General features: G+C 35.3%; 35 protein-coding genes, 4 long non-coding RNA genes, 4 other non-coding genes and 2 pseudogenes across 69 annotated transcripts; 24 read left to right on the forward strand and 21 right to left on the reverse strand.

The window, feature by feature from the left end:
* Positions 1 to 10,301: 10,301 nt before the first annotated feature.
* LOC108836703 (uncharacterized serine-rich protein C215.13) lies at positions 10,302 to 11,499 on the forward strand. Its single transcript, XM_018609824.2, has one exon. The coding sequence runs from the start codon at positions 10,489 to 10,491 to the stop codon at positions 11,137 to 11,139; it is 651 nt and encodes a 216-aa protein (XP_018465326.1). The 5' UTR covers positions 10,302 to 10,488; the 3' UTR covers positions 11,140 to 11,499.
* A 6,419-nt stretch (positions 11,500 to 17,918) lies between these two features.
* Positions 17,919 to 21,688, forward strand: LOC108839226 (synaptotagmin-4). The gene is made up of 12 exons (XM_057002836.1): positions 17,919 to 18,258; positions 18,378 to 18,480; positions 18,586 to 18,638; positions 18,728 to 18,848; positions 19,039 to 19,166; positions 19,244 to 19,345; positions 19,425 to 19,499; positions 19,577 to 19,656; positions 19,741 to 19,891; positions 20,264 to 20,494; positions 20,868 to 21,278; positions 21,369 to 21,688. The coding sequence occupies exons 1-12, from the start codon at positions 18,154 to 18,156 to the stop codon at positions 21,516 to 21,518; spliced, it is 1,710 nt and encodes a 569-aa protein (XP_056858816.1). The 5' UTR covers positions 17,919 to 18,153; the 3' UTR covers positions 21,519 to 21,688.
* Positions 21,689 to 22,310: 622 nt separating this feature from the next.
* Positions 22,311 to 24,863, forward strand: LOC108843533 (probable glycosyltransferase At5g11130). The gene is made up of 4 exons (XM_018616751.2): positions 22,311 to 22,581; positions 22,749 to 22,927; positions 23,744 to 24,098; positions 24,177 to 24,863. Exons 1-4 carry the CDS (start codon positions 22,408 to 22,410, stop codon positions 24,843 to 24,845), a joined length of 1,377 nt encoding a protein of 458 aa, XP_018472253.1. The 5' UTR covers positions 22,311 to 22,407; the 3' UTR covers positions 24,846 to 24,863.
* A 1,215-nt stretch (positions 24,864 to 26,078) lies between these two features.
* On the forward strand, positions 26,079 to 26,816 carry LOC130508659 (uncharacterized protein At1g43920, Chloroplastic-like). Its single transcript, XM_057004271.1, has 3 exons — positions 26,079 to 26,518; positions 26,639 to 26,695; positions 26,813 to 26,816. Exons 1-3 carry the CDS (start codon positions 26,079 to 26,081, stop codon positions 26,814 to 26,816), a joined length of 501 nt encoding a protein of 166 aa, XP_056860251.1.
* A 215-nt stretch (positions 26,817 to 27,031) lies between these two features.
* LOC130508660 (glutathione S-transferase T2-like) lies at positions 27,032 to 28,078 on the forward strand. Its single transcript, XM_057004272.1, has 2 exons — positions 27,032 to 27,861; positions 27,988 to 28,078. The coding sequence occupies exons 1-2, from the start codon at positions 27,032 to 27,034 to the stop codon at positions 28,076 to 28,078; spliced, it is 921 nt and encodes a 306-aa protein (XP_056860252.1).
* Positions 28,079 to 29,055: 977 nt separating this feature from the next.
* On the forward strand, positions 29,056 to 29,748 carry LOC130508661 (uncharacterized). The gene has a single exon (XM_057004273.1). It carries the CDS (start codon positions 29,056 to 29,058, stop codon positions 29,746 to 29,748), a length of 693 nt encoding a protein of 230 aa, XP_056860253.1.
* Positions 29,749 to 31,164: 1,416 nt separating this feature from the next.
* LOC108840088 (adenine phosphoribosyltransferase 5) lies at positions 31,165 to 33,153 on the reverse strand. 2 transcript variants are annotated; one of them, XM_018612911.2, is made up of 6 exons: positions 32,435 to 33,153; positions 32,222 to 32,332; positions 31,918 to 32,031; positions 31,672 to 31,821; positions 31,535 to 31,593; positions 31,165 to 31,442 (listed from the first exon to the last, which is right to left on the reverse strand). In XM_018612911.2, the coding sequence occupies exons 1-6, from the start codon at positions 32,523 to 32,525 to the stop codon at positions 31,371 to 31,373; spliced, it is 597 nt and encodes a 198-aa protein (XP_018468413.1). In that variant the 5' UTR covers positions 32,526 to 33,153; the 3' UTR covers positions 31,165 to 31,370. The 2 variants fall into 2 exon arrangements, with proteins under 2 accessions (XP_018468413.1, XP_018468414.1); XM_018612912.2 differs by having other exon boundaries at positions 31,918 to 32,010; positions 32,435 to 33,149.
* An 8,466-nt stretch (positions 33,154 to 41,619) lies between these two features.
* Positions 41,620 to 45,175, reverse strand: LOC108841852 (DEAD-box ATP-dependent RNA helicase 15). 3 transcript variants are annotated; one of them, XM_018614632.2, is made up of 12 exons: positions 45,085 to 45,175; positions 44,836 to 44,970; positions 44,611 to 44,711; positions 43,745 to 43,917; positions 43,396 to 43,627; positions 43,185 to 43,303; positions 42,759 to 42,815; positions 42,478 to 42,662; positions 42,232 to 42,376; positions 42,043 to 42,126; positions 41,885 to 41,948; positions 41,620 to 41,808 (listed from the first exon to the last, which is right to left on the reverse strand). In XM_018614632.2, exons 2-12 carry the CDS (start codon positions 44,946 to 44,948, stop codon positions 41,798 to 41,800), a joined length of 1,284 nt encoding a protein of 427 aa, XP_018470134.1. In that variant the 5' UTR covers positions 44,949 to 44,970; positions 45,085 to 45,175; the 3' UTR covers positions 41,620 to 41,797. The 3 variants fall into 3 exon arrangements, with proteins under 3 accessions (XP_018470134.1, XP_018470135.1, XP_056858820.1); XM_018614633.2 differs by having other exon boundaries at positions 45,053 to 45,173; XM_057002840.1 differs by having other exon boundaries at positions 44,836 to 45,052; positions 45,085 to 45,167.
* Positions 45,176 to 45,593: 418 nt separating this feature from the next.
* Positions 45,594 to 48,764, forward strand: LOC108841850 (DEAD-box ATP-dependent RNA helicase 15-like; annotated as a pseudogene).
* On the reverse strand, positions 48,746 to 52,699 carry LOC108841848 (glutamate receptor 2.5-like). The gene is given in 6 exon segments (XM_018614623.2): positions 48,746 to 49,314; positions 49,405 to 49,811; positions 49,891 to 50,206; positions 50,298 to 50,449; positions 50,452 to 51,606; positions 52,385 to 52,699. Coding segments are annotated over 6 exon segments (2,751 nt in total). The 5' UTR covers positions 52,662 to 52,699; the 3' UTR covers positions 48,746 to 48,870.
* Positions 52,700 to 53,809: 1,110 nt separating this feature from the next.
* On the reverse strand, positions 53,810 to 57,862 carry LOC130508662 (NAC domain containing protein 50-like; annotated as a pseudogene).
* Positions 57,863 to 59,779: 1,917 nt separating this feature from the next.
* Positions 59,780 to 63,507, forward strand: LOC108822120 (uncharacterized). 3 transcript variants are annotated; one of them, XM_057002837.1, is made up of 14 exons: positions 59,780 to 59,941; positions 60,088 to 60,189; positions 60,270 to 60,416; positions 60,493 to 60,608; positions 60,747 to 60,901; positions 61,053 to 61,141; positions 61,221 to 61,758; positions 62,010 to 62,144; positions 62,230 to 62,366; positions 62,498 to 62,577; positions 62,714 to 62,828; positions 62,920 to 62,994; positions 63,077 to 63,224; positions 63,307 to 63,507. In XM_057002837.1, the coding sequence occupies exons 2-14, from the start codon at positions 60,100 to 60,102 to the stop codon at positions 63,333 to 63,335; spliced, it is 1,854 nt and encodes a 617-aa protein (XP_056858817.1). In that variant the 5' UTR covers positions 59,780 to 59,941; positions 60,088 to 60,099; the 3' UTR covers positions 63,336 to 63,507. The 3 variants fall into 3 exon arrangements, with proteins under 3 accessions (XP_056858817.1, XP_056858818.1, XP_056858819.1); XM_057002838.1 differs by having other exon boundaries at positions 59,787 to 59,941; positions 60,051 to 60,189; XM_057002839.1 differs by having other exon boundaries at positions 59,813 to 59,884.
* Positions 63,508 to 63,626: 119 nt separating this feature from the next.
* LOC108822129 (transcription factor HY5) lies at positions 63,627 to 65,094 on the reverse strand. Its single transcript, XM_018595156.2, has 4 exons — positions 64,617 to 65,094; positions 64,291 to 64,450; positions 64,035 to 64,191; positions 63,627 to 63,773 (listed from the first exon to the last, which is right to left on the reverse strand). The coding sequence occupies exons 1-4, from the start codon at positions 65,077 to 65,079 to the stop codon at positions 63,708 to 63,710; spliced, it is 846 nt and encodes a 281-aa protein (XP_018450658.2). The 5' UTR covers positions 65,080 to 65,094; the 3' UTR covers positions 63,627 to 63,707.
* Positions 65,095 to 65,789: 695 nt separating this feature from the next.
* Positions 65,790 to 67,989, forward strand: LOC108829488 (uncharacterized). 9 transcript variants are annotated; one of them, XR_008942603.1, is made up of 7 exons: positions 65,792 to 66,039; positions 66,260 to 66,409; positions 66,554 to 66,653; positions 66,728 to 66,785; positions 66,865 to 66,933; positions 67,204 to 67,267; positions 67,535 to 67,989. XR_008942603.1 is itself a non-coding variant. In XM_057002842.1 (5 exons), the coding sequence occupies exons 2-5, from the start codon at positions 66,235 to 66,237 to the stop codon at positions 66,892 to 66,894; spliced, it is 339 nt and encodes a 112-aa protein (XP_056858822.1). In that variant the 5' UTR covers positions 65,790 to 66,039; positions 66,232 to 66,234; the 3' UTR covers positions 66,895 to 67,098. The 9 variants fall into 9 exon arrangements, 1 of the variants encoding a protein (XP_056858822.1); XR_008942604.1 differs by lacking the exon at positions 66,728 to 66,785 and having other exon boundaries at positions 65,793 to 66,039; XM_057002842.1 differs by lacking the exons at positions 67,204 to 67,267; positions 67,535 to 67,989 and having other exon boundaries at positions 65,790 to 66,039; positions 66,232 to 66,409; positions 66,728 to 66,761; positions 66,865 to 67,098.
* Positions 67,990 to 74,017: 6,028 nt separating this feature from the next.
* Positions 74,018 to 74,335, forward strand: LOC108839246 (uncharacterized). Its single transcript, XM_018612052.1, has one exon. It carries the CDS (start codon positions 74,018 to 74,020, stop codon positions 74,333 to 74,335), a length of 318 nt encoding a protein of 105 aa, XP_018467554.1.
* Positions 74,336 to 77,484: 3,149 nt separating this feature from the next.
* LOC108840783 (probable indole-3-pyruvate monooxygenase YUCCA4) lies at positions 77,485 to 80,343 on the reverse strand. Its single transcript, XM_018613600.2, has 4 exons — positions 79,559 to 80,343; positions 79,210 to 79,458; positions 78,605 to 78,727; positions 77,485 to 77,894 (listed from the first exon to the last, which is right to left on the reverse strand). The coding sequence occupies exons 1-4, from the start codon at positions 80,183 to 80,185 to the stop codon at positions 77,661 to 77,663; spliced, it is 1,233 nt and encodes a 410-aa protein (XP_018469102.2). The 5' UTR covers positions 80,186 to 80,343; the 3' UTR covers positions 77,485 to 77,660.
* A 12,679-nt stretch (positions 80,344 to 93,022) lies between these two features.
* On the forward strand, positions 93,023 to 94,372 carry LOC130507955 (uncharacterized). Of its 2 annotated transcripts, none has more exons than XR_008942606.1 (3): positions 93,023 to 93,532; positions 93,732 to 93,967; positions 94,153 to 94,372. It is a non-coding gene; the product is annotated as an uncharacterized LOC130507955 (long non-coding RNA). The 2 variants fall into 2 exon arrangements; XR_008942605.1 differs by having other exon boundaries at positions 93,029 to 93,532; positions 93,808 to 93,967.
* A 383-nt stretch (positions 94,373 to 94,755) lies between these two features.
* Positions 94,756 to 94,827, forward strand: TRNAG-UCC (transfer RNA glycine (anticodon UCC)). Its single transcript has one exon. It is a non-coding gene; the product is annotated as a tRNA-Gly (tRNA).
* Positions 94,828 to 95,030: 203 nt separating this feature from the next.
* Positions 95,031 to 96,346, forward strand: LOC108840119 (uncharacterized). Its single transcript, XM_057002841.1, has 3 exons — positions 95,031 to 95,277; positions 95,541 to 95,663; positions 95,856 to 96,346. Exons 1-3 carry the CDS (start codon positions 95,124 to 95,126, stop codon positions 96,071 to 96,073), a joined length of 495 nt encoding a protein of 164 aa, XP_056858821.1. The 5' UTR covers positions 95,031 to 95,123; the 3' UTR covers positions 96,074 to 96,346.
* Positions 96,347 to 98,717: 2,371 nt separating this feature from the next.
* LOC108839256 (inactive serine/threonine-protein kinase BKN1-like) lies at positions 98,718 to 100,147 on the reverse strand. The gene is made up of 6 exons (XM_018612060.1): positions 100,069 to 100,147; positions 99,699 to 99,943; positions 99,493 to 99,628; positions 99,268 to 99,401; positions 99,089 to 99,194; positions 98,718 to 98,995 (listed from the first exon to the last, which is right to left on the reverse strand). Exons 1-6 carry the CDS (start codon positions 100,145 to 100,147, stop codon positions 98,718 to 98,720), a joined length of 978 nt encoding a protein of 325 aa, XP_018467562.1.
* Positions 100,148 to 102,226: 2,079 nt separating this feature from the next.
* LOC130508910 (small Cajal body-specific RNA ncR14) lies at positions 102,227 to 102,352 on the forward strand. Its single transcript, XR_008943094.1, has one exon. It is a non-coding gene; the product is annotated as a small Cajal body-specific RNA ncR14 (non-coding RNA).
* Positions 102,353 to 104,979: 2,627 nt separating this feature from the next.
* On the forward strand, positions 104,980 to 107,323 carry LOC108843412 (protein DUF642 L-GALACTONO-1,4-LACTONE-RESPONSIVE GENE 2). The gene is made up of 3 exons (XM_018616604.2): positions 104,980 to 105,137; positions 105,555 to 106,052; positions 106,633 to 107,323. Exons 1-3 carry the CDS (start codon positions 105,062 to 105,064, stop codon positions 107,157 to 107,159), a joined length of 1,101 nt encoding a protein of 366 aa, XP_018472106.1. The 5' UTR covers positions 104,980 to 105,061; the 3' UTR covers positions 107,160 to 107,323.
* Positions 107,324 to 108,641: 1,318 nt separating this feature from the next.
* Positions 108,642 to 109,467, reverse strand: LOC108841279 (polyadenylate-binding protein-interacting protein 5-like). Its single transcript, XM_018614049.2, has 2 exons — positions 109,132 to 109,467; positions 108,642 to 109,043 (listed from the first exon to the last, which is right to left on the reverse strand). Exons 1-2 carry the CDS (start codon positions 109,450 to 109,452, stop codon positions 108,879 to 108,881), a joined length of 486 nt encoding a protein of 161 aa, XP_018469551.1. The 5' UTR covers positions 109,453 to 109,467; the 3' UTR covers positions 108,642 to 108,878.
* An 866-nt stretch (positions 109,468 to 110,333) lies between these two features.
* TRNAF-GAA (transfer RNA phenylalanine (anticodon GAA)) lies at positions 110,334 to 110,406 on the reverse strand. The gene has a single exon. It is a non-coding gene; the product is annotated as a tRNA-Phe (tRNA).
* Positions 110,407 to 111,739: 1,333 nt separating this feature from the next.
* Positions 111,740 to 114,853, reverse strand: LOC108840483 (uncharacterized). Of its 3 annotated transcripts, none has more exons than XR_008942636.1 (6): positions 114,727 to 114,853; positions 114,572 to 114,646; positions 112,869 to 112,937; positions 112,518 to 112,774; positions 112,315 to 112,438; positions 111,740 to 112,225 (listed from the first exon to the last, which is right to left on the reverse strand). It is a non-coding gene; the product is annotated as an uncharacterized LOC108840483 (long non-coding RNA). The 3 variants fall into 3 exon arrangements; XR_008942637.1 differs by having other exon boundaries at positions 112,518 to 112,615; positions 112,688 to 112,774; positions 114,572 to 114,853; XR_008942635.1 differs by having other exon boundaries at positions 114,572 to 114,853.
* Positions 114,854 to 122,481: 7,628 nt separating this feature from the next.
* LOC108840485 (uncharacterized) lies at positions 122,482 to 125,524 on the forward strand. 2 transcript variants are annotated; one of them, XM_057002977.1, is made up of 5 exons: positions 122,482 to 122,811; positions 123,162 to 123,356; positions 123,440 to 123,577; positions 123,684 to 123,767; positions 125,279 to 125,524. In XM_057002977.1, the coding sequence occupies exons 2-4, from the start codon at positions 123,162 to 123,164 to the stop codon at positions 123,756 to 123,758; spliced, it is 408 nt and encodes a 135-aa protein (XP_056858957.1). In that variant the 5' UTR covers positions 122,482 to 122,811; the 3' UTR covers positions 123,759 to 123,767; positions 125,279 to 125,524. The 2 variants fall into 2 exon arrangements, with proteins under 2 accessions (XP_056858957.1, XP_056858956.1); XM_057002976.1 differs by having other exon boundaries at positions 123,678 to 123,767; positions 125,279 to 125,523.
* LOC130508663 (glutathione S-transferase T3-like) lies at positions 124,175 to 124,864 on the forward strand. The gene has a single exon (XM_057004274.1). It carries the CDS (start codon positions 124,175 to 124,177, stop codon positions 124,862 to 124,864), a length of 690 nt encoding a protein of 229 aa, XP_056860254.1.
* A 670-nt stretch (positions 125,525 to 126,194) lies between the features above and the next one.
* Positions 126,195 to 127,675, forward strand: LOC130502829 (uncharacterized). The gene has a single exon (XM_056997571.1). The coding sequence runs from the start codon at positions 126,203 to 126,205 to the stop codon at positions 127,493 to 127,495; it is 1,293 nt and encodes a 430-aa protein (XP_056853551.1). The 5' UTR covers positions 126,195 to 126,202; the 3' UTR covers positions 127,496 to 127,675.
* A 7,517-nt stretch (positions 127,676 to 135,192) lies between these two features.
* On the reverse strand, positions 135,193 to 135,295 carry LOC130508921 (U6 spliceosomal RNA). The gene has a single exon (XR_008943105.1). It is a non-coding gene; the product is annotated as a U6 spliceosomal RNA (small nuclear RNA).
* Positions 135,296 to 139,184: 3,889 nt separating this feature from the next.
* On the forward strand, positions 139,185 to 144,342 carry LOC108842919 (protein EMBRYONIC FLOWER 1). The gene is made up of 8 exons (XM_018615971.2): positions 139,185 to 139,441; positions 140,302 to 140,476; positions 140,592 to 140,767; positions 140,872 to 140,994; positions 141,074 to 141,136; positions 141,211 to 142,226; positions 142,301 to 143,857; positions 144,057 to 144,342. The coding sequence occupies exons 2-7, from the start codon at positions 140,382 to 140,384 to the stop codon at positions 143,822 to 143,824; spliced, it is 2,997 nt and encodes a 998-aa protein (XP_018471473.2). The 5' UTR covers positions 139,185 to 139,441; positions 140,302 to 140,381; the 3' UTR covers positions 143,825 to 143,857; positions 144,057 to 144,342.
* Positions 144,343 to 144,434: 92 nt separating this feature from the next.
* On the reverse strand, positions 144,435 to 147,042 carry LOC108842920 (L-gulonolactone oxidase 3). The gene is made up of 3 exons (XM_018615972.2): positions 146,267 to 147,042; positions 145,453 to 145,708; positions 144,435 to 145,369 (listed from the first exon to the last, which is right to left on the reverse strand). Exons 1-3 carry the CDS (start codon positions 146,936 to 146,938, stop codon positions 144,543 to 144,545), a joined length of 1,755 nt encoding a protein of 584 aa, XP_018471474.1. The 5' UTR covers positions 146,939 to 147,042; the 3' UTR covers positions 144,435 to 144,542.
* A 2,706-nt stretch (positions 147,043 to 149,748) lies between these two features.
* Positions 149,749 to 151,044, reverse strand: LOC108826009 (E3 ubiquitin-protein ligase PUB23). Its single transcript, XM_018599378.2, has one exon. The coding sequence runs from the start codon at positions 150,899 to 150,901 to the stop codon at positions 149,954 to 149,956; it is 948 nt and encodes a 315-aa protein (XP_018454880.1). The 5' UTR covers positions 150,902 to 151,044; the 3' UTR covers positions 149,749 to 149,953.
* A 270-nt stretch (positions 151,045 to 151,314) lies between these two features.
* On the reverse strand, positions 151,315 to 155,755 carry LOC108842696 (uncharacterized). The gene is made up of 12 exons (XM_018615686.2): positions 155,594 to 155,755; positions 155,225 to 155,352; positions 155,079 to 155,141; positions 154,850 to 154,971; positions 154,635 to 154,750; positions 153,727 to 154,531; positions 152,881 to 153,612; positions 152,510 to 152,731; positions 152,332 to 152,427; positions 152,056 to 152,250; positions 151,853 to 151,966; positions 151,315 to 151,741 (listed from the first exon to the last, which is right to left on the reverse strand). Exons 1-12 carry the CDS (start codon positions 155,692 to 155,694, stop codon positions 151,481 to 151,483), a joined length of 2,955 nt encoding a protein of 984 aa, XP_018471188.1. The 5' UTR covers positions 155,695 to 155,755; the 3' UTR covers positions 151,315 to 151,480.
* Positions 155,756 to 157,082: 1,327 nt separating this feature from the next.
* LOC108840025 (protein NRT1/ PTR FAMILY 1.3) lies at positions 157,083 to 164,796 on the reverse strand. Its single transcript, XM_018612837.2, is given in 6 exon segments — positions 157,083 to 157,528; positions 157,957 to 158,404; positions 158,608 to 159,149; positions 164,433 to 164,562; positions 164,564 to 164,648; positions 164,712 to 164,796. Coding segments are annotated over 6 exon segments (1,656 nt in total). The 3' UTR covers positions 157,083 to 157,162.
* A 5,980-nt stretch (positions 164,797 to 170,776) lies between these two features.
* On the forward strand, positions 170,777 to 173,062 carry LOC108843446 (ultraviolet-B receptor UVR8). The gene is made up of 4 exons (XM_057002843.1): positions 170,777 to 170,991; positions 171,094 to 171,255; positions 171,446 to 171,660; positions 171,736 to 173,062. Exons 3-4 carry the CDS (start codon positions 171,562 to 171,564, stop codon positions 172,963 to 172,965), a joined length of 1,329 nt encoding a protein of 442 aa, XP_056858823.1. The 5' UTR covers positions 170,777 to 170,991; positions 171,094 to 171,255; positions 171,446 to 171,561; the 3' UTR covers positions 172,966 to 173,062.
* Positions 173,063 to 181,858: 8,796 nt separating this feature from the next.
* Positions 181,859 to 182,976, reverse strand: LOC108840091 (dehydration-responsive element-binding protein 3). The gene has a single exon (XM_018612916.2). The coding sequence runs from the start codon at positions 182,783 to 182,785 to the stop codon at positions 182,084 to 182,086; it is 702 nt and encodes a 233-aa protein (XP_018468418.1). The 5' UTR covers positions 182,786 to 182,976; the 3' UTR covers positions 181,859 to 182,083.
* A 4,003-nt stretch (positions 182,977 to 186,979) lies between these two features.
* On the reverse strand, positions 186,980 to 188,676 carry LOC108825246 (uncharacterized). Its single transcript, XM_018598564.2, has 4 exons — positions 188,385 to 188,676; positions 187,964 to 188,101; positions 187,558 to 187,628; positions 186,980 to 187,432 (listed from the first exon to the last, which is right to left on the reverse strand). The coding sequence occupies exons 1-4, from the start codon at positions 188,568 to 188,570 to the stop codon at positions 187,180 to 187,182; spliced, it is 648 nt and encodes a 215-aa protein (XP_018454066.2). The 5' UTR covers positions 188,571 to 188,676; the 3' UTR covers positions 186,980 to 187,179.
* Positions 188,677 to 191,724: 3,048 nt separating this feature from the next.
* LOC130501856 (uncharacterized) lies at positions 191,725 to 193,962 on the reverse strand. Of its 2 annotated transcripts, XR_008939924.1 has the most exons (4): positions 193,572 to 193,962; positions 192,863 to 193,469; positions 192,482 to 192,746; positions 191,725 to 192,397 (listed from the first exon to the last, which is right to left on the reverse strand). It is a non-coding gene; the product is annotated as an uncharacterized LOC130501856 (long non-coding RNA). The 2 variants fall into 2 exon arrangements; XR_008939923.1 differs by having other exon boundaries at positions 192,482 to 193,469.
* Positions 193,963 to 196,460: 2,498 nt separating this feature from the next.
* LOC108840331 (protein NONRESPONDING TO OXYLIPINS 2, mitochondrial) lies at positions 196,461 to 197,622 on the forward strand. Of its 3 annotated transcripts, none has more exons than XM_057004424.1 (3): positions 196,461 to 196,701; positions 196,856 to 197,043; positions 197,372 to 197,622. In XM_057004424.1, the coding sequence occupies exons 1-2, from the start codon at positions 196,571 to 196,573 to the stop codon at positions 197,004 to 197,006; spliced, it is 282 nt and encodes a 93-aa protein (XP_056860404.1). In that variant the 5' UTR covers positions 196,461 to 196,570; the 3' UTR covers positions 197,007 to 197,043; positions 197,372 to 197,622. The 3 variants fall into 3 exon arrangements, with proteins under 3 accessions (XP_056860404.1, XP_018468664.2, XP_018468665.2); XM_018613162.2 differs by having other exon boundaries at positions 196,856 to 197,026; XM_018613163.2 differs by having other exon boundaries at positions 196,856 to 196,974.
* Positions 197,623 to 198,035: 413 nt separating this feature from the next.
* Positions 198,036 to 200,251, forward strand: LOC108839815 (uncharacterized). The gene is made up of 9 exons (XM_018612592.2): positions 198,036 to 198,300; positions 198,386 to 198,442; positions 198,511 to 198,580; positions 198,728 to 198,769; positions 198,848 to 198,921; positions 199,343 to 199,413; positions 199,510 to 199,595; positions 199,696 to 199,802; positions 199,918 to 200,251. Exons 1-9 carry the CDS (start codon positions 198,109 to 198,111, stop codon positions 199,978 to 199,980), a joined length of 762 nt encoding a protein of 253 aa, XP_018468094.2. The 5' UTR covers positions 198,036 to 198,108; the 3' UTR covers positions 199,981 to 200,251.
* Positions 200,252 to 201,506: 1,255 nt separating this feature from the next.
* On the forward strand, positions 201,507 to 204,857 carry LOC108816562 (NADP-dependent malic enzyme 2). Its single transcript, XM_018589133.2, has 14 exons — positions 201,507 to 201,736; positions 201,822 to 201,942; positions 202,164 to 202,390; positions 202,476 to 202,647; positions 202,743 to 202,838; positions 202,935 to 203,006; positions 203,104 to 203,334; positions 203,427 to 203,579; positions 203,665 to 203,754; positions 203,836 to 203,913; positions 204,036 to 204,110; positions 204,206 to 204,296; positions 204,376 to 204,504; positions 204,598 to 204,857. Exons 1-14 carry the CDS (start codon positions 201,594 to 201,596, stop codon positions 204,684 to 204,686), a joined length of 1,767 nt encoding a protein of 588 aa, XP_018444635.2. The 5' UTR covers positions 201,507 to 201,593; the 3' UTR covers positions 204,687 to 204,857.
* Positions 204,858 to 205,022: 165 nt separating this feature from the next.
* LOC108840055 (uncharacterized) lies at positions 205,023 to 207,341 on the reverse strand. 2 transcript variants are annotated; one of them, XM_018612872.2, is made up of 8 exons: positions 207,186 to 207,341; positions 206,741 to 206,819; positions 206,281 to 206,548; positions 206,015 to 206,185; positions 205,751 to 205,915; positions 205,497 to 205,648; positions 205,313 to 205,424; positions 205,023 to 205,218 (listed from the first exon to the last, which is right to left on the reverse strand). In XM_018612872.2, exons 2-8 carry the CDS (start codon positions 206,782 to 206,784, stop codon positions 205,207 to 205,209), a joined length of 924 nt encoding a protein of 307 aa, XP_018468374.2. In that variant the 5' UTR covers positions 206,785 to 206,819; positions 207,186 to 207,341; the 3' UTR covers positions 205,023 to 205,206. The 2 variants fall into 2 exon arrangements, with proteins under 2 accessions (XP_018468374.2, XP_056858824.1); XM_057002844.1 differs by having other exon boundaries at positions 206,281 to 206,543; positions 207,186 to 207,204.
* A 197-nt stretch (positions 207,342 to 207,538) lies between these two features.
* On the forward strand, positions 207,539 to 211,121 carry LOC108843415 (clathrin interactor EPSIN 1). The gene is made up of 11 exons (XM_018616608.2): positions 207,539 to 207,700; positions 207,841 to 207,892; positions 208,211 to 208,290; positions 208,401 to 208,479; positions 208,592 to 208,675; positions 208,776 to 208,921; positions 209,016 to 209,228; positions 209,410 to 209,534; positions 209,650 to 209,846; positions 210,011 to 210,383; positions 210,607 to 211,121. The coding sequence occupies exons 1-11, from the start codon at positions 207,660 to 207,662 to the stop codon at positions 210,852 to 210,854; spliced, it is 1,638 nt and encodes a 545-aa protein (XP_018472110.2). The 5' UTR covers positions 207,539 to 207,659; the 3' UTR covers positions 210,855 to 211,121.
* LOC108840890 (probable E3 ubiquitin-protein ligase ARI5) lies at positions 210,972 to 213,113 on the reverse strand. Its single transcript, XM_018613697.2, has one exon. The coding sequence runs from the start codon at positions 213,033 to 213,035 to the stop codon at positions 211,404 to 211,406; it is 1,632 nt and encodes a 543-aa protein (XP_018469199.2). The 5' UTR covers positions 213,036 to 213,113; the 3' UTR covers positions 210,972 to 211,403.
* A 3,578-nt stretch (positions 213,114 to 216,691) lies between these two features.
* On the reverse strand, positions 216,692 to 219,038 carry LOC108816312 (uncharacterized). 6 transcript variants are annotated; one of them, XR_001943834.2, is made up of 9 exons: positions 218,740 to 219,016; positions 218,517 to 218,657; positions 218,207 to 218,282; positions 218,048 to 218,135; positions 217,780 to 217,944; positions 217,545 to 217,701; positions 217,333 to 217,447; positions 217,102 to 217,252; positions 216,692 to 217,025 (listed from the first exon to the last, which is right to left on the reverse strand). It is a non-coding gene; the product is annotated as an uncharacterized LOC108816312 (long non-coding RNA). The 6 variants fall into 6 exon arrangements; XR_001943832.2 differs by having other exon boundaries at positions 218,048 to 218,338; positions 218,740 to 219,038; XR_001943837.2 differs by having other exon boundaries at positions 216,692 to 217,018; positions 218,048 to 218,282; positions 218,740 to 219,027.
* Positions 219,039 to 221,170: the final 2,132 nt, after the last annotated feature.

A 221,170-nucleotide genomic window follows, 5' to 3' on the forward strand; every position in this document is an offset into this window, starting at 1 on the left:
TGAAGAGTCGGACCTGGTTCGGTGTCTTTTCCATTTTCTGCTTTCTGGAGAGATTTGCTACTAGAGACTAAGACATGCGATTGCTAAGATATCTGAATCAATGGTGTCGAATGGCGTAGGAGGCATTCGAGCAAGTATCAACGGTCGCCAAGTTTTCTCTGTTTGCTTTATGTCACCCATCGTTACAAATTTGTGTTTTGACACTGACGTTACTAAATGTTTTCCACTTATAAAAACGGTAATGATAAAAGTGCATTTATGGAGTTTAGGTGGGTCGCTACGTGGGAGGCACAGTTTACAACCTTAAAATATTTTCAATAATTTATTCTATTTTTTTATTCTATAAAATAGAGTAACCACATATAGTAGAATTGGTTGTTAAATCCATTTTTACTCTATTATAGGATAAAAAATAAATATTGACAAAAAAAATCATTGAAGTAATTTTTACTCTAAACTCTATTTTATAATGAGAAATATATTAAAGTTGGAAATATACAATTACTAACTTCAATGAAAAACCACATCACTTAAGTGTAACTAAACTATAATATAGTTCACTTGCAAAAATTAAAAATAAACTAATATATTTCAAGAATTAAACAAAAAAATTGTCAGGATAACGTCAAATATCATCTCGTAATTTAGAAATTACAATCCCTTCTTCAAAATTGCTTCATATAGCAAAGGGAAAATAAACAATAACTATCGATATGATTGAAACATTTAACCAAAACATAAAAACATTTGAGATGATTGATATTAGTAAAAGGTTTATAAAAACTGTTTAGACAATAACAAGACATTCAAATGTCTCTTTTATATATGTCGATGGTTATTGATTACCAAATCTACAAAGAGGTATCCAAGCAAAGAAGAAAACAATGGCAAATCAGCATCATATTATAATTATTGAAACCTAGATATTATAATATTGATATAATAAAAAAAATATTTATATAATGAATACTAGTACAACCTCATTGTTGCCCTACTTTAATAACAGGGAGATGTCAAAATATCCCGGGGTAAAATAAGCATCTTATTCTTAATAATAGGATTCTCGAATTTGCTACAAATTAAATAAACGTCAGTCTACCTTTGGCGTTGAGCCATCAATATTCTTTTGATTAACTTTATCAAATGCATATGCCTACATTGCATGACATTTCGCGACATCATTTTCCGTTAATATAGGACTTTATGTTTTATACTCTCCTATATCACTAAAATTAAACACAATTTATTTGCTAATCAACAATCCCGAGATTACAAAACAACCCATCGAAAATCTCGTGATCTTGTCACGGCTAGAGTAAAAGACTTTCTTTGAATTGATCTCATAAAAGAAGTAAAAAAAGCAAAAAAAAAGGGCTGATTTGAAATGATACTAACCGATTGATTTTACTAAAGAACAATATTCACATGACCCTGACCATGACTATGTTAAATAACTCAAAACATGACCCTGACCATGACTATGTTAAATAACTCAAAATCAGTGCCTGACAATGGATCGCTGCTCAAATTCTTTTCTCTTTAAATTGATACTCAACAAGTGAATATCCCTCTCCTTTCTCGTTCATTTACTATGTTCATTAACTTTTCAATTTTTACTTGTTGAAATGATCAATAACATTGTTGAATAGCTAATGAGAATGTACGGAGCTTTGATGTGGTCACTTGGTAAAGTCCTAAAACACAACATAAATCAAAAGTGTATATATTGGGTATGATTTTAGGCACAACCTTAATCAGTTATTTGATTTCGTCTGGCTAAAATTAGTGTTATAGTTGTGCAAGTCTTCAGTGAAATCCATAAACAAGTTATAGTTGGACTGATTAGTAAAGAACTATTTGACAAAAGCAGAATGATCTCATAACAAATTTTGGTGCACATACCTAAGAAAACATGCGACATAAATATATGTTTCTAACGCGTTATATGAACAATTCTTGGTAACAAAGATTAATCTAGAAAATAAAACAACGTTTTTGTTATTGTTTTGTAGATTAACCAGATTGAGAAAATATCTCAAGCAGCAAAGATCAATGCATACATAATGAACCACCTTAAGAAGGAAATGTCAGCAATGATGGGCAAATCTAAAGTTCACAAACATCCCAAGGACAATCTTCAAGAATAACTAAAAGAGAAATTTGATCATATAACACAAGAAAAACTATAATTAGGCAAATGACCATTACAATTGCATGGTTAGATTATACCCTATACAATATATATTAATTGTCATTTCATTCCTGTAACTATGTTTGTGTAGTGTTATTTTGTTTTCTTTTCTCTTTATTTTTTGTTACAATCAAGTTTTCCTTTCTAATTTTAATAGTTTTTACTTTTTTGAAACCATTATTCGGTTTTGAATTTTACATAATAAAAACATAGATTTTTTTTTGCATATAACATTGTCTTAAATTTTTTGAAACTGACATATATTTTATAATTTTTTTTTCATATTATATCAACTAAGTTTTAAATCTTATACTATATTATACATTCATATAGTATAGTTCACTTTTATCTTCAAATAAAACATCATTTTGTTGTGTTTACTTTTATAGAATAGAAACTCAACTTTACAATTTCTCTCTCTCAAAAAATAGAATAGTCTCTTTGTTGTCAATGACACTAACGCATGTTTTATATGTTGACTCGAGGGTGAAGGAGAAAAAATGTCTCTCATATGCTTATGGTTTTTTATTTAATTTACACTAACTCATCCTGATTAAAAATGTTAGCAGTTTTTTCTAACAAAATCATTGAGGCGCAATTATAAAAGAAAAAAAAAATCATTGAGGCACAAATTTAGAGGGAACGCACTAGATATAGCGCATTCTTTATAAGTAATAGATTAGATTCTGATCCGCCCTTCACAGGGCAGGTATATTTTGTTTTTAGTTTAAATTTTTAGCAATTTAATTTTTATATTGTATTTTTAATCATATTTGTGTCTTTTGTAATCGTATATGTGTATACTATTTTTTAAAAAAATATTAGTAAGAAGTTTTGATAATTGTATTGAATTTGTGATGTTACATAACTGTACACTTATACCCAATTTTTGTTTAAATCGGATCCAGACCTGCAGTTAAACTAATAAACCCAACAATCCGGTTTGTAATTTGGTTGTGTTTTAGGAAAAAAATATTATTTAATAATCCGGTATAACTCAAAACCGGTTACCAGTTAAACTATTGGTTGAACCAATACATAATTTTTAATTATTAACGCATATGATTTTTAGTTGTATTATTAGAATATGTTTGTACTCTAATTAGGAAGTTGGATTTTTATTTTTTTATGAAATAAGATTATACAGTCTCGTGGATCATGAAACTATTAACAAAGTTAATTGTTGTGATTTGGCATTAGTTTATTTTGTTATCAGTTATCTATTATAATATTTATGTTTTATATTTAGATTATTTTACATTTAAAATTTAATTTTCTTATTCACATTAGACATTAATAATACTGAAAGATTTTCAGTTTAAGATATAACTCGTAAACTGAAATTTTCTACTGCTAGTTTAGGATATAACTCGTAAACACATAAGATGCTGCTATATTTTGATCCGCACTTTCAAAATGCGGAATTATTTTCGAAATATTTCAAAATTTATTTGATATAAATATGTATTCTTATACATTTAGATTTATAAATTAAAACGTTATATTGAATATTTTAAAATCCGACCCGACCCGCAGTTAAATTGACAAATTGTGTGGTCTCGTATGTAGTTCGGTTTAGTTTAAAAATATTATTTAAAAATCCTATAAAACCCGTAAAAACAACTAAAACCCGGGATCTGGTTACCGGTTGAACTGATAGATGATCCAATATGAAACTCGGTTTGACTTAAATTATTATAGTCAAATTAAATTTTCATCTTGTTGTAAGGGTAATAGATCAATATTCGAGAGGATGCATACTAAAAATGAAATATATTTGAGCATCAATAATTTGTATACATTTATTATAATTTAATGATTTATGTTTGTAAATATAATTTTAATTTATTTAATTAGTTTACTTTTGATAAATATATTTTGTGTGTTTGAATAAGCCGTAAAAATATATTCATCAAAATATCAAGTAACATGTTTCATCGTGTTTTAAATATTAATAGTATCAAACTATTAATATTTTTTATCGTATATATATATATGTATATGTATATCTAATTTAATAAGAATTATATTTTTATGTATTTAGTGAGGGTTTTGAAGAAATTGTTTTTTTTTTGCATTTGGATTAATATATAGTTGTATATATACGAATTAATAGACATGTATAATTATTTATTACATTAATAAATAAAATATAATTTATTTTTATTGAAATTTCGTATTTATATAAATTAAATTCATTAGTTTAAAAAAATAATAGATTAGTTAGTTAGTTCCTTAATTTTAGGCATGATGTATATTTAATTGCAATTAAATTAGATATATGAATATATGAATAGAAATAATAGGGAAGATAACTAAATTATATATATAAATATATGAAGAGAAATAATAGGACCAACCTAGACTTTTTTGATAGTCCAAAAAGTAGTCGATAAATATTGCTCATGTTTTAATAGTATTGACTAGATTAGGACCCGCCCTAAAGGGCGGAAATTGATTTGTCAAATTTCAATAATAATATATGGTATATATAATATGTGTATATAATATTATATATATTTTGTGTAACATTTATATATATATACATATTAGACATATATATAATATTTTATTAAATATATATAGAATTTAATAGTGTTATAATTTGTGTTGTACTTGTTATTAGTTTGTATTTAATTTCTTTTATTTTTAGTATAATAATTTGCCTTGTCACAACTTTTACCTTTTAACTTATACACATAGTTATGCCTTTTAAAAAAAAAAAAAACTTATACACATAGTCTCGTAAAATGTAATATATAAAAAAACATATTTAAAAAATCTACTGACCATATGCCACCATTATTTGGTTGTTTGAACAAAAAGAAATCATGTTCTTGTATAACTGTGTATGTTGTGATATGATGTAGGTGAAGAGTAAATATATGGAAGTAAAGTTAGTGATACGAACATGAGCCTATGTTGGTCTATGCCACAATTATTTGGTTTTTAGAAGATCAATGAGCATAAGCATACACGGTCTTTGTATGCTTACGTTGTAAATGAGTCGGATATTTTTTCTCTTATGTCTGGAATGATATAGAACTCGTTGATTTAAGAGTGGTTCAGTTTTATATGATCTAATTAGGGCTGGGCAAAAAATCCGAACCCGAAAAACCAAACCGAACCCGATCCAAAAAAGTAGCACCGAACCCGAACCAAAATTGATTAAATATCCGACGGATTCAAAATTTCGGTATTTAAAGAACCGAAACCGAACCCGATCCAAACCGAAATATTTTGGGTACCCGAATGTATCCGAAATAAGTTTATATACTTGAATATATACTTTATTTTTATATATAATGTATATTAAAAATATTAAAAATATATAAGATACCTTTTAATTTTCCAAAATACTCGGAAAATATATGCAAATAGTCAAAAGTAAATGTTTAAAATAGCTAAAATATACTGAAAACACCAAAATAGTTAAATATCTATTGATTCTTTATCCAAATATTCAAAGAAAACTAATTTATGTGTTAAATTAAGGTATTTTGACATATATGTTATGAAAATTTATATGTAATATATTATTTTTCTTATAGATTTTGAAAATTTAAAGTATATAATAAATTTTTTGAAAATTTAAAAACATTTTAAATGGGTTATCCGAACCCGAACCGAACCCGTAAAGATCCGAACCGAACCCGAACCGAAATTTAAAAATATCCGAATGGGGCTGAAATCTTTGACCCCGAAAACCCCAAACTCGAATGGACTGAACCGAAACCCGAATGGGTACCCGAACGCCCAGTCCTAGATCTCATTATATTAAGAGATTAACCAAAAATATTATAAAAGTGTTACTGGTTAGGTTTAACTAATATATGTTGGTTAAGATTTGGTTTAATTTAAGTTGGTAGGTTGCATTGTATAGGAGGCACCACATATTCTACCAACAATTATGAAAGAGTCCAAAATTTAAATGAGAACTTCAAATAGTAGATAATCCCTAAATTAATAGATTAGATGCAACATGAATATTTTGTATCTAACTTTATATGATTTTTGTCCTAGCTACTTTACTATATATATAACTATTTTGTCCTAGAGTTTATCTTTCTCTCTAGAGAGAAAACTCTCTTCTTCTTCCTTGTTCACAAACCAAATCTTTCACAGAGAAGAAGATTTATATACTATTATGTATAATATTTCGCTTAATAGATCAAGCTTTTGTTCCATTTAGCGGACTTGATTGAAGCACAAGTCCAGAGCCAACGTTTACTATATATTCGACAAGTTAACATGTCTTACCCAATCTTCTCCTAACCCTATAAACATTTGCACACAAACAAAATGAAGGCTAGTGACGAAGAATGTTAGAATGTCGTTTTAAGACATAGCATTTCATGAAGAATCACAGTTTTATACAGTACATAATTAGTTTCCAGAACAAAATCAATTTCAAAATTTGATAGTTACATCTGTGTGATAACATATGCTCTAATTAATTACATCCGAATAATCTTGCGAGAATAGCTCGAGTCATTAGTTTCATCAATACCTAGGCTAGGATGTTTAGTTCTGAGTACAATATCAGACATGGTTGCATGATTATCCTCTGAAATACGATTTACAAATTATTGATTCATTAGTTTCATTTCATCAATACCTAGGCTAGGATGTTTAGTTCTGAGTCCAATATCAGACATGGTTGCATGATTATCCTCTGAAACACGAATTACAAATTATTGATTGGTTGTGGTTATGACCTTGCTTTGAAGTCCCTCCAAAAGTTTGGCTAATTCACACCAGTAGGTTTGAGGTGAAAAGTTGCTGAATATCTTTTATTTATTAATTGCGATTGTTGCTTGTTATAATTTCTAAATTATTTAACTCTCATGTATAAGAATATGGTATTACTATTGTTACCGATGTTAGTTATATGCTGGAGTCAAAAAGCGATGTTAGATAATACTTTCTCTGTTTCATATTAAATTTTGTTGTAGAGAAAAAATTTTGTTGCAAAATAAATGTTGTTTTAGTATTTTGATGTAGAATTTATTAATTTTATTTTCTAATTTATTTTTTATTGATTGAAATATGAATAGATATATTTGTAGTAATGTTAATATATAGAATATGTAAAATTAAATTATTTTTTAATATATGTACACAAGTTTAAAATAACACTAATTATGAAGTAGAGAGAATAACTTTTTGTTGCCATGTATGGAGTTTCTTTTTCTTTTTGCTCTGTTCCCTCTCTAAGATCTGTCACAGAGGAAGGAGGAGAGAAATCTCAGTTTAGATAGTTTGTATCTCGGTTCCGGCATCGCACCTCTTTTGGTGGGCAATCGGTTTTGCCTCCGCCGTTGCGCCTTTCCTCTTTCGGCGAACGGTCGGATTTCAGTCTCCGCGTCGTACGGTTCTTTCAATGACGACGGCGGTTTATGTGTTTTTTCTCGGTGTTCCGGTGGTTCGATTGTGATGTGGCTTTGCTTCTCGATGAGAACCTTTCGTTTTGGTCTCTCTCTATCTGGGGAAGGAAGCGATGGAGGTGAAGATGTGACTTCGGTGGCTCGGGAGGTGTTCTCGGGACAGGTTCAATGAAGATCTCCGTTTCATGAGTCCAGGCGAAGAGGTGGAATTGATTGGGCCGGTATCTTTGTTCCGGCGGTGGTTCGGTGTCCCGGTAAAACGATGGTTTTCTCCGGTGGTGGTCAAGCCTTGGCGGTGACGACGCGGTGGACCAGTGACGTGTGCACCTCCTTTGTGAGGTTTCAACACGTGTATTGGGGATGATGTGCGTGATGACGCGTGTACCGCGTAACGCGCTTTTGTCAATCGCAAGGCTTTTTTCAAGTTTGGGCCTCGGTGGGCTCGAGTTTCATGTTGACCATTGTGTAGGCATTTCTGTTAGTTTGTGTTTTGCTTTCTTGGGCTTTTTTGTATGTTTTTGGGCTTTTAAGCCTTTATAATATTATCAGCAGATGGAAAAAAAAAAAAAAAAACTTCTTGTTGCCATGTTTTCTAATTTCTCTCTTTGACTTCCCTTCAATCATTATTTTTAATCATTGTTATAATTTTTCCTCCAACAAACAATATACTACTACTTTCTGTTTCTTACAGGTTCAGTTAGCGGATTAGCTAAACCCAATTTAAAGGACAAAAAAAAAATCCAGCAGGCAGGTCCAGAGCTACTATATGATATAATCAGTTAAGCCATAGATGTATCTTGATATGTTTACGAAGTCTAAAAATATTTGATTTTAAGAGACTAAGTCTAACAAATACTAATTCCAAGCCAAACGCATGTCAGTCCAACAGATAAGGTCTTTTAAAGTTATTATTGCATTATTGTTATTGTTATTATTAAATTTTATAAACTTAGTTTTTATTAAATATATTGGAAAAGTAGATAATACTTCAACTATATACATATTTTAGTTTGAAACTGATTCACTTTATACATTTTTCTGATCACCCAATTCAGATTCTCGAAATCAAAATGTATAAAATCGATACCGTTATGAAAGCATTGGAATTGTGACGACAAAATAATCCCCATTGGAATTTGTAAACCAACGGGCAAATGGCATTTCGTAGTTATCAGCTTTACCGGGATACGAGCTGACATCTCCCTTAGTCACTATACGTGGCAGCTTTTCTAACTGCCCACAATTGTTCTCCTTCTCATCAGCCGTCGGATCAAGAGCCCGATTCTTTTCGAAAACGGCAAATACGTCAAGGCAAAAACGAATTAAACCACACCCCCTCCCCTTAAATAATAGTCAAGGCTGGACATAAAACATGTAAACCGAAATCCAAATTAAATCCAAACCCAGAAACTCTGTCTTCTCACTAGACTTCACCGACGGTGTTCTGTGTTTCCGACCGACGGAGAAAGTTTCCTTGCCCTCGTCGGTCTGGCTCTTCTCTCTTTTTCTCGTTTTTTTTAGTTTTGTCATCGGCGTCGTACATCCATTCGAAGTGTTTTACGACTTTGGATTCCGGAAAAAAGTGATTCCACCACCACTTCTCGCCGGCGCTTGACTCTGGAGCCGTGCCGTCTCTTCTTCAGTAACGGTTGCCGGCTTCTGTTTTTCGGAGAAGGTTTCGAGCTGTTTATAAAGGGGGTTCCTTTCGGTGGTGGTGGCCGAGATAGGAGGAGATCGTTTCTCTCTTAGGCTCGGGCCGTACGTGTCTGACTTCGAATTCTTTACCTTCAATATTGTCGTTGGGGTGGATCTCGATGGTCGTGTGTCTTCTCCCGATGTATCTGGTGGTCTCTGTCTCGATTGATTACAGCGTCGACCTCTCGTTGGAAAGGAGTTGGTGAGTGCGATTCCGGCGAAGTTCTCGGTTTCGGCCCCAGTGGCGATCTCCAGTCGCTCGTGATGTCGAAGCTCTTCTATCTGCCACGCGTCTTCTGTACTGCCGCGGATCTAACACGTGGAGGTGTGCGGAGCGGTGAACGGTGTCGGGCTTGGGTCGCGGTTTCTTTTTCTTTTGGGCTTGGAATTCGTTTGGTTGTGGGCCTTTTTGTATACCCAGTTTGGGTTTTCGTTTGGACCGGTCTTTGGACCTTATATATTTGGTTTGTTTAATATAAAACTTTCAGATGGCAAAAAAAAAAATCCAAACCCAAAAAATCCAATATGTACCTAATTTAAAATGTTATATATTCGAATGAATTTTATAAAATGATACAAAACTTATTATAATCCAAAATTTTATTAATGTGTCCGAATTTAATAACTTAAAATATTTAAAAAACCAAAAAATAATATAAATATCTAATTTAATATGCAATATAAATATTTGAAACATGATAATTTGTTTCAAATATTTAATTTCATATTTTTGTTTCAATTTAGTTGTTGCTATGAAATAATTTTTTTTGTTTTAAAATAAATGTTGTTTAGAGTTTTAATGCGTGATTTATTAAAAATATTATTTCGTTTATTTTTCTATTATTTGAAATGATATTAAGTGTATAGGTGATGATTTTTTTATTTTAAAATAAGTAAAATTAAATGTTTAATAACATTATATATAAATCTAAAAGGACAATGAGAAGAGAGTAATAGCTAACCATGGTTAAGTTTGACTAACCCCAAAATTTGAAAAAGGTCGAAATCTCTAGAAGTATTTACATATATGCCATAGGTCATATTTTGCTATAAATTCGGTTGCCGAGACTCTCCCTAGGTTTGCAGAACCAACCTCCCTCCGGGGCCTCTTATAGAGAGAGAGACAATCAAAAACCTCCTTCTTCCTTCCTCCCTCCCTCCTCCAGAGACTTTGTTGTCTCTCTCTTTTGACTTTGAGTCCTCTTTAGAAGAGCAATGGTGACCACGTCCTCATCTCGTACCAAGTCAAACAACTCTCTCCTTCGTTCCCAATCACCCTCCGGTCAATTCTGCGGCGCTTACTCCAGAACCGTCCCGTCGTCCTCTTCCTCCTCCGCAGCCTTCGCTTCCTCCACGAGCTCTACCTTCTCCTCCCCGTCCTCATCCTTCTTCAGCAACCACCACCACCGATCCTCCTCTCCCCCTCGCGTGAATCTCTACACTCCTCCCCACCACCCTATGTTTCGCTATTCTCTCGACAGCAGATCCAACTCTCCTCCCAACCGATCCATCTCCGTCTCCAAGAAACCTCAGCCTAAGGTCTCCGAGAAGACGACGGCGACGGCGACGAGGAGGAGGTGTATGTGTTCTCCGACGACGCATCCCGGATCTTTCCGGTGTAGTCTCCACAAGAACGTTGCGAATCCGCACGGGCAAGGTACGGCGTCGTATACGGCTAACAGTTTGAATATGCGGCGATCGGCGATGACGAACTCGCTTGTGAGAATCGGTGGGGTTGAAGGAGAGTGGGTGAGAAGATCGTTGACAACTCTGATAAGGCCTTCTTCGCATCATCTGAAAAGACGAGCTGCGTTTCAGCCTCGTCCTAGTAGGCTTTCGGTTATGTCTAAAGCCGAGTGTGATTGATCTGATCTGATCTGGTTTTAGATTTCAGGTTTGCTCTTCTCTTTATTAAAAAAAAACACAGAAGGAATCACTATGGCGACAGATCTGGTCAGAAAGAAGTTGAATTAGCTGGTAATGAAAGATCTACGGCGATTGTGGGAGGAGAAATCTCAACCCTTGAGATCGGAGTTTTGTAAAACGAACACACCATCATATGTTTTTTTTTTGTTGTTGGGTGAAGAAAGATGCGGAAGTGCATTGTGTACATATACTTTATTTTTACTCTCTGTTTTCATGTGTTCTCTGTTTCTCTCAAAAAGTATTGTCAGATTACATCTAAAATTAAAAAAAAAATCAGAATAATATTAGATCTGAATCAAAGTTCTGTAATCCAGTTTACAAGTGAGATTTTTAGATCTCTAATCTCACATCCTTTGTGTGTGTGGTGTGTGTCTGCAGCATTTGTCTGATTCCTGTTTGTTCGTGTTTCGTGAAGTCAACGTTCGCGTTGTTCGTTGACCCGTCTTCCGTTGGGCGCTCCGTTAATTTTCCAGGTATGCGTTGTTCGCCGTGTCAGGTATATGCTCTTTCGTTTTTCTTTTTAAGTATGTTCTTTTTTTTATTCTTTTGGTTTTTGGTTTGAATTTCTCGTTATTTTATTTGTGTGTGGTTATTTCTATATTGTCTTCTCACCTTTTGCAGGTTGCGTTTGCCAATGGATTGGGGTTTGGCATACTTGTCTAACCAGGACATGGAATTTCGGGTTGTATTGAAAGATAAACCAGCAGAAAAATAAGTTAACATATAAATGTTTCCTACAAGAAGAGGAAATGAGAATGGTATAATTTGGATAGTTGACTGACCAATAAAAACTACTCAACATGGAATAATCAGATGGAAGATACATTTGAATATGAGAAATTGGGAATCTTTCGATTCATGAACATTAAAGAAACGGAATATTTTAAAGAAGAGAAAACGAAAGTTATAGTGGAGACACGTCTTCCTGATCTGGAAGGTTTTACTCTACTCGATCTTATTCCTCTTACATTATTTCAGGATATCTCTATTATTAAAAGAGAAGTATCTCTATTATTAAAAGAGAAGTACACTTAGGAAATGCTCCTCAGTTTTCAATGTTAATTACATTTCCATGCCACTAAACCTATTAATTAACATTCCTAAAACAAATCTTGTATTTTCAGATTATTAAATGCATGTTTTCTCACTCTGATTTTTCCTTAAAAATCGGAAACAACATATTCAAAGAGAAAAGAAAGTTATTTATTTTATTTTTAATGACTTATTCAATGATAGAGATAAATTACCTTACCAATAGATAATTATTAATTTTTTTTTTTAGCCAAAATAAATTCAATATCTAAACAGAATATCTCTGCTGACAATAAATTAACCTATAATCACTCTCAAATATTTATTATACCTATAAAACACAGAAACTTATCTTATAATTAGGCTAGCTAACTTCTAAAATTTGGTGAATAATAAATTATTTTTACATTTTTCCCATATCTAAGTAATAAATAAATTGTTGTTTTAAAATGTTATATTAACAATAATGTAATACATATAATTTACAAATACACACACATATATATATATATATATATATATATATATATATATATATATATATATATATTATCAGTAGTACAAAGAAAAAATTTAGTGAAAACAAATATTTATACGGTCACGGATCAAGCTATAAAAATAAAAACAACAACGCAAGATTATATTTTATTCATTTATATTTTTTTAAAAAATGTTAAGATTTTGGAATTTGAAAAAATTATAACCAACCTCTATATTATTTTAATTAGAAAATTTAAAATTTATATCAAAATATTTTGTTAAACATTTAATCTTAATTTTTATTATAACTATAAATATTAATTTCCAATCTAAATTTATGTCTAAATATTACAAATATATCATTTTGTATAAATAAAAAACTAAAAACATAAAATAATACACGTCCGGTCGGGCGGATCAAGGTCTAGTACCCATTATTAAGAATATTTTTTGCTTTTAATAGCCTATAACAATTAAATGATTATCTTCAATCTGTCTTTGTTTAAAACATTGAACATATACAAAAAAATTGTTAGGATTAGGAAACTCAGTTATAGAGTATGGTTCTGTCACTTACTTGCATACGCACATCGGGATGCTAGAGTGCCGGTCTAGCTATCTCTCTTTATGTCAAATCTTTATGTCAAAAATTTGTTGTAAGAACATGACATGTTTTTTCTCTTTCTTCGTTGTATAAGGTAGCAGTGGATAATGATGTACTTTATGTTTTTTTGTAACGCATTTACTGCTATTCTAGACGCTCTAGTGACTAGGATCGTCTGATTCTGTTACTATGCAAAACCTATATTTTCATGAGCTGTTTCTATTTTGCGGCTCCCAAATTGGGAAGAAGGCTCGTAGTCGGAGGACGATTTATTTGAGTGCCAATAGGTTCTCATATGTGTAATCTTCTTTATTAGGTTTACGTGTTTTCATTACTACTCGTCTCCACTTAATTTTTGTTTTTTTTAATGTATGCCAGTATGAGTATGAACAAGAGTCAGACGGTTGTGTTTCAAAAAAAAAAAAGAACAAGTCGAATGTAAATGTCTTCAAAAGTGGGAAGATAAGAAATTATCTCTTTTTTTATAAATGTGGGAGAGACAATTCAAAAATGAATTTCATATAATTCAAAAATTATACTGACATCACGAGCCAGTAGCGGACTTATGTATATGTGTATAAGTAGTTTTATGAATCGTCTAAGAGGCGCATCCCCATAAAATGGTTCCAAAATAATAAGCTGAAGAAAGGCCAAAATAAATATGGGGTTACACGTCTTCCTTACATGGAAGAGTATATACCACCATCATATATTGTTATATATATCATCATATATTGTTATATATATCTTATAGTTTTTTGTTGATATATTTTCATAATATTCGTTCAATTCTTTAGTGACGTCACAAGAGGTCGGCTGACTACTTGCCTAATTCTATTATTAGGTTGCAAATTCTTAAAACCAAAATATGAACAGATAAACATTACATGGTACACTATTATATTCCCAATTATTCTTCATCACGAACAAAACAAAGAAGATTTAAGCGTGAAAGCGATATTATAGAATTTGGTGAGGTGGAAACCAAACCTTTTGTGATGTGAAAAAACAGAAATAAAGTATGGAAGCATCTTCCATAGTTACTGGAGATACAGTTTTAAGATGGTTCAACTATGATTTCATCTTCCATATAACAAATATTTTGGCGATATTTAAAATTTCTACGTAAAAAGTTTGTTCCATAATCAAATAGATACACACAATCTTGATGGCTGGTTAATTTAGTTTTTGTTTTTCTTAAGTTAATTTAAATCGGTACTCTGACTTTCAGCCTCGTGTCATCCACAACGAAGACGTGCACATTTTTTAATGGCTTTCTCAGAAGGACTCTTTCAGGAGAAATGGAAAAGTGATATTTAAATTGTTTTAAACTGAAGATGCTGATAGTATTCTACTAAAATAATTAAAATGGTTACATTCATTTGGTGAGTTTTGAGTCAGAAAAGAACGAAAGTGAGTGTATTTTGCGTGGCGGGTTGATAATTCGTGATAAAGACTTGAAGATAGGATTGCTTGTGTCCGAAGCGTGAGATTATAAACAACTTGATACCCTAATATGAAATCGTATATATAAAAAACAAAGATCGTGTATAATAATATAATATAAGCTATGTTATTAGTTTTGTCCATATCACAGTAAGGTGTGTTAGCAAATAATGTTCTAGACTAATCACACGTACGTATTTTTGCACTCTTGTTCGTCTGGCACGTATGTGAGATTATGTTCTCAGGTCAAACCGACTTTTAAACAAAAGCAGATGACCATGGAACTAAAGGACCATATGCAATATTAATGACTATATAAATCAACATATCTTCGTCCTAAATACACTTCATGTGTGTGCCCCTTTTCCTTTTAGCTTGTGATTATTGAATTCTAAAATATTTTCTTTTGAGTTTCATTTCTCTAAAGAACGAACGACATTTGATGGCTTAACGAGCAAGTTTTAAGGGAATTTTGGTGTCAAGTCCATATTAATTTTGAATTTTTTTATTCGCTATAAAGAATGTAAGGGCATAATTAGGAAATGATCATTGGAGTTTTAAAATTTATAATTCATCTAAAGACTTAAACCGAAAGTGTCGTTTGCTCGTGACTAATGTATTTTCCACACGATCATAATCTGCGAGCTATCCTTCTTTTTTGGCAACGGTCCAGTCTTGATGAATTCTAAGTTGATATTAATCTGTTTAATCACATCCTAGAAACACACTTAAGGAATGGTCAGCAAAGGCAGTTTTAATGTTTGAGGAGACCTACATATTAAAAAAAAATCGCTATTGAATAACATCATTTCAATCGTGACATCTAGCTATATATAGCAAAAAATAAAAGATCGAGAGACACATGGTGGTCTTCAATATGATTGATTGTATTCAACCGTTTCAATAACTATGACTATTAAATGCAAGAGGCAGGACTCGTGTCTCTGTTCTTTTCTAATTAGTTCCGTTTAGCAAAGTATTTTCTATTCGTGGACGACAACTGATATAAGTTTATTTTGAAGTTGTTCACAATGTCCACCAGTCAAAATTTGCATCTTGTAATCTCCCAAAAGTAACGTTGATATTAGTTGGCTACATTATGTTAATGCGAATTAAAACCTTTTCGTTTAAAATTAGTTGCCAATTAAGCAGCAGTTGAGGTAGGGAGACGAGAAATGAGTGATGAGTTATGACTCTCACTCTTTTCATTAAAATGAGTAAAAAATGAGTAATTAACTCTTGAACTTTAGCTAGAGACGAACCAGTCCACAGACAATACATGTGACAATGAGAATTGAAAAGCCACAAAAGAGATTTAGATAACTTTTCTCCCATTCCTCTCGTTCTTTCGTTCTGGTCTGGCATTATTCAAGGCTATGGCTTAGTTTCATTTTGGCTTTTATAAAAGAAAAGTCCTAAAACTCGTTCACATTCTTTTTGTGAGTTTTTGATTCTCTCTTCTGAAAAAGCAAAAATATTCCATCCACACACTCTTACCAAACAAGATACTTGTTGTTTTCCAAGTGTTCTCTTCATACTCTTAGATAATCTGCAACCACTCACTATATAAAATTGTATTATGATTTTTTTTTACTTGAGAATACGATATTATGAATTCTTTAAAATTGCCAGACCGGTACTGTCGAAGAAGTATAATGATTGCGAAATTGAGGTTTAAAGGTCAGAAGAGAGTCGACAGACTTCAAAGAATTATGACAAAACATATTGCGTACGTCCACGGAATTGTGTGAAGTGCTCCATCCCAAGCTTTGATAACAACTCGGTTCAAACAATAACCACAGTCGATCGCTTACAGAGGGGCCGACCCAGTGAATATTAATACGAAAAAATGAGAGCACAAGCCTAATAAATTGGGTTAAAGAATTGGGCCGGCCCCTCTGTAAGCCTAGACCATTTTCGTTCTAGGAGAGTTTCCCGAGACTGAGCTCCGTGAATATTAATACAATCATCGCAACATTTAACCAAACGTTATATAAGGGCATGTGCATTGAAGCTTCGGGAGAGAAGTTCACACGCTTATCGAAAGAAGAAAATATTAAACTAATTGCAAATTTGTGAACCCGTCTCTCTCCGTCTCTTCCCCACGAACTCGGTTCATCACTGTTATGCGGGCCTCACGTTACATGGCGGTCCGCGATTGGTCAGTCTAATTTTTTTTTTTTTTTAGAAAATCAAACGAAAAGTATAAAAAAATAATAATAAAAAATTAAAATTATGAACTCCTCAAAGAGTTTACTAATGCGCATGCCCTAAGACGATACTACTAATTATACTCTGTTTCACAACAATAGTTTCTTGTGAAAAAGAAGATTTTTCTTATAGTTTCAAGCAAAGGTCGGAGGTTTCTAACACCGGCTTGTTTGATTTGTTTTTTTTAAATTTGTTTTCATTTCTATTCAATTGATTTCTAACAATTGTTTCTTTTGCGCACAAATACAATCAAAACATTTGAATATTTGATTGAGAGTCGATAAGTCGATTTAAGTCGTTAGATTGTGCTTTGTTTACCGAAACTAAAATCAAATAAAAATATTTGTAAGTTTGTTTGGTTACCGTTCTGCTTCGATACTTTGTTTTGGTTTAAATTCGATTCAGTCTTAGTTAATTAAAAATAACTAAATCTATGAAATATTTTTGTTGGACAACGATCTACGAAATTATTGATTGAATTAAATAAAAATGTAATAAGAATTTTTTTACTAAATTGTAAATATTATTAATGAAAATGAAGGTTTTGGTTAATGATATTTACAACTTACTAAATTGTAAACTTCTGCTTACACAACCATTTTACATCTAAGAGGCCGTAAAAAAGTTTTAAAAAACTTCTAAGAGACTAAGGTATTGGATCCAAAGCTTCTAACAAGAGAAAACTTGAAGCTAATAAGACAATCAGATCAAGTGTTGTAAAAAAAAGTGTTGTTATACTACAAAGATTAATGTTATTCTATCCGGTTTGGTTTTGTTCTACGTTCCAGTTTACACATAATTATTTTGGTAGATGACACCTAGAGGAATACAAACGTCACTACCACCGAAATAAAACCACCGTTCGGTGTAAATAGAAAATTAATAGAACTTTCAGGAGAGAAAAACAAGCATGCAGAAGAACATGGAAATACTTAGATTAATGAGAATCAAACTAAAAGCAAAAGAAAAGAGAGAGATGAAGAATCTCAAAAGCCAAAAAAAAAAAAAAACAATAGACTATGATTAGAGAATAACTAAGCGCGAAGTCATCTCTTCTTTTAACTTTATTGTCGATATTACTAATCAAATCCCAGAAGCAGAGCAATCTCTGTTCTGTTTTCACAAAGGATCTCAAATAGAACCATCTTCAAGGGTTCGATTCGCCGAGAAGTAGGAGAAAAATGGGGTTTCTCTTTGGTTTGTTTATAGGAATCACAGTTTCTATCGCTTTGGTCGTTGCATTTGCACGCTATTCTAATGTCAGATCCACTCGTCGAGCTGAATTAGTTATTATCTCTTTTCCTTACATTATGATGATGTTTTTTTTCTCATTTATGATGGTTTGCATGGAGATTATATTACGAATAATTAAGAGACAATGTAATTCTTCTTTCGTTTTTGTTAGGCGAGAACCATTGCTGCATTTGCAAGAATGACTGTTCAAGATTCAAGAAAACTTCTCCCTGGAGAATTCTATCCTTCTTGGGTTGTATTTTCACAGAGACAAAAGTTGAGCTATTTACTTTTTTATTATACATTCTCTCTTTTACTTCCATAATCAATATTGATTATATATATGTATGGAGACTGATACTTACCCTTGATTAAATTGCAGTTAAATTGGCTTAATTTTGAACTTGAAAAGATCTGGCCTTATGTAAACGATGTAACTTTTAATCCTTCTTAGACCATATTTCTTATTAAAATGTATTAGTTTTTTTTTAATCTTTAATATATCCTCTGCTACACATGTAGGCAGCTTCTGAGCTGATCCGAAGCAGTGTGGAACCAGTTCTTGAACAGTATACACCAGCTGTGATAGCATCTCTCAAGTTCTCTAAATTAACACTAGGAACTGTGGCTCCTCAGTTCACAGGTTGGTTTTGTTGGTTGCTATAAATAATATAAGTACAGATTCTTAACCAAGAACAAATTATATAGGAGTTTTATAGTTATGGGTTAAACTCCTTGGATCTTTTTACCGTCCATGCATTGGTTTAGCTTAGTTTGTAAATTGCATTTTGATAAGACATTTGAAAACCATCGTGTTGCTCACTCATTTTCAGGAGTTTCCATCTTAGAAAATGAAAGTGGACCTAATGGAATTACGATGGAACTTGAAATGCAATGGGATGGTAATCCAAAAATCGTGTTGGATATCAAAACTTTACTTGGTGTGGCTTTACCGATTGAGGTAACTCACTAGTAATACTATTGTTATAAGGTTTGTATACAATATTTATTCTAGAAGTTTTCGTGTTGTTTGTATAGGTGAAAAATGTAGGATTCACGGGAGTTTTCAGGTTGATTTTCAAACCTCTTGTTGATGAGTTCCCTTGCTTTGGTGCACTTTCTTATTCACTACGAGAGAAGGTAATATAGTAATGATCTTCACTGATTGTTATAATAATCTTTATGGCTTATATAGTGATCTTTTGTTTTGTGTGGACAGAAAGGGCTTGATTTTACACTTAGGGTTGTTGGTGGTGAGTTAACATCGATTCCAGGGATTTCAGATGCAATCGAAGTATGCAAAAACAAATTTGATCTTACATCTTAAGCATTACTATGATTTATTGTTGGTCATCATAACGCATGTTTCAGGAAACTATTCTTGACGCTATTGAAGATAGCATAACATGGCCCGTTAGGAAAATTATACCTATATTGCCAGGAGATTACAGGTTTTTGCTTCTCTTTATTATACCATCTGAATTTACCTTCGGTGAAGAGCATTTTTAATCGTAAATCTTAAATTCGTTTTGAAGTGATCTTGAGTTGAAACCTGTTGGAACATTGGATGTGAAGCTTGTTCAAGCAAAAGACTTATCTAACAAAGACTTGATTGGAAAATCTGATCCTTACGCTGTCGTATTCGTTCGTCCATTGCCTAACAAAACTAAGAAGACCAAAACTATTGTAAGGAAATTTCCCTTTACCAATGTTGAGAACAGCCTTCTTAGGTTAGAAGAAGAATAGAGAAGAAAACGTATTGAGGCAAATACCCGTTTAGGGTTTCTTATTAATGATGTGATAATAATTTACAAACCCTTAGACCCATATTTATACAGCCTCAAAAAAACCCGATTTCCTTTTCCCAATAGAAATAGTAACTTTCCTAAACCGAAAAGGCATACCGTAACGAGTGTCGTCCGCGAGTGCTGGGCATTTTACTGGTACAACAGAGATTTAAGACACACAGATGCAACAACCAAAGATTCAGCTATCCTTTTTTTTTTATCTTGCTAATCATATGGATTGTGCGTAATTTCTTTTTGTAATTTTGCATAGAGTAACTCGTTGAATCCGATTTGGAATGAACATTTTGAGTTCGTTGTGGAAGATGTATCAACTCAACATTTGACAGTAAGAGTTTTTGATGACGAAGGAGTCGGGTCTTCTCAGCTTATAGGAGCTGCTCAAGTACCGTTAAATGAACTTGAGCCCGGGAAAGTAAAAGATATTTGGTTGAAGTTAGTCAAGGATTTAGTGGTCCAAAGGGATACAAAAAATCGTGGTCAGGTTAGTAAATATATAGTCATTCCTCTTAGTGTTACAAGTTATCATAAAGCAAAGCAGACTATTACCATTTATGTGCAAGTGGAGTAATAGAGTCTCATTCTTAAAATAAAAAGTTAAAATTAAAATAAATAAATATATAAATTAGGACCTTAGTTTTATAGTTTTAATTATACTTCTAAATGTAGAGTTTAATTTAAAAATTAAACATAAATAAATAGAACTATTAACTTTTAAAAATATATAATTACTTTTTAAATATACCATTAATATGTTTTTTGAACCTGGTTTAGAAATACTTTCATCCCAAAATCTCTTCAGAACTTTAGCTAACATTATAAAATTTTAAGATAATTATTTATATGTGGTGATATAGGTGCAACTGGAGCTCCTATACTGTCCTTTAGGCAAAGAAAGCGGATTCAAGAACCCGTTTAACCCGAACTACTCGTTGACCATTTTAGAGAAGGTACTTAAACCGGAAAGCGAGGATTCGGATGCTACGGATGTGAAAAGTTCCCAGAGCCCGAAGAAAAAAGATGTGATCGTAAGAGGAGTGTTGGCTGTGACAGTGGTGGCTGCTGAAGACTTACCAGCTGTAGATTTTATGGGAAAGGCAGATCCATTTGTAGTTATCACGTTGAAGAAAGCGGAAGCAAAATCCAAGACAAGGGTTGTACCGGATAGCTTGAATCCGGTTTGGAACCAGACATTTGATTTTGTGGTGGAAGATGCTTTGCATGATCTCTTGATTCTTGAAGTATGGGATCATGATAAATTTGGCAAGGTAAGATAAACGTTACGTATATTCATGGTATACTCTAAACATGACTGTGAATCTGTAGATTAATCTGTTTGGTCTGTTTCTTTTTGGAAGGATAAAATAGGGAGAGTGATAATGACATTGACACGAGTGATGTTAGAAGGAGAGTTTCAAGAGTGGTATGCGTTAGACGGAGCTAAATCAGGAAAGCTTTGTATCCATCTTAAATGGACTCCAAGACTTAAGCTCAGAGACGCATCTTGATTCTACTCTCAGGACACTACTTGTCCTTTCTTTGCTTTTTTATGTTGTAAAGTGTGTGCTGATCACTGATGTTTCTCATCCTTCCTTCCTTGACAGAGAAGAGAGCAATATATTATTGAACAGACACTTTTTAGTTTTGTTCATATTATTCAAAATTTACTGAATTGGGATATCCGTGTAGATTGGTTTTGGCATTTTGGAAGTTTTTTTGGGACATCTTCTTGAGAATTATTCAAAAATATTTTATTCGATGAGAAAATATCTGTTTTATTTATATATTTCATTGTTGCATATATTCCCCGTATTTCGCCTTCCCGCTAAATATTTTTTCTGGCTAAAAAGTATAAACTATATAAAAATAGTATTATATTATTACATGTATGTTTCAGCCATGAGGGCTCGTAAAAGATTAATCGTACACAAGAACCTTTTTATCTTCACATTTATTAAATAATAAAAACTTAGAATCTTATTATATAAATTAAGTTTGTTGAGTAATGTCCAATTATACTTGATTAAATCGAACCAAAATAATAAATATAGTCTAGTTGAATGTAATCTATGTTTTCTTTTTCTTTCAATCCTGAAAAAAGGAAAAACGAAAATATATTTGCTTAACTGGAACCGAACCACTCGGGACTCAAGAGAATTTGTTACTTGAGTGTCATTGACCAATAATAAGTGAATTTGTGAAGTTAACCCAAAAAAAAATCCAAAACCGGATTAAACGGCCAAAGAAAAACAAACAACCCTTCTAAAATTCTCAAGTTTACATTTTCTTCTTGACTATTTCTTCTGCTTTCTTCTGTAGAAACAAAAACAAACCCTAACAAGTTTAGAATACAGAATACAAATCACGCCTTGAAGTAGTAGAAGAAGATACTATTTGATGGCGGATCTGACTTGTACACCGTTTCTGTTCTATCCATTACTCGTCGTCATCCTCTTCTTCTACTCCATTAACCACCATAACGGGTTTCTCTCCTCCGTCGTCAACAATGATCCTTCTTGTCATCTCTTCTCTTTTCGTTCTTCTTCCTCTTGTCTCACCACTCTCAACAACGTACTTACGATCTTCTTTTTCTGTTCATTTTTCATGCATATGTTTAGTTTTTTTTGGTCGGAAAACGTCTATTTTCTTTTGTGATGTTTTCTAGGTTTATTTTAGCTACGAGGTGTTATATTAATTTTATCACTTTTAATTGATCAATGTTGTTTAAACTGAAACAGCCGTCGTCATCGGAAGTTATGGTGGTGGTAGATGAAGCGGCGGAGAGAATCGAAGAGGGGCTGGCGATGGCGAGAGCCGCCATACAGAAAGCCGGAGAAGTGGATCTCCGGAGGAATAGTTCGGATTTTGGATTCGTATCAAATGGATCCATCTATCTCAACGCTTTTGCTTTTCATCAGTTAAGACCTTTTCTTTCTCCTAATTTTCCGTAGTCTCTATCTAATCTATCTTATGAAAAATATACAAATTAGTATATAATTCTCTCTCTATATATATATTTACTTCTAGTTTAAAATTAAGTACATGTTTTGAAAAATATAAAATTAGTAGATAGTTTAATTTAACAACGTTAGTGTGTACCTTGTTCTTGTTGCACTTGAATTAGTTAGGCTTTTTAGTTAAAGATGAGTTGGGGCGCTTGATAAAATGTGGAGACTAATTATTGTGTAGCTAACAAGTAGGTGCTCATTAGCATATGTATTCTCTTCTTTCATTTTTTCATTAGGACTTTAACTCCAAATCACCTTTAATAGAAATGTTTCAGCATTAAAAATTCTACGTGAGTTTCCCTTTTTAGTATAACCTACGCACCACCAGTTTGCAGTTTCCTATATTTTTTAAAAGTTCAATTTTCCATTTTGTGTTTAATTTATTTCTATATCATTATTCCTCCTGTCTTCATTCTCACTCTCTCTCTAACTTCAGAACTGAAAATCAGACCTAGTGTGAGGAAAGAGTAGTTTAGCTTTTAGGTTTCTCCATACCTTTTCTCTCCATCTCTAAATTTGACCTTTGCAAACATATCACTTATCTTTTAAAGCCCTTTCTGAAAAAAACATATCATTCACCTTTTCCTTACTTCTGTGTTAAATGTTTTTAAAGTCTCACATCGTACATATGTAATGTTTTAAAAGAAAACATATAGGCAAACACATCAAGAGTTATGCATATGTAATGTTTTTTTTAATAATTTTTTACACATCACAATAAACAGGAGCCACAGAGAGATGGAGAAGAGATTTAAGATATGGACATATAGAGAAGGAGAATCTCCTCTCTTTCACGAAGGTCCTCTCAACGATATCTACTCCATTGAAGGCCAATTCATGGACGAGATCGAGAACGGAAATAGCCCTTTCACTGCAGCTTCACCAGAGGAAGCCACTATGTTCTACATCCCTGTAGGGATCGTCAGTATCATAAGATTTGTCTATAGACCTTACACTAGCTACGCCCGTGACCGTCTCCAAAACATTGTCAAAGACTACATCTCTCTTGTCTCTAACCGTTACCCTTACTGGAACCGAACTCGCGGTGCTGACCATTTCTTCCTCTCCTGTCACGATTGGGTGAGTAGTCTCCATCAGTCCCTTAAACTGTAAAAACCCTAACCCTAACTTTAATTCTTTGTTTCCTTGTTGTTCAAGGCACCTGATGTTTCAACGGTAGATCCAGAGCTATACAAGCATTTCATCAGAGCTCTATGCAATGCCAATGCATCCGAGGGGTTCACACCCGTGAGAGACGTTTCATTGCCGGAAATAAAAATTAAATTCGGCCAATTAGGGTCTACTCACGACGGAGAACCGCCTGAAAACCGCAAACAATTGGCGTTTTTCGCCGGCGGTTCTCACGGAGAAGTACGGAAAATACTTTTCAAACACTGGAAAGAAAAGGACAAGAACGTCCTAGTCTACGAGTATCTTCCCAAGACCATCAACTACACGAGAATGATGGATCAAGCGAAGTTTTGTCTATGTCCTAGTGGTTGGGAAGTAGCTAGTCCAAGAATCGTGGAGTCTCTGTACTCCGGTTGTGTTCCGGTCATCATAGCTGACTCTTACGTTCTTCCATTCAGCGACGTGTTGAATTGGAAGAGGTTCTCGGTTCAGATTCCGGTGTCGAAGATACCGGAGATAAAGAAGATTCTAGAAGGGGTGTCGGACGAGGAGTACTTGGAGATGCAGAGGAGAGTTCTTGAGGTTCGTAAACACTTTGTTGTAAACAGACCATCGAAGCCATATGATATGTTGCATATGGTTATGCATTCGCTTTGGTTACGGAGGCTTAATGTTCGAATTCCTTTTTCACAGTGAAACTATATGTTGTTAGACTCTTTAACTATAATAGATACTACACACACACACATATATATAGTATAATGAGTATGTAAGAACATGGAAACTATAAAAATGTTTCGTTCTACAAATTAGATTAGTACAAGCCTCGGAGTTTCGTTTGGGAAAGAAACGTTTACAAGCTGCATCCAGGCCTAATTGTACGTGTATTTAGCATTTCTCTATCTGCATGTCGTCCAGTGGGAGTGGAAAAATTGGGGAAAAGCCGATACGTAACTAATGAGATTGAGGTACCCGTGCTGCCTATAAGACGGATAGCACCGAGGAACGTCTGCCTATAAGATTCTTTTCAATCTTGTACTCTACCAGTTTTTGATAGGTTGATTTCACACTTTAGAAAAAGTTTGGAAAGAAAAGTAGACGGAATGACACTTCTGAACTCAGATAGCATTGTGGCATACCTTTTCAACTGAACTAGACTATTTTTTTTCTTCTTTTATGAATAGGAAACCCCAAAACAAGGCCCATAAGGATCAGAATTCACTATTCAGTACTTAGACCATCCACAACGGGGTATTATGACGAATCCTTAGCGGTAATACTTAGATTAGTTTTAGTTAAATATAATTATATTTCGTAATAGAGCTAAGGATTGGTCTGTCGGGAAGGGAATTAAGGATCGAGTCCGTGAGTATCTGTCAATGCGAGAGTGGTCGTCGTCGGTTTAGAGTTGAGTGGGTCGGTTTGGAGAAAAAAAAATTTCATTCTCGACCGAAGGAGAAAAAAAAACTTCTCTGGAGAGAAAGGTGATTTCGAAGCGATCTCTCTCTCTCGGCTTGACGAAGGTAGATCCAATCCTCAAAGCCGTTGATTTCTCGATTAAAACAGTTTCCATCTTCTTTGTTATCCGTAAAGATGGATGTTTTGGTGTTTCGATCGATTTGGGAAAAGTTGTCAAATTAGGGTTTTTAAAAATTTGGGGAAAAATCGATTTCTGTATTATTTTCCTTTGTAGATATGGATTAGAAACAATTTTGGTTTCAATCGGAAGTAAATCTGGTCTTTATTTCTTACACAGTTAGAAATTCCATATTTTGTTTCAATCGATTAACGGTTTCAAAATCTTATGTTTAGAGTTTAGTGTTATCTTATGTTTAGTTGTGTTCGATTTCAATCAGTTCTTATGTCGTTGGTTTCGTTGGTTAATGAATGTATATTAACTATCGAGTTGTTGTTTTCAGGTAAACGATAATGGGGCAAGATTACAGTTACAGTCAGCCATCTTCATCATCAAACTCTGTAGACATAACCTCCCTTATTGAAGCAGAAGCTCAGCTGTACGCGGATGAAGCTGAGAGTAGCCACTTCAATGCAGAGCCGCTTCAGTACCAACCGCAACCAGAGTGTGATGATGGAATCCCTACAACCTGCTACTGTGGTGCGGAGCCTGTTGTCGGCTACTCTACAACTCGTAAAGACCCATACAGACGTTACTTTACGTGCAACAATGCTGAAGATGGTGACTGCCACGTTTGGAAATGGTGGGACGTGGCAGTGATAGAGGAGATGAGGGACTTTCAGCCGGAGCTTAGGCAGCTTAAGGGTGAACTTAACGAGAGTGAGCAGAAGGTTCTCATCCTCGAGAAGACAGTATCCGAGTTTTCAAAGAAGAAACCAGGAGTTAAGCTAATGTCTCTACCTTAGTTTTAATAGGGTTGGTGTTACTTATTCTACTTGGTGAGTATCTGGTTCTAAATGAATTGTTTTATCTCATTTTGGTAGACAATTGATAGTTTCTTCTCTTTTTTCAGGAATATTAGGAAAGGCTTCAAAGGAGAGTGGCGGACCTCGCTTGTTTCTGTAATGAGGTAACAATTTTTCTTTCTTTTCTCATAATGAATTGGTTTAAATGATAATATCGGCCTCTCTGTTCTGATGTGATTGGCTTTTACTATCTGTTCTGTTCCCATTTGTGTGTTCTGTAGCTAGTCCTATAAGTCGTATTGAATTGATTGTGTGTAGGTAGTATTAGTTATCTTTCTGTAACTAGTTCATTGCCTTAATTAGTTGTAAATGATACTTAGTTATTAGTTATTTACTTTCCAGCTTCCCAACTGCATAGATTTGATTGCCATTAATTAGTTGTAAGTCATAGAAGGCTTACTTAAGCCTCTGTGTCGCTAGTAGAGCGGCACAGATCAACCATGGCTAATAACTCGTCAAGCTATGTTAACCTACTACAGAGTCAACTTCCAGTTGATCTTGATGCAGCCGAACCTTTATGGTTCGGTAGCGAAGGTCCTGATGAGACTTATGTGATGTCTGGTAGCGAAGTGCCTGAAGCGTCTGGTGTGAAGTCAACTCCCCAACAATCTGAGAGAAGGAAATGGTCTCCCAAAGAGGATATAATCCTCATAGGGGCATGGCTTAACACCAGTAAAGACCCGATCGTGAGCAATGAGCAGAAAGGTGGAGAATTTTGGAAGCGGATTGTGGAGTACTACAACGCAAGCCCTCTCTTGGTTGGGACAATACCGAGAGAGCTTGGTCCTTGCAAGCAGAGGTGGTCTCGGATTAACGACCACGTTTCAAAGTTTTGTGGTTGCTATGATCGAGCTCTTCGGCAGCAAAGAAGTGGTCAGAATGATGACGATGTGATGAAGGCTGCTTTAGATTCATTCTTCACTATTATGAACTTAAGGTTCACCATGGATCACTGCTGGAGGGAGCTGAGGTATGACCAGAAATGGTGCTCTCTGGTTCAGGGTAAGGACACTGTTAAGGAGAAGCGCAAAGTGGTGGACCTCGATGGAGAAGAAGCGGCTGTGGGAGAAGAAGAGGCTAGACCTCCCGGGGTGAAGGCTGCGAAAGCTGCTCTTAAGAAGAAGAAGAATGGCAGAGAGGAGGAGTTGTCAAACTTACATGGCGTTCTACAAATCAAAGAAAAACTCTCAAGGCAAAAGCTCCTTGATCGTTTATTCGCGAAAAAGGAGCCTCTAACTAAGATGGAAACAACTCTAAAACTCAAACTAATGTCTGAATTGCTTTGATGTCTTCTCTGTTTGGTTTAAGGTTATTTCTTTGTTGCTTTGATGTCTTCTCTGTCTGAATTGCTTTGATGTCTTATCTATAACTCTTGTCTTTATTCTCCTTGTTTCAGGTTAAGGCTGAAGTTGGTCACGGGTGCACTGAAGGTTGGGCAAGTCACGGGTGCATTAGGAGTAGTGCAAGTCACGGGTGCTTTGAAGTAGTTCACATGTTCATCTCTTGCAGTTTATGTAGTATAAATAGTTGTCGTTTGGCCTTTAGCTTTGTATCAGCTTCTCTTTCTTTCCTCTGCATCAAAACTTGACTTATGTTCTTCTGTTTGCTCGGAGATGTTGTAATATTTTCTTGGAGATCTTCTCAACCCGATTTTTCACTTGTAATATCTGGGTGTAAGAAATCCTTCTCTTGTATCAATATTAAGACTTGGTTTCGGCTAATGTAAAATGTTATTCTCGTTTTCGAGTTGTCTTGATTCACCAACATTTTCTTTTTAACTCTTGTCTTGATAATTATTCATATTTTCGAGTTCTCTTGATTCACCAACATTCTCTATTTTAACTCTTGTCTTGATTCACCAACATTCTTGTCTATAATGGTAAAACAGAGGCTGTGGAGAAACCAGCAGGAGCATTCAGCAACATCCTTATGTCTTTAACACTTGCTAAGGTTTGATTACCACAATACAACCTATTGGTTTAAGAGAAAAAAAAATTAAACACACATGAACTTGGTACTTATATAATAAAAAAAAAAATAAAGTTATACATATTTGACACTTATAGAAAAAATATATAAAGTTATACATATTTGAGACTTATAGATAAAAAAAATATAAAGTTATACATATTTGAGACTTATAGATAAAAAAAATATAAAGTTATACATATTTGAGATAATAAAAAAATACAACACTTATTTTGGAACTTTTAGAAAAAAAAAAGTTATACATATTTGAGATAATAAAAAAATATCTTAACTTATTTTGGAACTTATAGAGAAACAAATATAAACTTATACAAAATTGAGAAAATAAAAAAATTCAACACTTATTTTGGAACTTTTAGATAAAAAAATATACAAAGTTATACATATTTGAGATAATAAAAAAATATCTAAAGAAAAATGAATAACTTATAAATTTAATTTCTCAATCAGGATGTCATCATCTTCATCCAATGAAATGGAAGAATTGGAAGAAAGATTGGACGAAGTTTTCGAAGATATCTGTGAAGATACAATCAACAACATTATCGAGGCCCAAACCAAAAAGCAAAAGAAACGAGCATATATTGAACGAAACCGTGAAGCAGGACACATCCGGTTATGGAATGACTACTTCTCCGAAAATCCCACATATGAGGAACATATCTTCAGACGCCGTTTCCGCATGAACAAGGAATTATTCATGAGTATTGTCTATGCCCTCTCACAGAACGTTCCATTCTTTCAACATAGACCAGATGCTACCGGGAGGCTTGGTCTTTCGCCACTACAAAAATGTACCGCAGCAATTCGTATGCTTTCTTATGGTTCTGCAGCCGACGCGGTTGACGAATATCTCCGACTTGGTGAAAGCACGGCACTTTCGTGTTTACATCATTTCACTGATGGAATAGTACAGTTATTTGGAGAGCAGTATCTACGAAGACCCACACCAGAGGATCTTCAACGACTCCTCGATATTGGAGAGAAACGCGGGTTTCCTGGGATGATTGGGAGCATTGACTGTATGCATTGGGAGTGGAAAAATTGCCCAACGACTTGGAAAGGACAGTACGCCCGTGGATCAAACAAACCGACAATTGTCTTAGAGGTTGTAGCTTCACAAGATCTTTGGATATGGCACATTTTTTTGGTCCTCCAGGTACCTTAAACGATATTAATGTCCTCGATCGATCTCCTGTTTTTGATGACATTATAGAAGGTCGAGCTCCAAGGTTAGAGTACGTGGTCAACGGACACAAGTATAAGTTGGCTTACTATCTCACAGACGGTATATATCCAAAATGGTCAACATTTATCCAATCTATCTCACATCCTCAAGGTCCTAAAGCACGGTTATTTGCTAAAAACAAGAAGCAGCCCGAAAAAATGTGGAACGGGCCTTTGGAGTTTTGCAAGCTCGATTTGCGATTGTCAAAAACCCGGCTCTTACATGGGACAAAAAAAAGATAGGGAAGATTATGCGAGCATGTATCATAATACACAATATGATAGTCGAAAATGAATGCAATGGATACGCTCGCATCGGCATTTCGGAATTTGAAGAAGGAAGTGTCACCAGAAGTTCACACGTGGAAACCCAAACCGAGATGCCTACAAATCTAAATAACATATTTGTCAATCAGAACGAGAGAGAACTTCAGGATATCCGTATACATGAACCACTGAAAAAAGATTTAGTTGAGCATATTTGGAATAAATTTGGTGATGAATAATTATTGTATCTTTATGTATAATTATTGTATTTTTATGTTTAATTATTGTATTTTATTTTATTTCTGGAATAAAAAAAATAAAAAATTTCACTTTTTTATAAATTTTTTTTTTTATTTCTAAGGATTCCTAATTGAGGATCACCATTGGACACACTTTTTAGACTAAGATCCTTAACTATTCAAAAAAAAAAATTACTAAACTAATCCTAAAGATTCCACAATGGGTGTCACCATTGTGGATGCGGTAAGAAATGAGAAATATGAAATCTGGTTATCACATTTTTAAATCATAGTAATCACCAAGGCACTAACTCATTGTTGTTCAAAGGGAGACAACATTTTTTCTGTCATGGAATTTTCCTTCCGTCGAATGTACCAAAACTATATACAAGACATAAGCCATCAATTTTTATTCTTTTGTTTTTTTTTTCTTTTGTTACTAGATATTCTATCTATTACATAAACCTTGGGCAGCTTTTTTTCGTGAAGCCTCAAAATCATAATAGAACTAAAAACTAAATTCTCTTGTAGCAATATTTGAAGCCAGATTTTAGCAAAAAAAAAAAAAAAAAATATATATATATATATATATATATAGCAAAGACCAATACTGCAGTAATGAATAGTGTGTCGTAGAATAGCAACCAACTTTGAAAAAGTTGGAAAAGCAGTAATAACCGCATTCAATTTAGTGATCCTACTATAGTAGTACTTTTGCAGTGTTCGCACGTAAGTACGGAACATATCTTACCTTATTTAATGTTTGAATTTCACTATGTAAATTGATTAACATAAGGTTAGTGCTCCATCAGAAATCCAAACCAAACATAAAATAGTTCAACAACACCAGCGATGTAAAGACGTTTCAGTTTCCTGGTTTTACCAACCACTACCGTGGAAAGTACACATTGTCCTAACCCTCACATAAACACAAAACAGCAAAATTCAAAATCCACAGAGACAAAAAAAACTAAAATAGAGAGATCTAATACATGAAGATAGAACCCTTAAACTAAGAACTGCAGTTAAAAAACCCCGGAATTAACCATGTTGTATCCTAACAGAATTCATCTAATCCACTTGGCTCCACCAGCACATAGAGCGGCTTCCCTTTCAGCTTGTGTTGTCCCTATCACACAATAGATTACAAGTCAATTCCTTAACAAAGAACAACAAGCCAGAGATAACTTCTTGGTCAAGTAAGAAGAATTTGTGACTCACCTTGACTTCAGGCAAGCCAATAACACAAGCACATTCCACAACTTCAGCTCCCTGGCTCTCTATGTAACGTCACATAACAAACCTAGATAAGTATCTTTATTAATGCAAGAATATTACAGGACAAAAGAGATATTTACCCATAAGGCTAATGGCAGCTGAGAGTGTACCGCCCGTAGCGACAAGATCGTCGATAATAATGACGCGTTCTAGTGGCTCAACGGCGTCAACATGCATCTCCAAACGGTCATGTCCGTACTCAAGCTCGTAAGACTCAGATATCACTTTCCCTATAATCATAAATTTACCCTTTTCATAATGTCAAGAAGAGTCAAATCATCAACAACAAAGAAACTCAAAGAATGTAGTGAAAATTTAAAAGTTACCTGGTAATTTGCCTGGTTTACGCAAAGGGACAAACTTTGCGCCTATGGCTAAGGCAATGGGTGGACCAAACATGAAACCTCTTGCTTCAACTCCTACAATCATTTGCATGTCATCTAAAATTCTTTATGAGAGAAAAATACAATAATAATTTATCCTTTTCTTTAACTAATTGTTGCTTTATGAGGTAAGCCCATTTCGAAAGACGTCGAGCATTTTTTTTTGGCGTTATTTAACAAACTTGATGACGAAACACTGTAGAGAGAAAAAGAAAGAAAAGGATAAAATAGAGGAGCTTTTTTTTACCAGCAACAACAGAGATTTGCATGTCTTTGTAACGATCTACAAAGATATCAATTGTGTGTTTAAACGCCTTGTGATCTAGCAACAACGTAGTTATGTCCTGAAACATGATCCCTGTCCGAGAGAAACAACAAGAACTTGGTTCAGACCAAAACACCAAGTGGTGTGTCGTGAAAAAACGAAAACAGAGGAAGGAAGAAGTTTTTTTGAAAAGACCTTTCTTGGGGAAATTAGGAACTACTCTAATGGCTGCTGATATAGCTTCAAGCCTTGGATCTCCTTTCAGACCGTTCTCCGCAGCAAACATATTTTCTTTTCTCTCTCTCTCTTTCTCTCTTTCTAGTTTTGAAAATCTTGAGAGAGAGTCAAGGAGCGTCTTGATAGTATATTAACCTCTCTGTCTCGCTTCTCTTGGTAAGTAAATGGAAGATTAATCCAAAGTAGAAAACAATTAAATTTTCCCTCGCACGAGAAGGAAACGAGGTCAGATTCTCTCTCTCTCTATCTCTTATCTGTGTATGTGTCTTGCTTTGTTTCTCTGTTCACCACCAGTTGTAAGTTTTGTAGAAGAAAGTGGGTGAGAGAGCATTAAATACTGTAATAGATAGAGAAAAGAGCGCGTGGAGTGTGTTGTGTATATACCCACGCGCGAACTGGCCGGCACACAGGATCAATGAACCGCAATAAAATCAAAATCACAGTAGGAGGAAGTAGAGGAGGCAAGATCAGAAGGAGAAAAAGAAAATCTTATTGATCTCCGAGAGAATCTTTGGCTTTTTAAAGTCTCTTCTTCACTCTATAGTCTCTCGAAGGAGAGAGACCTATAAAGGAGAGAGAGAGAGAGATTCTATACTCTGCCTGCAAAAGAGAAAACCATTTCTATAAAAAGAAGCACCCATTCTCCTAGAACCAGTTCACATTCCATGTTGTGTGTCATGTCTCCTCCATCCCAGCGCCATTAACACCTCTTTTTATAGTAGTTGATTCTCAAATAATTTAAAACTCAGTGTACGGTAAAACTAAAACTAACATCAGTTGGAAACTACACAGATTAAATTAATATCAAAATTTACTTAAAACTTATTTTAGTATAGTAATAAAACTTTTCTTAAAAGAAAAATATTCAAATTTCGAGGTTTTACAAATACGAGTTTTAAATATTATAATTTATTTAATTCACAAATCAATATACAAATGGTAAAACGAATCATTGTCAAAGTGAAATTTACCTTTTAAATTTATTTTTCGAATTTGATCAACAGACTACAAGTTTTGTACTGTTACTGTAATGTAATAACATATCTACATCCATTTTATTATTTGTAGGCGTGGGGGTAGATTTCTTTTAGATTTAGAGTCATCATCATCGCTTAATTTTCCTTAAATCCTAGGTGCTAATATGCGTGTTAAAAAATTGTGCTAATATGCTTTCTGCTACACCACATCTTTTTTTGTGTAGATACGAACACTGACTTTCTAGATTGCGTGTGTAACAATTATTTAGTAAGGACTGGTTCTTATGTGAATCCAAAGCGTAAGTAAGTAAAGCACTTGAGTACAGAAACCACCAAAAATATATAATATCATCAGCAAAGAGCCAATATGCGCCCATATTTGAGTGGGACAAGCTAACAATATACAAAATTTATTTTGGTAGATGGTGTGGTACATAAATTAGTTTTGAATTCAACTTACGATGAGTAAGTTGAATTCAAAACTAATTTATGTACCACACCATCTACCAAAATAAATTTTGTATATTGTTAGCTTGTCCCACTCAAATATGGGCGCATATTGGCTCTTTGCTGATGATATTATATATTTTTGGTGGTTTCTGTACTCAAGTGCTTTACTTACTTACGCTTTGGATTCACATAAGAAATACTACTAAAGCTACGGATGCTGATGTGGTCACGATTACTGACCACTCCAACACAGCAACGGATGTGGTGGTTCAGAATGCGACGGACAGTCAAGCAACATCGGTAGCACAAGCTCAACTGAATCCAGTGGTTGAAGACACAGTTGCGCCGTCGATTACTCAACAGAAAACGAACCTTGCAGCTGAAGAAAATACAGAGAAGAAGTCAGATCCTGCAAAGAAGAATCCTACTGACGACTGGTGTGCCCACGCCAAAGGATATGGCAAGCGATTATCGAAAAAAGGAGAAGCCTTCACGCTACCCACGGGAGAGGCGTGCATCAAAATTCCTAACTCGATCATTGAGAAGAACAGGAAGGCATGGGATTGCTTTGTTTTGGGCCAGTTCTATTCAGACCCGCCCTCTCAAGGAACCCTCCACAACATCGTAAACGGAATCTGGAGTAAGCAGTATCGTGACATCTCCGTATCAAAAATGGAAGGTTTTGCCTACCTCTTCCGAATCCCGAATGCAGCTACAAGGGTGCGGGTCATCAAACAATGTCTCTGGCAGATAGAAGGGCAGACCATGTTTGTGGACAAGTGGGAACCGGGAGTGGTCCCTGCCAAACCTGAACTCACCTCTGCACCAATCTGGCTGGAACTTCGTCAAGTACCATTCCAATTCTTTAACGAAGATGGTCTTGAGAGGATTGCAGGACTGGTTGGTCATCCTAGATTCTTACACCCAGCGACAGCAAATAAAACCAATCTAGAGGTGGCAAAAGTCTTCACAATAATTGACCCGAGGAAACCGCTCCCGGAGGCAGTTAATGTTCAGTTTGAGTCAGGCGAGATAAGCAGAGTACTTGTCTCCAGTCCCTGGATGCCCCCGGTCTGTGAGGCTTGCAAGGAGATTGGTCATGTCACTAAGAGGTGCCCAACAGCAACTAAAGAGTGCTCACACTGCAAAGCCACAACACACACTTCTGCCAACTGCACCCAGAAATCTGGAAATGATAAAGTAAAAAAGAGGACCAGGCGCAGTAAGTCTAGAGGGAAGCAGGTTTGGAAGCAAGTGGACCAAACGGAGGTCGGACCAACGGTGAAAAATCCAGCTCGCACTCATCCTAATAACCATAAAGAAAACCCTCCGGAGGCACATCACATGGCACTCGTGCCAACTGAAGAGATCCAGAAAACTGAAGTCATCAAAAACTCCTCGCTGGGTAAGCAAGGAACAACGGAGCAAGGTGAAACCAGTGCCACTCCAGAGTACCTACAGATCACAAGACAGGGCAGCGGCTCAGCAGTCTCCAAATCCTCTAAATCAGACCTTCCTTCTGACTCCTCCGATGTCGATTCAACTGACTCGGAGCTAGAAGAAGGAGAGTTTGCCTTACCTGATGACGACTTCCAGGTGGTGCGGAACAAGAAGAAATTTGCGGGGTTGAAGCAATCAGGCCAGAAGGGAAACAGGGGCAGGAGCCCCAAAACAAATTTTTGATATATGGCGACAGACATTTTTTGCTGGAATGTGCGCGGGCTAAATAAATATTCCCACCGCAACGGATTATGTAAATGGACTAGGAGTAACTCTCCACTTTTTGGCGGAATTCTTGAGACTCATGTGAAGCCTCTCAAGATGAATAAATTTGTCTCTCAGATGTTCCCGGGCTGGTCTGCTGAAGGAAACTACAGTTTTTCTCCACTCGGGAAGATTTGGCTAGTGTGGCACCCATCTATTATAGTAACTATTGTTTCAAAATCTCTCCAGATGATAACAGCTGAGGTTACTTGGCCTACTGCCCCTCACTCGAAGATTGTCATCTCCACAGTATACGCCTCCAATGATCCTGCTCAGAGACTTATTTTATGGGCTGAAATCGCGTCTCTTGGTTCATCTCTAAGTGTGGCCTCCACGCCGTGGCTGATCCTAGGCGATTTTAATCAAATCAGAGACCCTTCTGAACACTCTCTTACTCCATCTTTAAATTGTGATAAAAGAATAAGAGATTTTAATCAGTGCCTATTAGATGCTAATGTGGATGATCTAAATTTCAGGGGGACTACTTTCACATGGTGGAATAAGAGAAAGCTCACCCCCGTGGCAAAGAAGTTGGACAGAAGTATGGTCAATGATGAATGGTACTCTGTCTTCCCGTCGTGTGTGGCGTTCGTTGGCAAGCCGGGCTTTTCGGATCATGCGGTCATCACACTATCTCTGGACCCCGACAAGCCGAGGACTAAGAAACCATTCAGATTCTACAACTTTCTTCTCAAAAACCAAGATTTTCTGGCTATGATTTGTGTTTCCTGGTTCTCATTCAACATCACTGGATCAGCAATGTTCAGGATCTCTCGGAAACTGAAGCTACTGAAAAAAGATATTAGAGACTTCAGCAAGCTGAACTATTCAGATTTAGAAAAGAGGACCGCTCAGGCACACGAGAAGCTACTGCACGCTCAAACTGCCATGCTCTCTCTCCCCTCCACCCTCAACGCAACATCTGAGCTACAGGCTTTAAAGGAGTGGGAGGAGCTATCTACAGCAGAAACGTCCTTTTTCTTTCAAAGATCTCATATCAACTGGCTGTCGTGTGGAGATGGAAATTCCAGGATCTTTCACCGTTATGCAAGCACGCGTCAGGCAATGAACCATATACACTTCTTGCTTTCTGATACCGGAGCAAGAATAGAGTCTCAGGAGGGCATTCAGCAGCTGTGTGACGACTACTTCTCCGATCTTCTTGCTAGCCCGGTCTCACCTCCAATGTTTATTCAAAGTGATCTTGATCTGCTATTTGATTTTAAATGCTCGATTGATCAGCAGCAGAGATTTGGTGAAGAGTTCACTGCAGAGGAAATCAAGGAGGCTTTCTTCACGCTACCAAAGAATAAATCAGGCGGACCGGACGGTTACTCGGCCGAGTTTTTCACTGCGGCATGGCCAGTAATAGGCCCGGAAGTCACTGACGGGATTTTAGAATTTTTCCGCTCCGGAAAAATACTAAAGCAGTGGAACTCGGCGAACCTTGTCCTTATTCCCAAAAAGTTGAATGCATCCTTAACTACAGACTTCAGGCCTATTTCTTGTCTTAACACGGTGTATAAGGTCATTGCAAAGTTATTAGCCTCGAGACTCAAAGACATCTTGCCGCTGATGATCTCAAAAACACAGTCGGCATTTCTCCCAGGACGCCTCCTAGCGGAGAACGTTCTATTAGCCACTGACCTCGTCGACGGATACAACTCTCAACAGATCTCCCCTAGGGGTATGCTGAAGGTTGATTTGAGAAAGGCCTTCGATTGTGTACGCTGGGACTTCATCATCGCAGCCTTGAGGGCGTTGGCAATTCCAGAGAGTTATATCTGTCTAGTCTCGGAGTGCTTAACCACGGCCTCTTTCTCGATATCGGTAAACGGAACAACGGGTGGCTTTTTTAACAGCACTAAAGGAATCCGGCAAGGAGACCCACTATCACCGTATCTTTTTGTGCTTGCCATGGAGTGCCTATCGCGTCTGCTCTTGTCTCGGTATGAAGCAGAAGCAATTGGGTATCACCCAAGAACCCAGGACCTAAAGATTACACATCTCATGTTCGCCGACGACGTCATGGTCTTCTTCGACGGTTCAAGTAACAGCCTTCACGGAATTTCTGAGTGTCTTGATGATTTTGCATCCTGGTCTGGTCTGCAGATCAACGCAACCAAGACTGAGTTATTTACAGCGGGACTCGACCAAAGTGAAACCACATCTATTGAGAGTTACGGTTTCCCTTCTGGTCAGTTTCCCATTAGGTATCTCGGTCTCCCCCTCATGACAAGGAAGCTGAAGATCTCGGAGTACGCACCTTTAATGGCTAAAATCACAGCAACGTTCAGATCCTGGTCTGTCAAAATACTCTCATTTGCAGGGAGACTGCAATTGCTCAAGACAGTCATCTTCGGTATTGTCTCCTTCTGGTTGGCTGCTTTCATCCTCCCAAAAGGCTGTCTCAAGGGGATCGAATCGCTCTGCTCCCGATTCCTATGGTCCGGTGACATCGAGAAAAAGGTATAGCAAAGGTGGCGTGGCACACGGTATGTCTCCCCAAAGAGGAAGGTGGTCTTGGCCTTAGAAATCTGATGGTTTGGAATCAAGTCTTGTGTTTAAAATTCATATGGAGACTCCTCTCCAAAGCCGAATCGCTATGGGTAGATTGGCACTGGAGCATTCACTTAAATGTTAACTCTTTCTGGGAAATTGAGGATACCGCCACTGATTCTTGGGCGTGGAGAAAGTTACTTGATCTCAGGCCTTTAGCACTTCAGTTCTGCAAAACCAGACTAGGAAATGGTCTTACATCAAGGTTTTGGTACGACAATTGGACTCCATTAGGACAGCTGATTACTCACATGGGTGTAGCGGGTCCTCGAGCATTGAGGATAAGGAAGAATGCGGTTGTGGCAGACGCTATCCGAGACTCTCATTGGGCTCTTCCTCATCCTAGATCCCAAAAGGAAGTTGATCTCCACTCTTATCTTACTACTATTTCCTTACCATTACTTGTAGATGTCCAGGATGAATATGAATGGCTTGCTGGTGACTCTGCTTTTACTGATTTCAGGTCATCAACCACTTGGGAGGTGCTACGTCCGAGAGAACCGCCCAAAGACTGGCATGATGTTATTTGGTTCAAAGGCGCCATTCCCAAGCACTCTTTCACCATGTGGATTGCAAACCTGGACAGGTTACCAACAAGATCAAGACTAGCATCATGGGGACTACCGCTTTCCCCATCATGCCCACTCTGTTCGTTGACTAACGAAACTAGAGACCATGTGCTGTTAACTTGTGACTACAGCAGAGACATTTGGAGGATTGTGTTGTTAAAATGCAGGCCCCCCGCCGCACCCTTCACCACCTGGGCTGAGCTCTTGTCCTGGATCAGATCATCATCATCGGCCCGGCTCACTCTGCTAAGGAAACTGGCCGTGCAAACTACCATATTTCATATTTGGAAGCAGAGAAACAACCTGGTTCATAACCACACTTCTATTTCTGCTGCAACTGTGTTTTATGGCATTGACAAGGAGATGAAAAACATCATCTCAGCAAGGCGTAGCAGGAAACATTTTGCTCGGCTCATGATCATGTGGCTAACTTAGTTGCTTGCTGTCCAATTCTTAAACATTGATCCATCTTGTTTTTTATTTCTTTTTTGCCAAGATGGTTCGGACCTTAGACCTTGTAAGATCTATTTTCATTTATATGATATTTACGATTTAGCAAAAAAAAAAAAAAAAAAAAAAACTTACGATATGAGTAACTCTAGTTTATTCAACTATATCTATTCATCTGGATTATGTATGCAACGCTCATCAACTTACTAAAGTAGTCAGAGAAACTTGTATAAAGTGCTGTACAGTTGATTACCATTAAACTTGTTAATGGAATAGTATAGAATTGTATGTATGTTTTAATTATGTGAAACCATACAAAAAGCTATTCATGGATAAATATATTTTGTAGGTGTCCAATTCTATAATAGCATTTCCAATTCCACTTTATTTTTATTTTTATTTTTAAGATAGAGTTGGGATTTGGGAGTAAAATTGTTTCAACTCTATTCTATTTTCTATTATACTTTGGAGTATAAAATAAGATTATTCCATAAATGATATAAATATAATGATTTTTATTATTTTATTTTTACTTTAAAATAAAGTAAGGTCAAAATAAAACTCAATTTTATTATAGATTTATTTCATTTTGAAACAAAAAATAAAACGATACATTAGAGATGTAAGATGTTCGGGTCAAAACCCCGTAATTATAATTCACTAGAAACTAAGAAATCCACTACAACAAATATATACTGGTTACAACTTACAACTTTTTTGAAAGAAGCGTTCTCTAGTTTATAAAAACAACATGAAAGGGCTAACAAGCTACCAAACAAACAGTCCTAACAACTTTGTTACGATTTAATACCAACCACCGAATCTTATATCCGACACAACAAACCCTACAAACATGAATGGATAACATGCTTGCAAGGTTTTAGCACAGCAAAAACTGTCACGGTCACCATCCAGTTTCACACAACTAGTTCTACTAGCTAAGATTGCATATAGTGAAAAAGCAGCGAAAATTCTTGAATATGAAGAAGTTTGAGTAAATACGCAACCCTCAAATTTTCATTCAAAGATGACGACATCCTCATCATGATCAAGCGGATTAAGTATTCTCATTTGTCATCTTCTTTCTTTGCACCAAAGAAAAGGCTCAAACTTTCAAATTATTCCTGCATTGTGCTTGAGCATTACCATTACCTACATAAAACAAAAGCCATTTAAATCAAGTACAGACTTACAGTATATGCAGGCACATCACACCAATTTTTTTTTAAGAATTACACACCAAATTTATTTATAGAAAAGTAAATAACACTAATTTGCAAATACGCTTTGTTTACTCAAATATTTTGCCTCTAGTATTGTATTTGTCACAAAATACTCTAAAAACATATATTCTGAAAAAAAACTCTAAAATATATATTTCTATGAACTTCCAATACATTTGTTATTGATGTCGTGTTCTAAGCATGTGACTATACCTTTCTTTGACTGTATATTTAGAGACTATTGAGTATATAAGATTTAAAGTTGAAAAGAGATCTTTAAGCATGCGAAAAAGAAGCAATCTAAGCATTTATATACTATTTTGTTATAGAAAAAGAAACAAAAGCTATTGCATAGTTCAAGGGTAAATGATCCTCGTACCGAGAAACCCACCACAAAGCTTATCGGCAACATAAAGAAAATCGAAGTCTAGATATAGAAAATCAATAAAGTGACAATTTCGAGGAGATATCCCAAATCTTGGTGTTTAACTTTATAGTTTTGTAGTCAAACAATCAATAATGAAATTTACAATTAGTCCACTTTAATTTGATTCTTGATAAGTTACAGAGGTTATTTCAACTTCATTATGAGCGTGTTGACACTTTCCATGTTATTACTTCGATTTTCTTTTTGAACTTTTAAGTAGTTCAAGTCTTATGGCCCCCATTTATTGATAGAGAAGAGAATGGAAAGGTTATTGACTATAATTTTTTCAAAGAATAAGAACCCATTTTCCTCCAGAAATTTTTTTTTCCTCCAGAATTTTTCAAGAATCTAATTAAATTTTGAATTATTGTGGTTTCAGAAATATTAACTAATGTTTTTATTAAAACATATGTAAAAATGTAAAAAATATTGAAGCCGAATGTGAACTGTGAAGCCCATGTATTTTTCCCCAGAGAGAAGAAGCCTACCATTTGCTTGGCCTCGTAGACATGCAAAATCCAACCGAGTATTGATGCTGATGGAAGTTTCGTTTTAAAAACATGCAAATGTGTCGTACGACTAAGGCGTCTCTTTAACCAATTAGATGCGACTAAATCTTAACTTAAATGTAATAATCTTATACAGTTCAAAAATTTATAAAAATTGCTATTAGTGATTCTTTGAAACTTAAGAGGTAGTTTCATTCATTATAAACTCCATGAAAGACGAAGAAAAAAAAAATCAAGGCCTGAATCCTCTGACAACATAAAGTATCATATTCGCTTTTAGAGAAACATTGAGAATTTCAGATGATAGTGTAAAACCTACAAAGCTCTCTCTCCTTTTTAAAGGTTACAAACAGTCTAAAAAATCAAAACACACAAAGCAGCTTGTTTGTCATTTTAGGACGGCACTGCGAAAGAAGAAGAAACAACGTCAGATGTGAAAACCAGTCAAAAACAAATTCGGTAAGAAGGATAGAGGCTTACTGTATGTAGAGGTATCAATATTCTCAGGAAGTTGCTTTATATCAACCTCGAACCTAGCTTGTACCTGTAAGCAAAAGAAATTACAACTCCATTACATACCCACAGCTCATATCAGTAAACAGCTCGACAGACTTCTGAAAAAGAAGTAAACTACAGACCTGATTAAGAACTTCCGAGTCTGAAGCTGATGCCACAAATGTTATTGCAAGACCCTTTGTTCCAAACCTACCAGCTCTTCCAACCTACACCATAATCAGTTGTGCTTTCAAATAAGTTACCGTTTATAAGATCCTTTAAGAGAATCAATAGTAAACATTTCACTGTTTTATAAATAGGAATATACTTACCCTGTGAAGGTATGTATCAGCAGAATCTGGCATGTCATAGTTGATGACAATGTTGACACGCTCAATGTCAATGCCTCTCCCTACCAAGTCTGTCGCCACCAGAATTCTCTTGTGCCCTTCCTTGAAGCTTTTGTAGTGAGTCAGCCTACATATTATATCACAGTGAAGGATTAGGAGTTATGCGGAGAGTCTTTAGGAGCAAGTAAGGTTGGTTAAATAGAAATAATGTTAAACTGATAAACAAACCTCTCTTCCTGAGACATGCCAGAGTGAATGCATATCGACGGGAAATTGCATTCGATAAGCAGCTTGTTCAGCTCCCCAGCTCTGCTAACACTCTTAACAAATATAACAACTTGATTGAAGTCCAATGCGTCAAGAAGGTCATTCAACTTGCGGTTTTTCTCCATCTCGCTCAGTTTGATGTAGTGCTGTAACATCACAGGACACATAAACATTGTCGAACAGTTAAAACGAAAATACCAACTTGCATGAAAAGTAATAAAACCTCACACAAGTTACATTACCTGGACAAGCCCATGAAGAGTCAATTTGGCTTCATCATCAACATATATTTCCATTGGCTGAAAGGAACAGAAATCAGAGTAAAGTGTGTTAGCAAGCCGTCCTCAGACAATGGTTTCCACTACAAACTTGACGACGGATGAAAGACCCCCAAACTGAGATCCACGTCTACCAAGTTTGCATTCTCAATGATGTGCCATGAAACATCAAATATTGCTGGGAAGACTAAGGCCCGTAAAACTGGGTATGATGATCCTTGAAACCCCCAGACTCAAAACCCATCTTGCAGTATTAGTCTATTACCATGCCATGTAATTTAAAAAGAAAAGGAAAGTGATGATAGAAGATCCCACTGTGTAAAGACATCAGTGAACCACAACAAACTAAGTGACTTGTAAACCGAGATAGAAATGGCCGTGAGACATTACATCTTGCATAAACTTCTTGCAGACTGGGCGAATCTCCTTGCTGAGCGTTGCTGAGAACATCATAACTTGTTTGTCGTGAGGAGTCATCTTGAAAATTTCCTGCACATCCCTCCGCATGTCTGATAAAGAAGAGTTAGATATTATAAAACAGGTAATATTCCGGGGGTAAGTGAGATATCTTTATACACGAGGATGTTAGACATGAGCATACCGAGAGACTCCAGCATTTTATCACACTCGTCAAGAATAAAATGCCTCACATTCTTCAAAGAGAGATCTTTGTCCCTGGCGAGTCCAAGCACACGACCAGGTGTTCCAACAACAATGTGAGGACATTCATTCTTAAGCAATTCTTTGTGAATTTTATTGTTGACTCCTCCGTAGAACACTGAAACCTTAGTATCAGGCAGATAGGTACTGAATCGCACGAACTCATTGCAGATCTGCAAGTATTTTTTAACATCAAGGCATGATAAGCATGAGAAATCTTGGGGACAGACAGCAGAACTATTAATTAAAAGAAGAGAGCAGCGTGAGTTAATGAAGTAAAAAGGACATACCTGGTAAGCTAACTCTCTAGTGTGACACAAGATAAGTGCAGACACCTGGCCAGGAGTTGGCTCGATCTGTTGCAGAGTCGAAAGGACAAACACAGCAGTCTTCCCCATACCAGATTTAGCTTGGCAGATAACATCCATGCCCAAGATGGCTTGAGGGATACATTCGTGTTGCACTGATGGAGAACCAAAGAAAATTGCACCGAAGAAGGAACCGTTTATAAGTAGAGTATAACCTCCATATCTTTATAATTGGCGGCTATACGAAAAGCTAAGCTCACTCCAAATCAATAGATCGAAATATCATTTTTTACCTGGAAAAGTAAACAGTGAAATGTCAATGAACAATGCTCAAAAACAACTAGTCCTGGAACTAACAAAGAATCAAACCCCATGACCAACACATCTCTCAAAACTAGTCTTAGGGCATCCACAATGGTATGCTCTAACTGGTGTTCTTATGATTAAATTTAATAAAAATAATTATAAAGTAAGAAAGAGATTAGATAGCAGCTCTTCTTCCAGAGCTTCTCCCAATATTCTGGGAGCACTCAAACTATATGTCACTTAATTACTGGTTTATGTTTTAAAGAAAAAATTATAAAATACATAATAATTAAAATAATATATTTGAGAGACTCATCTATGTACTACTAATGCAGATGCTCTAAGTTATCTGACACTAACAAAGGAACAAGATAGATGAATAAAGCATATCTTCGCAAAAAGTGGATTAAATGTTACTGGACAACTAAAAAACAGCTCATGAGGAAGCCATTTCAATAGATTTACACTATATCATCCGTGAATAAAATAGAACAAACACATCAGAAGCGAGGAACAATCAAAGATTGAAAAGGTGAACTTGCCTTCGGATGGATGCTCAAAACCAGAGTCTACAATAGCTCGGAGAAGCTCCGGCTTCAAAAGGAAGTCTCTGAATCCTGAACTGTGTATTCCCACGTAACCTCTGCCACAAAGATGAGACAAAAGGATTATAGTCGATGACAGTCTCATATTGGTTTCCCTTACTACTAGTTAGTAGTCTCTCAATAAACAGATCGAAAAGAAAGAAAGAAAATAAAAAAACTCACTTCTTCACGGCATCGCCGTTAACTTTATTCCCAGAATCTAAGACCTTCTCGTCCTCTTCCTCGTAGTCTAGGAGCTCCTCCTCATAAGCTTCGTTGTCCCTAGCGTCTCCCATAGTTTGGCACAAATTCTACAAGCTGCAGTGTGAAACTTCCCGTCAGATTTTCTAATCCCAAACGAAAGCCTCAGCAGCTAGTTCTATGCAATTGGGTTCTCCACCTATTAAACAGTCTTAAATCCGATGAGTTCACCTGAGAGATGAGCCGAGTTGAGGTGGAGATCTCGAGAGTTCGATTAGGGTTTTGGAATCCGACGAAGAACGAATTAAATGCTACCGCCGCGGTGGAATCGATATACATTATTTTTATATACTGATATATCGAGCTTAATGGGCTATATCTTAATGGGCCTTGTAAACGAATGTTATTAGTTGTCTTGTATTCTCTAGTAATGATTTCTTAAGCCCAATATTGACTTGGTCAATCCTATCGAGTGTGTGTCGCTGATAAATATCTCACTTACACCTTAGCTTCTGATATTTTCGTATTCTGCAATCAGAAATTTGGGAAACCCTAATTCGATCTCCAGATCTAAATCAACTCTGCTTAGCTACTCAGGTATCTTCTCGCTTTCAATCCATCTAAAAAATCTCGAGTTCATCATGCTTATGGTTTAAAATAACGCTATCTGCATATACTCGAACTTGTGCTTTTGGATTACGAAACTTATCTGAAATTTGTAATCTTCGAACTTGTGAAGTATGGAAGACCCCAGAGATAACGAAGCCTACGAGGAGGAGCTCCTGGACTACGAGAAGAGGACGAGAAAGCCCCAGATTCTGCTACTAAAGTTAACGGCGACGCCGTGAAGAAGTGAGTTTTCTTCTTCTTTTCTTTTCGATCTGTTTCGTGAGAACAGTGGCTGATTAGATTTGAGTTTGTGTTGAGACTTGAGATTATACGATGGCTCCTTTACTCGTCTGCCTATGAAAGTAGCAATTTTTAAGCTCTTTAATTAATTAATTCCTGGAAATTAATAGCTTTATTTTTCTCTTTTGTGGCAGAGGTTACGTGGGGATACACAGTTCAGGATTCAGAGACTTCCTTTTGAAGCCGGAGCTTCTCCGAGCTATTGTTGACTCTGGTTTTGAACATCCATCCGAAGGCAAGTTTACCTTTCACTCCGTGCTATTGTTGCCCTTGCACCATTTAATGGTGACTTATATAGCGTATCCACACAACGAGCTTTATGATTTGGTGGGCACTTTACTTTTGGTCATTGGTTGTTCAAATTGAATTATCTCACTAAGTTGTAACGAAGATGTTCTGGCCAGATTTTAGATATATATATATATATATATATATATATATATTGTTTCTGTTATAATTGCTATGTCCATTGACATTTCAATGATTACTCTTTCAGGTAAAAAAAATGAAATTTCAATATGTTGATTTGGAGTGAGCTTAGCATTTCGTAAAGCCACCAATTATAAAGATATATGGAGGTTATATTCTACTTCTAAAGGGTTCCTTGGCTGCAATTTTCTTTGGTTCTCCATCAGTGCAACACGAATGTATCCCTCAAGCTATCTTGGGCATGGATGTTATCTGCCAAGCTAAATCTGGTATGGGGAAGACTGCTGTCTTTGTTCTTTCGACTCTCCAACAGATCGAGCCAACTCCTGGCCAGGTGTCTGCACTTATCTTGTGCCACACAAGAGAGTTAGCTTACCAGGTATGTCCTTTTTACTTCATCAACTCATGCTGCTCTCTTCTTTTAATTAATAGTTATGCTGTCTGTCCCCACGATTTCTCATGCTTATCATACCTTGATGTTAAAAATACTTGCAGATCTGCAATGAGTTCGTGCGATTCAGTACTTATCTGCCTGATACTAAGGTTTCAGTGTTCTACGGAGGAGTCAACAATAAAATTCACAAAGACTTGCTTAAGAATGAATGTCCTCACATTGTTGTTGGAACACCTGGTCGTGTGCTTGGACTCGCCAGGGACAAAGATCTCTCTTTGAAGAATGTGAGGCATTTTATTCTTGACGAGTGTGATAAAATGCTCGAGTCTCTAGGTATGCTGATCTCTGACATTCTCGTGTATAAAGATATCTCACTTACCCCAGAAAATTACCTGTTTTAACATATCTAACTCTTCTTTATCAGACATGCGGAGGGATGTGCAGGAGATTTTCAAGATGACTCCTCACGACAAACAAGTTATGATGTTCTCAGCAACGCTCAGCAAGGAGATTCGCCCAGTCTGCAAGAAGTTTATGCAAGATGTAATGTCTCACGGCCATTTCTCTCTCGGTTTACAAGTCACTTAGTTTGTTGTGGTTCACTGATGTCTTTACACAGTGGGATCTTCTATCATCACTTTCCTTTTCTTTTTAAATTACATGGCATGGTAATAGACTAATAGTGCAAGATGGGTTTTGAGTCTGGGTGTAATGAGGTTTCAAGGATCATCATAACCAGTTTTACGGGCCTTAGTCTTCCCAGCAATATTTGATGTTTCCTGGCACATCATTGAGGATGCAAACTTGGTAGACGTGGATCTCAGTTTGGGGGTCTTTCATCCGTCGTCATGTTTGTAGTGGAATGAGGACGGCTTGCTAACACACTTTACTCTGATATCTGTTCCTTTCAGCCAATGGAAATATATGTTGATGATGAAGCCAAATTGACTCTGCATGGGCTTGTCCAGGTAATACAAACTTGTGAGGTTTTATTTCTTTCCATGCGAGTTGGTATTTTTTTTAACTGTTCTACAATGTATGTGTCCTGTGATTGTTGCAGCACTACATCAAACTGGGCGAGATGGAGAAAAACCGCAAGCTGAATGACCTTCTTGACGCATTGGACTTCAATCAAGTTGTCATATTTGTGAAGAGCGTCAGCAGAGCTGGGGAGCTGAACAAGCTGCTTATCGAATGTAACTTCCCCTCAATATGCATTCACTCTGGCATGTCTCAGAAGAGAGGTTTGTATAATTCTCATAACATTATTTCTTTTTAACCAACCTAACTTACTCTTAAAGCCTCTCGGCATGGAGACCAACTCTTAATCCTGCACTGTGATATGATATGTAGGCTGACTCACTACAAAAGTTTCAAGGAAGGGCACAAGAGAATTCTGGTGGCGACAGACTTGGTAGGGAGAGGCATTGACATTGAGCGTGTCAACATTGTCATCAACTATGACATGCCAGATTCTGCTGATACATACCTTCACAGGGTAAGTATATTCCTATTTATAAAACAGTGAAATGTTTACTATTGATTCTCTTAAAGGATCTTATAAACGGTAACTTATTTGAAAGCACAACTGATTATGGTGTAGGTTGGAAGAGCTGGTAGGTTTGGAACAAAGGGTCTTGCAATAACATTTGTGGCGTCAGCTTCAGACTCGGAAGTTCTTAATCAGGTCTGTAGTTTATATCTTTTTCAGAAGTCTGTCGAGCTGTTTACTGATATGATCTTTGGGTATGTAATGGAGTTGTAAATTCTTTTGCTTACAGGTACAAGCTAGGTTCGAGGTTGATATAAAGCAACTTCCTGAGAATATTGATACTTCTACTTACAGTAAGCGTCTTATCTTTGTTGCCAATTACGCTACACCTGCTTAGTTTTGTCTCCCTGGTTTTGATATCTGACGTACTCTCTTCTTAATCTTTGCTCAGTGCCGTCTTGAAGCAGCATCGTCTCTCAGGAAGAACCCCTCCAGATTCCAACTATCACTATCATCTTCCCCTCTATATTTTAGCTTTTTTTCTCTGTGGACAAGCTTCCGTTTAGACCGTTTGTAACTCTTCAGTTAAAGAAATCGAGTAACTCTCCAATCACATTTTGTTAAAGTTTGTCCTGTTTCGTAAAAGATATTTTTATGTTTTATCTCAGGAATTAATCTTGGTTTTTAGTGGTTGGATGTTCTTTTTTGAATCAACCCGAAATATTTATCATCAAGGTTACTTTTAAATACGTTATACACGACAAATGTCAAAAACTAGTAGTTATGTGTTCGACTATGCTGATTTTAATCTTAACAGTGGTGGAGCCCTCCTTGTGGGTATAGACGTTGATGTCAGATTCTTACGACGCAGCAAAGCTGTGTCTACGTCCACAACATGATGTTCATTATCATCTGCTTCCTCTCCATCTACAACGTTACCTTCTATATTGACTTCATTTTGAGCTACAAGTTCAATCTCCTCGACTCGTCTCTCTTTGTATCGCTTACTACCATACATGAGCAACAGCAGAATCACAGAGACTACAAAGACCATCAGAAACAGAGCTCGAAAGCTGTGGTGATCGAGCTGGATTGGAGTATCCGCTGTGGTCGAGTCAAGACAATGTCTGTCTCCGAAAAACCACTTGTTCTCCATTGCTTTCATGGTCTCTCCCTCAGTTATGTTCAAGATCTGTCTTGAAATATCTGTCACCAGCGGAGATCCCAATGGGAAAGCCTACCAAAAACCATGAAAAGATTCAAGAACATACATACTACCAAAAAAAAAAAAACTAATCAAGAAAATAAACTATATGTTTTTACTTACAAAGCCAAAGCCATCAGCCTTAAAGGTAGGCTCTATAATGGAATACTCTGAGCAATATTTAGCCATGAAAAGCTTGACATAAGGGACTTCATCAAAGGCAGCATCAATACCACCATCACTGCTCTTGTTGAGAAAGAGCTCACGCATTTCTTCAGGAGAGTCATAAGCCTTTAGCCTCGATTCCTCGTAGCCCATTAGTTTCAGTCTTTCGAATGTAAACGAACCAGATTGATACCCAACGTTCACTCCACTCTTCTTCAGATCGTCCATGTGTCTTACTGTTGGTCTAAGCTCTTGAACCGTCAGCATCGATGTTAGTGTTGCTGTGTAGCTCTGTGTCAGAATCAACAACACAAAGCACCAAACCACCACAAGAGCCCTTGTGAAAAAACTCTCTGATGGCTTCCCTATAAATAAAAGTATGATGATAATTAGTTTATGATGGTAAAGAAGCTTGATGAGGTTGAATGACAAAAATAAACTCACTATGTGCAAAGAAGAGAGTAGAAGATGAGAAGTAGAACACGTTAGATATCTTATCAGACATCTTATGTGTCTTGAAATCGTCATCTGCATGGTACTCAAAAATCCAAACCATCATCCCAATGTATAGAAAAGAAGCAGCAGTGAGCAACCATAGCTCCTTTGTTAAAGGCTTTAAGAACACCCATTCTCCTTTCTCTCTCTCATCCTTAACCGGTACCACAAATACAATACCAGTCTCTGAGTATGGCAATGCAAAATCAACATAAGCAGACCGGTTAGCTAAGATTGTGGTATCACCTACTGCTCCATCATACTCCTGTTAACAGGTAAAAACATTTTATTATATAAATACAAATATATTGTAGCTACCACTTTTTTTGAATAGTTTAGGGATCAATGTGACTTACCCCAAGAAACACTCTATAAACCATTTCGTCATAGTTTCCATCTGATTTTCCTTCAGGAGTTTCGAAAGGAACGTACTCAAATGGGACAGAATATGGCATTTGACTTATCACCATGTTGAAAACATCTATGCAAAACCCACTAATTGTAGGACATTAGTGTTGGCATCCTTTGTTACCTTCACAAATTGGTTGAAACCATCCTTCTTTGGAACTGCTATCCTCAGCTTCTTTGGGCTAATTGGCTGTTCCCAACCTTTAGGCACACCAATACTGTCCCCTGGCCATATTATCGGTCTAAGGCCACTTGAGCTCTGTGAGGTACTAAGACTCTTCACTAATCCTTCATTTGATTTCCAAAATCCAACCGTTCTTTCCCCACTTTCTTCTATATTGATTATCTTGAAGGTTGTCGCCTCTAGCTTCCCTTGTTTTAGCTGAAATCTCCCAGCAACACCTTTGAAACTGACTGTTGACAACGCTTCAAGAAGCTTAGGACCAGAAAGAGAAGTAGCAAGATCATCAAGATCAGTCTCATTATCATCTATTGACATTGTTTTTTTGGTCTTATTGAAACTCATGTCGACGTCACTGATTTTCTCAACCGACATAGCAAGTGCTGTGGCAGCATCATAAGCCCAACACTCAAAATGGTTTAGCTCTTCTCCTCCAAATCTTTTTCGCCAACGAGTTTTGAGATACGTTAGCTCATTTGATCTTGAGAAATACGTTTTGACGCCCAAGACACCATGCATGGCTTCCACGCTTGATTCATCCATTAAACTCATGAGATCAGCTATACCATTTGTAACAATCCATACATATCCGTTCTCCATCATACCAATCTTTTTCGCTATGGAAAAAAGCCTTGACCCTAGATCAGGCAACATGTGCACGATAAAAACCCTAGTGGGCATGGTCATTAGTTTTAAAAGCTCGTTCTCGATTTGATCATTAGAAGAATGCAACGATATGGCGCTTCGGTATCTAATACGAACGTTATTCTCTTGAAAAGCATCGACTAAGTAAGGAAGAATACCTTCTCCGAACTCATTGTCTACATAAATAGGCACAGCTTCTCTCCATCTAAATGACTTTAAGATGGCAATGATGGAGTGAACTTGAGCTGAGTCGTCGTGTGCCGCTCTGATGAAATATGGACTACGTAGGGTATCAAGAACAGGACTTGTTGCTGAGAATGAAATTATGGGAACTTGAGATTGGTTTCCGAGGTTGATTATAAATGGAGCTTGCATTGAGTTCCCTGGTCCAAGAATAGCTACCACTCCCCTCTTCTTGATCAAGTATAAAGCTGCAAAGGTTATACATTCACATTAATATGACTAATCTCCCTTTAAACAATTTGTGGTTTAAGTTTTAAATTTTTAGTTGTTGTTGTTAGGGAACTCTTTTAGCTGCCAATGTTTCCAACTTTCATACTATTTTGGTGTTCATTGATTTGAATAATAAAAAAATTACAGGTAAAAGTATCATGTATATATGCATGGAATGTTATGTGGATCTGAGATTTGATCTAGAACCCAATCCAATATGCATGCATGATTTAGATCTATCAAAAGACTATACATAATTGACTATAAAAATATCCACATTTAAGGCATAGTTGACTATTACATAAAACAATATATTAGACTTATAGAGTTGAGTATTCAAAAAGAAGATTGAGAAATCTAAAGATCTCTATCAAAAGAACTAGTCCTTTGTATCAATTGGTATCTTTCATGCGTCAAATGTACGTAGGACTTTCAAATCGACATTACGAGACCAATTTCCTTTGACCGCCCCGCTAATTTTTCTAAATAATGTTGTATTAATATAAAATTGCTACGTATAAAAAATATACGTGCGTGTTTCAAAAAAAGAAATATACATGCAAAGAACTAAAAGAGCATAATAATAATAATAATAATAATAATAATAATAATAATAATAATAATAAATAATATAATAATAATAATAATAATAAGAGGAGTAATTAACTTTTATGATTTCTAAGATGGTAAAATATACAACAGATCAACTTTCATACATGATTCATGAAGATTCACAGGAAAAGATTGAGCTAGTACCTGAAGCAGCAGCACCAACAACAGTTTGTTTGGAGTCTCGGATGTGGAGAACAATCCTTGTCTTGAAGTCTTTATTAGTCTTATAGAATTCCGACAGAGACATGTTGATAGCTCGCAAGCTCAAATCTACTAATGTTACATTAGTGTTAAGAACAACTCCCACTTTAACTTGTAAAGCTTCCTTTTGCGATTTCCCGTATAAAATTAAGAAGATGAGGAAAATTAAAAGACGTAAAGGAAAAAGAGAACGAGACACGAGATTATGGGAGAAAGACATAGCTAAGATGAGCTCACAACTACAACAGGAGAGACGGGTCAAATAATGTATTGTTTTGAAGAAGAGAACTGTTAAGCATTTGTTAATAAATAAGTGTCGGATTTTACAAGAGGACTATTATTATAATACATAGCTTAGTCATAATATTAATACAAAAATGATGGAGGGGAGACTTATTTTGGTTAATTTGGATAGTTAACGCGTTACCCATATGAGGCAAAGACGTGGTCTTCCAATTATCATTCGTGAAGCGTAATTAGAGGAGAGACCATAAGGTGCAATACTTGTTTGACTTGGTTTGTTGAGTGTATAACATAAACCAGCTCACAATTTAAGTTAAAAGTGAAAAGGCCGAGTACCGAGTCATTGCAAACGAAGGTGTTGAAACATTCTGGCTTTAGAATCTCCTCCTAGAGTTGCACTGCCCATCATCATAGTCAACTCTTTGATATCGTCGCACAACATCAGCGCAATATAGCACTGGGTATCGACATGCACTTTATCAGCAAAAAAAAATAGTCGAAATGAGAGCTTTGTGTTCTTCATGTTCTCTCGTCAGCATGTGAGAATATTTCACCAAAGATCTACACATTGTGTTATCTAAGGGATTCAGGTTCAGTCTCAACACTCCAAGGCCTTTCTATGCGACTAGGTGAGAGTGATGTAATAAGTAAGAAGATTTGAGTCTGAGAACTAAATGCAAGAGCAAAACACTCATACTTGGTTTAATAATAAGAGCATTGAAGAGAAGTAAATGATTATGAATTGGACATAATCAGTTTAACAGGTTCTTTATGGAATTTGAGGTTCCTTTTTGTTTGCTCATAGGTAGTGTATAGTTTTCTTGAGGTTATTTATGATTATAATGGTGTTACCAAACCTCTGTTTATGGACTTCCTCTTGCCATTCTTCGATCTAATCGATGATGCAGTTTTCTTTTTAGATTGATCAAAGCAATACAGGGAGATTCTATAATTCAATTGTCTACTATAGATGAGAAAGAGTATCCATTTTAGCAAATTCCTAACAGAAGAATGTGCTGTAAATGTTGATGTCTGAGATGCAGCAATTCCAAGATCTACAAGAACAGTTCACGGCTAAATCTACTTATGTTAGCTAGCATTTTTACATTTGAAGTTCTATGAATATTTAGCCCACATAGGCAAAAAGAATGAGAAACTATACATGTCTCAACAGGTCCACACAGCTCACAACACTAACTTAGTCTGTCCAAAGACGCCATGGGAACATAAGCAATAGAAGTACAAGAGAATGAAAAAAAAAAACAATAGACAACACTACTGAGCGTCTTTTTTTTTGTTGTGTCCCTTTAAGATCATTTACCCTTGTTGTTGTTGTTGTTTCTTCTTCAACTCCTCAACCTCCATACGCAGTGCATTAATCTCAAGGTTATACCCTTATAACTCCACAGTCATCTGCTTCTCTGCAGATCCTTGATCAGCTCGGTGTAGGAGCTTGTAGTAGGCACCATTGTTGTATCAACTGGCTCTGGTTCACTCTCCTCCAACATTGCCGCGGCAACACAAGGTATAGCCTCGGCGTCGCTGGTGGTTTTTGGCGAGGAACAGTGATCCTGATAAGTGGTTTGTCTTGAGTTGTCATAGCTTCCAAAAGAGACTATTTGGCGCTTCTTGCGTTTGTATTGGATGAAAGGAAGATGATCTTCTTTGTTGAGGACACAGGGAAGAAGACATGCACCGTTATCAACTGTTTTGAGATCGTCATCCATCTCAAACTCTCCAGGGAGCTCGTTGAGGTCAAAGAGGTTCTTGCTCCCTGAGTCGCTTTCCTACATAACATCAACAGTTACATGACACACTAATATGGAACACAAAGATGCTATTGAGAAGCAGCTAGCAGCAAACCTGCTGAATCTTCTCGTTGGTTCTATTGGCAAGCACTTCAAGACTTGGAACCAGAGCTTCACCACTAACAACATCATCCCACTCTTGTTCAGAGAAGGGTGCATTTATGTTTCCACTAGTGTCGGACAATCTGTACAACACGTACGCATCTGTCTCCACCAATAAATTGCAAGTCACAAGGTAAATTAAGAGTTGTATCAAAAAATAGATTATCAAATCCACGGCTTGATTGTCAACAAGTAAATTAAAATCAGAAGAATCTTAGAGAGAATAAATAATAAACACCTCAAGGCTATGGCCATCATTGTCGTCGACGAGGTGATACTCATGGATCACCCAATTGGTTGGTTGATTGTTTGTGTGAAAGACAAGCCTCTTGCTACTGGCCAGTAGCCTTTGGTTGTTGCTCGCTCTATATAACCACTTTTTTCGTGCTTTTCTAGAGTAGTGAAGAAGAACCATTCTCGGTCCTTCGTCTTCATCTTCGATTGCTCTGAAAACAATAGTTAACATCAACTCAAATGCAACATCAACACAAGCAACACAAAGAGATAAAAAGAAAAGGCAAAGTGTTAGGAATTATCGATCGTTTGATTGCTTAACTAAATAACGACACAAGATTTTTAACCCAGTTCCCTTGCGGTACCTCTGGGGTGGGAACCGTCTCCCACAACTTCCACTATCAATCAAAGGGGTTTACACAAACGCTCTAAGCGCTCTTCTCGTATAAACATGACATTAACAAAGAATAAGAAGATCAAAGAAACTCTATCTCTTAGAGACATGACTCGAACAATGTCTCTTAGTTTCTTCTACTCTTGATCTCTCTCTTAATTTCTCTTTGTCCTTGTGTTTTAGGTTTTCTCGGATACCTCTTATGTGTCGCATTGGTCTTCTTTTATACCTAAAGACGAGTTTTCCTTTTTCGGTTGTCTTTCGTCCTTTTGTTTCCTTGTGAAACAATATTCACACCGACTTGCACGTCTTTCCTTTTCTCCATATTTGTCTTATGATTCTTCTCTTGGCTCCATACGTAATTGGTAACAATGCCAAAGTTGGTTTGTATCACATAATTATTGGGCTTTGTCCCAACTTGTGACCCAATGGAATAATATTGATCCAGAGCCCATATCCTCACAATTCTCCACCTTGGGCTTTGATCAGATAAGGCCCGTTTCTTTCCACGGCAAAAGAACAATTGTCTCCTCTTTGACGAGAAAACCAGAAAACTTTACTTTCTGATGATGGCTGCCATCTCCGACCATCATTAGGCGTTATCCCCGATGATCTCACTGGCCATCTCGAGTTTGTCTCCACCGGAGATGAAACCCCAAATCCTTTTCCAGAGGCCACGACATCTCAACCAACAACTCTGATCATCGTTTCTGCAATCTCTTCGCATGTTTTAGGTATTTTTTTTTTTTTAGCTCCACTTCCTCTGTCAATGTGAAACAAGACGCTAACCCTTTGATTCTTCCTGTGATAGTGAAAATTCCTATTAGCAATGACAACCTCCGGTCATCTTCTCCGACCAGACTCGTCGCATCCTCCACTGTGAAAATTGATGCACTTTCTCTGCATCTCCGGTGGCTTACTTCTTTTTCCAGAATCAGAATAAGCCTATTAGATTCTGTCTCCTGCAAGTCTCAGGGCTTGCAACTTCTCGTGACTCCATCCAAGCCATTTGCTCTCCAACAATTACTTTGCCATCGACCTCATATCAAGTTACTCCACCTTGAACTCTGATTCTTCCATCGATTACACCACCATCGACCGCACTGCTTCTGTTTCACTTCTTGAGCTCAAAACTCAGAGAGATTCATGACTCCCTCTCAAGTTTCCATCTTCTCTCGAGCTATCACCGATGATCCTGTGATATCAATGCTCAAGAGCCTCAATCCAGCCTCCGACTCATCTCTCTTGATAAGTTGCAAACAGAGCTAGTGTACTGGCTTGTCTTCTCTCTACAGCTTGTCCGGCGAAGGCCTTCGCCACCTCCACTGTCCAAGATTTCCTTGCGTAATCTCCTCCAGCAACCGTGTTGGTCACCATCACCACATACCTCCGTCGGTATCCTTTTGCGACTCTGCCTCGTTTCCTTTTCCACAGTAGCTCCACTTTATTTTACCATTCTCCACAGCTCCAGCTGAGCCTCGAATCATCTTCTGATTCCATTTAATGGTAATATCCTCAATAAAGTCTGGAACTACTCCATCTGTTCTGTCTCTTCTGATTTCTCTAGGCTATTTTAAATCATCACTTTATATTTCTTCTCTGCAGTTTCTTTGGTGATCAGTCGAAGTACTTCTGCTCCCATGATGATTTCCGGTAAAACCACAAACCTGAACCATCCTTCTAGCCTCTGTAATTTTCAGACTTATCTGAGACAGTGAAATCACAGCTTGGATTTCAACCTCTTTCTTCACACAGTAGCTCCTTGTGGAATCTAACCCTTGATTCCTTGCTTCTTTCCAGCTACTCATGATGCAAGACCAACCTTTTCTCTTGCTTCCTGCAACTTCAGGTATATCCCATAACCTGATCCTCCTCTAGACTTGAGTTACAGCCTGTTTCTTTTTTTTTTCTCTCTCTCCGAGAACCTTAACGGAACCTGAAACCGTTTCAGATTTCCACGATGATCTCCACCCGGAACCAGAATCAACACTCCAGAACGTCTGATGCTTCACGGTTACGTTAAATCTTCACTGCGAGAGCTCAGCCTCGTCCCTTTTTCCATCCTTTAGGTAATTCCCTTTACCTTAAACCAATCAATCACACAGTCTCCTCCATGACCGTCATGAATCTGTTGTTGATCGAACTCATCCTCCCTTTGCATCTTGATTTCCTTTAATCAAATGCAATTACTTTTATAGATCATACATGTTTCACCCAGTGAAACAATCTCTGATTCAAAAAATTCTTTTCTGTTTAAACCCCACAGCTTTGAATCCCTCTTTGTACCGCCGTTTAACGGAACACGCCATCAAGCTACCACATTTGCTAGATAGACTTTCGACACAAACTTTGATCCAGCTTTCTTCTTAAACAGAATCTTAGTAACAACATTACACTTTGTTGCCAGATTTCTTCTGTATAAGATCTGCCTTGAACTCCTCTGTGTACCGCTGTTATCACTTAACAGAACCCGCCATCAAGCCATCATCCTTTGCTAGATAGAATTTGGACACACCCCTAGTCCAAGCATCTCTTCTACAGAACCTAACACACCCTTTGTGTTCTTCTTTACCTCTTGTAACTCTGATCCTTATCCTTGGCACTTAACCCTCTATTGAAGACTTTCTGAAACCTGACCATATATGAGCTTCTCATAAGTTCCCTGCCTGCTTTGCCTTAAGAAGACTCCATGTTTCACCTCCATACTCTTCTGCTATATTTTTTTCTCTTGAATCTAAGACTTTCTGAAACAACCTTCTATCTCATATGTTCCATTCCTAAGGCGTCCCCTAGTCATGAATCTATAACTCTGGTTGCTCTGTCAACTCACCCTTGAACACCAAACTGAATATTCTTTCAACAACTAGAACAAGCCAAGATACAACCTGATTTCACAGCAAAAAATCTTGACTTTTCTATTGTTAAAATCGGTATACTCCCATGTGTTTTCTTAAAATCTTGATTCCATAAACTTAGCAGCCTCGAGTATCCAGAAACGTGACATCACAATTATCTTGTGACTGCAGCGGAAACTTGTCGTTAAAATCTTCAACACGTACCTTTTAAAACCAGTCATGCTTCCCTTTGATCTTTCAATTCCAACCTTTCAATGTATCGACTCCATAATCTCACTAACACCCGCAATCAAAACCTGGATTGCTCTGATACCACTTGTTAGGAATTATCGATCGTTTGATTGCTTAACTAAATAACGACACAAGATTTTTAACCCAGTTCCCTTGCGGTACCTCTGGGGTGGGAACCGTCTCCCACAACTTCCACTATCAATCAAAGGGGTTTACACAAACGCTCTAAGCGCTCTTCTCGTATAAACATGACATTAACAAAGAATAAGAAGATCAAAGAAACTCTATCTCTTAGAGACATGACTCGAACAATGTCTCTTAGTTTCTTCTACTCTTGATCTCTCTCTTAATTTCTCTTTGTCCTTGTGTTTTAGGTTTTCTCGGATACCTCTTATGTGTCGCATTGGTCTTCTTTTATACCTAAAGACGAGTTTTCCTTTTTCGGTTGTCTTTCGTCCTTTTGTTTCCTTGTGAAACAATATTCACACCGACTTGCACGTCTTTCCTTTTCTCCATATTTGTCTTATGATTCTTCTCTTGGCTCCATACGTAATTGGTAACAATGCCAAAGTTGGTTTGTATCACATAATTATTGGGCTTTGTCCCAACTTGTGACCCAATGGAATAATATTGATCCAGAGCCCATATCCTCACACAAAGAAAGAGAGGAACTCAAGAGAAAAGAAAGGAACCTGGTAAATCATAGGGCCGGGGTCTTCTTGCTTGTAAACATCGACTTCTCCAATTGCATCGAGAACCATGGGTTTGCCCTGAACCTTCCTCTTTAAGTAATAGCTAATGAGTTCTTCATCGGGAAGAAACTGAGAAATGGATTTTAGATTGGGGGAGGGGGGGGGGGAGGAGAAAGAACAATGATGAGCTCGAGAAAAGAGGTGACTACTTAGACCACCTGCAACGGTGAAAACAAACGAATCCTTAGCTAAAAATAAATTAGTATAAAATGCTGTAGGTCCCATGTTTTTTGGTTCTAGTGCCAACAAAACCTCTTCTACCTCTTCACTAAGGATCAATCTTCTGGGAGTAACGTTACTGTGCACAGGTTTCAGAGTCTGTGATTGGCTGTTTCCTTTTTTTTTTTTAAATTGAAAAAAATAATAATAAAATAATATAAAAATATCTAGGTTATAACGCAAGAAAGATGGTTCCTTCCTTCTTTCGCAGGCTTTATAAATGACTGTATTTTTGTTTTTTTTTTTTTTTTTAACAAAAAAAGGTAAATTCCGTTTTGCGCGGCAAATAAATTTTTCTTACTGCAAATGTAAAGATTTTTCTACCGTTTGCATAGGCAAAACGAAAAACAGAGCCTGGGCTTACGAATCAAGGTATCTACCGTATGTTGGATTTTAACTTTCTTTGTGTTAGCCCAATAAAAGGTTTTAAGGCCCATTCCTGCCTTTTGTTTCCTTTAACTAACTAGTACAGTTGATTATTTGACTACCCGTTCGCCGTTTCGAATCGCACAGAAAAGGGATAAACCTCTCAAAAACCCTAATCAATCTTTTCCCTCTCTCTTGTCTTCCGCCAACAGAGTCACTCCTTTGGAAGCTGAAGAAAGGTTTTGTAAAAGCTTCTTTCTTTCTCCGTCTCCCTAAATTGGTCCCCGTGTGAACTGGTTAGCTGCTTGTCTCTTCTTTATCTGTATGAATGTTTTCTTTTTCACATGGACACTTTAATCCTGTAATGGATTTTTCGTTGATGGGTTATGTATGGATATGATGCAGAAGGCATGTAATGTAATTGATTGTCTGCTTGGAACAGTTTCAGGGAAAGATGAATTCGGTGAACATTAAGGATGTGTTGACTTCTTTCAGTCCTGCTCTAGATTATCTCGCTCTAACAACTGGAGATGGCCGTATCAAGGTATCTTCAGTTTCACTCTTTCATTTTACTCTTCAGTTTGCATTGAAATTAATGTATATTTAATTTCGACTTTTGTGTAGATTTGGGATACAGTCAAGGGCCAGGTCCAAACAGAGTTTGCTGATATTGCATCTTCGGCACAAGAGACTAACATTTATACCAACGGTGGCAAAGGTCACCTCTCCGTTGATTATACCTGCATGAAGTGGTTGTCTCTCGAGAGAAAGGTACGTGGACTTGGCTGCGGTGTAGATTTGATTTGTGAGTTCATTGTTTCTGTTGACCATTCATGTTATTTTGCAGAAGAAGAGAAAACTTGGAACTTCCATATTGGTATTAGGAACTGGTGGAGGAGATGTGTTAGCACTTGATGTGGCTTCTGGTCACCTCAAATGGAGAATTAGTGATTGTCATCCCGGGTGAGTAATTTTCTTCTTGGCTATCATTTGCTTAGATTATTTAAGTAAAGTAACTGACTGATCTATCTGTAAACTTGGCGTTCTATTATTTGATTACCCGCTAGTTAGTCTGTGATGTGTTTCATGTCTCTTGTGCAGTGGTGTGAATGCTGTTTCATCCTCTGCAAAGGCCTCCTGCATATACAGCGGTGGAGCAGATGGGATGGTGTGTGAAATTGATCCTAATAGTGGAAACCTGATCAGGAAGTTCAAAGCTTCAACAAAAGCAGTTTCCTGCTTATCTGTTTCACCAAGTATGTCTCTTGGAGGCTTAGTGCTAACATTTGTTTCTTCAAATTTTTTTTTGAACTAATGCAAGGAAATTTCTGTTAGCATGCATAGACTAGATCATCATCTTACGTGCTGGCAATGTTTTTAATTTGTTTTGTTTCCTCCTGATTGTAGATGGAAAAATATTAGCCACTGCATCTGCTCAGTTGAAGACTTTTAAGTGCTCTGATCTCAAGAAAATACAGAAGTTTACTGGTCATCCTGTGAGTACCTGTACTATTATTTTTTGTGTGGTAGGAGGCTGCCTCTGTTTGGTGGTTAACAGATTCTAATGTCATATAGGGAGGTGTCCGTTGTGTTGCTTTCACCGAAGATGGAAAATACATCCTTTCATCTGCAGTTGGTGAAAGATATATTGCAGTGTGGAAAACAGACGGTGCCAAGAAGCAGTCAGCTAGCTGTGTCCTTGCCTTGGAGCACCCTCCCGTCTTTGTGGATAGTTGGGGTGAAACTGATGAAAAGGGGCTATACGTTTTAGCAATTTCAGAAGTAGGGGTATGTTATTTTTGGTATGGATCGAATGTTGAGGAGCTAGGCAATGCCAAACCTACAAAAGTCTCGTTAGCAACCGAAGATCCTTCGCTTAAACAACACAAGGGGTCATTGCCCATAATCTTTGCTGCAAAGTTGCAAGGCGTTTTGAAGCCTGGTTCTGCGAATGCGTTTATTGCGTCTGGATTGCTGGTGAAACCATCGTTCCAGAAAATGGTGTTACAGTATGGCAACGACCTGGTGCTGAATGCCTCTAAGAATGGCATCCTTCTCCCCATCACCCAGTCAGTTTCCAAGTCTAAGAAAGGGCACAGCGTGCAGAAAAAAGGTATCTTCATGAAACTTCCTTCAACAAATTGGTTAGAATACTGGTGTCTGTTTATTTGGCTTTTGATTCTGATTACTGCCGGCTGATTTACAATAACCACATCATGTTTAAATAGACTCGATATATTACCTTATTATGTGGAGCTGATCTTTATCCTTGAAACCTTGATACACTCTTGTGTATTGCAGTTACTGTTTGCTTTCCTTCATGTCAATAACAATGGCTCTGAATATGATTTTATATTTGTATAGTTACAACATTAGACCGCGCACATGCGGAGGATGCTTTGCTGCCAATCGCAAGAGTTGCTGATGTACTCGAGAAAAAGAGTGTACAACCTCACTCATCTGATAAGGATACAGACATGATTGACCAAAGTCTAGCGGGTGAGTTTTACATCACAGTTCTGAAGTCAATTGTCAGATGTTCCAGGGCAAGAATTGCTCTGACCTTTATAATTTGAAATTTCAGATTATGAAGAAACGTTTAGCATGGAGGATAAGCTGAGATCATTAGGGATACTTAAAGGTACAGATGAACCAAGCAATCTTTCCTACGCTTCGGTAATTAATGGAATTGATCTTGAGGCTTATCTACCACCAAAGAAGGTAAGCTTTTGCTTTCTTGTTCTGTTGTTCATCAGTGCATTGACATTTTGTACATCCTACTGACGCATTTCTTTAGAGATTTCACTGGAACCTACCAATCGTAGTAGTCATATAAAGTTTTGTATTGACAGTTGAGGTCTGCTGTTTTGTCAATGGAACCCTCCACTGCATTCAAGACTTTGGAAGCTCTGGTTGCCATGTGGCAGACAAGGTTGGTTCTCTCTGCTTTACTAGTTTCCTATTCACAACAAGTCGTCTCATCTATGCATACTTCTTTTGGAATGATAATGATTTGAGATCATTCTTGGTGCGCTGGTCTTAACACAACTGCAAACTTTTTTTAACAGAGGATGTGGTGGGAAGTATCTTCTTCCATGGATATACAGCATAATGGTGAATCATCGTCATTACATCATGTCCCAAGAAGCAAAAAACCAACAGCTGCTGACTACATTGCATAAGGTAAAGAAAGAGATATAAGAGTAGAGCCAAGGGTTACTGTTAGTTTTGTAAAATTTGCTTACTTTAAGTATATGTTAAACTGTTGTCCCAGATTACCAAGTCCAGAGGAACCGCTCTTCAACAGTTACTACAGTTATCTGGGCGCTTACAGCTTGTTACAGCTCAGGTTACATATCAGTCATCTTCTTAATTAATTTATGGGTCCATTTATAAGCATATATGGGTATTTAACGTTTCTTTTATGGCAGATAAATAAAGCTGCAGGGAATGAGAGTCAAACAAGGGTTCATGAGCAAGAGAGTGATGAAAGTGAAGATGAGGAAGATGTAGAAGAGCATATCTATGGTGAGAATGATAATGAATCAGAATTAAGCAGCGACGATGGAAATGATGAAGGTAAGTGACTTTTGTTCTACGTATCTGTTTGTGGACTATTATGTTTTATGATCTGAATCTTGCCTTACTCTTTTACTTTCAGATGATACCTTGATGGAAGAAGAGATATAATGAGTGAAGAAGAGAAGAGAAAGAAGCTTTGACTCTTCACACGATTTTGTCTTTTTTGAGTTGTTACTCAAACTTGTCTTAGTAAAAACATAACCTGCTAAATTGCCATAGTTGACGGTTAGATTACGTTCAAAGACGCATCCCTAAATATATGTTTACAAAAAATTGCACATCGCTCTAGCAAAACTGCTATATGATAGTTACACACTTTTGAGTTGAGAAAATAAATATCTAAAGATTACAAGATACTCTCCATATATCTCACAAGTCGCATCCCATGCAATATAGAAATCGTAACAATAATTTTATTAATACAATTTCCCTGTAATTTTTATCCACATAAAATAGGAAAAGAACAAAGGTGGGGAGAGATCAAAGGCTTGCATCAGCGTTAGAACCACCGCCTCCTCTCTTGTTTCCTGTTGTGTTCTTCAGAATCTGCATTCACCCAAAACAACCCAAAACTATAACAGAAAATCCACAGACATAACGTAACAAAGAACCAAAGCTTCCACATATATCACAGTGAATGAGCATTCCAAGAACCATTAAAGAATCTACATAAATTTTGTGAATTACTAGCTCCTTATTAGTCTTTTAGTTTACTAATCTATTTGATGAATAGGTCTCAAGGCATGCCAATTCATGGAGCAATCATTGACATTGGCAGATTATGATCAAGGATGACAAGATAAAGACCTGTCTAAGCATCTGGTTCTCGTTCTGCAAAGTAGAGAGTCTCTCTTGAAGGTCAGAGTTATTGTTCTCCAAGTCTTTCACTTTGTTCTCCAACTCACCCAAGTAAGCTTTCTTCCTTTCTCTTGCTTGCTGTGCTGATACTCTATTCCTCAACAACCTTTTTTTTCACACACAATTTACCAAAACATCAAGCTACCTTTATTTAACCAAAATTACCTTTTTAACCGTTAATGGTAAAAAAAAAATAACAGGACACCTCTTTAGCCGCTTGGTCTCTTTCTCCGCCGGAGTCCTCCCTCGCTTCCTTTGACCTTCTCCGACCGTCGTTGTCTGTGCCCTGTCCTGGCCGTTCCCTGATCCAGAGGTTTCTTTTGCAAACTCCGGCACTCGCCGTATCTCCTCATCGCTTTCAAGTCCTGAACCCAAATCAAAAGCAGAGACATTTTTATTTTTTAAGATAAAACGGATCTCGAGGTTCTTTTTGTCGGGCAGACTAAAAGTTGCTGTCCTAATTTTGAGGAAAACCAAATCAAATGCATGAGGCTGCAAAATCAAGAAAAGAAATGATCGAAAGGTAAAAACCTTCTTTGATCTCCAAATGTGGATTAGAGCTTGATGATCTCTCGCTGCTTGATGGTAGAGAGCTTGCAGCTAAAGAGCTTGTCGCTTGCTCTTGCATTTCGAATCTCCTCTGAAGATAGAGAGAGAGAGAGAGTGTGTGTGTGTGTCGGAAGCTGGCGAAGAAGTATCGCAGATAGAGATGAAAAGAGCGGGACTTGAGAAGTGACGAGACATCCTTTAGTTGTGAAATCGTGTCGGGAAGGAATAGTAGATTAGTGTGATCACAGCCGTCAGATTGGGAGTGAATCTGACGGTTACGGTGAGTGAATCGTGGAGGAAAATGAGCCTTGAGGGCAATACGAGGATCCAAAGGCAAATGAGATGGGAACGTGGGGAGAGATTCAGCCGTTGATCTGCTAAGCATCTTACGGTGATTGATTGATGAAACAATAATGGAAAGCCTATAAGGGAAAGTCGGGCCCATGTGGTCTGTCCTTTGACAGAGAGTTCGGCCATTGTTCTTTTATTCTGTCACATGGCCCACGAGTAGGGCACGGTGTTTTTCAAGTTTTGGATTAGATTTAGAAGCGAACCGGACAATCACTCCCTTTTTTTTTCCTGAACCGAACCAAATTATCATTTGGGTTTAGCAGCTCACGTTAAAACGTATTTTTAAGGGCAGGTTCAATAGTACTAGCATGAGAAGACTTGAAAAGTATGGATATGACATGATTTTTCAGCCAGGAAAGAACCAAAACATGCTAAAATCGTAGGAACCCTAGAGTTCGTTAGCAAACCACGCAAATTACACCATTAGACAAAATCTACTAATATGAACACATTTCTTAACCTTAGAAACGTCCTTAAATGACATTTCTTATAACCTAAGAAACGTCCTTAAATGACGTTTGTAATGCTCATGCAGTTCTTACGTTGTTGCTCAGTAATTTCTTCGTCTTAAGAGTTTGAAACAGAAGATATTTGGGATTCAGCCATCTTTTTTTTTGTGTTGAATGGGATTCAGCCATCTTGATCTTGGACAAATCTTCTGCTAGCTAGTTTTGATTTTTCAGTATTTTTATCAACCAGAATCTCCATGGCATCATCATCAGCATCTTCCTTAGCTGCTTTTCTAGACTCTTTTAGGCCATCATTATCGACACCTCTTAGGAGGGTCCTTAGGTTTAAAAAAATGGAAAATTGAAATAAAACATAAGGACGATTATTTTTGTTCTTTAATTAAGAGACGTCCTTCTGTCGTCCTTCTCTCTTTTTCTTTCTTTCTTCTCTTTCTTTCTTCTCCTTGATCAGAGGATTTCCCAAGCTTCAGATCAACAATCATGAACACCGCTGGAAACAAAAACATCAACTGAATTCCGATTTGGGAAATTCTTCTTCTTCCGATCTCAGAGTTTTGTAGATTGCATGTTTCATCAGTATAAAGGTAGGGTTTGAAGTAAAGTTTGTATCTTTTCATGGATTATCCAATATGATAGCTTTACTTTATCAATAGTTGTTTGCGTTTAGCTACTCTGTTTGTATCTCTATTAGTTTTATTGCGTGGAATGATCTAAGCAGTTTGATTGTGAACACTTTATTATCTAAGATCATTGCTTTAACTAAAACCAGAAGACAGTTTATGTTTCACTCCTTTGTATTTGAAGCATATAGAAAGGCACTGAAGAGTGCTGAGAAACAGACCCCTAAACTGAAAGCCAGAGGCTTTGAAAGAAAGGTGTTGTGGTTTGTAACGAAGCTTGCGTTCTTTTTTCATACCAGAGACTGGCAGTGGCAAAACAACTCAGATTCCTCAGGTATCTTTCTTTCTTCATTCTTCGTGTGTTTATTTAGAAGAAAGCACCCAGCTTTGCTGTGTTTCATGCTTCTCTAAACCAATGTTAGCTAGAAAGTCACACAACTTGTTCAATCTTGCAAAATCCTGCATTGTTTAAGCTCAGTACTAGCTCTTAGAAACGGTATGAACTCAGAAATTGATCATGTCACTGGTTTGGTTCGACGTATACGAGAAGTAGCAACCCATCTGCTCTTTGTGAAACCGTAAGTGTTGATCCTCTAGTTTGTATATGAATCATTCACCTCGTGTTATCACCTGATTTCATCTCCTTTAATAGGTTGTTGCTTGTCTTATTGCTTGACATGTATAACGTATGACCTATCAGCCTTTATCATGTAAAATTGTTGCTTGTCTTATTGCTGCTCTTCCTTCTTATTGCTTGTGACTCACCACGTTTCGCTTCAGTTTTTGCAGGTGAAGCTTGTGACAAGAAGGACCTGTTGATTGAGGCTACTACTCAGATCAGAACGTTGCTTTGTTGTGGTAAGAGTCATCCTGTTTAATTTAGTTTTGCTAGACTGCACTGCAATGTGATCCCTTTGTGTATTGTGTGTATTGTGAGTTCTGTATCCAATCATTCAACTTCTAAAAAAAATATCTAAGGACTCAAAACAAGTCCTACCAATAATCTACATTAATTTATAAGTCCTTGTATTTATCTCTTAACATCAAAATACTAATAAATAAACCCAAGGACTTAAAAATTAGTCATACCAATAATCATGCTCTTAGACCTTTTCTGCTAACCTGCAGGCTGCAACGTGATCTCGAAAATATGAAACTCAAAGTGGAAAGTTGAAGGCTATATATATAGAAAGTAAGATTTTACTCTTTTTTTTTTGTAAGCAGGATAATAGTTTTTTAAAATTTTCTAAGTATTTATATATCCTCTTAAGAAACATTTTATGAAAACATTTAAAACGGGAATTTCATTATTGGAGAGTGTATAATAAAATAAAATTTATTTTTTTAATTATATTTTTAATATTCGTGAATATTCTAAAAAAATCTTTCGTTTGGGAATTGAGGGAGTATATACCAAACCAAGATAATGAAAACATATATATAATCTGAAACGTTTCAGGAGATCTGAATAAATATTCTCTGCAGCAGTATTACTCACAAGTACCGCACGACTCGCGGACTCCGTTGCTGATAAACAATTTACAAGAGGCAGCAAGACTAAAGATTTTGGTTTCATCTGCTAGAATTCGTCTATGAGTCTCTATAAAAACATCCTTAAGTACCTGCTGTTTAAAAGAGGGTTTTGCTGGAGATATTGATACTCCTCCCAGAGCCTTTTTAGCTCGTGATCCCTTTACGCGTAAAGAATTGCCCTGAACATCTGAAGTAGAGACATTTTCTTTGTTTGCATTTGGATACATCGTACAAAAAGTCAGAGGTTTAGCCAAGCCTGTAGATCAAACAAACACTTTATAGTCACTGTATATCCCATATACTCTCTTTGCCTCCATCAAATGCAGCATGCATGTATGGAAGAAACGAGTATATAATTGAAAACAAGACTATTGATTTGTACTCAAATAGTGCCATAGATCTCAATTTCACACACTTTTCTCACTATTGAGTGATGTCAGCTAAAGCAAGCAGCCATAGAGTGCATTGTTATTCACAATACCATAGCAAATATTTAAGCGCGCGGAATGATTAATTTAATACACAACAAGCCAGAGTTCAAAACGATCTCAACATTTTAAAATTTTAGTGTTTACAAATGGCCTGAAAGAGCAAAAAATATGCAGAAGCTAATACAAGCGGAAACAACAAAGAGGAATCATCTCAAGGTTTGCCAGAAAGATCGATCAGCCTAAAGCCCAAACTAAGATCAAGTCCAGAGAAGCTCATTGAAAATAGAGAACGCTCCAGAGAGAGAGAGAGAGAGAGCAACGTAAATGGGAGGCAGTCAGGGCCGGCTCAATACCAATCTGGGCCATTGGGCAAAAATATTTTTTGGACCCTATGATTATTAATTTTTAATATTTAGACACTTATTAAAATTATTAAAATGAATTTTTGGGCCCTGTAATAACACATATCATTTAACCTTCGAGACCACATGCATATATACGTAAGTAATTAAAACAATTATAGTTGTTCGGATAATATTATGTATATTAATAAAACAAAAAAAAAATATTTGGCGTGGGTCCTGGGGCGGTCGCACTGACCGTCCCATATCCTAAGCCGGCACTGGAGGTAGTAGAGAGAGATATGAAATATGTGCATGTAGGGGGAGAACGTAGAGGAGCCGGGAAGCGCCTGAGTGAAAGGTTCTGTTTCAAATTTCACAATTTTTTGGATAAAACATCGACCAATAGAAATTAGGAATAAAACTAAAACAATAAATAACTCTATTTTCCTCAACAAAACAAAAAATAAAAAAATAAAATAAACTTTAGAAATAAAAAATTTTATTCAAACAAAAAAAACTTTTTACAGTGAATATAACTGGATCTAGAGTTTTTTTTGTAGGGTTTGGCGTTCGGATATCCATTCAGGTTCGGTTTGGATCTAATAGGGTTTTGGATTTTTGGGGTCAAAGGTTTCAATCTCATTCGGGTATTTTTAAATTTTGATTCGGGTTCGGTTCGGATCTTTGTGGGTTCGGACAATCCATTTAAATTATTTAAGAATTTTAAAATTCATTATATACTTTAAGTTTCTTAAAATCTATGAACAAAATAAATTATTATATATAAATTTGAACATTAGCATCTGTCAAAATACCTAACTTAACATATTAATGGATTTGGTTTGAATTTGGATAGAGAAACAATAGATATTTCAAATATTTTAGTGTTTTGAATATATTTTAACTATTTTTGACTATTTTATATATTTACAAGTATTTTAGAAAATTTAAAAGTATCTTATATATTTTGGATGTTTTTAATATACATTAAATCTAAAAATAATTAACATATTTAGGTATATAAATCTATTTCAGATACATTTATGTACCCGGAATATTTCGGTTTGGTTCAGGTCGGGTTCGGTTTTAATTTTTTAAATACCAAAATTTTGAACCTATTTGGATATTTAATCAAATTCGGATTTGGTACTACTTTTTCTGATCGGATTTGGTTCGGTTCTTTGGATTCAGTTCGGCTTTTCGGATTTAGGTTTTTTCCGAGTTCTAGTTTCTTGTATGTCTTTTAAATAAACATTCTATTTCGACAAAGACGATTTTTACTGAAAATATATATATTCAATTTACCGTTTTGGTAAGATTTTATTTTATTTAGTAAAACATTTGCCAATGTGTTTTCTATAACTTTGCTACTATACGTAGAGATAGTTCAACTGTATTTTATTTTATTTTCTTATAAACGTACAGATCACGGATGATAATGACAGATCAATCTATTTAAAAGTATAAAATAGATGAGTTAATTTACTTATCACAATTTTAGTTTAGATTGAAAATCTACCTAATCTAACATGATATCAGAATCTTATACAAACAATCCAATCGGATCTATTATCAATTGAGTCCAAAATGATTAATCGATATTTATCTTAACATTCAGAAATTAACACTAAACAAATTATCATTTCGAAAGAATTTATTAAAAACAAATATCCTAAATTACTGATTGGTTTTAGGTCTGGTCTTTATGTTTGAAATTCATTTACCTTGGCTTTAACAATACATGTATGTTAATGTCACTGTAACTTCGTATTTTGATCATTAAATTTGGAAATATAAGTGAAATAGATCAAATATATACTACACTAACGTCTTATACTAGTGTTAATTTTAGTATTAGTCACGCTTTGATTCAGAAGAGATGGTCAAGTTTTAATCGAGTTAAGAAAAAATTGCAAGATTGAAACGAAGCTTTCATGATTTTTAACTGGTTATCTTTCCAAGAGACGAAAACTCAAAGGTGAACTTTTTTAGTTAAAATTATTTTATAAGAATTTTTGTTTTGTCGATTGTTTTATTTTGGTTTGGTTATTCAGACTATTTATAGTTTAAATAATAAAATAGCTGTTTAGTGTAAAAAAGCATACATCCGAATTAATTCATGAACGTGTGGTTTATTGACTATGCAGGTAGTTGATGACACGTACATGATCAAGTTAGAAATGTCATCACTTTACAACTTGACTATCTTTATCACTTCGGAGATGCGCATACTGTGAATGGTTCTTCTTACTGGCCCATCTAGAGCATCCCCATTGGGGGATTTTAGCTCTATATCACACACATCTAAAAAAAAATATAATAATGTGTTGTGTGAACCTGTGTTCTGGGATCTCTTCCCAGTGAACCGAGTTCATCACTGTTTCGCGGACTCCACGATACGTGGCGATCCGCGATAGTTCCGATTATTATTATATTATTTTTAAAAAATAAAAAAAAATATATTAAAATAATCCAAAAATACTTTCGAAATTGAAATTAGAGAAGTTTGCCAATAGAAATGCTTTTAGGCCTAAATTTCAAGGGTAATTATAAACGACAACAGAATATTTTGGACAAGCTATCAAATCTTGGTCATGACTTTCTATGCCTGATAACTTTTTTTTGGGCATCCTAATCCCGGTAACTGAAAGTCTAAATAATCAACCAAGGGAAGGCAAATAACTGAATCCCCCACGCAGTGCCGGCTCTAGGGGGTGGCAAACATAGCATATGCCAGAGGTCCATCTTAAAAATAATTAAATTTAGTGATAAAATGGATTTATATTTATGTTTATTTGGGTCCATAAATTTATGCTTAACTAACTATAATACATAAAAAAAAGTTGTACATAGGTCCAAAATAGTTTTAAGCCGGCACTGCCCCCACGATGGCTTTGGCTCCACATATATATATGTGTGTTAGCCACTATATTATATCGAATCCTGCTAACACTCAGTCACGTGTCTCTAACGTAGACTTGGCGTACACGTGGTAAACGTATATTCAACATTTCAACGTATGGATCGAAAACTATAATCAACAAAAAATAACGTTGCTAAAAGAACAAAATAAATGTTTAATAAAAAAGAAGAAAAACAAGAAGACAGAGGGAATCAAAAGAGGTAGGGATAGTGAAAGGTCCTTCCCAGTTCAAGCCTACGTGATAAACACAGAGGATGATGACATAAACTCAAACTATTAGGTTTTGTATAAAAAATTGTCAGCAGAGGTCAAGCTGCTCTTTAAATCAACATACCACTGAGATATCTTCAGATTAGGGTCCACTCTTCATCTTCTTATTATTCTAACTTTTAAGTATTTTTCATTAGGTCTACTTGTTTTGGTTTTGTAATCGATGTTCTCAATCATATTTCACCTATCTGCAACAATAATAAAAGATAATGTGAAATATTAATGATCACAACATATTAAATAAGTATAAATTTAGACCAGCTCCAATGATTTACTCTATTTTAGTTTCATTATAAAATAGTATTACTCTAAAATAGAGAAGATTTCTCTCAAGGTTTACTTTATATTTGGCTCTAGAAATAGAATATATTAAATATTTTTTTTATTTTATGACTAAAATCTTATACTTACAAAACTTACAAATTGATCTCTTATATTTTATTTTTCACAAATTTTTCATAAATTATATATCTATATCACACATTTATTATATTAAAAATTACATTACATTATACTAATAACATAAATACATTTTAACTTAAACATCTTCATTAGTGTATATTTTCCACAAATGAGCAGTTAACGAAATGTGGAGTATGAATAAGTTTTTTATCTTTGATGTTTCTAAATCGACCAAAAATTCTTCAAATTGAATATTATCATTCTCTAGTGTTTGAACCTATGGAAGTGGAGCTTCTTTTCCACACTTCAATTGGTGCACTAAAATCACATTCATCTTCAACATGTTGTATAGAATTATACATGTAGTCCATATGCGTCGGTCACCACTCACCAATACAGTTTTATATATTTTAGTTACATGTCTGCATCAAATAAATATTTATTTTGTGACTTGAATTCACTACGAAATCCAGATATTCGTGAATATTTTCAAGAGGAAAAACACGAATTTTACCAAAAAAAGACGTGATCAACAACATGACATAGAAGCTACTCCTTCATTTACCTCATTTGGACGATATTTTAACAATCTTGGTCGATCTGGAAACAATTTACAAGGAAATTAAAACATTATTATCTATGGTTTTAATCTTATGTTAAGTTACTTATTGAGTATTTGTTTTCTTTGGCCAATCGTATAAAATTATTTTTAATATTAGTGCTTGTTTTCTATAGCTAATAATAATAAATTTTAAACATATATATATATATATATTGTTTTAAACATAATTATGTGTTTTTGCATAATTAAATTAGATAAATAGTTACAAAATAAACAGATTTAGTAATAAAAGGAAAAAAGTATAAATAAATAAAAAATCATTCTATAATAGAATAAGAAATATAGGTACTCCAAATATAAAATATGAAATAGGGTTGCACTATTTTAGAATGTGATATAAAGTGAGGTTAAAGAAAATTAGAAAATATAGTGGAGTTGGAGATTTCCTTAAAATTAATATCCAAGAAAGAAAAAATAACAATTTTATAAAATTCTTATAAAATGGGACAAGATAAATATTGTAGAGATATTTAGTTTTTTTTTTAATATTTGGAAACATCAAATAAATACTGATACTTGACTTTTTAAAACTATCATTTAATAATCATCACAACTTTCAAAACCTTTCCCTAAAAACTATCAATCTTTTCTCATTAAATGTTGCTTTTTAACTAAATTTTAACCCATCTGGTGATATGTGACCTATGGTGCCTTTATAACTATACGAAGCAGTGGAAGTACACAGATACACAGTTGTGCTTCTCCTCCATATGTATGCACATATATATAAGTATATAGCATGACGTAAGAAGATCTTGTCTGATAGTTCTCGTACGACATGATCCAAAATCTGTCAGAGCTCCATCATTGTCGTCCTCGTGGACAACTGATAAATAAATAAAAAAATTTAAAAAAATTCTTGTAGTATTTCATATTAACTGAACAGTATTGACCATTTTCTAAATAATTTTAAAATCATTAACGAACAGTCATTATCATCACTCAGTCACAGTCTACACATCCCATATGTCAAAATGATGGCCAAATGATATACCTATATTTCCAACTTTAAAAAACTGACAGTACCAATGTAGATGTGTATCATATATTCATATGTTCAATTGTTTACGTATAATTGAAGTATTACGAAAGATTTACGGTGTGAGTTACTTTTACAATTATTAATATCATTCTAAGTCACTTTCTTCTCCTACCACACTTTCTCTTGCCTTTTCTCTACTATTCACCATATGAAATTTCAGTTTTACCCTTGTCACACTAAAACCTAATGAATGCTTTACTAATCTTTTGTTCTTCATCGTCTTCCTCCTCAAACTTCTCTTTTCATAAAAGATGGCGATACATTGACGGCAGTTACATAGACAAAAACAGAGATGGAGATGAAGACGACAACGGTGATTACGTAGACGTGAGCCCAGGAAGGAAACCAAAGAAAGATTAGAGCAATTCGTTGACGATGACTCAAGATTTAACGAGTTTGAGTTCTGGGTTTGAGAACTACAGAACCCTAGGTGATGAAAGAGAAATAAATGTTGATTCTTTGGGTGTCGGGAATTGGTGTGTCAAGAAACGGGTTGAGTCTTTGACGAAGCGAGTAATATCCAGTTTGGTATCGAGAATTGGGCAAATCGACCACAGAGGGGAAGAACTGGAAGGTGGCTTTAGGGATTTCTGTAGAGAAAATTCAGAGAAGCCAACAAAGGACGAGTCTATTGTGAGACACGTTGGTGGGTCTTACGGTAGTTGTGGAAACAGAGAATTTGGGTTGTCATAGCCTTCGAATAAGGTCTGTCAAGAAGCATAGTTCATCCAATTTTTTTAGTTGAGAAAAAATGGAATCTATCAGCTGAGGAAGATGAACTCAAGTAAACCCCCAAAGGTTTGTTTTTTTTTTGAGAAAACCACAAGGGTTTGTTGATGTATATATCTGTATATTTGCAGAAAAACAAGACTTTGGAGGTTTTACTGGGAATGTCTCTGAACTATGTTTATTTGGAATTTGTCTGGACCATGTGACAATTAAAGCTGATTAAAAGTTTAAAACCTTTGTACGTAGACACTAATGAGTTTTGAAAGATTTTTTATGAGAAGTAGTATGGTTCAAAGAGCTTGAGTTTTGTCATGGAGAAGATGGAGAGGAATAAAGTTAATTTTTACTGGAGAGAGTTTTATGGGTTGGTTTTGTTTCTTCATTTTGGTTTTTGGTCTCTACATTGCATATGTGTAACCGATTCTTAGTGCTTATGAGTTGAATTTTCACTCACTAAAGCTACCAATGTATAACCGATTCTTAGTTAAACGTAAGTTTCATAATGCATCATTATTCACCTCACATTCTTGAATGAAGTCCTAGCACTTTTTTCTATGTTAAGCTCTGAGATGTAATTTATCTAAATCTTTTTTTTTCCTTTAAACCGAATGTGTAGAAGTGTATATATGTACATATGGATATCATCATAACTATGTACAAGAGATAAGTGGACATGTGGATACTAATTTTTTCTATCCATAATGGTCAAATATATGTACAAGTGTATATATGTACATATGGATATCATCATAACTATGTACAAGAGAGCCCATATAAATATGTACATGTATATAGTGTACGAGGTAGGTGTACACATGGATACAGTATATGAAATGTTCATGTGGATACCGTATATGTAGTGTACATTTACACATCACTATTGATGTACAAGTTGATTATGAGAAATGTGTTTTCATGTTGACGGTACTTTGTTATACATATGAAACCAGGTTTGAACGCAAGCAAAAGAAGAACTATAGAAGTAACACAAAGAGCGAGAACGTATACATGGATTGTACATGTGGATATCACTACATCAATGTACATATTTGTTAAATTTTCTTTGTTTTACATATGGAAAAAAAATTCAGCGCAAGCAATAGACATGCCTCTGTCCACTCATACCCACATCCATGTTGTTTGTAGTAGTCTTCCCAACTTCTGACGCGGCACCATGATCTTAATAACTCAAGAGGAAACACGAAAGAAAGAAAAAAATATAATTCAATAATGCAATACAGCTCCGAAAAGATAATGCAATACAATTAACTCGCTTATACTAAGCTACAAAGAGAAGAAAGTTGAGGCTTTACTACTAACAGTCCACCATTCTATAAAGAGTGTACTCCAACCAATCACTAACGAAGCTAACCTAAACTGTGTGTTACAGAAATCAAATGTAAAAGCACGACCAGATCACAAAAAAGCATGAACTTTCTCAGATATCTGTACAATTTTTTTGATAAATCTCTCTAAGGAATAAGTCTAGCAACAAAGGTGATCCCAAAAAGAGCACAAAGATCGAACCTTCAAGCGTAGATTCTTAGCATCTGCTGGAGCTGCATTCTCCGAGCTGGTAAGACCGTTTTAAGCTCCAGAGTTCCTATCTGAAACACAAACACACACACATCAACCGCTTTGGTTTTCTCAGATTCTTCACACGGAAAAACCCTAAATCACGCAAATGTTCATTCACAATCCCTAATTTCGTGAAAAGCTTCTAATTCAACACCAAAAGATTTCGCCTTTTTCGAAATTGGGTTCGAGGGTCTTGCAAATAGGTTCCTCTCACTTGTAATCGAACACCGAGGATGATAAATTGAACAAAACAAAGAAAGGAAAGAAAAAAGGAGAAACTTGCCTGGAAGAGAAGCAGCACATCCCATAGATCTCTATATAGAGAATTTGATGAGATTATAGAGCTGAGAGATCGTATCCAATTTTTGGGGTTGATGGCAGCGAGTCGAGGAAGAAGAAGAAGGAGGATCGTCCTTGACTTTGCCAACCGATTATCCAAGTTTTATTTTAAAGGCTCTTGACTTTATTTGTCGTCATTGTTTTAACGATGACAACTGACAAGAGAATACAAAAAAAAATCCATTATTCACTTTCATTAGAAAGAGGATAGATTTGTCTTTTCATTTCCATAAAGTACCTCAGTAGTATAAAGTGATCTTTTATGATATATAAAGTCATAATGTGACTTAAAAGGTAAATCTCTCGTGTATCACACCATTGTTTTTTTTTTGGCAATACACACCATTGTTAACTTTATTTTTTTTTGCTAAAATTTGTAATTTGTTAACTTTTGTTTTTAGTTCGAATCTCGGTTAATTTAATAAGTATGCAAAATAAGGTAATTTGAAAAAATACACAAGACAAACTATATGGGAAAAGTGAAACAAAAGTGAAATGTGGATCACAGTAAATACGGTTTGGATGATAGACATTTTCTAAAAAGTCCACAGTTATAAAATGTCCATAGATATTCCCTTTATTTTCTAAAATGTTTCACTTTAACATTTTTTATTTGTTAAACAAAAAGTATCTTTTTAGAATTTTAATGTTTTCTATACTTATTTTCATTTTAATATTGATAGTAAAATGGATTGATCTTATAAATAAATTTATTTATCTCAAATGCTATTAGTCAAAAATATAATTAATGAAAACATAAATACATTTCAATTATTATTTTAATATGTGTCAAAAGTGTAAGTAACACTTTTTAAGAAACATGAGAAGTATGTGATAAAGAAAACATAACGCATTTGTCATTTTCTGAATAAAACATTTCTGAAATGAAAAAAAAATGGAAATGTGTTATTGATAGTCTGAATTTGTTAATTAAATATTTCATCCGTTTCAGTTTAATTCTTGTTGTAAAATAAAATTTTTGTTTCAAAATAATTGTCATTTTAAAATTTCAATATAAAATTTATTAACAATATTTTATAGTTTATTATTTTATTTGTTTAAATATGATTAGGTATATAGGTAATGACACTTTTATTTTTAAAATATATAAAATTAGATTATTATTTTTAATCTATATGCATAAATCTAAAGTAATAATTAAAATGAAATGGAGAAAGTATACATAAACATATATAATTCAGAATCTATTTCACATAAATTTACCCATAATTAAAAGAGATTTTTAAGAGCAATTTACGATACATGGTAACTACTACATATTCTTAAAAATATACAAAACCTCATCCGAGATCATGAAAGGAAAAAATGAGTAAAAAGTGAGAACAACAACAATACAAAAGGTAACCATTTATTATGATTTATTGAAATGTAAGTGGATGATACAAGAACTACAAATGTTACCACACAACGGACCATTAGATTTCATCCACTGGCCGGTTATATCCTCCGCTATCTTAACAGCGTCAAAGGCCGTTCCCAAGAGCCCTCTTCTCGTGAAACCCACCGTGTAAAGTCCATTATATCCTTTCCATCCGTTAGGAAACGGTGTTTTTGGCATTCCTTCTTTTGTGAAAAAACTATCTTCCTGTAAAATTTCAAATAATCATTCATACCTTTTCAATTTCATAAAATAAATAAACAGAAAACAGGGAGAGAAGATGGTGAAAACAAGGAAAAAGACGAGAGATTTCTTGTCTTTGTACATGTATTTGTAATTTTGGGGAATTTAAAATAGTGAAAAAGGTTTTATTCCATTCTGCATGGAGAAAGTAAGAGCACTGGAATGTTGTTCCCTTTGTTGCATGTGTTACGTCCGTATCAGAGAAAGCGATGGATGATGAGTCGCTAAATGATAACAATAAAAACTAGTACAGTTTTTTTTTGACATCAAACTAGTACAATTATAAACTATTCATTGCCTTTTATTTGCATGTTTATAAATCGATATTATCGTTTCTAACACCACCATCACCATTATTCTTGAAAATTAAGTTGTTTTTCAATTCGATGATGTTGTTGGTTCAAATAATTTCATGATCATCACATATGTTGATGAGATCATGAGGGAGAATGATTAGTACTCTCTCCTTTATCTGTCGTTGTATACTAAATTTTTCATTTGAGAATAAGTCTCGTTTTATATTTTAATCTATTTTTATATTGACTGAAGTGTGGTTATATATATAGGTAATAATATTTTTATTTTAAAATATGTAATTTTTTTTTTATTAATTTGTCTGGACAAGTTAAAAATGAAAATAAAAATGAAACATAATGAATATATGTTTTTCGTACCTCGAGCCAATCGGGTACATTACTTTTATACCCGGTCGCTAATATTATCGACTCGAATTCCATTTCTTGCCCGTCAACAAACTTTGCTCCCTTCTTCGTTATTTCTTTCACCGCTTGTGTCACCTAATAGTGTTATTAACCACAAGAATCAGTTATGTTATAAAAATAAAAACAAAAAACTTATACAAATTCAGCTATATACATAAACAAAATACAAGAATGTCATAACGTTTAATGTTACCAGGGATTCAGGATGGTAAATTGAGTTCATATACATAATCTTTTAGCTGAAAGCAATTAATATTAGAAGTGTAATATAACTCTTTCAGTTTTAAAATAATATATGTTTTTAAAGTTTTTACACATTAAAAAAACATATAACTCTTGCTTATAAATATATTATTTTAGGTGATTAGGTATTTTCAGCAACCTTAATTAATCAAAATTCAGTAAACACAATTAATGTCTTTGAAATTTACAATTTATCAATATTACATGTATTGAAAATGTAAAATATGTATAATTTAGAAACAATTTTTTTTCTAAAACATATATCACTTTGGAACAGAGTAAAATTTTTAGCATAAAATATATGATTAACTCACTCTAATTTGACCGGACTGTATGAAAGATATGGCGCCTACATCAAGAACCGGAGTTTTTCCGGTGGCATTCTTGAGCTCAATTGGTCCGGTTTTAGGTCGTTGGAGGCCAAACCGGTCGGTATTTCCCAGCGAAGAATTAGCAAGAAGCAGTAGCAAATTGTCCACCAGCTTTAGTGGCAACCATTTCAGTAGTGTCATTGCTATTCCAAAACTCGATAGACCAAAAAGGTCTCTTGGTAATACATGTAGCTGCGTCATTATAGTAATTAATTAAACCCGATTAGTTCAGCCTAATCATTTGTATGTGCATTGATAATGAAAAATGAACATAAATTAGTTAATTACTTACAGGGTTTCTAACAACCATGTGAGGCAGAGCATTGTATCTACAAAGATCCAAGCACACCTCCATACCGGAATTTCCACAACCAACCACCAAAACCATCCGGTTTGAAAACTCCGAACCAGACTTGTATGCACTAGTGTGAATAACCGGTCCAGTAAAATTCTTCAACCCCGGGATATCTGGTACCACCGGTTCAGCGTTCTCCCCTGTTGCCACCACGAGCCACTTGGATGTGTACACACTATCTTGCGTCTTCACCTTCCATATACCAGAGACGACATCGAACTCGGCTTTCTCTACGGTTTGGTTAAATACCGGTTTGATATTAAACCGGGCGGCGTAAGACTCAATGTAAGAGATGAATTGTTGCTTAGAGGGGTATCTTGGGAATTTTTTAGGGAATTTCATAAGAGGAAGTTCGCAATAGTGTTTAGGGAGATGGAGCTTAAGACGGTCGTAGGTACGTTTTTGCCACAAAGAAGCTAAGCAATTGGTTCTCTCTAGTATAACCGATGGCACGCCTTGATTTGATAAACAAGCCGCTACGGATAAACCGGACGGTCCGGCACCAACGATGATCGGACCGTTAACAAAGATTGGACTATGCTCAACTTCCAAACAAGAGCTCATATTTGACTAATTAGAGAAGGAAGAAGAAAGAAAGAAGCTGTCTCTACCTTTTCTCTGCTGTTACACGCACCTAAGAAGTGTCCTGTTTAGGTTTCCCTCGATTGTTTCTCGTAAAAATCAAGAAACAAAGTTGGTAAATATAAGATGAGGTGTAAATGCTAGAGAGAGAGAGAGAGAGAGAGAGAGAGAGAGAGAGAGAGAGAGAGAGAGAGAGAGAGAGAGAGAGAGAAGGCGCGAGAGAAAAGGAAATGAGGATTTGTGTGTGTTTGTTTTGCTATGTAAATGGGTTTTTCTTTTTTTTGAACAATGTAAATGGGTTTTTCATCTTCTTGTTGTTTGGGTATTGAGTTGATGTGTAACTACTGTATAGTGTAGGGAGCAGAGTAGGTTAAAGACGAGGGAAAATGGTGCGGCTATTAAATATAACCACTTGTAAAATCTTTGCCATAAATTATTTTCTAGTAGTCAAACTGTGTTTTTCTTCTTCTTTTTTTTTGAGAAGTGGCTTAGTCAAACTGTTTTCTTTTTCTACAATTAGTGACTAGATTTTCTGCTACAAATGTCACTTAAGAATTTTTCTTGTGCACTTCCGTTGCTCGGCTTGGCTCTCTACCATACCCATATCATGTTTGAAATTTGAACAAAATAAAATGTTACAATGAATAGTGTTCGTCTGAAAGTTTAAACATTGTCGTTTAAGTTTAACAGTACAAACACCCCTTAATATATTATGAATGATATTTGTAGTATCTCATGGTGTAGATAGACTTTAATACATGAAAACGATCATTTTGTTCATCCCGTTTATAGCTTTTTATTATTAATCTTCTACCGAAAGTTTGTTGAAGTCAAGCTAGTATTATAGAAGACTCATGTAGTTATTCATGCTAATTAACATTTCTTACTTAAACAATGTCTTCTGACCCTTTTCCACCATTTGTATTCATTGTGGATCACTTCAAAAAATGAAGTTAACCTTTTCTACAACTAATCAAATATTAAGCAAGAAGGAATAAATGTGCATAACTGTTAGCTCTTCCGCTATAGTTTTGCAAAAAAAAAAAAATGGTGAACAAAATCCAAAAGTCACTAGAAGAAGTAACATATATTCAGGATTGTTTATATGAATATGTTAAGCCAATGTGTATGTAACATCCCGATTTTGTGGTCAGTGGCGAATGTAGAATAAAATTTCAGTGGGGGCAATCATGTATAAATATAAATGTAAGATCAAAATGTAATTTTTAGTAGGAGGGAACAGCTAAAATTTGGGTATATATTACAAAGAATTTGAAGTTTTTATGGGGGCAAGTGCCACCCTCTTACAACACGGAGGTTCGCCACTATTTGTGGTCTCTAAAAATATTTAAGAGAATTAATTTATTTATCTATATTATCAAAATGTGTTTAACTTTACAAGTATACATCTGGAAAAAACTCGAAACTAAAAAATGATTGAACTACAATAATCAAAATATGGATGATTTATTGGAAAGTAAGTCGTAATATCGTGTAAATAAGACCAAAATACGTGGAAAGATCAGTTGGTGATTACAATTTTTCGAGCCTTCAAAAAACGGTATATCGCACAAAACGGAATTTATGGGCTGAGTTAACGGTGTTGGAATCCCATTAGCAATGAGTGATCAATATATGTTACGAATGGTATCAAAACCGAATCCGTACAAATATATTCATGTGTGGGCTCACACAACATCAGTAATAAAGGCGCAACGAAGACGTTTTGTGAAAGGAGATGAGTTATAATATCCAGATTTGTGATATATAGAAATACTTAAAAGAACTGATTTAGATATCTGTGTCATCAAAGTCTGTTTATCTTTTCGGGTATACATCTAGAAAAAATTCTAGAATTAAGTGTGGTTGAATTGTAATAGTTAAATGATGAGTGATATATTATGAAGTAAATTTCATATTGTGAAAATGAGACCAAATCATGTAAAAAGATTATGTAGTAAATGTAATGTCAGTAAATAAATCTTTAGAATTTTTAAAATTAACGTATCATTTGTCGAACGAGATGGAATAAAAAAAATCAAGTGAACAGGAGTGAAAAACCCATTAGTCGTGAGTGAGTGATCGAAGCGTTACGGAGTTCATACGAGTTATTTAGATGATTTACGTTTTATATTTTTTATAGATATTATCTACTTCTCAAGCCTTCAATCAGAAAAAAAAGAAAGATATTATCTACTTCTCTTTAGCAGGGGTAACAATTAATGAGGATTGTACCAAACACAAAATTAATACTATTAGTAAGTAGATATGTGGAAAATGTAATTTTCCTGCGCATGAATGACCACTCCTTCGGTTAAATGTCAACTAATGCAGCCTACCTCCACTTCCCAGTTCCCATACGAACCTTTGAGGTTGCAATATACTCCCTCCGTTTTTTAAAGAGTGTCGATGTGACATTTTTCACACAGATTAAGAAAGTTGTTGAAATATATGTAAATTGTAATTAATTATACCTCTTTGACCAATAGTATTTTAAATAAATAAAATTATTTATAAAATCAATGTAGTTTGCAATTAATTTTCAGCTGAAAGTTAGTATAATTTACATTGAAATTGTAAAGTGACACTCTTTGTGTAACAAAAAAATGAGCTCAGAGTGACACTTATTATGAAACAGAGGGAGTATACACTAAACATATTATATTCAAATGCATCATTTTCAAAGCAACTTATACATTATGAATCATTTAATCCTACCAATCACATATATGCATAAGTAGCTCTCTACTAACATATTTCAGATATATTTAATATGATGACATTTAAAATATTATGCTGATAGAATCAAAACCATGAGATTAAGAAATCATTATTAATTAAACCAATACATTGAGATCTCACTAATCGTTGCTTTGAAGCCAAATAACGTATGCTATTTTATGTGCTTCTTAATTACTTGTTTAAGATGATTTGTGATAATTTGTATGCTATATATATACACTAATAATATACATGTAGTTTATAAGTAGAGTGGAGTCTACGTGAAAGGATGGGACAGAAATATTATTTATAAGAAAAGAGAGAAATATTTTAAAATGCATGCGCATGTATTGTTTTAAGAGGTAAATCAATGGTTTGGTGCATGTTAAACCTCTCATTGAGTAAGGTTTAACATTATTATGGATACCATTTAACACAATTAAGACGCAAACTAAAGATATCATACGTAAATGTTAAATAGCCAACTAAACAACGTAAATGCATATTATTACATAGACCCAAATAAACACAAATGTTTACTTCAATCAACTAAAAAATTGTTTTAAACTAAAAGTTTGTTTATTATAAAATATAAGTACTCTGAAAATAATTTATAATTAAGTAATTTACAAAAATATATCACATATATGTGGTTCCATATCATTTTATTGTTTAAAATATTGATTAATAGTGAAACTCAAACATTAGTTGCAACATACACATATCTTAGCCGTTAGATAAATGAACTGTTTGGACATCATTTCAATATAATTTCCAAACTTTATAGCACTACGCAAGCTTTTCTAAGTGCAGTATAAAAGAGCATTCCCAATGAAATTATCTTAAACATTATCTCAAAAACTGAAAACATTAATATATATGATATAGTTAAGTTATTTTTTTTTAAATGATTAAACTACTACTTTTAGTGTTGATAAATTTTTCACAAACACATGTGAGTCTCTCAAATGGAAACTCTTCTATCATCTCTCTTATTTTCAATATTTTTGTTCATTTTAATTGTGAGAGATTTTATGAGAGACCTGTAGTGCTATAATGCTCTTGTCTTATACACAATACACATTTACAATCAAACAACTTGTAGACTCATCATCATATATGCATGCTTGGTATTGTAGAATGGGCCTTACTTTTCTTTTGTTAACTAAAATGGTCCTAACTTACAGTTAAATAGAGGAGAGCCTAGACTCATGACTAATCTAGAAGAAAACTACAAGCTATGCAAGTGTATCAGCTACTAGTAATCTACTTTACATGCATGTTACGTAGTGGTATTGATGGTCCCTTTTGTTAGACGAGGAATATTGTGGATCTTGGATGGATCAACATCAGCAATGCTGTATAAGCTATCGATAGTGGCAAAAACAAGAATAGTATACTGTAGACAAAATATTTTAGGTCCTAGACACGCGTCATCATATATCTTCCTTTGGCATCTTCTTAAAATCTATCCCTCTTCATCCTCTCGACTCAGTGCTCTTTGGAATTTTTCTGTCAGGCTTGAATTTTGTCCTCATTTTGTCTCATCATAGATCATAGTTACATGACCACACATATACACATACATTATACGGAGTATTATACTACGCAGGCCAGAAAGCTGCTATATCTTAATTGGCAATTTTGGAACGATAATGCAATATGTTAGCACTGGACTACAAGTCTACATCGTATATAGCAATTCGAAGTAATTAACTCATATCAACATAAGTCACTTATTCTTTAAATTTAGTTACATTAATTTTAGTATGGTACTAAAATTGTGGTATTGTATATGTTAATGATTGTTTAATGACTAACTTGGTTCAAACGACAAAGAAACACTTTTTGGTTCAAACGAGCAGTGGAATGCTTTCAAAACTTTTGGGTTCATACATGGTTTACATACTTCTACAGAATATTTAAAGAAATCATTTATGGCCGGAAAAGAATTGAACTACCATTGAAAGTGTCGCAAGTCTAAATTTTAGACTTAACCACTGTAACTCCGACCGATTCAAGTAAAACATAGTTTAATTACCGTCTATTATTATCCAAGAAATCGGATTTAGCATCATATGAATCCACTTTCTATTATTTTTTTCTGAAAGGCCATGTAATATGTAATTTGTGTACACATGATATTCTTACATGATATCTTATCCTAAATATGATCGTTTTATTCATAGTAATGTATGAAAAAGAATAAAAGAGTATGATGAATGTTGTACTTATATAACTAAATGTAACTTTGTGTGAAGCATCACATCAGTGTCTTGGTTTTCCAGCAAATTAATAATAAATAAAATGTACGTAATGTATAAACTGTCCCAAAATACATGAAAGATTTCCAAAACTGGTTTCCATTTTGCAAGTAACTTCCAGAAAATATAGTCTTGGAAAGTTAAAAATGTATCTTTTATAAACGAAAGACTAGATTTTGACCCGCGGTTTAAAACCGCAGGATATTTTATGATGATTTTTTTATCAACAACATTATTAATAATGATATTAATTTGTAAGATTTTTGTCTATTTTAAATATTTTTGTATTTAAATCAACATTTTTAAACCCGACATGAATCTGCGATTGAACCGGTGATCCAAAATGTAATACAGTTAGAGTTTTAAGAAATGTCATTATTTTAAAATCCGATAAACCAGCAAAAATGCTAAACCCCAAAGGAACCCGTTGAACCGATGAATCATCCAGTTTGATTTAAATTTTTAACTTTTAATTTTTAAAGTTAATTTCAAATTTAGCATTAGATATTTAAATACTTATTAACTTAAATCTTATTATATTTTTATGTCATATCTCTATGTTAGATTATGTAATAAATTAAAAGTATTAAAATTAATAAATATTTAAATATCTAATGATAAATTTGAAATTACGGGTTTCATTTTAAATCAAATACCTATTTTTGGAACACCGACTTAGATTATATAGTTTTCATGAAATTAGGGATTTCGTTTTTATTATTTCTTAATTTTTAGAAAATCTAGTATTATAGCCATGATTATTGCTTATGTGGATACTCATAAACTACTTACCATAAAAATCGTTTTGGAAATCTTAGCATTAATAATCACGATATATATTCTTACCATATAAATAGGCTAGATGTTAGGCTTTTTGTTATTATTAGTAAATGTATTAGACTTAATTATATGATATAGTTTGATTTAGTTGACTTAATTATATTGTATAGTTATTTTTAAATTTTCTATCTAGAAATAAGTTAGATCCAACTTTGTGTTTCTATTTTAATAAGATAGATGATATAGAACCTTTGAATATCTTACAATAATATATTAAAATGATTAATCACGAGCGTCTGTAGTCCAACGGTAGATTCGGCTTCCGGTAGACCCAATTATTTCGTCCTATTTAAAAAAAAAAGAAATATTTTGTCCTTTATCTCCTTCTGGCCTTCTGGGCATTCAAAATTTCCACTATGTTGTTAGTTCAAATAATTAAAAGTTTCTTTCTATTCCATGCGTATGTTGGTTCAAATAATATGGTTTTTAGTACCTCGAGCCAATCGGGTACATCCTATCCGTTAAATTAGAGTTTTTTGTTGACTGTTTCTTGACTATCATTAAAATTTATAGTGGTCCAACTTTTTTTTTCTTTTTCCAGATTGAGACGATATATATTTATCAAGAGACTTTAAGGTCCAAAGATTACAAATCAAGCATTAGATCAACTAAGGATCAGGTCCAAAAAATCGGTTAGACAAACCACAACACTATATCAAAGCACCAAGAACATGCTTCCCAAAAAGAAACCACCACCAGAGACCTTTAAGCATTAGATGTTCCTCTTTCATCACCGTAATAACAATCCAGCCAATGTGGATGGTCGGCAGGGACGTACGATTGATAAAGCCCGAGGCTCCTCACGTTCTGCGCAATGAGAGACACACATCTAATAGACTCGAGTTTTTCAAGTCTTAATTCCCATGCTTCAAAGGCTTGAAGCTCTCGCTGAATCTCTGATATCTCGAACTGAAGGGCTGGCCATCGAGCAGGCTTTTCAACTGCTTCCACCAAATCTCCAAAGGTTGAAACAAACCTTACCTTCTTTTTCTTTAGGCTCTTCATACTTTCTACGGCCCATAAAATAACCTGCAGCTTAGCTTCACCCAAATATTTAACCTCAGCAAAAGCCCGTCTGCTATGTTCCATAACTTCACCTCTGTTATTTTTTGCAATCCACGCAGCACCCCTGGTATCACAATTTTTGGACCAGTCCATTCCAATCTCGCAAAGTGCCCATCCTTCAGGCACTTCCTGAGCATTGATTGTTGAAAACATCACCACTGACAACTGAATCCATACGTGACTGGACTTGTTGAGCTAAAAACCATAAATCTGCTTCACCTTTAGCTTTCCTGATTAACTCCCTAGCATCAAAACACTTGCCATCAAATAGAAAGGAGTTTCTGTTTTTCCATAAGTACGAAAGAAGCCAGGGCCAAATTCTAGAAATTCCTACATCAACCTTCGGATTCTTGCTCATCTTGAAGAGGAAAAAAAATGTTCTCAAATATAGATAGGTCACTGAAGCCATTTAAAAGGCGAGGTAAATCAGATAGCGCCCAGCATTGTCTTGCGACATGTCAAGTAAATAACACATGGTTAATAGATTCACCTTCAAAACCACAAAACTGACATTTCTCATCCCCCTTTAGACCCCTGGCAATAAACAACTCCACGACTGGGAGAGCTTGAGATAGAGCCTTCCACAAGAATAACCTTATTTTTGGAGCAGTCTACACTTTCCAAATCTGGACTTTGAGATTGTTGATAGATGGTAATGCCTCAGCCATTCTGGCTAACTCCATACTTTTTTCTTTTCTCGCCAACCAGTAACCAAATTTTACTGAATAAGCCCATGATTTGTTGAATTTCCATTTCCAAAAGTCCTCCTTAGCTGTAGCAGGTTGGTTTTTACACAGGATTTGAACATCTGACGTTACAAAGACCTCCTTTAGAGCTTCAACGTTCCACCTTCTGTTGTGGAAATCAATAAGGCTCCTGACTCTCAAATTAACATCAAAAGTACAGTACTACAGTTCTTAGTCCAAGGAGCTCGGGGCCCATAACCGTCTTCTTCATCTTCGATCCATTTGTCATGGGCTTATAGTGGTCCAACTATAATATATATTTCAATATTTAACATTATATTATTTGATTCTCAATATATTCTCTGTGATATATTCAATCACAAAAATATATTTTGAAATTACATAATCTATAAAAGTTAGTGTGATGTTTATTTTTTGACAAATATTTAGACTCGCTGACAGCAAAGTGTCATTGCTGATGTATATGTTAATTATAGGTCAATATGAGGTGTGAATATCCTTATCATTTGAATCTCGCTATGGATAATGGAAAGTATATGTCATTTGATGCTGAAAGGAGCATTCATAATCTGTATACTCTTAACAGGTTTCTTTAGATATATTATGTTTACAAGCGTTTTCTATCAAAAATATTGTTCTCTCTCGTTTATGTTATTGTGCAGTGTCTATGTGCATAGCGGCGGAGTAGAAGATGGTAAGTACTTTGCAATCATTAGGTTTACAATGAAAAAATTATATGTTGGAGCGAACTAAAACAAACATAATGAATATTTCATTTCTTCATGCAAACCAAGATATCAAGGAATAGTAATATTTGTTTGATACACTAAAACTGAACATTTTTTACTGTCAAATTAAATGTAGTATTTGAGGTTTAATCCATAGAAACAGTCTACACTTTATTCTTATGAGTTTTCAACTTAGCTAAAACGAATGGTGGGTTTTTAAATAATAGGTGACGTGCAAGTAAAGTAAAAGATTGTAAATGTAAATTCAATTTAAAGAAAAGTCAGCCTAGGATTTATTCATCGGATGTTGATACTGAACCAAACAATTATTCAAACACGATAAAGCACAATCTAGAACTCGGATCACTCGATGTAGAACAGCCCACTGTCGTGGTGCTGTTCCCTTTGCGGATCGACCTTGGTACATAAACTCTCGTTTGGATCAATGATCGATTACAAGAAATAAAGATCAAGTCCGATAGGTTCACCAAGCACCCTAATATCTACTTTCTCTGACTAGGACTACACGTTTAATGAATAGAATGAACCTAAGAACTAGCAGTAAGTGATCAGGTTAAAGCGAGCATTAAGAACTGAATGAATGATGATACATCAATGCTTTGAAAGAGCACGAAAAGTTGAAGCTAAATTCACAGGGAAACACATAGCTGCTGATGAAAAAATTGAAAGTTTTGAGCTTGATTATGCTGGCAAAAGGGACCTTTGGAATGGTGTTGATACTGCACAATACTGCCATTTCCAAGAAAAGAAGTTTGAAGATAAAAGAGTGGCTAGACTGAATTATCTGATGAAACAAGAACCAGAGGATAAAGGTGTGATGATGAAGAAGTTCCAAAACGACTCTGCAGTTAACCATCATCCAGCACTACCAAAAAAACAAATGGGAAGAAGACGTTTATATGTGATATGAAGGATGATTATTATTGATGTATAAGAGTACATATTTATACAAGTGAGATACATCATAAAGGGAAAGAAGATATCGAGCATTTACAGAGTAATATACAGAACGTGATATGCAAGTAAGGTGATTGATCTTCTTTCCTTAACATTCCCCCTCAAGATGGAGGTGCTTTAGCAAGACCAATCTTGTCTGAAAGCATCCTGAATGGTGATCTGGACAGTGGCTTAGTGAGTGCATCAGCAAGTTGATCTTTAGATGAGACATGAACTACACGAAGTTGTCCATAAGTAATCTGATTTCGGATGAAGTGATAATCAAGTGCTAAATGTTTCATCCTGGAATGGAAGATAGGATTAGCACAGAGGTATGTGGCTCCAACATTGTCACAGTAGATCACAGATGGTGATGGGATCTTGATACCAAGCTCAACGAGTAAGGAACAGAGCCATTGCAGTTCCGCTGATGTGTTAGCAACTGATCTGTATTCTGCTTCAGTCAATGATCTCGCAACTCCATTCTGCTTCTTAGAAGACCAAGAGATTGGATGCTTACCAAGATAGATTATGTATGCATTTGTGGAGACAAAGTCATCAGTATCTCCAGCCCAATCTGCATCAGAGAAGGCATGTAAGGAGGAGGCATTGTTGCGACTGAAATACAAACCATGAGACGGTGTTCCTGCCAACTAGCGTAAGACTCTCTTGACGGCCTGCCAATGATCAGAAGTGGGCTTATGCATGTACTGTGACAGTCTATTCACAGCGTAGGATATATCTGGACGGGTAAAGGCAAGATATTGGAGACTGCCAACAGTGGACCTGTAGACTGTTGGATCAGACAAGGGCGTTCCGGACTTGGCAGTGAGCTTCGGAGAAGTTGACATCGGAGTTGAAACGGGCTTGGCGTCAGACATGTTACATCGTTGAAGTAGATCAAGGATGTATCGGCGTTGAGTTAAGTGCATGCCTGCAGCGGTGCGATGAGCTTCGATGCCGAGGAAAAAGTTTAAGTCTTCAGGATCCTTTACTGAGAAGCGAGTAGCAAGAAGAGACATGGTCTATTGTAACAGGACAGGATCATTACCAGTGATGATAATGTCGTCGACGTAGACGAGAAGATATATAAAGCTGTCACGACTCCGTAGGATGAAGAGAGAAGTGTCAGCTAGAGAGTTGATAAAGCCAGACTTGAGGAGATGATTGCTGAGTTCTTGGTACCAAGCACGGGGCGCTTTCTTATGTCCGTACAGAGCCTTATGTAAACGACAAACATGGTGAGGGTGATCAGGATCAACGAAACCAGGAGGTTGTGTTGTGTAGACTTCTTCAGTTAGAGTACCCTGAAGAAAAGCATTGTTTACATCAAGCTGCTTGATCGGCCAGTTTCTACTGACAGCAATGTCCAGAACAAGACGGATGGTTGTGCTCTTGATCACTGGGCTGAAAGTCTCTGTATAATCAATTCCAGGAACCTGAGTATATCCTCGAGCTACCAGACGTGCTTTATACTTGCGCACACTCCCATCTGGATTATATTTGATCGTAAATATCCAGCGACAACTCACAGTGTTCTGGTGTGATGTTGGAGGAACCAAAGAGTAGGTACCATTCTTCACGATTGAGTTGAACTCATCAAGGACAGCCTGACGCCACCGAGGATCAGCCAAAGCTTGTGCTATCGTCTTGGGAATTGTATGTATTTCCTTCTGAAGCTGAGCCGTAGAAGCATATTTGACATTCGGTTTTGAGATGCCCTTTAACCTAGCTCTGATACCATATGTGATATGAAGGATGATTATTATTGATGTATAAGAGTACATATTTATACAAGTGAGATACATCATAAAGGGAAAGAAGATATCGAGCATTTACAGAGTAATATACAGAACGTGATATGCAAGTAAGGTGATTGATCTTCTTTCCTTAACAGTTTATGTGAACGATCACACCAGTGTGTGAGGATCATATTGGAAAAATCACCACTGAGGTTACAAGTGTTGCTTGCAGACATATACGAAGAGTTTCTGTACAACTTAGTGGGTTGCACGGGTTGCATATAAGAACATGTTAGTGGTGGTGAGTGTTTCTACTAGTACATGGTATAGGAAGCTAAGAAGATTAAATTCATTTCAAATGTTTTTAGAGAAAACAAAGGTTGGTTGTATAGGATATGATATGATCTTGATTTGTATAATTGTGTCACTGAATCATTTGAACCGAACAAAGTTTTATTGAGTTGATGACCCTTGTTACATACTCGACCTTGTTTTTGTTATTATTCAATGCTTCAGATTTACAAGCGTAAACAAACTATTTAACTGCAATTTCTAATCACAAGTACACTTGCATTAATGGAGATCCCTTTGGGATACGTTCCTGATAACTAGAGTAACAGCCCGTGAAATAGTTGCTTCTTCTTCTTCTTCTGGTCAGGATGCTTCTTTGTTTTTGGAGATGATATTTTGCTCCAGACTCGGCCATCTTTAAAACCTGATGAAGTAGGACCTGAAAAGATAGACAACAACGTTTTGAGAAGTGTCTTCTAAAGATTCTATGGCCATCTTGAAAAAAGTGTTTATGAAAAGACAACTGCCTCGGCCCCTTTCACATAATAAACTTTAGGGGCTATATTTTCCATTTGTTTGTTCTCTTAGTTGATCAAAGATTGAGCATTTGATTTCTATTAGTTTTAATATTTTTTTTGACAAATATTATTATGTGAAATCTTGGTAGTTGTTTAGACAATCATTTACGTTTATGAGTAAACAGTATATGGATTTGTTTGAGCATTTTTACTGAATATTTGGTTTGTTTTAACACTTGTTTATCTCATATATTCTAAACCAATGCATTAATATACTTATATTTTGCTGTTTTTGTTATTTTATATATATTTTATCAAATATTTTCCTTGATTCGTTTCACACATAATTATATCTTTTTGAATTTACCATATAAATTTATAACATTACAGTTACATTTTATTGACCTAAATTACTAATAAATAACTTTTAGATCTCATATTTTTTTAATTTTAAATATATTATTTGACGTGTTACAAAAAATATACTATTTTGATACAAGTATATAAAATACAATTTTAACACCTCATAAAAATAATATATCATATATCTTACTGTTATATTAATTATAATTCGATTAAATCATTTTGATATTTATAAACCATATCTTATATAATTTTAATTTAAATAAAATATTATATCATCAAAATACTAGTGTGTTAAGTCAACAACTCTTAATAAACTCAAGTGAATTTAGCTGAAAAAAAATCCAATATAATACAAAATAAACCATAAAATACAGAGATTGGTTCTCACAAATACAACGTTTGAAATAGACCTAGATAAGAAGAATTAAAAAGCAAGAAGTGAAAGAAACTGAAACCCACTAAAATATCATAAGGGCACAAACTAAAGACCATAAGAGCATCATTATCGTGGGTTCTTAGCCTTGGTCCTTAGTAATTTTGGGCTAAAAAAAAAGAAAAAGGCTTAATTAACTAAGAACCATCGAAGAAAGTCCTTTGTTTGGATCTGTTTTGGGCTGGTCCTTGGGACAGGTGGAAGGATGAGATTGGACAGAGCACGTGTCATTGTTTCTCTCTCTCCTTCTCGTCGTCTCCCTCCTCTCCTTCTCTTCGTCTTCTCCTTCTCTACTTCTCTGGACAGAGCAGGTGGAAGATACATTAATGTTATCCCTGCAATAAGGATGCTCGTAGTCGACGTCCCTAGTTTCAGTGAAGCTAACCGAAGAGGAGAAGCGCAGTTCTCGTGCTGAGAGGTTAGATTAGGGTTACGAAAGGCGGTGGTGGCGCAGTCGTACGCGAGGATCTTTTTCAGGATCTCGGTGACAACAAGGGAGATTTATCCACGTGATGTGACGACGGCGGAGTTAAGGGAAGCGGAAAGTGTTTTGATTAATCATATGACGGGGAAGGAGTATAGGCTTAAGGCGATTGGTGATGCCGGGCCTGTGATTGATGCTGGTGGTATCATTGTGTATGCGAGGAAAGCTGGGATGATTCCTTCTGCAGCTGCTTGATTGATTTCTCCCTGACAGGTATGAGAGATGAAGATTGCTAATTTGTGGAATGTGATTGAATGGTATAGTAATCTTGGGAGCTTGATGATGATGCAAAAAGCATAGTTTTTATCCCTTTTCTTGTTGAGATAACAGAGTGGTAAAGATTCTAGTGTAATTAGGCTCTGTTAGAAGAACTGTGTGATCGTCATCTTTAATCATGTTCTCTGTTATGTAGTGAAAACTGGTGTACGAGAGATGAGCTTGAGTAGATTGATGCACGTGAAGTCTTGTTTTGACTCCTTCCTTTTCAGGAATGTGAAGACCGTTTAATATCTTTGTTAATCGGGTTCTACCTGTTCTTCACAAAAGGCATGTAAGAGGGAGTGTGGTGGTTGTGGGTTTGTGGTGAGGAAGGAGAGAGATGAAGATATTGCGCTCGTTGTGCCTCCTGTTTTCAGCTTCTGTACAAAGGTATTATGTTTCATCACTTCATGTCATGATCATCTTATTGCTATGTCTAGGGATTTTATAGTTCTTTAGTTGAGCAGCTTTCATGAAAGTGATAATCTATAAGAACTTGATCACCAGAAAGTTAGATTCGAGACTTAGTTGAGCTTTAGAGTTTATTGATATAGCTGCACATGTAATGTAACCAGGTACTCGATGCAAAAGAGCAGATAGAAGCAAGGGACATGTACTGGGAAGCTGTGAGTGTTGTTTCTGTTTCAAGTTCTTATGCTTATTCTCTATCTGTTTCATACTTCATGTGCGTGTGCTTTGTTGTTCTGTTTTATGTTTCATGTTTCAAGTTGTACTGCTTGTTATGTACTTCAAATGATTTTTACTAAGATACAACATAAAAGTTTCTACCAATAATCTACATATTTGCTTGTGTTTCTTAATATTGTCTCTTAATCAAAAAATAATAATAAAAAATGCTAAGAGACAACAATTTTGTCCCTGCAATAATGTTGCTCTAAGTGTTACAACAACTCATCATGGACGCCAAGTATATCAGTATATAGTATTTCTCCTTCAAATTGGTGATTTTTCGGTATAATGCCATCTTCTTTAAGTGTTTTGACTTCTCTATAATGTAAATCGCATCTTCTTTCTATGCTTCTGTTCCTCTGTACCCAAAAAATCTAGAGTCTCAGAAGTGTATCTTATGTCAAGTACCAAAGATGAGACAGGGATGTCTTTGTTACCATTGCGGAATAGTAATAGACAAATAGGTTAAAAGATAAAATGCAACAAAAGTGTCTGTAGTCCAACGGTTAGGATAATTGCCTTCCAAGCAATAGACCCGGGTTCGACTCCCGGCAGACGCATTTTTATTTTTGCTCTAGTTTCAAATTTCAATTTAAGAAGTAGAAGAAGATCACACTCCCCCTCTTATTTTAAACCTCAATTTAAGTAAGGTATGGCAAGAATGAAACCCTCTGGGTGAAGAGAAGGTTAGGACGGTATGGGCTTTAGTAGATACCCAATAGCGTTTTGTCTGAAAAGAATCTACTATATAAAAGCCTCACTTGAATTTTTTTCCCTTTTTTGTCCTTACGACGACGAATCTGTCCATCCTTCTTTCTCGCCGTAATACAAGTTTTCCGAGTAGAGGAAGACGGCGATGGGAACTGGGAGAGAAGTCAGCGTATCACTCGATGGAGTGAGAGACAAAAACCTGATGCAGCTTAAGAAACTGAACACTGTTCTGTTCCCGGTTCGCTACAACGACAAGTACTACGCTGACGCAATCTCATCCGGCGAATTCACTAAGCTTGGTTCGTCTTCTGTCTTTATGCCTTTATGGATCAATATTCTCTTCCTTTCAATAGGAAAAATCTAGTTGCTTTGAGATTTTGTTCTTTGAATAGGCTTTGCTTTAGACAGGTTAGAAGATTCTCCTAGTTGTTGTTATATATCTTGCAGTATATGAAACTAATTATAGACTGTTAATATCATTTGTCTTGAGGGTATTGTTCTTTGGGTTATCCAGTTTAAAACTCCTTGATGTTTTAGTGATGAGTTTTTGCTTCCTCCTCAGCTTATTACAGTGACATATGTGTTGGAGCTATTGCTTGTCGGCTGGAGAAGAAAGAAGGCGGGCCCATGCGAGTTTATATAATGACACTTGGTGTTCTTGCACCATACCGCGGCATTGGCATTGGTGAGTCATATAGCAAAACTTGAATCTTTGGAACGTGAAAACAGGACTGATATGTTGTATAGTCCTTTTCCTTTTTTGCGCATGTCTTTTAATTTAACCAAAATATTTTCTCAAACATCAATGCATAAGAGGTTATCTCATCCCATTCTTTTAGCTAAATTTTATACAGTAACTTTTTTTCTTCTTTGGCAGGCTCAAAGCTACTGAATCATGTTCTTGACATGTGCTCCAAGCAAAACACGTCTGAGATATTCTTGCATGTTCAGACAAACAACGAAGATGCGATCAAGTTCTACAAGAAGTTTGGGTTCGAGATCACAGAGACCATACAAGACTATTACATCAACATCGAGCCAAGAGACTGCTATGTCGTCACCAAGTCCTTTGCTCAACCTGAAGCCAACAAATGATGAACAATACGTGACTTGGGGAAGGCATTCTTCCCCAGTTTGTTTGCCCAGTTCAAGTCTATTCTTAATGTTACAATGCGTCTGTTTCCTAGTTTTGCTTGTTTTTGATGACCTTATCTAATGGTTCTCTATACCTAGTACTAGTAGTAATGACCCCTTGGTTTTGGACCTTTTGATTGGGGAAGTTTTGACTTTGTAACTCTTGTCTTTACTACTACTACTACTCATGGAGTTTGTTAAATTAATTCTGCAATAAATTTTAAAATTGTTTAATCTTTTCTACGGAAAGTATGAATTCACATTTAAGCTTAAAAGTGGAAATAGAAACAGAACACCATGTATCACTAGCTGTGGATGACAACGACAGCCTCGTACCAGAGCCTAGCTCAACATGATGGAGAAACTATCTCGAAGTTACATGATGCTAAACAGTCTTTAGAGCAGTTACTAGACAAAGTGCTAGAGATGAAAAAGCAATCTTCAAACTTCCACAAGTTGTGTTTTGTTTTAGATGAACTTGCAACCTGTAAGTGACCAAACCTTACTAAACCAATTTTAACATTCTTGTTATGATTCTTATATTCATATAAGGCAATAAATGCAGATGAAACTTTTGGTGATCTGAGTGCTAAGATCAATATGCAAACTGCTGATCAGCAAAGAAACATGTTTTGAGGATGCTTGAGAAATCTTTGACCAAGGAGATGGAACTTGACAAGAAACTAAGCGAGTCAAGAAACACTGAATACGAACTAGGGATGAAAGTCTATTCTTCATCGCATGATATTTTGACTACATGAAGAAGTAATCGAAGATGCATATTTAAAGTGGTTTAAGGCAGGAATTAAGATATTACCATACTCATAAAACCTGGTTACTTAGTTCATCATTATATTCATAGTAGATGTTTTGACTCTGCAGTTAACCATCATCCAGCACTACCATAAAGCAAATGGGAAGAGAACGTTTATGTGAACGATCACACCAGTGTGGGGGGATCATATTGGGAAAATCACCAGTAGGATTACAAGTGTTGCTTGCAGACATATAAGAAAAGTGTTTGTACAACTTAGTGGGTTGCCGTGTTGCATATAAGAACAAGTTAGTGGTGGTGAGTGTTTCTACTAGTGCATGATATAGGTAGCTAAGAAGATTGAATTCACTTGAGATGTTTTGAGAGAAAACAAAGGCTGGTTGTATAGGATATGATATGATCTTGATTTATAATTGTGTCACTAAATCATTTTGAACCTAACAAAGTTTTATTGAGCTGATGACCCTTGTTACATACTCGACCTTGTTTTTGTTATTATTCAATGCTTCAGATTTACGAGCGTAAACAAACTATTTAACTGCAATTACTAATAAAAGTACACTTGCATTAATGGAGGTCCATTTGGGATACCTTATGGTGTTGTTTTTGATATGTTCCTGGTAACTAGAGTAACAGCCTGTGAAGTAGTTGTTTCTTCTTCTTTTGGTCAGAATGCTTCTTTGTTTTTGGAGATGATATTCTGCTCCCGACTCGGCCATCTTTAGAACCTGATGAAGTAGGATCCGAAAAGACAGACAAAAGCGTTTTGAAATGTGTCTTCTTCTAAAGATTATATAGTCCTCCTGATTTCTATTAGTTTTAAAGGGCTATATATTTTCCATTTGTTTGTTGATCAAAGATTGTGCATTTGATTTCTATTGAATATTGGTGGTGATGCAGAGGTAATTTTGTCTTTTGAATATTGACTCATAACATGTAACGTGTAACTCTTACTCTTTTTTTTTGACATACATGATCCACCTTTTAAATTTCAAAAAGCCACAAATGCAGTTATGGTCATCTATATTCGAGAAGATGAAAGTGCCACAATGCTATTCAGCATTGATAAAAATTTCTTAACACAACATGTAAGAGAGAGATACCGTTTTTGTTATGTAATACTGTGCTAAGACATACATGCTGATTTTTGATATGATTTTAAATTGGCAGGTGAGTCTGAAGGAAAACCAAGTGCACGAGGCATCATCGCTTATGATAATCAATGTCTGCCTTGATAGTGATCATGATAAGAGTTGTAAATTCGAAATCAAGAAACAAGCTACCTTGGAGAGCTTCAACGTACGTATATGCTTATTCTTCTTCTCTAATACTGAAATACTCAATTATGTAATCTTAGTGAGCAAAACCCACTTTTTGTTCTATAGGATATCTTGGCTGAGTATTATGGAGTTGAGAAGCATCGACTCAGTTTCTACACTTCAGACACTCCCTCAAGTCTTGTTCTCTCAAGAAGCTATCCTGATACAGTGGAACATGTGGTGAAGTCTGGTACAGTGCTGGTCAAGTTTTTACGGATCCGGTAAAATATCAAGACCTAAAAAATTATTATATAAGAATGTATATACAAAAGTTTATATAAACTAATTCTTAAATTATATATTTTAAACAAGGAATCTTCTTCGATTAATGACTTGTGACATAATATTGTACACTAATTCCAAAATACTAATTCACAAACTTTGTTTACGATCCAAAGAAAAACCCGTGCTTCGAAAACGCGGATCAAAATCTAGTAATATCTTAAATGTGCAAATAAACTCTCAACTTTTTCAATAACATATTAATACCTCTAGACATTAAGTTATATACTTAATATTTACATGCAATATAGTTAAGAACATCCAAAACATGTTGCATAGACGGTCGTTCCGTCCAGTTCCTCTTGGTGCATCTTCGGATGAGTCTGCCCATTTTTGCTGCTGCATGCGTAGGATAATCGCTCTCAAGTCGGTGATCAATTGTTTCCCCAAACGATCTAGTCCTAATATCTAAACTGTTCAGACATATTTCTCCACCTTTTGAACCAGTAAAAAGCTCAAGCAAGATCACACCATATGTGAAAACATCGGTCTTCACTCCCGCATGACCTACATACATTATTACACAATTTTCTTCAAGATTTGATCAGCGAAAGACTAATCAAATTACTAAAATAAAAGTTAAGATATTGGTATGCCGACCGTTCATTGCATATTCAAGAGGCAGGTATGTAGTTGCAACAATTCTCCCTTTATCTCCGATAAGTTTGTTTTTTGAATCAAGGTAAAGCCATTTTGAACTGTATTGCTGATGAAATCAAAACTTTTAGGTATTAGTTTCAAAAATCACTAACAATAGAAGAAAAAAGTAAGTCATTAACCTCGTCGAGCATAATGTTATGCATGTCGAGTTCATGGTGTAACGGGATTTTATTGATGGAGTGGAGAAATACAATAGCTTGTGCTATTCCAATGGCTATCTTAACCCGTGTTTTCCAAGGCAATGTCTCCTCTTCTGTTGAGAGAAACATGAAACCGTGTATGTCAAGGAAGGTAAGCTACACCGATTTATCAAATGGACAAATTAGTTAGAGAAAGATATTAACTTCCAAATATGTTGTCGTGCAAACTTCCTTTGTGCGAGTATTCGAAAACCAAAAGTGATTTAGTATCTTCATAACAGTAACCCAAAAGCTTGACCAAGTTGGGATGATATATCTCTCCTAGAGACTCCGCTTCTTCCTGCAACTCACATATAATAAGTACACAACGTGACGATAAATATAAGAACAAGTGTAAGAAATTGACAGACTTTGCTTATCCACACGTGTTTTGGCCGTGGAGTACTATGTTGAAGACATTCCAATTCCATGACAGAAACAGCGATTTTGGTTTTAGTTCTTGATGGTGCAGATGTGGCGTCATTGATGTATCCCTTATAGAATGTTTGAACCGAACCATCGTGGGTAGTTACGACCCTGGCGCTTCTGAATCTTTTTGTTGCTTTCTTCAGTTCCTTGGCGCTGAAGACTCTCAGATTCTCGTTTTCTGCCTCCTCTTTTCACACACACATGATGTTTTAATTTGAGTTACATATATATATGTATATATATATAATATTTATATCAGATTATTAGAAGTGTCAGCAAAACTTAAAACGGGTTTTAATAAGAGAGATGTACCCAAAATTGGAGAGCTGAAGAGAGGCTCGTAAAGAAATGAAGGATGTTGTTGTCTACAGTGCTTTAGACCGTTTCCCATTGTTGATGGAGATGATTAATCTGTAGATTTTGGTTTCAGTTTTTTAACACGTGTGTAGATTTTGGGGTTTTATAATGAGGTGAAGAAAGGATATTCAGATAGAAGAAGTCAACCATTTGCTCACTTTAGGCCAAACAAAGGAGAACAAGGAACTAAAATAGTCTATGACTATATCCATTTAAGGCAAATTTGAGATTTACTAAACAATCAGAGAAACGCGTTAAGTTCGTTTTAGTTACTTATTGACTTATTGCCAAGTAGGTTGAGAAAGCGATCTTGATTTGATATTCTTGGGGAAAAGTTCTACGGTCCCAAATTCGAGTCCAAGTCATTAACTGAAGCTAAGAATGCTTCTATGGTCTAAAATATGTGGTATGTATATTTTTTCTTTAAACCTCTTTTAAGTTTGTTGTGTATTATATGTATATAATATCTGAATTTATTTTTTTCTCTTCTCTATCTAAAGCTTTCAATCCAGTTACAAGTTTAAGCAAGACGACACCACATGTATAGACATCACCCTTCTTGCCCAGATGACCTAAAACCGTTACATAATTGTCTCAACATCAAACCATCAAAAGGTAGTTTTTATCATATTCAGGAGGTATGTAATCAGTCGTCCAATGAATGTGATCGTGATACTATCTTCTAACAAAGGTAGTTTTTTATCCAAGATAAAATAGTTTTGCATGGATGATATCAAAACTTGAGCCCAAATTCAAGTCCAAGCCTTTTTGGAAGGCTTGTAGTTTATGGATTTTTGCAATTTATGGGATCAATGTGGAGAAATGTTTCTAGAAAAGGATAGGCAAGGCAAGAAACGAAGATAGTGAAGAGTGAAGACCTTCCCATGTGAGTCACATACACACGAGGGTCCTAAAACATTGATGAGCTTATCTTCCTTGTCTTCTATTAATGCTCAAATAAGTTCCCAACTAATATTTGATAACAAATTATTTTTAATTTTCTTATTTAACGAAGTGAGTTTTCAAGAGATGATGCAATGGACAATCATGCCCACTAGAGTTATTTTGAAGTAACACATTTTCATACTGTTAGATTGATCTTTTAATTTTTTTCGGAAGGTTCCATATGCACAAGCGAGGAGTGTTCAAAATTTTGTATATAGCCGATTGAGTAATTTATCATTGTGTATGCATTGGGGTCAGCTTGTCTACGATTTAATTTATCTATTACGGATAGAAGTTATATCCGACATGATTTTGTTTTAAAGTAAACTAGATTTTGACCCGCGTTTGGAAGCGTATAATATTTTACGATGAAAAATTTCACTAATAATATAACAAATATTTTGGTAATTTTAAAGAATGATTTAGAATATTTTTGCATTTAAATCAGTGTTTTTTAATTCAACCCGATTGTGATTATACCGGTTAATTCGGAGATCTAACAATTCAATTTAGATTTTTAAAATATTCATATTAAAAAAAAATCATTAAAATTCGAGACTAACCGATTGAACTGTTGGATGACCGATATGTAATCTAATTTGATTTAAATTATAATAGTTTCATAATTTGTAATCTTATAATCCAAATTTTAAATTTTATTATTTTGCAATTTATGAAATTATGACGTTTCTACAAAATTTTAAAGAGAAAATGATAGATATAAAATAATTAAGATTAATTATTGTATTGTTTGGAAACATTGATAGTAGTATAAAAAAATATATTGTTTGGAAACATTGATAGTAGTATAAAGAAATAAGTATATTGTTTGGAAACATAGATAATAGTATAAAGAAAGCAACATTAATGATTTAATGTAGGTTTAATTATAAAGTATAAAAGTGTATTTAATTTAAAAACTTACAAAATAAATGTTAAGTCAAACAGAATGTTTGTGTTTTAATAAGATAGATTTGAAAAGTATTTGGGATAAAATTCGAACTCAATCAATAAACATAACTGGATTAGTAAAAAAGAAGAATAAACATAAAGAAGAAGTTTCAATTGCCATTTACTAATTAACATACTGAAGTTGTTACTTGGGTTTGGTAAGAGAGACTGAGAGAGGGCAGTGGGCCAGTGGCTCGATGCATGTTGGCACGTGATTCAAAAATCGGACATGACGGTCGTGGTTCTGGATTTTTTTGGGAAGGCCACATGCATGGTGTTTAAGCCGCCGTTAAATTATAGATGAAAGACAAGATTTTCCTCCGTCACGGCCTGAGAAGTTTGACGACGTCAACTGACAGAGTCAAGTGGACGCTAAACGCCACCAGAAAGAAGCAGAAGAGTCGGACCACGCTCACATGCCACTCTTAACATACTTAATCGCTTAATGCACACTCTTACGTCTCCAAACGGGTCAAAAAGTCATTGGTATTTATATCTATTTTCCTTCAAAAGTAGATATCTAGCTAGTGCGTTTGTAGTAGTATTTTTTTATTGATGAAAACGCGTTTACGTGATTAACTAATAGGGGTTACTGCTTATGGACACTTTTAGATGAAAGCTAACTAGCTACTCCGTACGTGAAAAGAGTTTTGAACAATAATGCGGCTTAGGTTGTAATTATGGTTCTTTAGCTAAATAGCTAATCGTATACGGATAACTAGCTAATCGTATACGATGGTGTTTGTCGGTTGCTTGGATAACATTGTTTTTACATCGTCTTAAAATCGACAACCTGATGGAAATGGAATGTGATAGATGAAAAACAAATGGGCGTACTGTTCATTCGAATATTTATATATTTATCAGATGTGATAACACTGTATTATTTGCTTAGTTTATAGAAAAACACAATGATCAATAAATGTTGCCTGCTTTGTAATAGCGAGAGCACAGGTGGAATCGGGCCATGGGCCCGTGAAATAGTAAAAATAAGTTTTTCTAAATAAAGAGGCTGAGACAGTCGCACGATGGTGGCTTTAGCGCTCTGTTTCTCTCATAATCTGCCGTCTCCTTTTCGAGTGGGCCACATTCCCACTACACCGTCAGCTATAGAGCCCCACCCACGTTCACTAATTCACCCTTCTTGTCTCTTTGCTCATTGCTCACCATCTTTACTCGAATTAAGGACCAAATGGTGACACTGATAACAAAATAATCGAAAATGATAACTAGAATCCTAATCTAACAGTCATATATGTTTCATTATTGCATTTTTGTGAAGAAAATGGAAAGGCCTTCTTAATATAGTCTTAATTCGTCGTTTATTTAGAGCTTTTTTCAAAATAAAAGAAAAAACATAAGAACATGAAACAATATCGCAAAGGCCACGTTCCAGCCGACATCGAAGACAGTTATCCTACGTCCAGATTTTAGCCGAACGAGGGCATAGCAGAACAGTCACCACAACTTATTATTTTTAAGGTGAATTATAAAGAAAACAAAAAGTTTAGAAAAGACAAAGATCAGATGTTGTCAGAAAAAAAAATCAATTCGCAAATCTCAAAAAGTGAGATCCAACTGCTTATAACTTTTTATATAATGGAGTCACAAAGAAAAGCTCACACAATCCTCCTCGAAGCAAGTCCACTGGACATCCATTGACCATTGTATCTCAACCACATAGACCAAAATGTATAATACTTCTTGCATTATACTTGAAAACATCTCCAAGATTTAATCGGTCGTACAAAGTTAAAATATAATAAGACTACTACTTCAAAGTTTCTTTAATATCAGATCAAGTTGTATATTCTGTCTGGTCTCTAAGTTGTGAATGTGTAAAGGCGGATATTTGGACGATATGTGATCAAATCTCTCCATTAGCTGGCATTTTTGGTTTAAGTGTTCACCACATGTGGATATGAATCAACACAATCTTTCCTGTATGTGTAATCAACACAATCTTTTGTTAATTCTTTTTTAAGTTGATAGAAATAACATGCAAAAACTGACTAATAATGTTTTGTTTTCTATGGAAATTCCTTGTTTCTTTTTAATGTTTGCCAACTCATTTCTAATGATATCATTCCGTGCGGTAGGTTTGCTTGCAGCATAGTAACATTACCTTTATACAAACTATATATGAGCCATGCAAGGAATGGCAAGAAAAGTGGAAAACAATGAGTTACAAAACCAAAGGAAAATGTTCATTGGAGATTTGGAGTTAATGCCAGATTTGGAGTTAATGCCATAACCTCCATTAAACATGTTGAAAGTGTGACTACTTACATTGTGTAATGTCATTGATATGTTTACTATCCATAGCCATGATACTTAATTATGTTTTATACAAAAGTTTTTTTGGAAATATGGAAAATCATAAAAAATGAAAAGATATGTGAAATGAAAAATGAAAAGAATACATGTGAAATGACGACGTCAGTTTCCTAGCAAACTTGTATTAAAAACTATTATTAAAAAAACTCCTTCCTCCATTTCATATTAGTTTTCGTTCTACGTTTATGAACACATGTTGAAAAAACATTTAATTTTACATATTTTCAAAATAAAAATATTATTACTAATACATTTAATCATATTTCAACCAATAAAAATAGAATAGAGAATATTATCAATAAATTTTACATTGAAAATCGAAAACAACACTTATTTTAAAACAAAAATTTTGTTCTACAACAACAATTAATTCGAAACAGAAAGAGTATTATTTAAAACAAACTATTATTCTTTGGTTTGTGAATCATAATCTGACGGCAGGTATAAAACATTGAGAAATGAAATGATTTTCCAGAAATAACCTCCTTTGCTATTCACGTCTGCAATATCTGCTAAATCCCAAAAGAGTGAGTCACGGCCCCACGTGGATACGCAAACCACAACAGTGGCATAAATCCGTAAATTATAGCAAAATGTAGAGGTAATTTCCAAGTTGTAAACCCATATAAGCAATTGCCTCTCCGCTCGTTATCTTCCATAGTCGACTCTTTTTTATTAAACTCTGTTTCCATCTCTTCTACTTAGGCTGTTAGCAATGAAAGGAGGCACCGGGTCGTTTCTCTGCGTTCTTCTCATCTCCACCATCACCTCCGTCGTCTGCTTCCGTGACGGTAAACATCAATTACATACTGACTTACATCTACACTCATACCATGACATGTAATACTCTTCCATGTATTATATATGATTGCATCTTTAGTAATTTGTTTCTTCTTTTGAGAAATAGTTACTAGTTTACTTAAAAGTTAAAAGCTTAATTATGCTTGTGTGAATGAAAAAAATGTTACTTCTGTTTACTTTCTATCCATGAGTCTAACTAAGACATTTTCTAACTAAAGCCACTGAACAAAAAAGCCTGGTCAGGACCATTTTGTTAAATTTTTTTTTTTTAATTTCCTTGTGTTGGATATAAACCATTTCTCGTATAAAACTCTTGATAAATTTTTTAATTGTATTTCACGAAAATCAAGTTACACAAAGAAATGTAACAAGTTCACTGAAACCGAAGGGAAATTTCGTAAACGCAGGGATGTTACCAAACGGTGATTTTGAGCTAGGACCAAAACCATCGGACATGAAAGGAACACAAGTGCTAAACAAGAACGCTATTCCAAGCTGGGAGCTTACAGGCTTCGTCGAATACATAAAATCCGGTCAGAAACAAGGAGACATGCTCCTAGTAGTCCCCGCCGGAAAATTCGCCGTCCGTCTAGGAAACGAAGCATCGATCAAACAGAGACTTAACGTGACAAAAGGAATGTATTACTCGCTCACGTTCAGTGCCGCAAGGACTTGTGCTCAAGATGAACGGCTCAACATATCGGTGGCACCCGACTCGGGCATCATTCCTATACAGACTGTGTACAGTAGCAGTGGATGGGACCTATACGCTTGGGCGTTTCAAGCCGAGAGTAATGTGGCAGAGATCGTGATTCATAATCCTGGCGAGGAAGAAGATCCTGCTTGTGGACCACTTATTGATGGTGTTGCTATCAAGGCCCTGTACCCTCCAAGACCTACCAACAGTAAGTGTGTTATTTATTATATTATATATGCATCTTGTTTATATCTATTACTATTCTAAGAAATATATCCTTTTCATCAATTATACACTGTGATCTGTCATGTGTACTACTACATGTGCTTTTTATCTAGTAATTATAGTCGGGGCCGTTAGGGGTTTCTGTCATTTTTGAATATTTGGTTTTCTAGTTTGTAGAACCTTATATTGCCCTAATTAGAACCAAGACTTTGTATTTAGTTAATTTTTTAATTTAAGAAAGAACTGAATATAAATATATTAAATTAACAGTCACCTATATTTCTAATGTTATACAAAAAGATGTACGTTTAATGGATTTTTTTCATTAGTTTTGATTAATTTGATATAAATAGAAAAACTTATGAAGGACTTTTATTTCGAAGATTTTGGCTTGGTTGGCTTAGTTTATATGTCGACTTGTAGTTTAAAACTTGAGTAAGAACATAGATTTTAAATATATTGGTTATATTACATGAATATGACTGCGGCCTATGGCATGTGTTAGTGTTAGTCAGGAAGTATATACAACTAATCAGCTGATACCTTTTAATTGTATGAAACAGAGAACATATTGAAAAACGGAGGATTCGAAGAAGGTCCCTATCTACTCCCAAACTCCACAACCGGCGTTTTGATTCCTCCCTTCATAGAAGATGATCACTCTCCTTTACCCGCTTGGATGATCGAATCCCTCAAAGCCGTCAAATACGTTGACGTCGAGCACTTCTCAGTCCCACAAGGCCGTCGTGCCATTGAGCTAGTTGCGGGGAAAGAAAGCGCGATCGCTCAGGTGGCTAGGACCATCATAGGGAAGACTTACGTACTTTCTTTTGCGGTTGGAGATGCGAACAACGCGTGCGAAGGCTCGATGATAGTCGAGGCGTTTGCGGGAAGGGACACGTTAAAGGTTCCTTACGAGTCGAAAGGAAAGGGAGGCTTCAAACGCGCTTCTTTGCGGTTTGTGGCGGTTTCTACCCGCACGAGGGTTATGTTTTACAGCACGTTTTACGCGATGAGAAGCGATGATTTCTCGTCTCTGTGTGGCCCCGTGATCGACGATGTTAAGCTCCTCAGCGTTCGCAAGGCTTAAAATGGTCCTTGTTTTATTTTAAAGGTTTTTTCGTATAAGGAGTGTGGGCTTTTTCTAAAAAGTAATTTTTTTATCTCTGGTGCTTTTTAAATGAGATGATTTATATACCGAGTGAGTTGTTATGGCATAGAGTTATTATATATAAAACAGAAATGTCTTGCTTATATCTATTTTCTTGTATGAGAAGGCTGAAGAAATGTTGTCGTTTAAAAAAAAAGAAAATAATAAGAATAGTTATTTGTGGAATAAACTAAATGAAATGAAATAAAAACTGAAACTATTAATGGAATAAAAAATTCTTACATTTTATTCATTTACAAAGGTTTAGAATCATGAATAAAAAGAAAAAGTTTTACAAATGACTATATATTGGATTTTCGAGGAGACCATATGATTTACAAAGATTAATAAAGGTGTACTATTAATAGGAATATTATGAATAAATGAAATGATGTATAAAATGGAATAAAACTGAAATTATTAATGGAACAATTTTTTTTTTTTAAAAATTATTCATTCATCAAGGTTTAGAATCATGAATTAAATTTTACAAAATGACTATTTTGTTGCTTCATTCTAAAAATGGAATATGTGGATTATTCTATTTTTTTATGATAACTGATAACTATTTTATGAAACTCTTTAAAATGATATGTTTCAAATAATTATATTCCAAAAGTAGCATTTCAGTTGCAGTCAATGTCTATATGATCCAAACTCCAGGAGAATGAAGAGAAGAAATTGGGTATTCAGTTTTCATATATTATGTGTTAATATATATATATATATTTGTGTGTGCTATTGAGTACTATGATACTATCAAACTATTGAAACTGGTATAGCTAACTACTCAGTTGTTGGTAGGGAAAATAGACAACTGATATCTGAACTACGATTATATCTTCTTTTTCAAAAAAAAAACTACGATTATATCTTTAGTCGAGACAAATTATTTGACTGTACAATTTGATATCTATCTAATAATAAATTTGATTTAATTGAATTTTAATATTTGAATTTAGAATGAAAAGCTTTTTAAGTGCATTCCAATGGTATCACTATGATTCAAACCTGTTAAGAAACAGAGGATTTTAAAATCTCTGTTGATAGTGTTCTATGTATCTGTAGTTTCTTTTTGTTTGGCTAATCTCTTTGTAGCCATTGTAGGATGCAAAGCTTGAAATAGTCCAAGTTTAAAATAAAGTTTCTTAAAACACTTTTGGAATTTTTTTTCTTAAAAAAAAAATAAACGAAAATGACACCTGCTCTGCTTTTGCAACAATGGATTTGAAGAGTTTTACATATTTATCGAGGTTTTTTTTTTTGAAACACATACATGTTTATCGAGGTTACCATGTTGTTTCTATACATAATATTTTTTTTCTTTTTATTTGCCATATTTTCAAGAAAATACGGATTCTCCATTGCCAAAAATGCAAGTGTTACAATTATTACATAATTTCATATGATAGGTCTCAAAGACTTAAGAGAACAAGAACACAAGTTACTTCAATTTTCTTTTTCATATTCATTCACTAAGACAAGTGTTTCTTAAATACACACACATTCACGAAAATAACTGCCAACTAAAACACAACATGAGACTTCCCACTAATGTAGGAGAAACACTATGCCACATCCCTATCCTATCCTTTGCCATGATCTTATCATCATATAACAAATAAATATGGCAATGTACACAACAAAGTATAGATCAGATCAGGCTGATACAGTTGTATTAGGAATAACGGATGATGACGATATAGCAACTTCTGTAGCTGCCTTCTTTTGTGTTGAAGCTTTTGAGGTTGAAGGCCCGGATTCACATAGATACCCAAGATCCAGCGTCTCTGGGAGGTTTTCTTGAGCTTCAGTGCTGTATATCTACAGCAAGATAGATCAAAATCATGGGTTATGTAACAAACATATGATGTTTATGTGAATGATCACGAGAGATGAGTGATGAACGTACCTCAAGCTGATTCAGCATCTCAATGGTGGCTTCAAGATCACCGCTGTTCGCCAGGTATACATCAGTTATAGACTCTTGTGAGAGACCAGAGAATGTCACAAGAAGGTATTCAATATCCATGTCTATATCCATCTCCATATACAAATCATCATCATCCCTTATCTGTTTGTATGCCATTTCAGAGGATGTCTTGGGCATGAACATCTGCTCTTGTCCCTGCACGTTATGTGAGGCCAAACCATCCATAGCATCCACTCTTTTGGAGAGTGGTACGTATGATGCTGCATGCGGATTCAATGCAAATGCTCCTCCTGGGTTCATTTCTTTTTTCTTGGAAATAAAGTTACTGCCAAATTCAAATTGCTATCATTATTAACGAACAAAAGAAGAAAGCAACAATAACTTGTGTAACACGGAAAAGACAAAATTGATTATGTCTCATGCTGCACAATCTAACCAACCTAAGATATATTTAACTTATATCAGATAACACTGAAGGGAGAGAGATTGAACATGTGACAATGATATATGCTCAACAAAGGTTACATTAGAGAACCTGTTCACGAATCGTGTTACTGCATGAACAAATCAAAAACCAATTTGACAATTCAAAAGAAATGTGGGAAGGAGAGTGTGATTATATGCACAATTCAAAAACGAATAGGGATCGTCTCTTGACCTCGTCAACGATGGACGTAAAAGGACAAGGATCAACGAAACATCAGGAGAGAAAATGAGCTCACCAGAGAAAAAAACTAGCGTTCATCAATGTGTCAAGGGAAAATAGAAAACATATATAATATTACTGTATACTTGTATATTATGCGAATAACTCTTATATTATATAGCATATGATACAATGAAAGATTGTTCTGTGTACTAGAAGAGAGCTCGGTTCTTGATGCACACTAACTATTTATGTAACAATGATGTTTATTCTTAACAAACTACAAAATAATTGAATTTACAAAACGCAGAACCCCTATATGCTTTCTATAGGCACATATTGAGGGGAACCTTACTGGTTACAAGAGATACAATCTCACACAATACAAGCAGAATGAGCCCAGTTATTTTATTTTATGACTTCGTTGCAGTCACAAAATAAAATGTTCAGCTGATTGGGCTTAAGGAAATTTTAGTTTGTTTAGAACTGGGCTCTTATTATATGGGCCACGAGTCATAAAATAAAAAAATAGGTTTGCGGTGAGCGTGGATCGAACACGCGACCTTCAGATCTTCAGTCTGACGCTCTCCCAACTGAGCTATCCCCGCAAGTTGTTTAACTAAATATTATATTTTATGTATTCTTTATATTTTTGTACTTGTTAAAGTTTCATTTTTTTGAAAAACAGGTGTAAAATTTCATAGGAATTTAAGATTTACAGAGACGAATGCTATAACCGAATACAAAACAAAATCTTAGCGTGGCATTAATTAAAAAGTTACCTAATAAACGGAGCACTATCAATTTGTTGTTCTTTGTTATATAAGTCTAGTTCCTATTAAAGATAATATGGAGAAGTGTAGTTGGGTAACTTTAAGTGATGATTGTTTAAATGGTTTTTGAATTTTGAAGGCTAACTCCATTCAAGGTATATAAAATCTGAAGCTCTTGTCCTGAACTTAGCCATTTACAATAACCAGTTAGTTTTGGACTTCCCCATTACTCTGTTTCGTTTTAGAAGGAGGGCAATTATAGGTTATATAATGTTTTCCTACCGAACTGGTGTTGTCTGGGATTATTTGCCAGGCAACAAGGTGAACAATGTCGATGTTGTGTACACTCCCTAGTCCAACTTGAAGAAAACGGCCTCCATGGATGTTGGTCAAGTTGGTTTCCACAATCCAAAGATGGTAAGCTTTGATTTATCTCTTCAAAATTGGAAGCTGATCAAGCAATGACCCAACTTAACTGATAATGTGTTTTCTTTAAGGTCCGGACCATCAGAGTGGAGAAGCGAGTTAATGAAATAGTTAACAGACTGAACAAAACAAAAGTTGAGAGAACCCCTGATCTCAGAGGTAAAAGTCCTTTTTAGTTTGTGGGCTCTTCCTTAAATTCAAATAGAATATATCCATCAGTATTCATATTTTCCACTAAGATGTATGAAATTAGAATGGTTGCTCGTAATTGTGTTAATGAAGCGGAGAGAGAAGCAGTGAATGCTGCAGAAAGAGCTGAGGAGGAAGCAACATCTGAGGGAGAAGGTCAGTTTCTTCTGTCTTGGTCCCCTCGTCATCTTCTTAACCTGTGAAAAGTCTCTGTTGACTCAAATCCTCATTGTATTTATGGGTATTGCAGAAGAAACGTGAAGAGATAGAGAGGCTTGAGAAGGAGAGGCAAGCAGATATGAGGAGTTACAAGGGGTTAATTGTAACTGATAAAATGACATCTAATAAAGACATTGCTTCAAGCAACAAATCGCTTCAGGAACTCGAAGACGATTTCATGTAAACGCCCTGAAGAAATGAGGCTAATGTGCAAGTTTCAACCTAAAACCTTAATTTGGTTCTTATACTCTCTTTTGTACATTGGAATGTTTCAGAGTATTGAATCTGACTTGTGAAAGAAATAGCAGAGAGCATTGTGACTTTGTGATATATATATAGTAGAAGAGGCGCAACTCTCTTGCGTAATTTATTAATCAATGGGATTATAGTGAAAAAAAATGATAGTAACGACATTTATCTTCTCGATGATATCTTAATTAGGACCGACCGAGGGCGTGAGATGTTTCGGACATGTTTGGTAACAACGGCGTGAATAGAGTCTGCAAGGTGAGGTACAGTCTTGGAGCTCAGACCAGCCATGCTTATCCTCCCGTCGGATGTCATGTAAATGTGGTACGGTACTCTTTAGCCACGAAGGAGACTTGAGCTGGGTCTAACCCCGTGAATGTAAACATACCTAACAACTGATGTTATACAGCAGGTGTACCTGATACGGCACTATCAAAGAATGGCATCAATCCTTTTGAGCGAATCAACTGCCTGATTTGTTCCCGTTGTTCGAGGGTCGGATCAACACCAGTTGGGTTATGAGCACAGGCTATAGAACCAGGTGGCGCGGCACCAAGGTCTTCTAATAAACCTGTGAACATAAGAAGAAGAATAGATTATTAAAGCAACGAGAGCATAGATTTTTTTTGAGTAGCATTTCAAAAGCCACAGAGCACTCACCTTGAAAGTTCAACCCACGTGTTGACGGATCGTAGTAGCGGTAAGTTTTCAGTGACAAACCAGCCAGTGTGAAAAAAAATTGGGATGGTTTCTCCATGTTGGCTGAGTAATATAAATTTGTACTCTGAAAAGCAAAAAAAAACACAAGACTTGTAAGTTTCTCACCAGGATGAAGAAGTTCAATCAGAGTGTAGCATGTCTACCTGATGATAATGCTTGGCCAAAAACTCCCCTCCAACTCTCATGGAACCTGTACCATACCAACAAACACTCTACTGTTGCAATCCGATTCTCCCGAATACTAATCCATGCGTGAAAACACCGATCAAAAAGAAACTTATGAAAACATAAAAAAAGGATAATCAGAGACAACATTGTATCAGCGCCTAAAATGAGCTTAGCGCTCAACTTGTTGAACTCAACCAATCCAACAATGGGAAGATACTCCTTGATTCGTGACCTATGATCAAACACACACACACAGATTCAAGACACAACATCATCAAGGATGTATAACAAAAACTCAACACAGAGGAAAGGAAAGAGAGGTAAACCTGTAATTGATAAGCTGCTGCTCAGCTTTCCTCACAACATTAAGAACTAGGGCATGTTTGTTTCTCCATCTGAATGAGCCATTTGAATGAAGATGAGAGTTTTGTTTGTTTAGCACTAAAAATACAACTCATTCAAATGGATCATCCAGATGACTTTAGAAAATCTAGGCTTAATTTTAAAGTCCATTCAAATGAACCAATTTGGATCATTTGAATGGAGATGGTTCATTCAAAATGGTATAATGTCTATTATATCCCTAATGTAATTCACAAATTATAAACCTAAACATAATATCATTTACACATGAAACTGATAAAACCACGAAAATTTATTTTTCCGGGAAAACCTAAAACTAAATTTTCACACCAAAATCTCAAAAATGCATTTTTCTGTCAGACAAAAATATGTTTTCCCGTCAAAACCGAAAATCTTGTTTTCCCGCGAAACCACAAATTTTCCCGCAAAAACCACATAAACATGTTTTCCCGCAAAACCACAAAATATCGTTTTCCCGCCAAAACCGCAAAATCTCGTTTTTCCGCAAAAACTAAAAAATCTCATTTTCTCGCAAAAACGTGTTTTCTGCCAAAACGGCAAAAAAACGCGTTTTCCCGCCAAAACCAAAATATCATGTTTTCCCGCAAAAACTGCAAAACGCGTTTTGCCGCCAAAACCACAAAATTGTGTTTTCCCACCAAAACCTCAAAAACGCGTTTTCCCACCAAAATCGACAAATCTCGTTTTTCCGCGAAAACGCGTTTTCCCGTCAAAACCGAAAAATCTCGTTTTCCCGCCAAAACCGCAAAAACACATTTTCCCGCCAAAACCTCAAAATCTCGTTTTTTCGCCAGAACCACAAAAACGCGTTTTCCCGCCAAAACCGCAAAAACACATTTCCGCCAAAATTGCAAAAACACGTTTTCCCGCCAAAACCGAAAAAATCTCGTTTTCCCGCAAAACGCATTTTCCCGCCAAAATAAAAAATCTTGTTTTCCCGCGAAAACCGCAAAAATGTGTTTTCCCGCCAAAACCATCAGAATGTGTTTTCCCGCCAAAACCACAAAATGTCTTTTCCTACCAAAACCGTAAAATCTTGTTTTCCCGCCAAAACCGGAAAATCTCGTTTTCCCGCTAAAATAAAAAAAAAACTCATTTTTTTTGCCAAACTGAAAAATCCCGTTACCGCAAAAACGTGTTTCCCGCCAAAACCGTAAAAACGTGTTTTCTCGCCAAAATCAAAAATTTGTATTTTCACACCAAAACCAAAAAAATGTTATTTTGTCCGTTAAAACCGAGAAATCTTGTTTTTCCGCTCTAACGTGTTAATTTTGAAATAATTCTAATGTAAATATATTAAACTAAATATATTAAAATAATGAAATGTAATATATTTAAAAATAATATATCGTATGATTAAATTAACACAAAAATATTTTGGTAATTTGTTTACTAAACTCATTTGGATGGAAATGAAAATAAAGAAATAAACATATGATTCATTCTCATCTAGATGAAATATCTGGATGAACAAACAAACATATACAAAAATCTGAATGGATCATTTGGATAAATCATACAAATGAATCATCAAATGGAAATGACAAATGATGAAACAAACAGCCCCTTAACCAAAGGTTTCCCCTCTTACATCACATTAACACCCTTACCAAAACCAATAGAGAAAAAGAGAAGAGACTATTACCTCAGTTCGGTAAGCACCAACTCCCAAATTAAGCTTAATTGGGCTATAAGGGTCTTTGTTACATGCAATTATCACCTGCCATAATTAAACTATGCTTCATAAACTTCCAATAATCATTGGCGATGTTTAAGAAATCAGTTTTGGCGGCATCTAACCGCCGGTTTATACGGTAAATTGGACATAAACAAAACGATTTTTGTAAGCCTATTTTATTTTCAAAAATTAAATTTAGACACCAGCTTAAGTGGTTTCCATTTTTTCTTTCTGCTTGGTGTGTGCGAATACGAATTTGCCTCGTTCTCCTTATAACAGTTTTGACCTTTTATTTTATTGTTTTCGCAATTTAAAGTTGCCACGTAGGCTTAGCATAAAGTTGCGTGCCTGGTTGATATGATAAGGCGCCATCATCAGGATAAACGATCTTATAATAAAAAGAGTATCCTTAAACCCCGGAGGAAAACACGAAAATGAATAAATACTTCCCAATAATAGGGTTAAATTTGCATTTTAACCGGTAAAATTTGGTAATACAATTCTTGTCTGTTTGGAATGCTCACTTTCATTTTTTTGATAATATACTGTATATATTAACCGTCTCTAAACTAGGTAACAAATATTCATAGTTTATAATCTAATACTATAAAGAAAAGCACTCTCTCACGGGAGACATCCACGTCAGTAATTCAAGTGTCCAGGATGCGACACCTGTCCCATCTATCAAAAGCACTGCGTTTCATTTAATTGATTTGGGCTTCGGTGGTTTGTATACGGGCTTAATGTAACCCAGACCGAATTAAGAGCAACAATGTAGTTAAACGCTAAACTCGATCTAGGGTTTTGACAGCGTTCTTTTCATCTTCTGTCTAAAAACTCTCAGGCAATGGATATCTAACTCTCCCGAAACTATAGTTGGTGTCTTTTTGGTTGTTGGTGTTTGCTTGACAATTTGTGTCTGCTCGATTTCTATTCCGGCTACCTTCTCTGAGAAACCGTCAAAGTTTGATAGTAAGTATATATAAAACCTTCCGACTATCCTCATGTTCCTCTACTTCTCACCGTTTGAATATCTCTGAAATCTCACACAAGCTTTCCCATAATGCTAAATTCACAGATTCACTTCTCCGACTTGAAGGCCGGCCGCTGCAAGTGTGTCGTTCAGAACTGACTCCGGAGGTCAGTTGATGGCCATCGATATGCTCCTTCTTGATTGCCAATGTAAATTGCTTCATAAGTTTAATTCATCTTCATATACGGCTTTAGATTTCGATTACTTTCAAATTGATAACCCGTGTTTTTGAAGAAATGAAATTTGGTTCTTAACTCCATGAGCATGTGAGTTAGCTAGGAGCAGCTACTGTCCATGTCTGCACTTCTGAAGGTAGTTATTTTTTGAGCTATTAACAAATTGTATTCTCAAATGAGTTTATTAGTGTCACATAATAGGCCAAGAGATATCGGGTCTATTGACATTGGCTTTCAAATCTTTATGGTCTTAGTGGATTTCCTGGTAAATCAATTGTTTCATTGGTAAACCTTATTATCCTCAAAATTTGGTAATAATCGTGTAGTATTCATATCTAGATGGTAATAATTTTTTTTTGCTTTTATGAGATGAAAAGATTAACAAGCGTTTATGGATATCAGAATTTTACTTATTTGCTTTGCAACTGTTGTTGGACTGTGGATGTAGACACAACGGAACTTTTTTATTCTATCATTGTTTTTTATAAAACTCAAATCTTATTTTGTGATATAGATCTAATTGTTGAAATATGCTTATTCTAAAGTGTGATCTTTACTTTCAGGTGAAACAGCTTCAGATCCTTCACAAGGACACCCCATAATGGAAGTAGAAATCAACCAGAGAACAAAATTTCCGAGCTATGTATTAGGATAGTGGTGAAGACATTTACATTGTCGTCTCCAGTTCCCAAACAAACAAAGGTTTGTATTATATGCCAGACTTATTGTCATGTGTTTTATATATCTTGCTACGTCAATCTTGGTCTCTTTTGATCAATATCAGATACTGATGTTTGTAGTGTCCATATTTTGGTTCTCTTTATGCCTTCTATATATTTGGTGTTGTTTTTGCCGAATCACATGTTGTGTTGTTGTTTTACTTTAGCTGCTCTGGTACTTGGTAGTAAGTTATGTGATTGTTTTGTTACTGGCTAATGATATGTAAGGGTGCTGGAGCAGTCAAAAGGAGCCACATTCCTTGAGTTAAGATAACCCATGTGGATCATGGTAGCTGTGTTGGCGATGAAGCGGTTGAAGGTGGACTAGCTGATGAAACTGCTGCTCCAGGTCACAACTCTGTTAATGGAAGGTGAGGGGAGCAGTCACCAGTTAAGGAAGATGGGTCCTCTTGAACGAAGGTACCAACTGAGTGACATCCAAAGAGCAAGGGGAACCAAAGTTACAAGACATGATGACGTTTACGTTGCATTTCCAGACATTGTCAAGTCCGACTACTTCAAAACTTTATGACATTGGTTTCCCTGGTTTTTCTTAAACTCATACCATATCAGACTTTTTCAGTTGTCAGATAGGCGTCCTGTTGCCAAAAAGACCTTCTCCCTAACAAATCATAACAAGTGGTTTAAGAAACCCAGTCAACAAATCAACGGACTGATGCGAAATGCATATTTACGAAAACCAAACATAGTTCTTAGATTTTACATAAATAAGTCTCACTACTTTGAAAGTTTATTGTCATTGGTTGTTCTAACGTAAGACGTCCAGTTTGCAAACTCATTACCCTTTCCAAACAAAAATAATCAAATAGTAAACAATTATTTACGACATTATGTTTTTAAAATCATGTTCAAAGTGTTCTTAACTCATGTTCATATTATTGTTGATTATGCTTCTTTCTCAATGTGATTCTGTTCGTAAACTCATGTTTGTGTCTTCTCATCATTTCACCTTATATAAAAACTTCTATCTCAAAATTCTTTTCTCTTCACAATTTTCACTATTCACAAATAAAGGCGGGCTTTCAAATCTCTGAAATCTTCCGGCAAAGCCCCATCTCTCAATTCTTCAGTGACTTCGCTCTTGATTAGGGAGTCGGAGCTGTGCTTTAGCTTGCAAAGAAGGTCAGAGGTGGTGATGATGTCGGTTCGTTCATCGATAGAAGAAGAAGGTAACAAACACACTCAATATTCTTGAGAGTTCTGGAGGAGAATCGTCTGTGATTGAAGCAGCAATGAACTTGCCTGATTAAGTTGTGTGTGATGAAGTTGGAGTCATAGAGAGTATTCTTGAAGTTCACACTCTGTTAAATGTGATGAGTTGATATTGTAAACATATGTTCCGTTTAATATTATATCTCACGAGTCATGTTTAATCTGACTTTTTGTGATACAAGAAGTTTTCGGGCTCCTTCTGCAGTGTAGTTGCTGCCGATATTTCTGCTCAGCTCTTACCTTGGTCTTATGCTGTAGGATATTTGGATATCTTCCACCATTCATTAAGAAACCGGTTCAAATTCTTCGACATAAGACTTCTCTTTGTTTTACACAAAAGCAAAAATATGGATGCTTAAAAGATACTCTTCTTTGTTTTTGCAGCTACTTCTCCTTCCTCAGCCTGATGCTGCTGCTCAGCTATCCCAGTTAAGAAGAAGAAACAAAATGTAGGAGATAATATGTTTTAAAAAGGATCTGCAAGATTAATGCAGGAGATGACAAGTCCCACATCAAATGGTGCTTCAGAAGTTATAGAAAGCAACAAAAGTGAATCAATGCCAAAGTTTTCATGGTGCGTCTAAAAAAGTTGTAGTGGAGATTTTGTGGTAGGGTCATGGTGACGGCAGAGCTGAGTCGCGATGAGGTGGTATGGTCATTGCTTAGCGGTGATGGTTGTATGACTTACATAAAACAGAGATCAGAGCAGAGGAGGGGAGAAGAAAACATAGGTAAAGAAGAGAAGGAAGAAGATAGTTTGAAAATGGGTTTTTGTGTTTTCATTTTTGGTATCTGCCAAACCACAGAGGACATGTCAAAAAAGGAAGAATAACTGGTATTATGAGAGTTAGAACGAAGCCATAATCGTCATTGCTTCATAGGTAAGGAACCTCTGTAAAACCTGTTAACATGAATTGAAAAAATTCAGTATGCACGAAAATTTGGAAGAGTGCGCCAGTAAGGAAAATCAGATAATGATAAGTTGACATTTCTTTAATCATTCCGATGTAAACTCTGTCCGGAAACAGGCTCAAAACGTACAAATTAAATGGGCTTTACATATGGATTTTGACTTAAACAGCCTTCGATAGATGGTATGTCAAAAGGTGATGGAAAAACCCGTTAACCTACAATGAAAATTCAATTAGTTGATGAGATAGGAATGAATGTTTTGATAAAAAAAAAAAAGAGAGAGAGATATGAATGAATGCTCTCACTCAATATGACGATACACTCAAACAATTAAGGGCAATTCTCTAAAGTACATTATTTTAAGTTTTTATCATATAAAAAAAGATTTTATTAAAAAGAATGATTAAAATATCTCATTTAATAAGAGAACAGACTTTTATACCATAAATATATAAATACAAACAAATAAATAAAATAAATAATAAATAATAATTTTTTTTAGAGATTCAGATTAGGCATGGACATATTTTCTAGATCCAAAGATCCAAACCGGTACCGATCCGAAAATCGGGTTTTGGGTCAGATCCGGATATGGTTTAATATCCGATTGGGTAAGCTTTCATTTATATTTCGGGTACCGAGTAGGATTAGATATTACCCGAAATCCGAACAACTATCCGAAAATACGCGATTCTTAGTTCTTCGACCATTTAACACAAGTAGATTTTAGTTTATTCAAGATTTTATTTTTATTTTTTGTGAGTTAGTTCAAGTATACTTTTATTTAGTTTCAGATTTATAGTATCTATATGTCTTAATCTCTTATAATTGATTTGTTTATTCAGAGAAGTCGGATAAACAACACCCATTTCGGTCTGTTCTGATAAATACAGCTAAATCCGAACTGAAACCGACTTTTCTACGGTTACTTCGGGTGTAAGCGGATCCGAACCGGATCTGCAGGTATCGAACCGTATCCAAACTAGCATTTTAAATTATCCGATCGGTACTATTTTTTCTAATTCTGAAATATCTAAAATCTGAAAAACTCGATCCGAATCCAAACCGGTAATCCGAATGCCCATACCTAATTCATATTATATGTTTTCGAATTCGTTTTAAAAAAAAATTAATTCGAAAATAAAAGACTACTTTTAAATTTTTCATTTTCAAATTTTTAAAATTTATTTTTTATCTTATAAAGTTTTAAACATTCAATCTCAAATCTCCACCCAATTTTAAACTCTAAGATCTAGATTAGTTAAATCAAATGATATAAGTGTATATTTACATCTTTAATGAAACATTTTGGTCATTTTAATTTTTAGAATCTATATTTGTGACAATAAACTTTTTTATTGTTATCATAGGGTATTTCTCAACAATTAAAGGGCTACATTACTTCTTTTAGTTTTAATTGCTAAAGAAAAAATGAATGAAAACTATCATATGTGGTTTGGCTCAAGTGAAATATAAAAAAATATTAAGTGAAATGAAATATTTCTACAGTCACACCAACTAAACACAACTAAAATTTGATCATTTATTTTTGGTCATCATCTTATATAATTTCCAATAACAAAATTATCAGATATTTGAATATTTTTTTTTTGAAATTCATAAAACAGAAAAAATAAATTATTGAGAATAATTTTATAATCGTCTAACTACTTATATTTTTATAACAGATAATATTTATATATCGAAAATAAACATACAAAATATATAATAAAAACTAAAATTTAAACAAAAACCCGGGCGTAGCCCGGGCCGACCCTAGTTTACTTATAAAAAAAGAATTCATAGTTTATAATTAGAATCGGATGATAACAACAGAAACAATCTAGAACTAAACTGGATTAAACCGGTTAGGAAAGACAACTCTAGATTTAAACGTCCCTTCGGTTCTTTTACACGGCCAAGAGAGCGAACCTCCAATACTTACCTTGAAACCAAGAACAACGATGGAATCCTTAATGGTAACGAAGAAAAAAGGCAAAAGGCCTCTTCATTACACTATGCACACGTTAGCGGTGAAGAGAAGGAAGAGTAAATATGAAAATTTGACTTTGAAAGCAAAAAACTAGTGAGAGAAAAACAGAAAAAGTTTGGGGTCTAGATCTAGATCTATTCCAGTGGCCGACGCGTGAGCGTTCGTGCCATCGCCGGAGAACTTGTCTTTATTTTAGTTTTGTTTTGTCCTTTTCCACTTTTTCCGCAGTTCTGTCAACGACCGCTTTGTCGGATCTTTGAGAGTGTTACCTTTCATCGTTGGGGGTTCGGCTGTTGGAGAGAAGACGCGCTCGACTGGAGGGGTTCAGAAGAGACGGAGGTATTTGCTCGTTCGGGTGGTATTTCTCCAGGCGATGGAGGTTTTCCTAGATCCATCGACGCCGGTCCGCATGCGGAGGGTGGAGGCTTTCTTAGATCCACCGTCACCGCTCTAGTTTCCGAGAAGGAGAGGCTCTCTCAGTTCCTTCTTCGCCGGCTCTTGGATTACGGAGAGAGGAGGCTTACAAAGTTCCTCGATGCCGTTTGGAAACCCTAAGTCCTTTGGGTTGTGATGACTAGATCGAGTCAGTAGTGAGTTGGTGGTTGTCGAGGAGGAGTTTCGTTTGAAATGAAGCTCTCCGACGACGATGACGACGTACAAGAGGAGGATAGCGGCGGTTCTTCGCTCGCATGTCTAGGGTTTCTGGTGATACAGAGTCGGAAGAGATCTCGTTCGGACGATGAATTCTCCGGCGTGGGGACAGAGCGGCTTAGAATAGCTATGAAGACGCGGAGGCTCTGCAGTATCAGAGTTCAGGCGAAAAGTGGTTGTCGGTGGCTAGTTCCGGCGGCGGTGCGATGAGGCGTCGATCAAGTCGAGGCCGGCGACGCGTGACGTACGGATGGCTCAGATTATTACACGTGGTCAAGCATGCTTCCTTGATGGGCGCTTAGGGCAAACTGTCCGGTTTAGCTGTCAGTTTAGCTGTTTGGGCCATTGAGCCGTTGGATTTTCGTATTTGGGCTTCGACCTTGGTTGTAGTTGCCCGATTTGTATATGGGCTTTTATTTTTGAATTCTGGTGTACTTGGGCTTTGGCCGTGGACTTGGTCTTTTTATTTTATAAAAACTAATCTCGAGAGAAAAAAAAGAAAGATAGAAAAAATTGGGGGTCTTGTCTGAAATGTTCACTTTTAGCTTGTGTTCAAGAGCTTTATCTGTTATTTTTCTTAACATCTCACCAAAAAAAAACTATATGTTTTTCTTGTTAACGAGTCCACTGGAACAAGCTGAAGATGTGATTAATATTTGTAAATGTGTGATGAATTATGATGATGATTGTTATTTCGGTTAATTGATGAAGCTTAGCATAATGCTGTCATTAGAAGAAATCCTCTTATTGAGAATGATGGTGAAATGAGAGTGATATGTACCAATTCCAAAACCAGCTTAGTTGAGTTGGTAGCTCAAGTATACCATAATTAAATTAGTGTAATTTTTATTTACATTATTTTGATATCTTTAAATTTTTGTATCATGGAACTGTTAGCTAATGGCAGAAACAAATGGTAGAAACAAAAATCCAAACTTATTAAGTCTATATATTGCTCAAAGCAAATCATTCGAACTGAAATCTGGTAATATTTAAAGGTTACTGAAATTTTAGTCGTATTCATTTAGTTTGGTATAGATGACATTTTCTTGAAATAGTCAAAAATAAAAATCACATTTGCAGGAACAATTAATCATACAAATATACAATACACCGTTTTCGCTTGGGTGCAATGACGGATCCATAGGTAACACTTAGAGCATGCCCATTAGTGGTTCTTAAGGGGTTCATGGGCTCGGGTTCATAGGGCCGGAAGAGAAAAAAAAATAGAAAAATGGGCTAATTAGCGTGACCCGTCTCTTAGCGGTGATCCGTCCGTAGCGGAGTTCAAGGCACGTGTCACGCTGAGATTGGGCCCGTGTTTTCGAGTTGAAGCGGAGTAATTCGCGAAACCTTTCATTTTCTTTTATTCCGCAAAAGCTAGGGTTTCTTTCTCGTCTAGGCGATTCAGAGGCGATTCTCGTGCGACGCCGATTCCCGGAGCTTTTCACCATCAAATCGACGACGAACGGTTTCCTCCACGAGCTCAGGTTAGTATGTAGTACATTCGCGGTTATTTTCAAGCGTTTTGGACAGGGAAGGGTTGTCGGCGATTCTTAATCGATTTAGGGTTTTCGTAGTTGGGTTCAAAATCGTGTTGGGGCTTTCAATTAATCTTCATGCGGGGTTGTATTAACTGACTCATGGTTGGTTTGTCTGGGATTAAAATTGATTTGGGGATTTAGGGTTAGGGTTCGAAATTGATAAAGGGTTACGGTTCTTATATGGGTCTCGTTTAAGGGTTTTTAATCGTCATGACGGGTTGATCTCATATTTTTCTATATACTTTGATTTGTTTGATGACTTTGATGACATTTTTTTTTTTTTGTGTCTGCTACAGATGGATCCCGCAGCAGAGAGAAGAGACATGAAGAGGAACATTGAGTACAACAATAGCTTGCAATATGTGGCTGATTCGGAGTACGGGATACCGACAAGGTGTTACTGTGGTGGGAGAATGATTGACGAGGTTCAGGGGAAGGAGGAGAGAGACACTTTTCCTGGGAAGCGCTTCTTCACATGCATAAACTACCAGGTAATAATCTATGTTTCTGTTTATTTATGTTCTTTTCCTTATACTGATTTTGATGAATTGTTTTTTTTTATGGTTTAACCAAGGCTGATGGGCTCCATTATCGTCAGCCTTGGGTTCACGGTGTCCAGGAGGAGATCGAGAAGCTCACTAACCGCCTGCAGGCGGCTGAGAAGGTGATCAAGGAGGTGCCCATCCTCAGTCAACAGATTGAGTCACTTGAGGTAATATCCTATATCTTCATTGCATTGCTTATCTCTTTTGGTGTTTCATTAGTGAAGAAAACGTATTAACTCATTTTCTTTTTGTTGTTTACATGTCCAGGAACAGGTTAAGAGGCTCTCTGGCCAGGTTGATGTTCTCAGTGTCAAAGTCGCTGACCTGGAGATGGTCTGCTTCGATTGAAAAGCAAAGGTAAGACTCAACTCTCGATTACTGTTTGTGTGTCTTCGTTTCCTGCAATTGTGTTTATTCTTTTGTTTTTTAATATGTTAAGCGTATATAAACTGAACTACAAGTAGTTCAGTTTATAAACTATAAACTAGAAGCTTAAAGTATAACTAGAACTACAACTAGAAGCTTAAACTAAAATCGATCATAAATTCTATCTGTTTATTGGTTGGTTGTTGTGGTGTGATTAATATGGAATTGTACTGAGGTTTTAAAAAATGTTTGCAGTGATTTGATAGTTAGAGTTTAATGAAGTTGTTGTGTGATCAATGTTTGGTAGTTAGAGATAAATGTAGTAGCAAATAGTAGTTTAAAAAGATAGCAAAGCCACTTCTAAAACACACACATATCAAACCCAAACCGAAACCAAAATGGAACCTTTAGCCCAAAACCCACAAGCCTCTCCCGTTAACCAAAGACGCAAGTGGACAACCAAAGAAGACGTTGTGCTCATCAGTGCTTGGTTGAACACCAGCAAGGATGCCATCGTCAGTACTGACCAGAAGGCCGGAGCATTTTGGAAGAGAATCGTCGACTACGTCAACGGAAGCCCTCAGCTCAGTGGCGCCGTCCCTAGAGAGTGGAGTCAGTGTAAGCAGAGGTGGGGGAGAATCAACGAGCAGGTGTGCAAGTTTGTCGGCTGCTATGAAGCAGCTGTGAGGGAGCAAGCGAGTGGCCAAAACGAGAATGATGTCATGAAGGCTGCCCATGACATCTTCTTGAATGAACTTGGCATCAAGTTCAGCCTTGAACATTGTTGGAGAGAACTACGCTTCGATCAGAAATGGAAGTCACTCGCTGTGCCCAAAGAAGGTCCCAAGGAGAAAAGGAAGGAGGTGGTGGCTGAGGAGGAAGCTGCGGATGTTCGGCCTCCTGGTGTCAAGGCTTGCAAAGCAGCCAAACGCAAGAGGCAGGGTTATGATGAAATACATAGCATGCTTGCTGTGAAAAAGGAGATACAGCAACAGAAACTCCTTGAGCGTCTCCTTGCCAAAGACCCTACCCATCTAACTGCAAGCGAAATCACCCTCATGGAGAAACTCATTTCTGAAATGATTTGAGATGGGTAATATGGTAGCTTAACTTGGATAATATGATAGCTTAAGTTGGATAATATGATAGCTTAAGTTGTGGTTCATTTGGATAATATGATAGCTTGTTCGTTTGATTGCTGTTTCTTGTGGTTCATTTGGTTACTTGAATGTCGTTTGCTTGAGTTGTGGGGTCATTTGGATAATATGATAGCTTGTTCGTTTGCTTGATCTTGTGGTGTTTGCTAATATGGTTGCTTGCTGTTTGGATAATATGATAGCTTAAGTTGTAGTTGTGGTTCATTTGGTTACTTCAATGTCGTTTGCTTGATCTTGTGGTGTTTGCTTATCATTTGGATAATATGATAACTTGGATAATATGGTTGCTTGCTGTTTGCTGTTGTGCTCATCAGTATATAATTTGTTTTTTCTTTTGTTTTGCAGGTCACGGGCTGGAGTTGAAGTTGTATGGCAGGAAGGGAATGCACATGTTTATTAGCTTTATGGTTGTTGTGTTTCACGGGAAAGTGTAGAATTTTGTTTCTTTCTACACTTCATTTCAATTAACTTGTTTTGTTTCTTTGTACTTTGTACTTTGTACTTCATTTCACGGGCAATGTAGTGTCTTGACACTGCCAACTCTATATATATCGGCAATGTAGTGTATCGGCTTTACCACTCCTCTCTGCTCTCTATCACTCTTCTCTCCTCTCTATATATATCGGCAATGTAGTGTATCGGCTTTACCACTCCTCTCTGCTCTCTACCACTCTGCTCTCTATCACTCTTCTCTCCTCTCTATTTCAACTTGTATCGGCTTTACCACTCCTCTCTCCAACAACCCTATCAACAACACTCTTCTCTCCAACAACACAATCAACAACAAGTATACTCTTCTCTCTATCACTCTTCTCTCTATCACTCTTCTCTCTATCACTCTTCTCTATATTAAACTTGTGAATAATTTAATTTTTTTTTCCAATAAAATTGATGTTTCTTATTAAACTATTGAACAATTTAATTTTTTTTCCAAAAAAGAATTGTTTCTTATTAAACTTGTGAATAATTAAATTTTTTTTCCAATAAAATTTATGTTTCTTATTAAACTATTGAACAATTTATTTTTTTTTCCAAAAAAGAATTGTTTCTTATTAAACTTGTGAATAATTTAATTTTTTTACCAATAAAATTTATGTTTCTTATTAAACTATTGAACAATTTATTTTTTTTTCCAAAAAATAATTGTTTCTTATTAAACTTGTGAATAATTTAATTTTTTTTCCCAATAAAATTTATGTTTCTTATTAAACAATTGAAGATTTTTATTTTTCCATTTTGGTTTTGTATGAAGGAAGAAGTGTTCAAGTGATGTCTTTCTCATCAGATGATGCAGCAGATAAACTAATTGAAGATACAGTTGACCAACATGTTGATAATTTTATCGACCAACATGTTGATAATTTTATCGACCAACAAATTAACAAGCCGAAGAGACGAGCTTATATCGAAAGACATAGGGAGCAAGGCCACGAAGACCTTTGGAACGACTATTTCAGTGAAAATCCTACATACCCACCAGAAATGTTTAGGCGGCGTTTTCGAATGACGAAGCCATTGTTCCTTTCCATTGTCGATCGCCTGAGTAATGAAGTTCCATACTTTCGTCAGAGACGAAATGCTCACGGAAGGTACGGTCTATCTGCACTTCAAAAGTGTACTGCGGCTATACGTATGCTAGCATATGGTCAATCGGGAGATACGTATGACGAATATCTCCGACTTGGTGAGAGTACCGCACTTTTATGTTTGGAGAAGTTCAACGAAGCGATAATACAATTGTATGGAGATGAGTATCTACGAAAACCTACACCAGCTGATCTTCAACGATTACTCGATATCGGAGAGGTACGCGGATTTCCGGGAATGATAGGCAGCATCGACTGTATGCATTGGGAGTGGAAAAACTGTCCAAGGTCTTGGAGAGGGCAGTACACACGAGGTCACGGAAAGCCGACCATTGTCTTAGAGGCTGTGGCATCACAGGATCTTTGGATATGGCACGCATTTTTCGGTTTACCAGGTACCCTCAACGATATTAATGTTCTCGATCGGTCACAAGTTTTTTCTGACATTATACAAGGTCGAGCTCCTAAAGTTAATTTCACGGTCAACGGCCACAATTATCGTATGGCGTACTACCTTACAGACGGAATCTATCCTAAATGGTCAACATTTATCCAATCCATCCCACTACCTCAAGGTCTTAAAGCTGAGCTTTTTGCTGAAAAACAAGAATCCGCCAGAAAAGATGTCGAACGTGCTTTCGGAGTTTTGCAATCGAGGTTTGCAATAGTTAAAAATCCGGCTCTACTATGGGACAAGGAAAAGATTGGAAAGATTATGAGAACTTGTGTCATACTACACAATATGATAGTAGAGAACGAACGAAACACATATATTCTGTCTGATACATCTGAGTTCGAGTCGGGAGAGTCAAGCAGGAGTTCACAGGTGGAAATCTCGCAACCTACGGACTCCCCTTCCAACTTTGTTAGTAGGCATGGCATTCAAGCTCAAATTCGGGATCAACAGAAACATGATCGTTTGAAAGCCGATTTAGTTGAAAATATATGGCAAAAATATGGTGATCTAGATGAATAATCTTTGTATGTTTTTGAATTTCCATTGTATTAAATAAAAAAAAATTTACAAATTTAAAAAAAAAAGTTTAATATTATTTTATTCTTATGAACCCCATTTTCGGGTTCACTAATGGAAGAACAAAATTAATACGGGTTCGTCACTATTCACGGACCCACTTAAAAACAATAAAAAAATCCCTATGAACCCCCCCTTGGGGTTCACTAATGGGCATGCTCTTAGGACGGATTAATATAAATATAATCGATTACTACTAAGAAGAATTTTTTCAGTTTGTCTATTGAATTCTTATCTTTTTACATTATAAAATGTTGTTGGAGATGTGAATAGTGCAACCCCACTCTGCTACTCTTTTGTTTCCATCCGTGGTTAGGTGTTGATGGTCTGCGGGTCAGCCCACTTATGTGTAGGGTTAATTCATCATATCCGCAAATTGTTTTCTACTAAAGACCTGTTGTTTGAAAATACAAAATGCAATTTAACATCTATTTTAAGGCTAATATTATTTAAATATTTTGAATATTAGATATGAAAAAGCTGGGAAAAATCTTTGTGATTCAGACCATTATTGGACCGGTCCTGTCCGTGGATATCCATTTTTAAACCTATCTTATGAATTATAATGGGAGTGGCTTGTGTCTGGCATACGGATAACGATGTTTTGACATCTCAATGATAACGAAGATCCAGTTAGGACTATCCATTAGGCCTGGGATTTCGGGTATTCGGTTTGGTTTCAGATAGGACCCGATCGGATCCGGATATTTCGGCTATTTAAAAGTTATATCCAATGAGTATTTGGAAGACTTACAGTTCGGTTTTGGTTCTGTGACGGCTCCAGTTCGGTTCGAATTTTTGATGAAAGTAACTATATATAATCCGAAAAAATCGGTAACATCTGGTTCGGTTAAATTTTATCCCAAATCATACTCAAAATCCGAAATATTTTTTATTTTATTCATTGTATTTTTATTTTTTGATGAAAATAAATAAAAATCGTATATATACTACTAATATGTGTATAAGTACATCGAAGTTGAGATACTCTAGTGGTATTATTCTTGAGACTTTATCCTAAACAACTCAGATTCGACTCTCAGCAGTTACAATGTAAATATATATAACAAAATAAAATAGATATATATAAGTAAAATGTAAACATATAGAATAAAGTTATGGTAACCCAGTGGTATTGCACATATTATATCAGACTATCAATTTTCACACCTGGGTTCGACCCTCATGAGACACATATTTATGTGTGTTTTATATAGAATTCGGTTTAAATCGGGTGCCCATTAGATTTCGGGTAAAAACCCGAACCGACCCGATATCTATAGTTAAATATAATTTGATCCATCGGATAAATTTGAGCTTACCCAAACCGAACCGAACCGATCAATTGCGGATCGGTTTCGGTTCTGGTAAATGGATATGGGTAAAAATCCTAGGCCTACTATCGATGGCTTAATGTAATTTGTTGTATAACTGACTCCAAGAAATCCTCTGGTGTGAATAAGATTAGTACGGTCATAGATTCATTCATAGTTGAATTATTTTAGTGGGTGGGGTTTTCTGAGTTTTGGTATGCATTTAACTTCAATGGATATTGTAATTATATTCTTGCAATATATATTATATAAAATTTACGCAAATCTTGAAAAAAATCAATAATATTATTAGGATAATATTCATATTTTAGCAGACTTAATTAATTAATTAACTAGTAGATGTTCAAAAAGAGCAGACTTAATTAGTTTTTAAAAATAGCAAATTTTTAGTTATATAAGTATAGTTTCAACTTTGTGTTTTAATAGCGCAATTCAAATAAAGTTTTCTTAAAAAATAATAGTAATAACAATAATAATAACGCAACTTAATTAAGATGTAGTTTAATTTTTAAACTTTTAATCATGAAGTAATGGTTTAGTAGCAGGCGAATTTTGAGATTGCTAAGCAATCAAGATTCGAAAGCATCTTATTATATTTTACTTTTTGACCATGTTGAAATAGATCCATTTTAATATTTGAAATAAGAGTCCGTCCGTGAGATGCATAATTCTTTTAAGAATTAGTCTGAGATTCTCCGTTGATCTAGGATATTCTAAGGTTAAACAGAAAAAAAATTGAACTTTCGATTTTAGTTTTCAACTGAAGAGATTATATGTACCGTTAGATTTAACACCCGGTTGATCACTACAAGAAACCATAAATGCTGAAATAGATACCCGAAAACTTTATTGCTTTCACGACAAATTTTGTTGGAAGTTTGTGCTACAATATTGCAACGGTGCACGTCTCTAACTCGTTTGAACCTAAACAGCATACTTCCTTATTTCAAAGAATTCGAGTTTCTATAGGTTATGACTTACGAGGTACGGAGGTAGTCCAAAATAGTTCTAGTAACCAACAATTATCACTTGATTGTTTTCCCTTCAGTTTTTGTTTTTCTTTCAAGATCTAATCATGTAGAGGCTATAGCTAGTTATCCGATTTGATAATAACAAGTTGTGCTTTTAAATTGTTAACTGTAAAATTAAAACTATAATTTTTTTTTGCAATTAGAAAATTCAATGTACTGTAAAATTTGATTGTTGGTTTGAGAAATTTGAATACTCATAGTTTTTTTCAACATTTTAAATATTAATATCTTATTTTGGTTTTACAGTAAAAAGAAAAGAAAATAGAAAAATATATAGTTTTGAAAGTTTAGTCTATAACACAACTGGAAAGATTTGGTATTGTACAAAATGTTATAGATGTGAAAAGAAATCTGTAATACTTACCAATCAAGCTCATCAAATAATAAGTAACAACTGGATCTTAAAAATGACAGCAAAGTGCAAATATATTTGGAAAAGTATGACCAATTCCCCGTTGTAATATATCATTTTGGTTTTATATCTAACACAAAAAGAGTAACATTTAGTTTTAAAATAGCCTTTCCGTTCTGTTTGAAACCAAAATTAATAAAAAAAACACAGCAAAACAATTGGTCTGGAATTTTCTTTTTAGAACTGTAACTGGTTCAGAAACTTGTTCCGATGTCAAGTGTTTGTAACCTTATATGAAAATGGTAGTTCTACTAATCGTTTATTCCAACAAAACCAACGATGGATTTAAATTTAGAAATAAGAATTACATTTTATAAAATTTGAGTGTGTAAAATCAAATAAATATCAGAAAATAAATAAACAGAAGTATCTGACTCGGTCTGTTACGTTTAGCTATATCAAGTGATGTTTGTGTGTGTATCTTCTCTCAGCAACAATGATATGATGTCGTTGATAGGGTGGGACACGTTAAATTTGGTTTAATTCGTTATTTATTTCGATTCAAAAAATTTAAATATTTGTTTTGTTTTAATTTGATCCGAAAAATTTAGAGATATATATTTGATATGTTCTGACTCTTATATAAATAAATGTATATCTAAGATTAATATATAGTTTTAAATTTATAATATTATATAATTATTATTAACATATATTTTATTAAATTTATTTTAAAATTTACTTATAAAAATATTAAACTAAAAAATATAAAACATATAGCTTCTTTAATTTTTACTTTATATTTTTATTATATTAAAAGATATTCTAAAAAATAAATTGGTATTATTTTTTCTAGATTTACTTGTATTGAACAAAATGAATGAAGTATCCGTAAATATTCGCAGATATAAGAAAATTGGATATCCGGAAAATCGAATATCCGTTATAAAAAAAAAAACCCAGAAAATCAGATATCCTTGAAGTAAAAATCAGATCGTAAATACTAAAAGATATACTACTATTCAATCTGTGTACGGGCCTACTCGTGTGACTCACATGAAATGTCTTTTTGGTTCAACCCAGTTCCTAGGTAATGGCTTAAAAACAACATATTCACATAGGCTAGCACTAGGAGATATTATAAATTATCGTTTTAATTCTAACATTTTAAAAAATAAAAATGAAAAAATAATTTTTGAAACATTTAAAAATTTTGAAGTCAATTGTTCGATCTTTTTTTGTAAAGATGAAAAATGCTTTATAAACTTTTCTTAAATAGTTATTTCTTAAAATAAGTAGTACTCTTTGAAAATTTAATAAGAGTTGTAGTGTTTTTTTTAATAAAAGAGTGATATTCTAGAATTGCTCCAGACTAATTGGTTTATATAACCTTAGTTTTCTGTTTTCATACAGAATGGTTTTTGTTTCTGAATGAAACAGCCAAATTTAAAAAAAAAATAACTATAGTGAATAAATAAAAACAGTTTAAACCAGTTTCCAAATATTTTTAAAACAGTCTATCAACATAAAAGAAAGATATCATTAAACCAGTTTCTCGAGGAATTCGCCCTAATTGCTGCTCTCCCAGGCACGGAATCCGAGGCAGCCGCTAAACAAGCTCCTCCACCAGAATGAAGACCTCACTCTGGCATGGCTCCTCCTTCTCGTAATCTCAAGCATCTCTTCCGCTGCCGTCGACGTCGCACACCATCCCGAAGGTCTCTCCCTCATCTCCTCCAATGGATCTCCCTGTAGCTGACTCATCTGTTTCTCTTCGCTTGCCCCCTAAACCACCAGATGCACATCTCGACTTGATGCTCCCGGTGGATCCGCCAGACCCTCCAGTCCCCCCCCCCCCCCCGACCCTCCACCGGCTCTCTGTACCAAGGCTTTTCATCGCCAGATCTCGTCACCTTGCACCGCCATTCTCCATGAACAGAAAGGTCTCCTACTCCTTGAGAACTACTCAGCTCCATGGAATTACAATTCTAAATCCAAGAAAGTAAGGTTTCTCTCGCTGAACTTAGAAGCCTCTGTTCTCAGTCCAGACAACCCACACATCAGCTCCAGCTTGACGGGATCCGATGACCAGCGATTCAGACTCAGTTCCGCCAAAGCGTATTGGCTCCATCACGGTAATGGTGAAGTCCAAAGCTTTGATCTAACCAAAGTCTATGCTCTGTCATTAAATCCTTTCAAGCTTACTTCTCTTGTCTGGTATGATGTTTTCAATGGTACTGTAATGGAGTTTGTCCATCGTCTAGCTTCAGTCTACAGGGTTCACATAGCCCAAAGCCGTGATGTTGTGCTTGAATTTGTTCCACAGTTTTTTCAACTATCACATGCCATCCGATTCTACACGGCCTTTGCTCCATTTGTTATGAATATTAGAGTTAATTCTAGGCAAAGAAGGCCTTTCCCAACGGCTCGTAGCTACGATTCTAGAGTCACTCAGCTGCTCTTGTGGAGACGATCTCATCCTCCATTGGTTATATCAGTGATATATTTATTTGTTGAAGTAGAGGAGCGTCTCTCAGGCCACGGCCTAGAAGCTTTGTTCCATGGTTCCTTGGGTCAAAGTCACAGTGGATCTACCCTAATCGCAGAGGCTATCGCCATCCGATCAGCCTTTTGCTTGGCGTTAACCCTAGAGTTCCCAAAACTCAAGGTTTTCTCCGACAATTCAACGCTCACAAGAGCTATTTTCGGCAACCTCCAGTCTAAAGAAATCATCGGAATTGTGAAAGACATCCGATCGATCTCCTCTGGTTTTGCATCAGTTTCTTTCTCTCACTTCTCTAGACCTGTAATCGCTTTAGTAGATGTGATAGCAAATAGTGCTCTTCGAGCCTTCTTATCTTTATCTTTGTAATGAACTTCAAGAGTTGGGTCAGCTTTGGACTCATTCTCTATTTCTTAGTTTTAATGAAATTTCTGTGAGAAAAAAAAAATCATTAAACCAGTTTCTATTTTTACTTTTAAAGTAAAGTAAAGTAACTCTAAATACGGATGTATTTTTCTCTAATGTATTTTTATCTTTTGGCTTTAAAAAAATATTAACTTTATTTTGAAAATTAACTTATATTTATAAAATTTTAAAATTAACCCTGTTTTTTTGTTTTTACAAGAATTTCATAGAATTATAACTTTGTTTAAACTAAAGTTTCTTTAAAATACTGTTATGTAAATATAAATGTATTCTATTTTAATAAAAAAAAATATTTCTCTAAAATAAATAATTTATTTATAAATATTAAAGTTTAAAAAATTAAATAATCATTTTAAATTTTAAAAGTATAACTCTATAATAAAAGAATGTTATTTTCTTTTATATTTAGAGAGGAATAAAAACAATATTTATTATAGAAGAAGAAATATAAAAAGGTTGAAGTACATTTTTTATTATAGCATTTAGAAATAAAATAACAATGAGTTGAAAATACTCTAGTGTTAATAAGAAATAAGTCTTACTTTTTTTAAGAAAAAATAAGTCAGTAGTGTTAATAAGAAATAAGTCAGTAGTCAATGATTGTCCATACAGGCATATATAGTGCATAGAAACACCAAATAAACAGAATTTAGGTAGTTTGATCAAGCTTTGATTTAGGAAATTTGTCACTATTGCTTTCTTTTTTAAGTTCGAATTTTAGTCGGTTTTTAGATCATCTCCAATGTATTTTGCTATTTTCACTTCTAAAATAGAGGAATTCTATAATAGAGGTGGGATATGCTCCAATGTATTTTTTTTAAAAATAGCAATATCTATTTTATAGAATAAAAAATAGAGAAATGCTATTTCTTCCTCTATAAATAGAGGAAAAAATAGAGATCTCTATTATAAAGGAAGAAATAAAAGTGGATTGGAACAATTTCACCTCTAAATGCTACTCCCTCTGTTTCATATTATAAGTAGTTTAAGAAAAATTTGTTTGTTTCAAAATATAAGTAGTTTCCATTATTCTATGCAACTTTTATTTTATTGGATATAGTATAACCAATCAAATAATATAAGCTTATTTATGATTGCTTTAACAATATTTATTTTATATATCAAATGATATTTATAAAGTAAAATAATATTTTTCTTAATCTTTGTGCATTTAAGTAAAACTACTTACATAAAGAAACAGAGAGAGTATTATAGAGGTGAAAATAGCATTTAGTTGGAAATACTCTTAGGTCAGTGCGCCATTTTAATTGCATTGGCCAATCAATTCCAAACTCAAATATCTATTAATTATGTTTTCCACGCCAGATCTGGAGTCATTTATAACGTACAAGAATATATACATAACACAACTTAAAACAATAAAAATGAGAAATTTTAATTTTTGTTGTCTTCTATAAAAGTCTACGTTCACTCGTATATATTGTAGTCTAGTACTAATACGATATTTTGAATAATAATTATATCGTACTCAGCCATTGTTTGCATGACCTGCAAATAACCGGTTGGATTATTTTATTGAAGAACTCTTGTTATAGTTAATTGTTTTTTTTTTGTTAAACCAGGATATTCAGAACCTAGGTTCCTAGTCACCCTGTTATTTTTAATCATATCTACCACATCTATAATCACAAACATACATACTCTTTTTTTGCTAAGATAAACATATACATACATGCATATGCATTTTACATGTACATGTTATATGACCAAGCCGGGACTCGATAGGGATCTTATAATTTTGGAGTTATGAATTATGAAAATAAATTAAACACAGGTTAAGATGTAGAGAGTTTTTTTTTTGCCAAAAGATGGATGTAGAGAGTTTTTTTTTTTGCTAAAAAATACATTTCTTGAAAAAATAAAACATGTTGATGTAGAGAGTTTTAGACCTCAAACATATATAATTTTTATTTAATCAATGTCATCAAGATTTAGTGAACTACACATATATAAATATTGATATAAGTCGATCAGTTTTTTTTGACCATTTCTCGATTTGTGCGTGTTATCCTTGCGCATGGGCCATGTTAATCTTCTCTGTATCGTTTCAATTTTATCGGATGTCCCCGAAGGGACCATTTTTTGTTACATTCTCTCGTATTTTTGCTACAAGTCTATACATATCAAAGATAATTTCGGGAAGTCAGTATTAAAGATATTGGACACACAACACAAGCGGTTATTTCCATGTTTTGGTGGAAAATTGGAGTTAATTGATAATAGTGGCTTGAGGGTTTATGCTTCCACCATAATTACGACCTAGTAATATCATGATTAGTTAAATAAAAGTACGTAACGAACACACACATGCACACTTGCATGCATTATCATTAGCGAAAGAAAAGCTGAGAGGAGATTGTGGTTCATAAAATTTAAAACTAACATCGGAAATCACACACAAATATCGCATGATTTTGTTTCACACAGAACTATCGTTCGCTCCTTAGTTTAAACTTACATGGCTTATATATATATATATATATATATATATATATATATATATATATATATTGTCTCACACGATAGTTATAAAACCCTTCAAAGCGTCCTCCTTCAACTAAATGAAAAAAAAAATATTACATTGTCCCATCAGAAGGAATAATTTTATTGGTTAGATTTTACCAAAAAAATAATTTATTGGTTAGATACTATTGCGGTTCTATTATTTGTTTGCTTTTGTTTTCATGTTTACGTGTTAGTGTGTTTGTTTTTTATTTGAAACTACAAATCAGAATTAGTATGTACTTGGAATGATAAAAGTTTGAACATTTTTTCTCTTCAAAAATCTCATGTAAACTCTGTACCTAAAACGGTAAAAGCGTTGTCCTCTTTGCCGGTAAAAATGATTTACCCTTAATAGTTAAATAATTAGAGGTTGGTCATGAGTTTAGTGAGATTATGGTCCCAAAACTATATGGGAATTTATTGTTTACGTACAGGTATTATAATAAAATGTTTGTACCCTCCGTAGAGCCAAACACATCTCTGATAAGTGATTTGAATGTCGTCTAGGAGCTAACACACCTCAACAAAGTGAACCGTACGCAAGTGTATATCTGTGGGCATAAACTACTAGTTAGCTCGAATGCTTATAAGGAATTTAGTGGCCCACAAGAATGCCTGTATAATTAAATACGAATAGCCAATATCTGAATAGTCTTATATGGCCCACGATGCACATCAACAGGCAAGATTGCCATTCTTTACTTGATTAATGAGCTTTTAAATTTGAATCTGCTCCATTGTGTCTGGTGTTCACTCTAAGCTGAAGAAACTCTTATCACTTACCCAGTTTTATAATTGATAAATTTCGGATCTTCAATATATATACCAAGCTCTCATCAGAGGATGTATCAAACATTCATGACAAAAGATTGTGTTTTCCAACTAATTGTCGAGGTATATACTTTTTATCTTAACAGTTGCACACATTTTGTTACTCGACGATCAAACAAACTCGAAGAGACCCAAAATCAACCCTAAGTTAATACTTCTTATCTTAACATTTACACAGCAAAAAATTGGAAGGGATTTGAAAGATATGTATGTGCTACACCTAGATGCATGAAACTGAGTATATATGTAAATATATATTGTGATATTGGGGTGTGTGTGAGAAGTAAAAATCCAAGAGTTAAAAAGGGGAGAGAGAGAGAAAGAGAGAAGGTTGATGTGGTTGTCGAGATGCTAACAGAGAGGCACATGCAAAGCTTAAATGATGGTATCACTGGTGGCCAAAGCATCTCCTTAAAGCTGTCCTTTTTCATCTAAGACCTCTTTTTTAATTGCCCTTTTCTACCGCTTCTCTCTTTCTCTTTCTATACATACATATATTTAATTAATATATGTAACTTATATGTGCTTTGGTTTACAACTTTATATCCCTTCTTGATACATATACTAATGCGGAGTTATGCACGTATGCAAACCTAATAGTGTGTCAATTAATTATATATTATATCTCCTTTCTTGAGTTACAAATACGTTCTCAGAAAATAGGGGATAATATTTCCATATAGATTTTTTGAAAAATACATGAATCTTGATTTATACGGTGTAGATAAAATGTTTGGTTGGTTGAAGATAGGTTCCGCGCTTTATTATCCACAAGAAAAAAGAGGATCATTACGAATATGTGCTCGATTCCTTTTGCATAAAGTTATGTAATTACATTTTGAAAATTAGCTAATGGCTTTAGATGGGTTATGTAGTGAGCAGTTTCGTAATTAAAAAGGTAATAGTTGGATCCAAAATTTTCAAAATGGATCACTAACACGTTCAGGTTTATACATCACAATTTGTCAAACCCATAATTAATTTGCGGCAAACAAAATAATTTCATATTATGTTAGCAAAAGTAAGCTACATATATCATATACGTCAGTGAGAGAAAGGAGATTAGTATTTTTCCTCGAATAGACTAAAGCAACAAACCTAAATTTCTAAGGAAAGAATATTATTACAAAACACCAAAGCCGACAAAACTAGGAAAAATAAATAAATAGCCAATTTACCAAAGAAAGAATATTATAAAAAATACAATATAACAAGGAGAGAGAGATGTGCTATAAAGGGTACCAGCCCACTAAAGTCTGAAGGCCATCACTCATCTAAAATGTATAATATTTTTCCTGAGAGGCAGTATATAGATTTACATGATACAGTATTTTTTATTTTTATTTTTTGGTATTTTTATTTTGATGTACATGGTATAGTAGTTTGATTTCACCAAGGCTAGTATTAGTTCACGTTTGAAAAGATCTAATTAACACAACTTGATGATGCTCATGAACCGTGTGTACGTGCCAGAACATGGGAATTTAGACAAAAAAACGCATTAGCTGTCTAACAGTCAAATGTAAATATGTATTATAAGTTTATAACCATAAATTTGATATCCAAAATAGAGTCAACGACTCAACATCAATTAAGTGGGATTTTTTTCTTTGTTAAAGTTCGCTTACATCATAGGGTATCCCATTAGGTTGGTAAATCTACCACCGAAAAACAGAAACTAATACATCTACTGATCTACATATTATAACATATATACATATATATATATATAAGAAATAAAAAGAGAAAGAAACTGGTTTTATGTGAACCAATATTCCTGATCTTCATTATTTACTGCGGTAAATTTTTGAAAGGGAAAAAAAGATGTTAGGGTTAATATTATTATCATTTATGGAGGAAATGGGCTCATCTAGGGTAACATCACCTACCCATACAATATTATCATGCTTTTAGGGCTTTTATTTGTCTATCTGGTCCCATATTTCCCCCACTCTTTCTTCCTCCACGTGAACCATACGTTCCAATCAATCTCCTCCTCCGTGCCGACGCTCCCTTTTCCGATCCGCGCCGCGGACGAAACTTCCGTGACAACCACGCGCCTAGGGTTTTCTTTTTCAGGCCACAACAAATGGGTTGTGATAAGAACCGCACATAGCGGCCACGTGGAGAATTCTCATTCGTTTCTTGTGCCTCATCCTACAACACAGAAACGTCTATAGAATTTTTATTTTAAACGTAAATAATAGAAATAATATTGGTTTCCTTAAATAATAAAACACTAAAATCTTACAATAATAAATTATATGATCTTGTTATTTAATTTTTACGATACCTGTTACCCTAATGAAGCTATTTGTATTGATATTTAGATTTTTCACTAAAAATGAGAAATATCGCACAGATAGAAATATATCTTTTTCATTTCCCAAAAAAAAAAACTATATTGAGCTATATTTACATATACGTGTCGAACAATATGTGGAGAGGTACGTAATCTTGTTTCGTGTAATTGGTAATAAACAGACCAGATGGTGACATGGCAATGTAATGTTCCAGAGATAGGTCTCTTGTTTTTATATATTTTAAAAATCAGCTTAAATTTTTCATATCATAATTATTATTTTATATGAAAATAAACCCTCGTTTCAAGGATAAAAGAGCTTCAGATTCTCTCTCTTCTTTCTCAACAGTCTCTCTCTACAAAAAAAAGTTTTCCCCCTTTCTCTCTCTCCTTAACGTCGTCTTAGGGTTTCACGAAAATTCGCAGTCAAATTCTACGCTCTCCCGACGAATCAACACTCGAAGCTAAGCTAATCTTCTTATCCACAAGCTTCTCAATCTTCCGATGCGGTTTTCTCCCCTTGCCGCTTAAGATCGAGCTCGAATCTCGCGTCTCTGATTAACTCCGGTCCGATTTTCTCCCAGGTGCGTGTCTCCGACATGAATCTCTGATCTGTTCGATTTTAAGGTTTCAGATACGATTCGATCTTGCGTTAAGAGATTTACCTTGACTTGTAGCTGACTTCGTATTTTTTTCCTCGATGGCTCTTCACTGTTCATTTATACGTTTCTTCGGAAAAAAAAACTCGTTGTTCTTACTTTTTTTTTATTTAGATTTTTATTTCTTTCACGGACTATTCACGTGCGGATAGATCTGGCCCGTATTAATTAGTGGGTCTTCGGTTATCTTTGTTAATCACATACGGTTAATTTTTTAAGTGTCTTATTATCTGTGTTTTGGCTTTTAAATAATTTGATTCTAAACCCTAATTTACTCGAGATTAATATTATTCTTCTTAGTAACTCTGAGATTATATTGAAACGGGTCAGCCTTTATTTTTTTTTCTGGTCATGTTCGTGTGTCTGAAAACCCTAATTTTAGGTTGGTGTTTTAGTTTAGGTTAATGTTGACTGATATATGTTTATTGATTAATTTTTGTTTTATGAAAATTGGATGCTAGAGTGAAATTTCGTTCTTGATTTTATGTAGACATTAGGGTTTTCAAACTTTAATTTTCAATGGAATTTTATAAGGTAGTTGGATGTTGTATATGTAATGTTATTTCATGTTGATATTCATGTGGAATAGTATGAATATAACGGTGTCAATTAGCCTTAAATATTCCATAACTTAGTTTAGAGTTATATGTGGGTTTCGTATATATGGGAAGTAAAGATTTGAAGCGTTGTTTCTTTGTATGCAACAATAATATCATCACAACTTAATTATTTTCATTTTCTGATGTTAAGGAACATTTTTATCATGCACGTGTTTATTTTTGCAGCTCTGTTTGTGTAGAGAGTATAATGGTGAAACTTAGCTAATCATCACTAAGACATATAAAATCTTCTTGAAGCAAAATCAATGGGATCTTCTATTAAGATCAACTCAATATCCATAGATCTTGCAGGCGCCGCCAACGAGATTGATATGGTAAAATGTGATCATTTCTCCATACGGTGAGTCTTCTATATTTTGACCTTATATATGTGATCATTTCCATATGCAAAGGTAACAAGTTGAAATGCATTGAATATATATCGAGTTTTTTTTCTTCTTCTTAATTTGATGCAGTGGATACGTAGCTGAAACACGTGAGAGAGATCATAAAAAATGTTGGCCGTTTCCGGAGGAGAGTGCTATTCTGGTGGACCAAGAAAGCTATTCTCTTCCTTCGCTATCTGTTCCAAAGTCTAGATGGTGGCGTTGTATGAGCTGCATCAGAGATATCAATGCTGATGAGACAAAAGGTATATATAGTACTCATTTCCAAATATTGTTTACTATATATAGGTGTTTCATATATATACTAGCTAGAGATGAAGGTTACACACGTGAGTGGTTTTGCTTTTAGATTGTGGACTGCATCCAAACTCGAGAGGTTTATGCGGGAAAAAGAGATATATCAGTGGAAGCAAATTGAATTCACTAACTATTAATGATCAGGAGAAAGAAAGGAGAACTGATGATATTACAGGTATACATACATCTTCTTCTTTTAGTTTCAATAATCCAAAGCAGGCATATAGTCATTTCATATTATCATTTTCTTGCAGGTAATGCTGTTCAGGAGTTTGAGGAAGGAAACTGCAAAAGATCTCAGAAGAATGATCAGAGAGGTTAAATTTTTCTCTGGTCAATCAAATTAAAAGTGTGCTGATGAACTAAGTTTGTATACCTCAAACAATTGCAGCTACTACTACAGTTAGGAACAAGGCCAAAAAGCTCGCAAGCCAAGAGCAAGGAAGAAACAAGAGAGCTAAAGCAACAGATATTAACAGCTGGAAAGAGAAACATAACGTGGGTGTTCAAGCTGTGACAACTTTTGGATCATCTGATATCGCTGGTTTGGTCGAGGATACGCCTCCTAAAGCCACCAAGAACCATAGAGACAGTCTTGTTCTAACCCAATGCGACAACGGGTCATCAGAGAGTATAAACCTTGCAATGACTGGTTTGCAGCGTAGGAAAACTCGCAAGGTTCGTCGACTTAGCGAGCTGCTTGATCAACCAGAGACCAAAACCAGTGGCGGTACTAGTGACAACAACATCAGAAAGGAAGAGCCCTCTTCTTCGAAAAGGGGTAGAAAAAGAAAAGTGTTGCCTGAAAACAACTATGTGAGCAGGAAGTTAATCACTGTCGGCGCAGCATCTGATCAAGATTATAGTACATCAAGTGACAGTGGGTTTGAGAGAGATCTTATTAAAGGTAAGCAGAAGAACAGAAGGTTCCAGGTTGTTGACGAGTTTGTACCATCAGTGCTTCCTTGTGAAACTTCACAAAAGATTGATGCAGATCATCTTCTTAGTAAGAGTACTGCTTTATCAGTTCCTTGTCCTCTGAGTGCTCAGAGAACAGAGAAGAAGCTAAGCCTATCAAGAAAGAAGAAACATAAGCCTGTATCAGATACCGGGAAGAGTAGTACACTGATCAGCTTTAGTTCCCAATATACTGACGATCGTTTAGCTTCAGAAGGGTATATTAGAAAACGTATCCCTCAGGTTAATGATACTAGGCCGGTGATTTCTTTGCATGTGCCAGAGAATAATGATCATGTGAGATCAAGAGATGCAGAAGCAAACCGTCTTGGAGAGTTTGGTTCCTCTTCCAAATCCAACACAGGTGGATGGTTGAGACCAGGAGTAGAGAATGCTGTTGACTTCAGCAGAAACAACAACCTTATAGATAGATCTTCTGTGTTGCAAAAGGTAAAAACGCTTTGTTCTTTACATGATTTTAAGGTAAAGCTCTGTATAGTAACGGGACTGGTTTTACTTGGCAGGATGCTTCTGGAGCTGACAGAAAGGGGAAGACAGTAATGTTCCAAGAACATCATGAGGAACCCAAAAGGCAAAGCCATGACAGAAATGAGAATACTCCTGAAGACCAAAACGACGATATTCCCATGGAGATTGTCGAGCTCTTGGCCAAGAACCAATACGAAAGGTGCCTTCCAGACAAAGAAGAGGACGTTACCAACAACAACAAACAGACGTCACAAGACACAACACACAAACCCAAGAACACTCTATTGATTGATCTCAATGAAACCTATGATAGCGGAGCCTCGCTGGAGGACAACAACACATCATCAAGACCACCAAAACCATTTGAAAGCGTTAATGCAAGGAGAGAGGAACAACAACACATCAAGTCTCTTGACTTTTTCCCCATAAGTCAACCCTATGTGCCTTCTCCGTTTGGGATCTTTCCTCCTCCACAAGAAAACCGAGCTAGCTCCATCAGGTTCTCTGGTCACACCTGCCAGTGGCTTGGTAACGTCCCAACTATGTCTACTCAGCCCCCATATAGGGTACTACGTCCGTGTAACACCTGCCAGAGTGGTCCACACCAATACAGAGAAGCAGCTTCTCATCCAATATGGGCATCTTCAATGAGACCACCACCACCACCACAGTGTCATCACCATACGCCAGTCTCTTTCAACATGGATCCGTCAACGAAGCTTGGTATGCTTCCACAGCCACCACCAAGAAACGACAATACATGGAACCTCAACTTTGTCTCCGCCGCCGCCAACGGGAAGCAAAAGTGTGGGCCTAGTACTTCAGAGTTCTCGTTTGGGTGCAAACATGGTGGTGGAGTTAATAATAGTAGACCAGTGGAGGCGTTCTCTAGTGATAGTTCTATACCTGCGTTGCATCTACTCAGCCTTATGGATCCTCGGGTTGGACCAAACAGTACTCCCTCTGACCACCAGGGAAACACTAATGCTACTAAAAGACACTTTCCACTTGTTAACCAGCAGCCCAAGGAACGTGTAGAGATTCAAACAGGAGACTCTAGTAAGACAGCAGCCTATCCAACCAAGCAGTCACCTTATGATTATTACAACAAGAGCTTCCCCATCGGTCCACCGCTCGGTGCGTCTTCGTTTTCGTTTCAAAATGCACAAGCTCCATGGGTTCATCATCAAGAGAATAAAACCAAGAGAAAAGAGCCGGACCAAGGGAGATTCCAGCTGCTAGGGGCATCAGATTCAATGAAGCTCCCTTTGAAGTTTCACATGATGGATAAAGAGAGGAAACAGAACAGAAAAGCAGAGAGCTGCAGTAATAATGCCTCCGCGTGGCCTCCAAAGAACAGTTGCGGACCCATTGTGTGCAGCGTGAGTAGAAACCCGGCTGATTTCACCATTGCTGAACCTGGGAATGTTTACATGTTAACGGGTGAGAGTCTCAAGGTTCGAAAACGCGCGATCTACAAGAAAAAACCAAGCTTGTCTAAGCAAGATGCACTGAACCAGACTATGAAGGCTGTTCGTCCAGTTACAGAAAATGTCTAGAGATAATATACAACGTGGACGAGACATGTGCCCGTAAGTTGCTAGGACTATATAGTTTGTTTTGTTTGAATTTTCTTGGCTCATGCACCTTTCTTTGGTAGTGTGTCTTCTGCAGTCATATTAGTTAGAATTAGAAATGAGTTCTTTTCAAGTTTAGTTAATAAGTCTCTGGTTCAGAATCTTTGGTCTCCCTTTCTAACTAGACAGGTGTTTTTTTCTACATGTGAAACAGATGGTGAGAGGAAGAGGGCTTACAAAGAGTTCACACCATTTCTACATTGAAACCAAGAATAAGTCAGACAGGAAACAGAAAGTGAAATTTTATTTCCTTTTTCTAGTGAAATCACGAATAATCCAGACACCAGTTCTTAGATTTGTGTGCCCTCTTCACATCTCTTCTCTTATGTTTGTTTGTTAAGGTATACTTGGAAACACTCAGCCTGTGTGTATATTTTCAGACCTTCATTGTGTTTGATATTTTGTATTAGTAAAGATAGGAGTATCCACATGTTTTCAAATATTCGTTTTAAAGAAGTTTAATACGGATTTTATGATTCATAGAGAATATATCGACTAACATGCATCCTACAATCTGTGGATAGCCAATAAATCTTAGTAACAATTCTATATTTATTTTATTAATGATCTTGATGACGAAAATTATGAATTTTCATTCATATTATCTTTTAATTAGTCACTGGAAACAACAAATTTTTAATTAAGCCATTGAAACTTGAGAGGAGGAGAATCTGCAAACCCTAGCTTGTGTATAAACAAGGCCTTGTCTACAAAAGTAACCTTTGGAAGGACTACAATGCCTGTCTTCTGAACACACACAGTTCCCTTCAAGTGCACATCCATCATACTTGGAACCTTCTCGTCCAAAAAGAATCTCATCTGACCACTCACTAGAGAACATCTTTTTAGGATCTAACTTGTTCTTCACTTCCAAGAACTTGTCAAAGTTAGGTCCATATTTTTGCTTCACGCCAAAGAAACCCACTTTCCTATTCTTCCCCCAATGCGGCTTTGCCTCGTATTTGAAAAACGCCATCTGCTCCATCTCCTCCATCACATCTTGGTTTAACCTGGGGGTCAAGGCATCGTCAGCTCGGTAATAGTTAAAGTCAATGACCACTGAATCCTCTGTTTGGCCGAGATAAGCCCTTGAGCCCTTGATGAAACGTATGAGGATGCCGTTATAGATATCAATCCCGCAAAGTCTTTCGGGTTTCATGTCTCTTAGCTTCTTGACGTCGATGATAAAGTCTCTAAACCGAGATAACGGGAATATAGCTGTCGTCTCATAGAAGAAAAGACCGTTATATCTCGGATCCCAAGCACAAGAGACATCAATTCTCATGGAGGATGAGTAAAGACAAGACCCTGATGTCTGAATCTTTCCTTGGTTGCCGATAACCGGATATCCGGTAAAGATCAAACCACTGTTCTTTAAACCGTTCCCGGTTACTTTCTTGTAGGCCAACGTAGTGTCAGCCGTCTTACACTTCCCACTCTCGCTTTTACTAGCTTCAAGTGACTTCTCTGCAACATTTTTTAATCCCACGTTTTTATCTAAACCTGACTAAACCGGATATGGTAAACTAGTAAAAGAAAAATGAACTAACCTAATGCTCGAACCCCTTTAGAGATCAAGATAGGGTTGGACTGAAAACCAATAAAATCGTTGACTCCGTTGCCGGAGGCGTTGACCGGTGATCGGAAGTCGTAACGGTAAACCGCAGTTTTTCTAGAAGGATACCAAGTTATGTCTCCGAACTCGAATTTCTTGCCATGTTCCATGAAAATGTCTTCAAGAGCTACGTCAGATGTGAAGTTATACGTGATGCTTCTATTGAATGCTTTCTCTATCGAAAGCTTCACCTGCATAATGAGATTCAAACTTAATCAATGATTTGTAAAAATACAAAGAACAGTTAACTAGTCAAGTTATAATATATCTCCGGTTTTTTAACAAATGTTTAACAAGTGACGTTTTAGATTATACACATAAACTAATAAAATATTTAGTTTTATATATTTTCTGAATAAAAATAATGTTATCTATTTATTTGATCATATTGCTCCTTTTTATATAGCTTAATTAGTTTTGTTATAATTGCTTTGTGTAATTTATCTTGTTAATAATTTAGTTTATATTATAATTGGTTTGAGTTTGTTGTTAACAATTAGCGTTAAGCATTTTAATATAGATAACATATATTTGGAAAAAAATTATATTTATTTTGTTATTATATTTATTGTAAAATGTATAACATTTATATATATATTAGATTATGATCCGTGTTTTGAACTTTCGGAATATTTTATGACGAAAATTTTTATTAATAAATTAATAAATATTTTGTTAATTTGTAAGAATTTTGTATATTTAAAATATTTTTGAGATTAAACCTCATCTATTTAAAAACGGTATTATACCTTTGAGACGACTCCTAAAACACCCAATGACACTTTAACGGCGTTAAGAAGCTTGTCGTCTCTTCCTTCTTCAACTCTAATGACTTTGGCGTAACCTTCAGATGAATTCGCGGGAACCACAAGGCTGATTCCGACAACGTGATCGTGAACCGAACCGCCTCGTCCCGACCACGAGCTTCCGTGGGACCCTGTACTTATCAGCCCACCAATACTCACTCCTTCCCAATACGGCGAAGTTCCGATGCTAAACCCAGCTGCTTCCACTTTATCTATCAGCTCTCTCAACGAGACTCCCGAGTCTGCCGTAACCGTTAACCGGTCCGGTTCAATTTCGATAACCGAGTTGTATTTCGACGTGCTGATTAGCATTGCATCTGAACCGGAAGGACAAGCAAGTTTCGGTATGGTGTGAGAGAATTTGGTTACGGTTTTGACCTTGAGATTGTACTCAGACGCGTAAGCCACGGCTTTACGTAGCTCTTCTTCCGTTGTTGGGTATGTGATGTTAGCCGCGTTGCAGCTTTTCCGGTCAGGCCACGCGCCGTAAGCGTTCGAGACGGTGCAGCCGGTTTTGTCGCATCGAACCGGTGGTTGTGGTGGCACGGAACGGACGGTCCATATAGTGACGAGGAGACATAAGACTGAAAGAGATAGTGTATGAGAAAAACACATGATTATACGGAGAGGTTATGTGGACGGCACTCATACTTATTTAGAAGAGATCGAGGCGTTTGGAAATGTAAATCGTTGCTTTGAAGGAAACAAATATTGCCAGCTATTTTATATTAATTGTGATTTGCAAAATCTTATGATTATTTTTTTTCTTTTTTGACCAGTGCTTTATCCTAAAAATCTAAGAAATTAATATTTTCTATAATCTAAGATCTGGGTCAAGAACTAAATTTTAGAACTATGTGATCATATGATGAATTGGTGTCACATATGAAAAACAATAGGTCTAAATAGCGAAAAGGCGGAAGTTGACAAAAGAGTTGATCTGACAACACAGTACAAAAAAGCATGTTGTATGTGTGTGTTCTTTATAGAAAGAACAAAGCATGTAATGTTGGTTATAAAGAGTACGAATGATTTCATTAGTTAGATACTAAGATATATAAGATATCGATGTTAATCAATATTTACTAACATCAAAATAAATTATTCAGTAGTTAATGATGTGAATAACATCGATAGAATAATGGATGTGTGTTCTAGAGATATTACACCACCTCCGAGACATAAAATTAATAATTCGGGCGAGGGTTATGATACACAAGTTATTGACATTGGTGATTGCTTATTCAGAAAGTGATAAGAGTATTAGATTAATACAATATGATTTCGTTGGTTACGACTCCAGAGCATTGTTGGTACCATCATTGTCATGGAGTAAAAGGCAAACAAACCCTCTAAAGTCATTTTCGCCCTTGGCCAACCTATATTAATTTGTGGGAAAGAACCCTCATGCCATTCCGAGGCAGCTCCTATAGGACCTATTTTTACATGTTGATGGTTAAGTTAAGAACTACTTGGCCCGACCGGTCCATACCTTGCATCTAATGGTTTATTGCGGATTGATCATTTAATGCGAAGGTCTAAACCCTCAAACATAAAATCATATCATATTTGTCTAAATACGCACCATTTAGTCGGATTAACTCATCCTAATATATTTTTATATAGATGAGGGTGAATTTGCTGGATAATTCAATTTTTCTCCTTCTTGATTATGTATGTTTTGAGATTAAAAAAATCCAAACAATAAGAATTAAAAATATATTAATCAAATTAAAAATCCAAACAATATATTGTCAATTGGGAATACTTTTTTATAATAAGAATACTTACCGAGGGAATTTAAAACTTATAATTTTTATTTAATAAAAAATCATATATAGTTTTATTTAAAGTTTTTTCAAGCTTATTTAAATAAACGCTATTCATATATATATATATGGTTTCATCAGATGAGAGATCTATAAAGTTACTTTAGAAAATGTAAGTTGTGCGTCCATTGGATTTGATGTCTATAATTTGGCGTTCGTTAACTACTTCACATTTGTTTAAATAAACAAACAATTTGTATGCTTTAAATCTGTTACGAACTAGTTACAAAAAAAAAAAAAAAAAAAAATCTGTTACGAACTTACGATTAATGGTGGTTCTCGTTGCTCGCCGAACAACGGTAGTGGATCATTGTTAACTTACCTGCTGAGTGACCCTTGCACTGAATGCTGAATTATTTTATACTGAAGTGACCATATTTCTATCAAACGATAGTTTGTTGCTTTGAGACTGTGTTGTGTAATTGTGTGAAGACAGATGTCAGGTCGAGTATATAATTAATCGCAAACCAAATTATGGTTCCCAAAAAAAAAAATTATGGTTCAAGTAGGTTGGACATAATTATTTATTAGGTAGTATTGAAATGTTAAATATCTCGTCATTACTTGCCATGATCCCAGCGTCTAGCGATATCAACAAAAACTAAAAAGGTAGGAGTAATGCTAACTCATTTTTTGGTTAATTTATTCTATCCTGGTTAATTTGTTGATGTGAAATTTGTATAGTATGTGTATCAGTGTATAGTATATACATTTTTTTGTCAACAGTGTATAGTATATACATACATCAATACATGAACGTGTACTAGGTCAAACAATGTAGGTGCAAGGTATGTAAGTCAGGTGTTACTTTTTTGTTGAACAGTACATTCGTTTGCATCAGTTATAATATTATTGGGTAGACCAATATATAGTACCTTTTACTTAGGGCAAAATTTTTTAAATCTGATTCTTATTATAAGCGTCGATCATTTTGATTACTGAGTGTAGAATTGTTAGACCTGAAAATTTAAAAATAAAATAATATATTATATGTAGGTTTTAATAAAGGTGTTATATAGTATAGTATTAGAATTGCTATGTATACGAAATGACCTGAACATGTTCTGGTCTCTGTGGGCTTGTCTCTCATCTAATAAACAGAGAGACCACCACGTACGTTGATACCAATAGTTAGTCGAAAATGACCAATCCATGATTCGGCAAAAACACATGAGTTTTCTTATTTCTAAAGTATAAGAAATGAAGTTTCATTTCTCATTGAAAAATGAAACTTCATCAGACCTCAAGCAAATGGTTAGTTGTATCTATACTGACGCCTGAGATGCTATGATTGAATATAAGGATGTTTGTACACGTTCTAGCTAACTAAAGTTATACAGCTATGAAACCCCCATTTCGCATGTTACCAATCAGATTCACCATCTTTATTACTTTTTACTAAACATACTGAAAAAATGTATAAAGGTAATGTGCCAAACTATCCCCACCAAGTAACATCGTTTCTTTTTACTCTTCACTTCTAACCTTTTACTTTCACAATAAAATTATTTAGAACAAGCGATGGTGCATGCAATCAAAGATAATTTCTTTGTCAGAAATAAGATTTTGGGTCGTTCAGCATATCTATCATTCAACAAAAATAAATCGATTTTAAATAAATTTATTTAGGAAGAAAGGACTCTCCAAATAATACATAAGACATAAGATATACACATGGATAGGGGGAGACAGAGTAGAAGGCCCACACTTCTTTAACAAAAGAACAACAAGCCCGTGACCCCAAACTAGCGTTCAGATTTATTTTATCTGACATAATCTCAGCCGTCGGATTTTATTTTTCCTATGTCCCATTCTGACTCAGATCCAACCGTCCATATTCCTCGAGGGTCTTCAATAGGTGGGCCCCTTTTCTTCTTCCTCTCGATGTGCACTCTCCTTCCAGCGCCAGAGCCACCGCCCTCGCCACTTCCTCCGCCGGCGCCACCGCAATCTCTTCGCCGGAAAATGCTCCTCCTCTTCCGTAGACCACGGCGAGTATGCTTATGGCGTATTCTCTCCCCCTCCCGGCCAATCTCGCCATCACCGCCACCATCGCCGGCACCGTCATCGCGTGAGCACGAACCTCCGCCGCGCCTTCCGCCGTCGTGCACATGAGCTCGAGCGCAGCTAAGGCGCGTTCCACCGCAGAGTTCTCTAGCCCCGCCGCAGTTTCCACCACCGCTCGAGCTGCACCCGCCTCGACGGCCACGTGGCGGTTACCTTCGGCGAGGCAGAGCGCGAGGAGGATCTTGGTAACGTATTTGGCGGTTACGATCCTGTTGCTGCGAAGGCAGGAGACCAGGCCTCGCATGAGAGCCGGAGGACACGTCGGGTCGGACGGCGGGTCGGGTACGACGACCCGCTCGAGTAGCTGAAGAGCGAGGAGCTTGTCGGAGTCAGAGACGGACGCGAGGTGAAGCTCGGCGATCTGGTAGGTTTCTTGGAGAGTGGTGGAGACAGGGAGAGGCGGAGGAGGCGGAGGACGAGTAGGAGGAGGAGGAGGTGGTGCGGTGGATGGAGTTTGATCGAGATGATGAGGGAAACGCCATTGAGTGAAGCTTTGAGAAGTGGAGGTCGAGGAGGATGAAGAGGAGGAGGTGGTGGTGGTGGTGGTGGTTGGCTTACGGCGAGGCTGTTGGTGAGGAGAGGTAGGACTGAGGACGGATTGTGTGCAGCGGCGGAAGAAGCCACAGGAGAAGAGAGGACGCGGTGGCGCGTGGGATTTCGGTTTCTGGTTTGCTCTCATCATCGCTGGGGTGGAGAGGAGGTGAGGTATTGGGAAGTGAAGCGAACGTCTGTCTTTAAATAGTAAGAAAAATCATTGATTCGTACCAAATTTGTCAGGCGTTTAACACTTGTACTCTCCCCTAAGATTATTACTCGTATTATTAAAGCCGTAAAATGTCATACCATCGTGTAATCATGTGATGTGCGTGTGTTGGTATATGGGAGCATTGTCCAAGAAAATATAAGATGACGAATCTTAGATTGTGAATAGAGCTTAGGGTAATTATTTAACGTATAAAGACAGGTTTGTTTTTTAAAGTCTAAAATCATTATCTGAAGACGACAAAAGCAGCTGGTTTGGTCTTAAACCAATCTGCAAAAACAGACAAAGAGGCCTCTATAAACTTCAAAATTTCGGAAGGTTCAGCGCAAAACTCATGAACGTGACAAAGTCACAAGCTAGAGTATGTAAATTATTCAGTTTCCAAAGCCTTAACATCAAAGGTTAAACCAATGTTTTTTTTTCTTTCTAGGAGTACCAACAAAGAAATCACTACAACTGTAAAAAAAAACAAAGTATATAAACCTTTAAAGGATCCAATCACCTCCATTTTTCACTTAGTTCCTTTTTCTCTGAAAGAACCCAGGTGATGTAGATGGCTGCAACAAGTGCCACAATCGTGATCAAGAGAAGTGCGTAGCTAAAATCGTCGGTCAGCGAGTCATAGGTCTTCGAAGGAGCAAGCCTTGTGTAGAAGAGATCCACTCCGTAGGCAAAGACGTGTGTTGTTGACTCTAGCTTGGCCGGAGCTGTTACTATGCCTCTTAGACCTTCTACTTTGAGGGAGTGTGTGATATATGACTGTGAAATGCAACAAAGCGCATTAGAATCGACACATTCAGAAAAAGAACTTCACAGGAACCAAACCAGGGAGATGCTTGCAGAATCCTAACAGAAAGGGTATGAGTGAACCTGAGGAATGATGGGTAGTGAATCGGTAAGAGGGATGATTCCTTCTTCTTTCTCAGCTTGCGAGGGGTTAAGTGTCCGGCGTGGATCCACGAATCGTTTATCAAGTGCCAATATCTAATCTCATTCATTGGAACAGTTTTTGAGTATCAGTTTTCCAATCTATGGAGGTATCTACGCATATATGATATGTATAATCTACAGACCTGATCTCCGATGGTACCAATGAGAAGCTGCTTTGATGTTATTCCCTTTGCTGTTGATGTCACCGCGATGGTTTTCACGGACTGAGCAAAGAAGTATGACTGTGACTTAGTGAACATCTCTGGTCTAGAGTATGACGAGATTGGTGCTGTTAGATTGTGCTTTCCCAGAACGAGTTTCCAGACATTTTTGTTCTCCTGCAAATTAATGTTTCACGGAGTGATGACGAACACTAACATCATTTGATAAAATGCTTTGGGTAATGAAGTTATACATACCGCCCGAGACTGATCATAGATCTCGACGACCGTAACCTCGTACTTGTGAGCTCGAAGGTTGAAGTAGTGGTAAACAACCCAATTCTCACTAAATACCTGCAAACAATTTTGAAGAGTTAAGAGAGTTTGCATTTAATCCATTTAAAAAGAAATGAGATGAAATAGTATGACAACTTACAGCATGAACTGGTCCTTGGCAGCCTTGATGTGACAAACGGTGCAGTATACGCCCTGTAATCGTGTCAATGAGGTATACTACAAGTGTTGACTCCTCTGGTGTAACTGAACTGATCTCACCAGCGCCTTTTGGAGACACAGTGGCCACAAACAGCAAGTTTCTTGATACGTATTTATACAGCACGTCTTGGTCTGTGCTGACTTTGGCTTGTGTATGAACAACCTGGAAATACAATCGTACACAAGTCATGGTAAATAGATAAACTTCTATTCTAATATTCTAGAGTAAAAACTCCAAGAAACGGATACTCAATTTCGCAAAAAAACACTAGCAAGCATGATAAGAACTGATTTAGAAACCAATATTTATACCTCATTTGGTTTTCGTGTTAGTGTTGAAATAATTTTCTCTGATTCTGAAGGAAACACAACAGTCCATAGTTCCCTGGTGGTAAAGCAGTACTCATCTGCAGTCTCACCAGCGCAACTGCTCTTCATGGCGTGTCCTCTGATAATACCACCATCACCCTCAACAGTGTACCAATATACATTTTGAAACTCGCGTTGAAAGATGCTGAGAGCCTCTGAAGTTTTTGGGTACAAGTGGACATGGCCCTCAGTATCAGCTATCAGATGTAAACGTTGTTCCGTTGAATCGGTAAATGGAAGAGGCATAACTTGCACAACAGAGTGACCAATACCAGATGAGCTAATCTCCTTCCCTGTGTACACATCTACTAATGAAAGTACACCGGGCGCACTTGAATCTGATCCACACCTACCAACTACAAGAACAGAGGGATTCTCGTCCATGGCGTGATGATGAGGGACCTGCCACTGATACAAGCTGATACCACTGGGGCGTTGGCAGGCTTCTGATTTGCTAGGAGATTTTAGTAACATAGACCAGACAATCCTCCCATCTCCTGTGTGCAAAGCAAAAAGTTTTCCAGCTCGAGTAAGTGCTATGAATAATTTCCGGAAGCCATTATGGTCACGGGTAAGTTTGCTCCTCCCAGAACTCTTCATCCTCATTTCTTGAATTGCTGCCACATCCTCTGGGCTTGCTAGCAACAAGGATCCCTTGAGCTTCAACATGTGTCCCTTCCAAAAGAAACAGCAAAAGCTAAATTGATCAGAGTAAGAAAACCAGAAGAGTACGTCACATCTCCAGGAAAATTAAGAAAATCCAACATAGAGGCTTAAGAACATTTATACCTTAAGCCAATCTACGAGAGTGTGTTCTACTTTTGCCACTGATACACCATCCTTTGCCACAGGGAGTTCTGCCGTTGTAACATCAATCACTGAAGCCAGGCCTTCTTCCCTGCTCCAAACGATCGCCCCTTGCTGCAGTAACAAGAGTGAGTGATCTTCCATCACGATAAGCGCCCTAAATCCATTACTCCTGTCTGTCTTGATATAGTTGTTTATGAAAACTTTATGTACACGCCCCCTATGTTGGTCCATTTGGATGCTCTCTCTAAGCAATACAGTATCCAAGTCATCCACAAGTTTCACAATGAGGTGAATCTTGCTCCCTTCGTGATGTACTGAGGCAAAGGCTACCTGATTATCTGCAACTGGAAGTGAATCACTCATGGCGGTTTCATCAGATAATGAGTCTACCACCTCCAACTTTCCTTCGCCCCCAATCCTCACAAATATAGTGCGTCTGTTGACTTTTACAGCAAGCATATCGCTAAGAAGAGGTGATAAAATCTCAGCGTTTCCAGACTCCTCAACAAGATCTGAAATACGGGTCTTCTGGAAGCTAATAACTCCATCTAAGAAGCCAATAGTAACCAAAATTGACCTCGTTGAATCAAGAACAACAACTTTATCGCTTGAAACTGACGAAATCTCGCCAGAGAATCCACCAGGGAACACCATGCTTTTTTGTGCCACTACCTCTCCAGTTTTGGAATCAATCTGGTAAACAACAGCCTCAGATGAATGAAGGAAACCCAGAACATAAATTATACTGCTTTCAGGAGGTTGAAGAACCCGCTGAACTTCAAACCTGCGACAAGCACCATGAAGCAACAGCGAGAGTAAGTATAAAGAATCGCCAAAAGCATTATAACATGCAACCTCACTGAAATATAAAGTGAAGGCTGTCATACCCTTCCGCTGTGAAATCCTTTTTCCAGAGGACCTCACCATCTATAGCAGAGACAGCATGAAGGTACCCACCACTGAAAACAAGAACAGGGTAGTCCTTGTCAAACTTCAAATTTATCTGCAAAAGAGCTGTGACTCATAAGCAAGAACCAAAGAATATGCTAACACAACTAAGATTTCAGATAACTATCAGTACTGATAGGCTTATATTACTAACCGGTACTGATAACAGTGACTTTGAACTCTGAGCGGTATGCAGGGACGTTTCCCACACCATCTGGCCATCAGGAAGGTTCCAGGCTCTTAACACACTTCCTTGTGACGAAAGGGTGATAACATCTGTAATAAAAAAATTCGAATCCAACAAAACAGAGTTCAAGACTATGGCAGGTGAAAGCAAACACAGTGTTGAAACACCACATGTAATGATATAATAACTGTCCTACATTTTCCCAAGGCGATATCAACGCCATCAATAGCATCATTTGTCCCAAGAACATGCCGCCAAACTGCACCAAAACCATATAAAGAAAAAAGAGAGTAAGAAAGAAGGAGTAAAAGAGAGATGTGGGAATGAGACACAGTGTCTTACAAATCTCTCCATGTCTAAGATCAAGAGAAGCAACAACATTCTCCTCGGTAGAGACGATAACACGCTTTCTCCCAGTCTTCTGAGTGTGGAACACTGCGTGCTTCACTTTCCCGATGTACCGTTGGTGCCTAAAGCAAATACAACAACAGTGATTCTCCAACTCACTATTGATAGGTGAATCAATTTGGATTCTAGCTAATGAGATCTATCTAACATACTAAATCACAGACACAGATTAATTTGATTGGCGCGAAAGCTATAGTTCGATGAAACGTTTCTCGAAGAGTTCACTAAGCAGAAGTACGCGCTTTCGAAGTTTGTTCAGCTGTTTTTTATTAATCGAAATCGGATGAGGAAGAGAAGAGTTACCAATCCATGAGGCCGACTTGATCTTCGTAAAGGGAGAAAGATATAACTGCAGATGATAAGAAGATGAGAAGGAGGAGAGAAACCCTAATCTCCATCGCCATTTAAAGATCGCTTACTAATTTTTCTTCTGCTAGTGGTACCAGCAGATCTGGAGAGGGAAGAGAAGTCGTGCGAGAGGGAGGGAGAGCTTTAACAAGCGGCTCGGTACGGTTCGGTTCGGTTCGGTTCGGTAATTTTGCTTTGGTTCAGTAGTTTCGGTTTGGCTTTTGCTTATGGATGATAAGTGAATGGGAAAATCCCATGAAAAACCTTATAAGTGGCAAGCACTTCCACTTTAAACCTCCAAATTTTACGTTTCCATAATAAACCTTGAAATTGAAAATATTTTTAACAAAAACCTTCAAAAGATTAACATGTTTTATGTTATGTTAAAATAAACAGAATAATAAACTCTATTAATGTTGTTATTAACTCTGTCTCCTTTCGATAAAACATGTGACTTATTGTAATTACTTATATTTTTAACAAACCATTTTTTTATTTTATTCATGAGCCATCATAAGTGTTTGTGAAAGAAAATAATAGAAAATCTAAGAAAAAAATTTATAAGTGAAAAAGAGATCGTGTTATACATAACATGGAGTAAGATAGTTCTAATATTTTGAATCTTCTTATTCTAGATTTTCGAGTCCATGGAGTAAGATAGTACCTCAAAGAGATCATTCGAATGTGATGTTGCTTCTCTTCGGAATTTCCTTGAAATCTAGAAGGAACCTACGCCCAATGCTTCTCGTCTCTTCATCCTATGGTTTTCTCTTTGCTTCTCTTCATCTTGTGCTCTGGCAAAAACCGATGATGAAATTGCAATACCGTAGGCGAAAATGATGAACAGATACATCAGAGACTTCAAAGAAGCTATCTTCTTCGTCGTTGTTTCTAAGAAACATAAAACACGTTAGTTATCTTAACATCACATAAAACACGTTAGTCATTTTGAAGGTTTTTGTTAAAAATATCTTTAATTTCAAGGTTTATTATGGAAACATAAAATTTGGAGGTTTAAAGTGGAAGTGCTTGCCACTTTGAAGGTTTTTCATGGGATTTTCCCGATTTAAAATTTTTAAGAAAAATCTCATAAATAACAGTTTTAGTTTTTGTCACGAAAATAGACTCAAAAAAATTCAAAATAATTTTTATTAATAAACAAAAAACAATAATTTCAGGTCTTAAACTCTAAATCTTTCCTAAATTATAAACCCTAAACTCTAGTCACTAAACCTTAAATCTAAATATATAAATATATTTCTTTTTACATTTGAATAAAATAAAACTATTTTTGAGATTTTTTTTAGTGTGTGTTAATTTTTTGAACAAAAACTTGATTTGAGTGTTATTGAGAGACATATCATATATCTCTTAATTTTATTGTATGTATAAACAAACAAACACTCGTAAGACAAACATACAGCTATATTACGATGACTGTGAACATAATACGGATAAATTTTAGTATTTGTTCGTGTAATTTTATTTGATACGGATTCAAATGTCTTGTACTTGTGTCGCTATTTAATTATCTGAATCACTTTTACATTTACCATAAGCTTTGCTACACCAAGCAAAATACAGAACATTGAGAAGAGACAATACCGCCACGAGCCAGTAGTAATAGTCCAGGTGTCCCTCGTCTATATCCTCTGTGATCCAGCTCCGGCAGGTGGCGACGTCTACTACAGTGATGATCCAAGACGAGACGATGCTTGAGGCGGCCAAGCCGAGGCCGGGGAGTGTGGTGGCGACGCTTGACATGGACTTGGGAAGCTCAGAGTATAAGAACTCGTTCTGTGCTATGACAACAAGTGCCTCTGAAATGCCTCCTAATATCATGTACGGCGATAGCCAAATCGCCGACAGCATCGAACCTCTCTCGTCTCTCTAGTGAGTCGACCATTTAAAAGAAAAACAGTCGGATGATGTTCAAGTCCAAAAAAACAATTTTTCGGGTTATATCTAAAACTGGACGCAAATAATTGATGCAAGAAAAAAAACTTTGTTGCAACTTATGAAATACGGGATAACTATTAACTAGCAAAGGGAAAAAACTATATAAAAGAGAAAACAGGTTAACTCTTTCTAAACTAAAAAAAAAAAACTGTTTTGTTTAATGGCTAGAGTTTAACATTTAAATGTGTAGCATTACAGTCTATAATTTAGGTTTTAAATTTGACAAATTTTGCTAATTAAAAACAAAATTATAGAAAAGTTAATTCTTTTGTATGAATGTGTCTATAAATATTTTAACTATGAACCCCAACTGAAACTTGTAAAAACAAACACAAATTAGACTCAGAATGAAAACTTACAGCTCTTTTACTAACGTACTCCACGGTCGCGAGAGAGGAGATGCATAACACCGATATTGAAACCCCAACTCCCATTCTCGCCATTACTCCCAATCGAAAGGGCTTTCTTATAATCCAAGAGACTAACGGGACAACGACAAGATCGTAAATAGCAAGGAAGAGCACGAAGGAGATAGTCATAAAAATGCTATAACTTCCTGGAGGAATCTCGAAACCCTGAACGAAAGTGCGACGATCCATGGCACTGGCTTGGAGAACTATGAATGAGGCTTGGCAAGCTGCGACAAGTGACAAGATGATTCCCGTTGAGCAGATTGGTAGGACATTGACAAGAGATTTAAGGTCTTCTACTTGTTGCACCCTACATAGTTTCCATGGACTACGTGATTTCCCTTCTAGGTTTAGGTCTCTCTTTGGGTTACTTGTGGCGCATGCTTTGTTTAAATACCTATAGTTAGAAAATAAATCAACAAGAAGATAAGTTTATAGAAAGTTGTTACCAATCAAAGTTATGTGATCAAAAAAGTTTTTTTTCTAACTCTTCTAATATTTTTTTAGAAAAAAATCGGATAAGGTCTGACCATATGTAACTTAAATTAATTTAAGCATCAATAGATTTGTTTTTAACTTGTAAAGAGTAGATTAACAAACCTCATTTTTTGGCTTGGAATTGAACATGGAGATCCCGTTTCGTGATGGTACGATATAATATGCTCCTCCGATGACAAATCAATGTGCCGGTTCCTAAATGCAGCAACAAGAACCTGGAAAAGTCCAGATACGAGACCGGGCTCACACTTAAGCTTGACATAAAACGGAGAAGCCACGAAGAACAAAGCAACCGATAAAGCCATGGCAACGACAGAGACTCCAAAACCGATCTGCCAACCATACTTTGTCTGAACGAAGACGAGAAACGACTGCGAGAGGAGGTAAGCCAGCATGACTGAGAAGTAGTACCAGTTAAAGAGGGTTTCTAGGGCTGACGTGGTGATACGTGATGCATGGTTGAGTTGGAGCTGATCGGCGGAGAAGGCTAAGGAGGAGGACCTGACGCCGCCGGCGCCGATGGAGGTGAGGATAAAAAAGGAATAAAGGAGAGTGAGTTGAAGTGGTGTGGTTGGTTGACAAACTTGTGTTGATTTGTAGCATTCTGGATGAATGATTGTTGTCAGCCATAATAAAAGCATTCCCTGTTTAAGCAATGAGGAAAATATGGAAAATTAAGGGATCAACTAGATTTTGACCCGCGCTTAAAAAGCGCGGATTTATTAAGTATCAACAAAATTTAATATTAATTAGTATTTTAAAATTGTTATACATTATTATATTATAACGTTGTATTTACCGAGAAAAAATGAATATGTTTTAAACTGTACAAATTATAAACTATTTTATTTAAGATTTTTATATGTACACTTCTATGTAACATTTTTAGGCCTGACATATTTTCCAGACCGGAGAAACCAATCCAAAATTGACTTTAAAATACCGATTTAGTTCAGATTTGAGTTTGAGATAAAATACATAATAGGTATTTTTTTGGATCTGCGCGTTTCGGTTCGAGTATGGATCATGTTTGGGATTTGATCAGGTACCAAAAATACCTAAAATGTCTTGTGTATATTAGCAGGGACGGACGTACGTGAGCGGGTACGGGGTCACGTGCCCCCTACTGTTTTTTATTTTTTTTTGAGTATTTGAACTAATTTGATAAAAATCTGTATAGTTCAGTTGAAAAATAGTAAAGATGCCCCCCATCTAAATTTATTTTTCTTGCTGTGCCCCCAACTTAAAACATGTCTAGATCCGCCACTGTATATTAGGTATATTTTCATATTTCAAATATTTTTTTCTGTATTACAAATATTTTTTACAAATATTTTTTAAAGTTTTAGGTTTGGCTTTAGGTATAGTTTTGGAATTCGAATAAAAATTGTTTTAAAAAGGTTACACCGTCATATTAAATCATTTCGGATGGTTATAATAGTTTGGTAAAAACTTAGAATGGTAAACATTGTTGTGATAGGTTTTGTAATTGGTTACATTTGAGATGTGCACGAGAGATTTTCAAATAGAAAAATATATGAATTTTCTCAAAAATTAGTATTTTTAATTTATTTTGATGGCTACCATCAATTTGGTTGAAACTTAGAAGATAAAATATTAGTTTGATAATCTTTGCAATGTGTGGATTAATAGATGCATCATTGGCTCATGTAAGATGGTGTCGTATGAACAATGGAATTCATATGTAGACCCGTTTATAATTTAATTATACCCACTTAGAATTGACGACAATGGAGCATATGAGATGGTTTGGAAATCTATATGTAAAATAACAGAGACAGATTATAGTAGATTCGACAGATTACAAAATTAGACAATAGGTACCAAAATTGTAGGAGTAAAATAAGGAAACAATATTATTAATATTGACATATTCAGTGATTAATTAAGGTAAATATCAAATATTAAGTTTCTAATGAATAGGTCCAACAATCTTTTATAAGTAGATTTTTTCAGAATGTTTCTCTTTTAATAGTATAGACTAGATTTTGACCCGCACGTCCGTGCGGATGTATATTTAAAAATATATTGATATTTATATTTCATATCAATATCAAAGTTGAATAAAAAATTCAAATCTGAAGAACCGAACTGATCACGATCCGAAAAAGTATTACAAAACCCGAACCAAAATTGATTAATTATCCAAATTATTCAAAATTTTGATACTTAGACAACCGAAACCACAACCAATTAGAATAGAAGTATTTTGGATATCAAAATATATCCGAAAAAAATTTATATACTTATATATTAATTATTTTAGTTTTAATATATATAAAAACATCTAGAATATATATGATACTTTTAGGTTGGTTTAAATAATTAAAAGGATATAAAAATAGTCAAATATAAATATGTAAAATAGTGGAAGTACACTCAAAATACCAAAAATATTTTAAAATAATTATTGATTTTTGATCCAAAATTTAAACCAAACCAATTTATATGTTAAATTTAGGTATTTTGACATATGTTATTTAGATTTATATACAATATATTATTTTATTTATAGATTTTAAGAAATTCAAAATATATAATAAATTTTAAAAAATAATTTAAATGTGTTATCCGAACCCGAACTGAACCCGCAAAGATCCGAATATAATTCGAACTGAAATTTAGAAATATCTGAGTGGAGCTAAAATCTTTGATCCCGGAAACCCAAAACCCAAATAGTTATGAGACGAATCCGAATGGACACCTAAACGCCCATCCCTAGTCATAATTCGAACTGAAATTTAGAAATATATGAATGAGGCTGAAATCTTTGACCCCAGAAACCTGAAACGAACCGGAATGGATACATGAATGCCCAATCATAGTTACTATTATGTATCATATATATGTAATCATATAATTAATTGTATTGGTCCATCATATAATAACTAATAGTATTTTAATAATGGTTATTGGAAAATATTTTAGTAAAAATAATTTTTTGAATATATGCATGTTTTAAATCAATTTTTGATATAAAACAACTTTAAATTATTTATTATATATTATTATAACTATCTTATATATTGATTTTGTGAGCAGATAATATCAAATGATCCTAACTATAATATCTCTTGTTATTGTATCCTAAATACGTTTTAAATATATAATACAATTTTATCTATATTAGAGAATTGTTAAATAGACCATGTTACAAAACATACAATTGATCATACAAAATTACAGAGTAAAAATAATAATACATACATGAAATCAATGGTTTAGAAAGCTAGAAGTTACATGAATCAATATTAAGCATATTGACATAAATCATATAGTACGTTAAGTATTTATATATTTAGTTTTCATTTTGCAGGGAAGGTCAAATGACGATTGATGGGAAGAAAGAAATTAATTTTGGTTCACTCGATTTTAGGATAGACAGATTTACAATAAAATTATATGGTTTGGGTACAACAATAAATCGAGAATGTTGACTGTTGAGCAATTAAATGAAACAACAATATTTAATGCAGTGTCATTTCATTGTAAATAATAACAAAAAATAAGGGTAAGTACTCATTTGTACTTCACTTTTAATAGGATAGATAAGAAGTTACTTACATATAAAATAAGACTTTGATACCACACAAAAAATGACATAAAATAACATATAAAAAATCAAAATAACACTAATTAAAAGATAAAATAACTAAATTATTTAAAACTTAAATTTTTACCCTAGCTCAATCTCATAAATACTAAACTTTAAAATAATCAATAAACCCAGATCTAAATATAAAATAAATAAGTATTTTTATTTTTGGTAATCTATACTATTAAAGTACAAGCACATTTGGATTTTTTACTAAACATGCTCTTTCTTTAACTCACATTGCTTATTTCATTAAGGGCAATCAAGTAATATTAATAACACATTTTTATTGGGTCATTTTTTTTTGGATCCAGCCCACTGCCCACATCATCTCTCTTGGGCCATTTGGGCTGATTAAGAAATCAGATCCAATTCTTATTTTTTTCCCTAATTCAAATAATTTATTTTCAACCATTCTTAATATTTTGTGTAGTGAACAAAAATTAATAACTTAATTATTATGTTTTTTATTTTTAATATAATTTAAGCATTCATAAAAAATTTTGAATTTTTTCATTGAAAAGTATAAATCTTTATTAAAAGTATATTTTTTGTTATTAAAAAATTAACCACATAATAAAATTAATATATCAGAGTTATACCAACTTAATTCATTAAAAAATAAAGTTTAATTTTCTAAACATAAATACTCATTAGACCTGAACGTTCGGATACCCATTCTGGTACAGATTGGTTCTTTCGGATATCGAGTTTTTCGGGTTTTAAAATTAAACCCCATTCGAGTTTTGAAATTAAATCTCATTCGGGTATTATAAAATTTCGGGTTGGGTTCGAGTGGGGTCTTTCCGGGTCCGGGTGGGTTCGGTTCTCATGCATAAGAACCTGCAAAATAACCAAATAACCAAAGTATCTAACGGGTTCGGTTATTTGTACTTAAAGTAACCAAAGTATCTGATTCGGTTCAAATTTTTGTATCCAAATTATTCAATAGTAACCAAAAATATACATTTTATACAGTTTTTTTGGTAAATTTTTATCCAAATTATCATATTTTATCCAAAAATACTCAAAATTACCGAAAATAACTACTATAGTTAACTTATAAAATTAATTAAAATTATAATAATTATAAATATAATTATAACATATATTTTTAGATATATTTCGGATATCTTCGGGTACTCATTTGGTTCTCGGTTCGGGTCGGATTCGGGACCGGTTCTTCGGATATAGCAATTTAGAACTCATTCGGATATTTACCCCGGGTCTGATCGGGTTCGGGACCCTGATTTTCGGGTCGGTTTCGGGTTGGTTCTTCGGGTCCGAATATTGTGTTCTGGCCTATACTCTTTTAAAATGAAACACGATAAAGAAAAATAAAAAAGCTTAAGTCTTTTATAAAAAAATATATATATAAAAATATGACATTTACTAAATATTTATCAATTTTAAAAAAAAATAAAGGAAAATAAATCCGCGCTTTGAAAGCGCGGGTCAAAAGCTAGTGGTATTTTAAAACACATCCTTTTGTTTTATTTTTGTAACAATTTTATAATATATCCACCATGGAAAATATGCAATCATCAAAATGTTATTGCTAGGACAGTTTTAGAATAAAATATGATACAATGACAAAATTCTTTTATAAAATATGATAGAATGTAACAACTTTTTTGAATTATATTTAAATACGAGAAAAACAAAAGAGCAATTCTCTTGAATAGTCATTTTTAAAAATTTCTGTAACTCATTTGACAAAACACAAACTCTTGCATGATTGAGATCATTAGTTCGATTTATTCTTTCTGTGGTGAGGTAAAACTACAGTAAAAACACTTCTTGCAAAAAAAAACACTTCTTGCATGATTACAAAGCTGAAAATATATGTTACTCAACTATCTAAGAGAATGCGCTTTAATAACTTTTTAGAGATTTTTAATACAAATTAAATTAATATTTATATTCACTTGTAAATATAAAAATATATTAGCATTTTGGTGGTGAATATTTTTTTCAAAAAACTTAAAAAGCTAGCACACCAAATTTTTCAAAATTTTGAGATAACCACCGTAAAATGCTAATATATTTAATGTTTTTTACATTAATATATTTTGTGTTTACACTTAAAAATAGCAATAATATAATTTATACTTAGAAATTTGTCAAGAAAACCTAGCAATGATACAATAACATGCATAAAATGAGTGAACATATCTAAAAGGATAAACGATATGTGAATACTCTAATACTCACGGTAGGTAAAACTAGTTAGACAGAAAAAAAAAAGAGTAAAATAAAACAAAACGAACCAAATTAACTTCTTTGGTTTCATAGTTTCCGAAATACGTACCAGTAGGCTGGCGGATGATCCAAACCCAATAAGAGGAAAGCGACCCGTGTAAGAATCAGCGATAAAAGCACCAACAAGAGAGAAGAAGTTGGTGGCGGCACACCAGAGTAAGAGTATGTTGGCCTCCCGTCGTTGTCATGCCGTACTCCGCCGTCAAGTAAAGTATCATGTTGGGTGCCAATCCGTAGTAAGCTAGTTTCTCCAACGCCTGACTTGCTATCCAAATTAAACCGCTTAACAAAAACACACACATATATAAATATAATATGACAATTATACCAAGAATACTCGAAATGGTCAAAACACTGCGTTTTTCCGGCTGCTGGTGCGTAGCTTTCCGGGCGAGAAGAGCTTCCAGATCCATTTTGTTATCTTTCTTCTTGTTTTTTTTTCTCCTAATAATGTTAGTGGTATCAGTAAGGGGTTAAGATGTTCCTAATCTTATAAACTATTAAGGCTGAAGTACAAAAAAAAATTAGCCCTTACAGTTGCACAAAAATTACATTCTAATGCCATTGGCATTAAACAGCCGTTTTATATTCATTGCCTATCTAAATTATAATTTCGCTACATCATTAATTCGTTGAACATTACTTTCCTTACGTTATGCATTGTTGTTATCACTCGGTTATAAACAAGAAAGAGAATATTCTAAGCTGTATCAACTAATTTACATATATATGCTTACAATCTAGATCTCTTGCATGATACACTCCACAAAATCTAACTATTAAATACAAAAATAATAATGTTCCATATTGATACGCACGAGTCACAGCCTTATATATTTACATTTCTTCTACTTATAGAACAGACAAAAAACAATAAGGTAGTATGGCACCAACCAAAATTTTATTTTTCTTAAGGAGATGAAACCTACAAAACCAGTTCGCGAGTACAACGTTAAGTTTTTTTTTTTGGGAAAAGACAATCTATATTTTATTAAAAATGAAATACAAATAAAAATTCACCTTTAATTCTTTTTTATATTTACCAACTTGTGCCATTAATATTAACTATTTTTTTAATAAAATTGGAAATAAAATATAATTAATGAAATATTTTTTTAAATGTTAGTTACCTTAAATTTCAAAACAAAATCTCAGTAGATATGCACAATCTCTGACAATAACTAAAATATGGAGCATAAATAAATCATTGATTAAATTGTTGGCTACTAATGATCTGATTGACTGATTCCATTGCATTTATATTTATGTTATTAAGAAAAATTAGAAATCTATTATATTATGAGAAACTATATATTTGTGTCAAATTTAAAATATACGAAAAAGAGCTTATCTAATTATCTAAAAAATATCATTTGTCTAAAATAATCATAAAACAAAATTTAAACTTTATATACATATTTCAAATCACAATAATTATTTAAAGTTGATTTATATCAAAAATTGATTTAAAATATACATATATTCAAAAAGTTATTTGTACTAAAATATTTTCCAATAATCATTATAAAAATGTTTTCAATATATGTGATTATTGAAAATATAATATATGTGATTATTTATATGATAGTACGTATAAAATACTATTAATTATATGTTTGATGTGTTTTTAAAGGAAAAAAATAGATTGTAAATTAGGGGTGGGAATTCGGGTACCCATTCGAGTTCGTTTTAGGTTTGTTTGGATTTTTGGGTTTTCGGGGTCAAAAATTTCAATTTCATTCGGATATTTATAAATTTATGTTTGGATTTAAATTCGGGTCTTTGTGGGTTTGTTCATGTTCGGATAACTCATTTAAATTCATTATATACTTTAAATTTCTCAAAATATATAAAAAAAAATAATATATTACACATAAATTTGAATAACATATATCAGAATACCTGAACTTAACATATAAATTGTTTTGATTTAAATATTTGGATAGAGAATCAATAATTATGTTAAGTATTTTTGGTGATTTGAGTATACTTTAACTATTTTAGATTTTTACATTTGACTATTCATATATATTTTCAATTATTTAAACCAACTTATAAGTACCATATATATTATAGATGTTTTTATATACATTAAGTCTAAAAATAATATATACAAGTATATAAATCTATTTCAAATACATTCAGGTATCTGAAATACTTCGGTTCGGATCGGAATCGGTTTCAGTTCTCTAAATACCAAAATTTTGATATTTAATCAATTTCGGTTCGGGTTTTATACTTCTTTTTGGATCGGGATCATTTCAGTTTTTTAGATTCGGATTTTTTGCCAAACTCTAATATTGACATGAAAAACAACATATTTTGTAAAAATATACACCCGCACGGGCGTGCGGGTCAAAATCTAGTTTATATTAAGAGTTGATCAGTAGGATTCTTTGCGGATGACTATTATTATATTAAATAATCCGACTGAAATATACTAACCACCTTTTTTTTTTATCAATACTAACCACCTTTAACATTCAAAAATCAGTACTATACTAAAAGGAGAATAAGCTCAAAGCTCACGGTATCCACGTAGGATTAATAAAATCAACCAATGAGAAAGCTTCATCTCTCCACATCATCCCTGTTTTTTTTGACGACAAAATCGTGAATCTGGACATTTTCTGTGAGCTTTGAAAATTAGCTTTATCCCATATTAAATCCAACATGACAACCTAATACAAACTCAGTTTCGCAGAAATCTAATTTCTTCTAAAGCGTTCCGGACTCTTCCACTTCATCTTCATCGGTTGCTCTCGGTTTCTGATTGCTCCTCTTGATCAATCACTGGTGCTCCTCTCTCTATATATATTGCTGCCATATTTTTCTCTGCTACTCCATTCCACAAAGCCGTCAATCAAAACTCAACGAATCAATGGCTAACAACAATGGGAAACTCAGTTGCTACAGCTCCAGCCAATGGTAAATCGCTAAAAGCCCTCACCTTTTTGATCCTAAATTTAAGCGTTATAAATATGTTGAGATGACATCGTGGTGGCTGATTTGGTAGATTATTGCTTTGTTGTTTCTGCTTACTCTCCCCTATGTGCTTTTCTTTTTGTCGCAGTTTGAAACATCATGTTATTCCTAATATTTGTCTGTCTTCATCAATCGTTAGTTTGATTATAACTCTATGTGATTGCTTCTCCTACAATCTTTTCAGATATATTGATTCAGATGATAACCATAGAAGAGCTATGCGTCAATTTTGATAAGGTGATTTACTTGGTCATTTTATCAATCTACATTTTGGAATGTATACAATTCCATCTTCTTTTAGCCAGCATTAACAAAGCCATACTATGTTCTTGGGCAGCGCATCAAGTATCTAATTTGTTGGATATCAATAGCTTCAACTTTGAATTCATGTACCAAGTATATACAAGGTAAACTACTTTAACATCTCAAATTCGAATCAATATTTACAATAACACAATGAGTATATCAATTATTTAAACATTGGGAGTCAGCTCTTGACAGAGTCACAGATGGTCAGGTTCCATTCAGTTGAAGATTTCGAAGCTAACTGCAACATGAGTGGTGATTTATATGGTAACTCCAGGATTCCATTTGTTAATAAAAACTTTCCACAACGTCATTGTTTTCTTTTACCAGCCTATTTAAAGGTCACTCATATTAATTTATTTTCAAATTTGAAGATGGGCAGGCCGTAAGAAGCTGATCGATGGGCAACAACTCCAAGAACGCTCCATAAGTGACATCACCAGCAGAACGAGCAAATGACCTTGCCCTGTGATTGATTTACCCACATTTATATATAAACATCAAGTGCAAAGGACCGCTAGCCTATCTACCCCTGTTGTCTTGATCACAACAGTAAACACTATACTGAGTTGGTGATTACACATATACGACTACGTAAGTCACAATATAGCATCCTTCATTATAGCTTTTACGTCAGTCGTTATTAGTTTGTCTTCATATTCCGTTCTGTTATAATCTAAACTAGCATATACTTGGTTTATTTTTTCAAATAATACTTATCTCTACATGTATGTTAACGCTCAGCTCCATGCAGTCTCTAAATTTATTCACAGATACAGACTGGAAATATTTGTACACGGTAATGGGGACAAAGCAACTTTTGTTCTTCTTGGAGACACTGGTACGGAGCTCATTGGGCGACAAGTTTCTGAGCTGATGAACAACTATGTAAAAGTAATTAACTTTCTCAAAAACTACACAACTCTCGGGACACTGTCAATTCTCTCACTTTGTGTTGGAAACTTCCAGGTTAATGAGGCTAATGGTGAGTCATCCAACCCAGCGATGAGTTGTGATGAAGAAAACAAGGCCAACCGCTAGCACTTACCTCACTGAACAATGGCACTTGATGGCCCCACACTCATCACTATATTACAACTACGTTTTGTTTTACGCTGCGTAGAGTGTACCCTTCTTTTACAGAATTTTTTTTTTTGAAACTGAAAAAAAAAAATAATAAAAAAAAAAAATAAAATAAATTGTTGCACTTGCAATCTATAGATATTTAAACATTTCACATTATAAATAAATTGTACCCACATACAAATGTTTATATTACACAACTCAAATTTAGATTGTGATCAACATTAACCACTAACATGTAGATTTAGTCATAAATATTTCATCAGATTTGGCACCATTATTCTATAAATGTATACACGAATGAATATATGTACACACAAACATATATATATATATATACATATATATTTTTTGTTCGAGTCATGTTTCCCAGTAATTTAAGCATCATTCTAATATTATCTCATTGTAAATGTAATGTGACTTTTACTAAATCGTACTTTGGAAGAGCACTTTTACAAATCATCATATACAGTACTGTTAAACTAAAAAGATTAAGATATATTTATGGCTTGATTACACTCAGTAAATCACATTACAACTATTTAAAAAAATATATATTACCTCCAGTCTATCATATATACCATAGATTTTTCCATCATTTATTTATAATGTTATACCAAATAATGTAAAGATCAATTTAGGTTAGAACATCACTGATTCATATGCATTTTGAGAAGGCATAGACCATTTCTAAAAGTTTACTCTATTTTTAATTTTAAAATAGAATATCATTGAAGTATAATCCATTTTTTACTCTACTATAGAGTAAAAAAATAAAATGGGGGTTCAAGCATTTTAACTTTAAACTCTACTTTAAGTGAAAAATGGAGTTGAGTTAGAGATGCTTTTACAAATTTTAGAAAATTTGCAATTTACTTTTCGCTTTTATGACTCTATATTAAAACGTTTAATAATTAATTTCAAAGTCTAAAATAACAATGGAAGTATGTTTCTACTCTAACATACAAACAAGGTATGTTAAAGTACTTTTATTTAGTATCTAAACATTAAATCTTTAATTTTACATTTTTATAATAAATACTTATTTACAAAAAATATTGAAAATAAATTATAGTTACAAAATTTAAATATTTATTTACCTATTCTTCAATAATATTTTAATAATTAAATCAGATAATGTATAACAAAATATATGATACATAAAATAATAGAAATTTTAAAATATTAAATATAGAATCTTTGAAATTTTTATAAGAAGTTAAACATGATTACTAAAACACTAATAGAAACTTGAATTATGTCTAAGAAAGAGATAGACATCTCACTAAATGATTAATAAAAAGGGCTTTATATATTGAATACAAATTAATGATATTTCAAAAAATAATATTTCATTCTCATTTGTCAAATATTATATCAAAACAACTAAATGATATGATATAATATAACATAAAATAAAATTAATTAATTTATAAAGTTTGTTATTTAAATTTAAATTTAACATTTAAAATATATAAATTTTATGGATAAATAAACCGCGCGTAGCGCGGTTAACCCTCTAGTATTTTTAAAACTAAAACACATTAACTAAGAAAGATTTTAAAGCAATCCCATCAACTAAAAGTTTGACAAAAGAAACCTTCAACTGCAATTTCTGTTATTTCGTTGACATTTACCGAATAATTTTGTTGACATTTACCACTTTCCGTATAGAATACAAATGTTAACGGTTTATAAGTTGAAGATTCATAATGTTTGAAAATTTAATTGAAGAGTTTTTTACCAATTTAAAAATAATCGAAGGATTTTATTGCTAAAAGTTATCAATTGCTGTAAAACTTTTATCTGTCACTTATTATGCTGTTATGCATCGTACGAAAACCCTTGTCAACTTTCATGGGTCGGATAATAATAATGGGCCTATAATAAACTATACAGCTACAGGCCCATCTAATAAACACAGAAGAAGACTGCGCAAACACTAAAACAGACTGAGACACTCACAGGCCGAAGATATTTTTAATGATTGTATTTAATTTAAAACATTTAACAAAATTAAAAAAAAAAGATTGTCGAGTCACGAGTGCTGATCGCTGGAGCTAGAGAGGAGATTCGAGAAATCAAATTTGAGCACGAACCTTATCCATATATAGAAACACCTCCGAGCAGTGGGGCGATGGAGGAGAAAACGACGCCGTTACAGATCTCTGAAGATCTTTCCCGGAAAATAACATCTCTCGCCGCCGGCGAAGCGCATACCATCGCTCTAACAGGTAAAAAACAAAACAACTCCACAGCTCTCATTTAGTAGTAGACAGAGAGATAGATTCCTTCTTTCTTGAGTTGATTTTTGATTTTTTTTTTTTATTTGGCAGGCGATGGATGTGTTTACTCGTGGGGAAGAGGAATGTTCGGCCGTATCGGGACGGGGAGAGAGTCAGACGAGCTTGTTCCAGCTCGAGTCGAGTTCGAGTCCCCAGCAGCAGCTCGAATCGTTGGTATTGCTGCTGGTGCTTATCACAGTCTCGCTCTCTCAGGTTGTTTCTTCTCTTCATATGCCTCAAATTCACTGTTTCTACTAGCATATATGTGCTGCTGATTTTGAGTGATGAAAGTATGGTTTGAGATGTACATGATACGGATATAAGCTTGTTAGTGTGTATATTTATGAAATTTTATATGATATATGGATGTGTATTGACCATTTCTCTTGTAAGCTTTTGGCAGAAGATGGCTCGGTTTGGTGTTGGGGTTATAACATTTGTATCCTTTATTTTGATAACTATTTTATTTTCATGCTCTCTCTTCTCTATATAATAATGCCTTGGATCCTTGACTGGTGAATGGATGGCCAACTTGGTTTTGATGGGGAGAACACCTCGGCTCCACGCTTGATACAGAACTTCTTTGATTCAGGTGGAGAAGCTAGATCAGACTTAAAGGTATTGTCACTTGGGAAACGCTTTCTTTAGTTTTGGTAGTCAAAAGCCTGAAGCATTGTTACATTTTGGGTATAGGTTTGTGCTGTCAAGGCTGGATCCATGATGTCGCTTGCCATTGATAATGACGGAGGTCTTTGGATGTGGGGCAATGTTCCTCCTCCACAAGACACCGGACCTGAGCCTCGTTTGTCTTTCACAAGCGTCCCGATTCCGTGTCCTGTACGGGAGTTCCATGGCCGGACTGTTTTGAAGGTTGCGTGTGGGGATGAGCACGTTGTTGCTCTTGTTGGTTCTAAGGAGATCCCAGAAGAATCTGCGTTGTATTCTTGGGGTAATAATCATCATGGCCAGTTAGGGCTTGGGGATGGAGAGAGCCGTGCAAGGCCTCAGATTGTGGAGACGTTTAATCAGGAATCTGGTCTTACGGTCTACGACATAGCTTGCGGTGCTCACCACACAGCTCTTCTCACCTACAGGAAGGAGACACCGAACGGACCGAGCGTTTGCTGGACATTCGGGTTTGGGGAAAATGGTCAGCTTGGGCGTGGAAGCACCAAGAGCTCATCGGTTCCAGAGCCAGTTTCAGAGCTCCCGGAACATGCTCACTTAGTTTCTGTGGACTGTGGGTTGTTCCACACAAGCGTGGTGTCATCCGAGGGACACGTGTGGTCATGGGGAATGGAGAGGGGACTGGGGTTATGCCCTGATGTGAATTTCTCAGAAGTGGAAGCAGGAGACGACAGTGTACCAAGAAAGATCTCAGGTGGGTCAAGATTCCGTGACCCGGTTCAGGTTTCTTGCGGGGCTGCACATACGGTTCTTGTGGCAAACGGTGGTTACAAGCTGTGGTCTTGGGGAAGAGGGAGAAACGGAGTGCTTGGGACAGGGAACGTTATGGACTGTTATGTTCCTACCCCTGTCTTCTGGCCGACAAATGAGCTGAAACAGGACAGTGAAGAAGCGCCTAAACCTGATGATGACAAAAGCTCATCAACGGAGGAGATTAGACAGCTACAGTCAAAGCTAATGGTGATGGAAAGATATGCAAGCATACTCCATGGATCCATATTTGGAAAACCTTTCAATGAAGAGGAAGACATCCCGTATTCGTTACGGGTTTCTGGGTACTTCGATATGGGAAAAGAGTGGGGAGAGATGCTGGAGAGTGCAGATAAGAGTCAGCTTATGAGGCTTCAAGCTTTCTATGAGGACATGATTAGTAGGGTTAAGGATAAGGTGTTGCAGAGAAGGATTCAGGAGATTATGAAAGATTGTCTTCAATCATCATCAGCCCCTAAACAGTAGTAATATCAGTTGTTGTATTGATAATATTGGTGTTCAAAAAGTAAAAAGTTGTACTGATAATATTAGCGGGAGAAGAGAACATTTTTTTTTTTTGTCATCCGATGGATTAATATTGAGATAACCGAACATTACACAACGCATTACACAAAGCTGGCAAAGGAACAAATCCTTTCCGGAAACATAAGCCGACGAGGTAAACAACACCACTCGGAATCGAGAGTAAAAACAACAACGAGAAAGCTAACATAAACTAAAGCAAAGAAGGCCAGATTACTACCGGAAAAGAGAACACCCCCAGACACTCAAGGACGAGCTTACCTAACGAAGACTCATCCATTAATAACACCAGAATGAAAGATCATCGAGATAGACTAGAAGCACACGAATATCACCAACATATAAAACTGAATCGAGAGAGGTTAGAATCCTTAACCGTCGCTGAATACACCCTTTAATCCCAACTAAAACTCGCCATTGGACCTTGATTGTACTCTCTACGCGCCTCATACGCACCATCACTCGACGACAAAGCCTATAAAAATTTCCGAACACGTCTTATTCACACAGCCGGTAACTGGATAAAAACCACTCCAAATCCTGGACAATAACGACCAAATCAGTGGAAATCAACCAAACTTGGAGCAATCACTCCAAGACAATAACATCTATCTCCTAGAGACGCAACTCAGTTGCAAACGGCGAGCTTCAGCGCACAAACACCACTTCACCCACCGCAAAGCGACATGCCTCGAAACTCATAGCCGACTCCTTCAGTTTCACCTTGGCCTCTTCTCCGCAAGAACCCAAACCATCAACGCCTCAGAAACATCGAAACAAACAAACCCAAGATCTTTAACACTGTCCAGGTCTCCACCAGAAGCAACCAAAGAAACGTACTAGCAAACCGGATTCAAGAGGCCATCAGCGAGAAAGGAGCAGGACTCCAACGACCTGCCGACAAACCCTAAAAGCTAAAGCACAGAAGAAGCAAGAAAACCAAGCTTCACCGGAGGAGGAACGATCCACCACCGTTATACTTCAACCAAGACTCCAGATCTGAGATCTAGATCTGCTTCCCAAGTTCTTCTAGTCACCACAAAGTACTAAATAACAAAGACAGAAAAGAAATAAAAAAAAAATCAAGCCAAAAAGCCTTCCTCACACAGATCCTACACTGAGACAAGCTCAGGTCACCGGAGGGGAGGAAACAGGAAGGTTCACTTTTTCTCTCCATGTCCCTTTTTTTTCTTTTTTGGTTTTGTTGAACAGTCTTCTTTGAATAATTTACTAAAATTTGAACCACGGAGAACATATATACTTAGAAATCATTTTGAATAATTTACTAAAATTTGTTGATTATTGAAATGATGCCTAAGAAAATTAGTTAAATGGGTAAATAGTTAACGACTTAAGTTAGGAGATGATAAATTTTCTGAACTAAACTATAATTATTAATTACTATGTTCATAATCAAAAATCTAAATTGGCAAAAAAAAATCAAAATAATATTTCTTTTATTTCAATATAGATGATGTTTTAGTGATTTTTGTTGTTTTATAGTAGAAAATATTTGCACAAATGTAGATTACTTTAATTTTATCAAAAATAATGTAGCCAATTTTATTTTTATTATATCTATTATAATCAAATAAATTAGTTTTAAATTATAGTTTTAGTAATATTATTAATAAAAAGTATTTTTTTATATTGTGCATTGAAATAAAATATCATCTAATATAAAACAGAGATAATAGTATAGAATATTATAAGGCTTTAAAATTTTTAAACATGATTGTCAATCATTTTTAATATTTTTTGGTATCAATTTAAGTGATGTTTAAGGATTTTTATTTTGTTTCATAACAAGTGGTATTCTCATAATTCTATATAAAGTTTAATATCATTTAAAATTTGTGACAAATTATAAAATATTGTATTTTTATTGATTGATCTAGTTTATTTAATATTATTTTATGTACCCAAAATAAATTGTATACTAGTGACTATAAGATTTTACAAATTCCTCTTAAATATTTTATTTGGAACTCTTTTAAAATTTATGTTTTTCTTTTCGGAAAATTCGAGCTAACCATGTATTTTCGAGAATGCCCCGTGAAAATCCTTTTCTACAAGGGGAATTAGGGGACATAACCATTACTGGAAAAATATTAGCCATATAACCATTATAAGGCATATGCTATGATATACCATATATTTTCTACAATATATACAAAATTGTCCTCATCCTTTATCATTTTGCACACGCGCTTCTTCTTCTTCTTATTTTTTTGTTTTTTTTCCCTTCTCATCACAGATATCACAGAGGCCTTTGATTTGGCAACAAACTTTAGAAAGGATCCCAATTTTCTATCAAAGGAAATCAAGCTAGCTCCGATGAGATTGAACAACAACTGATTAATCATAAGATGAAACAATTGATCATTTGATTACTTTTCTTCGTATATTTGGTTGGCTTTACACTTTTCTTACTTTTCGATACATGTTGATTACGAAACGGAGAATACGCAGAACCATCGGAGAAGATAAATAATACATGTTGCATTCTACTATTCTATTTTATAAACATAGTATAGAAACATTTTTTTAATGTTTTCTACTCCTTCCCCCTCCCCCTCCTCTCCTTCGCGGCTCTCCTACCTCTCTCCCAACCCCCCCCCCCCCTCCTCTCCTTCCCCTTTATCGCGGCGAGGCATCACTGTCACTCTTTCTTAATTTATAAACGATTTACATTGTGATGTTTCTATGTATCATGTTCTCTATACTATTTAATTTATATAGTATAATATAATGTGTTAGTTATGTATAACACGTTCATGTGTTGTATCGAGTATTCCATACTATGTTGGAATCTTGTATAGTATAGTTACTTAACAGATGAAACCCAACCTTAGAACTAGTTGCTCTCTCTCTCTCTCTTTCTCTCAACCTTAGAACTAGTTGTCGTTTCAGTCTATACTATTTATTTACTATCTATAGTATAGTATAAATAACTACTTCAATTTAAGGTGGATTGAAATTGTAAAAGTAGAATTCTCAAATTTTCAGCATGAGATGTTGGCGGAATCGCAGTTTAGATAACTAATGCTTATGGGTCCCATACATTTTTATTTTTAGTAATATTTGGATTTAGAGTTTACGCTATAGGGTTTGGGTTTAGAGTTTGGGTTTAGGGTATATGGTTTGGGTTTGGGGTTTAGGGTTTGGGTTTAGGGTATATGATTTGGGTTTGGGGATTAGGGTTTGGGTTTAGGGTTTAGAATTTGGGTTTAGAGTATATAGATATTTGGATTTAGAGTTTACGCTATAGGGTTTGGGTTTAGGGTATATGGTTTGGGTTTCGGGTTTAGGGTTTGGGTTTAGGGTATATGGTTTGGGTTTGGGGTTTAGGGTTTGGGTTTAGGGTTTAGAATTTGGGTTTAGGGTATAGATTTTACGCTATAGGATTTGGGTTTAGAGTTTGGGTTTAAGGTATATGGTTTGGGTTTGGGGTTTAGGGTTTGGGTTTAGGGTATATGGTTTGGGTTTGGGGTTTAGGGTTTGAGTTTAGGGTTTAGGATTTGGGTTTAGGGTATATGGATTTGTGTTTGTTTGTTTGTTTGTCTTTGCCTATACTATATGATATTAGTAAATAGTATAGAACAAATTATGGTATGGGTTTAGAGTTCAGATTTTAGATTTAGAGTTTGAGTTTAGGGTTTGTGTTTAAAGTATATGGTTTAGGTTTAGGGTTTATATTTAGGATTTAAGATTTGGGTTTAGGGTATATAGATTTAGGTTTAAGGTTTAGGATTTGGGTTTAGGGTATATGGGGCAACCAATAGATATGATGTGTACTAGACTATAATGTAACGGCATATAGAATATATCACCTACAACGACCCAAACACATCTTTCTTCTACCCCATTTTTTTCCTACATTGCTTATATTGGACGATGACAGGAGACCTTGTTGTGACCTTCGCCTGTCAACAATATTGAAATTCATAATATTGAAGCTTTCTCTTTAGAAATGTGCACGTGTCCGATGATCAAATCTTGTATTTAAATATTTTCAGTTAAATTGTACTACATAAAAAAGGTAAATAGAATGGAATACGTAAAATGCATTTACCTATCTTATGTTTCACGCGCGGTTAGGGAGCGAAACGGAAAAACGGGTGTATAATTGTCCCATCCAATAAGCAATACTGTGCAATGGCTATATTCTTTATTAATGGACCTACTATGAATATTCAGCAAATTGCCCCTTTCTACAATCAGTCCAAAATTATGTGATTTTTAAAAAAAAATTTGTGATTTTACTTGTTTGACAAAAAATTGGTGGCACTTGTAGTATCTCATCATCCACCAACCAGTGCAGGACAACAGAAATCCATCCAACAATCATTGCAATGTCCTTTCATATTAAATTTCAATAAATAATGTCAACAAAATCATTTCATTGCCAACTCACTATTGATGTATGTAAAATAGAAATATATTGAAGCCAAAGTTTTTTGGGGCAAAGCGGAATAATATGGAAATATAATTCTATTTTGATAATGGTTGATATCTATGGCTTCGAGGCTCCACATGGGATATGCAACTCTCTCTTTTTTGAACTTTTTCCAAAGGCAACTTGCGTGTTATTTTCCCTTGTATTTTTAATAGAAATTTGAAAATTTTGTTTTCCAGATTTTCTTATTGATAGCTCTTTAGGCCGCAGTTTTTTTTTGTTATCAACTAGTTGATTCATTGATGGAGTTAAGTTATTTGTCCAAAAATAAATAATTAAAAGCATCCTTGAAACGGCAAGCAGCAAAGATAAAGATTTCGACAAAATATATTGTATATTGAAGGCTATACTTTACTACGCACGAATTCGAGTTTTTTCTATTGTATTGGCATTTGTGGTTATATAATTTACAATTATCATAAACTGGATTAATAAGCTAACTATACACTGCAAGGATGACCGACCGTTAAATCAGTTTTTAATAGGTAAGAAATGATTTACACAGCTGCGAGACATATGGTAACTGACTAACTGTCGAGTTCGCTCGATCCTTAGTCCTTGCATATTTAGAACAAAGCATATTAATTTCAAGTGGTCAGATGCCCTTTTATATATAACGATATCAACATTGTGTAGTCTTTTCGTTTTACGATTTTGGTCGATGATAAAGGAGTCGATGATTTCTTTCCGTTTTTGGATTTATGCATATAGATCATCATGAAAAAGTCACAGATACATTTTGATTTAAGAATTCCAAAACCTCACAAAGATATGCAAGAAAAGCTATGTCGGATCCACTATAGATTTGCGTGGTATAATGCCTGATAATAGTTAGTGGGGAATATTAGAGCTACAATATAACCTCTTTAAATTAATAATCGATAAATTAATATACACTAAAAATATCTATAAATTAATATAATTTTATAGTCCTAAATTGAATTTTTGGTTTAATTAGTATATCGATAAATTAATAAAAAAATATAGTTTTGGTGTAGTCCCAACATTATTAATTTATAGAGGTTTTACTGTATGTGGATCTTTAATATAACGAAACCGATCAGATTAACGCGAAACTAAATTCGATAAATTGATGAGAATATATAACTAAAAAAAGTATTATTGACTCTCAACAGAAATAAGCTACAATATGATTATACAGTGAATGATAAAACATAACTTTTTAATCTAATATGGAATAATATATTAGATAAATATTGACTTCCTATTCTTCTTGATCTTTTCAGATTAATCTTAGTCTCCATGTTTCGATAATTTTGATATGCTCGATTTTTCCGATCTCTCATAAAAGCAAAACAAAAAGACAAACCCTAGTAAGAAACCTTAGATGAAATTAACTTGAAATAGGTGGACAGATCCATAAAAAAAATTCACCAGCAGAAAAATATTTTGTTTATGCACAATTTTTATATAATTTATTAGATAACTAACTAGTTTTATTATTTTCATCACAAGTCTATTATAACAACGAAACATTCAACAAATGGAGTCGAATAATCACTTTCAACATAACTACAATAAAACAAAGAAATATCATACCAAAGTCCACACAAAACTTTTGGAGTTTTCAAGCTGTTAGAAATTTTCAAATTTGGGGTTTGAAAACACTGGATATGTAACCCTAGGTCCTCCCCAACAAAACACCACAGCACCAAGTTGATGTAATTAATTTTGTTTCCAACAAAACACCAAAATTAACACCATATCACTAAATTTGATATAATGTGAATAGTTTTACACCAAATTTTGTGTAATACTATTCATCACACCAAATGTTTATAATACATATTTTAATATGTTTTATCTAATAATATGGTTCAATTACTATCAAATTTATAATTAAACATTAATATATTGTATTATTTATATTTTCAGATTTATTTTCACATAATTAAAAAAATAAAGTTTTATTTTTATTTTTATTTTTATTTTCAAAATAAACTATTAAATGACTAATATCATTATCAGATACAAATAATAATTTAGAAGTAATAAAATAATTATTTATCAATTACAAATAATAAAATTTTAAAACTGAAAATATCAAATAATATATAATATTACTTTTGATGTAAAATTTAGTGTTGTTGTTAGAGAGAATAAAAAAAAATTAACACTAAAAACATCAAATTTGCCGTAATTTCAAATCAAATTTAATGTTATTATTGAAAATGCTCCTGACGAGCATAACAGAATGACTTAGACAGATTGATTTCATGGGTATTCCACTTTAAGACGAGTAGTTTAGATATCATCACAGCTCTTTTTGGTGATCGAAAACTTTTTTTTTTTTGATGAAATTTCAAATTTATTCATCCTTTACGGGAAATGACATTTACAAAAAAATAAAAAGTATAACTTTGACTTCTAAGCTATGCTAGCCTATGAGTATTTGAAGAAACCGAAAATAAAAAAGATTCGTGTCTATATAGTGTGGAAAACCCATCGACGCATTAATTCTTCGAGCTTGTGGCCAGCTCTGTACTTGAGTGAGATGATGCATTTCGCATAGCTTTATCTATTATTTTGCACATAGCTTCTGCCGTCATCCAACTAGTGTGATGCCTCTTCGCATTGCGCGCGCTCTCGCCATAGATGATAAATTGTCGTCTGGAAGAGCATTTTGATAAGAATACCATCCATTGTACTCACTCGGTTCTCCTCCATATACTCCAAAGTTAGCTGCCAGTCCGGATCAATATGAGCTCCAATAATCCGATTTGCCAAATCATGCCAGACCGTAAAGGAGTATGGGCAAACAAAGAAGAGGTGATCTCTTGTCTCGTTGACTTCACCGCATAGCAAACAACCTTGTATCATTCCCCATGATCTCATCCTATCACCCGTAGAAAATCTGTTCTTTATTGCCAACCAAGTTATGAAAGAGAAGCGAGGTACTCCTTGTGCAAACCATACCACTTTACTCCATCTCACCTTTTCTTTCTTTCCTCGTATTTGCTCCCAAGTTTTTGTTGACAAGAAGCTTTCTTGATAGTCATCGTCCCCGGCTTTCCATAGAATCACATCCCTTCTATCCTGTGGATCAGGAACGTTAACCGCAGTGATGGCCGTGTAGAGCTCGTGATAGTGACGACTCCGCTGACCCCTGATTGCCCAAGCGTTCTGCTTTACTGCATCACTTACAGTAATCGTAAACTTATAATGTTCTTGAAAAGATAATGAACATTGAAAAGATGTAAATGTGACAGGACTAGACATGTGACATTCTTTATCCTCCTCATTTAAGCACCATACACGTACAGATATATTATAAAGTATGCTTATCTTAGGAGTCATCAACAAGCCCCTTTAGTTATTAAATTAATCTGCGTTTATCCAGTAACCTCTTAATATTTTTTTTCTTATTAACATATCAATGGAATGATTCAAACTAATCATCAAGGAGATTTCAACAGAAGACATTCTACAAAAATCATATTTTCAGATATTTAAAAGGATCGTAAGTAATAGGTGAATATCAATCTTCAAAAAAGAAAATAAAAAAAAGGTAATATCCGTATGACTACAGGATATTGTAATGTAATGAAGTGTTCTCGAATCCAAATTGTTTAGCAACTCACTCAAAACGCGTGTGCCATGAGATCGCCATCTCGTGGTTATTTTTACAGTTTTTCTTAGTAAAATACACTCTCAATTAAAATTTTAGCTAGTTAATCAGATCTGATTTTATCATAAGCTATTATCTCTTTAATTCTAATTAAATTAAACGAGTTGTCTGATGCTATTGTAGTATTCCGTAGACAATACTATATTGTAGTATAATTATGTGAAAAAATCTTTGTTATAACAATATATTGCATGGATGTGTATATATATGTGGCTTGTAATGTTTTCGTCAGCTTGGACAAGTTGGGCTCGCTTTGTGTTTTTCTTGTTTTACCTTAGTTCTCAATTCTCCATTCCAACGTGAATGATTATGAGAATCTAATTTATATTAATTAATAGTTAAAAGACAAAATTAAGAAAACACGTACGCAACAGTTTAGAACGTGAACGGGCCTTGTGGTCAAGTGGCAGTGGACGGGCCTGGGACGCCAACACGTTTCAGGTTCGATCCTCCTGCTATGCGAAACTAAGTCACATTGTTCTGTTCACCTAACGCGGATATGGGTCCATGCTTTAGGACCCATTTGAATGCCCAGGAGAAGGAGTCCATCCGCGGGCTTGCGACTCCCCCGGGGGTTAGGTCTGGTTCCAATAGTGACCCGGGTTTAACCCTTAATTTTTAGCAAAAAAAAAAAACAGTTTAGAACGCTTAATGATCTTGTACTATTGCAATACCATAAAGTTCGTGGACTTTTATTTTTCGCTTATTCACCTGATGATACTTACAAAAAGAATCACGTTTTTCCACTTCTTTTTCAAAAACCAAACCGATATTAATATTTAAAAAACAAACTCAAATATAGTTTTGTACACGTATTTCATTATGGAGCTCACACACGCACCCAAAAAATCCTTACACCACGAAATCAAAAACAAAGAATGCTTCAAAAGAAGTTATTAATTAAACAAGACAATGACGATACAAAAGGAAAAAAAAACTGATTAAAAACTTCGTTAGAGATCCCATGACAAGACTTGGTTGTAACCGTAACTATCTTCCGACAACTCTCCCCACGGTGGAGGATAAAAACAGTAGTCCACTGGGTCAGAGAACACAAACTCGTTTCCAATGTTAACGTCGTAACTTGGACCGAGACTTGGCAGCTCCACGATCTCTCCTAGCTCCTCTGCCTCAGTCCTCGTGAGGTCCATCACCAACACAAGGGACTCAAGCGAAGAATCAGAAGATGAAGACGCAAACGACGACGTGGTTGGTTCCATCTGTGCTGCTTTCAGAGCGGCTGTCTGAATGTCTCGAGGGCTTAGGGAGACGGGTCTAGGGAATGATTCAACAAGTTCAGGGAAGTTCAGTATAGCTGAGCTTCCTTTTATGCTCAAAGCTGCCACGTCGTGTGCACGCGCCGCCATCTCCGGGGTCGGAAAAGTTCCTAGCCAGATACGTGATTTCTTCCTCGGCTCACGAATCTCCGAAACCCATTTCCCCCAGTTCCTCATCCTCACGCCGCGATAAACCGGATGTTTACCGGAATCTTTAACCCTTTTGGTCTTCTTAGAATTATCGGTTTGCTCTACTCTCCTATCTTGGCTCACTAAGTCGGACGATGAGTAGGGGTTGTGAAGCTGAGACACTCTCTCCTTGTGGAGGGAGTCGTCGTATTCCTCGATGGACGTACTCGTTGAAACTGATTCAACCATTCGGATCTAGAGACTAATGCAAATATTAGAAAATGACGATTTGCTAGGGAATTGCAAGGATTCTTTAAAACAGGCTATATTTTGTAGTGTCTGGATGAAAATAAAGGTTTGAGAACTACAGAGGGTAGATAGTGAAGTGATGAATAAAAACTAGAGAGAAACAACTTTGATATGAGAAGAAGAAATGTGTAGGTAAAATCTTGTCTTATCATTTTTCTCAATCACTCAAATATTTATATGCGTTAATATTTTGGACGTGTTATTGTGGAGAGGGAATGGGACCAAAACAATGCAATAAAGGAAATGGACCCATTGGCTCTATTAATTTATTTTGTTTTTTTATAGACCCACTCTTATTTTTTATATAAATTTATACATTTTTTGGTAAAAAAAGGTGTTTTATATTTATTAGTATAGAACAAGACAATTGGAGTCACTATTTGCTATGATATCTTTTGGGTTTTGGACACCACATCAGAATGATAATACTGAAGTATCTATGCCAACGTCCCGGCCGGGTATGAAACTTGTCTCCGTGGAGAACATGGCGAGACAAGCTTTTATTTATTCATTTATCCTTTCTGTATTATTTGTGTGACACGAAAGTTTTTACCTAAGTTTTACTATTTAATTGTCTTTTACCATGCACAAGAACATTGATATTTATTTAATTGTCTTTTACCATGCACAAGAACATTAATATATATATATATACATTCGCATTTACATACACATATACGTATTTGCATATACATGCTCATGTGAAGCTAATCGATGTATCTAAGAGATGAGATAAGCCATGATGACATTTTTTATTTAGAATTAACATATTACTTAGTTACATACTTAATTCATTGTCTTCAGATTATGAATTTCATGGAAATAATCATGCGGAAACGTTACTTTTTAGTTGCATTTCTTAGTTTAGTTTTCTTTGACAAAAAAATTCTTAGTTTAAGTAGCTGTAAGCAAAAGTAGGGTTAGTTAGGGATTTCGTCTTAACCATATACTGTATATGCCTCCAAGATCATTCTTAAACAGACTTGTATAGAGATTATTATTAATGGTCATATAGTAAGATTTAAGTAGAAATACACACCGATAAGACCAATTATTTCAACTGGTCGTGTTAACATTATATATAATGTTATAAGCAATCTAGTAATAATATATCATAAATTAACGTGAATCAATATACTAATTAGTATAAATTAGTTTTGAACAGGAGTATGGAACTTCGTATCAAACAGGGTGATTAATTAACTGAGTTCATTTCTGAGGACATGTACCAACACACATGTAATAAAGGTTTGAGTTCAAGTAAGAAAAAAAAGAGAAGGGGTTTGAGTTCGTATCACAATTACAAATGAGTTTTAACGCTTGTAAAATGATAACTAAACATATTTTGGTCCGGGTATAAATATGGGCACGTAAATACCATAAACAAATGTTATCAATCAATGCATATTAATTAGGCTAAAGTTGGTCTCAATCATACAAAGAGACAAAGAAAAGAAGTATGTAAAGAGAGAAACTTCAAGAACATCAATTTGTTCAATCATGGGGCCGTATTTGCGTACCTATAAGGACATGTTTCTTGTGAAACACACATAACTACTTGCAATAAACGACGCTAGTTGGCGTTTGTTCCATCGCCTCTCATTTCAGCATAAGAATCTATATTGATTTTATAGGTGATCATATATAACTAAGATTAATAATTAAATTTGTAGGTGTACTCGAAAGACAAAAGTTAATCAACCATATATTTGTGTATAGTTAGCAAAATGATAGAAAACAAGGATAAAAAACATTGTACGTGTGTTTTGGGTGAATTTCTTTGATATGATTTAGGCAGACAAAGCCAAATATATCAATGTATTCCAACTTCTGAAAATGACATTTTTTTCCTATTCATCTTCCTTTGATACAGGAAAGATACATTTTCTTGCTTTATGTTCTCCTCGTGGGATCATAAATCGATTAAAAAAAGATTGTTAGATTTTGTGTACTAATGAAAACATTTTAAGATTTTTTTTTCTTATTTTTGGTATAGATCCGTGATAGAACTTTATTAAAATTTATAACCAAGCGGAGTGTACCAATTAAACAAATATGTCAGCAGAAGTTCATTGAAACGGTGTATCACAAAATGATTTTTATTAAATTATTTCACATTAGTTTCTTACGCTTTCTAATATAGAATATTCTGTGTCTAAATTTTTCTATTGATTCAATCAACCGTTTCCTCCAGTTGATTTATGCTCCTCTCGTTGGACCATCTCAACTGCAAAACCACAGTGATTTGAGGTGGTTTCAGACTTTCAGCGTGTTGTTCAAAATAAAGCACATATTGATGTATATCGAAGTTTTTAATTTGTTTTTTGTAAGGTACTAAAGGTAGAGAGTAATATATGCTATCCATACTCTACTCAGCTCAGAAGAATAAGAATATGATTAAATTTGAGTTGATGTCATATGAAGGGTACGTAGTTTTTAAACCCTACTCGATGGATATCACTATATCTCGTCTATGAATCATTGGAGAGCAACACAATTGCCAGATGGAAGAAATAAGGAATACCTCGAGGTGTTAGACATTCACTCTTAAGTAACACGTTTTTGCTTTACACAGTACCGGTCCAGCATCACCAGGCGCCTAAAGTCCAATAACTCATACTTACATGTAAAAATAAATTGTCTTTTAAATGCTACTTTGAAGAGTCGAACCCAGCCCTTTATTAACACTGGTTTCTCACGAAACAACTACACTACAATCAATTCTTTTTTTTTTGGCGCCCTGTAAATATATAACATTATTTGGCGCCTAAAGCAAGGGCTTTATCAGCTTTAGCCCAGGGCCGGCCCTGGCTTTACACACTTACCATGTATGTGGACATTACTCTGGGGTATATTTAATTTGAAATTTAACTATTAAAAGGATAAATTATATGTTATCTAAAAATAAATTTTAAAATTGATAATATTTATGTCCGTTAGTATTATTTCAAGTAATAGACATAAACTTGTTACAATCTTAAGGTATTTTACATGGTGGAATTATTTAATTAAAAGTCTTAATATTTTAGATGAAAATATAAAAATGTTTAGTTTAAAGTTATGAAAACTTTCGCAGTTCATCCAAAATAATTTTAAAACATTAAAAATCAAATTATTACATATCTTTTTAAATACTATATTAAATACATCCTTAATAAAAACGTTTTTGCTTTAGAAACTTTCAATGTATGTGGACATAACACGTTTTTGCTTTAGTGGTCACCAAAACACGCAAATGGTTGGCGTTTGGACTCATTAATTCCACGAGTTTAATTATGGGAGGAATGTATAAGCATGATAAAATTTTGAAAAGATTTTTAAAATCAATTTCTATCTTTCTCATTCAAATTAAACACTCCCATTTACTAATTATCGAACTTTATTTAACAACAAGATATATGTTTATGCACTATAAAACGTATTTAAATCATTTATTTTATATATTTATAATTGCTGCTGTTCTCAAAATTTTGTATAATTTATAAAAAATGATTTGAAAATATATAAGAATATATTCAATGATAGTGAAGATATCGAGTATCTGACTATCGCAGCTTCAGTCCTGCTTCTTGTTTGTCACATGCGATTGCCTGGCTCAACCACACAGTGTCCTTGATGAGTAACTTCCAAACGAGTAGGTTCTGATTTTAAATGGTAGATAATAATTTTGACAACCTAATTAAAGTGTTTTAGGTCGTCTAAGAGGGAGATATAGCCAAAATATGTAAAGTTGTTCAAGACATGTTATGAAATTTCATTGCGTATAATCTTATTAATTTGTTTGAGTATTTGATGGGAAGATACTACGAATTTGAATTGAGTTGGGGCATTATAGACGTATTATGGATTCGTATTTTTAGGGTTTTGTATGTTGGATAATGTTTTGGTAGCCTAATCCTAATGTAATAAGACCATAAACATTATACTAACTTTTATTTTCTTTTGCTCGTTATAGTATGTAGTCCAGTTTTGTTTTCTTCACATGTTATACACAAGATTACGTAATCAAAGTTAGCATCAGCAGTTCAGCATCTTCTAATTAATGAGCATGAAGTCTATCAAAGTCGTATATATATGCAGATTCGTGTAGAGAATTTCTTAACGTACACATTCGTATTGAAAGACTTTGGGAAGTGTTAGGTTAGGAATCTACTAAAGCTGTGTGTCATGTTTCTTTGCTTCTACACAAACAACGTTATAAGGAATCTTACATGAACGATCTTCCGTCACTTATTCGATGAATACTAAGAAATAACTAAAGGTTCTTGATCTGATCATCCACTATTGGATAATTTTTCCCAAATGACGAAATGAGTCTTTTAAAATTTCACAGTTTACACTTTCCTTCTCTTGGGGCTTAGGATGAACTCATCATCATCGTCATTATCATCGGCGACTTTTTTCTTCTTTCTCGCATCTGAACCGTTGTTCTTGGACGCAGATGGTCTTTGAGAACTCTCCGGTTTACTAGAATATGATGGCGTCGGTTTAGCCGGTGTTCCCGTTCGGATTTGCTTCATCTTTCTTAGCTTTTTCTCATGAGCTCGCTTCGCCTTTTCCGGAGACAACATTCCATGTTCCATCAGCCTGTTAGAGACCACAATATTGTCAAAAAAACCATTCAAGTTTTATGCTAAAATGAGCCAAGAACACTGCTCTCTAATAAGCTCATCATAAAGACTTGTCAATATTTTTTTTTTGTTTGGTTTTACCAGAACTCTGCCATTTCGCTTCCGGGTATTTGTTTCGACAATGACTCATAGAATATCCTCAAGGGCTCTCTCTGCAAACGCAAAAGATAGAGGAACCAAGAATCAAGAACATTATTACAAATTTTAGCAAGAAAAAAAGAACATGATTACAAAGAGACTCAATAGCTTATAAACGAATAGTTGTTTTACTGGCTAAAACTCTTGGATCACCTACTAGGGATTTAAGAGGTGATTAATGGGTTATACTTATATCTCCTTTAGGAGGATCTATTCTCTTTAAAAATAGTTAATTTTAACATGAATTGAGCTTCATCACAGGGATGTTCTGAACTTCCGGGCTCAGAATCTATTAGACATTAAAAATAAAAATAAAATATAGAACAAATTTTTAGAGATATGTACTAACCTCTTCAGGAGGATCATATTTTTGTCCGGCTAACGAATAAACCTTCTTCTCTCTTTTGGCTTTACCTTTCACCAAGCTCGCTGCTGCAGATGTTGTTGATGTGGATTTCACCGAGTTTACAACGTTCTTGGGCTTTGCCTTCATAAATTTTTTTGAAGAAAATAAATTACAAGATGGACCTAGAAACCAAAGTAGCCTAAATCACATCACGATGTAGAATTTACGACGTTAATTCAAAGGGATTATCAATGTTCCAAGGCGGTAATTAAACGTTTTTATAGATCCGATCTATCATCAACCCACTTTTCAGGTTCATCGTCTATAGAAAAAAATCGATCTACAACGGATCCAAGTTAACAAGAAAACTTTCCCTAAACTTACATCCAAACAATTAATTTCTTAAGAGATTTGAGATTCATACCTCAGATTTGGCCGTGGCGGTGGAAGCAGAGGATCTGGGTTTAGTATCCGACATGATCGGTTTGCTTGTGCCTGCGATCTTCTTCTTGTCCTTAAAAGACGGATCGATCTTAACTCTGGAAGCAAGAGAAGAAGATCCATCGCGTTTCTCGCTCTTGACCGAACTGGGTCTCGTCTGTGTCGCCATAAAAAGATCCTGAAATTCAGCTCAACTACCTTTTTTTTCTGCTCGAAGAAGAAGACGATAATTCTTCCGACAAAGTCTTGCCGCTTTCGTAGCTATGTAATGAAATGGTAAAAAACTTGAAAAGTTTAACACGAACGGTTCTGCTGTTCTGTTTTAACGGTAATTTTAAATTTACACGAGGAGTTAATGATTTATCACGCGCGAATCGGATACTATCTCCATTTTCGCCTAATAAGTTCTTATTGAATTGGATTTTTATTTTATCTTTAAAGATTTTATTTATTGATTGAAGATTTTCTGTGGATATTTAGAAAAGAAATAAATCCTACTAAAAATTTGTGATTTAAGAAAAAAGCGCTTGTACATCTCAAATATTTGATACACTCATTTGTTCTTAACTTCTTATATTGTTACTAGGGTAGGCCCGCCCTACGGGCGGGATTTGATTGATCGGTTTTGTAAAAGATGTCATTTTGTTTAAATTTTCTCACTATTACTGGATTTTTAGTTCTGATTTGTAAGTATTTATAGTGTAGTAAGTTATAATAATTATTTTATTGAGTGTTATTAATTGATGTTATTATAAAATTTTGTTGTTATTTTGGTTTTTGGGTTTTAAAGTTATATTTGTTTATAACAACAATTCATTTATTTTGATTTTGATGTTCAGATTCTGAAATCCACTTGTACTGATTCTGAAATTCACTTTTTGTTTTTTTGAATTAATGATTTTATCAATGTTTTCAAAATCTAAGAAAAATTTCTAAATCCACTAAACAACTAAACTTGTAGGGATGTTGTTGTTTTTTATGATATACATTTTTAAAAACATTTTTTGTTTGTTGGTTTGGTTTGTATTTGGATTATTTGTAATCACCTGGTCTTCTCTACACCAGTCTAAATCTAGTGAGTATTAGTCGTATATACATATCAGTTCATTTTTGTTAAAAGATGGATCCATTTCAAACCAGATAAATATAGTCTCAACTGGAAAGTTATCCCAACTCATCTAATCAAAGTGACTATGTGCATTACGAAGCTATGAAAATGCAATAACTATAGATCATTTCCAAATTAAAAGACTGGATCTGCAATCCATATTAAGTGCATGGTCTCAATAGCAATTGAAAATATATAATGAACAATTGAGATATATTAGTTTAGTTAAGATGAGTTCTTACGTAGACCTATTGTTGCATAGGAATCATGAATTATTTGGCTGGTATCCCCAAATTCACAGTCGTCGTGAAGAAACTTGGGTTTAAAAGATTATATCGGTATGATTTACTTTTGTTAATTACTGTTAATCTTCATATAATTTAAAGGTTCTAATCCGTTTTTGTTTTTTTTTGGCAGATGGATTAGCAAGGCATATTGGAGTTTCTTGAATTGTCAGCATCCCAAAGTGGTGAGATCCAAATGAAACACAGAAACATCATAGATCACAATTCCTTGTTAGTTTGAAGAAATCATCTAAAATAACATGTATGTAATCTTCTTTTTTTTAAGTGATGTTGAAGGCGAGTTTATGCTCTGTAACGTTGAGTCCAAAACGGGATAGAAACGACGAACTACATAGATAGATAGAGAGAGTGAGCTAAAGAGTTTAAAAGTAAGCCTCGAACCAAATGGATTTATATATGATTTCACTAAGTTGGCTAAACGGTCAGGTAACAAACCTATTTGTGTTTACCCAATAAATTAGCCAACCCACATATTAAGACCCAAAGAATGCAAGCTGATGTGTTGGTGGTGTTTAAATAATTTTCCTATGGGTTTTTGGGGGCTAAACGCCTAAACCTGAAGTTTTCCATATACTCTAGTTTAATTTAAATTATCTAACAATTATATTTGAGTAAAAAAATTTAGTTTGACAAAAAATAACTACTTAGAGAAACATGATTTTTTTTGTATTATTTGTTGTCATAGTATATTTATAATCATTAAGTTAAAATTTTGTATCAATTTTAACATCAGAAAATATAAAAGATGGTGAGCAAGTTAAATATTTTTTTTTGTTTTTAGCATCAGAAAATATAAAATATGGTGAGCAAGTTAAATAAAATATTATTACTTCCATCGTTTTTTTTTTCTCTTCTCTTATGTTATGTTTTTAAACTCCTTGTTCATTTGTCTACCACTTTGGTTACCTTCTCATTTTTGAATTCTATGATTGTGCCATTTGCTTGTATTATTTTGTATTCAATAGTAAGCCTATTTAAAAAATGTATTAAATAATTAAACTTTAATTACAATAGAACAAACTATTTGTGGACAAAACAGAAGTACAACAAACACTCCATATGTTCTCAAACAACGGAGTACGAATCTGTAGCTCAGTTGCCTCCCTCACATTTCGATTCATATAATTCTTTGGAAAGTGGACATATCTACTCTGTCTGAAGCAGTTGGACTGAAAGCAACCCAATGTTTATGCATTTGATCACTTTATGATAATTTCAGTGAGTTTGTTAATGAAGAAGGAATATGCCAGGATGGTGAAGATGACATTGATCGCTCGTGTACCTGATGCGTTGGCTCTAGCCGAGTTGCCAGATTCAGACATGCATAAGCAACATGTCTAGTCTCTGTTTAAGAATTTCCAGAGGTGACAACAAAGCTTCAAGAATGCTCGTCGAGACTGGCCCCTATATATGTCTTATAGCATCAAAAACATGTGTTCTATATTTGTCTCGCAAAAGCTGTGTTGGTGGAAAGCTTGAACGCAAGGCATCTCTATCGATTCTTTCTCCATCTTATAGTTTACCAGTATCAAAATTTACATGGATTATTTTAAATTGATATTGTTTCTTATGGGCGGGTAATCAAATCATCAAAATAAATACATTATAAATATTAAATTTTATTTTCAATTAGAAATTTTGACGAAAAAAAAAACAGTTTAAAATAAATTATTTTTTCATTGTTTGTTATCTATTTTTATTAATTTTGAAATCATATACTTGTTTAACCATTAAAAATGTGTGAAAAATGTAATTTTCACTGAATTGTCATTGTTAGTTCTACTTTGACTTGTTGACAAAAAAAAGTTCTACTTTGACTTTGATAATAAGTGGAATGCATTTTTATACTTTTTAGGAATTTGACAAACTCATACTCAGAAATTCGTTGACTAAGACCAATTTATTTACGACAAACTTTGTTGTAATCTCATTCTCACCATTAACATTGCAAGTACTCATGCAAGTTTGTACTTGAAGAATGAAAATTCATAACTTTAGCAATCAGACTAACCCTGGAGAAGCTTAGAGACTCAATCTACAAAAGTCTGCAGTTTATAGTAACACACTAACACTCGCCGATACCTCAAGTTCAGGCTATCTACAAACACATGTATTACTAACACTCGCTGATACGTCAAGTTCAGGCCATCTACAAACACATGTATTGTATGTAATAAAATTCACAACCAGGAATATTTTTAGTAAGTTATGTGACTAATTAGAGTAACAACTATGATTGTTCTTGCAAGTGCACAAATTTACTATTTACTTCTATGGTGTCAAAATATAGAGAAAAGAAAATTGGCAGAAAGTAATGTATATGAATCTAGTCGAAACAAAATTATTGTTACAATTAAATTGTATTAAAATCTAGAACTGTAGAGAAAGTAAACAACGCGAGCTTCAACATTTGAAGGGTTTCTCCAAAGGGAAAGTCATATTAGAGAGTCTACCATCTCATGAGACAAAGTGATATAAAAACTCCTAGTCAAACAGATACACTACTGTTGTACTTGTAAAGACCCTTTCCAATGATGAGACTCCAACCGGCATCCCAAGTTCTTTTCCATAGTCATGTATTCTCTTAAAACCAGAAAAGTAAAGGTATATATTAAAAAGGGCAACGATAATGAAATCAGACAAAAGACCAAAATGACGATTACATACTTTCTGGTCCTGAGTGTACCATTTCGCCGTCAGGCTGTGGGGATATCATAAGATTAATGTTCCGGTTACTAATCACAACATGACCAAAATTACCATATGCTCTCTGAAAGTTGAGTCAGGGAGAGTAGAAGAAACTTCCAATTTGATCTTCCACCTAAACCTGGTAAGTAAAGTTCCATCTAAGAGGAATAGGAAAGTCTGTGCCAAGAGAACCGTCTTGCCACAAGTTACACCACATTTGGATGCCAGGTGGCCCATGCCTATTCTAAAAGACAAATTAAAAGAACTCAGGAAGCATATTAGTAGTCACATAGCAAATGAGAACCATACATTTTAGTGATAATTGATCAGTTGGTATAGGAAGAAAGCTCTTCGACTCACCAAGTCAAAAGAAGAGGCTCATCCAATGTAGACTCTAACAACAACATTGTAGTTGGCCGTAGCATAAACAGAGGTTCTGGAAACTGCCCATTGACGGCTATCATCAAATCAAAGTAGCAAACTTTATATATCCTAAAGGAGCCATTAACTAAAAAACACCTAAACCCATTTAAAGTCACAATCTTGAGATTCTACGGTAATGAGTTTTTGATCAACAAAAGCGACCTCCTTTAGAAATTCTCAGCCTCGGGTTAGAAGTTACACCGAAATAGAACAATACCCATCACCGTCCAAAATCCAAGAGACATTGAACATCTTTCGATTGACAGCGAGATGACCGTGCGAACGCTATTAAGACACCAACTTCCACGGAGAAAGTAAAGGAACGACCAAAACCTGTTGCGGAACACCGAGAGAGGAAGCTGTGATGTAAGAGACTTTGAAGTTGAATAATGGAATGACTCCATGTTTCAGACTGTCGTGGATGGAACACGCTACTGTGTGTCTTTGACCATTCCATCCCAGAATGAATCAATTAATTCTGATCCCTATTGGCCTCTCAGAAACGGAGCAGGCAAACTTCAACGGTGGAGGATGAGCGGCCAGTCTGTAAATCGGAGAGGAAGACCAAAGCGTTAGCCATAACTCAAACCTTTTGATACTGTTTAGATTTAGAACGAATGATGATTCTAACAGCAAGAACTCATACATATATATAGTAGAACGTCCATGGCTTTCCAGTCTTAAGAATTGCATTGAATATAGATCATGGGTGGTCGATTAATGGAGGGCTTTATGAGGGAAAGCGGTTACTGGTATCATCTCGTATCGGAAGGAAGAAAATGGAAGATCAGTTGCGCTATGAGCAGACGGAGACGCGCAGAGATAGGACGGATGGAGACGCGCAAGCTCTAATATAAAATGCGTCGTTTAATTACAACCACGGTTTATATGGGCTTAAATAAGTGTAGACGAAGCCCAACAAAGTAAACCTCGAATAACTCTGATTAAATGAAACGCAAAGTTTTAAAGAAAGAGGACACGTGTTGATGTCTGGTAACACTATTATCTGACGTGGACGAAGGAGAATGAGAGAATGGTCTTCTTTATAGTATTAGATTGTTTATTTAATGCTTTTGAAAATCCCTTTAAAATACTATCGATAGATGAATCTGCTTTTGTATATATGATGAATACTTATAAAACATAAAAAACCAGAAATAACACGGTAATTACCAACCAACACAACACCTTTTTGAACAAAACTTTCGTTCACCCTTGTGATTACTGTTTAATTCACTTTATTTTTTTTATCACCAATCAAAATGTTATATAGGGTTAACAGAAAATGTATTAAAAAGTTTTTAAAAGGAAAATAGTCAAAAAAGAAATGTTGCCGTTAACAGTTTTAAGAAGAAACTAGATTTTGGACCCGCGCGTCCGCGCGGATGTATATTTAATTTAATCATATGTTTTTGTTAATTGTAAAAATATTTCCGATATTGTTTCATATGTTATCAAGTTCTGAATTTTTTTGTATATTTTTTATTTTTTAATGTACGATGTATATTTAATTTAATCATATGTTTTTGTTAATTGTAAAAATATTCCCGATATTGTTTCATATGTTATCGAGTTCTGAATTTTTTTGTATATTTTTTATTTTTTTAATGTACATTTTTAAACTATGAGCTTTTATTGTTATTATATTGTAGTTTTTTCTTTTACTTGGTAAACTAAACATAAAGTATATAATATTAGAGCATTTAGTTGAGATATATGAGTTCTGTCAAATACGAAACTCTAAAATTTGTGATTTGAATCTTATTTTAAATTTTTATAAAAAATCATTTCGATAGAAACAACTGGAAATGTAACCCCAAAACATATAAAAATTTATAAAACCCAAATGAAAACACATGTAGCATTTTAATAACAAATCAAAGTCCAAATAACATTTGTCTAAAAGAAATCAAAGTCCATGATTGCTTAGATATAGGAATAGATAGTGGAATGTAATGTCTTTTAGGTTAATAATAAATGTTTTACGTGATATGCAAGATTAGAAACCAAAAAAAGGATTTTGAATTTGTTATGATGATTGCTTAAATATAAGAATAAACTGTGTAAGATAATTTTCTTTAGAAAAATAATAAATGATTTGTTTTGAGTTTGAATTTAAAAATAAGATTGTGAAGATATATTTATATATAACTAATATACTGGTTTTGATTCTGCGGACAAAAACAACAATCTGATTCGATGAAGGAACTTAGCATCAAAATAAAATTCAAAGTTTTATCTGTGATATTTTGACTGTTTTGTAATGTAGAAGTTCAGTAATGAAGAATAATTGTATGGTTTGCTTTCAAACGTCTATGTTTTAGTTATTGTATAGAACAATATGTATAAAAATGGTAGGATGTGATTTAGTAATGGTCTTGTAATTACACTGTATAGTAATTAAGGAAACATTAATGATATAATAATTAAGGAAACGTTTTTGACCCAAAAAAAAAATTAAGGAAACGTAATTGTAGGTTTAGAAAAAAAGCAAAACACTAAGTTTAATTCTAATGGCATAAGTTGGTAATTATTGAGAAAAATTAAGGGTTATTTCTTTTTTGTACTTCTCCTTTAATAGTTTAGATATGTTTTAGTTATTGTATAGAACAATATGTATAAAAATGGTAGGATGTGATTTAGTAATGGTCTTGTAATTACACTGTATAGTAATTAAGGAAACATTAATGATATAATAATTAAGGAAACGTTTTTGACCCAAAAAAAAAATTAAGGAAACGTAATTGTAGGTTTAGAAAAAAAGCAAAACACTAAGTTTAATTCTAATGGCATAAGTTGGTAATTATTGAGAAAAATTAAGGGTTATTTCTTTTTTGTACTTCTCCTTTAATAGTTTAGATATAAGGTGCTTTTTGTTTTATTTCTTAGGTTTTAAGAATTCTCTTGAAATTTGATAACAGAAAGCTCCCAAATTAGTTACAAAAAAAAAAAAAGCTCCCAAATAATTTTTAGCATAACTTACAGATTCGACCTATGTTTTGCATCTGTACGTTGCATTACTATCTTTTATCCCTTTTAAACATCAATTTTTCAGAACTCCATTAAAATAAGATCTGATTATTCTATTTTATCTATGGTTAGTGTTTGTATTTTGGTTATATAGTTACCATGGAGAGTAGTCATTTAAGTGGTCAAAAAACTGTTTCCGTTAATTAAGATGAATTTAGTTTATAAGTGTCAGGTGAAACAAGTGTTTCATGTTTGATCATTTTGCTATATAAAACTAAATCACATTATTTTATTCATCTAATACGGATATAAATCTATGTTTTAAAACCCTTTTAAATGTCCTAGAAAAAAAAGTCCAGCCGCAAGCTCCCTGGATTCATCAAAATTAAAAAATTTCTTTATAAGAAAATTTTCCATAGAAGGCTTATAGAAAGTATGGAGATAAACATAGTTTAGACGTATACAAGGGACTTCTTATCTAATTAGACGTCGCGCTGTTTCCGACAAGTACTGTTGAAACAGCATGCCATTTGTTTGTCATGGCTTTTGTTCTAATAACGGTGTCGTATAGGTTAAACCTCGTGAAAACCCGTCTTCTTGCTCTCGCACGACTTGACCTAGAAATCAAAAATCAACTACCTCTCCTGCTTCAGAATCGCTTCGTTATCGGCGAAAATGGCTTCTCGATGTCGATCACTGTCAAAACCAGCGTTTTCAGTGTTTAGATCTGCAATGAACAAGCCCTCTCTCCGACCCAAATCGGCTTCATCGTATCTCGGCGTCCCTCCTTCGCCTGGACTCGCAAGGTTCACTCTTTTTTTCTCTCTCTCTCTCTCTCTCAATTTCAAAATTTTGAGCCGTGATATAGTGTTCTTTGTAGCTCAATGATTCATGGGCTTTCTTCAAGTTTGCATTTTTTTTGTGAGGGGATTGGTTTGTAATTTTTGACTTTTGAAACAGGCCGATTGCTCAGCTGGGGTCGCTTCAATCGCTGCTTCCATTGTACAGTGCGGTGGCATCAGCTAGGCTGACATCGTGCCTGGGGATCGATTCGGTGAACTCAAGGTCCTTGTCTCAGGGTATGATCTGCAGTGCGAATCCAGGAGTTTGATATTTCTCCATTAATCTTTTGTATGTTTAGTTTATCTGTAAGCCAACTTCTTTTTTTCTTGTTTTTTTTTGTTTACCGTGTCTAGTCTCAGTAGCAAACTACTTGAATGCCTTTTAGTGTACTTGGTCCTTTTTGTTGAAATACTAGTAGTGCTTGCAGAGATTTACTTAAACATAAATAGGTTCTGACTTTTGAAAGAGTTGTTTTGGTATTTGAATCTTGTATTGGTTTGAAGATGAAAGATATGCCATAGTGGTGGTGTTGTTTTTTTCATGTTTCACTTTGAACTTCTTGAACAATTATGTTTTGTGAGGGGTGATGATGGCCAGTGTGCTAATTTATTTTATCTCTCTTGATCCTTGCAGAGCTTGGCCTAAGCGTGCCTCGATAATAAGAGACCAGAGAGTCGAAGAAAATGGATTCATTCGATATGTGATTCTCCACAGTTTTTTTTTTTTTTTTGCTTGCTGGTCTAGTTCAGTCAGTCTGATCAGTTTCTATATGTTTGGGTGGATGAACACTCTTTTCTTTTAGTTTCATCCAATTAAGTTAACAACTTCAACTGGAATATGTATTCTTCAAGACATCAAAGATTAAACAATCATACTCTTGTGTTCTTCTTCCTGAATTAATACTCTAAGCCATTGTTTTGGAATTTGATTATTGGTTTAAGCGTTTTCATTGTCTAGTTGTTATTCAAATTTTCAATCCTTGTCAAGATGAGAAAATGCTTGTGCATCTCTCTTGTTTTGTATGTGTTTAATTCTTGACTTTGTTATTTAAACCAAACATTAAACCAAAATAATCAAAATAAAACTGAACCAAACTTTCTAGATAGTTGAACGAATTTAACATCTTTAAAACCGAAAAACTAAAGACCGAAGTAAACCGATATCCAAAATGGCAGACCTAAAATATTCAGTGGGACAAATGAGATGCCTAACATCCTCTAACCAAAAACACCTTGCCGTTTGTTACCATGTAAAACGACGTGACGTCTACTGTGTCTAAAACCATCCCGTACCTCTCTCTCAGACACGGCTAACTCTTACATCTTCTTCACGATCCCTTTGGAACTCGGGATCAGCAAAAAAGAAGAAAAATGGAGAAGAAGCGTGAAGGAGTAATGGAAAGAACGAGCCAGATCGTGTCAGATCCGTACTACTTCCTCCACTTCATGGCCTTCTTCTCATACCTTCCGATCCGCACCACCGTCGCACAGTACACTTCTCATCGACTATTCGACAGAGAAGTCCAAGCCTTTCTAGCCTTCCTCATGTTCTCAGCTATCAAGGTTTCAACTTTTTTTTTTCGATTGAATTTCGCTTTTTTTTTTTTTAGAAAAGGTCTGGTACTTGATCGGATTGTGTGTTGATTAGATGGTTAGGGAGGAAACATGGGAGGCTTTTGTTGCTGATAGCTTTCTCTACGCTAAGGTAACGGCTTTCTGATTTCGATCCATGTGAGACACTTTGCTGATACAGAGTGTCTCTTGTTGCAACAGATCTTTCTCATTGCGGTTTCGTTGGTTATGGATTATCGAGTTGCGATCTGGTTCTGTGTCATTTTTTCAGGTGGGTCTTTGTTAATAAATATAAAAACAAAAGCTATTTTTTTTTTTTTTGAGTTTTAGTTTATATTATATGGGAGATGCAGGTTTGAATGTTGATCTACAGCCTTCGAACTTGCCATGTTTTGATTTGAATGTTTCGTTTATGCAGTGGTGTATCTTTTAGCTCAACAGCCAGCGTTTAGTAAGTTAGGTATGTGAAGATTTCGTGTCCTTTGCTTTCTGTGAATTTTTTGGAATCTGAAGTTGCATTTGGTTAAAACGTTTGCAGGAACAGCGAAGAAGCTAACACCTATGCAGTTGGAGGATTTGCTATCAGATGGTACCACAACTAAATACTGGTTGGTACGTGGTCTGTATCTTCTTCAACTAGTTGTGGTTTTAGATGATACGTTTTGGAAAACAACTAGAAGTAGTTTATAGGTTACTTAAAATAGTGTTCTTCCATAGATCTTGCAGATAGCTTCCGTTATAGCGTGGTGTCTATTAAGCTAGATATTAGCTTTCCTAATTAATGAGGTTGTAAGCTTAGATGATGATACATTTGAAGCATAGAACTTACAGATAGCTTGGTGACTATGAAGCTAGATAATGCCATATAGCCTCCCTATATTTTATGTTTTTTCTTCTTCTTCTTTAATGGTCAATCGATAAAAAAACAAAACTCATCTGCAACATCTTTTTCAGTTAAACCATATATGAAGTTGTAAAGGGTACTGGACTAGCTAGCTACTCTTGTGATGCGACTTTTCACATCTTTTTGCAGGTAGAATTCTATGCATGTAGTTCAGCCAAGTGTGTTCGTTCAAGCCGCTGCTTTCCTGAGCTCTCCATCACGTAAGTCTTTGTGTCAGAAAAAAAAAACATCACCCATTTTCTCACTGTTCGTCTCTTAAGAGACACACTCTTAATTACACTTGTTCAATTATTCAGGTACTCGAATAGTCTTTTGTCTTTTGGAACCATCGATCTTGGACTGTTCCCTAATGCTGCAGCAAAGTTTGGAATCTCTCTTGCCGGTAAATAATCCTCTCCACGAACTCATAAAAAAAAACACAGTGAGTTTCTGTTGTGTGAAGGGACTGATGTGTTGTGTAACATATATATATATATATATAGGTGGAATGTCTCAGCTTCCCACATACATATTGTTTGAAAAGGGTGCAGAAGTTTCTCGTTTCCCAGACTTTTATGTTGACGCTGCACCGGCTTTACCCGTAACCAAGGTTTACATGCTTCTTTACATAAGTAGATTTCTCAAATGGTTGGCATTAATTGCTTCTCTTATGTCCTCTTGAAATCCCTTAAAAGAGTTCGTTCCTCTTATTGTTGATGGTGCAGAAACTTCTGTGTCAACATTTTGAGCTTGATCGTCTTCTGCTTGACTACATCAACGGATCATAGCCAGAGGGAGAGAGAAAACATATGTAGATGGCTTCTCGTGAAAGAGGAGTATGCACACATCAGCGCACCATCGGGGGCTATAAGAGGCAAACATTTTGGTCTATCGCATTCTTTTTTTTATCTTTGATCTTCTTATAATGGGCATTTTTAGTGAGGCTCGCCTGAGGAAACTATAGATACTGTTTGTGTGTTATAGAGAGATGGGAAGATTATGCTAAAAAATCTTGAATTTGATTTGATGTTTAATGAAATCTTCTGAGTTTTTAGTACCTTCCGTTTTCAGTAAATTTTTTACTCTTTTGCTTGGAGTGCTTATCAAACAAATGGAAATACCATCTATATATTTGCATAAACAGTAAATTTGGTTGTAATTTTGCAATTGTATCCTATTAACTTTGTATAAAATATCAAATATAGGGGTGGAATGCGATGGTCTCTATGATAAAAAAGGGTCAACAAATGAAATTAAAGGTAAGTTTGAAAACGTAGGAGTTGGTGAAGAAAGTCTTTCATTTTTGGAGTCAAGAGGATTCCTTTGTATATGTTCTAGAAAACAAATGAGCTTTTATGGACTATAAACGCGTCTTTGCACATATTAGTTTACTTTTTTTTTTATAAACACAAGAAAATATGCATGGACCGAACAAACACCAAGAGAGAAATAAAACTGGTCAAATTGAAAAGTCAGAGAGTGACAACAATAAAATGCGAGCAGCTACGATTTTGAACTTTTGATGATGGGAAACCACATTGGTACGCAGGTCAAATGAATTGTTCACAAATTTGCAAACAGAGAAATAGTTTCTTTTTCTAATATGATCACAATCAATGAAGATGGTCTGATAGGGCTGGCCAAAGTTGATCATTTGACCCTCAACCTCAAATACAATAATGTTTTTTTTTTGGATTGTCAGTGCATAAAATTATTGTTATTTTTTTTTAAAAACAATAAGAATGTATCAAATTAAATAAAGGGGAAGGACAGGGACCATCTATATACAATTTAGAATGATACCATACAAGTGCCTTCTATTATTCAATGGATATTCCTTGAATAGTTCCCTACCAATTAAGGACCATCCGTTTGAATTATGTATAAGGAACACAATGGATATTTATCTAATGGACACTACTTCCATCGTATTTTCTCAATCTCAATGAGAAAAAGAAATTCTACAGCTTACAAAGGTTAATCACATAAACAGAAGATAATGAACTGAATCTAATGTGTATACGCTACCAAACATACCAGAAATTGCACAGAAACACAAAACACACTCGCAATTTTCATTAGCCTAAATTGAATTTGATTTTAGTATACTTGTTTAAATAAATGAATAAACGAGATAAAAAAATATTACAATTAAGTAAAAAAAGGAAAAGGAGGTAATGGAAGAAGAGAGGGAGGGACCTACACAAGGGAGGACGCCCGTCCACGTTCTTCTCATTTTGACAATCTTAACGACTTTTCATACTTGTAATAAATAAAAAATGGTCAATGCCCTCAGGCCTATATAAATCCACCATCTCCCTCTTCTGAGTTTCATCATTCATTCATTACAAAATATCAATCGATCAATAAACTCATCACTTTTTGCAAAGAAACAGAGAAAATGGGAAGCACTCCGGCCGAAGTACCATGCGACGTTGTTTCGGACAACAGATCCGGCTTAGGAGGTGGGATCTCCGACGTGTACGGTGAGGATTTAGCCACCTTGGATCAGCTCGTCACTCCTTGGGTTTCCTCTGTCGCCAGGTTTGCCTTTTTTTGTTTCACCTTTTGATTCAAAGTAAGAAGAAGAGACAGATTCAATGAAACTCTGTTTTATTTTTGTTTACAGTGGATACTCGTTGATGCGTGACCCGAGATACAACAAGGGACTTGCTTTCACTGATAAAGAGAGAGATGCTCATTACTTGACTGGTCTTCTCCCCCCTGTTGTCCTAAGCCAGGAAGTTCAGGTGATTTTCTGTGAGATTTAAAATCAATATTTTTTAAGAAATAGCTAGACGGTAATTTGACCATTGTAAAGGATTGTTGATCAGGAGCCGCCTAAACCCATTTTTTACAACACTGATTTAAGTACAAAAATAAAAAAAATACTCACCTTTGTTTAGCTTTGATTTTGGGTTTGTTTGTGTGTTAAACTTGTGTTTTTTTTTGTTGTTGTTGTTTTGATTAGGAGAGGAAGCTGATGCACAATCTCCGCCAATACACTGTTCCTCTACAGCGTTACATGGCCCTCATGGATCTTCAGGAAAGGAACGAGAGGTTGTTCTATAAGCTTTTGATTGATAACGTCGAGGAGTTGCTTCCAGTCGTCTACACGCCTACAGTTGGTGAGGCTTGCCAGAAGTATGGTAGCATCTTCAGGAAGCCACAGGGTCTCTACATCAGCTTGAAGGAGAAGTATGTTTTGTTTTCGTTAATCTCTCTCTCTTTTGTGTCCTTAGAAATTAATACTAAAAGTGAATGTTATGTTCTTGTTCTGTAGGGGAAAGATTCTTGAAGTGTTGAAGAACTGGCCACAGAGAGGGATTCAAGTGATCGTTGTTACTGATGGAGAGCGGATTCTCGGTCTGGGAGATCTTGGTTGCCAGGGTATGGGAATTCCAGTCGGGAAGCTTTCTCTTTACACTGCTTTGGGAGGAATCCGTCCATCTGCTGTAAGCACATACAACACTAGCTTATTGGTTCTAAATTGATTGATTTATTCTAGTAATTGTGTGATATTAAACACAAAACCTGGTTTTAAATGCAGTGCCTTCCAATCACCATAGATGTGGGTACAAACAACGAGAAGTTGCTGAATGATGAATTCTACATTGGCCTTAAACAGCGAAGAGCAACTGGCCAGGTTTACTACTAATCTCTTTCTTATTATTATATTATAGCTAGTTAGTTTTTTTTTCAGAAAATAAGATTTATGTTTGTTTTTTTTTTGTGAAATCAGGAATATGCAGAGTTTCTACACGAGTTCATGTGTGCTGTGAAGCAAAACTATGGAGAGAAAGTGTTGGTACAGGTGAGCCATAAGATCAGTTCTGCTATGCTAATAAATATGATATTTTTTGTTAAATGTGTCAATGTTATAACTTCTCATACATAATTGTTCTTTTCAGTTTGAAGATTTTGCGAATCATAATGCATTTGACCTTCTATCTAAGTACAGCACGAGTCATCTTGTCTTCAACGACGATATCCAGGGTACTGCATCAGTGGTGCTAGCTGGTCTTATTGCTGCTCAGAAGGTGCTTGGTAAAAGCCTTGCTGACCACACCTTCTTGTTCTTGGGTGCCGGTGAGGCTGGAACCGGTATTGCTGAGCTTATTGCTCTTAAGATCTCTAAAGAGGTAAACAAGTTTCTCTTACATTTGCTCTGTTTTTTTTTTTGTTTGGGGCTAAGAATATGTGATTGATCATTTTCCTGGTTGTGTTGTTGTAGACTGGAGCTCCCATTGATGAGACACGTAAGAAGATTTGGCTCGTGGATTCCAAGGGACTGATCGTTAGTTCGCGTAAAGAATCGCTTCAGCACTTCAAGCAGCCATGGGCGCATGAGCATGCACCTGTCAAGGACCTCATTGGTGCTGTGAATGTACGTGATGGACTCATCTTTTTACCTCGCTTGATTTTTTATTTTTTTTATTTATTAACTCTCTGTTAAAACTTTTGTTAAACAGGCAATCAAGCCAACCGTTCTCATTGGAACATCTGGTGTGGGTCAAACTTTCACACAGGAAGTTGTTGAAGCCATGGCTACCAACAACGAGGTTTCTTCTAGTTCTTCTTCTCACTTTTCTTAATTAACACGTCACCTATGCTATTGTTCTAACGCTGGTGTTGGTTTATAGAAACCGTTGATTCTTGCACTCTCAAACCCTACTTCTCAAGCTGAGTGTACCGCAGAACAGGCTTACACATGGACCAAGGTATATATTCCATTCTCATATGAAATCTGAATGTGACTCATGTCCTGATTATAACAAAGTGTAGTTGGCATTTGATGAATCATCTCTCATGTCTTAATAATTAATTTATGCTTAAAAAATAGGGTCGTGCAATCTTTGGTAGTGGAAGCCCGTTTGATCCAGTTGAGTACGATGGCAAAACTTACTTCCCTGGCCAGGTTTGTGCCTATTTCCATATTCTTTTTTTTTCTCTCTGATCAATTTGTATTTTCTGTGACAACCTGAATGCTCAAACTCTACTTTAACTTCACAGGCAAACAACTGTTACATTTTCCCTGGTCTTGGTCTCGGTTTGATCATGTCCGGTGCAATTCGTGTCCGTGATGACATGCTCCTTGCAGCCTGTAAGTATAACATCACTTCCCTTTAACATATTCTGCTGCACACTTAACTCAAACATCTCTCTGTTCTTATTATTAACAGCTGAAGCATTGGCCGCTCAAGTCACAGAAGAGAATTTCGCCAACGGTTTGATCTACCCGCCATTCTCAAACATCAGAGAGATCTCTGCTAACATTGCAGCCAGTGTTGCCGCAAAAACCTATGAGCTCGGTTAGTTTCTCTATTCATTTTCCCTTCGTTAATGAAACGACTCTTAACTCTTAACCCAAGTTGCTGATGATATGTATATTTGTGGGTGTATAGGATTGGCATCGAACCTCCCACGTCCAAAAGATCTGGTGAAGTTCGCAGAGAGCTGCATGTACAGTCCTGTCTACAGAAACTACCGTTAAAGAAGTTTTGTTCAAAGGAACCTGCAGCTGCAGATTCTTCTCCTATTTCACAACATTTATTCTTCTCCTATTATTGTTCGTTTGTTTGGTCTACCTTATGATATGTTTTGAGTACTCAACTCTTTTGTCTTTGTACTGTTTGATGAATAATAATTTATATTTTACAAATCATTAACTGGTCTTAAAAGCTTCTACATTTTCACATCTCATACAATCAAAGTTTATATTAGTGGGAATATATTCTTGCTGTCTTGGATCCTTATTTAACTTGTGGCCGCAAACTAAAGGAGAAAGATTACTATATTTTGCAGTGCAGTATGAAATAGTAAACAAGCATTAAATGTAAACGAAGTTTCAGATGAAATGAGCTAAAATATAACAAAAGAGAGAAAGTCATCCGAATATTACTGAAAGTGTGTGTTCTCACTCGCATTAAGCAAAAATCTCAATACAATCACAAAGTAAAACGACATTGTAGCAAACAGAGTATATGTGTCTATGAGTGTATTCTCTCAATCAATCAATGCCTCGTCTGCGGAAAAAAATGAAGACATTGTTAAACGCATTAGAGACTGGCTAGTAATCCACTAATAAGAGAATATACTAATAAGAAGATAATGACTTACCTTTCTTCTCTTGGATCTTCCTCGGCTACTGCCACTAAAGCTTGATGGCTGTTCACCATCTTCATTTAAGAACTTGAATTCGTCGTCAAAACTCTCCGTAAGTCCATGCAACCTGATTCAGTTAAAGATAAGTGCATCATCCCACAAAGAGTAAATTAATATATCCCCAAAAGTAGAAACGTACCCACTGCGTGACTTCAAGCGCTTTTCTCTCTTCTTATCCTCCTTGGTGCGAGGTGCTCGGACAAAGAGTTCTTCTTCTACCTTTTGTTGTCGTTCATACTGTGCCATGAACTTCCTCTGCTCCTTGCTCTCCGGACCATAATAGTCTCTGATCTGTTTTGTATTATTATTCACAACACTCTCATTAAGTTGGAAAATATATCAAATAAAATCAGCAAAGCAAAAGTAAATATTCCCCTTCCAACCCAACCCCACCTCTTCAGGCCTGTCCTCTAGCTCGTCCAGCACATCTTTCATGTAAGTATTTTCAGTGGCTTGTCTTAAAAAGTGCTTCTCTTTTCTGGCAGCATCTCTCTCCTGTTTTGACGTCTTGTCATCCATAGACATAGGAGCAAATTTAGGAGGCCGATAAACTCCATCCTACGTTTTACACATACATGCCAAAAACGGTTAATGAAACAGAGCATACATCATGTACTCTTCCAAGTGTTAAGGTGGGTGATAGATAATACGGTTTACCCTGGATTCATCCTCTTGACCCATTTTGTCAGCAAGCAAGTCTGGCTTGGGCTTATAATTAGAAACATCTTCAGATTGTTGGGCTTCCTTTCCCTCAGAGAGGGCCACTGACACACCGGCTGTGGTGAGCTTCTGAATTTGGTACTGAAGTTTTTTGTCTATGGGACGAATCTATTCAAAAAGAAAGAAAGATAAGAAACTAGATTAAATGATTATGAACTCAATGTCTTTGTTAGCAGAGGTATAATTAAAAAGAAGGGAAAAACCTTTTCTAGAAACATTCGTATCTCAACAAGGCTTCTTACAAGAGGATGTCCGTGGATAGAGAATCCTTTTGCTTTCCTTAGCAGATAATATACGAGACACTGGGAATAACTTAGGAGTAACAGATGCTTTGCCTCCAGATAACTCATCCCATCCGCTGTCGGGAAACTGTCTGCTTTTACCTTTGCTGTGAGAGCCTCAACTTTGCTCCTAACCACATCTAGGCCTTCCTTCATTTCTCTCAACACGGATCCTAGCTGTGGAGCTTCTCTAGCGACACGTGTCAAAAAATAACGAAAACTTAGACTAGTAAAAAAGCGTGAAGCATCTAAAACACACAAGGTCGTTTTTTTTTTGGTTCCGTATGAGAATCTGTGGTGATTGATTGATTCATTGCTTTATGCAACCTTATTTCATTCTGTATTGTGATCTTCTTTTATTATAAAACAAAGCATAACTCACCTCTTTATTATTCCGACAAGTTCCGGCGTTTTTATCTCCTCCATGGTCCCTTGTTCAGAAATAGCTAGAGAAGATGACACTGCGAATTAAAAAAAACATTAACCTTAAAATGTACAGAGAAAGTAACTAAACAGATACATAAAACCAAATAATTATAATTAGATTCCTGCAGACAAAGAACGAAGAACTAAACAACAACGTTTGCATATCTCCATGTCTATGTAATCCAAAGAGTATGTAATATATATTAAAAAAAAAACTGAAGCTGGTTTCTGCAATCCGCAGATATCGTCTACTAGTTGAGAGAATCCAACATTCATAATATAATCAAAAGCTAATCAAACTGTCTCCGTCACCTAGGAAAAATTCGACCCCAGTGCCAGATGAAGCAATGGTTGTCGACATAACAAGAGCAAATCTTACAGCGGAACAAGCAGGAACTCACCGGGTATATAGAGAGAGAGACAGTCACGGCTGTAGAGCGGCGAGGCTAGAACGGTCACTGTAGCCAGAGCGAGGAAAATCAATTGAAACCATCTTCCGTTAACAGGGTTTTACAGCGCCAGCAGCAAGATGGTTTCTTCCTCTGGCCCAATACAAAATTAAAGGTACGAAATGGGCTTATAAAAGGCCCGCTTAAGGGGAAGGGCGTCATATGACACGTGTCATATTACGTTTTATTACTCGCTTTACATTGGGCTTGATGGGGCCTAGTTTCGGATAGTTTCCATCGGATACGGGTCAGATCCGATTACCCACGAGTTAAGAAAATTTAATAACGCAAAAAATCGAACCCTTTAGGAAAAAGAAAAACAGAAAACAAAAGGACGAGCCATCATCCATCCCTGATCAGATCTACACTTCTTCTCCTCCTCGCACCAATTTTTTTTCTGCAGGATCTCGTTCCTTTGTATTGGAAATGGATTTCATGAAGGTCTTCGATCAAACGGTTCGTGAGATGTGAGTTTGCCTGCTCTCTCTCTCTCTCTCTATCCATATTTCTTCGATTTGGATAGAAATACAGATTGTATTTCGATTCAAATCCGTAGATCGTTTGTTTGTTTGTTTATATATCTTCGTTTGACTTCTCTCACGTACAGAAAGAGGGAGGTGAATCTGAAAGTTTTGAAGGTTCCGGAGATGGAGCAAAAGGTGAGCGAGCTCATTTTTGATTCGTTATCTCTCTATGTTGCTTCCGTGTGATTTGATCGGCGAAATTGATTGAAAAAATGTTTCTCTAGTGTTTCGCGATTTCATGAATATATATATATATATATATATATATTCATAGCTAATCCGAGCTGGATTTTGTTATTTGATGGTGGAGTGTGTGTATAGATAGATCCATGTTTAGGACTAAGAAATCTTGAGATCCAATTCAATGTATTACAAAGTTAATATTGGGGCTTGATGTATAGTATGTTCATCTCGAGTCTGTGATTAATATTTATAAACCATATATGGCAACAGGTATTGGATGCTACAGATAATGAGCCGTGGGGTCCGCATGGTACTGCATTGGCTGAGATTGCACAGGCCACTAAGAAATTGTAATCTCTCTCTATTCACTTTCTTCCATTCACTTTAACTTCTCAATCAACTCGTAAAGGATTTTTTTGATTATATATTTGCTTTCGCTGTAACATTGCAATGTGGTTAGCTCGGAGTGCCAGATGGTTATGAGTGTTTTGTGGACTAGACTGGGTGAGACTGGAAAGGATTGGAGATATGTCTACAAGGTGTGAGATTCTTCTTTGACGTTTTCCTGCAGTTTTTTTTTTGGGAAGAATTACAGTTTATTTATTGTTTTGGTGGTGTAACCTGAGTTTTCTTTGTTTTGTTTTCTGCAAGGCACTTTCGGTTATTGAGTATCTGGTTTCAAACGGATCTGAAAGAGCAGTTGATGAGATTATTGAGCATACTTACCAAATCTCTGTCAGTTTATTTTTTTATTTTTTACTTTACATTTGTATAAGTCGTTTTTCTGTGGTGGACCTTGTGGTTTTTTACTGACATGATCTTTGTTTGTGATTAGTCTCTCACGAGTTTTGAGTATGTTGAACCGAATGGAAAAGATGTGGGAATCAATGTGAGAAAGAAGGCGGAAAACATAGTTGCTCTCTTGAATAATAAGGAGAAAATCTCTCAAATCAGAGACAAAGCAACAGCCAATCGTAACAAGTCAGTTTTTTCTTTTTTTGCAAAGTGAATTAAACTTGTTTCCCGTTCATTCTTTATATGTTTTGTCTGAATCGGCTTTGCTGCCTTGAATTAGGTACGTTGGCCTCTCATCTACAGGAATCACTTATAAGTCTGGCTCAGCTTCATCTTCGTTTGGTGGTAGTGGTTCAAGCAATTATGACAGCTACAGAGATAGAGATTCCAGAGAAGACAAGGACGACTACGAGTCTTTCCAAAAGTCAAGGCGCGGTGTTAAAAGCGAAGAGCAAAGCTACACTTCGAAGAAAAGCTCTTCACGCTATGGCAGGTTCTGTCTCAATCCCCGTTGATTTACTGATGTTATTCATTCTCGGTATATCTTCAATTTGGAGAAGGTTTCTTTTCAGTTGAGGATGCTCGTATGCTTTTTATTTGTTCTGTTTTTTACTCATTTTGTGGACTCTCTTTTCTGACGACTGAGGCTGAGAAAACTAATTCTGAATGTGCAGTACGGACCATGATAATGTATCCAGTGGAAAAAAGTCACCAGACTCTGGCAAATATGCATCTGCGGCTCCGTCAAACAACGACGATGATTTTGATGATTTTGACCCGCGTGGAACTTCAAGCAATAGTATGTTTCGTCAAACGACTTGTTTATCACTAACTGGAGTAGTAATTTTGTTCGGAAAATTATATCGCACGAACGTATCTCCACGTCTTGTTCTCATGGTTTTTCATTTCTGCAGAGCCTTCCACGGGCAGTGTCAACCAAGTGGACCTTTTTGGAGCAGATCTGATGGGTGACTTCATGGATTCTGGACCAACTGAAACATCTTCCACCAACAACAATAACAACGCCAAGTTCCAAGAGGCGGACTTGTTTGCTGATGCAACTTTTGTATCAGCACCTCCTCAGGGAACAGAATTTGGGTCGCAAACACAGGTGGGTGACTTATTTCACCCAAGCGATTACGGCTTTTAACAATGGAAATTTCCTTGATTTTATTGTCCATTAGTGTGATTTCGCTGTTATGTCTTTACGCCTCACAACGACTTGTCTTGTGAAATCTTAAGACTGATACCTTTTCCGCATGGCTGTTTCCACAGAAAGAAGTTGATCTGTTCTCTGTGTCTGAGCCTTCTGTCACGCTTACTTCACCTCCTCCGACGGTTGACCTTTTTGCATCCAGTGAACCAGTTGCACCCCCAGAAGCCAAGATTCCTAAACCTGAGTCTATGACCACTCCCAACATTGTTGACCCATTTGCTGCAGTTCCTATGCAAAATTTTGATGGATCTGATCCTTTTGGTGCCTTCACTTCTGGTCCACAGGCCCCAGTTGTAACAAACACAACAACCCCTGTATCTTTGGCAGACTCGAAACCACAACAGTTGCAAAAGAAAGATCCTTTCCAGGTGAAATCAGGAATATGGGCAGATTCTCTGAGCCGTGGACTAATTGATCTCAATATAACTGCTCGTAAGTTAAAGCTTCCTCTTTATGTTTTGCATGACAATAGTTGCTTAATGCAGATGAAACCCAGAAGGCATGGTCAATCAACAACATTCAACTTTTACAAAGCACAAAGTTTTAGCTCACATAAGAGTTTCTTCCAATATAATGTAGCTTGGACAAATAATATGGTCGGCTGTTACTTTATAAGTCCTGTTTTTGATCTGACTAATTTAATTGGTCTTAACAGCCAAAAAAGCTTCCCTTGCTGATGTGGGGGTCGTGGGTGGTCTGAGCAATGACGAAGGGAACAAGGCATCTGCTGCTGCGTACTACTCAGGATGGTCCATGGGCGCAGGATCCGGGCTCGGTAAAACCGGACTATACAGTGCACAGCAGCAGCAGCAACAACCACAACAACAAACACCTGAGATCTCAGATGATTTCTTCTCCAGCCTCAGTAATCAAAGGTACCAAACTGGAGGCTTTAAGCAGTGACTTTGTCTGGGGTGGTTATCACGTTTGATTCTGCATTCATACTGGAAGTCAATGTTTTTATTCTCAATGGGAGTTTGTTGTTCGTGCTCTTGATTGATGGGACAATCTGATCGGTGGCTTGCGTTTTAAATAAGAGAATTGTTTATGGGAAGAGAGTATTATTTGTTGTTTTGAATTTTTCTATTTGTTCATAGAACAACAAATTATATGTATTTCATTTGACTCTTTGGATAATATATCTATCGTGTGTGATCTTTAATCAGAGGAGACTCAGCTTTGTGTTTCAATTCTACTTTGTCTTTATCTAATAAATAATAAAAAGTGTATCGCACATGTAAAATTCTCAATGATTCTAACACTCATCCTATCTTACACATTTTTGGCTGCCTCAATCACTTGTCACAAATTCATATATATTATTCTCAAAGAAAATTAATAAAAAGTCACCAAACGTGTGTAGACATATTGAGAGTATTTTCAGACACGAGACTCCAATTTGGTTCATAGACATTGCACTAGCAGAATAATAAAAGTAACTTTCTTTACCTTTCACTTCCGCCTTTTCTTAGACGGTGTTTCTTTGCTGCAAGCCGCTTGAGACTTAACATCACAGAGACCATTCTCCAGAGCTTTCACCAGAGTTTCGAAATGTGTCTTCGTCACGCTGGTCAGAGTATTTAATTTTTGCCGGAAAGCGTTAAAGTATTGTTCCGAAGGAACTTCACCATCCTGAAACACCTCCGACTCCGTCTCAACGCATCTGTGGAGCCTCTCCAACCCAGACTCGGCCTCCCCTTGCATATATTCGAAAAAACGTCGCTTCTCATGTTCAGATTCAGGTAGATAGTACCCATACGCATACGTCCACTTCAGTACCCGTCTGCACTCGATGATCTGACCCCACGCATCCGTGATGAACGTCAGCTGAGTTTCTGGTATGCACTGAACCTCACTAAGCTTCGCAATCTTCTCCGATAAGAACACCTGCAGATCTCCAAAAGCTTTCTTCCTCGACTTTTCATTGCTCGCCCAACGTTCATAGTAATGAGTGTACCTCTCCAGCGAGCTCTTCGCCATCTCTCGCTTCTTTTCAGCCTCGTCGTACAGTCCTCCTTTCTTAGCCTTCTCGTACTTGTTGCACGAATAAAACCCTCCGGTGCTGCCCCCGTGTTCTGTCCACGCGCCAAGGCAAAGCCAACAAAACTGATGCTTGCAAGGCGATCCGCACGTCATGTGCATGCACCCGTGGTTCTTCTCGATCGGCCGCTTGCATTTCGGACAAGCCTTCGAATTAGCAAGTATCCACGTGGTATTCTCCGCTTCCGCGCTGTTCTTGAGTATCCACTTCGAAACCGTGCCGCAGTCCACGGGACTGTGAGCATCTTCTTTGCAGTTCCAGCAGAACCTATGCGAGCACGAGCACGAAACGTCGTAGCTAGCACTCATCCCCGTGGCTGAAAACTCAACCGCGTGCTCGCATCCCGGAGCGGGACACCACTTCATCTTCCTGCTCTCTTCGATATAAGACCTAAGAAAATACCTATCGTACTTGTCCCTCTCCTCCTCCGAAGAAACCACCTTCTCCACCACGTCACGACCGACAGCAACGTGACAAGACGGCTCGGGACACTTTCGCATCAAACATCCCGAACCATCGTTGATGGCTGTGCTGACGTAACCGTTCCAGCACGTAGAACAGAAACTATGACCACACACAACGGGTACGATCTTGATACGACGAAATTTATCGAAGCATATTCCGCATTTAACTTTTCGAGGATTGTCAACAGCAACAACAAGGGATCCTCCTTCCAATACGCCAACAGTTCTACGAACTTTCTCCTCATCCGCAAACCATTCGTCGTTGAGTTTACTAACGTTCCAACGGTAGTGAAGAAGCAGGACGCTCGCTTCGACGTTGGTTATGGAGAAGACCGTAGAGACTTGTTTGATGTCGTCCTCCTGTCGCTTCCGGATATCTTCTTCCTTGAGTACGACGTAATTAACCTGAGAGCAACGTGTAGAAGTAGAAGAATCGTCGTCTTCCACAAGATACCCGCAATCGGTTTCGTTTTCACCGTGGCCGTGTTCATCATCATCATCATCACGGTCGCTGGAGGTATCGTATTCCCCCGATTCCACATCGTCGTAGGCATCGAGCATGTCATCATCGGAATCCATGACGGGAGAAAAACTTGATACAGTTTTTTAGAAGACGGAACCCTCGAATTAGGTTTAGTGAAATATATGTGACAACATTATTTGAGTCTTTTGTATTTAAAGATATTTTCATTCACGATTTTTCCTCTTTTTTATTAACTCAGCCCTTTTCCTTTTTTTTTTGCTTTTCACATTTTTGAATTTGTAATTTAGAGTTTGAGATGATTTAAAGAAAAAGGAAAATATATATAAAATACACATAGCAATACCACATTCCCATATACACAAAGATCACTATTATTTTCTCTGCTGTTTTTGTTTCATAAGAGCAACCCCAATCGAATATCTCAAAAGAGTTTTTACAACTAAATTTTTATTATTTTTTTTTTTAAAACAAAAAGAATTAATTTCTTATCTCACACATGACAATCCTCTGTTTGAATTTTTTATAAATAAAAAATTAATCAAATAAACATATTACATTTTAATATTAATATTTATTTTGTTTGAGATACTACATAAATATTCTATGAATGGGCATGCTCTAAGAGCAGTTTCAACATGATTTTTAACACAGTTTCTTGTAATAATTTAAAAAACAAAATTAAAAGAAAATAAGAAAGTAAGTTAAAGTTCTCTTCACATATGTTTTAGGAACCCCTGGAAGACTTCCTTTCCAATTGTCTTCTCTTTATCGATGTATAAAAAAAACTAAAGTTTATTAAAAAGGAATATTTTGTCTTTTCAGAAATCTGAATGAGTTTTTAACAGATGGTGTTGCTCTAAGTATACTGGAATACTGAGTGTAACACGGTTACTTCTACTTAATCCAATCAAACCCAGCTTCATGGGTGCGTTTAGGACCCTTAACCTTTAGGCCGAGGCTGCTACAATGAGAACATAAACCCTGAATTTCCCATCACCAAATGGCTAAAAGAGTCTCAATGGTAAACGGAGACGTCGCAGCTACCATTGTCAAAGACACATTGTATAACCCGAAATTCAAATTAAGAGTTTTGTAGGCCTGCTTGCTATGTGGGACGAGCATTTTTCCCGCCCATGTTGACAATTGAGAAGCCAGTGTGGTGTTGGCTAACCGAAACTTGACATAGACGGAGTGGTCTAGGGACTGTCCCCACCAGTTTATGTTTGGGAGATCGAAGTTCTTTGAAAAGAAATCTTTGAAAAGTCCTTTGTTGGAGGAAACTGCATTTACAATGTTCGTTACGTTTCCATCTGTTTTATCTTTGCGAGGAAGTTTGCTCCTACTGCTTGGAGCCTTTGTTTCGTATAATTCCCAATAATTTGCGATTTTGATTGTCTCTGAAACTCTTAAAATCAAATAGAGGTATGAAATGGATGTGATATTATTGTCTTTGTACTAGTTCGGAAGAAATTAGAGATCTATAAGAGAGGACGTACGTTGCACAGCAGGATCCAATTATAGGTATACTAGGTTAGACCCGCCCTTCGGGCGGGATTTGGTTGTTTGATTTTGGAGAAGATGTTATATTGTATATATTTTTTAATATGTCTGCATTTTAACTATAATTTGTAAGTATTTATAGTGTTGTAAGCTGTAATATTGGGTAGTTTTTTGGAGTAATTGTCAACGGTTTCATGTTAAAATGTTGAGGCTTTTTATTTTAATATTGTTTGCACAAATACTGAAGCCCAGCATATGGGGCGTGTTATATTTGTATGGGGTTTGTAACTATATATAAGTGGTGCGCACGGAACATTTACGTATGTTACCGACCGCCTTTTGTGCATATTGTTGCGATGATTTTTAAAAAGGTTGTTGTTCAAAACACTGCTATCCAAATTATTAGAGTAAGAAAAGATATCACATAGATAGAAAAAGAGTCAGTTAAGTGAACTTAATGAAACATTACTGAAAGGGAAAAACGGAAACAAATTAAAACGTCAGGTTCATGAGAGATCTAGCCACGGTAGACTAATTGCATAAACTTCTCGATTTCTTTGTAGTAGAAACAACTTGTGCACCTTTATCAAGGTTTTTGAGAACACATGTTCGTGGTGGCATGAAAAGCCTCTTGTTGATGCCATATGATTTTCTCCTGACGATTGGGACATCACGATCGCCTCAATTGTCGCCAGAAGTTGTCGACGGCTCCAGTGTTGTGTTTCCATTCAAAGATTTCAAGAATCTGCATTCCTTCATCATAGTCTCCTGAAACCAGTTTTAGTAATCCGAGAAGGTAATTACCTTGTCCAAAGTTGTTGGTAGCAGAGATCTTGAGATGTTTGAGTCCTCTTCGAGCATTATGCAATGCGAAGTAATGTTTGATCCCTTCAAAATAGTGGGCTTCTAGATTTCCATACTCGAGGCAGATCTGCAAACATAAAAAGACAAATACAGTATAACCTTTTTAAATTAATAATCGATAGATTAATATCTCTATAAGTTAATATAATTTCATAGTCCCAAATTGAGTTTTTGATTCAATTAGTATCTCGATAAATTAATAATCTCTATAAATTAATAAAAAAAAAATAGTTTTGGTCTAGTCCCAACATTATTAATTTATAGAGGTTTCACTGTAGTATAATATTTTTAAATGTTTAATTTATTTTTAACTAAATATATATCTAAAGTTCATAATTTTACAAAAATTTTAGCTGTTCATTTTGGCAATTATACTTGTCTAGTATAAAATTGTAAATTAAAAGTTATTTTTCCTTTTCATTATACATTTTTAAAACTAATGATTTCATGATGTAAAAAATAACTTATTCATTATAATTAAAAATATTTAAAGATAGATAAATAAATAATATAAAACTATTGTTACTCTTTATACATATACATGTTTTTTTAATAAGAAAGAGTATACATATACATTTTTGTTAGAATCGTATATGTAAATATTACTGGCTAACTTATAATATATAATCCTTACAGTATCTTATTACATATTTTACTATAGTGATTGTGTTCTGTTATTGAATACAATTATTTATTTTCTTTATTATATATTTGTATTTTCTTATTCACATATTTAAATTAAATAATTTGGCGTACATATAGATGTAGATGATGATGACATTTGTTACTGAATTTATATTTATTTAAAAAGTAAATTATTACTTGAAAAATAGGAATATAAATTTATTACTGCTACTATTCGTTTAGATTTTGATTAAAAGGCTGTTTTAATTTATTAAAAATATCCATTCAAATATTGAATAAAAAAGACATATATAATTAGTTTTTAAAGAGGATTTTTTGAAATCAAATGTTTTAAATATTTATAAGCTTATTTAAGGAAAATTGTATTTAAAGTGCTGAAAATAGATAAAAGTTTCTGAAAAAAATAGGAAAAGTGTGTTTACAAATGTAATAAATTTCGTGTCGTTGAGCAAAGAATGTTTACGACAACGTCTTGGTTCCCAATTTGGATTGAGAATTAGTTTACTATTTATATTCAGTGAATAACAAAACAATTTCTTTGGTGCAGTCTCTGTTTATGTAATGAAGATCTTAATTATTTAGCTATTGGAGAACGGGATGTGAATTTGTAAGGAGAAAAATTGCTGATTATTTGCCAAACTCGTGAAAATGAATACTCAAGTGATATTAATAGAATCATATTCCATTCTAAGCAGTCTTTGAGCGATCCAAATATGAATAAAGATATTAAATACAAAACAACTGGAGAAGTGATAGATTTTATAAAGCTTGTCTGTAACCAAACATAAAATAACCAAGATTCAAAGACCTAGTTGTCAACAAAACAGGGGAAAAAAAACAGATGCATAAGCATTCTTGAAAGCTGAAAATACTGCATCATACCTTCAAGTATCCAATCATCTCCACGACTCCACCTATGCTTTACGTGCCTTCTTCTTAACTTCCGAGGATCCTTGCACCTGACTGCTACCACCAGTCTCCACCTTAGAACGAACAGAGATGGCACCACAGTTGTTGTCTCCATTGTCATTATTGCCTCCCTATTCAGACCAAACTAACCTGATACTATCTGCATACTGTGAAGCTAACTGACTGTAATATAGTACATGGAATTTACATTGTCAACAAATTGAGATAGCAGCGTACGGTCACCTTCACTAAGGATGTGGGAGATCGTAAAGGTTTGATGGTTTGCAGTGAAGTTGTATGCACTGACCTTGACCTGGAACGTGTAGGTCCTACCCCCCATACCTGCGACAAATGGAGGTTCCTGAGTGTCCTCCGGGTTCACACCATCACCAGCCTGAGGAAGCAATGGTTGAAGGCAATTTCATGAGTAAAAATTCAAGACAAAGATGCACAACAGGCAGAATAAGAACATACCAAAAGATGGCCAGCTTCATAGGCTCTCATATTATGCAGTTTTATCATAACCCCACCAAAACAAATAAAGAGACCTTCAGCAGTTTCATCTGCAATGGACATCTCCACCCGATATCTAGCAGGAAGTTAACACGTATCAGTTTCAAAGTTGACTATGTGCGTGGACACCAACATAAATGAACGCAAATAACGTGTGTACAAATGGTACATACCTCGGGACATCAACAGCATTAGTATTAGTACAATGCAGAGAGGTGAAAGCTGAGACAGTGCGTTGGAGCTTCTTGGTGCAGTTGGAGCAAGAAACGTAGCAACATCCCTTCTCCAGCTTGATACCAGTGACCTTCCCATGCAGATGAAATCAATCTCCTACATTCGTTAATCAGCAGCATCAAACTTTAACTTTAATTCATTCTCTTTTAAAATCATAATATATGGTTACTATACCTGAGAAGAAGCAGATATGACAAATTCATTGAGCTCAGCTATGCTCAAAGATTCCACCTTGGCGTATCTATTTAGCAATGGAGCCGCTAATGGAAGATCATGGGCAACCAGGCCGTAGAAATAAGTCTGCTCTGCGGTGGTCCTTGTCAAAATATATGTGTGCGCCTGAGTAGCATTCAGAAACAGATGACATGCAAAATAAAAATGCTGTAAATGTACTGAGAATAATTAAAAGGCGGACTATGTGATGTTAAGTTCAAGTAATTACCTCCCACAATATTGGGGTTGATACTGGTTGCAACCAGAACCCTTGGATCACCTCCCATCGATTCAAGTTGTTTGTGGAGTTTGACAGCCTGTGAATCGAACAGACTCATAGTCACCGAAACATCACTGATAACATTAAAAAGTGATCAAAATGTTATACTTTTTAAAGTAGAAAACCAGATTAGGCCTCTGAGCTGCAAGCGGTTCACATTCACCGTCGCCAGCATCATCGTCGACTAAACATAAAATGATCAGAAATCTTGTTTATAAATATTCAACACGACGGATGATCCTATATATAATCAGGAAACAATTAAAAACAATTTACTAAGCAGTTCCGAAGCTCTAAACAGGAATTGGTGGTAACAAAGAATGAATATCTCTGAAACATTTAAATTAAAAAAACCCAATCTAGTTATGAACTCAAGCGGAGATACAGAAAAAAACTCAAGCGGAGGAACATAACAGACCTGGGAATCAATTAGCAACATATCGAGTTCGCCGCCGTGTTGGACGTTCCTGGCCTCCCAGAAGCGGAGCAATCGGACTTGAACGGTGGATGAGCATTTTCCGGTATTGTCCGGTCTTCAGATGGGAAAGGAAGATCGCTGCTGCGTTAGCCATATTCTGGATATAAGTTTACTGTATTGCTTAGAGGGAAGGAGAGATGGTTGTGATACGAAGAAAGCTTACCCTTTTATAATCAGAGCTCCACCGCCTTGCATGAAGAAGCTTGTATTCAATATAGATAGTGGGTGATGGTTTAATAATTACTTTAACATAGGGAATCTGTAACTGGTATAGATCGTTAGGAAGAAGTTGAAAGAACACTCTAAGAACTCTGGTTATGTCATTGCGGAGACGAAAGGTAATCGAAAACCCTAATACGAAACGACTAATATTGCTGCGTTAACATTTGGAGAAACTCACTGGGCTCGCCGATCTGAACGAATGTAAGGCCCAAATCAAATTAAACGCCTACGTAACACAGTTTAATGAAACGCAGCGGATGACACGTGGCGAACACAGAAGACTCTATTTTCCTACGTGGATGAAGGAGAAGAGAATGTAGCTTTTCTTTATAGTATTAGATATATATATAACTTTATACGTCAAAAGAAAAAACTATGTATATATCAACGCGTAATTTCTAAGGTTAAGCGGCTTAACTTAAGCCCGATGCTTAAATCAGATTAAAGAAAACTATAAGATTTTATCCTTAAACCGTAGACAATAGAACAAAGATCACTATGCAAAGTTATAGCTGGAGTTGATCCCAAAGTTTATTTATATACAAAACTATTCTCTATCTTTATTGAATCTCAGTTACTTTTTGTACAAAATATTGTCTTGTGTGTACGATTATTGACTGATTCATTCCTTCTTTTTTTTTTCCTTTGTGACTAAGCAATGCTGAGGTTTAAAGTGGCACATATCTCTTGAATCTAATTCGTATGCTGAGATTATGAGAATGTGATTCTGAACCAAATAAACCGACATATGGTTTTGGATTACTCGTTTCCTTTTGATTCTTATAAGTTGGTAAATTGCTTACCGACAAAGTTTTCTTTTCTTTGAATGGGAACAAAACCCAGCCAGGTGTAGACAGACTTTTACAACTGTTGGAAACTTCTCGAAACCCTCAAGAGCCTGCCAACGTCTACCATCTGTCATTTTCCTTTATAAAAAGTTCAATAAAGTTAATTCTTTATGGGCCATTATAATAAAAGGTTTCAAAAAGCTAATGTTTATTATAGTTGGAATACACGAAAGAATATAGTAATGCCCAGGGGCGAAGCCAGGCAGCCCACTATGGGGTCCTGTGCACCCGTAATATTTATATATAGTTTAGATTTCGTTAGAAATAACAGAGAAATTCCATTAGATCAGATGGAAAAGTGAGGTTGTGCACCCATAGTAACCCGGGTTTGACTCCCTTCCTCTCTACCTTTTCTCTTTTATTAAAGATAGTGCACCCATTAAATAAAATGTCTGGTTTCGCCCCTAGTAATGCCATATAGAGAAATTCCACAAAACCCATCAAACTATTAAAAAAAACAATTGAAAAATTGTTTATGTATTTATTAAAAACAGACATTGAAAAAGATGGTTATAAAGAAAATATAAACATTGAAAATAATGTTTTAAAATGCTGTTTTCGTTTAAAATGGTATTTTAATTATGAATAGTCATTGTTAATAGCATAAATAATTAAAGTAAACCAAGTACATGCATAAATCTTCGAAATCATGTCAAATAAATCAGTGATTAGCATTCCGGTTTTCAGTATTCCTCGGCTTCCTATTTTATAATGTTTCTCAACATCATTTCTTTGAAAACTACCTTTTGTTTGTTCACCTACCATTGAGTAAAGAAAAAAACCAACAATTCCTTGAAGAAATTAAGGACTAGCTGTCTTTCCATCTCACGTATATTTCATAAAAAAAGCTATTTTAGCATAATATTAGCCTTGTTCAAAAAAAAAAAAAAGCATAATATTAGCCCTTTCCACCCCATGTGCCCTCAACAAGTCTGCGCATCTTGGCCGTTTCCTTCACGGAACCGCGTCACTACAGAAAAATAAAAATAGACAGCTCATCATTATTCTTCACGCGCCAAAAAAAACAAACAGTCTCATCGACCGCTGTGCCTTTCTTGGTTGGTGAATACACGCGCCTCGATGAGCGTTAAAAAGAACGGCATATCGGTTGCAGAATAAATATCTTCTCCAACGGCGCCGTGACGGAGAGATAGCCTATCGAGATCTCATTGAACACGCGGGAGAATACCAGCCGTCGATGATGATCAATTCGCAGGTGGACCAGCTGTAGTTAAAAACGGTCAGCTAAACCGGGCAGCTCCGCGTCTGCCCGACCTCTTTATATACGCCTCATCACATTAATTCTTTACACTCTCAATTTCAGAATACGCTTAAGCATCTCGAATCAAAAGTAAAACCCTAGTCCCTAGCAACCCTTCGCGCTCTCTACTCTACGCATCTCTGAAATGGCGATCTCTAAGGCTACCGTTGTTGCTCTCGTCGCGGTGATTGTCTCCGTCGTTGCTACCGTCGCTTCGGCTCAGGTTGAGGCTCCCGCGCCAGCCCCTACCTCTGGATCTGGTT

The sequence above is a fragment of the Raphanus sativus genome, chromosome 2, assembly GCF_000801105.2.
Source record: "Raphanus sativus cultivar WK10039 chromosome 2, ASM80110v3, whole genome shotgun sequence".
Taxonomy (NCBI): Eukaryota; Viridiplantae; Streptophyta; class Magnoliopsida; order Brassicales; family Brassicaceae; genus Raphanus; species Raphanus sativus.

What these genes read in the sequence shown, in the direction of transcription:
- LOC108836703 (XM_018609824.2), top strand. Translation starts at nt 10,489, where the DNA reads ATGGTGACCACGTCCTCATCTCGTACCAAGTCAAACAACTCTCTCCTT.
- LOC108839226 (XM_057002836.1), top strand. Translation starts at nt 18,154, where the DNA reads ATGGGGTTTCTCTTTGGTTTGTTTATAGGAATCACAGTTTCTATCGCT. An exon ending in TCTGGCCTTATGTAAACGAT is followed by an intron (nt 18,639 to 18,727) that starts GTAACTTTTAAT and finishes CTACACATGTAG; the next exon opens with GCAGCTTCTGAGCTGATCCG. An exon ending in CTTATTCACTACGAGAGAAG is followed by an intron (nt 19,346 to 19,424) that starts GTAATATAGTAA and finishes TTGTGTGGACAG; the next exon opens with AAAGGGCTTGATTTTACACT.
- LOC108843533 (XM_018616751.2), top strand. Translation starts at nt 22,408, where the DNA reads ATGGCGGATCTGACTTGTACACCGTTTCTGTTCTATCCATTACTCGTC. An exon ending in GTCTCACCACTCTCAACAAC is followed by an intron (nt 22,582 to 22,748) that starts GTACTTACGATC and finishes AAACTGAAACAG; the next exon opens with CCGTCGTCATCGGAAGTTAT. An exon ending in AACGCTTTTGCTTTTCATCA is followed by an intron (nt 22,928 to 23,743) that starts GTTAAGACCTTT and finishes CACAATAAACAG; the next exon opens with GAGCCACAGAGAGATGGAGA.
- LOC130508659 (XM_057004271.1), top strand. Translation starts at nt 26,079, where the DNA reads ATGGGGCAAGATTACAGTTACAGTCAGCCATCTTCATCATCAAACTCT. An exon ending in AAACCAGGAGTTAAGCTAAT is followed by an intron (nt 26,519 to 26,638) that starts GTCTCTACCTTA and finishes CTCTTTTTTCAG; the next exon opens with GAATATTAGGAAAGGCTTCA.
- LOC130508660 (XM_057004272.1), top strand. Translation starts at nt 27,032, where the DNA reads ATGGCTAATAACTCGTCAAGCTATGTTAACCTACTACAGAGTCAACTT. An exon ending in ACTCTAAAACTCAAACTAAT is followed by an intron (nt 27,862 to 27,987) that starts GTCTGAATTGCT and finishes TCCTTGTTTCAG; the next exon opens with GTTAAGGCTGAAGTTGGTCA.
- LOC130508661 (XM_057004273.1), top strand. Translation starts at nt 29,056, where the DNA reads ATGGAAGAATTGGAAGAAAGATTGGACGAAGTTTTCGAAGATATCTGT.
- LOC108840088 (XM_018612911.2), bottom strand. Translation starts at nt 32,525, where the DNA reads ATGTTTGCTGCGGAGAACGGTCTGAAAGGAGATCCAAGGCTTGAAGCT. An exon ending in TAAACCAGGCAAATTACCAG is followed by an intron (nt 31,822 to 31,917) that starts GTAACTTTTAAA and finishes TTATGATTATAG; the next exon opens with GGAAAGTGATATCTGAGTCT. An exon ending in AGCTGCCATTAGCCTTATGG is followed by an intron (nt 31,594 to 31,671) that starts GTAAATATCTCT and finishes GACGTTACATAG; the next exon opens with AGAGCCAGGGAGCTGAAGTT.
- LOC108841852 (XM_018614632.2), bottom strand. Translation starts at nt 44,948, where the DNA reads ATGGGAGACGCTAGGGACAACGAAGCTTATGAGGAGGAGCTCCTAGAC. An exon ending in TAAAATGCTGGAGTCTCTCG is followed by an intron (nt 43,304 to 43,395) that starts GTATGCTCATGT and finishes CTTCTTTATCAG; the next exon opens with ACATGCGGAGGGATGTGCAG. An exon ending in GCAAGAAGTTTATGCAAGAT is followed by an intron (nt 42,816 to 43,184) that starts GTAATGTCTCAC and finishes TGTTCCTTTCAG; the next exon opens with CCAATGGAAATATATGTTGA.
- LOC108822120 (XM_057002837.1), top strand. Translation starts at nt 60,100, where the DNA reads ATGAATTCGGTGAACATTAAGGATGTGTTGACTTCTTTCAGTCCTGCT. An exon ending in CTGGAGATGGCCGTATCAAG is followed by an intron (nt 60,190 to 60,269) that starts GTATCTTCAGTT and finishes ACTTTTGTGTAG; the next exon opens with ATTTGGGATACAGTCAAGGG. An exon ending in AGAAGTTTACTGGTCATCCT is followed by an intron (nt 61,142 to 61,220) that starts GTGAGTACCTGT and finishes AATGTCATATAG; the next exon opens with GGAGGTGTCCGTTGTGTTGC.
- LOC108822129 (XM_018595156.2), bottom strand. Translation starts at nt 65,079, where the DNA reads ATGGGCCCGACTTTCCCTTATAGGCTTTCCATTATTGTTTCATCAATC. An exon ending in GAGACCAAGCGGCTAAAGAG is followed by an intron (nt 64,192 to 64,290) that starts GTGTCCTGTTAT and finishes GTGAAAAAAAAG; the next exon opens with GTTGTTGAGGAATAGAGTAT. An exon ending in AGAACCAGATGCTTAGACAG is followed by an intron (nt 63,774 to 64,034) that starts GTCTTTATCTTG and finishes GGGTGAATGCAG; the next exon opens with ATTCTGAAGAACACAACAGG.
- LOC108829488 (XM_057002842.1), top strand. Translation starts at nt 66,235, where the DNA reads ATGTTTCACTCCTTTGTATTTGAAGCATATAGAAAGGCACTGAAGAGT. An exon ending in CATCTGCTCTTTGTGAAACC is followed by an intron (nt 66,654 to 66,727) that starts GTAAGTGTTGAT and finishes CTCCTTTAATAG; the next exon opens with GTTGTTGCTTGTCTTATTGC. An exon ending in TATTGCTTGACATGTATAAC is followed by an intron (nt 66,762 to 66,864) that starts GTATGACCTATC and finishes CAGTTTTTGCAG; the next exon opens with GTGAAGCTTGTGACAAGAAG.
- LOC108839246 (XM_018612052.1), top strand. Translation starts at nt 74,018, where the DNA reads ATGACTCAAGATTTAACGAGTTTGAGTTCTGGGTTTGAGAACTACAGA.
- LOC108840783 (XM_018613600.2), bottom strand. Translation starts at nt 80,185, where the DNA reads ATGAGCTCTTGTTTGGAAGTTGAGCATAGTCCAATCTTTGTTAACGGT. An exon ending in TACAGTCCGGTCAAATTAGA is followed by an intron (nt 78,728 to 79,209) that starts GTGAGTTAATCA and finishes TAACACTATTAG; the next exon opens with GTGACACAAGCGGTGAAAGA. An exon ending in ATGTACCCGATTGGCTCGAG is followed by an intron (nt 77,895 to 78,604) that starts GTACGAAAAACA and finishes GAAATTTTACAG; the next exon opens with GAAGATAGTTTTTTCACAAA.
- LOC108840119 (XM_057002841.1), top strand. Translation starts at nt 95,124, where the DNA reads ATGGGAACTGGGAGAGAAGTCAGCGTATCACTCGATGGAGTGAGAGAC. An exon ending in CGGCGAATTCACTAAGCTTG is followed by an intron (nt 95,278 to 95,540) that starts GTTCGTCTTCTG and finishes CTTCCTCCTCAG; the next exon opens with CTTATTACAGTGACATATGT. An exon ending in ATACCGCGGCATTGGCATTG is followed by an intron (nt 95,664 to 95,855) that starts GTGAGTCATATA and finishes CTTCTTTGGCAG; the next exon opens with GCTCAAAGCTACTGAATCAT.
- LOC108839256 (XM_018612060.1), bottom strand. Translation starts at nt 100,147, where the DNA reads ATGGGAAACGGTCTAAAGCACTGTAGACAACAACATCCTTCATTTCTT. An exon ending in CTTCAGCTCTCCAATTTTGG is followed by an intron (nt 99,944 to 100,068) that starts GTACATCTCTCT and finishes GTGTGTGAAAAG; the next exon opens with AGGAGGCAGAAAACGAGAAT. An exon ending in TCTTGAATATGCAATGAACG is followed by an intron (nt 98,996 to 99,088) that starts GTCGGCATACCA and finishes TAATGTATGTAG; the next exon opens with GTCATGCGGGAGTGAAGACC.
- LOC108843412 (XM_018616604.2), top strand. Translation starts at nt 105,062, where the DNA reads ATGAAAGGAGGCACCGGGTCGTTTCTCTGCGTTCTTCTCATCTCCACC. An exon ending in CGTCGTCTGCTTCCGTGACG is followed by an intron (nt 105,138 to 105,554) that starts GTAAACATCAAT and finishes TCGTAAACGCAG; the next exon opens with GGATGTTACCAAACGGTGAT. An exon ending in CCCTCCAAGACCTACCAACA is followed by an intron (nt 106,053 to 106,632) that starts GTAAGTGTGTTA and finishes TGTATGAAACAG; the next exon opens with AGAACATATTGAAAAACGGA.
- LOC108841279 (XM_018614049.2), bottom strand. Translation starts at nt 109,452, where the DNA reads ATGAACCCAGGAGGAGCATTTGCATTGAATCCGCATGCAGCATCATAC. An exon ending in AGATGCTGAATCAGCTTGAG is followed by an intron (nt 109,044 to 109,131) that starts GTACGTTCATCA and finishes ATCTTGCTGTAG; the next exon opens with ATATACAGCACTGAAGCTCA.
- LOC108840485 (XM_057002976.1), top strand. Translation starts at nt 123,162, where the DNA reads ATGGATCCCGCAGCAGAGAGAAGAGACATGAAGAGGAACATTGAGTAC. An exon ending in TCACATGCATAAACTACCAG is followed by an intron (nt 123,357 to 123,439) that starts GTAATAATCTAT and finishes GGTTTAACCAAG; the next exon opens with GCTGATGGGCTCCATTATCG. An exon ending in AACAGATTGAGTCACTTGAG is followed by an intron (nt 123,578 to 123,677) that starts GTAATATCCTAT and finishes TTACATGTCCAG; the next exon opens with GAACAGGTTAAGAGGCTCTC.
- LOC130508663 (XM_057004274.1), top strand. Translation starts at nt 124,175, where the DNA reads ATGGAACCTTTAGCCCAAAACCCACAAGCCTCTCCCGTTAACCAAAGA.
- LOC130502829 (XM_056997571.1), top strand. Translation starts at nt 126,203, where the DNA reads ATGTCTTTCTCATCAGATGATGCAGCAGATAAACTAATTGAAGATACA.
- LOC108842919 (XM_018615971.2), top strand. Translation starts at nt 140,382, where the DNA reads ATGGGATCTTCTATTAAGATCAACTCAATATCCATAGATCTTGCAGGC. An exon ending in TGTGATCATTTCTCCATACG is followed by an intron (nt 140,477 to 140,591) that starts GTGAGTCTTCTA and finishes AATTTGATGCAG; the next exon opens with TGGATACGTAGCTGAAACAC. An exon ending in GATCTTCTGTGTTGCAAAAG is followed by an intron (nt 142,227 to 142,300) that starts GTAAAAACGCTT and finishes TTTACTTGGCAG; the next exon opens with GATGCTTCTGGAGCTGACAG.
- LOC108842920 (XM_018615972.2), bottom strand. Translation starts at nt 146,938, where the DNA reads ATGTGTTTTTCTCATACACTATCTCTTTCAGTCTTATGTCTCCTCGTC. An exon ending in TTTTAGGAGTCGTCTCAAAG is followed by an intron (nt 145,709 to 146,266) that starts GTATAATACCGT and finishes CTCATTATGCAG; the next exon opens with GTGAAGCTTTCGATAGAGAA. An exon ending in TAAAGGGGTTCGAGCATTAG is followed by an intron (nt 145,370 to 145,452) that starts GTTAGTTCATTT and finishes AAAATGTTGCAG; the next exon opens with AGAAGTCACTTGAAGCTAGT.
- LOC108826009 (XM_018599378.2), bottom strand. Translation starts at nt 150,901, where the DNA reads ATGATGAGAGCAAACCAGAAACCGAAATCCCACGCGCCACCGCGTCCT.
- LOC108842696 (XM_018615686.2), bottom strand. Translation starts at nt 155,694, where the DNA reads ATGGCGATGGAGATTAGGGTTTCTCTCCTCCTTCTCATCTTCTTATCA. An exon ending in GCCAAGGACCAGTTCATGCT is followed by an intron (nt 152,428 to 152,509) that starts GTAAGTTGTCAT and finishes AATTGTTTGCAG; the next exon opens with GTATTTAGTGAGAATTGGGT. An exon ending in TTGGTACCATCGGAGATCAG is followed by an intron (nt 151,967 to 152,055) that starts GTCTGTAGATTA and finishes GAATGAGATTAG; the next exon opens with ATATTGGCACTTGATAAACG.
- LOC108843446 (XM_057002843.1), top strand. Translation starts at nt 171,562, where the DNA reads ATGGATGGCCAACTTGGTTTTGATGGGGAGAACACCTCGGCTCCACGC. An exon ending in AAGCTAGATCAGACTTAAAG is followed by an intron (nt 171,661 to 171,735) that starts GTATTGTCACTT and finishes TTTTGGGTATAG; the next exon opens with GTTTGTGCTGTCAAGGCTGG.
- LOC108840091 (XM_018612916.2), bottom strand. Translation starts at nt 182,785, where the DNA reads ATGGTTGAATCAGTTTCAACGAGTACGTCCATCGAGGAATACGACGAC.
- LOC108825246 (XM_018598564.2), bottom strand. Translation starts at nt 188,570, where the DNA reads ATGGCGACACAGACGAGACCCAGTTCGGTCAAGAGCGAGAAACGCGAT. An exon ending in CCGCCACGGCCAAATCTGAG is followed by an intron (nt 188,102 to 188,384) that starts GTATGAATCTCA and finishes AAATTTATGAAG; the next exon opens with GCAAAGCCCAAGAACGTTGT. An exon ending in AATATGATCCTCCTGAAGAG is followed by an intron (nt 187,629 to 187,963) that starts GTTAGTACATAT and finishes TTGCGTTTGCAG; the next exon opens with AGAGAGCCCTTGAGGATATT.
- LOC108840331 (XM_057004424.1), top strand. Translation starts at nt 196,571, where the DNA reads ATGGCTTCTCGATGTCGATCACTGTCAAAACCAGCGTTTTCAGTGTTT. An exon ending in CCTTCGCCTGGACTCGCAAG is followed by an intron (nt 196,702 to 196,855) that starts GTTCACTCTTTT and finishes CTTTTGAAACAG; the next exon opens with GCCGATTGCTCAGCTGGGGT.
- LOC108839815 (XM_018612592.2), top strand. Translation starts at nt 198,109, where the DNA reads ATGGAGAAGAAGCGTGAAGGAGTAATGGAAAGAACGAGCCAGATCGTG. An exon ending in GCCAGCGTTTAGTAAGTTAG is followed by an intron (nt 198,770 to 198,847) that starts GTATGTGAAGAT and finishes AAACGTTTGCAG; the next exon opens with GAACAGCGAAGAAGCTAACA. An exon ending in CCACAACTAAATACTGGTTG is followed by an intron (nt 198,922 to 199,342) that starts GTACGTGGTCTG and finishes ATCTTTTTGCAG; the next exon opens with GTAGAATTCTATGCATGTAG.
- LOC108816562 (XM_018589133.2), top strand. Translation starts at nt 201,594, where the DNA reads ATGGGAAGCACTCCGGCCGAAGTACCATGCGACGTTGTTTCGGACAAC. An exon ending in TGGGTTTCCTCTGTCGCCAG is followed by an intron (nt 201,737 to 201,821) that starts GTTTGCCTTTTT and finishes TTTTGTTTACAG; the next exon opens with TGGATACTCGTTGATGCGTG. An exon ending in GAGAGAAAGTGTTGGTACAG is followed by an intron (nt 203,007 to 203,103) that starts GTGAGCCATAAG and finishes TGTTCTTTTCAG; the next exon opens with TTTGAAGATTTTGCGAATCA.
- LOC108840055 (XM_018612872.2), bottom strand. Translation starts at nt 206,784, where the DNA reads ATGGAGGAGATAAAAACGCCGGAACTTGTCGGAATAATAAAGAG. An exon ending in TACGAATGTTTCTAGAAAAG is followed by an intron (nt 206,186 to 206,280) that starts GTTTTTCCCTTC and finishes CTTTTTGAATAG; the next exon opens with ATTCGTCCCATAGACAAAAA. An exon ending in GTCAAGAGGATGAATCCAGG is followed by an intron (nt 205,916 to 206,014) that starts GTAAACCGTATT and finishes TGTAAAACGTAG; the next exon opens with GATGGAGTTTATCGGCCTCC.
- LOC108843415 (XM_018616608.2), top strand. Translation starts at nt 207,660, where the DNA reads ATGGATTTCATGAAGGTCTTCGATCAAACGGTTCGTGAGAT. An exon ending in GATCAAACGGTTCGTGAGAT is followed by an intron (nt 207,701 to 207,840) that starts GTGAGTTTGCCT and finishes TCTCACGTACAG; the next exon opens with AAAGAGGGAGGTGAATCTGA. An exon ending in GCGTGGAACTTCAAGCAATA is followed by an intron (nt 209,535 to 209,649) that starts GTATGTTTCGTC and finishes TCATTTCTGCAG; the next exon opens with AGCCTTCCACGGGCAGTGTC.
- LOC108840890 (XM_018613697.2), bottom strand. Translation starts at nt 213,035, where the DNA reads ATGGATTCCGATGATGACATGCTCGATGCCTACGACGATGTGGAATCG.